Source organism: Durio zibethinus, chromosome 11 (genome assembly GCF_047325235.1).
Source record: "Durio zibethinus cultivar Kanyao isolate XHJ-2024 chromosome 11, ASM4732523v1, whole genome shotgun sequence".
NCBI classification, from domain to species: Eukaryota; Viridiplantae; Streptophyta; class Magnoliopsida; order Malvales; family Malvaceae; genus Durio; species Durio zibethinus.
In genome coordinates this window covers 23,154,072-23,439,177 of record NC_143172.1, presented here as the reverse complement: position 1 = coordinate 23,439,177, position 285,106 = coordinate 23,154,072, and the positions used below count along the sequence as shown (strand labels likewise).

Here is a 285,106-nt window from a genome sequence, read left to right as displayed (position 1 = left end):
TTTGCAAAAAATAGCGATTAATATAGTAGAAAGAGGAAATCATGATCTCTCCAAAATGATACATAAACCTGAAAAAGATGAATACCTATAATCTTAAATGTTAATAGAGCAACATCTTTTCTGAAATAGGTGAATCTAGACAGCATGCCATGCTTGAGGGATGAAACATCAGAGGATATTATTAAATCCTCGATATGTTAATTCTCTGATCTATTACATTTTAATTCTTGGGTAAATGTGCATTTGCTGGAGGCATATTACAATGTGATATGAGCAATCAGTTCAACAAAGGATAATCAAACAATTGCATAATCCAAATTAATGCAACACCAACAACGCAAATGATGCTTGCATCTTAGTCATTTCTAAAGTGACGTAAGCAGAATGCAGAAAGAAGGAAGCAAACTCGCTTACTACATCTTCTTTTCCTTGTTTTGAGGGTGATGAAAGCTTCCTTTAATACTGTTTCATAAATTTTCCTGTACTGCGTTTGAATGATTTTGTGTGTTACATAAAGTTTCTCATTGATGCGGTGCTAGTATTTATCATATACCAAATGAACTAATAGACTAAAAATAACTCATAAGAAACATATATAATAAATTAAGGTCATATTTAATATATAAAATTATGAATAGGATTAGATTAAATAGCGTTATTTTATTTTATATTTGATGTGTGTAAGGATTAAGATAAGATAATTTATTTATTGATCAAAATTATCATTTCTCAAAGTTTGTACAATTTAAATTATTAATATAAATTTTAAGGGTATAATTCTATGAATTAAAAATAATTTTCTTCACTTTAAAGGATTTAATCATTTTATACTAATAGGACGATAATCTTTCTTGTAATCTTATCTCTTTGAATTAGATATAAACTCAACATAATATCAACCTATGCGCTAAACATGACCTAAGCATATATCTATAAAGTTAAAGGAATCATTGTTATAAAAATTAATAGGGTCTTATAACTCACCAATACAAATCAGAGTGAAGAAATTGAATAGATTACCAATGTACGATACTAACCACATGCCGACATCAACCTGAGCAGCAGATATACTAAAGCTTTTGCAAGGCAAAGACATTTTAAAATTTTATATCAAACCAAAGGAAAAAGAAATGATAGAAAAGCAAAACTTAACTATAGGAAAAAGTTTCAAAAATTTTCCAACAGCAATGCTATGTGCAATCAACAATGCAAAATTGATCCATACTTGTAACTCATCACCAACCTTCCTAACGGTTTTCTTAAAAATCCTTGTTCATACTTGTATTTTAGTTTTGAATCATTTGTAACTTGTAAGGTATCAATAAGATTGCATATTCTTTATTAATAAAGTTATAAAATTTATATAATGAATCTTTAAAAGTTATTAATAAAGGAAATGCGACCAACATATATAGATTTGCATTAAAGTGTTCTAATTAATATTTGATATTAACTAATTTTATTTGTTATTAATTTGAGGTAAATTCCGGATAGGTTTAAGGCTTTAAGCTCAAGCTCATCGGCTGTGGCAACAGGTTTGTCGTCCTTTTTGACTCCAAAGTTCAACTTTTCAGCTTGGATAACTAAGACACAGCTTTGGGATTAAGAAAGGGCCATTTAAATCAAATCTAAAAATGAAGGACTCTTCCTAAACCGCAAATGAAGTGGGCTTGACTCATTCAAAGGATTGTATTATAATGTCAAGATTGAGAAAGCATCGACATCGGAGTCTTACTGACAAAATTTTCAAAATAATGCAAAAAAAATTGAAAAAAAAAAACCCAGACAACTCAAATGTCTATTATACAAACATCTCATGCTTTTCAAATGATGTCAATGACATTTTTTCTACTTTAAAACCTGAATCAACAATAAAAACTTGCATTCACAGACACCAAAATGTAAAGAAGAATAAAACTTCGGCTAAGGAAATCTGTCAGAATTCTTTCAATGCTATAACCCATTTGATTCTTGCAAGAAAATGAAAAATGGGAGTGAAAGAGGAGAACCAAAACATTCCCACTAAAGACATGTATTTAAGTAAATGAAAGATAACATTAGCTTAGCTTTTTTCCTCATGTCATGAATTACAATTTCAAAAACAACTAAATTGTTTTGAAGTAATATAAATGAAGGAGGATCTTGTATGCACTTATGGCTCTACATTTTCACACGTGACAATAGTAACAAATTTGTTTAAACTATTTAGTTTAGGCCATAGTTGCAACCTTCTTTCTTCCGAAGAAAAAATAAATTTCAAATTCTTTATCTGAGCAGCCTAATAACAATCTCAATTATAACACTCAACAAACCTAAGGCCATAAGTACCATAACAGTTTTAAAGACTGTTAGAGAAAAGTTTTAAAAAGAAGGTCATTATCAATATTTTTTTTTAAATATGATTTGTCGCTTAAAAAGTTTATTTTTTTAATAAAATTTTAAAACTAATTTAAAATTTATCAAAAAAATAATTTTGGTATTTGAAATCAAAGATAAGTTCAGGAATATGATTATATATGAGAAATATTAGCACTCTCACGACGCTTGTTTTAAAAATGGTATCAATTAATCATATGTTATTATTTAATTTTAACAAAAAAAATCTTAATTTTTATATTTAAAAATAATTTCCATAATTTCCCATATTTGTTCTTTTTATTGTTTTTTTGTTTTGATTTTCATTTTCATTTTTTTGTTATTCTACTTTATTAGAGAAAATTAAATTGAAACCTTGTTAATGAAAGAACTCTGAACATGTTATAATTCATTGGTAATATTAAAAGAATTTTTTCTTACTTGAAAAATTTTTAAGTATAGCTATTTGGATTACTTTAGAATCTCGTATTCGAAGGCTCATATTTATTTTTTAAAAACATGATAATATGCATGCAATGCAAATAATATAATATTTGTGTACATATTTTATTTGTCCTTTTAAAAAAAATTGTTTATTGGCTTTTACTTTTTTTTTTTTTAACTTTTTTCATACTTTTCATATTTTTCTTGTTATAGAAGAAAGGGAAAAATTTCATTGTATTGATAATTTTTTATAAATATTTTAATACAATGGTGTTATTAAAATAAATCTTCTCACTTAGAGATTTTTTAGGAATTAATACACGTATTTCCTTAAATTATCATCATCAGATAAAAAAATTATTTTCCTCTTTATTTTATTTTATTTGTTATTATTCTTTTTTAAAAAATAAAATTTCTTTTATTATTATTATTATTATATATCTTTAATTTTTTAATTAAAAATAAGTAAATGAAAACCTCTTTAAATTGAATATATTTCTAAATACTCTAGTACTTTGGTAATATTTTAGAAAAAATTTCTCACTTAAAAATTTTTAAAGAATCATTGCTCGAAATTCTAAAATATTTCATCATTGAAAGATTTTCATTTTTTTAACACCATTTTTTTCTAAAAATATATTTATTCAAAAATTTAAAATTTAAATGTGCATAAATGAACAAATAAATAACTTAGCGAAAATATATAAAGAAAAAAAATTTCACAAAAAAGATCGGTCAAAGTTGGTCAATAATTTTGTAGTGGTTCACTATTGGTTCGAACGATTTGGTTAGTTCGCAAGTGGTCCAAAAGCAATTTAGGCACGATTTTGACGATTTAGGTGCAGTTCACATTATTTCAAGAGTGGTCTGACTGGATCGATCAACTTGTTGAAATGAGGTGGAAACTAGGTTTGGTGTGCAGACCCAGGATCAAGTTGAGTCCATGCTTGGGTTGTTGATGATTTTCTTTTCTATATATGCCAAAGATTTTTTTACTTAATTTTTTTCCATTCTTCTAAAAAAACAAAAACTCTCTCAACTCTCTCTCAACAATTACATAAATAGCCACATTTCTATCAAGATTCCAATAGTCAATTACTGTTGTCACCATCTCTAAAAACAAAAACTTGCATTCAAGACATGACATTGATTTTCATCGATACATACACTTAGGACATGACATTGACTTTAATTGATACTTGCATTTGAGGCATTCATTATATGTAGAAAAGATAGAAAAATTGACTCTCAATTGAGAAAAAAAAAAAACCTTTCAAAGAATAATTGAGATTTTTACTTCTTGAATGAAAAGAACTTCCTAAAATAAGACATTCGACACTTGATTGAGAAAAGTTTTTAGGATGAAATTTGGAACGGTAACACTGGCAGCTAACTATTGGAATTTGAAGAGAATGGTGGTTGTTTCTGAAATTGTTGAGAGAGAGTTGAGAGAGTTTTTGGTTTTTTGTAGAAAAATGAAAAAAATGAAGTAAAAAAAAAACTTTGGCTTGTGTGGAAAAAAAACCATCAATGACCTTTGTGAGGACTTGACTCGATCTAGGGTTTGCATGCTTGACCCGATTCCTACTTCCTTTCAACAACTTGACCTGTCGAATCAGATTGCTCTTAAACTGGTGTGAATTGCGTCTGGATTGCCAAAACTGCATTTAAACTGCTTTTGGACCACCCACGAACCAACCGAACCAGTAATGAACTGTTGTAGAATTGTTGACCAACTTTGACTGATCTTTTTTGAATAATTTTTTATTATTCTTTATATATTTTCACTAAGTTATATATTTGTTCATCTATGCACATTTAAATTTTAAATTTTTGGATAACTATATTTATAAAACAAAGGTGTTAAAAAACTTTTAAAAAAATAAAAATTGTTTGATAATGAGATATTAGGAAATTCTGAATAATGGTTCTTTAAAAATCTCTATGTGAGAATATTTTTATAAAATGTTACCAAAGTACTAGAGTATTTAGAAATATATTCAATATAGAAAGATTTTTATTTACTTATTTTTAATTAAAAATTAAAATATATAATATAATAATAAAAGAAAATTTGTTTTTTAAAAAGAATAATAATAAATAAAATAAAAACATAAATAAAAATATAGCAAAAATAATTTTTTTATTCAATGATAGGATTCTAAGGATACCCGCATAGCAATTCTTAAGAATCTAAGTAAAAAGATTTTTTTAATACTATTAGTGTATTGAAGTATTTATAAAAAATTTTAAGTACAATAAAAATTTTCCTTTTCTTCTATAACAAGAAAAAAAATGAAAAATATGAAAAAGTTAAAAGAAAAAAAAGGAAAAGACTAATAAACGAATTTTTTTAAATAAAAAAGGACAAGTAAAATATGTACACAAATATTTATTATTTGCATTGCATGTAAATTACCAGTTTTTTTAAAAATGAGTTTGAACTTTCAAAAATGGGATTTTAAGGTAATTCAAATAGCGATTCTTAAGAAATCTCTAAGTGAGAAAAAATTATTTTAATGTTTCCAACGTACTGAAACATATTAAAAGTTCTTTCAATAATAAGGTATTAATTTATTTTTCTCTAATAAAGTAGAACAACAAAAAAATTAAAATTAAAACCAAAACAATAAAAAAAGCAATAAAAAGAATAAATAAGAGAAATTATAGAAATTATTTTTAAATATCAAAATTAAGATTTTTTTTATCAAAATTAAATGATAATACATGGTTAATTGTTATCATTTTGAAAACAGGCACTATGAGAGTGTTAATCATTTTTCACACGTAATACTACTCCAGAACCCATTTCTAATTTTAAAGATCAAAATTATCTTTTTGATAAATTTTAAATTAGTTTTAAGATTTTATTAAAAAGATAAAATTTTTAGGTTATCAATTGTTAGCCTTGAATTGATCCTAATTTTGAAATGACAAAACATTAAGCTAAATAAGCTTGATCAAGATTTTGAAAAAGATTTATTTAGTACATATTTTTAAGTTTTATATTTTAGTACTAAATAAATAATATGTTTTTCAAAGTGTAAACAAACCTTTTTTTGTTTTCATATTTCTTAAACTAAATCTATCTTTTAAATATTATTTATTTGAGCTTAAATGAAAGTTCAATTGTTGTTTTTAAAGTGAACTCATTCATTTTGGACTTAATACAATTTTGATAATATTGGTTTTTAGAAATAGATTAATTTAATAAAGTTATTTTACAAGAATAAAGTTTTTCAACATTGAACTTGTTTTATTTTTCTGTATTCATTCACAAAGTTTTAATATTTGAATTTTATATGGTTGAAAATTTCTTTGAGTCTAATTTCTAATGGATTAAACAAAATCAAAATCCAAATTTTCTAAAAAAATATTTTGAATTTTTACTAGACACTCTATAGTTGTCTAAAAACTACAGATAAGATTAATTTAAAAATTCACTATAATTTGTACACAATGAATTAGAGGATGAATTTTACATGGATAGAAAGCCCTTTAAGTCTAATTTCTAAATCTTTAAATGCTTTGTGATTTGGATTTGTATAACTCAAGATATGATCAAATTAGTGAGTAGAGTACAAAATAAGATACAACAAAACAGCTTGAACGAATTGATCCCCTGTGTTACAGGATCAATCCCCTAGTTAAACCAATCAATCAGGCCCTTACCTGATCAATTAGGTTCTTTTTTCAAGTGTAAAATGGAACAAAACTTGAACCAATCGATCCCCTCATGGAAGGGATTGATCGGGTCATGTCCAAATGTGTCTAACGGCTAGTTTCTCAAGCATTTAACGGTTATTTTCTTCTCTCAAGTATCTCTAACAGCTAGCTCTTCATTTTCTCTATATATTGGCCATTCCAACATACCAAGAAAGTTGATGAAGCAAAAAAGCAAGTGCTAATAAGTTATATTTTTATTTTTTCTTAGAATCAAGAGTTTTTAGAGCTTAAGTTTAATATCCTTTGTATTTCTTGTATCCAAAATATTATTGTTCTTCATTCATCATATTTTCTTGTACTTTATTAGGCAAACACTTAGACTTTGAGATGTGTTTTAAGTTTGTATTGTTATTAAATAATTTTGTAATCAGGAGGTGAGGTACGCTCTTGAATTTATGAAATTAAAAAGTCACTACTTAGCTTAGAAAGTAGAAAGTATAAGGTTTTTATCTTAAGCTTTTGTAAGAAAAAGATAGAGTCGTAATTTCAATTCAAGTATAGTGAATTGAATTCTTGGTGTGGACAACTAATAAAGAGGACGTAGGTACCTTGTAGAGAAGGACCGAACCTCTATAAATTTTTGTGTTTGATTTCTCTATCCCTATCTCTTTATTTTGATTATAGTTCATATTTGCTTATAGTTCATCAATTCATTATTGTTTGCATCATATTTTGATATTGGTTTTAATTTTCATCTAATTATATTGAAATCATTTGTTTGAAAAGAATTTAAAAAAATTCAATTCACGCCCCTCTTGGATCATTATCTCACCTATAAAGTTAATATTAATCATATCTAATAAAAAAAATTAGTGGTAACTCTCTCTTATTTTGATATCTTTAAAATTTTCTTTTAGCATTCCTCAAAACTGTTATGATAATAAGATTAACATTTCTCAATTTGGGCACACGTGTGTACGTTATATGTATTCTATGCTATATGCATACATACATATCTATATATATATATATATATTACGTTCTAATTTATATCATTAGTATTGTTTTAACTACAATGCAAATCAAAATGCTCAATCAAAAGTAAAATTTGATATTGTGATAGAAAATAAGCAACTAAGATCAACATGCTAAGTAAAATTAAAAGAAAATTCTATAAAAAAAACTATAAATAAAGACCTCACCCACAAAGACATTAACTGCAATAGTAATATTACTGGCATTCTCAAATCCTAAAAGAAGCAATAGTAAACTGCAAAACAAAGGAAAATACTTAAGCGAATCTCCAACACTAATTACTAAATGATAAAATCACATTTTTTATATGTATGGAGATTATATGATGAATATGAAATGAAAAAAAAAATCAAGTAAATTATGATTTACAACATAAAAATATCACTTCACCTAATTGAATGAAATAAGACAAAAGAATCAAAACATAAAAACTTAAATAAAAGACTTGTGGGTTTTAAACAAAAGCAGGAAAATCATCAAAATGAAAAAAAAAAATTTTGTTAAATAGTATCATAAAATAAAGAAATAAATTAAGATAAAATATTAAAATAACTTAAATATATATTTAAAACTTATATTTGCATCTATAAAAAATTAAATAAAAAATTGGATTGAAGCTAATTCAACACAAAAGTATAAGCAAAAGTAAAGCAACATTGCGTCAAAAATAATAAAAATATAAAAACTAAAATCTCTCATTATAAACTGAAAGAGAAAAAAAAAAAACAGAGGAAACAAAAAAAGTCACTCACTTTACGCTAAGCGAATGGACCGGCCCAACAGTTAAGAACCCACGTCGATTGGCATGAAAAATCACTCAACCCGGACATTAACCTCTCAAATTAGGAAGAAATCTTTTATGAAGTTATTTAGATGAGGTTTGTAAAATTTTTAAAAAAATAATTTAATAAAAAATTTAAATTAATAAATTGATAAAATTTAATATAAAAATTAATAATATGTAAAAAATTATTAAAAATTTTATTTATAATTTAAATTTATTGATATTTATTTAATAATAAAATTTTAATTAATATTTTTATTAAAAATATATATCTAAAAATATATATATAAAAATTTATTAAATTTTTTAGAAAGAATTCACGTACTTAATTTATACAACAAAATTTTTTAATTTATTAATTTTAATTTAATTATTTTTAATAAAAAATTTTACCACCATCACGTAAAAAAATATCGATATCTTCATCTCAAAATTTATGTCGAGAACAACTTTTTGTGTTGCCTTCTCACTTTTCTTTAAATATTATTTTTCACTCATACCTTAAGAATGAAGAAAGAAGCTTCTGTTCCTTTTTGTGAGAGGAGCAAACAAAATGATTGACATGATCCACCACCCACCAAGGCATCATTTGGTTAGACAAAAAAGAAATAAAATAAAATAAAAAATAAAAGAAGATGTGGATGTAACTTACCATTATTCCCTTCATTTAATTCAAAAGAAAAAAATAAAAAAAATAAAAAAGCTTTTTTAACAAAATTTTATATGTGAAAGAAATCAAATATAGATAAATCAAAAGAAAAAAGAATTAAAGAAATCTCACCTACCCATTCTTGAAAATTTTTTTTTTTCTATTGAGACCCCTTCCCAAATCTTTCTTTTCTCGAATCAAAATTTATGCAAAGGATAAAAGAATAATGTGATAAATAAATACATGCTGAAAGAGAAAAAAAAAAAGTACCGTAACACATGAATACTCTAAAAAATTGTCAATAAAAAATTTGAATTAATAAAATTAAAAGTATTGATGATCGATGTGAAAATGGTTATAATATTATGACTCATAGGCAAACTTTGTAATAGTAAAATAATTGTTGGGTATCAATAAGATTGTATTTTTTAATTTAATTTAATTTATGTATTTTTTATATTTATGTAATTGAAAAAAATATTACAAATTTTTTAAATTTATAATTTTCAAACATTAAAAAAAACTCATACCAATCGAAATATAAGACCCATGACAAACTTAAGGTCTAGCTCTAGTTAGCCCATTTTGTCGCTGCCGCTGGATATCGGAAGGTGTCAGAAAAACTTTTGAATCCGTCGGTGGGTGGTGCTTCTTAGGGGTATTTATTAGCACCATATATGTTTAATTAAGATATGCTACTGATTATTAATTAATATTAAAGTGAATTAATATAAATTAATAATAAATACAATAATATTTAATTAGCATTTTTAAGCATTATATAATTATTATTGTATTGTTGGACTGACATGGATAAGATCAGCAACCACATGCTCATCCTGAACTCGATTATATGAGATAGGGGTAATCACAAATCACGTTGGGACAGATTTTTATTTATTTTAAATTTGATTTGATTTTATATTTATAATATTTAAATTTATTTTGATAAATAAAAAAAAAATTTATATTTAAACTTAATTTAATTCAAAATTAAATCTTTAAAAAAAATTTATAAAATTGAATCAGATTAAAATTCATGGGAAACTAATTGAGCTACCGTCCTTAGTCAGAGTGATTAGGTGACAATATTGTAAAGCAATTTGTAGTATTTTATTAACTGGATTTAACTACATACTAATTAATAGAATTAATACAATAAGGAAATATATTTTAATCCTACTGGACTGGTAATATCTTCTGCGACTGGGAATGTCCACATCCATTGTATCTTACCCTGTACGAGAAATAGTTATTACAACACGACAAACACAAAACATTTCTCTCACGGAAACGCCCGCCTGGCGACTAAATCTCTGATATTCATTCTCATTGTCATATCCGTATGCTATTCTCCCACAAATTTGGCGCAGAAAAAGAAAGGGTTTCCAACGTTTTTTAGGTAATGGAGAGTTTCCTCAACACCAAATGGATAGCCACAACCGCCAGCATTTGGATCCAGTGTACCAGCGGTGCATCCTACACCTTCGGCATCTACTCTTCCATCCTCAAATCATCCCAATCCTACGACCAATCAACTCTCGACACCGTTTCCGTCTTCAAAGACATAGGCGCCAACGTTGGCATCCTCTCTGGCCTCCTCTACTCCACCGCAACCACCACCCGCCGTTGCGGCCACCGTAGGGGCCCCTGGGTAGTCCATGTGGCTGGGGCCATCCAGTGCTTTATTGGGTATTTCCTCATGTGGGCGTCCGTGGTTGGGTTGATCAGCCGCCCGCCCGTGCCGTTGATGTGCTTGTTCATGCTGCTGGCCGCTCATGCCCAAACGTTTTTTAATACGGCGAACGTGGTTAGTGGCGTCGAAAATTTTCAGGATTTTAGTGGGACCATTGTGGGGATTATGAAGGTACGTGCCGTAAGCTAATTTGGTTAAGAGCCACAAATTTTCGTATTTGCTTTTGTTTTATTTTATCTTTTTCTTGATTTACTAGCCATATATTTTGTTTGGTTATTAAAAAATTAATAATGAAAAAGAAAAAAAAAAGAGTGAAAAAACATACTGGCCGGTCATTAAAAAAAAAAAAGATGTTCACAAATTACAGCAATTGGGTAATATCAATGTCAAGTTGACAGGCCTCAATACCAAACAAATAACTGTCATAGAGGTTTTTTGGCTTTTGACAAAGGAATTGACACGCTGATATAACTCTTTTGAAAGGATTGATATTTATTTTTTTTTCTGAAGGGACTGCTGGTAATTATTATGTGACAGAAATAAGGAAAATGACAAGTCAGTATAATGGAGAAGGAAAATTTTAAAGAAATACAACAGTCTCATTAGCAACCCAAATTCAAATTCCCTTCTGTTTGTGTTTTATTTTATTTTCTTCATTTCCCTAATAATTGCAGTGCTTAGCTTCCTTTCTAGACTTGGAATGACCCAATGTTTCATCTTCAATAGATATTCTAACCATTAGATCATGAAATGATATGAAGTTTGATTTGAAGGTTTCTAGTTTGAATGGTAGAGATAGAGTTGAAAAGGAGAAAACCACTTGCTACTGTATAATCCAAGCTCCAATAGATTTCATTTTTTACTAAAACAAATTAACGCATTGTTTCCATGTTGATGTTGTTGCTTGACGTATAATCATGCCATCTGAACTTTGTTGGACAGGGGTTTCTTGGTTTGAGTGGAGCAATTCTAATTCAAGTTTATGACACCTTATGCGAGGGTGATCCAACCACTTTCATTTTGATCCTTGCAATCATACCAACTGTGGTCTCCCTCTTGCTCACGCCTTGGGTAAAAATCTACAGAACTAGCACAGTTGATGACAAGAAGCACTTGAATCGTTTCTCTACCATTGCTTTGATCGTTGCTGCTTATCTAATGGTCATTATAATATTGGAGAACATCTTTACTTTAGCATTATGGGCGCGGGCCATTACCTTCATGATTCTACTGCTTTTACTTGCTTCACCTGTTGGAATAGCAACCAAAGCCCATAGGGATACTGCGAGACTACTACATGCGCCTTCACCTGAAACAAGTCCTTTAATGGATGACCCTGAGCCAATGCCATCAACCAAATATTCTGAAGTTGAAGATCCTGTGGAGTACCACAAGATCCCTGGTGAAGCAAGCCAAGCAAAGGCGGCTTCTTCTTCTGTTGACAATTTACTGGAGGATGAAGAAGAAGAAGAAGAAGAAGAAGAAGACATCAACCTCTTGCGAGCAATGCTTACTGTGAACTTCTGGTTGTTGTTCATTGCTATGGTATGTGGAATGGGTTCAGGTCTAGCCACAATAAACAACATCAGTCAAATAGGCGAATCTCTTGGTTACACAACCACTGAGAGAAGTTCTTTGGTTGCTTTATGGAGCATATGGAATTTTCTTGGGCGATTTGCAGCAGGGTTTGTGTCAGATATATTCCTAAACAAAGGTTGGGCAAGGCCATTGTTCATTGTCATTACTCTAGGAACATTGACATTTGGCCACTTGATTGTTGCTTCTGGTTTCCCTGGAAATTTGTATATAGGCTCAATCTTGGTAGGCATTTGTTATGGTTCACAGTGGTCTTTGATGCCTACCATCACTTCTGAGATCTTTGGTGTTAGGCACATGGGTACCATTTTCAACACCATTGCCATCGCTAGCCCTGTTGGATCTTATATTTTCTCTGTGAGAATCATTGGGTATCTTTATGACAAGGTGGCAACTGGTGAAGATAACACTTGCTACGGCACTCGCTGTTTCATGTTATCATTTTTCATCATGGCATCGGTCGCTTTCTTGGGCTTCCTTATTGCATTTGTATTGTTCATCCGGACAAGGAGGTTTTACAGTCGGCTTGTGCTTAGAAGATTAAGGCGTTTGTCACGATCATGAGAATCAATCAGTAAAGCTTTGAATGGAGAGGCAGGAGAAGATTGGAGATTCTCCCTTAATTTCCTTCCGCTTGTGATATGTATATGATTAAGTTGATTATTCTTTTGTCTGTTGGCATTTTATTATGTGATTCCTCTATTTTTCTTTGAGAAGATTTGAGTGAGTCAAAGTCAGAAATTGTGAGCTTTTTTTTGAATCAGAATTTCTTCTGGTAACCTATAGTATTACCAAGTGTATACCAGCAAAGATATTACCTATTTTTCCCTTTTTACTTATCCTCATGGTTTTAATGTTCAATCTGTAAGGACATACTGTATCAAACAACACAGAATCTGCAATTACTGGCATTCTGCTTTCCAACTTTTACTGATGATGGGGCCTTTACCACTAACGACTAGTCTATCAGTTGGTTCATTTTACTAAATCACTCAAATCTTATGTAATCTAAACTAGCTTCTTAAAAGATTAGTACAATATATGGGTAGATATTTCATCCTCCTCTTCCAGTTTGACTGACATAAAAATCTTAAAAAACTGATACTAATAAAATTATAAATAAATAAAAAACTTTTTATGACGTCAACACAAATTTTCTAGGTGGCACAGCTAAAGCACACTTGAGTTACCGGTGCCCAAACTCAAAAGCACGAGGCAAAACCAACATATCAGACAGAACAGAACTCAAATGAAAAACAAAATGATTCAATGCAAGAAATTAAGAATTAGAGTAAAAAACCTAGCAAAATTAGCAAGATGGATGGTCTGAATCTGAAATGCAAGTTCCAAAACAAATAGATATCGACAGTAGCCAGCACATGGATTCAATGCAGCAGCGGTTCACTCTAAACCTTCTCCATCTATTCCCCAACTCTCAATCAGTCAACTATCGACACCATTTCGTCTTCAAAGACATCTGCGCCAACTGTGGCGTCCTCTCCGGCCTTCTACACACCTTCGCCACCCCATATCACCACCATCATCGCCACAACGCTTATTTTGGTGGGCCATGGTTGTGCACGTGGCGGGTGTAATCCAATGCTTTACGGGTTACTTCCTGATTTGAGCTTCTGCAGTTGGATTGATTCCTCGGCCTCCAGTGGTGGGGATGTGTTTGTTCATGCTTTTGGCGGTGCATGCTCAGAGTTTCTTTAATACTGCTAATGTGGCGGCACCGCTGTTGGTATTATGAAGGTAAGATTACAGCTTTGATTATCGGAAACTGTCAGAATATTGAAAGTTAAGTGCGCCGGCATGTGTTTCAAGATTATATGTATAGATTTCCATCGTAGGAACACATCACTTTAGCCTTTAGAACCTGAAAATTTTGATTGGGAAGTTCCATATTCGAGTCTTAGGAAATTCTGATCAGTGATGGCCATTGTCAATTCCTGAACATCAGTTCGCACACAAATTTTATCATTGCATTCTTCTATGAGAAAGATGATAATGAGGTTTTTTTCCTTTGTATGGGGTTTCTGGGTTTAAGTGGAGCAATATTAATTCAGGTTTATGAGACTATATTCAACAACAAGCCCTCTTCATATCTTCTAATGTTGGCACTGTTGCCTACCATGAATCCTTTGCTGCTTATGTGGTTTGTGAGAATTTACGACACGAATGAACATGAGGACTTCTCAATGCTATTTCATTTGTTGCTCTGCTTTTTGCTGCTTATCTTATGGCTGCAATAATATTGGAGCACCTCATTACTTTGCAATTGTTTGTATGGGTCGTTATTTTTGTCGTGCTTCTAGTGTTAGTTGCATCGCCTCTGTGCATTCTGCTCAGAGCACAATAATGGGACTTTCCTGTGATTCATCAGAGTTCGACTTCTGAGGACAGGTTATTGGATGAGCCCGAACAGCCGTATGCTGGGAAAATGGCAGCAGCACGTGATCCTGCCTGCTTTCATCACTTCCCTACTGATGCCGATCAAAAGATGGTACAAGGGATTCCCGAGGAGGAAGAAAACTTTAACGTTTTGCAAGCCATGTGCACTTTGAACTTCTGGATTTTGTTCTGCCATGGCATGTGGCTTGCGCTCAGGGCTTGCCACAGTGAATAACCTTGGCCAAATAGGAGAATCTCTCGGGTGCTCAAGCTTTGAGACTAACACCTTAGTTTCTTTGTGGAGCATCTATAATTTTCTATGCTGTCTTGGAGCTGGCTATATATCAGATCATTTCCTACACGTTAGAGGATGAGCAAGGCCATTGTTCATGGTCCTCACTCTAGCAACCATGGGTGTTGGCCATGCTGTGATTGCATCTGTTTTGGCTGGTGCTCTATATGCTGTTTCAATATTGGTGGGTGTTTTTTATGGCTCGCAGTGGTCCCTGATGCACACAATTGCTTCCAAGATATTTGGTCTGAGACATTTGGGCACCATATTCAATTCCATTACCAAATCTACTCCTGTTGGATCATATATTTTCTCTGTGAGAGTGGTTTGCTAATAGCCTATATTTATGATAGCGAGGCATCAGGGGGAAGGGAACAGTTGCAATGGAACTCAATGCTTTATCATTTTTTATCACGGCATCTGCACCTTATTGGGTTCTCTTGCTGCTTCAGTCCTGTTTTTCCAGACTACAAGCTTTTATAATCAGCTTATACTCAAAAGGCTGCTGCATTCCAGGATGGAGTAATTCCTTAGTACTTCAACATCCTTTGAAGGGTCAAATATCAGATCATGACATCTAAAAACCTTTGTTTCTGATTAGTGAGTGAGGTAATAATCTCTGAGAGTCTCTGGTTGAATGCTTCTTGTGACATGCTTTCAAATTGCTCTTTCTATATTGCTTTTATATTAATTTAATGGCCCAAGAGGCCTCTCCTTTCCCTCTTAAAATAAAGATTGATAATAATTCGCACAAGTACGAGATCTTTGCATGAGTCATTTTTTCAAAGAGTCTGACGTATGAAAAGAAGCTTCTCTGATCCTTACTTGAATGATATGTAAAATCAGGATGACAATGGAAATTGTTTAAAAAATTTTTCATAAAATTAATTTTTGTGGGATATTCATTTACTTGTTTGATCATACAAATTCTGCTGCTCGTAGCTAATTCTGTTTTAAAATGATTATGGCTTTTTGCTGTTGCATTACTTGGTTTAATGCTTTCGGAAATGTATTACTTCTGTAACTGGCATCGCCCGAACTGCTTGCTTTCATATATGCTGATCTTTACCAACTGCTTGTAAAACCCTTTGCAGGATCATCATGGAACCACATGCACTCTGAGCCCTTGTTTTCCACTGCATTAAAATTATCTACACTGCTGCATCATATTATGGTCATGAAATTCGGCTGTTCAACAGTCCTAAAGATCAATACGCAGAATCCAGCTGCCCCAGCTGCATATAGAGCCACATCTTTTGTGATACTCAAAGCTTATGCTTCTACATGCGATCATCGGTATTTGATAGTGGATTTGGTTTGGAGTAAGTCATTTTGAGTTGGGCCGAACCAAATATATTTTGGGAATATTAACTCAAATCCCATAAGAGATTTGTTTAGGATTTGTTAGAGATTTGTTTGAGATTTGTCAGATATTACTTGATAGATAAGAAGACTTACAAAAGAAGAATTCTAAGAGAAAGAGGATTCTTAATAGGTAAGTTTGACTTGCAAGAGACGAATTCTAAAAGGAAAGTGATTCTTAATGGGCAAGTTTGTATGGTTATAAATAGGTGAAGTATCTACAGGTTTAGGTATGAGAAAAAGATCTAAGAGAATTGTAAGGTTTTGTGGGATGACACCCCATAGGAGTATTGAGGCTTTACGTCTTATGGGTGTATATGTTTGTTTGTGAGTGGACTAGAGGAGACTGAGAGGGTCCATATAGGTAAGATGTATGGGAACATATGGGTATGTGTTTGGTTATGTTGAAAGGGTGCACAAGGATTTTGGGTTTGTGTTTTTTTGGGGTGAGAATACTTCATAGAACTAGAGAAGATTGAGAGTGTCTTATGAGTATTGATTATTGAGTGAGGTTGATGATATGATGTATGTTTGTAATTCTCTACAACTAGTGGATCTTGTTTCTCATCCATAGATGTAGGTTAGTTGGACCAAATCACGTTAAATTTTTGTCTCTTATGTGTTTGATTTATTGTTTGATTTTGCTTCCACTGGTGCGATTGGATTGGAGGCTTTTAGCCCAACACATTTTACATCTTGTTTTAACTTATTTGTGGCTGCAATTTTGAGTCCTAGCTTCTACTTAGTTTGAGATTTAAGCTTGATGGTGTTGATCAATAAGATCGAGTTGAATTGAATTTAACCCAAGAGTTAAGCTCTAGCTAACTTTATAGAAATTTGTTTACTTAGAGTTCAAATTCGACAACAAAATATGTCAAATTCTTGAGCCTATCTCAAACAAAGTAGTAAAATCTTGGTTCTGTTAACTTATTTACACTCTTTAAGGCTACCAATTAGAAAATTTTCCAAGTACTTAAAAAAAAAAAAGTACTTCAACGTTTTGAATTCAGGTCATCCAAAAATTTGATTAAAAATTCATTTGAATGAACAATAAAATTATAATTGTGGTGAGATTAAATAGTGTATCGGTGAGATGAAAGTCATTTATAGGCTATAAGATATTTAAGATCCAAATATAATGGTTATGAAGAAATATGGAGAAAATAAAATTTATAGTATATATTTGACATTTATAAAATTAATAAATAATTAAAAAAGAATAAAATTATTTATATATCAAATAATATTTTTATAAATAAATATTAATAAATAATTAAAAATTATTATCTTGAGATTAATTGTTTTTATATAGAATAAATACGTTGATTGACTGTCCCTGCAACACGGTTGAATCAAAAAGTGGTCCAACCATTTTGCACCGGGGTTTTGATTGAATCCCGACAGATCCTAACTGGTGCAAAAATCAAACCCTCTTTCCCAAAATTAAAAAAAAAAAAAGAAGACTAACAATGACCGCTTGTTGGGCCTATTTCTGGATCCTTTGAGTTGAGGCTCAAGCAGGAAGGGTCTCGACGGAATGGCCCAAAGAGAAATACTTAATTAAACAGTAAAAATAAACCAAAACAAAACATCTAAACAAAATATCCTCACTTCCTCGGAGAGAGGTTTTCGTTGCGGATCGTCGATTTGTTTTTCCCTGGGCCAACTGAAATCGAAAACGGCAGAAGAAGAAGAAAGAGGAGGCAGAGAAGAAACTCTGAAAAGTTTAAGAAAAATTGGAAAAAAGAAAAGTTTGAAGAGAAACAGAAGATGAAGACGACAAAAGGAGGCAAAGTAATGAACCCTACGGACGCCTATCGTAAGGAGCTCCGAAAGAAAGAACTTAAACGGGTATAATCCTACTCGGTTCCTTTTTTAGGGTTTTCTGTTTCCTTTTTGACAATTCTTCATGATTCCATTCTAATTTTATAATCAATTTCGCCCCTCATTTTGCCCTAATTTCTTTTTTGGCTGAAACGTCTAAATCGAAAAACTCAGTTTTTTTTTCACCTAAAAGAATGAATTTCCAGAGAATGGCTTTGAATTTGAGGGAATTATTGGCTTTAAAGTTAATATTTGCCTTCAATAAGCTGTTGAATTTTATTTATTGGAACTTCAAAATAAGAAACACATAATAAAGTTGTATAATTTTATTTCACTTGCTTTGGAGCTAAATTTCCAAACGTAAGTCATTGTTTCAGCATATGGTTCACGTACATTTTAATTTTAAAATAGTTATTAATGTGTTATTTCTTGTAACAGAACAAGAAGGAAAGAAAGAAGGTGAGAGAGGTGGGGATTTTGAAGAAGGATCCGCATGCAATAATGGAGCAGATTGAGAAGTTAGAAATGATGAGTAAGTCGTTCTATATGGATGTTTTAATTATTGATTTATGATTTAATAACTATTTGCAATGCAAATTAGCACTTACTGAAAATGAGCAGTGCTTGTTGGTGGTTGTTTTGCCTTAAAATTAGAAAATTTATTTGCAATGTATTGTCTTATTTCTTGGGAGCATATCACCTACAATTATTGTACGAACATAATTCAGCATTGTGTAGGGTCCATAAATTAGGTAGAGCCCCCTACATAATTCTTGATTGTGATTGGCTAATCGTAGTATTCTATTAAAGAGAATTGTAGGTGAAATGCTCCCTATTTTCGCCTTGGTTGGGAAATTTTAGGACTGTACTTTTAATGCTGTGGATTGAACATGCCTTAGTTACTAACTGATTTTCTGCTCTGGTTTTACTTTCCTTTGGAAGAGGTTTTGGTAACTATTTAACTTCCTTTGGAGGAGGTTTTGGTAACTATCTGTTGTGGCATTCAGACATTTCCTTGAGGTTGGCATTAACCAAGTGTTAAAAATAGTTTTTAGAACAAGTGGGAAATTTCGGTATTTCCTTAAAGCGTTTTTTTCCTTTTTAAAGTGAAGGCTAGGAGGTTTAGCTATATTTCCTCCAATGAAGTGGTTGTTGGATCGAATGCAGAATAGAGATGAAAACCAATTGACTTTTCCCATTTCAAGATGGCAATCTTAATGAAAATATGTTTATTTTTGACTATATGGAATTGATGTAATAACTACCTATGAAAGTTTTCTTTTCTTTTGTTTTTCTTTTCATTCTTTCCTTTTATTTGAAGAAAGGTTGACAGGGGTACATATAAGTGGGTTTGAAGGATGTACTCCTGTTGAATGTTTATTGCTTAAGCATTTTGTGTTCACTGTTCACCTTGTTCTTACTAGTATATTTGGTTATTTCTTTACTAATTTTAATTTTGAAATGCAGTTTGGTGGACTACCAATTATCAATAACTTTGTTGAATTATTGCAGAGGCTGAAGGTGCTTTAGACAAAGCAAGAAAACACAAGAAGAGACAACTTGAAGACACACTTAACCTTGTCTTAAAGAAGAGGAAGGTAATAATTTAAGTGATATGTATATGGAATTATTTTTTGAGGAAATAAATATTGGCTTATGATTTTTCAGCCACTTATTAGAATTAGCTGTCTGCACGAAATGAATGCATTCTTCATTACTTTCTTGGTCAGGAATATGAAGACAAAATGAAGGAGAAGGGTGAGGCCCCTGTAATGTTCAGGTAAATAGACATTCTCTGTTTGATATGTTCATTTATGCTTCGATCTTAGCATCTCCAACTTGTCATTTACCAACTGTAGTTTGTTTTCTGCTGCAGTCACTTGGGGCCTCCTCGGAGAAGGACAACTGCTGAAGAAGAAGAGAGAGCAAAGCATCCGAAGCCTGAAGTAAGATTTGAATCAGACGATTAACTTCTACAATATATTTTGATAATGTCTGCTTGCTTTGGAGCCTAATTTTTACTTTTTTTTTCTTTAATTTCTTAACTGCAGGACTCTGTTTACTATCACCCTACTTTAAATCCCACAGGGGCTCCACCGCCTGGAAAGCCACCTATGTATAAATCATCAATAGGTCTAGTGAACTTCCTCTTTGATTTGTTTTCTGCTGAAACATAGATCTTTTTCCTGCATTTCTGACTTAAATACTTCAGCTGCTTTTATTTTTTCTTTCTCTCATGCTTTTAGTCTGCTTTTGGTTTTGCCTTCAGGACCTAGAATTCCTTTGTCTGCTGCATCATCGAGTGCCACTGCATCATCCTCACAGACAGAGTCAGAAGATATTCCTGTAGCTCTATCACCTCCACCTCCACCTCCTCCACCGCCACCTCCTTTGCCAGATACTGTTAAATTAAACTCAGGGGATGGCTCTGTTGTGCCTGCATCTTTGCCTCTCCCACCGCCACCTCCTATGCCACCCAAACCTGCCATGGCAAACTTGTGTATTCCTTTGCCTCCACCTCCTGGCCCCCCACCTAAAGAGCAATTTGCAGTTCACCCTCCGCTACCTCCACCTCCTCACCTTCCACAGTCTGCGCAGCCTTCTCCACCTGGCACTAGTGGAAATGAAAGAGAAAAAACTGTAATGCCAGATGACTCGACCTCCAAGGAGCTGAATCAGGTGAGCTCTTCTCATCCATCGTCTCTAGATACTGCCTTTCTGACTTGAGGATATATCAGTAGATTTGGCATATTTTTAGTTTTCTAAGTTAGGAATGCAACTCATTCCCAGAAAGATCTATACTTGGTCCAAATGCCAAGAACGAAAAAATTGTTGTGTAGTTCTTCAGAATTATTTGCTGTGAAAAAAGTGTTTATCTCTCTCTCCCTCCCTCCCTCCCTCCTTAGGTGCCTCCTGTGCTGCCTCCCCCTCCTGGAATGCCCCCTAAATTGGCAATTAACCAGGCTGAAAGTGCTTCATCAGAAGCTGATGCCAATAACCATCCAGCGATAAAAGAGGTTCCTAAAATGGCTCCACCACCTCCTCCTTCCAGGCAACAACCTCCAGTGCCTGGACCTGCCATGATCCCAGTTTTACAACCTGATGTATTACCCCCTGGAATATCGCGTTTCCCTCCACCACCACCTCCAGACATGCGGGCACCCCTATCTGCTGGTGGACTTCCTGGTCCAGCTGCTCCTCCTGGAATGATGGTCCCACTAATTCCAAGACCACCTTTGGGCCCTCCCCCGGGACCTCCACCAATGATGAGACCGCCACTTCCACCTGGTCCTCCTCCTACTGCAGTGGATGATTATAATTCTTTAAATCGAACATTCTTACCACAGAAGCCATCATATGTTAAATCTGCTGCATCTACTGTTGTTAAGCGGCCACTGGCTCAGCACCAGCCAGAACTTACAGCTATGGTAACTCCACTTTCCTTTGCTAGTTTTATGTTGCTTTAGTATTAAATTGTGGCTGTGAATATGGTTTGATATATTCATGAATGCATGAGAAATAGACTAGTTGGAACTTAGTTAACAGCATTGCTGACTCTGAGTGGTTAATATATTTCCAGCTGATCTCTGGTCATGCATAGCATGGAAGGGTCTGGCATTCTGGTACTAAAGTGCATTTTTTTGGTTTAGGCTTATCTTGACTGAACACCTGGGTATTTCCTCACCTGATAGTTTTAAGGTTAAGATACATTCCACATTTAAATACATCATCTGTTCTTGATATGTCTCCATCAACATTGAGTGAGTTGCTCCCATTTATTTAGATTCGGGATGTTGTATTGCGTAAGCAGTTTCACCCCCTCCCCTCTGGTTAAAAGTGTTTCTTTTAGATGATGTTTAAGGACTATGCAAACCTACAACTCAGGATTAGATCTTTGAAGAATTCTTTGCTGTCAGATATGGTTAAATATGCACTGTCTCTATATTTTCTGCCATATATGATAACTGCTCTTAGCCAGCTTTGTTCTTTAAACTTGAAACCTATTTCAGACAAATAAATACTACATATGCGAATGCTATTAACTTCCTAAATACCAAGTGCTATATCCATATATTGTCAAAACTCTAGAAAAGGGCTGCATACGTGATCCTGATTTAAGCTTTTATGGGTTTTAGGTTCCTGCTTCAGTTCGAGTAAGGAGGGAAACTGCTGCCCCAAAAGCAAAACCAAAGCCTTTACTCTCAACCTTGATGGCAACCACCAAGCCTGTAGCTCCTACCATTGTGAAGCCAGAATCAACCAGCTCATCATCTGCTCCAAAGGCACCGAGTATTGATGACTCGTACACAGCATTCTTGGAGGATATGAAGGCACTTGGTGCACTTGATAGCTGATATTGCTATAGTTGTTGAGACTTGAGATGCCAAGGAAAAGTGGTTCCCGTGCAATCAGAAGGAAGCATGTACAAGCTATATTTTAGGGATCTGTGGCTTGAGCGATTTCCTGGAATCCTGTGTTTCCATGTTGCCGTATTTTCAAGGGATCACTTTTCATACCGTAATGCCACATTTCTCTATCGGCAAACTTTTTAAACCATCTCAGTTCATGAGACTGTGCAATTCAGGGCAATTTTCCTCAAGTGAATGAAAAAAAAATCTGCTCCGAGAAAAATAGCAATTTTACCTGCTTTTTGCGTTTGGAAATTGTATTTTTCGACTATTTACCCCCTTCTGATTCTGGGCGCATACTGATTGTATGTGTATTATTGATTCACCGTTGCCCTGTTAAACTGACAAACTATACTTGATAAATAAACAGTTTAGCAGACTTCTCTCTTTTTTATTTCGAAGTTTTGCATCTTTTTCTTTTTCTTGTTGCGATACTGTTTCTTTTAAGAATGGTGAGGATCCTCAACATCCAGATAGCCTGTGACTAGAGAAAATTGAAAATGAGGTCCAGATGGCTCTAATCGTGTCTTCTTGTTCAGTCAAAAGGTAAGATATGGTTTGCAAATGTTCCTGATGTTGGTTAAAGTAAAATTTTGGGTGTTGTGGAGTCCCAACCGTTTCTAGACATAAGTGATCAAGTGCTCTTTGATACTGAACTTTGCAAACAACGGTCAGTTCTTGTTGTCATTCAATTGTGATAAAGATGAAACAAGGATTTCCTTTCTCATTTGCTGAAGACAACGGGAAATATCTTTATATTCTAACAAGCACAGGTGTTTACAGAGTTGCAAGACCGAGCTATGATAAACCTTAAATGTTCTAAAGAAATTGTTGATAATGTGACTTCAAGATCACACTCTTCATCTTCCATATCTATCAAAGTCTTGGGAGGTTGCAGATTTACTGGTCTCCTCGTCTTCTTTGTACTATTAGCACCTCTCCTTTTGGAGATATGCTATCTGTTTTACAAGCTGTTTAAAGGCATCAGTTCTTTATATTTATATCAGACTGCTTTTCTATTGAATCCCAAAAGCAAATCCGCATCTCTTACAAACTGCAGGTGGCAGGAAATTTATATATCAGATTATTTTTGCACGAAAATTGGGAAGTTGTCCCGGATCCAGCATTTGCAACTTGAGGATAAAATGGTTTATCATTGTACACGCTCGGTAGCAATAACATGTTACATTAATGCCATGGAGCAGTTGGAAATGTGTTCCATCTACTCTGTCAAAAGCACGGAAAAAGTGCCGATTAGTGCAATTAATTTAGCTAGCCTATGATCTTCTCTTGACTTTTGTAAATAAGTACAAAGATGGAAGACATGAAGCATTGGAGAGCTGGACATGTCCAATGATAAACATGGAGACAAGTCAGAGTTTGTTAAGATATCCCAAGTTAATATCCTATGCAATTTTAGATCTAATTGTCTTTATCATTGCGCTGGGAAGAAGCAAAAAGTGATTTGTATAAATATTACATAATGGGACAACATTATCTTTTGGATATGCCTCTCAAATTTCAATGCTTACTCAAGTGATATATCTTCACTTACATTATAAAAATTATTCAAGAAATCATGTGATTTATCGATAAAATATTAAATTATTTATTTTATCAATCAAGGTTCAATTATTAAAAATTTTATGTAAAAAAAAAAACATAATATCAAACAATAAATACCATCCATGTTAACGTTTTATCTGCAAAATATTGATAATAGTTGCAATATGATTAGAGTTAATTTTTTAGGTTAGAAATTACCAACAAATTAACAATTGAAGTTTATGGAAATCAAACAAGGTTCTTGTTCTAATTATAAGTGGATTTTTTTGTTGGCAACTTCCATTCTAATTGAATTGAATTTTCTTTACTTTCTTCATTTTTTTTTCTTAGAAAAGATATTAAATATTATCTTTGACCAATCATATACAAGAGGAGTGACAAGTGACAACTAAACAAAGTTTGATTGTTGAACAGTGATGGTGCCACAATAATAATTTTTTTTTAGTGGTTTGAATAAATTTTGTAAAAAAAAAAATTATTAAAAAAATTAAATTAAATTTGATATATAATATAATTTATAATATATTTAATATTTATAAAATTAATAAATAATTAAAAATTCATAAAATTATTTTATATCAAATAATAATTTTGTTAAAATTTACTTAACAGGGTAACATTTGCTCACTTGATTATTTAGGGTCAAGTTTTATTATTAATTAATTGTTATGTATATATTTTTTATATTTATGTAATTTTTTATTGAATAAGTATTTCGATCATAAATTTCAGTATTGTTTATGCTTCTATTTATATAATTATTTTTATTAAAAAATTATGCATTTACATATCTTTAAAAAATAATATTTATATGATTAAGGATCCAGGGGAAAATCCACTCTCCTATATAGAATTGAAAAATGAAAAACAAAAGGCTATTAACCCGAGCTAATGATACTTGATTTAAGCACAAGTTGCAAACCCAATAGTTTCATCAATTAAAGTAAGGTTTAGATTAATACTGAGTTGCTTTCTCAATAATAATAATAATAATAATACTGAGTTGCCCATGCCCACCATCAAATGACAAGTTGCTTCAGCTTCATTTTTTCTTGTCTGCACTAGGGATGGGAATTCAACCCGACCCCGGCGGGTTCCGACCCTACCCCACCCTATGAGGTCAGGTTTTTTTTTTGAATTTCGGGTCGGGTCGGGTAATGTTAAAAAATAATCGGGATCGGGTTTTAGGTATATCCGATCCTACCCGACCTGATATTATTTAAAAAATTATTTTTTAATTATTTATTTATATATATTTATATAATGATATTTTTAAATATTTATATTTAAAAAATAATATTTTTATTAATTTCGGGTCGGGTCGGGTTGGGTACGGATTATATAGTATCGAGTTCGGGTCGGGGTCGAGTATGAAAAAATAAAAAAAATTTCGGGTCGAGGTCGGGTTTATTGATGATGAAGTCGGGTCGGGTCGGGTTCGGGGCGAGCAAAACCCGCCCCAAACCCGACCCGATGCCAACCCTAGTCTACACGTTCAACAGTCACAACTTTTTTTTTGTAAGAAAAAATTAAGATAAATAGATTATTCAATCATTCATATTAAAATAAAATATGTTGTATATGATAATTTAAAATAAATTATTATAAATCATATATTTAAGATGATTTTAACAATTTAAAATAAATAATTACAGATCGTACATTTCAAATAATTTTAATAAATTTAAATATTTTTATAAAAAAAAACTTTTAACCAATTAAATCAATAATAAAATCACAGCTTCATGAGCCAATTCGTTCATTTATTCATTCATTATTCTATTCTTTTAGACAGAACATTATTGCAACATGTGATGGATCATGGATCCGTTTTCTTTTGTTGATCATCTAAAACGTCTCTTTCTCTCTATCTAAATTTGATACAAAAGTCTCATGTTGCTCGTCATATCTGTGTCTGTTTCTTCTAGTTTTGATGTCATCCCTGCTGTTAGCTCCCTCTTTCTTTTTTTATTTTTTATTTAAAAAAAAAAACCTTTTTGAATGATAATACTATCATGCTTTGTGGCTTGGTTTTTTTTTTTGGTTGGTGTTGGGTTTATTAAAAACAAATCAGCTTAGAAAGGTGCAGTTAACGTGGGCGCAAAACCCATGGAACCAACCAAGATCTATCCCCAAGTTTCTAACTTGGTTTTGTGGGCAAAAAACCAAGCGCATCCTTTTTTCAAAACTATCAAGTTTCACCTACTCTCTTTGATCTGTGATAAAAAAAGCTCAGAAAAGTCAACTAATGCATACTGCCCAGTTGTTGTCTCTATCTCTGACTGAAAGCTACGGATGATGAATTAGTGATATTTAACTTATGAAGTTGGAACAGAAAATGTCAAAAGCTTGTGTTCAAAAGGTAGGAAAGAAAGAGAGAAAAGTTGAAATGTGGCTTCCTTCTGGAAGGGTAGTTCAAGAAAATAAAGACTGATGTTAAGAAAAGGAGTTCAATTGATGTAGAATAAAATGATATTGAAAATGGGTTTCTTTTTGAAAGCTGAGTTAAGGAGATTTTGATATGGAGAGAGAGAGAGAAAGAGATGAGTTGGTCGGGATGCTGAAAGATGGAGTAGATAGGAAGTGGGAAGAATGTTCAAAAGAGGAAAACCATTTATTGTGTATAAACATATTTTGTAGCTGAAGTCAACTGAGTAGTATTTCTCTCAAGAATAAAGGGTGTCATAGCAATAGCTACAATTTTGTACCAATTTGGTGTGATGGAAGGTGTTTTTGCTCTTTTCTTCATCTTCTCCAACTTGCTGTTGATTCCACATCCCTCCTCTTCTTTTCCTTTGTGCACAAATTCTGGTAAGTTCTGCACCTAAAATTGGAAGTTGTTTGTTTCAGTTTCATGGAGTGATTAACCATTGTTATTTTTTTTTTTATATTTCTCCACTTATCTACCTGAAGTACCTTCTTTTTTTTTTTTCCTCGATTTTGTTTCTGTGGTGTAGAGGCACCTCTTACCTTGAACACCACATTGAAATTTTGTTCCTACAATGGAAGCAGCTGCTGCAACTCCACAGAAGATTCACAATTGCAGAAGCAATTTGAAGCTATGAACATCTCTGATCCCAGCTGTGCCTCACTTCTGCAATCAGTCCTCTGTGCAGTAAGACTTCATTTCTTCCATTATTTATTAAAGCGAAGAACTTGTACTGGTTTAATGCTTGATTCATGAGATTTGTTGTAGCCATCTAAAATGAAGCAAGTATTCTGCATATTGGGATGATTTTTTTCCTTATAGTTTTGAGTCAAAGTATTCTGCACTGATGGAAAAATGGAATATGAGGTTAAAATTACCTTTTAAAGATTGCATTATTTGCCGGTATATGGCTGTAGCTATAGGTTTCAAATCTCCTTTCCAATTATTGCTTGATCCCTCAAGCACAACAGAAATGACCATTTTCCGGAAATCTATAAGTAAAAGAAACCTACCATATGAGATTGAATATAGCTCTTGTTTTGTTACTTATTACTGTCTCTAATCAGTCCTCTGAGAAGGTTTTACCAAGTTTACTTCCTTTTATTATGATTTTCAGAGATGTGATCCATTTTCAGCAAAGTTATTCACAATTGATTCTGTGCCCCGAACGGTGCCTATCCTCTGCAACTCTACTGTTTCAACAAATTCATCTCAGTCTAACCAAGCAACAAATGATTTCTGCTCTAAAGCATGGGATAAATGTCAGAATGTATCTATATTAAATTCCCCCTTTGCACCTTCATTACAAAGGCAAGCTGGAGCACCTGTCAATTCGAATTTCACCAAATTGACAGAACTTTGGCAGTCAAAAACTGATTTCTGCAATGCCTTTGGTGGAGCATCTACTAATGAATCGGTTTGCTATGATGGCGAACCTGTTACACTAAATAAGACCGGAACTCCTAGTGCTCCACATGGTTTATGCCTTGAGAAAATTGGGAATGGAAGTTACTTGGATATGGTTGCTCACCCTGATGGATCAAATCGTGCATTCTTCTCCAATCAACCAGGTAAGATTTGGTTGGCGACTATTCCTGAAGTGGGATCGGGAAGAACATTGGAGCTTGATGAATCCAACCCCTTCATAGATCTTACTGATGTAGTTCATTTTGATACTACATTTGGGATGATGGGTATTGCATTTCATCCAAACTTTGTACAGAATGGCAGATTCTTTGCCTCATTCAATTGTGACAAGGTTACATCACCAGGATGTGCCGGAAGATGTTCATGTAACTCAGATGTGAACTGTGATCCCTCAAACCTAGGTTCAGACAATGGTGCCCAGCCATGCCAGTATCAGAGTGTTATTGCAGAATATACTGCCAACAATTCTGCAACCCAGCCTTCCTCGGTACACGTCTTTACACACTCAAAACTTATTTTTTTTAGTTCCAGGATTCTAATTGAATTATACCATTTTCAGGCAGAAAATGCTAATCCATCAGAAGTGAGAAGGATATTCACTATGGGCCTTCCTTTTACTTCTCAACATGGTGGACAGATACTTTTTGGTCCTAGAGATGGGTATCTATACTTTATGATGGGCGATGGTGGCGGTGGTGGTGATCCATACAATTTTGCCCAGAACAAGAAATCGGTGCTTGGAAAAATCATGAGGCTTGATGTAGATAATATACCAAGTGAGTACCAGTTTCAAGTGCTTTATAACTACAATTAGTTGCTTTGCTAGTTGGCATTTTCTGCTGCCTATTGCAGATATTCTTTTTATATGTTCTCCAACCCTTCTTTCTTTTAGACTGCACCATCCATAAATCAAGTTCTGCCCATGTACAAGTCTTGTGGAAACCTATTGATCTCCATTTATTTTGAAAATTGAGGCAATTAGAAAGTTTCAAAAACTCTGTATATATGGCATTCATGATAATCAAATATCTAGTTATTTCTGTCAGTGGATCAGCATGATTAAACTTGCATGATTCAGGTGCTTGTCATTCATTTCAACTGACACTCAATATGTGGTTCCAGGTGCAGCAGAAATTAATAGACTTAATCTATGGGGAAACTACTCTATCCCCAAAGACAATCCATTTAGCCTAGATGAAGAGTTACTGCCTGAAATATGGGCTTATGGATTAAGAAATCCTTGGCGCTGCAGTTTTGATTCAGAGAGGCCTTCCTATTTTATGTGTGGGGATGTTGGCCAGGTTTGACTTTTCTCTTCTGTATATCAGTCAACCAAAATAGTGTATTTGGATTAAAAAAATCTAGGCCCTCTATGCTTCCATTGTTCCTTTTCATTCAAGTTTAAGAATGAGAACTCTGCATGTTAAAGTGGCGTTCCCCTAAACCCTGCACTGGGTTTTCAGTTTCATTATTTTCAATTTCCAAGTGAATGCTCCATAAAGGAGACATCTAGCAATCCTCTTAAATTTTTTGTTTCCCGGCCTTTTGTCTTAACCATCAAATGAAGAGAAATTAATTAGTCAATCCTGCGTGGTGTGATTTTCTTGCAAACTGTTTGATGTTAGATCATTTTGAAGTTCCAACAATGCCTTTGACTTTAATCTGTTGTTGTGGTTAGGAACTTAGGATTAAATGTGGTATTTGATTACCATAACCGATGTCTTTGTTTCAATGAGATATGTAATATGTATGATCAAATTCTGAATTTAGAAAGTTTTTGTCAGTTTTGATAATTATAAATTTATAACCCTACAGGATTTGTACGAAGAGGTTGACATCATCAGCAAGGGCGGAAATTATGGTTGGCGTGTTTATGAGGGCCCATATCTTTTCAATCCAACATCATCACCTGGAGGGAATACATCTGCAAATTCCATAAGCCCCATTTTCCCAGTTACGGGATACAATCACTCTGAAGTAAACAATGAAACAGGATCAGCCTCAATTATGGGAGGCTACTTTTATCGGTCTAACACCGATCCTTGTATGTATGGAAGGTAGGTAACCTTTATTCATTGACCTATAAGAAAAAGAACTAGATGTTTGCACACAAGTTCTCTTGAAACGTTAAGTTTCCTTTTGTTTGTTTTTTCAGGCAGCTGAGCCCATCAAACTCTTCATGATCTCTGATTAATTCTTGCTAACGCTTGTGTGTTTTTCAGGTACTTGTATGCAGATTTATATGGTGGTGCAATATGGGCAGCAACTGAAAACCCAGAAAATAGTGGCAACTTTTCGACTAGCTCCATTGCTTTTGGTTGTGCAAGATACTCTCCTATACAATGCACCACTGTGCCAGAAAGTGCCCTTGCAGCGTTGGGTTACATTTACTCATTTGGGCAGGACAATAGCAAAGACATCTACTTGCTAACCAGCAGTGGTGTTTATAGAGTTGTGCCCCCGAGTCGATGCAATTACACTTGCTCAAAGGAAAACGTTACTGCAGTTTCAAGTCCAAGTCCTACTAGTCAACCACCATCACATGCAAACCAGTTGAGTCCGACAAAAGTCCTACTATCTGCTTTGTTGCTGCTTTTCCTAGCTGTTGCCTAACATTTCTTAACGGCTTTATGTATTGACCAGATTATTGTTCTGTAAAACGCTCTGTTTTTTTTTTTTTTTGTTTTTTGGCTCAATAAAAGAGTTGTATTAATTGCTTTAAAATTATCTATTTTCTTCAATAAAAATGTTTACCAACATCTATTCTTTTATGTATATATATAAATAGATAGATTAAAGATTATAAATAAATTATAAAATATTGCTTAGGGTTTTTTTTTTTTTTCCAAATGAGGTTATAGGATGCAAAAAATGATTGTAAGATGTTGAAATTTGAATTTCACCTTTTAAAAGTATTTACATAAATTAATTAAGTTATGCTTTGGGTTTATATATATATAAGTTATTTTATTTATTATTATTATTGAATTTCTTATAAATATTGGAAGGCTAATAGTTGCATGACTTGTTGATAGAATATTAGATTATTAATTTTAATAATAAAATTTTAAATAGTGACAACTTCATATACCAAAAAATATATATATATATATATTGCATTAAATAGTGGAAAGAGGGGGTGTTTGATTTGGCCCATGTAAAAACTTTTGCTTCAATAAAAAGTGTACATGTTCCTACATCTTTCCATTGAGTTCAATTTTTTTTTTCCAAAACTATAGTTTTCATCATCAACATATAAAATCCTACCATAAGTACAAATTTATCCATGGATTGGAGTGCTTGTCAAACCTGATTGAAGTCGAATTTTGAACAAAATTTTTTTCAACTTAAGCACGACTTAATATTTATTTTTATTGAATTTAATCTTAAAATATATTTTAAAATATTAATATAAAAATAAATTTTAAATATTTAATTAATATTTTAACACAAGTAATGAGCTAAAACCAAAATAAATATTTATAGATAAATCTGATCAAATCTTGAACAAAATAAGTGTCGATCAAGGTTTTTTACCCAACCCAATTCGACCAGTTTAAGGGTTTGTTTGGATTTCACTAAAGCATTAATACAGCGTCATTGCAGGTTTTTTCTTTTTGCAATCGCACCATTCAATGTTGTTTGGATAGCATGCAATATAGTTTTTAATTGCACTGGAGCATCAACTTTTTACTGGAGCAAAAAGGTTTTGTGAGCAACTGCACCGATCTTTTTTACTGTTCTACCCTGTTTTCTCTTCATTTATTTTTTATTTTTTATTTTTCATGTTATTATTATTTTTAATTATTTAAATGATAAATAAATATTGTTAATTTTTTAAAATTTGTAATTTATTTTTATTTTTACTTAAATATTTTTAAATTATTTATGTTTATGAACTCTCTCATTATTTATATAAAAATAATTTAATTTTTAATTATTTATTAATATTATAAATATCAAATAATTAAAAAAAATTTATTGCACATAAATCTTAATATATGTCTTTAATAGTCATTTTGCTATTTCACTATACTTAATCTTACCATTATCATTATGTTTGTATTCAAATATATATTTTATCATCAATTTTAATATCATAATTACAATACTTAATCTCATTAATTAATTTCACCACTATTATTGTTTTTAATTTTATTGTTTATCTAAATAGATCTTAAAGCTCTATTTAAATGGATGGTAAACTTGATTATAATGAAATTAAAATTAATAATAATTATTATTATAATTAAAATTGAAATTTTTTATTATAACTAAAATTGGAAAAAAATTTAAATAAAAATTTTATACCAAATAAATATCACTAAATTTTATGGTACTATTAAATTCAAATATTAATTTTAAAAAAATTTTATTTAATATAATTTTTTATCAAATTTATTTTTTAATTATAATTATAATAATTATTATTATTTTTAATCTCATTATAATTAATTTTACTTTCCATTTAAATGGAAGTTAAATCACATCACAACTCGAGTGCGATGAGATTCACCTTTCGAACGGAAGTTAATTGAACTAGTCACATATTTCGGTGTCTTGACTTCGAGGCAGTAACAACAACTGCAATATATCAAGTCCCAGTTGTGCACCCTAGGACAGAACCTCCAATGGCTAACCCAGATTTTTTTTTTCTCTTTTTTTCGTGGACTAGAAGAAGGATTTATCTTGGCTCGCAAGATTTTTATTAGATAAAAACTTTTGTGTTGAGAAATTTTTTATTTTTTATTTGATTTTTATTTAAAAATTGTGAAATAATAATATTATTATTATTTAATATAATAAATATATTTTACTATTATATAATAAATTAATAAATAATGAACTAATAAATAATAAATTTTATTCTTTTGTAATAAAAAAAATAAATATTATTATATAAAAATTTTTAGGGCATTATTTTATTAATTAACAAAACATAAATACATAAAATAATAAAAAAGATAAAAAAATATTATTTGATATATTACTATTATTTTTATTAATTTTTAATTATTTATTAATAAAATTATTATTTAACATAAAAATAATTTAATATTTTTTAATTATTTATTAATTTTATAAATATTAAATAATTTAAAACTTCGACTTAAATTCACATTTTAATCTAATATTTCAATAATTATTTTTTTCTCATTATAATATATCTCATCATCACCATTATTTTTATATCAAAATTTTAATTTTACTCCTACAATAATTAATTTTTATTTTCAATATTTGAAATAATATTTTTATAAGAATTTATGGGTGGCAAATATTCAATCTCAACTCCAATGTTAAACAAATTCACACCACAAACAAATTAACTTAATCACTGTAGATTTAAGTTACTAGTTGACATTACATATGTAGATCAATGTTATTATGTTAGCATTAAAAAAATTTACTAACCATCCAAATACCATTATGTATAATAATTAAATAATGTTTTCAAATGAATATATTTACATATTTTCTTTTGGATCGTTCAAATAGTAGATATTTAAAAATAATAATGATAATAATAATAATAATAATAATTTAATTTAATTTTAAAAATAATTATATAAATTAATTTAATTAATATTTAAAAATTTAAAAAAAAAGTTGCATATTTCAATGGATAGTAAAGTTGGTGAAAATTTATTACGGGGAAACTAAGTACGCCCCTAAATTTGGGTTGTATATATTGTAATGAATGGAAAGAGGGTCTGTCTATATAGGAAACAAGAGAAACCTTTATACAATCAACAAATTTAACCAAAATTAATCAAATAAAAAAAATTATTGAAGTAACCCAACTTGTCAGTTGTGTTCAATACAAGTGAATAGAATTTAAAACTCTAATTTAAAAATTATAAATTAAAAGGATGAAACAAAGACCGACTCACCCTTGGTTTCCAAAAGGGAAAATTCGAAAGAAAACCCAGCAAAATAAAAAAAAAAAAAAAGAAAAAGAAAAAGAAAGTAAACATAATTTACCCAAGGTTAAAAAGTAAAAAGTAAAAATAGTAAACCCCAACTTCGTACCACATGCCCAGGTATTGTCGTCCCCCTGGTTTTCTTCCCCCAAATCCCTCTGCCTTTCCTCCCAATCCCCATCCTCGCTCGGCTTCCTCCTTCCTTTCCATCCAACCAAACAGAAAATTCCCCCAATATAAAAAAATATTTATATTAATTAATATTAATATATGATGAAAAATAGAAGTGAATGAATGAAGGATGGTTTGGACCTTTGCTTCTCCTTTCTTCTTCACTCCTCTTAACCCAAACAAACCTCCATCATTAAACACATCCTAAATTCTTTTTTTTTCCCTCTTTTTCTTAATTTTTTAAACTTTGATTCTGATCCTGATAATAATAATAATATTGTTATTATTATTATTATTATTATTATTATTATTAATTCCTTTCTCCCTATCTTTCTTCGGAATGCGAATCTACTACGCTTAGTCCCACCGTAACTACCCTAAAGCCTTCAGCCCGATCTCTCCCTTTTCCGCCATGTCCCTCGATTCTTCCCCTTCCCTTCCGATCCCTCTCGACCCACCTCAAAACCACACCTTTCCTGCCCAAAACGACAGCCCCACTACGCAAACCCCGGAATCCACCACTGACGCTAACGCAACGCTAACGCCGACCCCTCCCTTAACGAGGAGCAATCGCCCCTCGCGGGCTTGTACAATCCGAGCCGCTCAACGGCTCTACGAGAAGCAACAGCAAGCCGCGATTGAGCGGCGGCAGAAACCGGCGAAGAAAGAGCAGCAGCACCACCAATATCAGCAGCAGAAGCAACACAAGGACGAAAATGATGGTTCTTCGTCGCCGCAGCAGCAATGCAGCGGTATTACCAAGATCGTTACTCCTCTAGTGGGGCCGCCGGAGCCATCGCAGTTGCCTAGGTGGAACATTCGGTCTATGTGGGAGTTAGCTTCAGTACTTAATTTCTTGCATGTAAGCTCAATTCCTTGTGTTGTGTTGTTTTTATTTATTCATTATGAAGCTTTGGTTTTTGTTGGGAACTAATGGGTTTTGAGTGTAATAGGTTTTCAGGCCGCTTTTGAACATAGCTGGGGAGTTCTCGGTGGAGGAGCTTGAGACAGCTTTGATTACACCTAATGATACTTTGGGAGATATTCATATTCCTTTGTTAAAGGTTGCTTCTTTTTCTCTTCAACTCTTAAAAAGTTTGATTTTATTTTTGGCTGCTTTAAAACTTACTTTTCCTGTATGTGTTTTTTTTTTTTACATGGTTATTGGCATTACTTTAGTCCTTATTGAGGCAATGTGTTCTTTTTAGAGTCTGACTTTTCGTTTAGCAATATATTTATTAGTTTGAATGATATGCAAGAGTATAAAATTTTACTAAGTACTTTGAAAGTGGTAGCGCATGTGTTGGATGTTTATAGAATCTATCTTGAATTATGGCTGTCTTCAGTTAAGAATTTAATGTCCTTAGGAAATTATTGGAATGCAAGTCTTTTCATGGGATGTTGTTATAGGAGCTTTTTTGCTTTTATATTCAAGTGCAATGATTGGGCTCTTTGAGAGCTGTAGCTATTGATGAATCCCAGGAAATCATTGTATAACACATAAATCGACTTTTTTCCCCTGGAAGGTGATCTTCATCTTCTTAGGTCTCTGATTTCTTATATTGGCTGAATGAAGTTAAAAAGAACTTGGAAAACAGTTAAATGAACAAGTTGTATAACACATAAATCGACTTTCTTCCCCTGGAAGGTGATCTTCATCTTCTTAGGTCTCTGATTTCTTATATTGGCTGAATGAAGTTAAAAAGAACATAGAAAACAGTTAAATGAATAAATTGTCTCCTTTGGAATATTTATGATTCAGGTGACTCTATATGTTCTCACATGAGAAAAACTTGATTTTTCGTCAAAAAGGTTGAATTTTGAATGTATTATCAATTGAAACCCTTGAACACAAGATATTGTATCTTTACCGGAGCATTAAATTAAAGAATTGAATTGTTTATTTTCTTGAGTTATGATTTAGAAAACAACCTAATGAATTAATCTTTGTGCTTTCTTGGTTGAATTTTTGGGTAAACTTTTCAATGATCTAGAAACAGACAAGAAAAAGGGAGAGTCTTGAGTTTTTTTTCTTTTTTGGGTGTCATATGCTTTTAACCACTTCTTTCTTTTCCCCTTTTAGACCTGAAATGATTTGCATTCAGACTTTTATTGTACTATTAAACTCTTATATGGTTCTGAGCATCAGTGTATATAGCTATGGAGAGCCTTCAGGCATTGACTGCATCAGTCTTTTTGTACAAATGATTAAATTCGGTAACCCATCTTATTCACTTATGGCCTTTTGGTACCACTTCCAGTCCAAATCAGCTGCTGTTCCGGGGCTTCTGGCAGATGCCTGAGTATGGTGAAACATCAAGAAAGAAAAAATGATGTCATGCAATGGTTCTGTTTAGGTTATGTTTTTTTTGGCGAATTTATGACTAGATGACATATTGGATGTTTGTAAATGAGATTCATACTTTTATGGAAGCAAACATGGTGAAATGTATGATTGCTTTGAACAATGATATCAAGAGTTAATAAGTGGATGGTAGGAGCTTCGATGAGTTTTATATTATAATCCAATGTTTTCCATAGGTGTGATGGCTTCACTGATTCACTATAGAGTTTTCTCGAAAGGCTTGTGGATGGCTTCATGTATGAAAAGTAAAGACGTTCAGTGATGCTAAGTAGTTGTTAGGTAGGCTCTATTGTTGGTAACTGAATTAAATTGCCAGTAATATATTCTAAATCCTAAACTATGTTCATCTTTGTAGTTGGACTGAAATTGTTTATAAGTGGTGGTAGGTTGTGTAAATTATTGGAACCTCATCACATGTAAGTCAGCTTGGTTCTAATATATATCATTTCTATAGTTCCTGGCTGCCAGCTGCCTGGGTTTGGTTGCCTGCAGTACTTGTGTCTTCCATTTGTGTATAAGACAGTTTTTTGTGGCAAAATGTGCATAAGAGATTTGTATGTTTGTGCAATTCAAGCATTAAAAGGATATACTTTGCTCTCAGAATGAAATGAACCCTAAAGCATTATGGCTGTTTACACTTGTTTGTGATTAGAGAAAAGAATTGTAGGTTACTTTTAATGTTAATTGTCTATGTATTTGTTGGCTAAGAAGTATTTACGATTATAAATGGGACTTACTTAATGTATGATGCTGATTTCTGTTGAATTTGTTAATTTCAATGGCTTGCTTGAAATCTACTACATTAAAAGTATCATCACTTGTTTTTGCAATTACAATGGCTTAATAATATAATCTATCGCAGGCAATCCCTCCAATTACTAGGATGGCCCTTACACGGGATACCTGGGTTACTGTTCTTTGCAAAAAATTAAGGGACTGGTGGCTTTGGGTAACTTGACCTCTCTAGTCCTTTTATTTGTGTTTAATAATATTGCGGAATACACAGCTTACAAATATATTTAGACAATATTCATATAAATTCTGCATTTTTGCAGGTTGCAGATGGGGATCTTCCCATTGTTGCTGCACACGGGTGAGTTGCCATGCATCTTTGGATTGCTTTAACTTTTAATGCTTTTATTGTTTCTAAATGAATACTAATTTGTTAGGGTGGAGGTTGAATTATACAAGTCACTTGATCCTGGAGTTCGTGTTGTGATCTTGAAAGCGCTATGTGACATTCGTGTTGAGGTATGATCATCATCAATAAATTGTCTTTTAACTCTTGATTGTAAACGCTTGATGCTTCTCTTATCTTGATCTCGACTTTGATTTCCTGTTAATATTATATTATAATTTTGAGGGTAGCATCAAGTCTATTCATGTAATATTGGTGGCACTAATATTTATGTTTGCAGTTATTTCAAATGAGTCCTGAGTGGCAGAATTCCTGTAGCTAAGGATGGGATACTTTGGATATTTGGACACCACTTGACCTTATCTGGGACCTGCAGTACAGTTGCATTTTATTAACCATTGATGCACTAACATGCTGGTCTATACAGTTTTTTCTATACATTTTTCACAGTTGTTGTCATGTATATGAAGGCTTCCTTCTCTTTTAAAACCTCACATTAAAAAAATTTTGCTATCAACCTAAGCAAATAAATAGCTTATCCTTAGTTCCTTACAATGATTTTTAAATATAAATGTCTTAATTTTCTATGTTGTTCTGATAGACTCATTATGGATAAGTTATGCAACTTTTTCTCTATTGAATGGTTGATTAATTGGAGATATGTATTTTTTTCTTTTCCAATTCTATGTGATCTTAGGTCATATTTTCAAACTAATGTTATATCTTTGGAGCTTGCTCAGAGATGTGATATCTGTTATTCTGTGTTTGTGCTTTTTTCTGTAAATCTATTGTTTCGATTAGTGAGGGAGTTGAATCCAAGTGATCTTTTTCAGCAAGAAGACATCCGGAACTACATTGACAACTCAATTAAACATGGTGTTCAACTTTCAGCCTTTCGTAAAGAACGTATTGGAGGTGATTCTCAGGGAATTAATTACTGGTAATGTCTCTGGGCTTATTGAAAAGCTTCAACTAAGCTTCTATATGTTTCCTCCTTGTTTCTTCCTTATTTTGAGTGTTGCACTTGGTAAAGAATTTATATTAGTTTTTTGTTGTGAAGATTTTCTGCTGGGCGTTATTGTGTAAGCTATTTGTTTGTTGTTTGCACAGGTATGAGGATGATCCAGTCATTGGTCATCGCTTATACCGGGAAATAAGGAAAGTTGAGTTGAAGAAAGCAAAGATGAAAGGTTCCCATGTCCCTAATAGTGCAACATATCTGTGGGAAACAGTTGCAACAAATTTGGAAGAATTTCAAGAAGTTTCTGTAAGTTGCTTTAATGGTCCGTCCTTGCGTATGTTTTCTGTCTGTGGATAATCTTCACCTTTAATACTAATTAAGATTGTCTTAACAAATTCCCAGTAAATCATTTTCCAATGTTTGAAATTTATACATAATTCTATATATAAACACAGCAATCTATGATGTTTCAAACTGGGATGTAAAAGTCTGCCTATTTGCCTTGTTCTGAAATGGAGCTTTGATACATTCATGTTGTATGTATATATATATTTACACACACACAGACACATGAGTAGGGATCCCCTTACAATAGTGTAAGAGTTAAACACTTTTGTGATCCTTGGATCAAAATTAAATCCATAACACTTATGCTTAGCCATTTTGATCCAAGGGTCAAAAAAATGTGTAACTCTTACACTAGTGTAAGTGGATCCCTCCTCTCTCTCTCTCTCTCTCTCTCTCTATATATATATATATATATATATATATATATATATATATATATATATATATAGACATGCACCCAGAGTTATGCTGCATTGGTTGAACTGCATAATACATGTGTTATTATGAGTTCATATACTGCTCCATAATGTCAAAAATTAGAGAGCTTGCTTTTGAGCAGTGTTTTGTTGAGTTTTCATGGTTCATTACATTTGATGCTCCTTAAAAGTTGATGGGATTTAATAGAAAACGGCCAAATGGATTCATGCACCATAATGTCTATCCTCAAGGCAAACTTGGCTGAAGCATGGACATTAGACCATATTGTTGCTCTTTCCTTTAACATGGCTCAAAGAGCAGTATCTGGACCTAGTATGTGTCTTTGTAGCCAACTCAACCTTCAGAGTAGGCAGGATGTACCAAATCATAATGTTGTTTGTATAAGGTAGGAACACTCAGAACATCACCCTCCACAATGATGTCATGTTGTCCCTATCATCTAGCTGAAGGCAAACTATTCGATACAGTGGCAACCTCTATGAGCGGGGTCTATGAAAACTGGTTTTTGGAGTAACATTGCAATGGCAAATTGTGAGAAGTGGTTAAGGGAATTCCTGCTGACAATGAGAAAAGATATTGAAATTTAGGAGCTATGTTATTGAAGTTTTAACCTACTAACCTTGAAGTGGTTTGGAGTTCACTAGAGCTAAGGAATAGCCACTAGAGATTACAGATGGATGATGCTTTAAACAATGGCTTTAACAATATGGAGCAGGGCACTAGGTGTTTGGTTGATTGCATGGGTTTCAGAAGAGTATGTCTGTGATTCTTCGTACTTCCAAAGTTAGAAATGAGGTAGGAAGCAGGCCACGTATCATTTTATTGGATGCTGTTTTCAGGCATGTTTACTGTGGCTCCTTATTCTCCCATTGCTGTTTTTGCCTTATTTGAAGGCAATAACAAACATAATGATGATAGTATTCTGATCTACAACAAATTCAAGTTGATGAGTTACATATCTACCTTGCTATGTCTAAAATTGCTGAGAAGTTTCATTCTTCATTTATGTACTTGGTGAGTATTATTGTTATATAATTAAAGATGCCATTATCCAGCTTTGATCCATGCATGTCAGTAGTGCTGAAGTTCCCAGTAGTTTACCTTCGCAGATTTTTTGGAGGGGAATCATAACAAAATGGTTCTGATTGAGAGAATTAATCTCATTGTCTGAATAGCTTGCATTGCCCACCACTTTCTCTAGACCTTCAAGTTATAATGTTAAATTGTTGTCATTAGCAAAATCTTTAGTGGCATTTGTTATGATGTGGTCAACATGTAAAATTTATTGTCATATGGAACTTTGGATGACAAAGATATTCCATCCACCTACTTGTGATGAAGTGAATATTTTTGTGTATCTTAAAAGTTGGTTGCTATTTGCTAGAAATGCAAAGTTTTTATTATTTGATACTATGATTCATATTATCTTGTCCATCTGCTGCTGCAGGAGAAACTTTTTGCCAGTAAAAATAGAACGGAGTCTTCACTAGGGAAGAAGTTAAAGAATGACATGCTTCCTGAGATTGAAAAAGAACACAAGGTACCTAAAAGTTGCTTCTTGTCATTAAGCAGCACAACTGTTACTCTCTCTTGAGGTAAAAACTGTTTCTTAATCCAATTCTTTCTATTGGTTCAGAGAAAGGAGAGGTTACTGAAAAAACAACATAGACAAGCTCTTCTTCTTAATAACTTCTTGGTTGTTGATGGGCTTGCTCCAGGACGCTCACTTCGTGACAGAAAACCTGTCACTTACACATTTGGTAAGGAACATCAAAGTCCAACATGTCTTCTTTTTCACTGGATTTTTGCTGTGTTAATTACAAAAGTTTTCCAGTGGTTTTTGGTTCCTAGCCATAAATATGGGCAGAATTAATATCAACTCTATGATACGAAGTAAATTTAAACTGACTTATGTTGGTACCATTAGCATTCAGATTCTTGGTGAATGATTGTATCAGAGCTGATATAGTTTCTTATGGTTTTGCAGATGATTATGATCGGTCAATAAATGAGGCCATTAAGATTACCAAGTATGTATAACCTAGACATATTCCAAAACCCTTTGATTATATATATATATATATATATATATATATTTGTAGGGATCCACTTGCATTGGTGTGAGTGTTACATACTTTTTTAACATTTGGATCAAAATTAACTCTGTAACACTTATACTTAGCCATTTTGACCCAATGGTCAAAAAAATGTAGCACTTACACTAGTGTAAGTGGATCCCTCTTCCATATATGTATGTGTATGTTTTATATATATATATATATATTTCCTTGTGATCTTCTGTGCTTGTATTTTCTGCTCTTGATATAGTTTCTCACTGTTGACTATCTGTCAGGCGGAAACCACCATCACCAGATCCCCTCAATGTAAGAGATGTTGCCAAGCCTGAACCTTCTGCAAACGGTAAATTGAGTGGTCCTTCACATGCCTCTGAACAGGACAATGACATCCTACTGTCCCCCAAATCACCCGAATATGATGATTTTGATGATAATAAATCTGGGGAATTGGATCGTAGGTATGATAAATTTCAACTGCTGTTAAGGCATTGTCATTGTAAAACTTTGATCTAATTTTTATATGATCATTTGTAGCAATCGGCGGAGGCAGAGACCTCAACGATATTCAACGAAGGAGTTTGTTGAAGCTGTTTCAGATAACGAGGCAGACTTTGACAGTGATGATGATATAGTTGGAGAAGCTATATATGATGAGGAATACCTGAGAAAACGAAAACGGAGAAGGCAATCCAGCAGCTCAGAAGGAGATGAGGAATATGGTTGGGAAGAGGAAAATGCTGAAGAAGAGGAGGAAGAAGAAGAGGATTCCTTAAGTATCAGTGAGGACAGTGATGAGGGCCCAAAATTCAAGAAATTGCCAGGCCGCACTCGGAGAGAAACTAAATTAAGGTCAGTTGATGAGCTTCAGTCAGGTCTAAGACGTAGTAAAAGAGCCACCAGGAATCGTATTGATTATAGACAGTACGAGCTGTCAGAATCTGAAACAGAATCAAAAGCTGAAAAGTCTAATCCGTCAGATGAACACTCAGATGCAAGTGAGAATGAGGAGTATTCGGAAGGAAGTCAAGATTCCAATGGCAGTGATGATGACCAGGAAATGAACGTTGATCCACTCGTGGAAGTTGACTCCGAGACAGTACAGAAAGAGCAAAGCCAGCAACCTGAGCAATCAAATGGCCTTGGGCAAGATGAAGAGGTTGTTGTGCGAAAAAGACGCTTCCTTGACCTAAACGAGCTTGCTCCTGGTTCTGGTTTTGATGATGGTCCCAATACAATAATGAAAGATGATAACAGAGATGATTTCTAGAGCTTCCATCTCTGCTGAAGAGCAAGGGTTGTAATCTTCTCCTGGGGAAGCAAAGTGTATGATAGTAAAATTTATAAATTTTGCCATAAGCCTATGGATGAATTTAGGGTCGGCATTCCTCCGAGGCTCTACACTACCTTGATGCAATTCATTCAGGGTTTGCAGCAGGGAAGCAACATGATGAGAGTTCTATAGATTAGGTAGTCATTTTTTAGCATGCCCACATTGAAAGAAACCTACAGGCAGGTCGATGGGGATTAGGGAATTCGTTCGGAGATCTTTAGCTTACCGATCAATGTACAATAACCTTATAACTAATATTGTAACTGTGAAAAAATTGGCTTTAGATGTCAAGCCCTCTAGTTTTAATCTTTTATCACCCTCTGCGCTTCTGGGTTGGTTGGATCCCACCGAAAGTATTATTGGGTTTTCTCTTCATTGTAATGGAACCATCCTCCCACAAAGGTATTAGGAGTTTTCTTACTCAAATTGCTGTGTAATATTCCTTTGTTTTAACACTCACCTTCGTTTCGGGATTTTGGTTACTTTATCTACTTTTGCATTTGTTAATGCCTTTTTTTCTTTTATCTTAGTGTAACCATCTCCCTTCAGGAAAATGAGGTTGATTTACCTCAACAATGAAGAATAACAAAGTTCAATTTACCCGTTCATTAGTTTTTCACTCTGTAAAAACTACCATAATTGTTATTACATTGTGCTGAATTCTGACATGTTTTTCCTGAACATCCATATTATGGTCAAGTTGCCTAAATAAACCTGCTTGTGTAACCACTACCCATTCTAATCACTAGATGAACGTGGTAAATAGAATTCCTTCTAATAATCACTGCATGAATCTGGAATCAGTAAAATTTTGTTTTGAAATCAATCTGGAACCTGGTTACATCATTGGTTCACTAAGGCTTCTCTGTCACATTGTTCTCTTGGGATTGAGCAGCATTTTCATTGGCAGGAACAGGATCCTCAATTTGCTTGGAAGTTGTTTCTTCCTGCTCTGCTATCTTTCTGTCTGCTTCTTTGTCTGCGGTCCTTTTGACAGCTTCTTCCTTGGCTTCCTCAAGAGCTTGAATCAAGCTTGAAAGACATTTCTCAACATTGTCGAACGGAGACTTGGGCATCAGGTTCTCTGCAACATCTGCAGGTGTGATGTCGGTCTCCTTCATCAAAGTATGAACTGCATCAAACATTGGATGAGTTTCCAGATTCAGATAATTCTTTGCAAGCACTTTGAATCCCTCAAACGTACAGTACGAAAGCTCAATATGTTTGTCCATCCTACCCCTTCTTATCAAAGCCGGATCGAGCTTCTCCACATAATTGGTGGTGAAGACGATCAACCTCTCTCCCCCGCAAGCAGACCAGAGTCCATCTATAAAATTCAATAGCCCTGAAAGAGTCACTTTGCTGCCGCCTTCTTCCTTTGGTTCTTTCCTCTCTTTATCCATCTTTTCCTTCTCATCTTCCGAAGGTTTCTCCGCTTTCTTCTTCCTTTGACCTGTAAGGTCAAGCGAGCAGTCTATATCTTCAATTACTATAATGGACTTACTGGTTGTCTCAATCAACAGCTTCCTCAGCTCTGTGTTATCCTTCACAGCAGTAAGTTCAAGATCATAAACATCATAATTCAACAAATTAGCCATTGCAGCAATCATAGTCGATTTCCCAGTCCCTGGAGGCCCATAAAGAAGATAACCTCTTTTCCAGGCCTTCCCAATCCTCGCATAAAATTCTTTACTCTTGCTAAAAGTCACAAGATCTTCAATAATCTCTTGCTTCCTATCTGGCTCCAACGCCATTGTCTCGAATGTTGCCGGATGCTCAAACACAATATGACTCCACATAGTCTGCTTATAGCTTGGCCACTTATATCCAGGACTATTGGTATAAAGCTTCCTCTGCCTGTTTCTCACCCTGATTTCCTTCCCTTCCTTCACCACATGTTCCAAGTACGCCCCAGTTATCATCTCCCTGTACCGCTTGTGAAATGTAAGCCTGTAATACCTTTTCTCCTGTTCCGGATAATATGACATAGGCCTGGTTGGTGACACAACTTTGCTTGCAACCCACCAGACTTTAGCACCTCTGAACTCATCCGTCACCCTCTCATACTCATCCATGCTCAGAACCAAGTTGGTACTATCTTTCCCCATCTCAGCTTTAAGCCTTTTTGCAGTCTTGGAAGAGTTGGCACTGAGATAAGCCTCAACAGCAACATATGCCTCACTGCGCTTGAGGTGATCTCCAGTGAACTCATGGATTGAAATCTTGACGTATGGGTAGAAAACCCCCATGATTCTCTGTGTATATTTTTCAAAGTAATAGCGTACCTCGTAAGGGCAATATTGCCGAACTATAGCCCACACGAACATGATGCTGGCAATGGTTGAGCCCAATGTTGTCCACATCTCAGTCATTGTTGAGGGCACCATCTTCCTCAGTTTTTCTTTGCTCTCTTTTCAGCTCTGGGCTTAATGCAAAATTCCTTTTTCTTTTCTCTTTTGTTTTTTCTGTAGCCCAAGGCAATGGCTGGCCTTTCTATAGGTTGTATCTTTTGCTTTCTGTCTGGTTCTTTGGCTAATGAGTACTTGAAAAAAAAAATGTTAGAACAAGAGAACAAGAGTTGGTATATAAAATGACAAATGATTGCACGTTTTCAACAAACAAATTGTAGATGACGGGGAAAAAAAGATAAAATACATAAAAATGATGATAGAAAAAAATATTTTACTTTGTAAATATATTATTGATTAAATTTGGTAATTATGATATAATAATTTATATATTTTATATATATTTGACACAAAATAAATATATTATTTATTAAATTTATTATTAAAATATTATTAATTTGTTGACTTTGTTATTAAGATTTAAAATTATCATGTCATTTACTTATAATTAAATTATTACTTTAATTTTATCCGATATCTCAATTATTAGAATTTGAAATTTTTTTTAACGTGATGAGTATTTCAAAATTTTCACCAAGATTAAATCTTAATTTCCAAAAAACTTTTTTTCCTTAATTGCATTAATTTTTATATTTTTTTAAAATTTTTTTACTCAAATACAGAGATAAATGATAAAATTTATGAAATCCTCTCGCATAGAAAAAAACAAACTACTGTTCTTTGGATTTAGTTTGAAAATTTTGATTGATGTGGTCCAAATTTGATCGGTGAGGGTGTCAAGGGCATGAGTGTGAGTGGAGAGGGGTCCTAAAAAGTCAGAGCCTAGGCCTAGGATGATCAATCAATCAAGTCAAGCATTTAAAGAACCATCGACTTTGATTATTGAGTTCTAAACCAATATATGGGTCCTTAAACTGGCTGTACTAAATTATAACCTTTGTCCTTTGTCTCTAAAACTATTCTATATAATTAATAATTAATGAAAAAAAATTTAAATTTAAATTTTTTTGAATTTTTAGGATATTATTCTTATTCTTGTTTAAACATTATCACAATTTTTTTTTTAATTTATAATGTAATTATTATGTCAATTTTTATAAATAATTTGATGAAATAATCAAAATAAAATGATTTTAAAAGCTGAGATCTAAATAAAATAACTTAAAATTTAAGATTAAATATCACACGTATAATTTATTTCATATTTAATAAATTTAATATTTATATATTTTTTTAATTTTTAAACTGTAATATTTTATGTAAAAAATATTAAATTAAGCCTTAATTGTCACACGTTTAAAAAAATATGCCCAGGAGCTTAAAATAAAAAATATCACAACTTCGACTTTCAAAAAGGGTGGCTAGTAATTAATGTAATGCCACTCTCTCTTGTCATCTATGATCTGTGATTGTCCATTAAGAAAATTCCTCTGATCTTTTCCCACCAAGAAGAAGCTGGCAAATGTGCCCAAATATACCAATACCCTTACAAGAGCCGTGAACTGCTGCCTAGTTAAATGCCATTGACTGTGACTTGGACATCAACTTTGGCATCCGAAGAAATCCAAAACCCCACCAGTAATAGGGAGTAACAGTGACAGGGCACTGGCTATTGTCCCCTGAGGGGCTAAGGGGAAGACAGCACACGCTTTGTTAGCACTCACAGAAAAGGGGCGAACAATGGCATGGCCACTCTGCTTTCTCCACCAAGACAAAGACAGACAATCAACCCTATTCTACATGGAAACCAGTTTGATTGACTTGGTCACTTTCACCTTTTTAAATTACACGACAAAATTAGTCTACTCATATCAAATCACTTGGCTTCAACTTTTTCGTCTATAAAAGTTTGCCTTTGCTTTTTTTTTTTTTTTATGAATGGATGAAGTTAAATCTAGGCAAGAAAGAGTTTAATTAACAGATAGCTATGTTCGTCTGAACACGCCATGCCTGGTATTTTCTACATGTGTCTTAACATGGGGATTGAAGGAAATCACTAAAAACCCTCAGGTCCCATTCTTGCAAGACTACCAAACAAGTCCAGCCCGAGCATTTATTGCTCATATCTCTTTATATATGCATCTCTTATTCAAGAAATAGAGTTTGAATTTTACTTTAAAAAAAACAAACAAACAAACGAAAATTGTAAGGAGTTCTATGAGAATAGTTTGTTGAGAGCTCGAAATTATTGAGTGAAATTGTGCTTAATGAACAATTTGTTCTTATTATTGGCCAAAAAAAATTGTTCCACTTCTTTCCAAAAGCTTTGAAAAAGAGGGAGAGAATATTGGATTGGAACTCATATTAATTGATCAGGGCAATGGGAGAGTAGAGATGATAATGAGTTAAATCAAAATAAATTTTTGTTCATTTTGAATCTAATTCAATTTTATATTTTTAATATTTAAATTTAATCTAATCTAATTTATTTTATTTTATTTTTATATATGAATCTAAACCCAACTTAACATTATATAAAAACGTAATTAATTCGATCAAACTAGAAATTAATAAAATATTATTTTTAATATAAAATATTATTTTTTAAGATATAAAATGTTATTTTATAAATGTAAATATAAAATATATATAATTAAATAATAAAAAATAATAAAAAAATTTTAAATATATTCTGAGTTAGGTCGAGGCAAATTTGTCTATAACCCAACTCACCCTAATTTTATTTTAATCTAAAATTTGATCCAATACAACTCAAAATTAGATTAAACAAAAAAAAAAAAAAAAAAACCAATTCTATAGGGTCAGATTGAATCATAACCCAATGGATAGGAATTGGATTGCAGGAGCTTTTTCAATTTCTTTTTGAATTGAGGATTCATGTTTGCACTAAAATAGCAGACTAACAATTTATTATTTTTTATGTCTTCATATTGCATGCTCAACTGTTAAATATATTGTATATTGTACTTAAACTAAACTTTCCAATCATTGGGGGGAAAAAAAATAATCAATCAAATCCAGACAAAAACTTATGTGGATTTACATGGTGGGTGAATCTGTCAAGGTGCATGCGGCATACTTTGGTTGGTTTAGATTTGTTCCTGTTTTACAGATATTTTCTACAATGGTTTGGAGTGGATGGGCTAACCCTACGAAATCAATGTTTCTCCATTGTTTATGAAGAGGGGAGATAAAGCAGAAGCAGATAAAGAACACTTCAGGTAAAGCATTTGAGGCATGCTTTGGACATGGGCTAATGGCCCAAGAAAAAAAATAGTAAATAAATTTCATGTTATTGCCAGCCTTCACCAACATCATTGTTATCATCTTTGTTTCCAGACAATTTTCCTAGTCTTTGGTTATGGAATGCTCGTCCAAACAGAGATGAACATGAATCTGTTGGGCCTGACAGAATGTAAACATGGCCAAGTTCATGCTTATCAGTTTAGGTGGCAATAATATAAAGGCTTATATAGGAGATGAAGAGCATATAATAACCTGTTGGGCTTATTTTGGCTTTTCCTTTTGTGGCAGTTTTGTTCCCTTTGTAGGATCCCTGCTTCCTTGTGGATCAATGAAATCGGATTGCATTTACCCCAAAAACAAAAAGCAAATTTTGTGATTCAACACTCGAGGCTACAATAATCTTATAATTAAATGCCAAGAAGTAGAAATGGTCCCATTTTGTATGAGGAGCATGTCTGAAGAAACACCGGCCAAAGGGCTCAAATTAAATGAAGTAATATTTACGAATGCTTAGTGCTCATTCCTGTTTACTACAAGATGGAAGAAAAACCTGCTCTATTTACATGAAGGGGTCAACAGGGTAGGATCATTTTCTAGAAGTCTCATCTTATGTCTGTGGAGAAAGTCAAATCTAGCTTTATCTTTGTTTTCAACTTCCAGCATTTTTAGGGCTGGAGATTCTTGATACCTTACTAGGAGGCGTACGATGCAGTTATAAAAACTAGGAAAGAATTGTTTTTTAGCTTTCTAACCTTTGAGAGGCTTTTTGTCATCTGATGGTTGAGATATTATGTAAACAATGACTGCAGCTATTGAAATTGGGCTCCTCCGGTAAAGATAACCCAAAGTCTTCACAGCAGTTTCCTGAACATTTTTCTAATTCTTTTTCCTTGATAATTTCGTTAGCTACATTATTCTATTTCCCCCGTCTGTTTCTTCCTTTTGGTTTTTATTCTACATTTTTTCTCCCCATTCACCTCTAACGTGAAGTGGAGTCTTTAGAAACATATTTTCTAAATGGTGTTATTGACTATGATGTAAGAATTAACATGGAGATATCAGACACTGACCAAGTGTTGAAGCAATATATATCATTAGACAGAGGATATCCTAAGGATCCTAAATTTCTCTAAAAGCATGAAAACCATTAATGTTTAGGTTCCACTATTTTCCTACAGGACAAGTAGACAATATTAATGGATAAAGGTTCTATTTCTCCCCTCTTAGAAGTAAGATTAAATAGAACTAACCTAATGTCAAGCTCTTCAGATTTCTGCACAGCTTGTTGCGCAGCCTTAACATCTTGATTGGTCATTCCAAGATTGGAATAGAAACGCCTCTGCAGGTTGAAGATGGAAGATACGTAAAAGATTATATTGAACGGTTAATAATTGTGAAACATCTAATGGATGAAAACTCCTTGAGATGAAAGGGAATGAAACCAAATGGTAATACTGCAACAAACACACCATATGGTCACCAGCATGTATAGTTCCAATCTCCATGGACCGATCCATCTCTAGCTCCAAATGTTTCACGATGAACTCTTTTGCCCAGCCAATTTCTCTCTTTGTTGTGCCACTTACAACAAAACAAATTTCTAGTAGAAATCCACATTTAGAAACCTTTTGAAGCTAAAGAAAGTAATGAACTAAATTGATTAAGAGGGGTAAAGGTAGAAATTCAATCTTCCCCTTTAACAGTTTGGGGCTTGTTTTCTTGTTGACAAGCAATATAGAGGCAAGCAGCCATAATTGTGTCTTGATTCCATCCTTTAAGAAGTTTTCGATCTTCAACCTTCTTATATATTTCATTAGCCTGATCCTAACAACCCAATTAATAAGTGCGAAAGCTTGTAAGATCTTTTGAATCAAAAGATCCTTGGAGACAACAAGAAAGGACTAGAGAAAAAAAGAAATCTATACTGAGAATTCCATCAACATGAACGCAGAAACACATATGTGGAGTGTGTACTCATAGATAACTCTATATTGAACTTAAAAGTAATAAACTTGATGAACACAAACAAAATGGGTAAGACAGTTAAAAGACTTCAGGATGTTTTTGCTGTTCAAGCATGTTTTTAACTTTGTTCTGATCATTCGAACTATCCACTGAGCATAGACAGCTCGTGCAATTGTGATATTGGCCAAGGGGAAGAATTGATTACAATAGTAATTAACAATGACAACAATGTGTTAAAATGAGAATATGAAATACAATATTCAGCAGGTTTCATCAAAGCAAATGGTTTCCACAATCAGCTTTTCCATTCACTAAAGAAATAACCATCCTAAACTTAAACAAGGCTAGAATTATAGTAGTTAACCCAACTAGCGTATACAGACACCTTTACTTCATTATTACCAGTCCTCTGAATCACAGTTCACACCCATTATGGCATGTAAAGTCCAATCTAAGACAGAGGCCATTTCCACATAAACCACAATGGTTTTCAACTTTTCTCTACCACAATGGTTTTCGACTTTTCTCTTTTTGAAACATCTACTCTTGTACACCGCATTATCGAAAGTTTGCTAGTTTGTACTCCATCTTCATATCTATTCTTAATTTTTCGAAGGCATTTCAATATTTAGTTCCCATTTATATCCATTTGTTTAAACAAAAACAATAACCACGGAATCCCCATGAGAATACAATTCCAGTTTGAATGTAAACAACATGAATGTTAAGGACAAGAGTTCATAAAGCATAAAACCTTGAAGATGAAATTAAATTAACTGAGATACCTTTATGGTTGTGACAAATCCCAACCTGAAACAAACATGTAATTGATTGCATCAGTTACATTTGCAATTGTATCAGAAAAAAAAATGCTTGGCGTTTGAAAAGAAAGAAAGAACATATCAGAAGTTTGATCTAATTTTTGTTGATTGGCTAGCCCCTAGGATTCAAGCATGAAAAAACCAGCCTATTAAAAGAAAAACCAAGTGAAAAGGGCGTGTTTGGTCCATTAAAAAAGTTTCCACTAGACTTACCCGTCAACTTTTCTATTCGCAAAGAGGGGAAGACCCACATTTGCACAGTGCCAGTCAACACTGACAAACCATAATCAGAAAGAAAAAAACATACAAACCCCATAAAGCAAACGTGTTTCTGAAAAGCAAACGCACCCAACAACAACAACGCACAAAAAAGAAAACCCAAAGCCTAGCTTTCATCACGTTAAGATTAAACCTGTCGGACATGGCAACAATAGCTTTAAACGCTTGAATAAGATTCTTGTCAGGGTTGGATCCCCGGCCCTGCCATTTTCCCAGAGACGAAGACAAAAACTCACTGGAACTTCCATTGGGTTTGGAAATGACAGTGGAAAGCCAACCGTCGCTAAGAAGAGGGTTGTAAGGTCAAACAACACGGACAGGGTCATTATCAGCTGACTCGTTAGAAAATGTTCGCCACTCGGAGGTTTCATCCACAGAGTGAGCCTCCAGGACTAAGCCACATTCGGAACATATAGTGTCATCGGCAGAGTGGTCAAACACAACCTCAGTCAACTCTTACATTCGGGTCAGAACAAGTCCGCCATTATTACAATAAAAAACTTCTGGTTCCCTCTACCCTTGACTTTGATTTTAATTTTTTTTTAATGGTTTCGTTGCGGTTTTCAGTTTTGTCTGTTGTCTTTTATGGAGTGGGTGAATAGTTGTACTATGAGCAGATAGGGGATGTGTAAAATGGTAAGTATAAAAAGGTTGATTAAACATGCCAATAATGGCACTGTGGTTCAGGGGTTGCAGAAGGAAACTTTGGTGCCATTTATAAATTACTATGGTTTACCACTTTTGGGCAGTATCGGTGGGCTGCATCTGTGGCTATGAGTCTATTTATTATATTGATTTTGCGAAAAGAGAAAATAATAGTGAAATTGAGATTAATTATGATAGTAGTGAGAGTAATTTTTTTTTTTTTTTTTTGCAAAAGAGGGTTATTGTCCGGAGGAGGATGAGGTAGAATTCACGTTTTACATGATTTTCAATTGACCTCTTGATCACTAGGTCAAGAGAAAAAAGTCAGATTAAAATTAATTGCTAAAATATGTTTGAATATATACATATTTGAATGACAATGAGATGAAGAATAATTGGAAGAAGAATTATTATTAAAAATATTATATTAAAATTTAAATATAATAAATTATTTAAATTATTTAATATTATAAAATTATTGAAAATGTATTAAATTATTTTTATATCAAGTAATAAATAATAATAAATTCGATTTATTAAAAAATTAAATTGTAAAAACTTTTAAATAAAAAATTAAAAGTAAAAAATATAAAAGAAAGGAGGGTTAAAAGTGACAAAAAAAAAAAAAAAAAAACCTGATTGAAATTTGCATTTTGTCGCTGAACTTATGAGAATGCGGTGCATGACTGAAAGTACAGCACGATGAATCACAGCACATTTGCTATCCAAACGAAAAAATGGTTGCCATTACAGGCTTCATTGGCTTCATTCTCCTCATTATCATGTTAAAAAAAATAAAGAATAAATTTGAATTAAGACAACCTAAATACAACTAACCCAATACTTCCAGCAAAAATATACAATAGAGGCTATGACTGCAAAATCTGTTGTCTACATTCGAGATATGGCAAGAGTGGCACCCAAATATTACAAAGCACTATCTCATGTTGCAACATTGAGGCGTAGTCTGCTTTTGCAACTTGTCCCACAGGCATATCATCTGTCTTGGGGACTGGTAGTGAGCTGTATAATAATCTTCTATGCATCCAAACTGGCAGAACTTCAAGCTGTGTAGATAATCCACTGGTTTGGAGCTGTTGAATTTCTCCACCCACATTCCCATGCTCACATCTTCCATCTTGAACAACTGCATGTTGTAGAATTATTTAAATGTTAAAGTTAAAACATACCAGACAACATGATCTTCAGAGACACAGAGGAAATTGTTCACTTACTCTTAAATTGTGTTTTTCAAACTCGGACACGATGAAGAGAGCTATGTCAGATGACAATATGTATCCTGGTCCATTTGCGTAGGGTGGATAAGCTTCCTCTGGCCACTCCTGAAGCCATGAATATGCAGTTTAGAAGTGGGTTAAGATTGCTTCCCCCAGATTCCATAAAATCAAGCACCAACACAAATTACCATACAGCATTTTTTATTCATATGATATTGTCTACAATATTCCAATTTCTCAAATTTTCAACAAATAAAATACAGTCACAAGTGAGCAAAAATATGTGATGAAACAGCAGAAATATGCGACTGATATAGGTTGGTCTTTCTACAAGCCAAATCCATGATTCATATAACTAGACTTTAACTAAAGAACTGAAATAAACAATAGCATAGACCATCTATACCTCATATGTTACTGCCCATTTACCAGACCGTAGGGGCGTGTGGTAATAGTTGATGTTACCAATATAGAAGCTTCTATCCTCATGTACTTTCTTTGCTTCATTAATAACTGCATCTACTCTCACAAATGTGTCATCATCACACTTCATTATATACTTGGCAGCCACCACACGGACCTGTAACAAAAAAATCCCTTAAATAATCTCAAGAAAAAGTTTAACTATTCTTTTTCTTCAAACTGGGAAAAAATTTCACTCACCCCATATTCACAGATGGCAACAGTTTTTAAAACAACAAGGTCATAGTTGTCCATATAAGGCACAATGATAATATCTCCAAAAAATTCTGCTTCTCTCTTCAATTCTACATTCACTTCCTTTCTTGCATGCTGTACAAACATATGGAGAGGAAGGTGGTTAAAAACATCACTTTAGGCCTGAAACTATCGATCTTTAAGTGCTATGATAATCTTAACTTACCATTGCCACAAAGAAACGAGCAACCACATTTGAAGATTTAACAAGTTTGTGCTGCATCCAAGACTTCCTTACAGCCATCCGCTCAGCAAAATGATTGCCTGCCGAAAGTATACCAATAAACAGATCCACACGCTGCTCAGAAAGTGGTGGAGCCTTCCATCTGTCAGACATGTCAAGATGCCTTTGAGGAGCAAAACTAGGATGTGATGTAGGCAAAGATACCGCAAATACAGAGTGGACATCAACATCCCCATTCAGAGTTAGTCCAGTGGCATCCTCAAGGGTATAACCCTGTCAACATTATCAAATCATATCAAGAGCGAATCAAGATGCAACTTGATGATAATATTAAGTTTACATTATATAACTTACAGTTCGATAAGGAAATGAAGTAATATGCCTCCCATCAACATTAACATGATATCCCTCCAAACCAGCACTAAGAGTCAGGACAAAAAGCTTGCCCTCAGCAAATGGGAAGGGCCAGTCAACAGTCACCTTTTTTGTTCGGCCTATTAACCTGCTTAACCACCATGTTGCCTTAAACTCCTCAGAGTGATCGTTATCATCCCGTATCCACTTCTCACACTTGACCTGACCATCAACTGCAGGTATAAAGAAGTAGACATTTTTGGGGGCATGAGAATCAGGTATGAAAATAAAGAAGACTGATGCAAACAATTCAAAACAACATATTGTTGTTTTGCAAGCTTCCAAACAGTGGCAAAGCAAGGACCACAAGTAAAGAGGAAGAAAAGAGAGGGGAGACCTACGGGAGTTTACCAAATATGAGAAGAAAACTTTCTCTTATTTTATCTCCTTTTCTGTGGCAAAAGAGGGAGCTCTAGTACAATATGATTAAATTGCAAAGCAAATAATAATAGGTCTTAAAAGGTTTAGGGGGGCAATCTATAGCTCCACCTGACATAAGAGTCTAGGTACACTCCAGCTTCTATTCAAGCTACAAGTCCTCGATATTTAATTCAAGTTTAAAGATTCTCCTATATGCTTCCAAATTACATACATTACTAGCCAATATTTTGATGAAACCCAACTTAAAATGGCAACCCATCAAATTTAGGAAAGAGATTTTGAAGAAGCAAATCCCAGTAATAGTAGCATTTTCCTCACCACAGACAAAATCCAACGTGATAACTATAAAATCACAAGTCATAAGTGAAAGCAAAGCTCAAATTTCGCCAGCAAGCATGCCATGATCCATCACTTAAATGAGAAAGAAAAGCCAAAGAACAAAAACCAAACGATAGGAAATTGCATTTACAAATCCAAATAGGAACATATCCTTTCTTCATGTAATGATGATGAATGAATTCACCAAGAATAATAAAACTAGTATTCTAAAACACCCCAATTCTAGAGTCTAGACTTAACATACATCAAACACAAACATATATGACAGGTCTCAAGCCCACAGCCAAATATTTCTCCTATCCATAAGATACTAAGAAAAAATCAGTTACAAACATAATTATTTCCTAGTCTGAAAAAGGTAAAAGTTCTAATGCAAATCCAACAAAAAACTACAAATTAAGATTCAAAAGTTCTAATGCCAATCCAACAAAAAACTACATCACCTCCAATTAGTATGTGCATCAACTCAGTTTCCTATAAGTTGCATATAGAACACAACAATCTACTTAGCTAAACACTAAATACTTCACCTCTAAGCAAGCTATGGAAAGCTTAAAAAATCACATATTTTTCACAAATTCAATCAAACAAAAACTACGTAAAATAGAAAAATCAAACTCACCTGTCTCATCTTCATCCTTAGAATTCCACCCTTCACACCGCATAGCAGATCCCCATTGCATCCTATAACAAGTGTTCTGCTCAATCACTGGTTTCCTACTCCAATCCCCTTTCAACCTCGGATTAAAATGAAGAATCCGCGGTGGCTCCTCCCCTTCCACCGTCCTCAACCCCTGCAATTCCATCATAAACTGCGAAACCATGACAGAATCTTCCCCATCCTTTAGCAACGCAATCCTCGGATTTGTCTCTGCATGGGCTGCTTTCGGTTTCCCCACCACCGTTATGTGAGACCCCAAAGTAAGCCCGCAGGGAAGCACCATGACCTTGCCATGGCTCAAAAACTCCGACTCCGATAAAGAAACCGAAGACGGACACAGTTTGGATCCATCCTTGGGATTCTTGGGCTTGTTTATCGAGTCAATTTTAACTTTCCCTGATTCGAGTTCTTCCCATAGCTTTCTCCCAAGTTTCCAAGCCTCTTTGGCGGACTTATGGAGTTCCAAGGACCCGTCTTTGGCACTCGGGTCGAAAGTTTGGGCATCGAAAGACAAATTGGAAACGATCCCAGACTGATTTCTGAGTTGCTTATTATGTTGAAACTGAGTTGGGGAAGGTGAGTTTTTGGAAACCCAATTCAAGGGACGACTCGGGGCGTCTTTTTCTTGAACATCGACCTCGCTCGCCAGTCTGGGAAGCCGAGTTAACGGTTCTTGAGACAAAGTACCAAACCCGGTTTGGAACACGAATGGGATCTCGACAGTAACCAAAATTATGTATAATAAACCAACGATGATTAGAATCTGAACCGATCGTTGTTTTGTTAATGAAATGAACATGTCGAATCTGTCTAATTTGTCTGGCTTCGATAATTTCGATTTCTTCATCTCCCGATCCCCTCCCCCACCCCCAGAAAACAAAAACAGAAACAGAGGATCAAGAGACAGAGACTGAGAAAATAAGGAGAAATTTTATAGATTTCTTCAAAGAGAGAAGGAGAAAGAAAGGACGAGGAAGGTTATTAAGCAAACGCGTAAAGAGACAGAGAGAGGGCGAGGTCGGTCGGTCCAGAAAAACCAGAGATTATCATAATAAAAAATAAATCAAATTAATTTACTACTACTGTTTATTTATTTTGAATGGAGAAAATTATAAATAATTTCTTTCTACTGAAATTTTGATTCGAAAATTAAAATCAATGAAAAGGAAATGGGTCTGGGTATGGTAATTTAAAATTAATTAATTAATGGAAAATGATTTAAAATAGATAGGGGAAAGCGGAGGTGGAGAATGGGGGAATCTTCATGGGAAAGGCCGCCATGTCCTAGCTTTAAATTTCCGGCACACGAGATTAGGTCTCCATCACAGGTAAACTGTAGCAGCCAGGTGTTTCTCTTTTTTTTTTTTTTCTTTTATTTTATATATTGCCTTTTATATATATATATATATATATATATATATATTTTTTTTTTTTTTGGGAGGATTCCTTTCTAACTTTTCTACATGCTTTTTCAATCTTTCAATTTTAATTGGGAACGATTTCGAAAAATATATTGTTGCTCAAGATATTTTTATTTGGATTTTTTAGTAAATAATTGATAAAAATGTATAAAAAATTGTTAATCATTGTAAAAAAATAATCCAAAATTTTCAAAAGAGTTATGTTATAATTTTAATGAAAAAATTATAAAAAATAAATATAAAATAAATTTTAATGTTAATAAATTCTTTTAATTTGAATTTTTAATGTATAAATTAAAAATAAAAGACAATTTCTAATGATTGAAAACAAAAAACTAATAATTTTACAAAATATTAAAATATGAAAAAATAAAAATAAAATAGAACTTTTAAATATAAAGAAAGCACTATCATAATTATTATTTATGTCTAAAAATTTAAATTGTTTCATAAAAAATATATATCGACAAAAACAGTTCGAATTTGATTTATAATATTTATATTCTTCAATAAATATAAATTTGAATTCCAAATATTAACTTACGGATATGTTTGATTCAATAAATATAATTAAATTTTGGCCAAAAAATATTATAAAATTGAAAAGTGTTTATAAAATCAAAAAAATACATTAAATATTTTTCTCAAGATTTTTATTTTGGAAACAATTAAAAGTGTGTCATTAAAGTTTCTTTTGGACTGCACTAGACTACTTATGCTTTGAAAATTTTTTTTAATTACAATTTATTTCATTGTTTTTGTTGCTTTTGTATTTAAATTTATATTTTATTATTAATTTTAATATAATTATTATAATAATTAATTTTATCTCCATCGTTATTTTTAATTTCATTATTCATCAAAATAAATCTCAAAAATAAAATAAAAGTATTATACTATTCAAGTTCAAACTGCAAACTTTGCTAGAGAACAATTCTAATTTGTTTTCATACAACAAAGTTTGGATCTTTGAATTTTCATGAATTGAAAACAAAATGCATGAATAATGAAACTTTCTGTAAATTATGCTATTTTTGAAAATTTTAAAGAGGGTTAGAAGGAGTCTAGTACTTTATTAAAGGGGAAATGATAAAAAAAAAAAATCTAATGATCCGAATAATCTAAATAAAACATATTTAATCTTTGCCCTAAAAATTGCAATTTACACTGGTAAATTTCATTTATGATCTCTAATATTTTACTTCCATTTCACTTTAATCCCTAATTTATAATTTTTGAATTATTCCATATAAATTTGTTAATTTATGAAAATAATTCTATTATGGTCATTTGTCAATTTGTTCTGATATAGTTTATGCTATGTCCATATTGCACTTCGCTTGAATTTTTTTTTTAATTATCGATAAAATAATCTAACAAGGAATCAAAATGAGATTACTTTAAAAAATTAAAAATTCAAATTAAATAATTTAAAAATTAGAGAATAAAGTGAAATTAAAATAAAAACGTAAGAACCATATATGGAATTTACTCTTTTTTACAAGCACATAATTTTTTTTTTTTAATATTTCTTGCTCAAATTTCAGATCAGTGAAGACAATCTTATAAAAATGTACTAATATCTTTATAAAAATCATGAAGTCAAATTTGGTGGCCATTGATTTAAAAGCTTTGTGGGGTAGTTTAATTTATAGAGAATCTTACCTTACAAATGAATGGGTTGACTTCAACATTTTGTCATTTTCACCTCATCAATGGCCAAATTATATTGTTGACCAACAAATTTTTTTAGCCACTCAATGTGGTTAGCTTTTTTAATTCATACCTTTCAATTGCAAACAAAGCATGATCTATTATCTATTACCATATCTAAAAGAAATAAAAGATACTAATAGATCTGGCAAATTTGTTTTATATTGATAATTTGTATGTTTTTATTATATTTTATATAAAAATTATATATCATAATTCATATTCTCATGAAAATATAAAATATATTTTTTTATCAAATTTATATATAATTTTATTAAAATTTTAAATCGTATTTTTTTATATATTTTTTATATCATTTCGTGTTATATTACTGTTTAATTTATATAGTAAATATAATATGTTTATATATTTATTTATATAGATTAAAAATAATTTATTTCATATTATTTTTATTTTTATAATTTCAAACAAGAAAGAAATGAAAGTGAACAATGTGCAACATAAAATAATATACTTGATTAAATAATATAATTGAAATGTTCACTTATTTTTTATGTGGTATAGTTATCTTTTGAGAAGTGATATAATGTATGAAAATCACATTCATGTTTAACTTTATTTTTTTATTAAGTAATTTTTTTTTGTCTAAGAGTTAGAAGCTAGCTCTTTGATAAGGAGCTACATAATTATACATATATCATCTAACAAAATATTTAAGTTTTAATTTCATATTTTATCTTACATTTTATTCTATAACTATACATAAAAATTAACTTTTAATAAACTTAATTGGTTATATCAATAATGATATAATTAATATGAAAAAAAAGATTAAAATATCTAATTAACGTTAATTACTAATTTATAAATAATTTTTCATCTTTTTATTTTTCTTGTCATCATACCAAGTAAAGAGTTAATTCCCAAGATTTGATAGAAAATATATTTGTCTTCTACCATTTGAAAAAATGCAGTTAAATTTTTTATTAATGGGTTTCTGGAACGGAATGACAAATACAAAACGGTAATTGATTATTGATTAATGAGTATTTAAGTAATTTTATTAAAAATTAAAATTTTGAAATGTATTTAAAAAAAAAAATTAGAGTGCAAATAGCAACATTTTTTTTTGATCAAAATCGATCATCTAAAATTTAAAGTCTATGCCAGTAAGATGCTTTTTCTTTCACTTTCCTTTCCTATATTTCTGAGAAAGCTCATTTTATTCATGTATTGATCATAAAATATTTAGAGATACATGGTGACACATTAACTAACTGACCCAGTCCAAGCATTTATAACAACTTAAAACTTTTAGTAAAAAAAGGCTGATGGAAAGTATCATTAGCTGAGTCAATGAATCATATTTTGGTTGGAAGTTCTCTTCTTGGAACATTCTTTCCCTGGGAAAAGTTGATATTAGCTGTAAGCCACATGTTATGTAGCAACAAAAGAATAAATAAACATATCCATGATTTTTATTCAGAGTTACATTCAAAAAAATATTTTTTTTATTATTATTGTTCTGCTACATTTATGCTGGAAATCATATCCATCTCTAGCATTCGGAATATCTTGATCTGTCTTATGATCACTTAACATATGCTGGAGTAGTAGTCTCATGATAACTTAAACATATGCTAGAGTATTATCAGTGTTAAATGGGGTATCTTCTAAATTCTAACTTTTTTTTTTCATAGGATCTTGTTTAGAAATCGATTTTGACAGACCATACTGGCAAATTCATGGATTGTTTTAGATCTGTTCTTGAATATCCTATAATCAATCATCATTTGCCTTTTAACAACTGTTTTCTGAACAACTTTCTTCTAATGACTCTCTGGCTAAGTAGGTCCTTCCATGATTAATTCTTGTTACTTTCATGCAAATCCAAGGCTGCCATAGATTTTCAGAGATCCCAAGAAATTGTTCTCTCTTTTGGTAACTAAATCCAAGCAGTTGATGATACCAAATCATTGAAGTGAATGGCTTTGGCAGTGGCTGCACTCCATTTGAGCTACTTGGTTCAATGTATATCCCTCCCTATTGGAACTTTCTATAACATTTACTCTGCCTTAGAACTCAATCCTGATTCCTGGAAGAAAGTTAATAGGACATACAAGGATCTAGCTAACTTCAACATCAAACACTGATGTAATAAAGGTCAGCTTCCCAATCCTGAGCGGCATGAAAAATGGAGAGTTGCATTTAAGCTTAATATTTCTGTTTTAAAGGCAGAAGCTCGACATGAAAGAGATTCAATCATGGATTTGGACATGTAACTACTAGATCCGGCTGCGTTGATTGTTGGTAAGGATAATCAAATCTACTTTAACTTGGTCATAGACAGAGTTTCCACAGTCTAAATCTGACCTCTATGTCGTGCTTTATTCTCGCAGAAGTTCTTGACTTCTTCATAATGTATTTTACAGTGATGTTTTCAAGGTGCGACTCTCACCAATAAGGAGGCTAACAAATGATGCTTTCAAAAGGAAAAAAATGTTTGATACTCCTGAAATTGCAAACTACACAGCATTTTAGCTCACGACATTAGCGAATATAGCACATTAGTAATGTCTTGGCTAACAAGTCAAGCCTCAAATGCAGGATTAGTTTCAAGTTGCTCATATACATTTTAGACTCCTTCCATGGATTATTCAGAAAATTAACATGCTGTAATAACATGGATGAGACAGCTAGTAGCACTGGATTTCAATTGTGGCTCTCTCCTAATTGTTTTCTGCATGGATCCAATCACACTTAAATTGCACACGTTTGTATATCAGTTTACAGGAAACCTATAATCTACCTTGAATCATAACTAGATATATTTCTACTGTTTCTGCTAGAACATGGACATCTTCAATCTGTTCTGAAGCAAATTGTATCGGAACAAGCTTCTCGAATTTGAACATTATTTCTTAGGTTATTGTTCTGTCTAAAAGACCCTATCTATCTTATTGATTACAATGTGGGGATTTTGGACCACGGCGCCCAACTTCATAGAGTTTGATATTGTCTTACGTTTTCAGATAGCAGGCTTGCACACGATCTTCCATTGTGATTTCTTTGCCTGTAAGTTGTGTGATAAGCATATTATATACACCATTCCTGTTATCTCTGAGGTTCAGCATAAGTTAACTTCATCTTGTTTTCTTTTTCTCTTTTTCTTGTTTTCACATCATTGTCTCCAACATTTCATTAACGTGACAAGTGAACTACAGCTCTTAGCGTTGCAGATTCTACTAACGTTTTTAGCCACGTATCATGTGGAAATGGTGTTTATCACTCGCAAGTTCGCTTGATTGGAGGTTTTTTTTTTATTATTATTATTATTCCCTTCAATTAGTTGAATCACTTGTTTAAAATAGTTGCTCTCTTCAAACTTGTGATTATCAGAAACTTAAACAAAAGTCGTTTCCTTTTCACACAAGGAACAGATTAATCTAAATAATTGAAAAGTTATGTTATTTTACTCTGATATATTCTAAATTTAACCAGAAAATGCACCGAATTCAAACCTGACTATATTGCTCTTGGAGCAAAGGGTATGTAAGAGTATAGTTGGGTGAGAGAGAGAATAGTCTCTATATCATCGATTCATTTCTAATGCAAAGATGTCATTCCATCATGCAAATTTGATTATATGGGATCAAGTCTCATGCTTTTCATGCCTGCTCACTTATACCTTAAAACCTTTCTCCTTCCTCCCTTACTTCTCAAATAGCATTTGAAAAGGAGGTATTCTAGCTAGGTGCATCACTATTATCACTTTTATCATCAATAGTTTTTATCATTTTATCTTTTCTTTTTTCTACCACCTTGTCAATTTTCTGTGTAATTCCGAATCTACAGAAAAGATGGTGAGACCTCCTTGTTGTGACAAGCTGAATGTCAAAAAAGGACTCTGGAGTGAAGAGGAAGATGCAAAGATGCTGGCCTATGTATCAAAACATGGAACTGGTAACTGGACTGCTGTTCCAAAAAAAGCAGGTTAATTATTGAAGTTTTACCATACTAAGATTGATATCAGTTTGTTTGTTGTAATTTCATTACTTTGTAGTTTTAGGACTAACCACTTTGTTATTTTCTATGGACCTCAATGCCATATCTGAGTTTGTTCTCCAGGGCTTAGACGATGTGGGAAGAGTTGCAGGCTGAGGTGGACTAATTACTTGAGACCTGATCTTAAACGTGAGAGCTTCACACCCCAGGAAGAGGAGTTGATCATTCGGCTTCATGCAGCTATTGGAAGCAGGTAGATTGGTTGATAACTTTATAAAAAGTTCTTTCCTAACCCCCAAATTCCTCCCTGAATTGAGCTTAGTGAATGCTTTTCTTTCTTTTCTTCAATATTACTAAGATGTCGAGCTTCCTTTTCTATCCTATATATTTTGGCAGTCACAATCTTTCTTCTCTCCCCAATCCAAATGTTAAATTTGTGTGCTGACAAATTCTAATTTGTTCTACTTAAAAAGTTCTTGGTGATTATTCAGGAGCTTATGGAAATGAATCTTTATACGAAAAAATTCACCGGTTTCTCAGGAAGTATCTTAGTTTCCTTTCGACAATGTTCTAGTTTAGTTAATGAAGTACTTTATCTGGTTTTGGCTCTCCCCAATTAGCAGGCACACTAAAATTGGACAAAACTTTGATAAGGTTTGGTAATCTTTTTCAAAGGTTTCCAAAAAGAAAAAAGAAGAGAAAAAAAAAAAAAAACTGTGGTAGCAATAAAACTGAGTTAGCAAGGGATCTATACCAACTTTTTGTATCAGTGAGTCAGCAATTCAAGAACTTGGTGTATTCCCATCAGGCTCCTGAGAAGAAAGAGTTAGAAATCTTATTTACGTTGTACCCTGAAAATTTTTCACATCATCAGTGTGACACATGTCATGAAACTTTTTATGTTTCTGCAAAGCATAGTCCTTTCTCATGGGATCATGACAAACATAACTGTCAATGATGCATTCAGGGTGATCCTAACCATTTTAACAGTTTGTTTCTGTTACTGGTGCAAGACTTATGACTCTCTTTCTCTTTCAATGTGTCTGTTTTTGTGGTCCAGGTGGTCTATCATAGCCCAACAGCTTCCTGGGAGAACAGACAATGATGTCAAAAATTACTGGAATACGAAGCTGAGGAAGAAGCTTTCAGAAATGGGGATAGATCCTGTTACTCACAAACCTTTTTCTCAAATCCTAGCTGATTATGGAAACATTGGCGGCCTCCCAAAATCCAGAGCCCGAATCGGATCTCTCAATAGAGACATGAAAAACGCATTTTTGACAAGGCCAGAGCCATTTCCACCCCCAGCAACAGCAGCAGAAGGATTTTCGAACATCAACAACCGATTGATGACGACAATTGCATCACCCGGAATGGAACCAATCCAGGACAACTTCTTCCCAAACAACAGCATTAACCATCATCCAGACAGTGATTCCCTGGAACTACTTTCCCAGCTGCAGGCTATAAAAGTAGTGACAGAAGCTACAAACTACACTGGTCACCAAACCATCTCACCTCAGTTCCCTAATAAGTACTCATTATCATTATCATCACCATCGTCTTCTTCTACTTCTTCTACTTGTTCCACTGCAGCACAAGAAAAATCAGGTCTAGCCTTCAGTTGGCGTGAGTTTCTTCTTGAAGATGCATTTTTACCCACTGATCATACACAAGGACAAGAAGATCGCATCCTAGAATTCTCATCCGATGAAATTGTACCACAAAGTCACAGCAGCAATGGGACTAGTGCAGAAAACATCGATAATAATAACAGTGACAATAATGGAGTCCAAGGAATATCGGGTGGTGGAGTGCCGAGCCACGGTTTTCATGCCTCATCATCCACCAATAGTTCATTTGTTGCTGCCATGATAGATCAAGAAAATGAGATGTTCTCAGAATTCGCAAATCTTTTGGAAGATCCATGTTATTAACTGAGTTTTTTCCAGGTCCATTAACTAAGTTAGAATAATTAACATCTAAATAAAATTTCTGCTATATGTATCATTTTTAATACTACTATACCTAGGGTGTAGTATCAGTTTATGCTTTTATATTCCTGGTTAATGTTATGGGATTGGACTATTATGAATTACTTGCTTCTCTGTCAAGGCTTCTGAATCTCTTATCAACAATGATTTAAGGCTTCAGATTTCTTCTTGCCAGCAGTATTATCAACCAGAACATCTATGTGCGATAAAGGGAAATCATCTTTTGGATTGTCCCTATTCAAATCCCAGTAATCAACATAAACTCTGATTCTGTCGTCTATCCTGGGCGTTGCAACAATGTTGGCAAGCAAAGATAATGATGCGAACAATCAAGAAGTTTGATTCAAGTTGTTTAAAAATTTTATCTTTCATTTTACCCGCCCAGTCTTGTCTTATTACTTGAAGTTTTTTTTTTTTTTTTTATAGGTTTCATTTCGGGATAAGTTGAGATCTTGTGTTGCACAATTTCAGACATATTCTTATATTACCATGCAATGATGTTTTTGAATTCATCAAACGGTTCAAATGAACTACGCTCTTCGGGACTTCAAAAGTTGATTTAATTTTCCATAAAGCCGCCTCCATTTTAGGTTAGAACTTTCATTCATGTTTTTCCTTAACCATTTTTACAATATCAAGGAAGGAAATTCCATTTCCATTAAGCCATAGTCGATTTATCAAAGTGCAAAGGGAGGTACTAAAAATCGATGAAAATTTTTTTGAAATAGGAAACAAAATTTTCAACATCATATGAGCCAATGGAATAGACTCGAAATTAGTGGCAAAATGGGTGGGCAACTTTCGACATAGTATGATTAACCACGTTATGAATTTTGCTAGCATTGGCTCATATGGCTATACGGGCGGATTGGGTTTGGTACGATCTTTGTCATAGTTCCAGTCCAAATTACTAATATTTTTTGACTTATGGACTGGCACGTGCCACAACTCATATATATATATATATATATATATATTTCATTTGATTCACGCCTATCACATCTTTAATGTTTTTTAAAATTGGTTAATGAAAAATAAATAAATGCTTAATTATTATTTTTATATAAGATACTCATTTATCTCTTTTGAAAAGATACTCATTGATATATATTTTTTTAAGGTTGTGAGAGCCTGTATCATTTGATTCCAAGTTCATCACATTCCTAATGCACTTTTAACTCAAAAAATCAAAACCCTTTGAGCTAAAAAACCTTAAAAAAACTTTAAATCAAATTACGTGGACATAAATATTTTAAATCCGAATCACATAAATTTTATGTTTAATTCTAAACTTTTTTTGTAATTATAACATTAATGTACATGTAAATAAATAAAATATTATTTGATTAAGCCTTATTAGATCTAATAATTTAAAATATAATATCATGATATAATACAAGAAATGATAAAAAAAATACAAAAGTATTGCAGTTTAAAATTTTAACAAAATTCATATATAGATTTAATAAAAAAAAATTTTATATTTTTATATCGATACAAATTATGATAAATAATTTTTATATAAAATATGATATAAATATATGAATTATCAATATTTTTATGTAATAAAAATACACTGATGCTAGATCTAAACCTGATCCAACCCATTATATGCCAGGCTAGACCCGACACTGCCTATAGCATTGTCGGGCCACAAACCATACTGAGCTAAAGGTTTAGAAATCTGGGCCATCTCATTAATGATTTGCGTTGTGGGCCAGCTGAGCTAATCCATTTATCCTCTCAGGAAGGTACTGCCCATGCAGGATGTAGCCCAATAGTCTGGGATAATCTGTTGATAACGCTATGTTACCAGAAAAAACAGAGAGAAAAAAGGAGAAAACAGAGGGAAACTCCTAAAAAGGGGAACAAAATGGTGGCGATTTCTTTGTACAGAGGGAACCTCCACAGAGCACCGGACATACCTCGCCGATGGCTAATGCCGACTCCCAACATCTCTCTCAGAGACTTCAAATCCCTATTGCACCGCCGCAACAAAGCTCTCTTTCGTCTCCGTTCCACTTCTTCCTCTAGCCCTAACCCTAACTCTGAACCTAATCCTGATTTAAAGCCTCACGTTCAATCTCCCATGCCCAATGGGCTTCCTATTCAGCCCAAATTGGAAGCTCAAGTTGAGCCGGAACCGCCCAAGGATTTGAAAACTGGACCACCTCCTGCGGAGGTCAAGGTGGAGGTAGTTGGAGGATTCGACGGTGGAGATTGTTCGTTTAAGCCGGAAGATGAGCAGCCCGAGAAAGATGAAAATTTACAAGTGGATGAGAAACCGCCTGAGGAGACTAGAGCAAATGTAGAGGTATTGTAGTTTCTTTTTTTTTTTCTTTAAATTGATTTTTTTTAGCTTAAATATTTAAAATTTTTAATCCTTAATTGTAGAAGGTAGAGAAAAGGATGAAAGTTTTTAATAATATTCTGTGTTTATGCAAAAGTTTGAGTCTTGTTTGTTGAAATGTTCTGTATTTGTTTCCCGTTGCTAGGTTAGGGAAAATGTAAATGAGTTGAATGAAAAAGAGAAAAGGAAAAGGGATGTTGAGGAGAAGTTACGAGTTTTGAATGCAAAGAAGCATAATTTGGTACAATTACTAAAGCAGGTAAACTTTCAATCCTAATGCCTTTCCTATTCAAGACCATGTTTTGGATAAATAAATTTCAGATACTAATTGGTGATGTTTGATAGATCTTGAATACGGAGGAGGAATTGAAGAGAAGAAATAGCACGCAAGGTATGGCAATCTGTCCGGCTGTTCCACTTCAAGTGGAAACCACGAATGACTCTGGGTCAATGACTAGGCTTGTCACTCCTAGAATGGGCTCGGAGGGTAATCTTGCTGGTGAAAATGAAGGAGGTGAAGTTGATGATGTTTCAAATGCTAACATTCATTCTCGTCTTGTGTTTCGGATGAGCAGTACATCACCTTCTTCAGAATCTCCTCTTAGAAGACCAACCTACATTCAACACAATGTGGTAATATTTGTCGGTAGCTAAGTTTTTTTTTTTTTTTTTCTAATAAAGTATCGATACAAGAACTTCAATAGATTTTTTTTTTCCAACATTATTCTCTTGTACTGTTAAAGTGGATGGCCTGAGGTTGGAACCTAAAGTTTACATGAATGTGCATTTTGATCTCTCTCCCCCCTCCCTAACTGTAGGCCAATATGCATTTTGGTAAAGATCTGAACCTAAAATATACCCTAAATCTTATTTCTCCTCTTTCCTCCTTTAGGAAATTACCAATTGCATATCTTATGAATCACTCAAGCTTTTCTCCTTGCATGATTTGCTGTTTTATCAAATGCTCTAGATTTGTTTTGGGTAGTCAATAAGATTAGTGTAAGGTTAGCATATTCATCTCTGGTGTCTCTATTCCATGCTGGCCACAGCAGTAGTTGATTCTTAGTATATCAGGAGTATTTGTTACTCTTTGTAAGTTACCTTTTCAGTACTGTAATTGTCAACAAGGTGAAACATGCACCATTTAGTTGGCTAATTTTTTAGAGCTAGTGTCTCAGTTCATTTAGCATTGTTCTTTACCTGTTTCTTCTTCATCAATGCCTCACTGCTTCACTTAAAAGGCCTCTTGGATGGAGCTTTCCTTTTGATGGGATGAGCATAAATTACAGAAAATATCTATGGTTGCTCTTTCAGTGAAGCATTTGAAAGGCTACTGGGGAAAAAATATGACTCTTCTTCCTTGTAAAGTCAGTCCTTCTAAGTTGCTTTTTGGATTCTTTTTAGAGGTGACATTTTCAGCTCCAACGGTGGATAAATGATAACGATCAAGTAGTCTTAGTACTTGTAACAACCATGCAAGCTGCTTTCAATTGTAAGATTAATCACCCTCATCTGGTCATGGCTAGATAATAGCCTCTTTATGTAGTCTGGAGTTTTTCCCCATGTGTTTTTTTAATTAAGAAAATAACATATGCTATGGTATTCTCACCTTTTTTTTTTGTGGAAATCAATGCACCGCATAAGCATAGCTGTAAAATTGGGACCTCATAGAAGAAGATAATAAGTACCAACTGCAAGATGTTCTGTTTCAGTTATTTATATGGCTATTTTTGAGAAATATACTTCTGAAGGAACACGTTGTTTGGAGTTAATATCCAAGAAAAGCATGTTAATTGATTGGTTGATATTCATTGAGGTGTACTAAAATTGAATTATCTTGTGTCCTTATATATCAGATAACATTTAAACTTCAGATTAGTGCACAAATCTGTTAAGACAAATTTTGGTTTATGTGAAGTATGATTGATGGCATATAAGACTATGTAAGGTATGCTAATGACATTTGGGTTGTTACTCTTATATTTAGGTTCCCCTCCCCTCTCGAGCAAGCATGGGGATCACAGGTAGCCCATCCCGTTTTGCTCCTACTGGAAATCAAGGTCATCCTGGAAATCCTCCTGCTGTATCCGTGTCAGGAACAAATTATGTTGCATCATCTCCTTCCCCTGCAGCATCTGGTGGCACTTCAGTTTTCAGAGAGGCTCGGCAGCCAAGTCCATGGAATTAGAATCTGTAGCCCATTGAACTCGTTATGCGATTGTGGCTTTAAGATGGTGTATTGTGAGCTTAGCAACATTCAGGTCCATTTTGGTTATTCTTGCTTAAGTAAAAATTAGAATATTGGTTCTCAATTTCATGTCAGATTGTAGGGTCCAAGGGGTTGCCGTCTTCTATCTTCCTATATAACTGCTTAGATGATACTTATACGGCATGTCTTGCACATCGTGAAGCTGTATATTTTTAGAATGTAGAAGATTGCCATGTATTGAAGGCGTAGATTTTTCTTTCGTTTTGAATTTTTTCATTTTGAGGCCTGGTTAGAGTTGAATTTGTTAAAACAAGTGATCAATTTGTATAATTCAAAATCTTCCAAGATGATCTGATAGTAGTTAGTTGTTATTGTTGATGATTTTTTTTTTTATTACTTCCGGGAAGTGGTAGATGTTAAGGATTTCGGCCAGCAAAATGATGGGCGAGGGAAAGAGAAGGCTAATGCTCTTTGTAACAATATAGTATTTCTCCATTTGAAAGAAAAATTAACTGGTTTTGTTTCTTCTGCAGCTCATGTATTACTTATTTGCGCTTGCCTCGCCATTACTGATTGACACAGCTTATGGTTTCATAATTATTTGGCAACTGGTACGCTCGTGTTCGATCACCTGCCTCTTGGAATATCGTATTTGGTTTTAACCACTCCGCAACAATCAAAGATTTTTTTAGGTTTAGTTACTTCGTTTGTTTTTTATTCCATTTTAATATTAAACAATAAAAATATACCTTTTCAATATGCTTTTGACTCAATTTTAATATTAAACAATAAAATATATAATTTTTTAATTTAAAATTTTAATTGACAAACTCACATTGAAAAAATTCTTCAGAAAATGGTTATACTATCAAAAAATATTTTTAGAATAAAAAATATTATATTAGTTTGTTATTTTTAATATTTTATGATTTTACATTTTTTTAAACATTTTAATTACTTATAATATTTTTCATTAAAATATTCAAACACATTTTTAAATATATTTTTTTTAACTCAGTTTTTTTTTTAGCAACAACGGTAAACTAAACCTTACCTAAAATCTTTGCATTTTTTTAATAGTAGCACTCCAAACAAAATGTGTTGTGTTGATGCAGCATTCCTTCTTCTGATTTGTCATCAGACCATGTGTATTTGACTAAAAGGATGGTTCTTAGAAGTCTCACGGAAAACAAGTGAATTGTTGATCATGAGTCGCAAATCCAACCCCTTTTATTTATTTATTTATTCTATCATTTGCAATAACATTGTCATTCTGAAATCTGAAGTTAGGCTGAAAGGGGAGGTGTCCCAACCCAACTTCCATTGTCATTCTGAAGGGTCCACTGGTTAGATGTAAATATCAAAGCCTTTCATGGTAGAAATAGATCAAGTCAACAGTCAACACAACACACATCACGGACAGAGACCTCCATCTCCTCCACCCCCCGGCACATGTAGGGGATTGGAAAGCACTAAACAGCCCTAGCACTTCGCACATGTGCGAGGTGTCCTAATTCAGTGAACCCACCATAGTCCACAATCCACAAGCCCCTGACACCCCTCCCCCCCAACCCCTCAGAAAACACAACTTCCCATCTAAACACCCCCTTCTCTCCTCCCTTTCTTTGTCCTAACAACACCACCAATTGGATAACATGGCTCACCACACCACACACAGGCGCATCTTAGCAGCACCAGAACCTAGCCCATCGTCCTATTCCATAGATCCCACCCTCAAAAAGTTACCTATACCTACCGTAAGCAGCAGCAACGCCACCAAAACCAGCCATCCAACAACCCAAAACTCAGATCCATTAGTGCCTATCAAGAAGCCCTTTTTCATGACCAATCACTTCTCGAGATTGAACCTTAATCCCAAAATCCGCACACCCAAAAAACCTACCAACAACCAACATAGCCATCCTCCACCTAGTAGAGACATTCATTTACAAGCCAAAGCCGTGACAGTTTCAGCTGATGCTGATTCCTCCAGGTTTGCACTTATCAAAGCAAACTACCTACCCCATAAAACAGCTAAAGAATCATTGAAAGAGAAGGTCAGGAAAGAATCAAAGGATTTGGATAAAAACACAGAAAAACATCATCAAAGATCAGTGTTTGATAGCAAGAAAACAGCTGTGACAGTGAAAGAGAAAGAGGTGAAGAATCTGCAAGAAGGACTTCATGATATGAAGAAGGCTTCAGCTTCATTAGGCAGAAGGAGATCCTTATGTGGTTCACAAGTAGAGTTGGCTGATATTCTTGCAAATTGTGGTGTCAAAATTGTTTCAGTTGATATGCCACCGTTTATGCAGATCCATGCTGTTGATTGTGCAAGAAAGACTCATGATAGCCTTGAAAAGTTCACTTCCAAGACCCTTGCACTCACTCTCAAGAAGGTAACAATAATAATTAGTTAAAATTGTTTAAGTATATCTAAGTAGTAAAATGGAAATGATTTTCCCCTTTGCTACTATTGTTTATGGTATTTTTTGTTGATTCTATGAAATATGATCTGGGTATTTGAGTTCATGATTGACATAATTGGACTTTGGGTCTCCAGGAGTTTGATGGTGTCTATGGACCAGCATGGCATTGTATTGTGGGGACGAGTTTTGGGTCATTTGTAACACATTCAGTTGGTGGGTTTCTATATTTCTCAATGGATCAAAAGTTGTATGTCCTCTTGTTTAAGACAACCGTGCAAAGGGCTGATTGAAGTGGGGTGACATAGAACAATCTGGAAGTTAAAGCATATCTAGTATAGAAAACCTTTTTGAAGCTTAAAGCAATGTTGTCTCATTCGTAGCTTGTACATTGCGTTTGATAAGAAGAAAAGAGTAGGACATTTTGTTTAATTTAAATTGTGGAAACGACCCTTTTTAAGTGGTCTAGCCTTTCAGACGTACTTCTTGTAATGTAGTATCTTGTTTTGGTTAGAAGTACAGAATCCATTACCAGCTCGCATTCCAATGTGCCATCTTCATTTTGTTTTCTATGTTGTACTAATTCTTTCTAACTTGTAAATTTCTTAAACTTCCCATTGTTTTCTGGTTGTATTTGAAATATTGCCTCGAACTCTTGATCAGTTCCTGGTTTTGCTAATTTGGTCTTGCATTTGGTTTAAACAACCCAAAGCTATGCAATCCAGGAAATGAAATTACATGAATAGAGAATAGAAGCTGCTTTCATTTCAGCACTCTAGCATTGATAGAAACGTGACATACTGTGGTTGGTCCCCGCACTAGTAGGAGTCTCTCAAACTAGAGAGGAGCAAGACTGTCGGGTTCATTGTTTCAGATTTTTACTTCTGACGCTGAGCATACGGTCATGTCCTGCAATTCAGCATTTAATTTCTTGACAATGATTGTCCCAGCAGAGGGCCATAGCCGATGGAGTCAATTCTACGCATGTTCTTATTTTTAACTTTCAAGCTTAAGTCCGCAAAACATGTAAGATTGATCTCCCTCCCACTTTATTTTGATGCAAAGCTTAGCAACATTGTCGGTGGTCTTCCAAAAGAAATGTAATGTGCCTGTAAATGGCAAGCCAAACATCTAGAAAAAGCTCTAGCATAAAATTCTTTTGCCTGAATTCATATTTCACATTGGGGTTAAGACTTGGTTAAGCTGCTAATGCTTTATTCTGTTGTTTCACATTTCAAAGCCAATTTCAGCATTTTATAGTATGAATGCATTGAATTAATTGATCCTACATTATTGATTGTGTATTGAAGGACTGTGGTCACCATGCACTTTTGACGGGTTTGGGGCCTGAAACAATTGACTCCAGCTCTGGAAAGAAACAACCATCTTCTTACAAAGAATTGAGCTGATCAACCCAAACTCTCAGCGCAACTTTTTGAAAAATCATCACTGTGACTTGAGTCAGCTGAGCCTGTGCTTCTGTATGTTATCCGAACATGAAATCCTGAACCTAACTTCAATTCATACCCTTTTTCCGATAAATTGATTCGATGCTTAGCCCATCATTTCTCCACTAAAAGAGGCTAAAATTAGGGGCATCCTTTAATTTTCCCTACCTGGAATTGGGAAAGGAACTGCAGTCTCCTACTCCAACATAAAATAAAAGTGGCATTTTAGCAATATAGAATCTCAACCTGAATTATAATGCCATTTTAGTTTCTAGTTTTAAGGGAAATTAATGAGAAAACCAAAGAGTTAGGCACATTCCTCTCTGGGGCTTGTCTTGCAAATACTACAAATCACCGAGTCCAACAGACAAAAAACTTGTACGTGCATAGTTTAATTAAATATCTATGATTAAAAGCAAGAAGAAGATAAAAAGCTATACCTGTTTTTCCAGCTGATAAATTTGACCTTTCTTTAACCCCCCACCCTAACCGTAAATGGCTGCAAATATTCCTACAGTCCTACCCTTAACTTAGGCGTGGACAGCCAAAGCATGCCAGGTTTAAACGTCTATCTGTTTAGGAGGTTTAAGGGTCAATTCCCTATTCTCAATTTGTACTCTTAAAATTTAGAAATTCAAGATACATTTATATATACAATAAGATTTATTAATTTTAATGAGATTAAAAATAATAATAAAGATAAAATTAATTACTGTAATGATAAAATTAAAATTAAAATTAAAATTAATGATAAAATATATATTTAGATAAAAAATAATAATAATGATGAAGTGAATTATAGTAAAAAAAATTTCAAAACATTAGAGTAAAAATTATATTAACAAAAGTTTTAAATTATTTAATATTTATAAAATTAATTAAAATGTTATTTATTCATTAATTTATTATATAATAGATAAAACTTATTTATTATAATAAATTAATAAATTTATTTTATAATTTTTAAATAAAAAATTAAAGTGTAAGAAAATTTTTATAAATAAATAAAAAAAAAAAAAAAATATATATATATATATATATATATATAAAGTCTAGCGCGTTTTTTAACTAGAACCAAATCTTTCAGTGAAAAAAAAGGACCAAAGACGGCAGCTTTGACATCCAAACAAATATTAAATATCAGTGGCACAAATTTTATTGACGACTGCACGGAGGTGCAGTTGAAACCAAATGGGCCTGAAAATAATAGGTAACTTCCTTATAAACATTTGTACGTACGTGTTAAGACAGATTGGAAATAATATTTTAATTTTAATTTTCATGTTAAACAGTTAACAACCTTATAAAATTTCTTTCTTTTTATTTTTATATTGAGGTAGTCAACTGCGTAATTCACGTCAATCAATCGACTATTTGAAGATCCGTTGATTCAATCAACTTTTTTTTTTTTCCAATTAAAGATTGAAAAGGCAACAAAACCAACCGCGTCGTGGACTGATATCCAGATGCACCATGGCACCGCATCCAAAATAGGCGTAGAGATGAGGTGGCGTGGGTAGGATGACTTAGAATTTTCAAAGGGAAACTATTGTTAAAAGTAATTTTTTTGTAAAACGTGATGATTTTCTACAGGGATTGGTAGGCAAAAGGGTTTTTCTTATTTTATACGTATAAAATAAGTTTTGAAAATCTTGTTAGTATGTAAAAAGATTTAATTTAAATATAAAATTATGATATAAAATTTATTTGTATAAAATAAGATAATGTCCTTGACCATTATATTATGAAAAACAAGGGTAAAAAAGTAATTGAAAATGGACCTTTCATTGAGAAATTCCAAACATTTCCAAATCCCATCTCAAGTAGTTGAAGCTTTTATCTTCTAACTCATCGCTTCTACTTCCCCTTCTCTTTTCTCTGCTTTGGCACCATGTACACATCATGATCTGCCACATAATGCTGCATTGTTGCATTTGATGTAACAGTGAAAGTTGGCCCCAAAGCCCTTTCAGCATGTGCTTTCGGGAATGAGATGGACTAGATGTGACCCTGACGATGAAGTTCAGTGCACCATCCCTCAACTGTCAACCTCAATGTCTATAACCAAAGCCATTTTTGAAGCACGTTTTCAGAACCCAATTAACCACACACTTTTCTTAAAACAAAACCACCATCATTGCCACACATTAAAAAAAAAAAAAACCCTTCAGTCAAACTTTGCGGTGGCAAGTTTATTAGGCAGGTACTGGCTGAACCCATCTTGGGTATGGCAAAAAGAGGCTTTCTAGGATTCATTACGCTTGTTTAGCCGAGTATTATGTTTTTTGCTAAGCAAGTTTGGTAAGGGACGAATGGCGTGGGGGTAACCATATAGGTTTAATAACCTAATTTTGCGACAATTAAAGAGCCGGAAGAGGAATGGTGGGAAAAAGAAAAGGGTTAGGCAATGGTAGTTGCGGTGGGAAAATGGTTCTCTCGTCCTCCGTATGTAAAAGGCTAAAATATTTTAAAAAATTTTATTTTTTAAATAAATTTTTATATTATATCTGAATAATTTTTTATTTTTTATTTTAAAATTTAAAAACATTTATTTTAAATAAAAAATTAATTTATGTTAAAAGTTTATTTATATATAAATTAAAAGTTAATGACTTATTTGATAGAAATTAAAAGTTAAAAAATTATTTGTGTGTAAATTAAAATTTTATTTAACTGCAATAAAATTATAACAATTTATCTAAATAAAACAATATAATTTAGGACTTTCCATAACTTGTATATGCCCTCTAGTGATATTTTATATTTTTATTTGCAACATTTAAAATTCAATTTCTTAACTTTGTAATTTTTTATAAATATTTTAAATATATCTATTTTATCAACAACTATTAAAATTTAATCGAAGATGCCATATCACTACCAAGGAACGTTCATATGACATAAATGAGTGAGTTTAGACACTTGGATGATCACATGACAAAAAAAAGCACTAAACACATATTTTATTAATTTTTAATAGTAGTTGATGCAATAAATAAATTTAAAAAATTACATATAAAATAAAAAATTATATAAAAATTATAAATCACTACATAATAAAAGAATTAAAGATAGTTCTATCCTTTTGTTATAATTATATTAGATTATATTATTTGTATAGTTTATAAAAATTATATTATACTATGGTTGTAGTTAATAAAAGGAGTCTGTTTTCTATACAATGAAGTTTTTTAATTTTACTTTAAATTTTATAAGTAAAATTAAAAAACTAACAATTATTTTTATATATTAATTTTTTAATTATTTTTAATGTATTTTACATTAATACATGTCATCTGCTAATTCTTAGTGAAATTTAAAAATTACATTAATGGTGGGTGAAATTTTTTTGTGTTATAGTAGATGGGATTTTTTTTATAAAACTTAATAATGAGCTTTGTAAAATAAGGATAAGGCCAACAATATTGTATAAGACAAAATATTTGTTAATCAAATCAAATATTAGCATACTAAAAAATTGGGACTGGTTGATATGAGATTGTTTTGTGATTTGTCCAATTAGAAGACATAAATAAGAAGAATAAAATAAAAGCATATTTTTAACCTATAACTTATCGAAATTAGTTTATATAATTATTTTAAAAAATGTAATAGTTAATAATTTTAAATTTTAAATTTTAATATTTGTAATTTCTTTTTATTTTTATATTACTATCTCTTATGTAAAAAAATAAATACATTTTTTATGACAATATAAAAATTCTAATAAGAGTTAGGATTTGAATCTTAACCTTACATATCAAATGAGCCGTAGAATCAAAGTCTATGGCTTCTATAGAAATGACAACAATATAGTTTATTTATGTAATAGAATAAAATAAAAATATAATATAATAATAACTACTTAAATAATTACATCAAAGTTTGGTTCAGATAAAATGAAATTACAATAAATAACATTGATTTGTTTGATTCATTGAAGATAAGCATTATTGTATAAGGAAAAAAAAAGTCAATTGTCCTCTATTCCTTGAAGAATTAATGACTAAGAATAATGTTTTGGTTTTGAATAAAGATTTTTTTTTAATAAATTATGCTCATCTTCTATACCAATAAAAAATCAGTTGCATTTTTTCTTATTATCTAAAAGTTATTCTCTTTCCTTTTTTTAAGGTTTTTTTTTATTTTTATTTCTTGAAATTTTGTGTGATGTATTAATGATAATAAAAAATAATGATATAATCTGTATTTATATTAATACACCATTATATAAAAAATATCCTTTAAAGGATCTTAGCTTGCCATGTGTATTTTTTTTAGGTTTTTCTTTACAATATTTTGCCATTTTAATGGGGCCAAATGAGTTGTTTTGCTTGGGTCAAGTAGGAGAAATTTCTTTCACTACTGACAATTGTCTGCTTTTGTTGTTTTATGTTTGACACCTAGGTTTTGACTTCAATTGGTGTGTTTAAAATTGAATTCTAAAGCTTTTATTTTTGGGTTTTCATTATTGCTTTAAAGAGTGTAATTATGGTGTGAAAGAAAGTCTTTTGTGGTCTGCGATTGTTGATCATTATTTTCTTTCTTTATTTTTTTCTCTAGTGTTTTTGGGTAAAATCTATGGTTTGTTTTTGTTATTTAATTGAATGTAGGTTTCTATTTTTTTTGGATTTTTTTTCGATGATTTTGGTATTACACCTTTGTATGTTCAATGGGTTTGGGTTTTATGTTTCTTAGGTTTGTATGTTATTGTGAATGTATTTTTTTTAATTATTTCTTTTTGTGTGTTTTACTGTTGGATGAAAATTGGATTGTCGTCTATAAAAACATAATTTATGTCTTTCTTAAGAATCTTTTATTTTGCATATTGTTTGAATGAAGTTGTGATTTTGTTTTTGATTGATTTTTTGTTATTTTTTTGTCTCAGGGTTTTTTCAAGGTATTAACAATATCTATACTTCCTAATCAGAGGATGAAAGTACTGGTTTTACCACAGTATAAAAGCACTTAAGTAACAATCAAAAGTACTAGTTATGTATTGCCAAACAAATAGTTCTTGAAATCGGTAGGAACTTTTCATTTTTTTTATCAATTTCCAAGTCTTACTTGTTAGCTTTATAGGTTAGATGGTGATCCAAGAGGGGGTGAATTAGATTTCTTCAAATTCTTCCCAAACAAATGATTTCAATATAGTTGAATGAAAATTAAAACAATAAGCACTTTTGATGAAAATATAATGCAAACAATAACAATTAATAAATCTAAAACCAAATATAAACAACAATAAATTGTAAGGAGATAAGGATAGAGAAATCAAACACAATGATTTATAGAAGTTCGGTCATTTTTCATAAGGTACCTACGTCCTCTCTTCTTGGTTGTCCACACCAAGGCTTCAATCCACTATTCTTGAATTAAAAAAATAACCTATCTTTTTCTTTCTAAGGCTTAAGATAGAAACATCTACTCTTTATAGTATTTTACCCAATCTCACTTCAAAACTCTCAATAGGATACCTCACCTCTTATTCTCTTTCACCATTGTATATCAAAGGTAATTTTGCAAATAATAGAACAACCTCTCTAAGGCTAAGTGTTTGCTAAGTTTAAGTACAATAAAATAATGAATGAACAACAAATAAAAATTGAATATAATAAATACAAAGATATGAACTTTGAAGCTCTAAAAACTATTGATTCTTTGAGAGAATGAAAATGTGGCTTATTGGCTCTTGCTCTCTTGATTCATCAATTTTCTTGGTGTGTTGAAGTGCCCAATTTATAGAAAAATTAAAGAAGTAGCCATTAGGAAAGCTTGGAGTGAAGAAATACCCGTTGAAATGATGAAAAAAATAGCCGTTGGAGTGCTTACGCCCAGAACCGATCGATCCCTTCCATTAGGGGATCAATTGGTTCATGTTTTGAACTAATTTGCGTCTGAAAATCATAACCTAATCAATCCTTTCCATAAGGGGATCAATCCTATCAGCTGCTGGGTGGTTGTTTCTTATTTTGTACTCTACTAACTAATTTGATCATAACTTGAGTTATACAAATCCCAAATTATAAACCGTTTGAAGATTTGAAACTAGACTTAAAAAGATTTCTATCCATATAAATTTCATCACCTAATTCACTGTGTACGAATTATAGTGAATTTTCAAATTTACACCTTGTGCAATTTTTCTAACAATTACAGAGTGTCTAGAAAAAATTCAAAATCTTTTTTTAGAAAATTTGAATTTTGATTTTGTTTAATCCATTAGAAAGTAGACTCAAATAGCTTTCCAACCATATAAAATTCAAATATTAAGACTTTATGAATTAATACAAAAAAATAAAATAAGTTCAATGTTGAAAAATTTTATTCTTGTAAAACAGCTTTCTTAAGTTAATCTATTTCTCAAAACCAATATTATCAAAATTGTATTAAGTCTAAAATGAATAAGTTCACTTTAAAAACAACAATTGGACTTTCATTTAAGCTCAAATAAATAATCTTTAAAGATAGATTTGGTTTGAGAAATATGACACCAAGAAATGTTTGTTTAAACTTTGAAAATCATATTATTTATTTAGTACCAAAATATAAAACTTAAGAATATGTACTAAATATATCTTTTTTAAAATCTTGATCAAGTTTATTTAGCTTTAATATTTTGTCATTTCAAAATAAGGATCAATTCAAGACTAACAATCTCTCCCTTTTTGATATGACAAAACTTAAAGATAAATTTGCTTGATGAAAAATTTTCTTTGAAACATTTAAGATTTTGAAAAACCTTTTGGAAAACTTCCCCTTAAGCAATGCATGGTAAAATTCCCCCTCAATTTGTGCATCCTAATCCAATGGCAAAACTCTCCCTCAATTTATGCATCATAATCCAACACAACTTAACAAATATATGCTAGTCCAATATATGAAATAAGTACAATCAAACATATGCATGTCAAGCACAAGCAAATTTATCTATATGATATTTCTCTCCCTTTTTGTCATAGCAAAAATGCATGAGCATATTAATAATCAAATAAACACGAAGAGGCATTATTGACAAATATATTCATGAAACATTTCTCCTCCCTTTTGTCTCCTCCCTTTTGTTTATGCTCTTTATACCAAATGTTCAAACTCCTATATCAATTGCAATAAGCACATAAGAAGAAATATCTCTAAATTATTTTTATTGAAAATTTCATCTAAATTATTCTACCATTTTGATCAAATTTAGAGAAAAATTTTCACCCAGATTAAGAATTTACCATTTAAAATTTCTAAGAATCTTATTCTTGGATAATTATCAAATATTTTCAACCAAAATTTTATTTGAAAAAGAATACAATTACTTGTATTAAAATTTCATCTAAATTATTTCACTATTTGAATCAAATTTAGAGAAAATTTCTCACCTAGAGATTTTTTAGGAACTTACTATTTGAAATTTCTAAGAATCTCGTCTTTGGGTAATTTGTATTTAATTTCAAAATTTTTATATTTTTATATTTTTTATGTTTTGTTTATTTTTGTTTGTTTGAAAATAAACATTAATTATTGTTATTGAAACTTAATCTAAATTATTCCATCATTTGAGATAAATTTAGATAAAATTTTTCAACTAAGAATTTTATAGAAATTTATCATTTGAAATTTTTATAAATTTCATCATTAGATATTAATATTTATTCCCAAAATTTATTATTATTTTTTATTTTTATTTTTTTCTAAATTTAATCATGAAAAAAACTAAGAAAAATACTAAATAAAATAGACAAAAAAACCAAAGAAAAAAAAATGGCTTGGCTGACGGCTAGATTGGCTCAACTGCAAACACAAAAAGTGATTGAAAAACGCAGCTCAAAGGCTTAATTTGTAACTCGGCTCAGCTCGATTGGAGCCGAAGGAAAGGACACGAGTTGAAGCGGGTCGAACGCTCTGGTCGGATCACCTAGTGGTAAAACGCGTGAATCCTGAGTTGAATTAAAACGTCAAAACGACCCCGTTTTGAGCTGATATAAAAGGTCGAATCCTTTCTTTCTACCTCAGATCTCCTCTTCCCCTCTCTCTCTTTCCTTTTTTTTCCTCTTCTTTCTTTTCAGAAACTAATGAACTCCGATTGAATTTTCATCGGATTCTGAAAAAAATCATCAAAAAATTCAGTTAAAAAATAATAATAATAATAAAATAAAATAAATGACCAATTGAGTCTGATAACTTAAGCCTTATTAAGCTGGACCATTGGCCTTAGACACAAATTCTACTAGATCAAACCCAATAAATTTAGGCCTAAATAAATTAAGATATCTATATGGATGCTTACTAGTTAATAATTCAAATACATTTATTATCTTACTTTCAACGAGCAACAAATAAATTTTTTTTAAAAATAATTTGTAAAATTGATTTTTTATATCCCTTTTTTTTTTTTTTTTTCTTTATCTTATATTTTAATTTTAAAAAATTCAAAAATTTTCCTTAAAATAAGATAATAACAACTATTCAGCTTTGCATTCGGATTGTAACCTTTGCTTCCAAAATGTACTTGAAAGCACATGATCCCACGTCTAACGTACCTAACACGACAAACCCACGCGCATTCGCCACCATCCACGGGAATTAGGACCACAAAACTAGAAAATCTCCCATTTTTACATGTGAGTAAAGACTTCCTCTCCAAACATGCGAGTATGTCTCATGTTAGATCTTTCACGCTTCCCCCTGTCTTAATTTATTTGCACAAAATGCAATTATGATACTGAACATTGTTTTCTTTTTCCTTTATTTTAGTGAACCTTTATTTCTAAACATGAGAGAGCAGGAGTGATTTAGAATTGATAATTTAAAATTGGATATAAAATTTTAACAAAATTATATTGAACTGGATAAAAATTAAAAAATAAATTTTTTATTTGATTGTAATAATAATTTATTTTATATGTATTTAATATAAAATAAATATATAAATAAATTATTATATCTAAAAATAAATTTATTTAATTTTAGAAAAATGCATAATATAATCTCGCCATCCTTGTAATATTTCTTAGGATTTTTTATGTGGTGACGATAATTCACGATATCAAATGTAATTGAAATTTTACAAATGGATTAGGAAATTATTGGTTGATATTTTCCAAATGAGCACTTAATAAGCTTTATTTTGGTCGTACGAGCACGTTTTATTTTACCCAAAGAAAAATAAATTAAAAAACGAAAAAAAAAAAAAGAAGGCCCTTGAAGGTAGAAAGGACAGTATGCAAAATGGGTACCACATTTTCAGTTCCAGTCCAAACAAACATTACGGACACACTCACTCTCTGTCTGCTACCCCAATCTCTCTCTCGTAATCATCTGTTGAAGTTTCTCTTCTTCTTCTTCTTCTTCTTCTTCTTCTCGTTCTCTCCCTTTTGTCAAGTCGTTAAGTAGGCCCCCAATCCATCCAACTTACTTTAAAAGCTTAAACCCTTCACTCCACTCTGCCACCGCACACTGAGTCACTGAACCCCCCAGGCCAAAACCCGAACTTTAACAAAAAAAGAAAACACTTCTTTTTTCCCCTTTCTGTTCTTTTAAGGAGGCCCAAAATTTGGATCCGAATACCAAATCCAAACTCACCCCATTTTTCATGAAAACGGGTGCTACGAAATGGATCCTCCGTTGATCAATGAGTTACATTTTTCAGCCGCCAATCCTTCAGCTTATGGCCTTGCTGAGATTTGGCCTTTTCCAATCAACCCTGGCTCTGACCCAAATGTGGCAACTGCAGGGGGATTGGGGTTCCGAATGGGTAATTTGGGCGGCTTTGGGGACACTTCGGGTCACAGAGATGGGTCTATGGAGGAATCTACTGTGACTGAGCAAAGTGTTGGATATGGAGCTGGGACAAAAAGGAAGGATTTGAGCTCTGAAGATGAGTCTTCCAAGATTGTTTCTACTACTACTAGTGCAAATGAATTGGTTGTCTTTTTTTTTTTGTTGTTGTTGGTTTTAATATATGGGTTTTTTTAGCTCTTTTTATTTGTTAGATTTTGAATTGATTGGTAGAGAAGGCAATGGTAGGAAAGTTTTGGAGTTTAAGGTCAATTATGAAAAAATTTTAATTTTTTTTCTTTAATTTAAGGTTTTTGGATTGAATTTGATGTGGCTTTTGTTTCATTGTTAGCTTATTTTACTCAAATTTAGTTCTTCCTTTGATTTACTCATTCTAGCCTAGGCCAGGTTGTGGGCTTTGCTTTGCTTTGCTTCAGTTCAGTGAGGATGAAAAGAAATAGTTTTAAGATTCAAAATTTGCCCTTTATTTTTTTGGTTTTGTTTTAGTTGTAGATGTTTTAGTTCACAAGAAAACTACGTTTTAAGAGGTTAAGAATTAAGATATGATAAATGGTTTAAATTGGAGCTGGTATAGCCTTATAGATTCATATAAGTTAATGTTAGTTTATATTTTGGTATCATGATGGCTTATAGTATGGTCTTCAACAGAATGATTCAAATGGAAAACGGATGAAAATGTTGGGGACAAAGAATGAAAATGCGGGTTCTAAAGTGAAGGTGGAAGCCAATTCTGCAGCTGGTAGCAAGCCAGGACAGAATAGTAAACCTGCTGAACCGCCTAAGCAAGACTATATTCATGTCAGAGCCAGGAGGGGTCAAGCTACCGATAGTCATAGTCTGGCTGAGAAAGTAATTCACTTTAATCCTATTGAATTTGCAATTTTCATCTTGAAAACTGAGAAATGTAACTTTCATACTGTTGAAACAAAGTGTGGATCCACTTCATGGGTCTTTCTAGTTCTTGTTATAACAAGAGTGGTAAGACGAAGTGGTTTGAGCCCTTTTGAGACATGTTCTTAGAATAAGTTTTTCCCTTGCAGGCTAGGAGAGAGAAGATTAGTGAGAGGATGAAGATTCTTCAAGATTTAGTCCCTGGGTGTAATAAGGTATTTACTATTGTGTAGTTGTGTTTTATTAGTCCAATATCCTTTGTATATGTGGTCTCTTCCTTGGTGTTATTAATATTTTCTTATCATATTAAACCTTAATACAAACTTGTCAATCAGATCATTGGAAAAGCACTTGTCCTTGATGAGATAATTAATTATATCCAGTCGCTGCATCGGCAGGTTGAGGTATGAATCTCTCACATCTTGCTGTTTTATTTTGCCAATTTCTGAGTTTTTAGGCTATTCCTTCAGGCTTGAAGCTGTGATCTTAACGCAATTTTGCAGTTCCTTTCAATGAAGCTAGAAGCAGTTAATTCAAGGATGAACATGAATCCTAGCATTGAAGGCTTTCATTCAAAGGATGTAAGTCTGCTTATGTTGATAGATCACTTAATATTCTGCTTATGTTGATAGATGACTTAATATTTGTGTCATCATATAAACTATTAGCATGACTAGCATCGAATTGAAGTCTGCTCCATTATGAGTAAATAGAAGATTTTAGTTCTTCATGACATAAAATTCAGATGGAAAACTTTTGACCAAATTTGATTGGTGATTATAATTAGACAAAGAGTTCAACTTTTTCCCAGAGGTAGTTTAAGTTACTTGTACTACTGTAGATAGAATAACTGAGATCCTCTATCCTCTGTTTTATCATATATTCTTAGATACCAGATCTGAAATTTTTTTTTTGGGTTAAAAGATCTGCATATTTCAATGTGAAACAATTTTCAACATTGCCTGAAAGCTGAAATTCTTTGAAAATGTAATGTACATTTGTTGGCCAGAAAAGTTAATAAATTTTCTCCTTTCCACATAAGTACTAACTACAATGTCAAGGATCTTCCCTCTAGTGGATCCTACCTTTACAAGAAATATAGAGAAACTAGTAGGCTTAAATTATGCACTTACTTTTTAATGATTGTCATCTAGCAATGAGTCATGACCTTCAATTGTCAAAGAAAAGTCAATGATTGGGCTTTACGCATGGACTCCTCTTCAGCACAAGTTTGCCCGTGCTCTGATATTACTAGATAGATGTGGTCCTAGAATTTTACTACAGAACTGCCTTGGAGCCTTGGAGGAAAGATGGTTTTATACACTCTCAGACAATGAATCATCCCAAAAACTTTAGCTAATAAAAGATGGCCTAAAGTTCTAAACCAATCTGCAGACATTTTTGGATTTAAGTTGGAATACTTTTTATGTGTAATGGGTCATCCTTCACTTTGATTGATGCATCCTCTGTATTTATTCCTTATTAATAAAAATCCTTCTTGCCTTTAAAAAAAAAAGCTTTAGACTTTTTTGGCCATATGATGGATGCCCTTTATTTCTCTTAGTTTCTAGAAGTTGAATGACATGCATGACCTTTTGAAAACAACAGTAACCAAATCAATTGCACCAACAAAGAAACCTTTTGAGTTGGTAATTGAGATTATTCCTTTACCAAACAGTTAAAATCCTATAGGCTTCTGTTAGTTCTCAATTAATGCTTTGATATGATTTAGCCTAAGAGATTGCACCCTAAAAAAAATATCCTAAGAGATGTATTCACACACATTTTGTTGATGATGTGGCATGCCAACATGAATTTCTTTTGCCTTTGTCCAAAACGGCTGAATTGAGATAGTAGGAGGACCAATTCAAACTTTGACCTAAAATGTTGTTTATGCTTTGTCTTTGTCCAAGCGTCGTCCAAATATCAAATTCAGTGTTATGTTTATCAACTTTTCTGCATCTTTGTTTTTTTTTTTTTAAATGCAAACGTGTCAACATGTCAATCATTGGTGCTATGGCCATCTCATAAATGCCACTATGCATCATGTTGATTATTTCCTTTAAAATAATAGTCTTGATTCTGCAGAATTTGGCAGATGAATTCCAATAGGAAATGTTACATGACCTCTAATTTATTACTTTCTCATAGAAAATGAACCTTTTAGGATTGTCAGCAGTGTCTAGATGTGAGACTTGTTCTAGGGGTTAATGAAGAAGTTAGTTTTAGCATATATATATATATATATATATATATATATATATGATCTTTTGCATATAAAAAAAAAAGGTAAAATTACTGGAGCTATGGTACGATATCTTAACACATCAATCTGGTCTTTTAGCTTGGTTCACAGCCATTTGATGTTGCTGGAATGATATTTGGCTCACAAACAGCAAGGGAATATGCTCAAGGATCACAACCTGAGTGGCTGCAGATGCATGTTATTGGAACTTTTAAAAGGGCGACATAATAATTTGAGAAGCCTGTTGGCATTCAAAGCATCAAGAGTAATCTGGTTGTTGTCTATAAATCTCAAAGGGGAAATTTGTCATTGGTTACATCTGTTGCAGAAATGTGTTTCATAAATGCAGACTGTTCTTAAATTTGTAATATCACGTATCTTGTAGAAAATGCTTCTAATCTTTTATATGAGAACCCCATTGTATCAGTTCTGAAACAAAATCTTCTGGAGTGCATTCCGGTTCTTAGGGTTGTGCCACCTTAAATATATCTATTTGGAGATCTTATCATGTAGCTTGTGTTGCTTTTGTGTCTTTTTTTCAGATTCTTTTCATATAGTATCATCATTTCGGAGTGTATAATTCAAAAATCAATGTTTAAGAATATAAAAAAGTAATAACAAAGAGAAAAAAGAGAACATACGACACACGAATAAACACGATAGGAGACATGACTAGGCAATTCCAAGTAGCAGGGCAGGGCCTTCAAATTTCTTACGACTTGAACTTGGATCTTATGGTATTGATAACTTCAGCATCAACTTGGAAGGTCTTGGTCAACACTTCATTTGGAATCAAAGAAGCAAAGAGATTTATGGGAACGACCACGGCACCAGGCAAATGGCTGTTGAAAGCCGCGAAAGCAAGCGCCTTTCCTTCTCCAACGTTAAGTTGGAAGTGAACAAGTCCCCGAGGAATAACAAACATCTGCCCAGCAGTCAAGACCTTGGAGTAAAACACGTTGTTACTTGTCACAAAACCAACGAGGAGCTTTCCTTCAATGACCACACCAGTCTCGCTTGCACGAGGGTGCAAATGAGGAGGGTTGAGCCCACCAGGGGCAAAGTCCACCCGGTTCATCGCAATTCCAAGAGTATTCAGTCCTGGGAATGTGAGGACATTTGCAGGTGTGGGGGAGGACGCGAAGATATTTGTCATGTTACCTTCTTTGGTGAAACCATCAAAGAAAAAATCATCTGAAGTTACTTCAGATGCTGGTTTGCAAGGAAAACCATTAACAGATACAGAGGTACTCAGATCTGCTACACAGAAGTCTTGTAATGGATCAGGGTCAGCTGAATTGCCAGGTAGAGGTAAAAGCCAGAAAACTGTAAGGTAAAATAGTAGGTGGAATAAGAAGGAATCCATGGCAGACATGCGAAGGGTGCACAAAGAAGAGGGGACGAAAGTTTGTACGCTAAAGGGACATATTTAAGATAATGAACTAGGCAGAAATTCAACAACTAATCTTAATATTAATGGCTAAAAGGGACAGGGAAGACAGTCTATGAGCTGCAGTTTTCTAATGAAGTTAAGAGCTCTGCTGTATATGCTTTGCGGCCGATAACTGGACAAGTTTCAGCTTGACTCTTTCAAAGTGAATAGAGTTAGATAGCTAGCTTTATTAAGACGCTAGCCAGTGGACCATTCACGCAATAATGCGTTCCAGTGCCCACACATTCTTATAATGGCTTTAGCATCATATTAAGACTGCAACTTCAAATCTTTGTGCGACCTCAAAAGCATAAGTTATGTGAAAATGCATAGGGCTATAGACCTTGCTACAAGTCATGTTGACTCTCCTATTTCTTCACATAGGAATATATTTTGCAAGTAAAGTTCCAAGGCATCACCAGGGTACACATTGAACTGACCAGGTCAATTGACTCTCAGATTATGGCAACAATTAAAAAATATGGGTTTGGTAGCACATTTGAGAACACACTAAAACACAAAACTACGTTGTAAGAAGCTTACAATTTGGTAATGTAAATTGTCAAAGAGAAATGGTTCTTAAAGAATCAAATTAAAAAAGACGGACATTATCGTCAGATGATACAGAAAAAAAAAGAAAAAGAAATTCCAGTGATATTTAAACAAAATATAAGAAACACCAAACAAACTGTAGTAAAGAATTTATTTCAATTAGAATTCGCAACATGTTTGTGTATACAACACAAAATTATACTGAATCCATACCAACTATAGCTCTGCTTCTAGCAGGCAAAAGTCATGAACATTGACCGGTAGACAAGCAGTCATAGCCTCTGAAAAATGGCACAGCAGAAATGTATCCCATTCTTCAATAACAGAAGCCCCCTGCATTTCATACATTGTAGAAATATTATCCTCTCAAGATTTGCAAGCCATCCTAACTGCAATTTCAGGAGAAGCCTATTGAAGAAAGCACTCATATTTGGCTCTGAGGGCAACATTAAGGCTTCATTCTGCAAGAGTTATATAAGTTATATGACAAGAAAAAAGTACAAAAATTTATGAAAAAAGCAAGAGAGAGGGGGGGGGGGATCGATATCTACAAAAATAATACCTCTCTAAGGCAGCCGGGCTAATGGGAATCACGCCAGATGGTGAAACTAGAGCATCCACGAGTACATCATTTGGAGTGAGTGGTATAATTTCTTCATCAACCATCTGCACAGAATAAGACAGTGCAACTGCAAAACCAGAGAATTTGTTGAAGAGAAGAATCAGAAAAACTAAATGAGATTAACAGAATGGCCAAGAGAATGTAATTTTGCATTGAGCTAGACTAAGAACCAAAACTAGCATATACCAAAGAGTGGCTGCCTCCAATTCCTTTCCTTGGCAAGCTCTTTGTAGTTCTTCAAGAAAGTATCATAATATCTTTTTAATTTCCATCGCATATGTCCACAAGAACAAAAGCAGAAATTAGCAAGAAAGAGTTAAGTGAAGATTCTTGCAATAAGTTGTGCACTACAAAGCACAGATAAACTGATGCAAAAACAGTGTGCAAACCTACACAAGCACGTACAACTCATACATGTCTTGGCACTAGTTGGTTAGGAACTGTTTTACAACAACATAAATTTCAATAAAAAGTAATTCCCTATAGATATTAGATGATGGTTTGTTAACCAAGATAAGCCAGGGGCCATGGCGTTAGATGAACATGTCTACTGCCTCATAGTTGGAAGTTCAACAATCTGAGTCTAACAACTTAGAAACCTGCCTGTCACTCACAGGTATAGAGTATCTCTAAAATATGCAAGAGTTACAAAATGTAGAAGATTAAGTTAAGTTTCAACATAAATGGTGAACCCACCCTCCACCACGGCCCAACCGTCTTCCAGATCTGTCAAATGCAAGTCCTAGCAACATCACAAGGAGAATGTTCAAAAAGCAAAGAGAAAAGAAAGAGAAGCTGAGAAGAAAACAGGACAAAACTATCTACCAGGCAAAATGAACAAGTCAACCGCATCATTTGCATGCATCACTGCATCAAGAAATATAATTCAATATTAGAAAATGTAAATATGAAAGCAAAATAGATAGCCCCCTAATTTCAAAACTAAAATGAAAATGTAACAAAGTTAGCATAAATAACTGATTTGCCTGAGCTTGAGAGAATGATTCAGTGCAGCTTTAGATTAGGGAAAAGGAAGCAAGGAAGTTGTCTCAACAAATTTTACCACCAGTTGTTGTAAGTTGTAACAAACAAGACATTACAAAAGAAAAAACAAGAATTATTCAACGATAAAAGTTAAAATATGATAGCATGAAGACAGAATTAAAGAAAAAAGTACTAGTTTATAGCCAACTCTTTAGGAAGCAAAGAGCAAGCAGTGAAAAACAATAATGAGTGCATTATTCGAGGATAAGAGGTAAAAGGATGAAACTATATAGAGATGAACAAGTATACCATCTTCACGATCATTTCCATCAGCATCAACCGAAGCAGGTTCCAAAATGTTCATTGAATTTGCAACTAAATCATCCATGCGTGAGATATTGAACATCCTCATGTTACTATTCTTGTCCTCTACACGCGGAACATAAAGTTTTTTTGCAGTCTGGAGCATGCTACCATCTAGTAATAGATTATACAAATTGCTAAAATAAAAACAACACACAAAAATAATAATAAAAAAAGAACAATTACTAGCATTTCAATACTCAATACTGAAAATGTTGTAAACAGAACAGAAGAAACCTGTGGATGGATTGCGCAGAATTTGAGATAACAATTTTGAGGTATCAACTTCCCGTAAAGCACTGCAGCTTATATAGGCACATAATCGCTTACTTGATTTGAACCATGGAGCGTCCAATACTATACTCTGAATTATATCATCTAAAAAGAAAGACCCAGAATTTTCGGCTCAAAATCTAATATGTGTGCATTGGTAAAATGGAAGTGAGGCTCAAAATGATGGGGATTAAGGATTACCTTCTTGGGATCGGAGGGTGGGGTCCATGGACTTGAGGACTTGGCGGACTTTGGATCGGAGGATCCGTTTTTGCTTGAAAATGAATTCAAGATTCTCGTGCTCTCGATTGTCGTTCAACATGGCTACGACGGACGTTGGCGTAGGTAACTGGGTCCGGTCGGATCGGATGGTTGCGGATGAAACCGAGCGTTGTTGCGGCTGCAGCTGCAGTTGTCCTGTTGCTAGCTAGTTGCTTTAACTGCTATAACCCTTCCCTACATCATGCTTTTTTTAATGTCATGAAAGTGAATTTGTTAGATTTTCTCTCTTCATTATTTAAGCATTTTATTGAAAATACTATAAGAAAAGGCATGAAAATTTGAAATAAAATTTAAAGGAAAAAAATGTTGTGTTATAAGATAGAGTTTTTAAGCTTCAAATATGAATTAAATAAATCTTCTATTTAATAAGTAATGTAATTTGTTAATTTTGATTAATAAATTTAATTGATATGACTTAGATTACGAGGACTAAATCGATATTTATCAAAATTTTTGTTGTATTGTAATATTTGGTCGAATTTTACATATGACAAGCGTAATTTACTGCTTGTACATTTTGATTGCCTCATGAATCTTTTAATTTAGTAAAGAGACTTGCCCTAATTGCCTACATTAATATTGTCGAAAGTTCAAACACAAAATATGAAAATATTTAGATTTAAGGGTTGTGAATGTAAATTACCCTAAATACAATTTATATCAAAATTCAATTGATATCTTTCTATTTAGTAAACAGATTATTAATTTTTTTAAAAAAATTTAAATTGTTTGGCCCATTTAATCTTTCGTACAAAATAAACTCAACTATTAAAATGGAATATGCTACTTATGTATTTATTCCATTAAAAAATAATTTATTTGCATTTTCAAATTAATTTATAATAAAATTTTTCTTTTTAAATATGTGAATACATAATGAAACATGCATATACATGCTTGCATGCAAACTTATATATAGATATGAAAGTATTAATTTATGAAATAATTGTGTAAAATCGAAAAAACATCGTTTCTCTAACAAATTTAATTGGGGGGCTTGAATGAAACAATAAGAAAGTTTTAAGCCAAAACTTTGAAAAGTGGAATCTGAAGCCGTACTTTATATTTATTCCAAAGAAAAGGACGCAATACTTAATAGAGCCAAAACCAGGGACTTATAAGTGCAAATTCCAATAATTATCTGGCAACAAAAATAATGTTAGCTTAGCTGCAAGGGAAAAAAACTGTGCTTTGAGGACCAAATCCTATCTCCCCAAACCCTAACCATGACCTGATCCCAAAAATACTCAAACTTCCATCTTCATCCCTCCACCGTCCGATCAAAACCCCATCACAAAATAATATAATTACGAAAGAAATCAACGAAAAGCTCAACTGCTAGACGATGCCGTCCCACGGCGATCTGGACCGTCAGATCGAGCACTTAATGCAGTGCAAGCCGCTATCGGAGGCGGAGGTGAAGACTCTGTGCGAACAGGCACGTGCGATCCTCGTGGAGGAGTGGAATGTTCAGCCGGTGAAGTGTCCCGTCACCGTCTGCGGTGATATCCACGGCCAATTCCACGATCTCGTCGAGCTGTTTCGCATTGGTGGCAACGCTCCCGACACTAACTATCTCTTTATGGGCGATTACGTAGGTAGATCCGCTTTTCGTTGCATTTAATTGCGATTTCTTTGTTCAAATGAAAATTAAGTATTTCTTTAGTGCTTTTTTTTTTTTTAATTTTATCATTTTTTATATTTAGAAGATTTATTGATTGGCAATTTTTTAATATTATGGGATTTGTGTTTTCAGATTATAGTAATTATTATTGATTGAAATCAGAAAAAGTTAGAAGGAAGATTTAGGGAACGAAATGACACACGTGTAATTTTTTGTATGCTAAAGGGAAAAATATACTGTTGAATTATAATGCAATAATCATTTAAGCCCTTAACATTTTATTGCAATCAATCAAGCTCTTAATTGAACCCTTAAATGGACAAAATCTAATCAAGTGGCAAAATTTAATCAATCAACCTCTGAGCTATAGTCAGTTGAACCCAGGGATCTTAAAGAGAGAGGGGTAAAGAAAATAGAGAAGAAAAAGAAAAAGAAAAAAGTTTATTTTATTAATGTTAAAACATATATTAATTGCGTCAAGTGTCAAACTTTAATCTATTTTATTGATGTCAGATGAAATTTAATCTTATTTGGTAAAAAAAATTAACGATATTAACTTTTTCATCTAAATAAAGGCTTAATTGAATGCAAATAGATGCTGGAGGAGTTTATTGATTGCAATAAAAAAAATAAGGGCTTGGATGATTTAGTTCAAATGTTTTTTTAATCCTTTAGTCTTTTTTGTATTAACTTCTTGATAGTTGGAAATCAGTTGATATTGTCTGTTCAAACCGAACTGCTAGCGTATGACAAGGTTAAGATAGAGCTGTTGGAGGAGAGATAAGTAAATTTCAGAGTATTTCCTTGTTGAACTTGAAAATTGTTGATTCATTGAATTTCAACCAAGCCAAGCCCCTTTATGAGATTTCAATAAATTTTGTTGATTATAGTGTTGTTTGGTTTCATTTGTGATATGCACAAGTTAGTTTCCGTACATTAAATGTGAGCCACAAAAGCAAAAAAATTTACCCTACAGCTGAAAATTTCCAGGTTTTCTTGAATCTTGATTTTTGGCACTTGGTAGGAAGTACAAAGCAATGGTAATGTTACCTTTAGAACAGGAGTTTGTAGAAAGATATTGTAATGTCTTGAGATTGAGTTGTATTAACAATATAGTATCATTAGTTCACTGTTTATTTTTCATATGGTCTGTGCTGGCCTTTTTCTAGTCCAATATTGCAACAAATCATACATATTGATGCATCTTTACTAGGTGCTTAGCATAACAGCACTTATCTATGCTTTTGTCCCTTGTTGTATGCAGATCGAGGATATTACTCTGTGGAGACTGTCACTCTTTTAGTTGCTCTGAAAGTTCGTTATAGAGATAGAGTAACTATTTTAAGGGGAAATCATGAGAGCCGCCAGATAACTCAAGTGTGAGATATACATATTTACTGTTTTTTTCCCTTTTCATTCAGTAATTGCACTAGCTGTCTTGCTTGTTGTCAACTAAATAAGTTTCTGCCAAAAAGTACTCATGCATGTTCTTTGGAGTACTTTAATTTTCTTATGTCATATTTTTATGTCATTAAATGAAAAATTGAAAATGTAATAATAAGGTTTTCTTGCAAGAAGTTTGCTTGATTAGTTCACCAAAATGTTTGTAATTTTGTTCTTTTATTTGCTGGTGAATGCAAGGACAAACTATTCTGTCTTGTAAGATAGTTGGAGGATTGGAGTATGGATACTTGTTAAACCTAAAACACATATTTTGATCATGATATGCTAGTATAAAGGGTTGAAGTTATTTAGTGATTTTGCTGGATCAGTCTGTGCTCATATCAATAACCAAGAGCCTCTCTTTTCAGGTATGGCTTTTATGATGAATGCTTGAGAAAATATGGAAATGCTAATGTATGGAAGTATTTCACTGACCTCTTTGATTATTTACCTCTGACCGCCCTGATTGAGAGTCAGGTTTGAATTCTCAGACACAGTCTTACGCTGAGCATTTTTCAAGATCTCAGCTGACTACTATTTTATGTGCCTTGCAGATATTCTGCTTGCATGGTGGACTCTCACCGTCTTTGGATACATTAGATAACATCCGCGCTCTGGACCGTATACAGGAGGTAAACCTGTAGTTCCATTATCCTTCGCACTTAAAATTTTATAGTCTTAGAGATTGTCTACCTTGTATTAATAATAGTATGTGCAGAAAAACCTTTAGAAACATGGTACACTACTAGAAAAAGTTGTTTTAGCAACATTTAATGTAATTGCAAAATGGAAATTTATCGTTCCTAAAATCTTTTCTCAATGAAACAAAAGTTGTTGCAAAGTTGTTGTTCGTACCTCTGTTGTTAAAAGTATGTGCAACAATTTTCATTATAAGAAAAGTTGTTTTAAAATATAATTTTTTCAAGGATGTTTTCTTGTTGGTAAATAAATTATGTTTAAACAACGACCTAATTTAGTTGTTAGAACTTTTTTTTAACAACTAAATATTTGGCTACCAAAACTTTTTATGTAACAAAATTTTTTTGTTTCCTAAAAATTTATTTGTGACACAATATTTCTGTTGCAAATCACTTTGGCAACAACTATTTTGTTGTCACAATAGTTAGTCTAAAATTGACAATAATCATTGTTAAAATTGTTATGAAACAATAATTTTGTCGTTTTTAACTTTTTTTGCAACGACTTAAAAAAATTTAACAATTAATATCATTGTCACAAATAATTTTTTTTTTAATAATATGTGTGGTTACAAATAATAAACAAATATTTAACAGCAACTTTATTAGTTTTGAAAATGACAAATATTGTTATAAAAAAAATTACACAACATTCATCTTGTTATGATAATTTAAATATTTACTATTAATAAAATTTAAAATTGAATAAAATTTAATGGCTAAAAAATGGAAAATTCATTTGAAAGAAAAATAAAATTACATTAAAAATTTTATTTATTTTGTTGTCATTTAAAATACATTTGTCCAAAAATATATTACAACAATTAAAATTCCTAAATGGGTAAGGAATATCAAAATGTATTACAATAATTAAAATTCATGAATGAGTGTAAATAATTCTGAATGTAACCTCAGGTTTATCGTACAACTCCATTGAGTTAGTTTCATGGTTGATAGTGTAGCAATTCCATATGCTCACTTATTTGGATGGGTGAAAAATCTCTATTAAAGAGTAGTTGGATTTCCTTAAGTGCTTCTATGCCTAGATCCAATGCATTTATAGTCTACAAATAATGAACAATATCAGTTAATAAAAATATGGAAAATGTGAAAAAAAAAAATGAATATCTTTCTTTTTCATCCAGAACCAACAAATTAAGATGCTAAAATTTTTCTAACTGCACATAAGTTTCATAGAGAGATTTTCAAGGTTAAACATAAAATATTTTTCTTTCAGAAAACAAATAAGCACCATCTATTTGAATAGATTATATTAAGATTTTCTATCAAGGTATGAACAAATATTAATTAGGCAATATCTAGGGAACAAGGACCACTTATATCTTGGGGACAAGAACCACTTACATATTAGAAAGCACATGGCTGATTAATACACTCAAGGGACTGCCATTAGGGAGACATTCCAAACCATTGTCTATCATTGCAGTAAAAATCCAATTAGACTCCCCTAAAAGTGTTTTTACGATCATTTTAAAATTCTTAAGTTTCATGTATAAAAATAGTCTTAACTTCAATATTGCAATCAGCATAGCTGCCTGCACTGGAACCAGCAGAGTGGCTGCCTGCAGTGATAGCAAGCAAAAAAAAGAAATGAAATTGAACACACCATCCGAGGCTCCAAATCCAATCATATTCAAATCCTATTACCTTATAGATATAACTAGCTGTCTAAAACAAATAATGAATGTTGCAAGACCTTAAAAAAATAGGGCTTAGGGCTTAAAGAATTATAATTTATATATAAATATTTTACATTGTGTAATCTAAGCAGGCAATCAATTCCTAAAATCTACTCACCCAAAATTGTTTTCCTAAAATCCCTAAATTCAAATTGGATCATATGGTAATAGAGAATCTTTCACCTAAACGGAAATGGAAAAACCAGTTTAGAAATAAATCCCTAAATTTTTAGGGGCCAAACCCAAAACCTTCATGATAATAAAATCCTCCAAATCACCATATTTACTCATATATTCCCTCAAACCTTCAGCATCCACCTCCTACAGGATTCCCAAAGAAAGTTCATCAAATTCAACAAAATCACAAAATACCCAGAAATAAAAACCCAATATTTCACCAAATTAGGAATAGAAAATTAACACAAGCTTCCGTTTCATGGAGACAAATCCAAAAAAATATTCAGTGACAAATAAAAGCTAAAGGCTCTATTAATTCTAGGAATCCAAATTTCTATGATGGATACCAAATCTTCCAATTGGGGCTTAAACATGGGAAACACTAGGACAGATTGTGGATTGAAAACAAGGAGCAAACAACAGAACAAGCAAACAAAAAATAAATAGAAAAATCACCTAAAAACCAATCTTAATGAAATATCCAGCTGTCGTTATCATTGTCTGAGATTTAAAAGAATGACACTTCAACCGTTGCAATGAGGAAAAGAAAGGGAGAAAGAAAGGCGGTTGTGAGGGATAAGGGAAAGAGAAAATAAAAATGAAAGAGGGACTTTTAGCTTACGGGTAAAAATTTTGAGGGTTGCCTTGCCGACAAATTTTTTCGGTATAAAACAACCCATTTTATGTTTTATGCCAAAAATTGTAAAAAATAATAATAAAAAAAAGTTTTAGAATTTTTTTAAAGAAAAATAGGGATAAAGGAAAATTTGTGAAACATTTTCATTATTATATGTATTTTATTTTGTTTTAATATGAAAAAATATTAATATGCATATTTTATCATAATGATTTGTATGCTGTGTTATAATAATATCTTGTCATATAACTTAAATAAAATTATGTAATGAAATATTGCTATACATGTTATTTAGGATTAATTTTTTATTTTATATTTACAATGTATAATCTTTTACCATTATATATGTTTTCTAGAATTTAATAGATGTTCTTATTAATATTAATTATTAAATAATTTTAAAAAATAAAATGATTATTATAAATATAATATTGTTTCTTTAACAAACAACTCGCATGTTATCTTATTTTTCAATTAATTTTAATAAAAAACAAAATTGGCAGATGATGTTAAAAAAGTAATAATATGTTAATAGCCTAAACCATTATTTTGATAATGTTAAATATAAAAGATGTAGAAGAGTATAAAATTTTTAATCTTAACATTTTTAAGTCTTGAATTAATACATTAATAGCTAATTTTTTTTTTTCCAAATAACTAATCCTCTTTACTTTACTAATTAATAATATGATTAAATTATAACTTTATACAATTTAAAAATAATCATAAATTATATTTTTCTAATCCATAAAAAGAATGAAAATTTTAATTTAATAAAATTTTTTTCAAGTATTTAAATTTCAAAGTAATGATACTATAACCATACATTTATTTAATAGTACATCCTTCTTTGAGAACATAACTTGATATTTTTTTTGTTATTAAAAATATAGAAATTTCATAACAACTATTTTGATCATAGTATAAAATATTAAGAAACATTTAATGAGACAATGATTATAAAAATTGTTGCAAATCTAATAAAATTTTCAAATGACTTTTTTGTTGTTACGAATAATATAGAGATTTTGTAACAACTATTTTAATTGTTGTATAAAATATTTTTTTTAAAAATTAATTACAAAATGACTATAAAAAGTCGCTGTAAATTTAATAAGATTGTGCAACGATATTTTTTTATTGTTATGAATATTATAGAGATTTCGTAATAATTATTTTGATTGTTGTATAAAATATTAAGAAACATTTAATTAAACAATGACTATAAAAAGTTATTGCAAATATGATAAGATTTCATAATGATTTTTTTTTATCGTTATGAATATTGTAGAGATTTTGTAACAATTATTTTGATTATTGTATAAAATATTAAAAAATATTTAAGTAGGTTATAAAGTCGATGCAAATTTGATAAGATTTCATAACTATAAATATTGTAGAGATTTTGTTACCATTATTTTGATCATTGTATAAAATATTAAGAAATATTTAATTAGACAACAATTGTAAAAAATCATTACAACTTTGACAAGATTTCATAGCAACTTTTTTTGTCGTTATGAAAATTGTAGAGATATTGTAACAATTTTTTTTTTTTTTTGTTGTATCAAATATTTACAAAGTGAATTAAACAACAAAATGAAAATTTGTTGTAAATATAATAAGATTTCAGTAACACTTTTTTTATCGTTACCAATTTTATAGAAATTTGCAACAACAAAATATATCGTTTTATAAAATATAAAAAAATTTAAATTAGTAACAAATATGAAAAATCATTATGAATATAATTAGATTTCGCAACGATGTTTTTAGTCATTGCAAATTATTGTTGTTAAAACCTTACTTTCTAGTAGTGGTACCGCATATAAAGTGCAATATTGACGTATGTGGAGTTCGTAATGGGGCTTTCGAAAATAAGAGGTAGGTTAGAGTAAAGCTTATTGTAGCTTTTGTGATATGCCTGACTCACTAGCCAAAGATACTAGGACTCATGAAACTTCATTGCCCCTTGGAATGCTTTGTGCCTTTGTTATTGTTAACATCAAATACACTGGTAATACTGTTGATGCTTATAAGGTGAAATCATAACAGCAGCATATATTAAACAGTGCAGCATTCTCATTCTATTGTTTTTGCAGAAGCCTAATAGGTGTCATCACATCAAATATGCCTCTCCTGGTATCGCTGCATTTCTAATTGTACTAGTATTTTCCTATTGGTTGGGTGTTTAGGTTCCTCATGAGGGTCCAATGTGTGATCTCTTATGGTCTGATCCTGATGACCGATGTGGATGGGGAATATCTCCTCGGGGAGCAGGGTATACCTTTGGACAGGATATTTCTGGGCAGTTCAACCACACGAATGGGCTCACTCTGATTTCTCGAGCTCACCAGCTTGTTATGGAAGGATATAATTGGTCCCAGGTGTGGATCCCTCATCAAAATAGAAACATAGTTGAATGTTTTATTCTCACAGATTATTATTTACATTTATCTCCGTATCATTGTAGGACAAGAATGTGGTAACAGTGTTTAGTGCTCCAAATTACTGCTATCGCTGTGGAAATATGGCTGCAATACTTGAGATTGGGGAGAATATGGAGCAAAGTTTTCTTCAGTTTGACCCAGCTCCACGTCAGATTGAACCTGAGACCACGCGCAGAACCCCGGACTATTTTTTATAATTCCATTTACTTACCTCCTGGAAAATTTTCATGTTTCCTGTTGTGTTTTTGTAGATGTGTCTTACAAGTTGGGGGAGTTCGGAGGGACAAAAGAAACCATTGTTTTTATCATTCTTTCGGTTGTTCTGGTGCTGCATTCGTACGAGTCTATAGGGTTAATTTATAGAAGGCTTTTTTATCTTGTATTCTAAGGGGTGAAGGAAGTAGAATAACAAGGGATCTTTTTTTTTTTTGTTCTTGCTGCATTACGAGTTTAAATCACCAGGATGTTCCAATTTTTATTCTTGTAAATGTTGATTATATGTGAGAGCTGTTTCTTGTGGTACTTCCCTTCCCAAACAAAGTGGATTGTATCTTCAACTTGGAAGAGCAAAGTCACTTCATTGGTCAATGCATTCTTCTGAATGGATGGTACAGTTTTTCTGTTTGTTCTAGTAGGTGATGCCAACTTGAGCTGGTGGGTTTTGGAGAATGAACCATAAATCCATTAGTGTTACTCGGAAATGAAGGGAGGGGAAAGTTTTCCTAATTGCTTTTTTACATTTTTGTCTATTAACTTCTCAATTCTCTATTAATTATATTTACCAATCCATTATATTGATTTTTGTAGATTTAGAGAGAAAGTGAGAGTGTTCACTTGACATCTTACTTTTCCTTCTAAATTTGTATTTTAAAATTTTTTGTTTTTTGTTTTTACTTTTTAATTTGTTTCAGTTTGTTTTTTTAAATTAATAGGGGTAAGATGATAAAATAATTTATATGATGGATTTTGATTCGTTTCAATTCAATTAATGTATTTTTTTAAATAAAGATTGGATTGAAGTTTTTTTTTTTTTTTTTTAATTATGGTCAGATAGATTTAAAATGTTTTCTTTTGTTTTGGATATATATAAAAATATCATTTTTACTTTTTATTTAATTTTATATTTAAAAAATATATATTTATTAATAAAATTATTATTTAATATTTTAACTTAATAAATTCATAAAGTACTTCATTTAGTTTTTTTTTTTGTCTTTATTTTTTAATTAGAAAAATTTTGTAAAAAAAAAATTAATAAAGATAGGAATAACAACAAAATTTATATATGATGAGTTTCAATTTATCTTGATATCCAATAGATATAGGTTTTTTAAATCCGAGAGATTAAGGCTTTTTTGAAATTTTGGTTAGGAAAGCAAATTTGGAGTATTTTATCTTATTTCAATTATATTAAAAAAATATTTGATTATTTATTAAATTTTATATCTATATATATTATATTAATAAAATTATTATTTAATATTTTATTTCAATAAAAATTATATTTTTGCATAATTAAAGGCAATGTATATTTAAAATAATATTTTTATTACTAAAATAAATATATCAAATTAATTTTTGGTCAGTTCAGGTTGAATGAATATATATATATATATATGATAGATCAAGATCGGATATTAATAAATAATAACTCAATAATTGATTGAAATTAGAATCAGACTTAATTATTAAACGAACGGATTAGAATCAGAATAAAAATAAATTTGTTTAGACGAATTTCCATCTTTAAATGGATGTGTAATTAGGCACCCCATTAATTTGGATTTTTTTTTTTTTTTTTTTTTGCTTAAGGTGCTTCTTCTTTTTAGTTTTGGCTCTTTTTTTTTTTTGCTTTTTTTTATTTACTTTTTTTTATCTAGATTTGAAAAAATAAATTAACAATAAAAGTGTAAGTGTGATACCTTATTTGACTTTTTTTTTTTTTTTAATAAAATAAATTTTTTAAAAATAGAGTTTATAGAGATTAAGATGTTAAAATAATACATATCCAATTAGTTTCGATCCTTCGATCCATTAAAGATTTTTTTTTTTTTTTGAAATCAAAGTCAAGTCGAAATAAGATGATTTTTCCTTCTTGAAAATTAAGGTTAGGTCGGAGGCAAGTTTAGGGTTTTTTTATATCTCATCTCATGGTGTATATATAAATATATATTATTTTATTTGATTTATATATATATATATATATTATATTAATAAAGTATTATTTAATAAAATATTATATTCGTATATAATTAAGATGTAATTTATATTAAAAAATTATATTTCATAAACATTACATTATTAAATTGACTTTTGAAAAATAAAATTGGATGCGAGTTATACATATATATATCGAGTTAAAATCAAATACAAAAAATAATAACCCTATATCGAGTTGGTATCGAGACGAATATATACACACTCTTATTTGATCCATTATCATCTCTAAATGGATTTCATTTTTTTCCCTTTTGTTTGAACCTATCCTTTTTTGTTTTAACTTTTTTAATTATTTTTTTAATATTTTTAACTATGTTTATAAAAATAAATTTAAAAGAATAGATTTATATTTAAATTTATTATACAAGTTATAAAAACAAAATGCATATATTACTTACAAATTAGTTAATATATTTTTACTAATTATTATTTTTATTAAAAAATTATAAATAAAATTATACTTATTAATTTATTAAATTCAATTATTGAATACAAATAAAAAAAAATTAGACTCAAAGCAAATCACGCACATATTGCTAGTATTTATAAATTGTTACCCATGATGATGTGCAGGCATCCCAAGAATATTATTTTTTGGTGTCTTTTTGTAGAAAACAATAAATAATCTCTCATTAGAGGACAATTATATTAAATGAATTTAATGTCATTGTTCACATATTAGGTCTGGTTTGATTCTTATTGAAGCATTTAGAAAATCTTGAATGCAAAGTCAATAATCATGTGGTACATTTGTAGAATATTATAAAAGTGTTTAATGCAAGTAGATATGATAATTTATGTATTAATATCATGTAAAATAATAAAAATTTATATATTTATATTACATTTATATAAAAATTATATGTTATAATTCGTATCGACAAAAAAAATATAATTTTTTTTAATTTTTATTAAACTCATTTTTTTTATTAAAATTTTAATATTTTGTTACTTTCGTGTATTTTTTTTATATTTTTTTTATTGTATAGTGTTTTGAATTATTTGGTCTAATCAGTATCAATTTTTTTGTCATATCTACTCACTATAAATTTTTTTGCAAAATTTATTAAATAAAAGAAAGATGAAAAGAAAGAAAAAAAGTCGGAAATGAAACATGGATATCTTAATTAGCTCTCTTTTATCATAAAATTAAACTAAAAATACTAAAAGTGAAAAAATGGTAAAAAAAGTAAAAGAAAAAAAGTTAATAAAAGTTGCTAATTGACATATGAGTTTAAAATATAATTAATTAAATTAAGATAAAACTTTTTATTAATGAAATAATATATATGCATAAAATTAACTAAAAAATAAAATATATATTTTATATATACTTCAAAATGAATTGGAATAAAGGCTGTAAACATGCTTCTTAAAAAACTAAAAAAAAAAAAAAAGAAAGAAAAAGAAAAAAAATTCAAATTCAAATTAAAAAATTATGTTAATATCAAATTTTAAAAAAATTATCAAATTTTAAAAAATAACTAAAAAATATATCTTCAATAATAATATCAAATGAGTCAAATATTAAAAAACATTTGAAAATATTTATCAAATAAAAAGGGAAAATTTGTTAATAGAAAATTTTGAAAAGCAAAAGCGAAAAAAAAAAAATCAAATTATTTGGCACATGACATATTTTTTGTATCAATTGAGTTATTAAAAAAAATGAGACCTAAAAAATCATTTATTAAATATATAAAAAAATAAAAAAATACATATTTTTTTTATCAAGTTGGTCTAAAAAAAATTAATTTATTTTTTATAAAAATAAAAAATTAATATCAAGTGGTCCAAATTAAAAAAAATAAAAATTTTATTAAATATAAAATAAAAAAAAACATGTGACCACAAACACTAAAAATTAAAAAAAAATAAAGATAAAACGAGTCCCGCAAAAAATATAATTAAAAAGTAGGCAATACATAAAAAATATTATGAATTATAAAAAATAAAAAAATGCGAATTTCATAGAAAAATTGTGGACATCATTGAAGTAAAAACATTATATATAAAATATAAAAAATAAAAAACTTTAAAAAAGTAAATCCCACCAAAAAAATTCCATTAAAAATAAAATTTTTTATAATAAATATTTTAAAAAATAAAATATAAAAAGTTTTTAAAAATTACCTAATTGGAAAAAAAAAAGGGTCCCACCAATAGAAAGCAGTGGGCCCCACTCTAAAAAGTAATTTTATAATAAAATATATTAACAAAATTAAACAAAATAAAAAGTAAAATATATAAAAGAAAAAAAATTAACCAAAAAAAAAAAAAAAACCTTAAGTAAAATCCTAAAAAAGAAAGCCTGAGCTTACGGTACCCTTTCCAAACTACAGCGTTTATATTATAAATTTGTTTTTAGTTTCAAATTTTAATTCTTAAAAATCTCAACTATTAAAAATAAAAAGGAAATGCATTGTATTGACATAGAACATGCAATTTCTTAAAACATAGGAGAAAGAGATTAGCTTTCGAAAGTTATAAAAATCTTTGTCTATCCAATATTTTCGAGCAAACTGTAACAATCACAAATCTCTTTTTGTATAAAATAATCAAACGAAAAGTAAAGAGAAAACCAGAAAAAAAAAAATGGAAAGAAACTATTACCAATCGAGTTACACAGCACTGAAATTGTGGGAAGACACTTTAATTTTTGTCTTCCCTGATCTCATCGCCAACAATCTTATAGAAGCGCTAATTGTTCTTGAAGGTTGAAAAACAATATGCAAAGTGAGTTGATATATTCAAAGCACTATATAAAGTCTATAACCATATTCTTTTTCTCTAGCATTTGCCTACCGCTAGTTTCATTTTTGAACTAAAATCTCAGATGACCGATTCCTTCACACGTCAAATGGTTGCTTGCCAGCTGCCAAGTCGCTGCAAAGTTCAAATTGCTGCTAGTCCTGCAAAATCATCGGCCAGAACTAGTGCTTTGATTAGACTCTATGTATTGCAACTTAAGCAAATAGTAGTACTTTTTTTTTTAGATTGTAGCAATGAGATAACACTTTGGATAACAAGGCATTAACCACAACTAACAGTCCCTTTGAAAGCTCGATTGAAGGTGAAATTTTTATTATTTTATGATTAGACCTTTAAAGTTATGTTCGGATAAGCTATGTGATGCAGTGGGATTTTTCACTGCGAGGCCCGATGCAAAGATTAACTAAGTCACCATGTAATAAGTGATAGAAAATAGACTTCTTACCTTTGTAGAAAGGACCAAAAAAGAAGAGCTCCAAAAGCTTCAAAACGAGCAAGAATCTAACATGCATCCTAACAAGAAAAGGAATAAAAAAGAAAATGTGTTAGCAATTAGTAACTCAAGAAAAACATGAAACCAAGTGGTATCTGTTAAGTTTTTATGTATTCCCTTAATTGTCATGTCATCAATGGCCTGATAGAAGTTATTGGAAGCATAAACATTTACTAGTTGGAAGATAATTATGCATCTCTGCTTTCAGAATCAGGCATTGTTACAATGTGTTGAAGCTTTTGTATATTCTGAGAAATTTCTGTTAATAGTTGTTCTCCATTGCTGCTTACTTCATCGGTAAGATCAGAAACATGTTTCAGGAGTCCATCATCAGCTGCAAGGGCCTCAATCTTCTCGTGAATATGGGACAATTCACTCTTTAGGACTGCTTTACTTCCATTTCCTGGAACAGTGCAGAGACAATTGATCTTGAATGATTTCAATGAAGATGGAAAAGCGTGACCGTACATGAAAGTCAAGTACTATATTTGTGTCTTTGTAGGCATATTACCTGTCTCTTCTTCCATGAAGTCATCATTTTCAGTACTAGACTTTGAGGAAACACCCCCACCATCTGATAAAATCTGCGGTTTCTTCTCTAGATTTTTCAACCTGCCTAATTGACGGGCTCTTTGAGAGACTTTCTTTGGTTTGTCAATGGCTTCCCCTCCGACCTCATCTTGCATTGAATTAGCCTGATTATGATTCTGTGCTTCTTCACCAGTATTGGACCCTTCATTAAGGCTATGAGTAGGGCTGGTACAATCAGCTCTCCCATTGGTGGATGAGTAAGATGGTGGTTTCAAGATTTGATAGCCCTCGTCACTCTCATCTCCTTGAACTTCAAAATCAACTTCCTTTAAGCATCCATAATTTTGTCTATAAGCCTCAAGTTCAGCCTCTAAATCCTTAAGTTCTTCCTCTCTCTTGGCCAGCAAATTATTCATCTCTTGTAGGGCTTCTTGGTCATATTCTGCCTGCTCCTCCATCATTCTCTGGTATTGTAAGGCCTCCATCTGAACAGCTGCCTTCTCAGCTTGCAACCTGGTGATCATGGCCATTGCATTGTTAGCTGCAACAGCAGATGCACTTCTTTCTTCATCCAGTTCCATGTACAAAGCCATCAGTGACTTGCGATCCATACGAACTTGTCTCTTCAAATGATGCAAAATATCACCTTCTACCTCATTTGGCACTTGCCCCTCTCCAGATTCTGAAGCAAATTCTGTTTTCTCAAGCGGTGATTTCCTTGATATTCTTGTCCACCTAGGACTGTTTGTTGCTGAATCTGACAGTGAGATTCCAAAAAACTTGTTTCCCCTGATAAAGTTAGGGCTTTTATCTTCATCATCAGCATCCATCAGCAATGGTGCTGCTGTAGCGGCCTTGGCATCTTCCATGACTGTAGAAACATCCATAACCAAAGTCAGTAGTGTGAAAAACAACAAAGCAAAATGAAAATAAATGCTAGTTTAAGCTTTAAACTACTATGAATTTTCAAGGATTATACCTCTTGAGCGATCATTATGCTCGTAAGCCTCTGATTCATACGAGTTGTGCTTGAGCTCCGTATATTTGATGTGTGACAAATCCAAATTTCGACTGGATGGAGCCCTGGGAGATGGAGCAGGAGCAAGGAATGACAGGGAAGAATTCTTCCCTTTTGAATAGGAGGATTTCACCTTCAATGACCGGCCACAACATGAACACAGATGATCATTGCTCTTCTCAATAACTACTTCTTCATCCTTTTTACCAGCAGGCAATGACAGATGAACTTCATGATCTTCATCAACAAACAGTTCAATATCCTTGTGTAAGATCCCCAGAAGTGACTTGTAAGTATCACAATCAGATTCTTTCTCGGTTGCAAAGGAGAGAAGACAGCTTTCACACATGTTTCTTATGTCAGAAAGCTTCTTGTGAGAATGACAGAATGCAAGAGATGAAACATTCTTCTTATGATGGTTACATATGGAATCATTGTAATAGAAATCAGCATTTCTACGGGCAAGGACATGATCAATCCTCGTGCAAAGCAAGCAAGGGATAGGCAACTCAAAGAACTTGGCAAATTCGTTTGCAAAAAAGGCAAGAAACCCGTCAATGAACAGAACAAATATAATCATCCATTCAAGCACTGCATAAATAAAAAACTTTGGGACTATTCCAAGTTCTTGTTCCACAAACTGCTTAAATGATCGTTTTGCCATCTCTTAAAATGTTAAAAATACAAAGAAACAAAAGCCAAAAGCTTAGCCTTAGCCTTATCTGAAGATCACACTAAATGTGCTTAAAGAATGGTGAGATGGAAGATCATGACCCGGGTGACATTTAGCAGACCAAGATCATGACCTCTCTCTCTCTCTTGTCTGTGTACGAGGAAGGAGAGGAGAGAGATGCAAATGAAGGTTATGCTCAGTTTAAGGATTCAATATTTGGGTGGTGAATTTCCTTTTGGCTATAAATGAGAGAGTGTTTCTGAGAAAATTGAGGTCCTTAGGACAACCTTGGACCTGAAAAAACGGTTTATCATGTACTTTCCAAAAAATTGTACCATTGCTAAAAGTAGAACACATTGCTTTTTAGGCTGTTCGATACATTTAGTGTGGGATCACACAGAGGGATGTAAATCAACAATTAATGCTAAAAAGGGTAAGAATTTTGGATAGGTAGAAATTTATGGGAAATACGTAAGTATATATTAGTAACTTATCTATCTTAATAAGTAGCATTGTTTATACTATAAATAAATATACCCGTAAATGAAAAATAGACATGTGACAAAATAAATGTTAGTTGGCATATTTATTAGATGACCCGACGATTAAATTGTCCAATCGTCCATACGTATGTGGCCATGGTTGATTCATCTTCAACTTACAATGCTTTGGACCTAATATTAATTTTTTGGAATGGAGACAAAGTCGAGGTTACGGCCACTTATCACAACCAATTTGTGACTGATTCTCATGTTGTATGTTGGTTTTATAACGTGTTTCAGTGGGTGTAAAAGAAAGTCAAATCATGAGAGAATGTGGTTGATCTTGTTGACTTCAAGAACTGGTTCGAATGGTCTTCCAAGGTTTTTATGTCTGGATTTTATGATCACCTGCATTGCTGATAGCTCTCACTTTCTGACATCTCCAGTAAACATGTTTCAATAACTCCATTGATCTGCAAGACCATTAAACACTGCTTTAAACCAACAGCACGAACTATACCTGCTGTACAAGGGAAGAAAAATTCATAAACCAGCTTTGCATGCTGATATCTTATTCAAAAAACCACTGCCTCCTTATGGCATGGCTTATTTTTTGGCATCAATAAGAAGACTAACTTTCCATAGAAGAGATGTATGTGTTTGACATTTAAGTATTCTGTGGTATTGATTGGCATACTTTTGAAAAGCCAAAAAAAATACAATCAAATCCAAAATACAGAATACTAGTGTCATAAACTGGCAACTTGCTTCCGATGACAACTCTTTATAAGGAAGCTTGGAATATTAATTAGTTGAACACCAATAAAAGATATTTGATGAATATGATTCATCAGGTTAGGAAAACCTATCCAGTTAGCTTGTAGGCAAAACATTTGAAGAGAAATAAGGTGATCTGCATCCTTTGACCTGTAAAATTACAAATAAATATATAATCAATTGTCTAGATAAGAACCGAAATCGTAATAGTTAAAGATAACGTGATAAAGTGTGTTATCTAAGAAATTGGGACAACTTGGAAATTCCAATCAACTACCAACTTTATTGTCCAAAGTATTGTAAGCCAAGGCACTAGGAAATAACGTAAAAGCTTAATATTTTGATGACAATATCGTGCAAAAGGATGTACATACTTCATAGATATCTAAAACTAGTTAGTTGAGTTTAGGATGTGGAGATAAGTCAAGATGCCCAAAAAGGGAGGTATTAGCAGTGATAAGGACTGCGCACTAGCAAGACACAACCCAATTCAGCAGGACTGCTTCCCATAGAAGTTTGGAGTTTGAATAATTTTATTCCCCTTTTAGTACCAATCAAGTGTATGTCTCTCTCTCCCACACTCCCATCCCCATTATTCCTCCCCATCTTTTTGTTATAAGAACCATGCATCCTATATACTCTGATTTACGTAACCATTCCAGCCAGTCTATCTGGCTAACTCACCCCCCAAAAGGGGGGAAAAGTGGGGTTCCCATGAGAAGACATAGCAAATACAGTTTGGCCTTCACAGATATTGCAGTTTTAGGTTCAACTTAACTGCAACAAACAAGTAGGAATTTGAATAAACCCCTGCAGGAAGAGATTGACCTTCTCCAGAAAGCTCTGTGGAACAGGAGTGATCACATAAAGCTAAACTTTGAATGTGTCAATTCCCCTCACAATTCCTGGTTCCTAAAGGCATCAAGTAAGAACCAATAGAAAAATTTAAGTTACTTCCATACTATTTTTCTGTCCTTCCAACAAGGGTGGGGTTCATGCTAATATTCATCCTAGCTAAACCCCGCGGATCTTATTCAGCTAGTCCGTCTGCCGATCTATCCTTGCAGAATGCTTTTCTCTTTTCTAGTTTAAAAATAGCAATCAGTAATCATACTTGAGGAGATTTCTTTGCAGCAACAATGATTTTATCTGCAAGTGCCACAAAACCAACAATAATTTGTTGATGGCTTTTTGGTAATAAAGTATGAATTTATATAGTTAGACTTCTCTACTTTTTCCAACAAAATGAATGGAAATTTGAAGAACTGAAAGACTAAGCAAAGCAATATCACAAAGATAAAGTTAATGATGATTGAGCAAATCAACTGAGGCAGTGTAACCCTGAGTCCTGACCTACCTAGACCAACACACCAGGGTAAATTTTCAGACTCCTCTGAACTAACTGCCAAGCCAACATTAGTTGCATTCGAACTGTAGTACATTTCAGTGCTTGGGACCTGGAATTAAGGACAAAAGCCAGTATACAAAGGGGCTTATTAGTAATGAATCATTTTTAGTTTTTACAATCCGAAAGTAAGAGAGATGCTACAAAAGGTTTATATTTTCTGTGCGATCATCACTAAGTTCTTCCTTCTTAAAATTGTGCAATGAAAGGAATTAATAGAGAAATGGTTGGTCCTGTTTGTTGAAATACATAATAAATACATAAAGCTTCCGAAACAGCATCAAAGCATTTTTCCGGGGCAAATGAAGTATTGTGAAGAAATGGAGTCAAACAGGGCCAGGCACATAATATGACCAATATAGAAAGAAAGGCTTAATTTGTTATTCTGGATAGAAATTTTATTGCAAAAATACATATATATATAATGCTATCTAACCTGGCAGTGAAGATGCCTAATTTTGATACTTGATATTGGAACTTCATAAGGAGAATGAGAAGCCAGTGCATATGCAAGCTCTTTGATTGTAGTAATAGGCTTGTCACAAGGAAAGCACTGCCTGAAATAAGCCATAATCCGTAAATCCCGCAGAAGGCGAGCATCCTTCTGTACTAGCAATCTACATAAAGAGAAATTCATGTAAGATGTAGGAAAGCAAAGCCACATCTCCCGAGAATTATCATGTTTTCAGACAAATATGCACAACTTATTAAAAGAACAGAACATATGAAAGAGACAAACCTTGAATCACTGATTCACCATCAATAAGAATCCTAAAAAATTATTCAAATTAGGAATCTAGCATAACTCAGAAGCATAACAAGATATTATCAAGCAGCCAGACAAATGGCATTAAAATTCATATTAAAGTAATTTAGCACTTGCATTGGGCACCACTGTTACAATTAACATCTCAATCACATACAAGTATAAATAAAATAAACCAACTTGGCATAAATAAACAACAGACTAGTATGATATACAAATTATTTAATGTTAATATCATGCACAAAGGCCAAACTATGTGAAACCAGCACCCAAAATTATTTAAGTAAATTACATTGTGATATAATTCTAGAGCGAAGGGGGCAAATTAAAGAAAACTATTCAACTTACTAAGATTCAAGATTTCAAATTTGTAAGTTAACATAAAGTTGGCAACAAACTTACGATCTATTAAAGGAGTTCTGGCAAGCTGAGTTGATCTCTATGATATTAACCATCCCGTCACAATCACCATCCAACCAGAATGTCCCACCTGGCAGATTCTTACTCGCCGCAGATATGTTTATCTTAACCACATGAGAAGGAGAAATATATTTCATCATATCCACCAATATCTCGCAACCAATACCTGACAAATAAAAGAAATTAAAACATTAACGTCATAGTTGTAGTGAAATACATGATATTTGTACAAAAAATTAGATATCTGAAACAAGGCATCAAAGAACAACTGTTAATAACAACAAGTAGTAAAGAAACAAGGGAATTAGTCAATTGGATGAAGATCATAGCATACCTTTCACCCAGCCAAGGGTATTGACAAGAAGGGGCAATTCAATCCTACCAGGGCTTTCACTCTTGTCAAACATGCAGTATTCCTTTTGACAACAATCGTGTAGGGTAAATATATATTTCACATATATATTTCAAGTATGCCGATGGATCCCTTTTTTGAAGAAACATCCCCAAAGGAAAAACACCTTTAAGAAAATCGAACTTAAAAATTTTAGTGCTCATTACAAACAATAACAATAGATCTTGAGTTCGATTCTTGAAATACTCAGTCCTCAACATAAACCAAAGTTAACAGAATAGGTTGAAAGACATGAACCCCTCAGGTGTCTTCAAACATGGAATTGCCAAATCTATTACGGCCAAAAATTATAGAAAGCCCCTAGTCAGTAGACAAAAACCAAGTTGATTAACCCAGGGAGGAAATTTTGAGGATATGAAGAAAAGACAAGATCTTAATAAAGCCTAATACGTGGGGTTAGTTTGCCAACAACTTTAAGGGACAGGAAACCTGGAGCAGTGAACTCAGGTTGACCAAAATCTGTGTCCAAATAAGCTACTTTTCCATACCTGCAAACAACATACCGACCAGATGATCATAATGAAGATAATTCTCTTAAAAAAAAAAGAGAAGAAAAACCATGCATTCGTTTCATAAAGGAACACCATTTAATGCCTATTTCACAGGTAATTGCTAGAAACCCCGGCTCGGATTTTTTCCACCATTAACAAAACACAACAGCAAAGAAAGCCTTTTTTCACCTCCATGATAACAGCTTGAACAAGTCCAATAAATTCCTTTCCTTTATTTCCTCGGTCCAGAAACTACGTCTACAATCAGCCCTCTACATACAAATAAAAAATGAAATAAAATTTGGGGCAGACCCATTAGCCATCCAGCAAAGACACCACAAAAGAAAAGTATTTAAGCTAATATCAACACATTCTTAAAGACTTAGACATAAATCCATTTCACTACGAATAATGAAAACAAATAAAAAAAAAAAAAGAAAGAAAACCCAATGTTTGTAGTTGAACTTCAAGGTTCCAACATCGAAGCATTGTGGGGAAAACCGACCAAAAAAAAAAACCCCTCTAATCTAACTCTCACTCCTACAATGTTTCTTCCTTTTTTTGCTTTTATTTGTTATGTCATTTGAGTTCTTTCACTCTCTGAGTTTTGAATTTCTCTGTGTCGCAGACGAAGCGGCAATGGCATGAATATATAGGAAACGAAAGCGTGAGTAATTTGTTCCCGCGTTGTAACTTGAATCGGAGTTGATAAAAATTTAAAAATGTAAATTATGAAAACGAAAAGGAAAAGTGAGATAACTGTGTTTTTTTGTTTTTTTGTTTTTTTTTTTTTTCTCAACGAATTGTTTTAAAAGTAACTAAAAGGCTGCAAAGTTCCAACCGACAGGTCAATCTGTTTATGAGTTCTTGTATGGCCTTTAAAATCTTGGAAACAAGTTTTAATCCGGTCTGGTCTGATCCATGGGCCGAGCAGACTGGATTATATTTTTAAAATATTGAAAAATTTTATTTTTTTAATTAATATTTTATATATCTTTAAAATTAAATTTAAATAATAAATAAAATATTTATTCATTAAGATTTTATTTAAATGCGCTTGAGCTCTAAAACTCATATTTAAAACTCAATTTGAGTTAGGCTAAATCCGGATGTAGAGCGAATAATTGGACCCTCAATTTAGTTTTCAAGCAGGTCAGAAACACCTGAGTGTGAGGAAAACACTACAACAAAATACACATTCGTGTTGAATCAACCAACGTGCGATTTTAGTTAAGTCCTGTTTAGATTTTATTGTAGTTTTTGTGTAATACAATTAAATTTATCACATCATCAATTAAATTTAAATATCAATTTTAATAAAATCAAATCAATATAAATTTTTTATTATAATTTTTAATTTCATGATGCATTCAAATTAAGTGTAACTCACCTACTTAAAATATCTTCTGTTAGCCCAAATTAAACATCATGTAAGTGAAAAGAACCAAGTGAAATTGAAAATTCGTCACCTTTAAGACCATTAACTACTATCATCATCTTTTCCTTTCTTTTCCGCTCTCATTCCCCTTCCATCAGTTTATTAATAACAATATCTTCATCACCTGAAAACCCAAGGAATTTTCCAACTTCTCCAATCTTGGCAGCTTCATCTTGTTGAAGACACATAAATAGCAAGGGCCCAAATTTGTTTTCACAACACAGTAACCAACATGCCAAGGCTATAGCCAGTTTTACATGTCACAACAATGCAAATAAGTAACCAGTATGCCAAAACAGAGAACAAACCCTAGAGGGTCTCCATTTCCTTGAAATAAGAATGCAATTAACCATTTGAAAGCACCATTCAAAACTGCTTATCACACTGCGCCAAAGAAACACAATATCATGATGGGGTAAAAGGAAAAAAGGGAAATATTGATGCAGTTGACCCAAATTATTTTTGTATAAAGAGAACGCAATCGAACACAATATCATAAGGTGGCTGCATTCAACATATATCACATGCACACACTTTCTTATGCATAGAATAAAGTAGAAGAGAAAATCAACATAAATAGATACAGATCAGTATCATTCCATCTAGTATAATGGATAGTCATAAAATGGGAAAACCAAAACAACCAAGAATATGGGTGAAAAGATGGACGTCCCTACCTAACCATGCACTCTATTAGTTTGGCAGCCTTTTCACTCAATGATTTTGAGTCCTCAACATTCAATTGGATTCGAGATGCATGTCCCCATAGATACGAACTATTCATGAAAAATTGTAATCAAAATATAATTCAGTTATTTTGGGAGAACACTTCTCACCATTGTGACAAGACTCTAAAATACAAACTTCACCTTTTTACAAGTTATCTAATTAATCATTCTTGATTTGAATAGATAAAAAATTCTTATGATCACGTTTCTTGTTTCTTATGAATGATGAATTTGAAATTAGGCCAATTAACCACCTGTTTGTCATAGTGCCTTATGCCAACTTAAGTATTCAAGTGGCTCTCCTTGGTGGAACATCAGTTTCGTTCCAAGCTTAATATTTGTACAATCTTAGGCATCAGAGTTAGGATGGCATCTGATTTTAAAAATGTTTCCTAGACACAATCGGTCAGGTTCAAATATAAAGCAAGAAGATTTTTATATTTACAGGGGATTGTTGGAACCTTGAAAGTGTGTGCTTTTGGTGGGTTAGGATATCGGATATACACTTGTAAAAAATGGCTTTGGCTCCAAACTTGGTTATATCCTAAGTTGCTATGAATTCTGGAAGTTACTTCACCACTTTAGATAGAAGCTTCTGGTAATTGAAATGCTTCAATATTGCAACATTTTTTTTTTTCAATCTTTACCCAACTAAAATTCTATATGGCTGTGAGTTGGTAGAATGATAGTTTCGATTGTCCTCTTAGCTGTGCCAGAATACGTTCATGTGATGTGAGATTTTGGTTGGTGGAAGCCTAAATTTTTGAAAATGATATTTAGGATGACAACAATGCCGCTTGAGAGCAACTGTTTAGGAAATGAATAGCAAATAGTAACACAAGTCAATTCTGAAATCACAAGCTATTACTACTACTGAAGGTTTACATGTTACTACAATGAAAATAAGTAACCAGTATGGCAAAACAGAGAATAACAGTTTTATATGTTACTACGGCATTCCAAAACAGGGAATAAACTTTAGTCTGGAAAAAATAAGAAACAATAGAAAAGAATATAAAGAAATTTCTAGGTCAGGTTATGCTATTGGTGTAAACTGATCTGATCGACGGCAATGGCAGGCGCAACAAACTGGTTTGATCGACGGGATGGCTGGTGCAACATCGACAGACGTCAAAGATGGAACAAACAATCGATCAAACCGAGAAGGGAGGAAGAACGGAAAATAGGAGAAGTGAGAAGGGAAGAATGGAAAGGAAATGTCAGCAAAACCGAGAAGGAAAAAAGAGAGGGAAAAACTTAAGAATTTGAGATAAAAGATAAAATAAAAAAAACTGAATTTTATTTATTAATTTAGCTACACTCTTTATTTTTTTATTGCATCTAAATAAATTTTTAACTTTTATTTTTTATCCAAATAAATTTTTAAAATTTAATTTGTATTTAAATAAATTAATAAATTTTAATAAAATTAATTTTTATATAAAATAGAAATTTATTTGGATATAATTCAAAAAATAAAAATGTATTTGAATTAAATAAAAATATAGAGTTTACTTCATTAAAATGATTAAAATAAAAAAATTTTAAATATTTTTACTGAAAGAAAAATAATAAGAGTAGGTTTGATAGATAAAAATAAAAGTTTATATTTGATACATTATTAATGTATAAATTTTATATATTATTCATAAATTAAATAATATCATTTTGTTAATTAATAAATATCAATTTATAAAATAAATATATAAAAATTAATATTTTTAAAATTTTTTTTAATTTACTTTATTATTTATAAATAATATATAAAATTTATATAAATAATGCATCAAATATAAAATTTTAAAAATAAACATTAAAATAAAAAATAAAATAGTTTCTTTATGAAAAAATGAAATAAAAAAAAAAAAGCATCCAACAATATTCCCATCATCAACGGGACCCAAATCAGAAATTCCAAGACCCATTAATCATCGTTCACGTGTCTATTGGACCCACAAACAAACAAGATAATAATCCACAAATCTCTCAGCCATCGCATTGACGGAAAGAGAGTCAAAGATATACGAATCAGACGGCTATAACCTCACTTCGCCTCTCCCTCATCACCAATCAGAGCTTCCCAAACCCCCCGAATTCACCGAGGGGCGCCAAAAACCCTCCCAAAATTTCATTAGAAAAAACAAATCAAAACTCAAAAGAATAAAAAAACAAAATAAACCCTAATTAGAAAAAAAATCAAATCAAATCTCCTAACAGTGGAGTGCAAGAGAAAGAGAGCTCTGTTTTGTTTTGTTTTTCTTTTGTTTTTATTTTCCTTATTTCTGCGAGCCTACAGTTGAATTTTGAAATCGAAAAGAGAGAAAAATGCAAAGCATGGAGCTACAGAACACTGTTAAAGAAGCCCTAAACGCGTTGTACCATCACCCCGACGATGCGGTGCGTATGCAAGCTGATCGATGGTTGCAAGATTTTCAACGCACCCTCGATGCTTGGCAGGTATTCTATTCTTCTTTTTTCTTTTTGAGCTTTTTCGTTCGATTTGTGGATATAAGGCTGTGTTTGTAAAGGATTATTTCCATTGTTATTTCACAATTTTTAGCAAAAACTTTTAATTTTTATTTTTTTTATTGGTCGAGCTTAAGTTCAGATGGCGAACTTCATGATCATTAGGAGTATTAACTATTGTTATTGTACTGTGCTTTATTGCGGTGTCTGGTTGAGGAAATCATGATAATTGCAGGGAATTGTTAGGATTTAAAATTTTATTAATTTATTGAGAATAATTGATTTCTAAACAGTGAAAATTGTACGCTCGGTTTATGTTCCATAATGATCAAAGTAAAGCCCAAACGAATATTTGGGAAATCAAATGCACATTTCTATGTGATAGATTTAAAGAAAAGCACTTTCCTTATTAGCAGTTCATGTTGAGAAGGATTATACTGTGTAAATTACCTAGTCTCACATCAAGAAAAAGTTAATGAAATAATTGCTGGAACTGTTATTACCAGCTATTTACCAACTGACCTTTCCACTCTCTCACTGATTTTCAATTCCTCTTGGGCATGCGAGCACCGCCATCTTCCCTCTAGTAGGTTTTATTACTTCTGGTCTTTGTATTAAGCTCATTTGGCAAGGGGAGTATAATTTTGAGCATGGTTTAACATTTAGATAATTATTAGAAAAGTTTCCTCAAAGGTCAACCTAGTGATAAGTGTGCCCCTTTTAGTTTGTCTTTAGCACAATACTGCTATTCATGCATAATTCAAGATGCTAGAAAAAGAAGCAAGAAGAAAGTGGACAAGTGAAGGATTCGCATGAGACATAGAATTCTTTTGAGATTGCCTGAAAGAATTAAAGGACAGGCTCATTTACTGAAAAATGTTCATTTATTTCTCTATACTAGCCATAATCCATCTGGAGATGGTCTGATTAAAATGTAGTTGGTTTACTGCTAGAAGAAGCAACAGGTAGTCCTTTCTCTTATGTAGGGCTGGATACATGGATCATATTGCAGGCATCACTGTGCTCTATTTAGAACCATGTCTCAAGTAAGATTAATAGCAGTAAGGCCCTTTCTGATAGTTTCCACCCACATCTTCTGGACTTTTCCTCCCCTTTTGACATGATTGTTCTCTGTTATGTCCTTTAGGAGTGTTTCTAGGTCTTCATGTCACATGCCCAAACACCTTAAATGTATCTCCCCTATTTTTTCATTGATTTGTACCACCTTACCTTTTAAAATCTGTCTGTTCAGATTAGAAAAAGAGAGTGTCTGGTTATAAATTTTTTATGGTGACATGAATCCTCTTGCAAATTAGATTCATCTTTTGATTCACCTTCAATTATAATGCTTTGTCTTTGTTTCTTCTTATGCAATTTTCTTTTTCCTTTTATCCAAATATGTTCTCATGTTTCGTTTGAACCTTTTTTTTCCTCTTAGGTTGCTGATAATTTGCTTCACGATGCCACTAGCAATCTAGAGACTTTGATATTTTGTTCACAGACTCTTAGAAGCAAGGTAACTTTAACATACACTTTTATGCTCAATGTTCAAGATCAAAATTTTATTTTACATTTGATGGTGCATTTGTTTTGATAGGTACAACGTGATTTTGAAGAATTACCATCTGAAGCTTTTCGCCAGTTAAGGGATTCATTAAATGTGAGTTGGTTTATGCATATTTTTTATCATTGTAGAAACTTGAATTTGAAACTGATATCAACTGCTAATAGAAATGACATATAAAATAGATAATTTTCCTTTTTTAAAAAATTTTTTTTACTGCTGCACTCGCTTTCATGATTTCATAGTATATGAGTAGGATCATAAAACTTGTATTTTTCTTATTCCTGGTTCTGGTTCAACAATGTATCACATACCGTTATTATTTATTTACTTCTTTAAATCTGCTCTCTTCTGCTGTAGTTAGCTTGAATTCTTATGTAAGTTGCTGTTCTGTTTGTTATGTGTACACATGTAGAGATGCATACTGCTATAGATAATACTTGGGCAACACCTGTATAAAGATTTATTGTAATCGATATTTCATATGCAGAACTTGTTGAAAAAGTTTCATAAAGGGCCTCCTATTGTCCGGACTCAGGTACTATACACTTGCAGTCAAAATTTTTTGATAACATGAATCTTTTGTGCTCAGTTATTTTCCTTTGTAGATTAGCATTGCAGTTGCTGCTTTGGCTGTGCATGTTCCTGCAGAAGACTGGGGAGATGGTGGCATTGTCAATTGGCTTCGGGATGAGATGAACTCTCACCCAGAGTATATACCAGGTTTTTTGGAGCTGCTTACTGTCTTGCCTGAGGTATGCATAAATTTAGGCTTGAGTTATCAAGTTCAGATTTGTTGCTTGTTATATAGTTTCGCATTTCTATCTGATTTCACCTTAACCTAGAATTTAGTTTACATTCTTAACTGGTAATTGTCTAATTAGTTAATTTTTTTTTCTGGTACATACCTTGTAAATAAACATTCTGAACTAATTAGTTGATGATTTTAACTGGGATGCACTTTTCATTTAATCTGAATGCTGTTATTCTATTTTAACATTTTCCTGATGCCTTACATCAAGTTTGGTTGGGCTGAATGGCTATTCTCTTCAGCCCATATTCCAAGACCATACTCTACTCCTTCATTTGGTTTAAATGGCTATTCCAAGGAATAGTCATTCAGGACTTATTCATTAAAAGGGCTGAACAGCCATTCAGGGCTCCCCCCTCAGAATGGCAGTGGCCACCAGTAGCAAGAAATATTTTTATTCCCAAAACACCCTTTAATAGTTTATGAGATCACAACTTTAACCCCAAACATATACAAAGCCCTAGCCACTGCAGTCCACAACGACCTTTTGATCCTTTTTCTGGCAACATTTACGGCTTCATCCAAACGTTAACAACCAAAATTGATCACCAAAACACTAGATCTTGAGACAGAGTCCTAAACCCTACCAATGAAGCATGATTTCAGATCTTCATTGCTGCCAAATTTGGTCAGATTATAGGTTTGGTTCTTGTGCCAGCTACCAAAGCTTGGTGTTGCCACCGTTGAAGTTGCCCAAACAACCAGATCTGGTGTTGGACCAACAATAGTGACTAACACATGAAGAAAAAGAGGGAAGAGAGAGGGAGAAGGAAGCAAAAGTGGTCAAGGAGAGAGAAGGATAGAGTGCACTGGCGACCAAGTGTGGTTGTTGGTGTCGTCGATGTAGCCTGTCAGTGATAATATCAGTTTCCGGTGGCAGCACTGATCAACAAAGACCATACTGATGGCTAGAGAAAAAGAAAGGAAGAGAACAAAAAAATAAACAGAAAAAAGAAGAGTAGAGAAAAATTAGAGAAAAAGAGAAAAAAATTATGAATTAAAGGTTATTTTAAATAAAAAATTATTATTTTATTAAAGGGTAAGATGGTATTTTTAATCTTATTCCTTGCTTATTCCATGACATAATTTTAACCAACCAAACATATTCATAATTTCCTACTCCATTCCATTCTACAAACTAAATTATATAATATCTATACACTCTCTAGTCTATTCTCACACAGTATCTATTCCATTTGGAGAACCAAACTTACAGTTAGCGTAGGAGAGAACTTCAAACCTTCTAAATAAACATGGGAATATGGAAAACAAACGTTCTTCCTACCATTTAAATATTATAAGAACAAATGATAGAACAAATTGGTTTAATTGTGGCTACTTTGAGTTGTATATGACATCGATAATTGTTTTTTGCTTACACCCAGGAAACATTCAACTACAAGATAGCAGCTCGTCCTGAACGACGCCGCCATTTTGAAAAAGAGCTAACTTCACAAATGGAAATTGCTCTTAATATACTGACAGCTTGTTTAAATATTAGTGAATTGAAAGAGCAGGTGAGAGCTTTCCTTATTTTGTTACTTCTATGTTGTAGTTTTATTTAGTGTCTGTGTGATGAACAAAAAAAAAAAAAAAATTCACAATTCACAGCCACTACAATAGAGTGAAAAAAAACCAATGTCAAATGAGAGGGCCAAGATCAACCTATAATCTTTTGTGATAAAGGAATACCAATATAATTGCTACATACATCTCCCCTTCCCACTTGCATGCGACTTCTGATTTCAATAGCTTGAGGATTGTAGGTGGCTTTCTTAATTTCCAATAGTGAAAGATATAAATAATTCCTCCTGGAAAGGAACATTCAACTAAAAGAGACTTCTGGAATTCAAGAAATTTAGGACTAAGCATTGATTTTTCTCTTTGATCACTGAATATCATGGTGCAATTGTTGCACAAAGTTACGTGTCTTAGGTTACAGATTACTTGGCCTGCATGTGAAACCTTTTGTGATCATAGTATGTGCTAAGGTGAACTGAGTTATAATTTTAAAATTTGGGCCCGTTGGTAATGTTACTTAATCTTAGTAGTTTTTATTGATAGTTGGCTTGCATAAATATAGCTTCTTCTGCTCAGAGCATAGGGTGGGTAGGGAGGACGAGCTGCTTATGGCTCATGTACTAGCTTGAGTAAATGTAGCTTCTTCTGCTCAGAGGATAGAGTGGTAGGCAGAGCCACTTATGGTTCTTGCTTGTTAACAAGAGAATCGAGGCTGAAAGCTTAGAAAAGTAGCTTGTTCATTGACAAGCCAAATGCATAGCTGGTTTGTTCTATAGGGGAATAAAGGTGGGTCTGCTGTTCAAAAGACGAGGGTTTATGGCAATAGTCTTTCTCTGCCTCATCATCTTTTTCCTAATGTGGAGTTCAAGTTGCATGTATGATTAGAAATCTAAACCTGCTACTAAGAGGTAGAGAAAGTAGGGCCTCTGTTATCACTGGCCCTTTTCCTTGTTGCTTATGGTGTGATGTGGCAGATGTACCTTTTCTTTTTTTCTTTTTAATAATTTATTTGGTGAGGGGGATATATACTCTTTCTTATGTGCAGATAATATTGAAAATAAGAAGAAGACCTCTTCTAGCTTGTTGACTTGTTAATAATTGTCCCATCATTTTAAGTTTTCATTAAGATTTTACTAAAAAAAAAAGTTTTAACTAAGATTGATGTTTCTTACACATTACTTACTGCTTGTAACTGTTGATTAAGTGGCTTCATTTCTTACTTCAACATGATTGGTTTACCAGGTTCTTGAGGCATTTGCTTCTTGGCTTCGGCTAAAGCATGGGTATGTGCTTCTTTTACAGTATCTTTATATTTATGGACAAATACTATGTTCCAAAATTTGTTTCCTTAGGGAATTAATTTGGTTGATTTTTATGCTGTCCACACGGAATTTGGAGTGATGGCTTGTTTATTTTCCATATTGAGGTTTGGATATCTGTAAAAATTCAATATTGTGTCGCTGTTGCATGTTAGTGGTGCATAGCTATAGATGATAGTCTTATTATATTTTTATAAGATTCTATGACAGCAATTAATGGAGGATGAAGGGTTTTTGCTGATCCTGTTCTCTTTAAAAGCATCTCTGAGTAAAACTTGGTATTGTAAGTTGGGTTGTTACTTGTTACAATCAGCAAGAAGATTTTTTTTTTGTGCCATGGTGTGTAATTGGCATGCCCTCTAAAAGTTTTCTAATACACCCCCATGATGATCAGTTTTTATTTCTTGACTGTATTAAGTTCTGCTCCACTGGGAGAATTTCTGGTCCCTGTTTCCTGGGGGATAGGGTTGGATGGGTGGGTGGAGGAGGTAAGTTGATAATTGGTCAGCATTGGTTAATGTGGACTTCACCTGTTAAATTAATGGTGCTAACAGCTAAGTTAGTCAATTTTTGGTTGCTTTCTCATATTCCTCTTTCTGATTCTAGCCATAAATTAATAGTAATGTCTTTGACCACCTCCAGTTCTGTTATTTTGAGGAATCAAATTATATGACAACCCTCCTTGCTCATATTTGAATTTACAGTCATCCATGGGTTGATTTCAACTTTTATTTGTTTCAGGATCCCTGGGTCTGTACTTGCAACTCACCCATTGGTGCTAACAGCTCTTTCAAGCTTGAACTCTGACATACTTTCAGAGGCATCTGTAAATGGTATTGCATTTTTTGAGAAAATATAATTTCTCAGTCAGCTCTCCTGCTAAAATATTTTGCTAGTTGGATCTACCCTCATTGGATGGTGGTGGTTAGGTATTGGGTTTTATTTATCATTTTCCCCTATTCTTGCAGTTGTTTCTGAATTGATACACTACACAGCATTGGGAAGCTCTGGTGGTGTTTCTATACAAATGCCATTAATTCAAGTAATTGTGCCTCAAGTTATGAGTCTACAGGTGCAACTTAGAGATTCTTCAAAGGTATGATGTTAGTTTCTTTCAATATAACCCCCTCTTCTCTCTTTCTTTTTCTGAAGTGGAAAAATCATCTCATATGGTAGGGCAATCAATGGAAGTGGTGAGATATAATGGAAAAACTCTAAAGACTGATTTGACATAATACCTCATCTTTTTTTTGGTGGCTTTTTTTTGGGGGGGGGGGGGGGTGTCAGGGGTGGGGGTGGGGAGGGGTGGCCAAAAGTTAGGTCTTAGTTGGTTTGTGGGTGAAATATTCTGTGCACGGTGTAAATTTGTTTCTTGTTTGTAAAACATGCTCTATGTTGATCTTGGAGACATCAAATATTATGTATTAGTGTCAATAAGTTAATCATTCTCACCATGTTCCATGTCATAGTCTTTAGATTACTATCTTCATTATTTTAAATTGGTAAAATTAGATTTATTCTTTAGCCATAACCTAGAAGGGATAAAGTATAGCCAATTCATTCTATGTTTCAAACATATGGATGGAATTTGAGATGTTTCACTTTTTATAAATCAGCTGCAGTTTGGTATGATTGGGATGGATATATTTTGTATACATCATAGGAGACAGAAATGTGTTTAATACTATAATTTTTGGCATCTTTAGTTTTCTATATTAAGGGCATGATATTGACTTAATTCTTTTATAGAAGTATTATTTCTCTTTTTGTGATTCGTCCAAGGGTTGGCCTGCCATATAGAATTTGTTACTATAATTTTATGTTTCACTAGAAGAATTTTTAAACTACTGTTTACTTGCGGATTCTTATCGTAACATCATTACGTTATTGAGAAAGTAACTATATTTTTATATTTTAACTCCTAAATTGTACTCCGTGCTTTCAGGATGAAGAAGATGTGAAAGCCATTGCTCGATTATTTGCAGATATGGGTGATTCATATGTTGAACTGATTGCAACTGGTACATAACATTACTGTGTATTTCAACAATTGTTGAATACTTTTCAGTTTTCACCTCTTAACAGCAGATTGCTTTGAATTAATGCATGTTGCTCTTGTTCCCATGAATAATGTTGAGAATTTTGTCTGTTATTTATCCCCATCCCATTTGATTGATGGATTTTCTTTTTTAGGTTCAAATGAAGCAATGATGATAGTGAATGCTTTGCTAGAAGTTGCTTCCCTTCCAGAATATGATATTGCTTCAATGACCTTTAATTTTTGGCACAGTCTTCAGGTTATCTTGACAAAAAGGTTAGTCCATGTGGAACATTGTCTAGTTTTATGAGTTGTTATTCATTTGAATTTTTCTTGAATACCAGGAATTCCAATATTCCATTTGGTGATGAAGCATCTGTTGAAGCCGAGAGAAACCGGAGGCTTCAAGTTTTTCGCCAATCCTATGAGTCTCTTGTATCCTTGGTGAGTCTGCTAGTTCAATTCACTATTTTGGGAATTCAGCTTTGCTAGTGCCTTTAATAAAAGGTCAAAGCTATTGTAGTGTCCCTTGTATGGTCAAGGGTGAAAGGTGCCCTGAGGCTGCTAAGGCCTTGTTTACCAGGGTGCTAGATGCTAAAAAGGTACTTGCTCAAGTAAGCAAGATCTTGCTACATACAAAGTCCTCGTATTACAAAAACAGAGGTTGCTCTATTTAAAAATATAGAAATGGTGGTACTGTATCCTTTATTTTTATTACATATATGTTTTAGCAGAGAAAAGTAGAGGTATGCTTTGTTATTATATTTACGGATAAGATGAAGGCAGAGTCAGCTCTCTGTGAAGTTATAAAAGGGAAAGAGGAGAAAAGTAATTAAACATATTAGTCAGAGTGATAATTATTACCTTTATTTTTAGATTTTTTCTGGACAAAGGAAGCAGCCAAAAACTTCACATATCTTTCCTTTTGTTTTTTGGATAACCTAGACTTAAAGAAAGAGGACAATTCCATCTCAAACAAATAGACGCTAGTAAACCTATTTATGCTTGGAGAAAATCCATGTCTTTTCCTTTTTGTAAGGCACAACTAAAAAAATTAATATGTGAAATAAGAAATTATAGACATTAAAGGGGACAATTCACTTAGGCGAAGCTTTTGGTCTCCTCTTGCATTGCTAAAATGTGTGCCTGGGCACCAACAGAAAGTGCCTGAATAAAGGTGCCTACCTAGTGTACCAGGAGGTGCTTTTTTCTCTGGCACCTCGCCTTAGTGCCTTCGTGAATGCCTTGACTGCATTGGTGGCAACTATGGAGCATCAGTAAGTTTGCAGAAGCAGAAGCTGAAGCCCCGCTTCTCTATTAACCGATATGGTAGCTGTCTAATAATCATATAATTCTTTAAATTAATGTATGAGATCATTACCATAAGAATTTGTAGAATGCAATATTTGTTCCATCCCTATTGTTCTTCTGATGGTATGTAATTGGCTATTTTGAGGGGGAAAGACTTGCATAATGTCAACTCTTGCTATTTGCTTCAGTGTCCTGTATTTGTGAACAAGTATTTTATGAAAATCAATGTTTAATATTAGGTATATTTAAATATCTATCTTTGCTGTAAGGAAAGAATAGCCAATAAATATTTTGGTGGGTGAACTTTAACTGATTGCAAAAGAATGAACTTCATGTTCAATTTTAAAAATTTTATGTTTCCAATTGGCTAAAACTTTGGACTGCCACCGTTTTGCTTCACAGGTTAGCTTCCGAGTTCAATATCCCCAAGACTATCAAGATCTTTCATATGAAGATCTCAAGGAATTCAAGCAGACTAGATATGGTAATAATTGGCTGCTTTCCATTGTCTGTTATCCTTTTTTGCTGTGAAAAGCCTAATAAATGGCTAGTAAACACCACATTGCAATGAATGGTTTTGGGTTCAAGTAGTGACAAACATGGGATTTTTGGGTGTTTTTCTTGTGATTTTAAAGCCTTCTTTGTGATGCTGTTTTTTGGACATTGATGCTGGGTACTATACACAGCATCTCCTAATTATCTCAACATAGAAATGTGAAATATAAAATTAAACGTATATCATGTGCATGTGCTTATACATAACATACACATTCATATGTTGACAGTTCTGTGTATGAATGTATGCATATGATTGAATTTTCACTTGCTTCTTTATCTAACTACACTGTGTGAAACAAATATCAAAATACTTTGTAAAATTTAAGATAAAAGTGATAGCACCATCATATTTCTATCCATTTGTTTGTGATTCTGAAGGTTTAGTTCCCAACACATTACTGGTAATCCTCGAAGTTTTTTACAATTTGAATAGGGTCTTTTTGTTGATATTCCTTTAACGTATTCCAATTATCATGTTGACCATAAGGCATGTGATGGCCTCTCTCATCTAATTATTTGCCTTTCATGATAAGCATACTCCAAATGATGTAGATCATTATTCACATGTGGCCATCTCTAATGCAGTAGATAGATGTAGATTCCAAATGGATTGTAGGAGGGAGAAGACTAAGCACAAAACCTAATATCATAAACTGCATGTTTATTCTACAAGCTTGGTAAATTTACATGATTTGGAAATGGTTTCAGAAATATGTTCTTCCCATAAATTATACTTTGTAAGTGTAGGTCTTGGTGAAGGCATAGTAACATTGAATTGATTTTTTTCTGGTGTGCCTAGCCCCTCATTCTGGTGACTTTCCTTCCATGTTGGTTTGTTAAGCAGTGGATACTTTATTTGCTTATAAAAGTTTGTTTACCTTCTAGTTGATTGTTTCCGACATTCCATGTATCCAAATCACTTTAAGCCGTTCGATTTGATTGATTTTTTTGTATGTCTCTCCCTCTACTGTGCTAGTGCAATGGGCTGTTAATGACAATTTGTTTAAGTTTAATTCATGCCTGTGGAAAAACTAAGAAATAAAACTGTGTGAAAAACTAAGAGTAAAACTGAATGTATATTGAAAAACTGCTCATAGAGAATTATACAAGCACCTTAGGTTTATGTACAACTAGTGGATAAACTAGAAAACTAAATCTTTTTAAAAACTGATCTTATAATTGAGGGATTGTCTATTTTAATTTTTTGTCTTTAATTCTAGGGATACAAATACTTAATTCTAGAGATACAAATATAAATATACAGATTACAATATTACAACCAGCTGTAAATAAGTGTTTTCTCACACTCTCCCTCAAGCTGGTGAATAGGTGTTTTCCATTCTCAGCTTGAAAATAATTCTTGAAATGTTGCACTGCTGAGACCTTTTGTCAACACATTTGCAAGTTGACCCTTAGATGATACATATGGTGTGCAAATCAACCCACTGTTTATTTTCTCCTTTATGAAATGCTAGTCTACTTCAATGTGTTTTATTTTGTCATGTTGCACAGGATTTTGTGCAATGCTTATTGCAGATTTGTTATTATAGTAGAGTCTCATTGGTTCATTCCACTTGATCTTCAAGTCTTCTAGGATAATTTTTAACCATAGTAGTTCACAAATTCCTTGAGCCATTGCTTTGAACTCTGCTTCAACACTTGATCTTGCCACCATTATGTTTTTTACTCCTCCAAGTCGCAAGATTACTACCTAGGAAAGTGCAGTAGCCTGAGGTGGATCTTCTATCAATTACTGAATTTGCATAATCAGCATCTGTATGTCTTTAGACCAAGTCCCAAATTTTTTTTGAATAAGATACCTCTCTCAAGATTGGCCTTCAAATAATACGATACACGATAGACAACCTATGGGTGCATTTCTTTAGGACTATGCATAAATTGACTTATCACACTCACAGCATATGTTATATTAAGTCTAGCATGTGAGAGATAAATGAGTCTTTCAACTAATCTTTGGTACATCTCTCTATCTACAGCAGCATTTTCATTAGTTTCTCTAAGTTTATGATTAGGATCTATAGGGGTATTTGCAAGTTTACATGCGAGTTTCCTAGTTTCTTTTAGAAGATCCATCACATATTTCTATTGTGATATGAAAATACCATGCCGTGAGTGAGCTACTTTAATTCCTAGGAAGTACTTCAATCTCTTTAGCTCTTTTATCTCAAATTTTCTAGCCAAACATTGTTTTAGAGATTTTTTTTCTTTTTTATCATCTCCAGTTACAATTATATCATCAACATACACTAATAGAATTGACTGTCCCTGAATTAGAGTGCTTGATAAACAATTTGTGATCTCCTCAGCTCTGTTTATATCCCATTGCTAGTATCACTTTGGCAAATCTCTCAAACCAAGTCCTGGGAGACTGTTGAAGGTCATATAAAGCTTTTTTCAGCTTGGATACTTTGTTTGCTTCTAGAGGACTTCCAAATCCTAGTGGAATCTTCACATATATTTCTTCTTCCAAATCACCATGTAGAAAAGCATTCTTTACATCAATTGTTGAAGCTACCAATTGTAATTTGCAGCCAATGATAACAAAATCCTAACCATATTCATCTTGGCAACTGGAGTAAAAATTTCCTGATAATCCACTCCATAAGTTTGAGTGTAGCCCTTTGTTGCTAACTTGGCCTTATACCTTTCAACAGTATCATTCGCCTTGTATTTTATAGTGAAAACCCATTACACCCAACTAGATTTTTTCCTTTAGGCAACTCTACCAGTTCCAATGTCTTATTTTTCTGTAAGGCTTTATTTCTATTTTCATGGCTTGCCTCCATTTCTTATTGGATAATGCCTCAGATAATATAGTTGGAACAGAAATAATGTTTAGGCTCACAAGAAAATTTTTGTGGGATTGTGAGAAATTTTCAAATGACACAAAATTAGAGATTGGGTATAATGGATGCTTAGTACATTTTTTGGTTCATTTCCTAACGGCAATAGGCAGATCATAATCACTAGTTATAGTTTTAGGAGATTCATGCTCATTTTGAGAAATAGAGTCAAAAGACTGTAGTTACCTCATTTTCAGAGTTAGGATCAGGTTCTTGGACTGGCACTGGTTCAGGATCTGAAACTTTCCTTCTTGAGTACACTTGTAATTTCTTCATAGAATCAAGAACAATATTATTCTTTGTCACATCTTCTGTGTTTGGAATGGGTTTAGACTCAGATTTAGTGTTTGACTTAGACTCAGAAAAAATAGGTTTTGACTTAAAAAAAATTAATGGGTGAAAATGTTGCAGAAAAGGACAAATCAAGCAAAAATAAGTCTTTATCCTTATTTTCTGTGAATGAAGTCTCTCTTTGAAGATAAGGTTGAGTAAAAAATGGTTTGCTTTCTTCAAAAGTGACATTTGTAGACACATAGAATTTTTTGGTTGGAGGATGATAACACTTATACTCTTTTTGAGTTGATGAATATCCCATAAAAATGCACTTAATTGCTATAGGATCGAACTTCCCCCTATTGTGATTGTGAATATGAACAAATGATTTACAACTAAATATCCTAGGTGTGAGGGTGTTTGTGGCATTAAAGTTGACATAAAATTGTGAGAGTAGTTCCATAAGAGTTTTCAATCTCAAAACCCTTGAAGGTTACCTATTTATAATATGTGTGGCAGTGAGAACAGCTTCCTTCCAGTAGGATTGGGGTATGTTTGCTTGAAAAAGTAAAGCTCGGGTTGTGGCTAGTAAATGACTGTTTTTTCTTTCTACCACTCCATTCTGCTGTGAAGTATTAACAAAAGATGACTCATGGATAATCCCCTCATTCTGGAAATAGGTAGATAAACTCTGGTTGAAACAGTCTCTTGCATTATCAAATCTAAGAGACTTTGGTACAATCATCTATGAAAAAAGCAAACCACCTTGCATCCGAAATATTTGAAATTATAAAGGGACCCCATATGCCATTATGAATCAAGTAAAAAGGAGTAAACCTTTTTTTATTGCTAATTGGAAAAGACACACCTCTATGCTTTGCAAGTTCATAAACATCACAATGAAAATTTTTGGCATTTAATCCTTTGAACAAAGAAGGAAACGTGTTTTTCAAAGTTTCAAAAGAAGGATGTCCAAGACGGAAATGATAAAGTCAGATTTTGTCTTTATTGGGAGATTTTTCAGAAAGAAATGACAAAGGTAAACTATTCTTGATATTACTTGTATTGTTTGATGTCTCAAAATAGTATAGTCCATCCTTCTCATTAGCAAGTCCAATCCTCTTTTTTGAACTCTGGTCTTGAAATTCACAATAATAGGGATAAAAAGTCACTTTGCAATTCATATCTCTGATAAGTTTTTGTATAGATATTATATTAGTAGACAATCCAGGAACATGAAGAACTTTTTTAAGAACAAACGAGGGATTAATTTGAACATCTCCTAATCCTACCACTGTGGTAAGTGAATCATCTGCAACAACAATTTTCTTATTATTAGGACACAGGGTATATGTATTAAACTTCTGTGAGGAATGTGTCATTTGGTCTGTAGCTCTTGAGTCAATGACCCAAGAACTCGTAATAAGCTTAATCGAGACATTTAATCCATAAGAACCAGAAGCTTTACCTAAACTAGAGACTTTACCCAACGAACATACCCTAGTAGGGTTTTCAATTGGCTTCTTAGCTTCTCAATCTTTTCTTTGTCCAACTTTCTTTGTTTTCGAGACATCTATAGTACTCTGGTGATTTTCGCAGTTGACACTTCCTCAAATTGGGTGGTAGTGATATCTTTCTTTGAACTAAAACAAGTCTTAAGATATAACTAGAAATGATTCTTAGCAATGAAGGCTAAAGAAGGAAAAAATAAGATGGCTATGAAGGCTTTAACAGGTTCGGCAATGAAGGCCTAAAATAGAAGTTAGCAATGAAAGCTGAAAATTTTGCTTCTCGAGAAGAGTCTAAAGCTCTAATACCATGTTAAGCATCCAACTTAAAACCAATTGATTGTAAATGAGGGGCCCAACTTGAATATAAGACTATAGGATATTGGAAATTTATTTGATGTGGATAACCCACTTTAACAGGCTTCCATCATGTGTAGGTGAAGATGGAAGAAGCCTTTCACATGACAAATGAGGAAAGGGCAACGAAAAGAAAGTCTTGGCTCTAATACCATGTGAAAAAACTAAGAAATAAAACTGTGTGAAAAACTAAGAGTAAAATTGAATGTATATTAAAAAACTGCTCATAAAGAATTATACAAGCACCTTAGGTTTATATACAACTAACTAGTGGGTAAACTAGGAAACTAAATCTTCCTAAAAACTGATCATATAATTGAGGGATTATCTATCCTAATTTTTTGTCCTTAATTCTAGGGATACAAATACTTAATTCTAGAGATACAAATATAAATATACAGATTATAAGATTACAACCAGCTGTAAATAAGTGTTTTCCCGCAATGCCTTCTGTTAAGAACATTCTATCTGTTTTAGCTTCATTGTTGTGTCCGAAGTAACCACAGTGTCATCTGCTCACATACATAATCATAAATTTATCAAGTGTCTTATGTAGAGTGTCATTGAGGTTTGGCTTGTAAATAATGATCCATTGTGCTTATAATTTGCTCTCGATAATTGTTGCTTCAGCAACTGCTAGCTGGCTATTCTGGTCCGTTATTTGGAATACACTCCCAATGGAATTCAAGGGAAGAATCAACTGTTGGCTCTAACTTATGCTGATTGTGTGCTCCCTTGAGGAATGGTTTGTGCTATTGTAATTTGAGGATTTGATTTAAGACTATCTTGTAACTGAAGTGATGGAATTTACTTTGGCTGATTATCTGGTGAATTATAATTTTTACCAAAGTTTTTATCGTTTGTTTCAATTGGTTAAGTATAGCATATAAAATAGGAGGAAAATCATGTACAGCTTGTAAGCTGAAAGATCAGTGTCCTATGCTAGGTGAGGTAATGATATGGAAAAATCTATTATTGCAAAGAAATCCATTTTTTCTTTAGTAAGTTGCTTAACTTTCTTATCACCAGTCAAAAAGGATCAGTCAAGAGATATCATGTAAGAGTCCCTCTTACTCTAATTCACTGTTTAGCTGAGTAGGTTGGATCCCAACAACAATTTTGAGCAACTGAAAGGCTTAATACGCTGCTTTTTATTTAAACTTGATAATGATGAAGTTAGAATGTTTGTTCTATTGGAGTAACTTGGGATGTCCATTAAATGGTATCTCAATTGAGTCAGGTGTCACAAAAAATGCTTGAACATCTTACGTGCATAATGGGTGCTTACACCATATTTTCACCTTTTTGGTGGAATATATTGCTAAATATGCTTGTAGATAATTATGAGCCTTTGTTTTAATATTTCCTTGTATCTAATGTGAATGCTAAAAAAAAGTGAAAAGATTAATGGGTTAGACTACATGATGGGACTTCTCTATTACCAAACCCTAATTTCTGCATCCCATTAGTGCGAGATTTTTATCCAACAATGGCTTTTAGTTTGTCAACTCTTGTTTAATGCGAGGATATTAAATGTCTAGTGCCTCCAAGGAAATAGAGTATGCAAATCAAATTATATGTACCCTATTGTGGATGTTGTTTATACGTTTGGGTTTGGGTGCTGTTGGTTTCTCAAGTGATCTACTAGCCAACCTTATTTTGCATGATTGTGTGTAGGTACTATAGACCATCACCTAGTATAAATACTAAGCACATGTTCTCTTAGATTTTTTTTTTTTTTTTGGGTTAATGGAACTTGTTTGTTTGAATGTTTAATTGAAACGCAGAGCAGTTCTTCTTCCATCCATCTAATGGAACTCTCTACATCCTTTGCACACCCAAATTCTATGATATTTTTAGTTCCCCATTCCGTCACATATTTCATGGTTCACTTTTTTAGCACGAGTTCTCTAGCTGCTATATTATATTTCCTTAATTTATGTTAGATTATGTGCATGTTTCCAATTAGATAACATGAAGTTTGCTTCTAGGATTAACCTTTCTGGATTTTTTTTCTCTTGTATCTGAATCACTAGGCCATCATCGAATTCTTAGAGAAGGTGACTTAATAATTAACTTAATCTTTATTCATATAGTGTAAAATTTGTCTCATCATCTGTCTGGGATTTGGTTGCAGTTATATTTTGAATATAAAGGTCATTAGATTCGTTTATTTTCCTTCCTTTTTTGGAATATATATTTTGGCTTTGATGAGACCCTGATGGGATCTGTTATGTTTCTAGCTGTTGCGGATGTGTTAACTGATGCAGCATCAGTTTTATGCGGTGATGCGACGCTGCAAATTCTGTACATGAAGCTTGTAGAGGTATGTGTTATTTGTTTTGGTTGCAATATGAATTATTTTCATGAAGTTTGTTTCTTTTCTTCACAACTCCAGTAGCCTGGTGGTAGTTAATAAAGGGGCTGTAATAGGAGGCTGAATTTCAAAGTTCAAATGGTGCATGCCATTGCGATTTGGTAACTACTTGGAGTTTTGTTTACATCCTCCCCCAACCTACTTTCCTTACTGAAATAGTTATGCAGGAATTTTTGGAGAGAGAAGGAGATAAGAGGGTGGGGTGAGAGAGAGAAACATCTGTTCCAACGTTTGGCTGGTCCTTCTGCTAGTATTTTTAAGTTAATTTGTCAGGTTTTCGAATGCAATTATGGTCAGGCCAGGCCAAAAAAAATAATCTAACCACAGCATTACTGGTGGTAAGAATAGGCTTTAACGAATTTTCAGTTAATACTACCAACCTAGATTTTTTCTTGTGCTATGTTGGACTTGATCTCGTAATTTTGGCGAAGTTCCATAGGTATCTGGTGGACTGGTCTGGTGATTTTGACTTAGTTTCAATGGCCATCAGTGCTTTTAAATCTGGATATATGAATTGCTTAACTTTTGATAGCCGCCTTTTTTCAGTTCCATTTTCTTTTTAATAGTTACAATCTTTTAATTATAACTATATGCATATTTGCGGAACTTGCTAAAAATTGGCCATGAATAATCTTTGCCTGCTAGGAAACAATTTGGAAGAATGAGGTGAAGCTTTAGTTCTGTCTATGGTTATGCAACTTAAGTTTGATTGGTGTTTCAAGAAAATTTGCTAACCATATATTTTACCTGTTACTGATGGTATAATCTGTTAGAAAGTCCCTGTTGCTAAATTGAGTTCTCCTTTTTTGTGTTGCCAAGGCTGTGTCTTACTGTGGAAACGAACAGAGTGAATGGCGTCCAGCTGAGGCTGCTTTATTTTGCATTCGAGCTATATCAAATTATGTTTCAGTAGTTGAAGCAAACGTAATGCCTCAGGTATAAATGAACATTAGAATCCTCTTATGTGCTACTTTCTTTGTTGATACACCACATTGATATTATCCCAGGACATGAGCAAATGTTACTTTGGTTGGGGTCTTAACATTAACTCCCATCTCTATCTTTTCTTAAATGCATCTGCAGTATTAAGTAATGTTAAATGTGACTCACCTATTATATAAAATACATTTGTATACATATAACTTCCTAGAAGTTATGTAGCCCTTCTGGTACTATTGTACTCTGGCGTTCATTGGCAGTCTGAATGAGAGTTTACTACATGAACTTTGAACTTGAGAAATGCTATTTCTGTTAATCTTTGAATTTTATTGACAGTTTATTTGCAGTTATGTTTTGAAGTCATATGTTACTTCACAATGCTTGAAATACTCATTTTTTTATGTGGTTGGTTTTACAGGTTATGGATCTGCTTTCAAAACTGCCTCATCAGCCTCAGCTACTTCAAACAGGTAATCTACCACTTCATAATCTGTGAAATCATCCACTTTTTCACCCCCTGACTGGGGACAAGGCCAATGTGATGTGGAGATGGTGAACATCTCCTTCCAAGGCAGTAGATGTATTCTGAGTCCAAAATGCCTGCTCTCATCTGGCATTCCATGCAGAGGCGCTGCTACAAAGATAGCAAAGTAGTGTTTTTACTGTTCTTAAATTTTATAGTTTGTTATATGAATTCATCTTCAATAATCAAGAGTGATGTGCCACTGTAAAAAATGCCAGTTTGCTTAATCATTGGAGCATACTCTAAGTGGCTTGATGCTGCACCAAGTGGCTTCTCTAAGTTGCCTTTGGTGATTGATATTCTCATGGGTGGCATGCGTACCTCTGAAGATTCCGCTGCAGCTGCTGCTTTGGCATTTAGACACATCTGTGATGGTATAATTCTCTCTCTTCAACTATTTTGCTACTTTCTCTATCTACCTTGTGGAATGTTATTTTATACCCAGGACAAGTTGATGTAAAGGACGTTTATGCTTAATATTAAGACAAACTATTTTAGGTGCTTGTCATTGTACTTTGATATATAGCATGTGATGTATCTTTGTTTCAACAAATTGTTGATGACTGACAAATGATACTTAGACATTGTGGTTAGAACTTTTTTTTTTTTTTTTTTTCAAAACCATATAATGATTGATTCCTTAATAATAGTAATTAAGTGTGGGTAGTAAAATTTGGATTGACTGCTTGTCTTTTCAAATCTGTACTTAACTTTGGAGAATCATGAACTCATCATGTGAGATTGTGTATAATGGAATGCCAACCCCCCCCCCCCTTTTCCTGAAAAGAAAATAGAAGGAAAAATAAGAAAAAGAGCAGAAAACATGGAAGAACCTTGCTGTCTGCATCATAAGATACATACATATCCATATGTATGTTTGTATGTATGTATCTATATATGCATGAAATCTTCTCAAATAGTTATTGGTATATCCTTGGAAACTAGCTGTCTGAGTTTATACTTAGATGGTGAATATGTTGCTTTATATGATTCTGCATTCAGAATTTTAACTGTGGATTCAAATGGTTTCTGTTGAATGCAGATTGCCGTAAAAAACTTTGTGCTTATTGTAAACAGCTTTTCCATATATACTATACAGCAGTTAATGGGGAAGGTAGTTTTAAGGGAACTGCTGAGGACTCATTGCACTTAGTAGAAGCTTTGAGGTGTGTTTGTTACTTAACAACTTTATGTGTTAAAGATATGGATAGTAACTTATAGTTTTACATTGTCCAATTGATTTATTAATGGCTTTTTATATTGTTTCCTCAGCATGGTTATTACCGAACTTCCACCAGAGCCTGCTAAGGATGCCTTGGAGGAACTGTGCTCGTCTGTTGTTGCTCCTTTACAGGTTATTTGCTTCCAGCAGGCTTAATTAGTAATGCTTAATTTTATTTTTGTTTGACAATGGATCATTTTTATGATACATTACCAGGAAGTTATAAACCTAGGTCCTGAAGTTTTAGAGAAGAAACATGCTCGTGAATTAACTGTTCACATCGATCGATTCGCATATATCTTTAGGTGAGATAAATGTTCCCCCTTCTCCCATCCCCTTTCTATTTTCATTGTTTCTGTTGGTTTATTTTGGTTTATTGAGGTTTTTTCACCATGTAACTGGCACCGATTCTAGGTATGTAAATCATCCTGGAGCAGTTGCAGATGCAATTCACAGGCTTTGGCCAATGTTCAAAGTGATATTTGATCTGTAAGTATTGAACTTCCTAAATAGGACATTACAATGTCAGTGTTCTGGGGTTTCTGATTTGTACCTGATTTGTTCTTTAAATGCTTCTGATGCAGTCGTGCTTGGGACATGCGGACCATGGAGTCTCTTTGCCGTGCTTGCAAATATGCTGTGAGTCTGCTGTAATGTTTTACTGTTGCTGAGTCAGCTCAGAAAACTGTATTTTTAATGACTGGATTCAGATGTTTGATTGTCAATCAACATTCTGCCACACTTAGATACAAATTTGGCATTCTCCAATCAACATGCATGTTATGTTATGCCTTCTCTGGTTGCAGGAGTTGCATGAATAGATTGCACTGATAATATTAATTCCCAAGAAATATGTTTCTAATCAGATTTCTCAGAATATGATTGTTGAATTAGTTTGTTTGATCATGGAATGTGGTATGCATCTACCATTGTACTTAAACTAGTGTGTTTTTATTTATTGTAGATGAATTAATCTGTTCCATTTGATCTTTTTGTTGTTTTACTTCTCTTAAATTCATTTTCTACTATTTTGTTACTTGGTACTTCGGATGGATGTACAAGCCTAGCTGTCCCAAATCATAACATGTGCATCTCCAGGGAGAAGTTGGTAAATTAATTGTGTAAATACTATCTTGAAGACAAAGGGTCCATTTGGATCTCCAGTTGCCTTTGGTGTGGTTTCGTTGGCACCTTCAATCACACTGAAATCTTGTTTGGATCACTTGACTGTGGTGCGGTGAAGCTGTTTTCACCGTGCTGCTGAGCTCAAAGGACCAGTGAAGAATTTTAATCTTCAACCACAGCCTCTGTTCCCTTTATATCCATGCTACCCCATTGGTTTTTTCTTTTTTGCCCTCATAGCAATAGTGTAGGGATGAAAGTGCTCATACCACATAGCATTTTTTTTTTTTAATGACTATAGGATAAACTAATTAATAACAAATTAGAAATTGAATAAATATGTAAAATAAATAATAAAGTGAATAAATAATTTTAATAATTTTCAATTACTTATTAACTTCAAAAATGTTAAATAATTTTAAAATTCTATTATATAAAAACTTTAGTTTAATGTCTTTAATAATTTTTTTTTTCTCATTACTGCTGCGGTTGTGTCGAAACTTATATTTCATTACTGATTTTAATCTTATTACTACAATACTCAATCTCATCCTTGCAGTAACTAATCTACCTGCCACAGCTATTTTTAATCCCACCATCCATCCAAATCTATGTTGGATGGAATGTGTAGTCCTTACTTTGTAGGGGTAGTTGCTATTAATTATGTTATTCAGGTGCTTTCTTAGCTGAGCCATGGGTTTTATCCAGGGGCAGATTTACTTTACAGGCTCTGGGATCAAACCCGAGGATACCTGTTGACTCCTGGGTTTATCCCCCATAACCTGGTGTAGAAAAAAAGAAAGTGAATGAATTTCTTATTATCAGTGACCTGTCTGACAATAATAGCATTACTAAGCCACGGCAATGATCTGAAAGGTTTTTTTATTAGGTGAGAACTTCTGGAAGGTTTATGGGAATTACAATCGGAGCAATGCTTGAAGAAATTCAAGGCCTGTATCAACAACACCACCAGCCATGCTTCCTTTATCTATCTAGTGAAGTTATAAAGGTACTTTTTTCTTTTTGTTAAATATTGCTGATTTAACTTTTATATTCATTTTGATTTAAATGTTGATATTTGGCTGCAGATATTTGGCTCTGATCCTTCTTGTGCAAGCTACCTAAAAAATATGATTGAAGCGCTCTTCAAGCACACAACATGTCTTCTTACAAGTATTAAGGTATGGTTTCTACAAGTTGTGTTTTTTTTTTTTTTAAATTTGCGAAACTTATACCTATTTTGTTGCTACAGGAATTCACTACAAGACCAGATATTGCAGATGATTGTTTTCTGTTGGCATCAAGGTGCATTCGTTATTGTCCTCAATTATTTATTCCTTCTACTGTATTTCCAGCCTTAGTAGATTGCTCGATGATTGGTATCACAGTACAGCACAGGTATGGCCTCTTTCATTCTCACTGCCTGTGTTTATTGCATGAGCTTGTTTGTTGGTTTGTCTGTGCATGTTCACATGTCTGTGGCTGTGCACACACATTGTACATCCTTCTTACACAACATTTGTTCTAACATTTATTAGCCTGTAATCAAAAGGTACTGGGTATGTGTTTTCTCCTCCCATCTAACTTGAATTGAATTTCTTTCTTTTGATTTGGCATGTATTTTAAGGGAAACCTTTGACTTTTGGATTTTTTTATTCGCATTCTGAACCTTAAATATTGAAGACTTGAAGTTTAATGGTTTTTTAATGAAAAAAAAATAAAAATAATCTTTAAGAATGGTAGTAAGGAGGATAGATAAATAGGATTTTGAAATGTTCAAAGAAAGGAAAGAAGACATAGATTGGAATGCCCCAAAATGAGATGACATTCACTTATGATTGAAGGTAATAAATGATTTTATTATACATGTTCTAGAAATTTATTGTGTGACCGTATCTTATTTGCAGAGAGGCCTCCAATTCTGTTTTGACCTTCTTGTCTGATATCTTTGATCTTGCAAAGTCTAGCAAGGGAGAACAGTTTTTATCTATCAGGGATAGTGTCATTATTCTGCGAGGTGCTACCATTACTAGAATTTTGGTGGCAGCCCTAACTGGAGCACTCCCAAATTCTCGATTAGAAACGGTAGCTTCTGCTGCTTTATTGTATTCTTCATCTTTTATGCACATTGACATTGATACATTAATGATTAGAGAATAAGTTTAAACTTATTGCCTTAAATATCTTACATGATAAATTTCATGGGGCGTTTTGCTACTCTAGGTAGCATACACACTTCTAGCACTAACTCGAGCATATGGGATGCAAGCTGTGGGGTGGGCCAAGGAAAGTGTTTCATTGATCCCATTGACTGCCGTCAAGGAGGTGGAGCGCTCAAGATTTTTGCAATCATTATCAGATGCTGCCGCCGGGGCTGATGTCAATGTCCTGATGTCCCCAGTTGAAGAGTTATCTGATGTTTGTCGTCGTAATCGAACAGTTCAAGAGATTGTTCAGGGAGCGTTAAAGCCACTTGAATTGAATCTGGTACCTGTATCATAGTGGAAAGGAATAAGAATTATTGGAGGGGCTGTTTTTGCTGAGGCCTCGTCTTGTTTAGTAGCCAAATGAATTAGTTGATCCTGTATTTGCTGTTTTTATTCATTCTTCATTTTGTACCAGTCATCATTCGTCAATTCTCCACCCGTTTTTGAGGTGAGTGTCGGCATTTCTTTCTTTTACACTAGGGTCAGAATGGGTTGTTGTATCTTCTGCTTGAGATATGGATTCCGAGTGGTCTCGAATGCATTGGCTTCAATTTTTGGGTGACAAAAAGTTTTTCCATACAGAGTTGTAAGTTTAGTTTGTAATGGGAAAATGCTTTGAAGTTGTTTCCAGTTGTTACGAGAATGGAAGATGGTTTGTTTCTGCATGTTGCTCTGTTAAGATTACTCCATACATTCAATGAAAAAGTGTTACTTTCTAACTTTTCACTTCAGCCCAATGTTTTGTTATGCCGTTTGGCAAGATTGCTGAGTGGATCTCATAGTCATAGAAAATGCTGCACATCTTGAGATAAGAGAGCATAGGTCATTAAAGAAAGAGTAATGACAAATTTTATGCTTAGAATGAAACAAGAGACTCGGTACTTTTTCAATAACTGCAGAATTCAGCCAAAGCATGTTTATTCTCCGCCTGTGATGTCAATAACTTTTTCAAATCATATTCAGTTGTTAAACTTTTTCAAATTATGAACATTTGATGCAGCCCAAAGCGCTGAAATACCTTATGGTTGGCTTGAGATGCATCAGATTCTGTTTTAAAATTCCTTACTGATGTGATGAAGGTGATATATATATATATATATATAAATACCTTATGGTTGGCTTGAGATGCATCAGATTCTGTTTTAAAATTCCTTACTGATGTGATGAAGGTGATATATATATATATATATATATATATATATAGAGAGAGAGAGAGAGAGAGAGAGAGAGAGAGAGAGAGAAGTAGAAAGCAATTTAGACAGGAATCCCATTCCATCTTACTTACATTTTACTTGAAACTGGCTAGATGCTGAATGCTATCCAGAAAGCTTGATTGTGGACATCATGTTTCTATGGTATTTAGCTTATAATTAGCTGTCCTGTCTTAAACAAGATTTTAAAAACGATTGGTTTCAATTTAGAATCAAACCAAACCTTTCATGTGAATTATTGTTAATCAATTGTGCTAAAGATTTGACAGGAATCAATTATGAGAGATCTAGGCTCAAGGTTAATGATATCAGGCAATGTGAATGACAGTTGCTGCATTTAGAGAGGTTGAGAGGAGATTCTTGCCAGACCATAGTTACCCTACTCACTCAATGGCCTCTGGAAAAGGACTCGTTGTCGTGGAATGAGAAAGGGATCCACCCACCAGAGAAAGTTCACCAACAGCCGCGTGGCATATTGGTAAAGTGTTGGACTCTTAATTCTAATGATCATATTTAAATTCTGACAATTTCAAATAACAATATATATATGCTGATTCATGTTTCTTTGGCTATAACATATAAAATCTACGTATGAATCTGCTGATATATTCTTTCAAATTGCTTTAAAAAACGTTTCATAAGGCTTATTTATAAACACAGTTCATTAGCTCATTTTTAATCATCAACTTGTGTTTGGAGTTTGGCCCTAAGTGCAAAAAACTTGAATCAAAGTATTGAAAAAGATGCTTGAGGAAAGAAATGGCAAGTCTCTTTGAGAGAAATCAACGAAGATGCTGGTGAACATCATTAAGCTTTCGTCAATTTATATTGCCAAGATGCGTCTTGGAGCAATTGGACATCCAACAGCAACCAAAAACCTCGCACCCGCAACAGATTCTGATATGGTTACTGATGAACTGCTGCAGCCTCAATTTTCTGGGAGCCAAAGGTCAGAAAAGCTGCATTGTAGCTCGAAGCCTTATTCATTCGTGATGCAACCAGGCGGAGGAAATGAATCTCTCATGGTTCATGAAGAGAAAAGAGACAGTGATGGCGTCTTCGCTGCCTTAATAAGGAAGGCAAGAACCGAAGCAATTTACATGAAGCATCAAAGCTTTCTCCCTACATACTGCCACCTCCACCACACCATTAAGCAGAAAGAAGTAACTATCTTTATATATACCCCCTCTCTACACCACTGGATTTCAGTTTGTAGTCCATATCTGCCTTTTTATGCTGCTTGGTATAAAGCACAAATAAGACAGTACTGTATTTTGATTACTTGAACATGTTAGTTATTTTCCTTGACATCTTTTCCAGATTGTCTGGTATGATCCTGAACCAGACAATCACAACTTGACTCATGCCCTCTGATATGATGGGGAACCAAATAGCCTGTGAAATATATCATATTTGGTTTGCTGCTCTGTTTTGCAAGGATTTGTGCCTGATTGACTTATCTTTTCTTGATCCATTCATCATTCATATCTTTAGTCATTGAGAAGCCAAAGCATCCTAAGAATAAGGATACGGGTTTGTTACTAATTTAATGCCTTCCCTGCAATGTGTTTCAGAATTATTTTGTTTTGTACAGTTAAAAAGTGAATTGATTGGGTGTTTCTTTCAGCTAAATTTAGATGCAAAGACTTCCAGAATATGGAGATTCTACCCAATATCTCTTCTATTAGTGTACAGATAGTTACAATTATTTCATCAAGGAATCAGGTTTCCAAGATAATTTTCTATAATTTTCTCTCTTTGTTTTTCTTCTTTTATTGATAATTTTGGTTACTTAAGATGTTGCAGAAGATAATGTAAACTAATTTTCCTATAAACGTGTCAATTCGTGTATTTGTCTACTTCATGTTTACATGTGTATAATAATAAAAAAAAATTGTTATCATAACCTTTGTCCTTACACCAAACATAAAATACTTTTCTTTTTTAATTTTTATCAAATTCATATATAATTTTTATTAAAATTTTAAACCCTATTTTTTTTTTATTATTGTATCATTATTATATTCTTTTTAAAATTGTTAGTTCTGCTTTTAAATATTAAATAAGCAGCTTAATTCTTAAAAGCAAATCAAGCTTTATCTACTTACACAGCCAAAATCTGCACGGTGGATATGCCAGGTACTGGACAAATGTTACAGTAATTCCCTTTTCTTCATCTTCTCTATTAAAATCAAACATCACATAAAAAAGTAAGAGATATGGGGGGACTCAGGGAATCAAAAACCTATCCATTCAAGATTGTGGAGTGAATTGGTCATTCAGAAACAGAGGAAAAGCTGAGAGCAAGACAAAAATGAATAAAATACATGGTGGAAAGGACAAGGAGAATCTCATTATAAGCTTCTTTGCTTAATAATTACCCCCTTAATCATGTGACTTCCAAAGTGCCAGATTAAGAAACTTGGAACCTATACTCTATGATTAAGCAATGTTTTTCAAAAGTTGTGGCATAAAGTTTTATCTGAAATTTTTTTTGTACTGCCCATTTTTTTTCTTATATTTAAAATCATTAAAATTTGAACTCTAATTACTGAAATTAAAAGTTTAACATTTTATCATATGAGTGATTCTCCATCATCTTCATAGGAATCTCTTTGTTTAAATTAGTGGCTTTCAAGGCGGATCATGGACATATTTCTATGCAAATAAATTAAATCCCCTTTGTCACCAACAACGAAGGGGAAAAAGAAAAAACTTCATTGGTAGTGGTGAATGATGGGCTGATGGGAAGTATTAGGTTAAGAAAATTTCTCTTCTTTTGTTCCTTAATAAAGCAGGTTCTTGCACTAGAGGAAAACAGATTCAGCTGAATTATATTCATTCATGAGACCATCAACTGCTTAGCAAAAAAAGAATCATATCTGGGTCAAATAATTTATTCCACGTATTAGAATCAAAGTGCTATTTGCTTAAGTTTGTTCTTTGAGAATATAACAAAGAAAGTTGTCTAAAATTTAGGTGCAATCTGTCGTACCTTTCTTCAAATATGCATGGTTTTCGAGATTATGTTATTCACTGTATAAGTAAATCTTTCGAGTTTAAAATATTTTCTTTCAAAATTTATTAATTCATACGGCAGCTACTTTAAGAGGTGATATTCAGATGATTTAAGATTTAAAATTTAATACTTACAATCATTTTTTTTTAATTCTAATAAAAAAAAAGTTTCTTTTTTTGTTTTTCTTTTTGGAACAATTATATCAGAACAGAAGAAATTGTATCAAGAGGACTGTTGAACTAAGATCTTTATAGCAACTCTTGTGAAATTTCTGGATGTGTTAAGACTTGATAATGTTCATTACTTCCAGCTTGCTAGTTCATTAACTTTTGTCAAAGCTTGCTTGAACAATAAACATACAACAGGATTTCAGGCATTCCTTTCTCCTTTTCTTTACTCATTTATTGTGGCACTTAAATTATCAGTATTTTAATTCTGAAATTAAAAATCCGAAATTTTATTAACAGATGACTGTAGGTCTTCTCTTTACTCATTTCATCACACTTACTATGTCACAATGTTTCTGTTTTACCCTTTGGGCTATGGCTCCCAAAGTCCCCCATTTTTTCTTTTTTTTTTTGCTTTCAAATAATTGCTCTATATATACAATTTAAATTATTCGAGTTTTTCCTGAACCACAGAGGTTTAAAATTTTTTCCATCTTCACACATCACAAAGATTCCTAAAATACTATAATGGATGATTTTGCTTCGTCCTTGTTTTTCATAACTTGGATTGTTGTCCGCCCTTCGCCTTTCCTTTTTAAGTGGCGGGGCTTGGAATTGCTATATTATATTCGGTGCTTTTCTTCTTCTTACTCAGCTGAACTCTGTTTGTTTCTTCGAGATTTGTATTAGATAGATATATTCACTTCTTTTGCTAGCTTTGAAACAATTCGGTTTAGCAAAAAATAAATAAAATACGAAGCCCACACCTCCTAATAAAAATTGTGTGGCTAAAATGACAACTTCATTTGAGAAGAACAAGGAGCTTCAAACGAGTAGTGGTTAGTGTTCTGAAAACAAAAACAAAAAATAAAATAAAAAAATTTCGTCCCATCTTCCCCTGCGTCCCATCTTATCTTGAACATGATCATTTTCTACAACCTTTTCTTTTTATAACATGCGCCAGAATTGCTATAGTTGGCTCGAATGCAAACAAAACAACAAAAAAAAAAAAAAAAATGGTCGAATCAAGCTAATCTGATTTGATAATAAAACGGACAACCAAAATCTGAAATGACTGAACTCTGAGCAACTCAAAGATTATTTCAAAATGGTCTAATTCCAACGATTCAATCTCAAATAACAGAGTATCAAATCTAAATTACTTCAAATCGAAATAATTCAATTTTTTTCTCCAATTTCCACCTCTACCTTACACCATTACTCCAACACCATACAAAGTGAAGTTCACACTTGGAACGGACGGCTTTTGTATTTAAGCACGGTTATGGTTCAACTAGAGAGCACCACATCTTCAGGCAAAAGAATTAATGAAATGAAATACAAACGCCAACCATTAAATTTTTTTTTTCCTTGCTAGAACCAAAACAGATGGAATCATGGAAAACCTCTACGAATTTTCATCGAAGAAAACTCCATAAAGTAAATTATTCGCTGGATATTTGGACAAATTGCAAAATGCCTTCTTTTTCGAAAATTATATTGGCAAAATGATATTTTTACAAAATATAAAATTTAACTCAATTGATTTATATAATTATTTTTAAAAAATCTAATTCAGATTGTTATTATTTCAATTCTTGTAAACCCTTTCTCTGTTCTCAAATCGAGACTCTTTGTAAAAATGAAAAAGTTTCTAAAACCGGCAACAATTATTTTCTCCTTAAAACAACATAAAACCTCGGAAGTAAAAAAGCCATCCACAACGAACATCAAACCAAACCAACTACAGCCTACAGTCATGAATCATGAAATGAAAACCTGTCCATCTGGGGATTCGAAGGTAACATGCATGAGAGGCCAGCTACCCATTTCTGTCCCAATTAAGGACCTTCATCCATCCTTATATGCAGAAATCCACCACAGAAATCACCAACCCACTTTTTCCAATCCATATAATTCCAAAAGATAAGGTATGCCCCATGTAACCAGACATTAAATTTCCCAACAACCATCTACCATTCATTTAATAAGGGCTTTATTCAACAATTCAAATTCCGAAAATAACAAAAATATTGCCTCCCTACCACTAACCCAGCTTGATATTTCTTTCTGCTTTGTTTCTTGGGCTCCCTCGTTAAGCCATTAAGACCACAAGAAAGTCATATGAATAGACCCACCAAGATTGCAAGATCAGTAATGAACAGAGACAGCACTTGTTATTTTTCAGTTATATTATCAGCTAGCAGAGCAAAAAGGGACAAATGAACAAGATTCTAACATAATAGCAACAGAAAACAACGAAAGCAACAAGACACGACAGTTTTTTTTCTGTTTTTGTCTGTACATCTTAAACAAAGGCTTCAAACCCAGTCACCTAATTTTACCTTGCTTCTTTGCTTACTTTTATCCTTCTCAAGCAACACTGATGATGCTATTGCTATCTCCATTGCTGAAGTTTGGGATCACCTGAAAGGCAGAATGCCTAGAAGATGAAGAAGTAGAATCCATTTGATCAGATTGTAAAGACAGCTTCAGTGACAATGGTGAAGGATCCATGACTGAATTCAAGTTCAAGTTAAGATCAGATGGCCGAGGAGCTAGGAAGACAGGAACTGGACGGATGAGCTTTGTTGTTGCATTATTAATGGATTGATTCCCTTGCCCTAGTGTCAGATTTTCCATAGGATTCTCAATTGGAACAGGTAGAACTACCGGATTAACAGGCATAGAAAAAGCCGCCGGCATCATGAGAAACCGATTGGTTTCGGCTGGCTGAGTTGTGTTCTCTTGTGGATGAACTTGCTCTTCTTCCATTGGAATTGCCGCTATCTAACCATATAGTAGCAAAAAAAAAAGGTCAAAATAAAGGTCGGTAATTTATGACAATATTTTTATATTAAATGCAACAATATATAATAAATTCTTTGCTCACTTATTAGCAAAACTCTAATATAAGTAAACATTTTCGTATACAGATTTTTTATAGAATTTAAAGAAATTAATACAATTATCATTCATATCCAGGGGTAAGTCAAATAAAGAAAACAGATTTTTAGTAGCCAGAAATGAGAAAACTACCCAAAACAAATCAAATTTTGATTTTGCTTATAAAATGTTCGTCTTTCTATCTATCCACCTAATAGGAGTCAACGTCAAGATTCAACCGATCAAACTTTTTTTTAATTCCTAAATTCATCTATTTTCTAAGCAAAAAACAAAGAGAAAAGGGTCTTGAGAAAAGAGAGAGATATAATAGGGAATACCGCATCGGTGGTGATATCGAAGAGGCTAGATCTACGACGGCGGCGATTGAGATTGGTTCGTCGGAGAAAGTATTTCTGAGCATGGCTCGCCACTTGTGTGGGCGTTCGAGTCTTCACAAAGTTTCTAGAAATCCCTCTCCAATCCCCTTTCCCTACTTTTTGCAACCCTAACAGAAAAAGCTTGTGCTCTTCCTCCGTCCATGGTACCCCTAAATTTCATTTAAAAATCAAGATTAAAATCAAAATAAAACTCAGACATAAAAAAGCGAAAATAAAAGTAAAGATCTAAAAATTGTAAAAAAGACCTCGTTTACGCTCGCGATTCCCGGTGGAATGAGGAACAGCGTCGTCGGCGGAAGCGTAACAGGCGGTGGCGTTGTCGTCTCCTTTATTGTTGTTGTTGTTGTTGTTAATTTTGTTATTATTGTTAGATTCATGAGACTGTTCATATTGAGAAAGATTGTTCATACTAACACTTTTCCTCATCGAATCAACCACCACTCTGACTCCGAAAAGCATGATCTCTCCTCCTCCGCCACCGTTCGCAGTGGAGTTCGCGGTGGAGGAAGAGGCAAAGGGGCACGTGGCAGCCGGCATACTATTCTCTTTTTCTTCCGATTAACCCTGTGACGTAATCGCCAGCCGTACAATTAGAGAGAAAATAGAAGAAAGAGAACTGCTAAAGAACGAGTCCGGTTGAATCGCGTGGAGAATATATATAGGGTAACGACAAGGGTGAGGTGGCACCACGTTGTGGAAACTGTTTTCGATGTGCGGGAAGTTACGTGGCCTTTAATGGTTGGTGAATCTGTTTTAAGTGTTTGTTATTCTGTCTGTTTATCAAATCTCTAAAAAGATAACGAGGGAGCTTACCGGATTTTATTTTGGTACTTCGCGGATATACCGGATAAATAATGCTGCATTAGATTTTTTATTATTATCCTTTTTTTTTATTTTTTTCTACACTAGGTATTAATATTATTTTATAAACTTATTTTTAATACATTATAAATAAATAATATAATTATATTTTATAAAAAAACTAATTTTTAGATATAAATTTAAAATTAAATTTATTTATTTATTAAAATTTTATAATATAATATCATATCTGATTAAATCACAATATGCAATATTTATAAACTTTTACTTTATTATTGATGCCAATCCCATTTCTTAATGTTTTTCCTTGTATAAATAACCTATTTTACTACAAATTATTATATTATATACAATCAATCGAACTTTTTAATAGATAATTGAGCCATTTTTTTAATTTGGCTAATAGGTCAATCAATTATCTTCTACTAGATAGTCAATTACCATCTTAGAAAATTATGCGCCAAGTTAAAAAAAGGCTTAGGGCATTTAATTACCCTCCACTAGGTATTTATTAAACATTTTATCCTTTTTACCTAGAAATCACATTCGATCATCATTATCTAGGAATTAAAATATATTATATGTGAAAAAATTTAAAATACCCTTATTTAGATTATTATTAGGTAATATATTGCGTGCTATTATGATTTAACAATAAAAATAATTTAAAATATTAAAATATATTTGTATATATTTGTTTTATTAACTTATAAAATATTAAATTCTTTAAAAATAAAAATGAAAATTTGTCATGAATAATGAAAAAAAGAATTAAAATGGGTTGAGAATTTTGCATTATAAATCAATAAATTCATAATCAAATTCTTTTAATACCTTTCGAATTTACAAATTAAGTTTTTTAATTAATGAATTTTGTAAAAAAAAAAATCAATAAATCATATATGTTTAAATAAAATCATAAAAAAAATACTTACAAATCGATAACTATTTTTTTAGAGAAGCAAAATTTGGGTGAAAATTGAAGAATAAAAAATATATATATATATATATATATATATTGGTTTTCTTATAAAGACCTTTGGAAAATCAACAATATTAAATAAATTGACAAAAAAAATAATTAGATAAGGAAGATCGAAGAGATTTTATCATTTTTTGGTTTAACAAATTAAACTTTTCATTTCCTTTTCATTCAATAAATGGATTAATTGGGATAATGGGTGAAGAAAATGATAATTGCTGAAATTAAATGTTTGTTTTTTTTTTTTTTTACGTTTTCTTGGATAATTGTAGAACTTTAATTTGCAAGTTAAAAGGTTGATTTGTGAAGTTGTACAATTTCTCTTAAAATAAAAAAAAATAATTTATTTATAAAATTGACACGTGACATTTTAAAAAAAACTATAGTTTAAATAAAATTATGTTAGATATATTTTTTTAAAGGACTTCGCCCCTTGTTCCTGTAAGGGTGGGTTTAGCATTCCCTTCCGATCTCCAATTGACCTTATTACAGCAAATTATTTATTTAGAAATATTTTTTAAATATTAATATATAAAATTATTATTTGATATATATAAATGAATGTAGTAATTTTCAATTATTTATAAATTTTATTATATACAAATTTTAATTAAATGTCTTTAAATAAACAATGTTTTTTATTATTACACTTCATAATTAATTTTAATTTTAGCGCCATAATACTAGTTTCACCACAATTACTATTTTTTATTTCCTTAAAATTAATTTTATTATCTAAATAGAGTAAGAATTAAAAGTCAAAATTTTAATATGTTAAAAAAAAAAGTCAGATTTTTAAAGTTGAAAAGCAAAAAACAAATTAAAGACATGAGCTAACCTAGACTGCAAAATGGTCTATACACCAATGGTTTTTTTTTTTTTTTTATAAAATTTGTAAGTTGTTATTATAATTTGATTATGATATAATAATTAATTATTTAATTGATTATAATTGTTACTTCAAAAATAATTATCTATATAATTATACTACTTTTCAAGATAAAAAAAGAAACTTATTTCATCGTCTATAACCATATCTAGAATTTAAAAATTTTGTAAAAATATCTGTTTTCATCAAGATTTTAAAAAATATATAAGTTTATAGACAAAAAAGAGTTTTAATTATATTAAATTACTTTCATTAAAATATAGTTTTTTAGATAACTCTTAACCTATAATTTATCAAGTAAACATAAAATTAATTAAAATTCACGAGTAAATAAATCTAATAGCATTATATGAATAAAAAAAATAAAAAACTCAAAACAGCAACACATAAAAATATGCGTGACAAATGCTAGGTGTTACAACGATCAACTACAAAGTCGCAATGAGTTCAATTTTTTTTGAGTAAAGAATCGGTTTTTAATTTTATAAACAAATAAAAGATAGACGTTAAAAGAATGTATCCTGAAATTATCTTGAAATTCGATTTAATTTAATTTTAAAATAATTATTAAATATTAAAAATTTCAAAAAAAGAAAAAAACACATATTGGCATGCATCCTTCGGTTATTTTTTTTTTCAATTAAAAAAGGACAATATGCACATGGAAATGGTGGGACCATGTCCGGAAAATAATATCTTATCCAATCCTTTTCTTTTTTTTTTTAGGTCAAATGAATCCAGTCAACCTAACTTGTCCCCTCTGCAATTTGACTAAATGGTTTTCTGCCTACCTATGCTAAGCAAACTTAAAAAAAAAAAAAAAAAAAACTATTTTATACATCTTCGAAGTTAAATAATTAACGGGTTACCGCATATTAATCCAAAGTCTAACTGAATTCGTTTATCTAATTATTTTAAAAAATAATACTTATTAAATTTTATTTTTAAATTATGATTCATATTAAAATATATTAAATATTTAATATAATTCTAAACTATATGCGTGTTAATTTTTTTAATACAACTTTTAAATTTTAAAAATTTCATTCACAATAAATAAAAAATACTCCTATCATATTTACCGACCAAATCCTTTCCTAGCAAACTCATTTTCACAAACTTTTCTTTATATCTATATATATTTAGGGATTTACTAAGTTTATGTTATTTTCAAGTCACAATTCAATTGTTAAATATTTGTGTGTTGGTATTATTATAATTTCTTGTCATTTTTATATATGTCAAGTTGGCTTTCCTCGATTGACTTCATTTCTACTTTTATTTATTCCGACTCTCCACTAATTGTATTATACCAATGTCTAATCGAGAATTAATATTAATTTAAGCAATCTCAACGGGTTGTTTAATATTTAAAAGTTCATCTTAAAAGTTACTTGTTTGAAATAGATAAGATAAGATTTATGAGAATAAAAAAAGTTATTTTTTGTTGTGTAATTTAATATTATACATATAAAAAAATATTGATTTTAAATTAAATTTTAATGTCAAACGATAAATAATCTTAAGGTTTTTTTTGTTACAAAATAATCTTGAGCTGCATACGATCATAAACTCTAGTTGTTCAAATTTTGAATATTAATTTTTGTAAAGATATGATATAATCTTAATCTAAGTAATTGAATAATTTTATCTATACAATTAAAAAATAAAAAAAAATTGAATGTCATTTTATATTTTTTTATATTTAAAATTATCAAAATTTAAATTTGATTACTGAAATTAAAATCATCTTTATAAAATATGATAATTAATTATGAAATATCTGATAAATTTTCTTTTGAAATATAGAAACATGGTGGTGGAGTTTGGACTGCCCAATGAGAGAAAAAAGAAGATACTAGCTTAATTTTTTTTTTTTTTTTTTAGGTTGATCACTTAACGTGGGGCCTTTAATGGTGGGGTGCTTTTGGGAGGATAAGGCAAAGATAAGGTTTTTGTGGGTATCAACCATATCCTTCAACATTCCTAAGCCAATCTTCACTTTGCTTCATTATTTAAAATAAAAAAAATCAGAACATGAGATGATATAAAGTAGTGATTGATACGGAATAAACACTTAAAAAATTATGGTGATGATAATTTTGAAAATAATATAAAATCTTATTTAAATGAAATAGTGGAATTTATATTTTAAAATTGAAAATCTTGAATTTAGATTGAATCATAATAAAAAAATAAAAAACTGTAGTTCATAATCTAGGGCTTCCTTAACACTTAAAAGGTTAAGTCTCACTTCAATCACTTATGCATTTTGTATTGATTGGAAGTAGGGTTTACATTGAAAACTCATAATTATTAGTTATTACCTTCCTCCTCAAATTCAATCAATAAAAAAAGGTAAAAATTAAGGAATCCTTACTCTTTAGTGTTAGCTTTTGTGACCAAGAGAAAAGCATTACCCATTAATAAAATTTATGCATGCAAAGAGTGAAAACAATGAAATTTTGTGTAAAAACATTATCATTTTTTTTGTGCATCCTAATATCTAGAATTCAAATTTTGAAATAAATTAGATGAGAATTATAAGATAAAAAAAATCAATATCACATTTATCAAAAAAAAAAATAAATTATTTCAAAAATATAATTCGTAAATTTAATTATCATAAAGCTTGATTTGCTCGAGGCTTTTTTCTGTGTTTCAAATTGAGTATAAAAAGGATAATTAAATTGAGTATATATAAAATAGTTGCTCCGAAGTATGCAAGCAAATTGGAAGTTAGCTCAAAGTGGTAGGTATGGATAGAATTTGCATAACAAAAAAGCTTATCAAAGAAGTTTGATGTGCACAATTGATGATGATGAGATGAAGAAAAATGATCCAACTTATCCTCAATTATCTTTCTCTCAATCCAATGAAATGCACGACACAACTACATCTTTTTGTCCAAAAGTATTGTCTTGGCGTCAAAGAACATGAGCTTAGCCTGTTTATCCCCTATCCAAAAAAAACTAAAAAATAGAAGAACAAAAATATCAGCCATCGTTTTTAAAAAATAAATAAATAATGTGATGGGTATCTGATTAAAGAAAAAAAGTATCTTTGTACCTACAACTAAAAGCGAAGTACATAAATTAAAAAACAATATCCTTTTGTTTTATGTGATTGTACTGTCTAAGCTATACTTGCTCCATGACCTAACTAAATCATTGTCAAGAGCATCAAAGGCCTTCTTTTAAGTGTTTCAACAAAAAAAAAAAAAAAGCCTTCTTTTAAGGGGAGCTCAAGAAAAATTAATAAGAGAAGTTAAGTGTAAAAAAGAAAAGAAAAGAAAACCAAAATTATAGCATCAATAAAGGCCTAAAGATTAATGGATTAATTATATATTTGATATTTGAATTATAATAAAAGTATTATATTAAAAATAAAAAAATTCATAAATACATAATCAAATTTTATTTTCATTAAAATTTTTATACTTTCAAATCAATATTGTTAGTCAAATTGATGATGCGACAAAAGAATAGCTATTACATTACCTGAGAAAAAAAAATGTCATTTTTAAAAAAAAATTTAATTTATTTTTGAAATTAAAACTAAAAATATTAAATAAAAGAAAAAAAAATATGGAAAGAAGGGAGGTTGTAGAGGAAATGGCAGGTCAATAGCTCGATATCATTCATTAGCCGACCCCTCCCCTCCCTCAATTTCTTTTTTTTTTTCTCATTTTCCGTCTCCTCATTTTTTTTTTCCCCATCTTTATTCATTTTTTTTATAATTTTTTAAAAATAAAAAATAAAAAAAAAATAATGTGGCATTTTTTGGGCACCTAACATTTTTATTGGTTATTTTTTACCACATCAACTATTTAACTATCATCTTTTTTTAAATATATTTAACTATCATCTTTAATCAAAAGTGCAACATGGCTTGAGTGTTTAATTGCATTTTTTTTTTCGAATACCAAATCGATAGTTTCAATGTACTTCAAGCACTAAATGTTTAATTAACCCAAGATTAATCAAAATATTATGGCCTTCGTAAATTTGTAATGCCTAAAAATTAGTCTATTGCATATGAATTCAATCGGATTTCATCATCTTTCAAAAATTGAAAATTATTTAGCACATAAAAAAAACCGATTATTTTGAGCTCTGGATGAGCAGGATGTGGATTGGGCTAGCTCGGAGTTAAAAACTGATGGAGAGTAGCCTGGGCTGGGCTAACCAAGAAATTTGCAAAAGGAGGCCGGTCAATAAAACGTTTTCCGACGAATCCCTCTCCGACATCATGTTAGTTTGTGTGAAGAAGAAAAAGGAACGACAAATTCCTTCTATTCTTCCTGCCTTTCTTCCTTCTTTTCTTCAATTCAGTCTCCAATATCCAATGCTCATTGACATTTAACTTTTGATCGATCTTATACCAAATGCCGTGAAATTTTGGTCACCTCCTTCGCTCTAACTTCTCTCAAAAGAATAATTTATGCAAAATATGAAATACACATTAGTGTAAATTTAACAAGAAAAAATAGAAAATAAAATAACAGCCTTACGTGAAAGACCAGAAGCTTTCATCATCCAGCTGCAGAATTTGGAGACCCATTTGAGGTATGTGTCGCTTCACAAAAAAGCAGTTTGCAACACTAGCCACTGAGGTCCACCCTCTCCCCGGGACTGATTCTTTTCAGCAATTTGGTGACTGATGTTTTGGCAAAGACCATCGCTTCATTTTCCATTGCAAACAAATATGGACAAATTCCAAGCTCTGGAAACTCATGAATAGATTTTGTGTTTCTATTTAAACTGTGCCAGCCATAAGCTCTGTTCTTGTTCTCAATTTTGTTTCAGAAATCACATTATCACATTGGCTATACTCCACATCACTAGCAGATGATTTCATTCCCATTAAAGGAATGGGGGAGTTACTTAAAGCAATTATATTATTCTCTTTGAACTCATCTGAAGATGAGCCTGTGGCTGACAGAATTCGCTTAAGCTGAGACCGCTGGCAGACAATGCGACCTTTGTTCCACCCGGGGAAAGAAAATGATGATGACATATTATCTTGCAGGAATCCATAGGCAGCCTTTACAGCTGGAATATCTCGGGCATTTGAGCTTTTCTCCATCTGCCCCCGTCTGCTCAAGACAAAAGACAAAACATTGTTGTTATTAGGGAGAAAAACTGAATCAAAACACACAATGCAACTGACAGGTTTGTATAACGAGAGTAAACAAATGCATAAGCCAGTCAATGTAGCAGAAAACCTTCAATCTACATGGTAGCTTCCAGCATTTATATAAATTTCCAATATGTAACAGTACATACAATCTTCATAATCATGTAAAGCTGAACTTTGGCATGAAATACTTGGCAAATATATATATATAGAAGGGCTGGATCTTGATCTCATTTGGCTGTGTTTCATCAATTTTCCAGACAAGTGATGCACACCATCAACTGACTTAACCTCTAGTCAAAAGAATCTCACTACCAAACATATTGCAAACTTAATAGGGCACAAACCATAACCCAGAGTTTAGCTCAATTAATTCATGCAACCACCCTTAAGAGGTGGTATCTAGCGGATTTGGGTTCGGATTCTAACACCTGCAACCACTTTCCCCGTACCTAGACTGTGGCCTCCTATGTACCAAAGAAAAAGGCAACAAACCATGTTCATTAGGTTAGCATAGAAAGATGTATACATCAATAGATAGCTTACGCTGATGAGGGAACGTCCTTTAAGGTGGTTTAATCAAGAGTGAAGCAGAAGGAACAGTTATTAAGGGTGGTACAAGGGCAAGAGTGACGCCAGCAACATCATCGAATTATGCAGTTGGAGAGTCATGATAGCATGCGATACAAAAGATTCTTGGGGACAAATCTTGGTAATAAAAACAAAAGTTGTTGATAAAATTAAGAATTTTAAGGCAACGCATCACCGTAATGTGCATACATTGAAACCGTCCATTTAACCATAAATACAGAAAGTAACATTTAATTAAAGAGTTAACATATCTATGCCACAAATGAAAACACAAAATCCCTGTACCAAAAAAAAGAGCTCCAAAAGTACAAATAATGAATGACATATATACCTTTGAAAATTTATTAAATTAACTATTTTGCCCATAATTAGTTAGGTTAAATGGACATATGTGAAAGGTACAAACCTGTTGGTGGAGTTTTATAATCATTGAATAATTATCCAGAAAAAAGATGGGATTAACACAGTTTCCATGTACAATTGACTAAACCCCGCCAGGCTATCTCTCTCAAATTATAAGATTGGGAAAAGATAAGTTGCATATCAAATAAAACTTACACTACAACAACAGTAGCAAGTTGAGGAAGATCATCACCACTCAAGAACATCTTCTGCATATTGTTGAGCCAAACTGACATTGCCGTATAAGTGCCACCTTCCCACATCCTGTGAAATGATAAAATCATTAGTGAAATAAAATTAGCATGAATTTGGAAAGAAACAACTTCAAATATAAGTCCCCTGATACCTGTGCACATCCACAGACCATACAAGTTTGTTTTTACGGAAAAGTTCTGGGAATAGCCCTCGCTTTGTTGCTTCATTAAGCACCCTTGCAGCCCGTTCTTTCTGACCTAGCCACCAAAGTGCTTCTAAAAGTGCATTATAGAACCTTATTCCCAAGCCACATCCTTCAGAGTTAAGTTTGTCAAGGACATACTCTACCATCCGCCAGTTTGCATCATCATCAAAATCTCCTCTTATTGTCTGTCCAATTACTTGATGAATATTCGACACTTTATTTGCAAGCATCTCATTGAGTAACTTATAGGCATCATCCAACCTAAACGCGTTGAAATTTAGGAGGTAAGATAAATTAGCAAATAAGGCAATAACAGTTCTGCTTCCAAAGTGATTGTAAACTCCACGAATTGTAATTCAAGACCGAACAAAGTCTGATAAAATTTGACTCTGACACAAATAACTTAAGGATTACTGTTTCTAGTTTGCAACCATCATGCATCTTTCAAATATATTTATGAGGAGTCTGTGTAGTTTAACCTTACACATATAGGACAAAATATAGAGAATAAATGGGGTTCTTTCTTACATTTAACTTCCTCTCATATCACTAGATTTCAAATTTTATTCACATGACGAACCTCATAGTTACTCATAGATGTGCATGAGTCACCAGGGCTAGTAGTCTCATAGCTTCAGGAAGAGAATCCTTGAAAATAATCTTATATTAGGTAGTGCCCTAAGGAAACAAACTTCATATCAATAAATTGTTTATGGGCATCTCTCCATTTTTGAGCTTAGGGGGAAAAAAGAAAAGTAGATCAACTCACACCAACGTATCAAGCACTGCAATACCATTTACCAACTGACTTTTCATCTCCAGGGAAGTTCACTTCTAAGCAAAATGTTTGTAGCAGAAAATTACTGAAAAAAAATGTTATTACCATGTTCTAAATTGATGTGGAGAAACCATGCAAACAATCAGTTTTACTAAGAAATTCCATCCAAACGCCAAAGACACATCCTCTACCATAAGTCATAACAAAAGATTGAATGCTTATTGAGAAGAGAGACAGAGAGAATAAAAGAGAAAGAGGAGGCAAATATTTAACAGAATCAGTACATCAATCTTAAAAACTACAAATAGGTAATGACCAAGTCCAGGATATTCACACAATCACCAGATAACCCACACTTGTATGCCTATGCCCTGATATACCTTCTCTGATAGACTGCTATAGCATAAATATCATCCATATTGCAAGATGTTTAGGATTGGAAAAAGGTCAAAGAAGTAGACACAGATTGCTTCCTTGCCCAATCATTCCTCACATAAGGGTTACTCTGTCGCCCTATTACCATGCCCAGGACCAATAATACATCCCTGCTCCCAGCTAACGAAACTAATAGTCGTATCCTTTCATCATCAACATAAGAAAAAGAAAATATTTGAACTAACACTAAATATTAGGCACGGTTGGAAAATAATGGAAATTCTCAAAAAACAGTCAAGTAAAACTTAACCAAGCTTCTGTGTAAAGCAATCTAACATAATTTTTTAAAGTATTTTTCAAGAATAATAAAAGACCATCATACTATTCTGAGCATCTAACTACGTAAAAGAAGTTGCCATCAGCTTATTAACATACTTTTGCTAAAGCAACTGTCAACATGTGTATGCTTTTTCCTCTCAAGACACTTTGAATTCCTTAAGGCATAAGTCCCTACTCAACATCACAAAACATTTTCCTGGCATTCATTCTAGGACGATCCATCACATAGATATAACAGTCCTCATCCAGTAACAAGAATTAAACTTCTAACAGAAAGGATAACTGGAAAATGGAAGAGCATCTTAAGGGATCAAAGAGAAAAAATGAATGCAGCTGGGTCACTGATTCACAGGACCACTGTATGAGAGACAAGAAGAAACAAGCTGATTTTTACCAAGGTTGCAGAGGCTAACTTGTACATCTAACAACACAGCAGCCTTGAGATTGCGGAATACAAGCATGAAGGTTAATGGTGTGAGTCATTGAGGGCAGCCTACCGTGCTGCATATAGATTAATAACAGTTGAACTTTCTTACAATTATACCAAGATCATACATACAGCTCGGTGCATCATGCAGTAAAATCATATATACTGACATACCAAGGTAGGTTATATCTTTCATCAAATTTCTACCATACAGCTATATAGCTATTACCAAATGTTCATGCTAGTCAGACATTCATCATGACATTACCCACAGACAGATAAATTCCTCCTGTACATAACATAAATCACAAAAGAGATTGTTGAATAACTGAGTAAAACTGACCTGTCACACTTTGCATAAACAGCCAGCATCATGCAATAGCACATGACACTGGGAAACACTCCTAAAGCTTTGATTTCCTGGAATTGCTCATTGCTCTCATCAACCAGACCCGCAAAGCAATACACACTTAAAACTGCTTCAAGGGTCTGTTCATCAGGATCACATCTTGCCTTTTCCATCTCTACATAAACCTTGATAGCATCCTCAAACTGGCCTCCTTGCCTAAAGGCTTCAATCAAAGCATTGAAGGAATCCCTGTTCTTTGCAACACCAGTCTCATTCATTCGGGGCAAAATTACTTCAGCTTCTTTGTATAATCCACCTCTTGCAAAAGTCTGAAGCAGCGAATTGTAAGTTTCAATGGTTGGTTTGCTCTCTACTTCATTCATTGTGTTAAAGGCAATTACAGCTTCCTCATATAATGCTGCCTGTCCATAAGCCTCAATAACACCTGTATAAGCCCTCGAACTAGGCACTATCCCTTTTTCATTCATGTGAAGTAGAATTTTCTTCGCATCCTCATGAAGCCCTCCCTTCCCACAAGCAAATATCAAACCATCATAAGTCTTCATATTAGGCTCAACATTCTCCTCCACCATATCATGAAACAAAGTCACCACCTCCTTAAAATACCCACCCTCTCCAAAAACCTGTATCAAAATATTGTAAGTAGCTACATCCGGCTCCGTATTGCTTGCTTTCATCTCAAGAAAAAGCTCACGAACATCATCATACCGCCCATCCCTCCCATACAAATTCAACAAAATACTATACGTAGCTGCATTTGGCACACATCCTGCCGCCTGCATCAGTCTAAACACACCCATGGCTTCCTTAATTGACCCTGACTTAGCATAAGCCTCTAACAACACGTTATATGACGTAATATCCGGCAAATTTCCCCCAGACTCCATTTCCTTAAGTAACTCCGAAACCTTCTCCAGCTTACCTAACTTCCCAAATGTTTCAACAAGATAACTATAAGTAGTTAAATCTGGCAAAATCCCCCCTTCGTTCATAGTCCTAAAAACCATTTCCGCCTCATTACCTAAACCCCTTTTAGCGCAAGCACTAAGCAAAGTATTATAAGTAACAATATCAGGTTGTATTCCTTCATGTCTCATTTCCGCAAACAACCCCAACAAACCTTCCCAATCTAACCCGCCCCTTGCGCACGCATTAATCACGGTATTATAAGTTAAAATACTCGGGGAAACTTTATCTTTCTTCATTGTATAAAGTAACTCAAGCGAAACATCATAGGCACCGTTCCGTCCGTAGGCGTTAATCAATGCCGTGTAGGAGAAGACACTGCGAATCACGCCTTGGCTAGGCATTTCGTCGAACACTTCGCGGCATTTCTCGAGTAAGCCTTCGCGGCCCAAGAGGCTGATCATGATGGTGTAAATGTGTTCGTTTGGCTTACACCAGATCTGGCGTTGCATGTATTTGAAGAGTCGAAGGGATCGTTGCCAATCGCCGCGGTGAGCGAACTCTTTGAACACTAAAGCGAAGTCGTTTAACGAAAGCCTGTTGCGGGAGACATCGAGGCATCTCGCGATGCTGCCACGTGGCGGGAGGCTGCTTAGCTTGTTGATTAGTGTTTCAACGTCGTAGCTGTACTTTCCTTCTTCTACCGTCACCGCCGACTTACCGAGGACCAGCTCTCGAGGCTGCGGTCTGCATATTCCAGATATTCCAGCTCCGCCGTAGAGGAAGCTACGGCTGCCGCCTTTGAATATTTGAGTGGAAGAGAGCTGCAGCCGGTTGAGTGAAAAATTGGAAGGTTGCGTGAGAGCTAGGAAGTGATTAGGTATTGAAGTTGTCATTTGGAGTATTGCATGAGCCTGAAAGGTGAATCGCAGTTTTCTCGAGAAAATTTTCAATGGAAAATCGGGATGTAATTTGGATTTTTTTTTTTTTTTTTGTAAATTTTGACGGAGAAGTTGCTAATGAAGGTGGGAGCGGAAAGTACGTCCGAAGAAGGACACGTGGAGTTTTGGTGGATAACAGAGGGATAGAGGGGAAGAGATATGAGTTGGGGCGGGTTGACACGATGCTTCGGGGAATATTTGGCGGCAAATGGGTCTTTTTTTGAACGGTGATGGACTAAAATATAGTGGTAGGTTTATAAAGAAAATAAAATAAATAAATAAACAAATTTCATCAAAAATAAAAATAAATAAATGAATAAATTTCCATTGGCAAAAAGAAAAATATCTGATTGTGACAAATTTGTCATTTACACTTCAGTTTACTAGGAAGATGTAAAGGATAAAATAAAAAAATTAGTTCGCATATGGTTAATTAGCTTTTGAATAAATTGAAATGATATTAGCTTAATGTTTGAAAGTTAAAAGGTTTGAAATAATATATGTACTTTATTTTTTTAATTAAGTAATTATTAAATTAAGAGTTTAAGAGTAAATTAAAAATTAAAAAATTTAAATATTTAATTACAAAATACTTCATAAATCATACTTGTTAATTTTATTTTTGATATATTTCAATTATATCAAAATATGATATATTTAAAAATAAATTTTTATACCGGATTGATATCAGATAATATCAATTATTTTCATTGATTTCGATTAATTTCTATCAATTTCGATAATTAGTTTATTTTGATTAGTACGTTAATGTTAAATATATTTTGTAATTTTAAAATTGTCATTTGTCATTTGATTATTTTTAATCTAATAAAAATAAAATTAATTGATAAAATAACTTTTAAATGTTGATTTTTTCTATTTTTTTTATAATAATTTATTTTTTTATATTTTATTTTTTCAAACAAAAACTTTTAAGTATCTCAATTTCTTTCAAGAAAGCAATTATACTATCTTTTTAAAGTTTAACAATTATGAAATTAATGCTAATTTTTTTCATTTTTTTATTTTTTTTATCTTAATATTTACATGAAATATATTTTATTTAAATATCATATGATTAGATTGAGTATTTAAAAATATCATAAAAATTTTATGATATTATTTATTATACTTTTAAATTTATTTATTTATTTATTTTAAGATATTATATATTTATTTTGTAAATTATTAATAGAATTATAATGTATAAGTTCATGTATAATTTATAAATATATTTATACTAAATAAAAAAATTTTAAAATAATATACTAAAATAATTAATATCAACATACATCATATTTAAAAAAATAAAAAAAATTATCCATTACGAGATTAATAACCTTGCCATAGATGTTGTAATGGATTTCAATTATTAAATTAAAAAATATTTTAACTTTTTTCTATTTTCATCATTCCTATTATTAAGCAGAATCTTTATATTTATCCTTGACATTTTTAATATTATAAATCAAAGGAAATAAATAAATAACACACATTCAACATTTACACTTCTTATCTTAGTTATAAAAAATTCATGATCTTATAAACCAGCAAACCTTGAGATGCCTATTTATATTTGAAAAATAAAATTGAATTATAATTATTGAAAAAAAAAATTATATATATGTATATACAATTTTTACTATCGAATTCAATATCCAAATACATAAATACATGATAAAATTATACTTACTTTCTAATTACAATGAAATGTATAGTTATGCAATCATAGTGAACAAAAATCATGATCTAAATTCAACATAAGAGGTAATTTATTTAATTTTATTACGAGTTAATGACAAAATGACATCTAAATAATAATAAAATATTTAAATTGATACTTAAAATTTAAAAAGAATTAATATCGTACTTAAATTAATAAATTGTAACAAATTTATATGAAAAAATTTGTTGATTCATAAAAAAAATTCACGACAATATAAACTTTGCATACCATTTTTGACCCAAAAAATTTGATGGGAAAGTAAAAAAAATAATTTTTTTAAAATAAAAATTTAACCAAAAAAAAAAAAGTAAAACTCAATTTTAAAGAAAGAGAAAAACATAACTTTTCTTTCTCTTACAATAAAATAATGATTTTTCTCGATCAAAATAAATGCAAATTATTGGGTAATAAAATTGTTCTTTAACTTTCAAAAAATTTATATAAAAAAAATTATATATATAAAATAAACCAAACATAATAAAAAAATTAATATATATATAAATAAGATTTTTATTAAGGCTTATTTTTTGGTTTTTTAAATATATTTCTTAGCAAAAATTTGGCTTTATATATTTTTCTTAATAAGAGACTTTGTTAGTTGCTATAACATGAGAATATCTTCCTTATTTTATTAGTTGGTTCCAAAATAATATTAAATAAAAATCTCAAAATCTTTTGTCATTAAATAAAAATAAAAAAATAAATACTACAATTTAGACGAGGAAGGAATCTAATAGAAATATAGAAAAAGTTCCAAGTTCCGATAATCCCTCGTCCAAATTTGATGCCAAAAACGGTGCGTAGGTTGACAACCTTAACTCCTTAAGCGTCCCACGCAAGTCGGCGTCCCAACTCGAAGTTCGGGAGTTGCCAACGGCTTTCACTTTTCACACGCACCAAACCCGGAGCCTCACTTATCTACCCGCTACCTCACGCTAGGCCCCCGATCACCTACCGCCCAAACTGTCACCTGGTTCACGCTTCCCAACGCAAAACCACTGCATGCATCGAGCCACGTATGAAACTCCACGTTGTCATATCTCCGTCCAGGTCATATTGAATTACTCTCGTGGGCCCCACTTAGAAAAGAAAAGAAGAAGAAAGAAAAACATCAGACTAAAAACCTCACCGGTTCAACCGTTTTGTCAGCTTGTTGGTAAATAAAAGGGACAACAGAGGGCAGTTTGGTAATAACGAGAAAGACTTTCAGTTCCTAACAGACAGCTGCTACAAAGGAAAGGGAAACAAAAAACTACTCCAACCTGCCGTTTTACTCTGTTGTTTTTTCTTCTTCTTCACAACTTGGTCTGAAAGATACAGCATCAGTTCGATGCATTAGTAACGACAATGGCAGATTCCGAGGTAAAATTTCTCTACTACCCTTGTATATAATCTACTTTTGGTTCTTTCTTTTTCTTTTTTTTTTTTTGTGTCAATTTTGAAATTTTTTTTTAGTTTTTGGGTTTTTGTTAAAAAGAGTTGATTTTGATATTTTTTATTGGTTCAACATGAGTGTTTTCGATGTGGGTTTTCTTTGATGTTTTCTGGGTTTTTTTTTTAACAGAGATTGACGGCTTTGAAGAAGGCTTATGCCGAAATAATTCTGAACACGGCTAAAGAGGCGGCGGCGAGGATAATGGTATCGGAGAGGAAGGCTCTCCGGTATCAGCAGGAGCTGTTCGCGGCCAAAGATGAGGCGTTGCGTATGTTGCTTAGGTTGAAACAGATGTTGGATGCTAAGGTAACTGTTGGTTTTTAGGATTGTCTTTGTTTCTGTTTTTTTTTTTTTTTCTTTTTGTTTCATTTTGTGTCTGACGATGTTTCGGCGTGGATGTTGTAAGTTTCTTTTGTTCACTGCCTTAATGTTTTCTAATGTGGGTTTCCTCTCAATATTTGTTTGTTTGGTGATGAATGTTTTTGATGTTTGATTGATTATTCCGTTGCTTTTAGTGCCAATTTGCTACGTGGATTGCATAGAGGTAGTTTGTTTTTAATATGTTGTTGTGATAGGAAAATTTCCTTCTTTTTGTTTTGTGATTGCTTCAATAACAAGCATTACAAACATTATGCACAGGTGTAAGGAGCTTGAAGGAATGCAACTTGTGAATTGGAATTACATTTTTTATTATGCATTTGTTTTCTGTTAATAGTTTTATTTGCTTTGTCTGCAATGGGTTGCTTTGATGGGAGGTTATGCATCAATGGAGGTTAAACCATTTAGTTTTCTCTTTAACCCCATGGCGAGAAAAATGTATTCATAGATACAAGTTCACTGGTTTATGTGTATAAGAATTGCCCAAAAGCTTGTCATGGTGACCTTGTTAAAGTAGGGTGCAAATGGCCGATTTGGTCAAGTAGATTCAAGCAGCTTTTCTGGATTGTATGTTTCATATCTTGGATTGGAGACTGTTTTGTTACATATCTTGTGCTTCATCACTCAAATGCGGCTATGACTGTGGGACATGTCTGACATAGATAAGCTCAAATTTTCATAAATTTTCCTTATATTTGAAGGGTTATACCCTCATATTTATGCCCATTCAAGGTATCTAATATGTATATAACATGATTATGTCTGGAAAAAACAATGAAGCCAATGTTGAATAACAAGAATTTGCTGTCTGTGCTACAATTGTAGGTTAGTGAAGCGGAGATGATGTCCTTGAATCAACAGAAAAGAATTGAAGAGCTTGAAGCACAACTGGGGGAGGCTGAGGATATAGTTAGAGATCTTAGAGCAGAGTTGAGAGAAGCACAGGATGAGTTGGAGAAGCTGTCAAAAGACCCAGTGCATAGTTTGGGCGAACAAAAATCAAAAGATGATGTTGCTGCTTCTGTAGAGATGTCACAGGAAAATACAAACAACAAATTTTGGTCTGTCAAATCTTCTTTACCTGATGCACAAACTAATTTTGTGACAGTTTCTGACATCAAGAGTTCAGTTCTGAGTGGAACAAATGTGGATAATAAGTGTTCTTGTAAAGATGATTGCTATGTTTGTAACCCAGATTTTGCCTCCATAGCGATGAGACGAAAAGAGCCTGACCTGTATAGAAATGGATGCACTCAGAGGATTCGTGCACTTGAAAGGTGTCTGCTGAATGAAAATTTATCTCTTTCTGTGCAAGTAGATGAAGCAAAGAATGAAAATACTAGAGAAAGTGAAGAAGGTAAGGATATGCACACAAAACTTTCCTCGAGAGCTGATATGTGCAGACCCGAGGAAAAAACAAATGAGTGCGAAATGTTGCAAAGTGATGTTTGCAACATTATCCAAGTTCTTCCTGTTAGTACTTTTTGCAGGAAAAGGAAAAGAGCTGCTAGATCTAAGAAAAATAAAGCTCCCTTATCTAAGAATATACCAGTTCAGGTTGTAGCAACGTGTCAAGAATCTTATCTATTGTGTCCTGAAAGTTTTTCACATGTTGCTCATGATAATGCTCAATTTGGGGAAGATTCTAGGATCATCATACATGATGCTCAGAAGGGTCCTCATTCTCCTATCCCTAGTTTACCTTCAGATGCAGCTAAAGTCATTATTGAATCAGGATATGAAGAAGTTGACAAAGATGATATGGAGTTTGGGAAAGCTTGTGATCTCCAAAATGACAAAAACAATGATAAATTGATGACAGAGAAAAAAGTGTTGACAAGGCAGGAAAGTGGATCTACTGAAAATTCAGGGGTTCCATCTTGCAAAACGGATCTTGAGATAGTTGATGTGTCTGCAGTAAACTCGGAGGTTAAAGTGTCTGAAATAACTGAAGGGTCTTGTACTCAACCGGTAAATAATAAGTTTCTTATGTACACATTCCAAAGAAAGCGGAAGAAGGATTCATTGAGCAGCCCTGACAGAGATTGCTCACTTGATGATGGGATTTCACAAAGGAAGACAGAGGAGAAACAAAATGGTTCTCTAGATTCAGAAAAGTCCACATTGACAACTGAATCATCTCGAGACAGTCGGCGAGTAGCACAAGTTGCTCGTCAGGTTAGTTATCAATTAGCATAAGTGCTTTATACGCATTATATTTGTGCATGGACTGGTGTAGGCATCTCTTAGTTCATGTGTCTATGTGCTTTTGTATATCTCTAGATTAAGATGTCATATCAAGCAATGATTAGCTCTTGAGAAACTTAGATTCTGATATTTTATGTTTGACCTTATTTGATTGGGGAAGTATCATCATATTTAGGGCATAAATTTTATTTAATTGATTGTAGGCTTTGAGGTAACTTGATGTGATGTTCTCAAACTTTTACTGTTGCCATTTTCAACTTCACAAAAATGACATATTTACTTATGAATTTTATCTGAATTCAAAGATATACTATGAAAGAAATACCCTGCCAATAATTCCTTGATCTTAATATCTTAACTGTGATTGTTATCCTCGTTTTTTACCGACTCTACTTAACTTTGTTGCCTTCGATAGTTTTCCTGTGATCTAAAAGTTCCTCTTAATCTCATAGATATTCTGGTTATACAGATCATGCTAGTCACCTATGTTTTGTCCTCTAGTTAAGTTGTTGGTTTCATTCTTCTCAACTCCATAGTCTAAATGAAAATGTTGTTCAGCTTTCTGCAGGCAAAAGTGTGACAGCATAGATTTAGTAACAAACTTGTTTGTGCTTTTGCAAGAGAGCTGCAGCTTGTTCCTTTGAATGAGAATGAGGGCATAGCTTGGGACATTCTACACTTTTTGAAATTTGCTATGGTGATTTTTTTATTACTATTTGATTAAAGTCCAAGATGTTATAACGGTTCATGCAATCTCTGGAAATATTATGACAGGTGCAAGGTGTTATTTGTGTTATGGAAAAAAATCATTTGTTTACCAAATATTTTGAAAATCATATTTTTACCTAATCTCTAATTTATTTTCTTTTCTTTTATTCATATTTTAGTTACTAGTCATGCTAACAATCTTCCCAAATTTTGTTTGTTGGCAATGGGACCACAAGGATTTTGATAATGGGATCAAACATTAAGTCAAATCTGTCATGTTTTATAAAATTGATTTCATGGGCTTGGACCCAGGTCTCAGCTGGATCAACCTCTAAGCCAAATCTTTGTCATGTTTTCTTAGATTTGATTTCATGGGCTTGGACCCTAGTCTAAGGTGAGCTGAGTTCTCCTCAATTTTCTGAAGAATGCTGTTTATCCATTGCCCTTGCAGCATACTGTATTGTCATGTTTGTGATGCATTCTTGACAAATTAAAGGACTTAGTACGCTCTTATTAAATCATGTGCTATATATTGATTTATTCAGACAATAAGGTCCTTTAATTGGTGGAACATGGAAGCCATCCTCCTGACACGGTTGATTCCTGCTGTAACTTATAAATTGACTTTTGGTTTTGATTTTCTCTGAGATCCTCTTGGTTTTTCTCGTCAAATTAAAAGTTTCCCAATTTTCTTTTATCTATCATTAAGTGCATTCTTTTCTTCCCTATTCATTGAATCCTTACATTTGGTTTCTTACTTTTCTCATGTCAGAGGAGACTACTTTACTGCTTGCACATCTATATTTGCACTCTTCTACTCCCCTCCAAAATCCATTGGGGACCATATAGGTTTGGCTGGTCATTGCCATTCTGTTATATTCTTGTCTTATACCTCATTATCATAAAACTAAGTTGAAAGTGAAAATTAACAATCGTCTTTTTTTCTCCCTCAAATGAAGCCACTTGCAAGTAACAACAGCCCTTTCATAGACTGAAATGAAAATTTCAGATTCAGTTTAGTATTAAGCTCTTGGGATTTCATGCCCTCTTATCAAAAGTTAATAAGGCAATCGGTTGTAACAATAAAGCATGAACATCTAATCTTGTTAAAGTGGTGGTTTCCTCTTCATTTTTAAACTGGACTCTTTGAACAAGATTTATTAAACCCAGGTGAGCAAAAGAAAGAGTTGCTAGTTTATGTTGGAACATGTTATCGCCTGATTCTACGGTTTGGTTACCGTTGCATCAGGCTTTCCATGTGTTTTTCTTTTTGTGTAGTTGATGGCTTGAATTTGACGGTATCAGTAATTTGCTATTGTTTAGAGATTGACATGATGGTTGGGTTTTTAGACTTTGACAACAGGTAGGCCAATTTGGGGCTTTCATTTGAGGATCTTTGGATATTTGCGTCTGTTGATGCAGACTTGTTTGCATTTAGACAATATTTTTTGTATTAAACTTGTCTTTCTCATAGACATTAATCTATTATCATCAGGAGGTTTACTTGCACCTATTTTAGGTGAGGCCAAACATGAGATTTTAAGTTCTTCATTCTTCTCTTAGATTAGTCTCAGTTTTTGTTTTGGCCTTCTTCGGAGTTTCCAGAAACAATTCTGTATGTTTCTTGATATTTCTATATGATCAGTATGTTAAATACAAGATATTCCATCCAGTGGATTTCATCTTCTCTCTCTCTCTCTCTCTCTCTCTTAACCTGGTTCCAAAGTCTAGGTGTCACTTTTACTCCCCATTTTGATTACCTCTATCTTTAGATTTTGCGCACATGCATGCACATATATAATCCTTCTCAAGCAGCATTCTGCCCGCATTTAATCATTTGATATCTATTAATGATAGCTACACATATTGATTCGTCTGCCATTTCTTCTTTTGCAGCTCATATCATTATCAGAAAAGAAGTGGCGGTAGTAGATGTGGCTGTTTTGTGCATTCATACGGGGATGCCAAACAGAAGCAGCAAATTGGTCCATTCCCTCTGTGGGTATAGAGATGTTAAGCCAGTGTTTTTATGAAAGAATGCTCATAAGAAGATAGATGGGTGAACAATGAAGAGCTATAGGTCTCCGATTAATCAAATAGTTATATCGATTAATGACATTGTTATATGTCTTTAGTGCTGTTTTGGTGTCATTATTATCAAGATCTAACTGTGTTGAATTAGCTTTAGTAAAATGATTAAACTTGCAATTTTTGGTCACTACTCTTTGTCTTGATACCCTTAAAAGGAGGGTGGATGCCCAACAGCCCGATGCTTGGTTCTGGAACATGTTTGCTGAACTGCCATCTGACCGACAAAACATGCATTATGCCAATGAAATACAAAAGAATCAGGAAAGACAAAAATACAAGACCCAATGATGAAATGCTGCTTCTCCATGGTAGTTGGCTATTCCAACATTTTACAGTGTTTTGAACTGCAGGAACCTTGGTTGTCATTGTCCTTTGGAAGGCAAAACTAGAGTTGGTTGTTGATCAATGATCATCAACCCAAGGCTTTTGAAGTGGTAATGTGATCCCCTTTGTTGTGGGCTTGTCCCATAACATATATCATAAGTTGGAGGACATCATATTTGATGGCTTCTTCTTTGCAGTCATGAAATGTGAATCGTTTTAAAATTGTTGACTCGAATTTTTATCATATTTCTAAAAATAATTTTACCAACTAATAGCTAATGGACGGTTACTGGTGAGATAGTTTTATTGTCCCTTTAAAAGCTTCAAGCTATGGTTTTATTGTCATTTGACACTTTCAAGCTTTACGTCCAACTAAATTTGAAGTTCTTTTTTTTTTTTTTGGGTTATTTAAAAGAAGGTAGATTTGACTTTGGTCAAAGATTAAGAAATTCGTACATTTATTTTTCATATGCTGTAATAAATTTTTTAAATTTCATAAATGAGATTAAGAGGTTATTACATTTTTTTTTTTTAATTTTTTTACACTAAAGTTATTTTTTGTTAATTTTACTTATGAAGACTGAAATTGTCACTAGTAATGAAAATGATAGTTTTTCTAAAATTAAATAATGTAAAATGATGAGATTTTAAGTTCTTTCATTGATAGAAAAAATTTCTTTTATTTAAAGTAGGAGTACGATATTGATGGCAAAAAATAATTCAACATTTTGGATAGAATCAAATATTTTCCTATAAAAAATATTAAAACATCTTCATTACTAATTAATTAATTAATTAAAGAAATAATTTTTAGGAAATTAGTACTTAATTACTCATGTTTTTCTTAGGAATTAATTTTTATTAAGACTTGTACAACATGGAGAAATTATACGAAGTTTTTACATATTACAAGCTAAATTAGTATGATAATACATATTTCGTATAGCAAATTAAAATAAAAAAATAAAAAAAATGAGAATCTTTTAATAAAAAATTTGAGTATATAAAGAAAGATAAATATAGGTTTTTTGGGATAATTAAAAGTAGAAAAGAAATCTTACCTAATATAAGAAAGTGTTGTGGCAAAAAAAAAAAGGTGTGAAAACAGGCGAAACACCGCAAAGGTCTTTCCTCTAATCCAAATCCAAAGTGGAAAGACGAAAGGGGCAACTAATACTATTTGTTGTGGTGCGAAAGGGGCAGAGTTAGCGGCCGCCAACAGGGAGAGATAGAAAGATGGGATGGGGAAGCAAAGCGGGCGATTGGGCATTCAAAGGGTTCGTAGCTGGTCTTGGGTTGGCCACCGTTTACCTAACCGCCACTTTCACTGTTAATGTTTACAGAGGCCTTGCCTGGCACAACTCTCAATCCGTATTCTCTTCTTCCTCTATACCCTTTCCTTTTTCAACCTTTTTGCTACTTTTTTGTTTTAAATATTATTTTGAGTTATCATCTTTTTATGCTTGGGAATTGTTTGAATGATTCACTGCAAGACCCATTTCTTTTTTCATGCTCAATCCTTCACTCCAGAATTGGTGCAAACTCATGGGGCAATGTAACATTAACCCATTATTTACAGTAATTTTTGTCTTTGATTGTAGCTTTATGTTTCTTCTTTTCTATACTTACATATCTCTGAAATGCAGTAGTAATTTTTGTTGGTTGATGCCATATCACATCTGCATCCACTTGGAATGAGATAATGCTGTGTTTTGAGTCCTTTGGGAGTATGAATAGTATGTCTCTATGTGGTTCAGAGCATAACATTTTTTCTTCTAACTGCTATTGCATCTGAAATCATTTCTGAAAGATCTATGAGCTGTGCTCTCGTCAAAAAGATTTTATTAAGGTCTAAATCGACTTCAACTGCTTCCTATATGATGATTCACAAGAATACTGAGGTCGAATGTAAACCATGAATGTGAGAAATTAAAAATCTTTTCAAGTGTTAACTATGGCTGGTAGAAACACTTGGAAGCAGTGCACAAAGAGAGTTCCTTCAAATTTGGATTTGACATTTTCTTTGCTATATTCATCTAAATGACAGTTTTCTCATGCACGTCTGTATGTGTGTTTGCATGTGTATTTATGCATATTCTTGGATTTGTTACAATCTCAATTTGATTTTTATTTTCAACTTCACTTTCTGGCACCTTTATTCTGTGGAAGAAGGTTGATTTTTCACATTATCTGAAGTAACTAGAATGCTTACCTTAAAAAATGGTTGATTTAAAAAAAAGGGATGGACATTGAATAAGGAAACAAAAGACAGTTTTTCCATGTATGATAAATGATTAATCTGATGCTTTTCAGTCATCTGGTATTGCGCCTCATAATTCAGTTAGCATTTTGCCACATACAATTTACACGAGTGTGTCATCAGTTCCTAAGAATGTCAACGGGGAGGGGAGTGCACTCCCCGTCCCCATCCCCATATTGTCTTGGGGAGAAATTTTCTCCCCATCCCCGCCCTCGCAGGGATCTAATGGGAACAGGAAATCCCTGCTTCCCATCAATTTTTTTTTTTAAATTGAAAATAAATTTTTAAATATTTCATTTTTTCCTAACATATTTAGGATATATTTATTTTTTGAATTTACCAAGTTATTTTGATTTTATTATTGTATTTGAAATTTTTAATGGTGTTTTTTCTTTTATAAATATATAATTATAGAACTAATAGATAAAAACATATTTAATAAATAGTATAATTATCGGGAGCAAGGTTGAGCAGGGCTGGGATTATGTTCCTCAACCCCATCCCTGGTGTGGAACAGGATTCCCGGTTGGGTTTGGGTGAGAATATTGACATACCTATTAGTTGCTGAGTTTCTGGTCTTGCTGAACTGGTTTTTAGCAAATTACTTGCTTATGAATGAGAGTGCAAACTGTTAGGCTGTAGCATTTCTTTGCTTCTTGTATTTTCAATATTGTCTGATATGGAGTATGTGGCTATGGGGTAATCTTGTAGCTGATCGAAATGTTCTGTCAAAGTATTGCTATGATGTTGACATGAATCGAGCTCTTTTAACTTGACTCTTTCTTTTGGCAGAAAATTGAGAAGCAGGACTCCACTGAACAATCCTCTTAACGAATCTTCTTGCTGCAGGTGAACTCTGGTCTTAAATTTGTCAAAGGTTATGCCCTTGCCAACTTTACCTCATTTTTAATGTTTCACATGTGGGTATTGAGTTGAGATTCCAAGATGTGAGGCCTCTAGGAGTTTGATTTTTTGTTGTATAAGGTGTGGAGTAACTTTTCAACTTCATTTTAAGAAGTAATACTAGATAATATCGTGCCATCTTGAAAAGGTTGTGGTACTATCGGACACTGGAATGAATAATGGTGAATTTAAAGCGATTTGATTCAAGAAAATTGGCACCTTGCATTTTGCCATTGGGGCATGTAATAGTCCATCCTCATTGTCGGCAAACCTTTAAATCCCTTCACTGCTTTTGCCACTGTCGGCAACATTTGTAGTTTCTGCACTGTTTTTGAGATATGACACATTTTCACTGCTACTCCCGTATCCCACAATCAACCTTGGTGAAATTTTATTGGAAGTTTGAAACTCAGTTTCTTTCTTTTCTCCCACATTATGCTTCTTAAAAGCATTTTTAGGACATTTCTCTTCCAAATTGCTGAGACTTCATACCAAAATGAAGAAGTATTTGAACGGCTTTTGACATATCCTTCTTTCAAGAAGAACAAAATAAAAACAGCTCTTGGCCAAAAGAAATTACAAAGAAAACTTTTTCATCTGAAGTCATATAACCCAACATTGTACTCATACTGAACGTGACAAGTTATTACTGGTTTATTTTATACAAAGCAAGTCTGCAGAAATTCATTTTCTAGGTATGAATAATAGTATACCAATAACTTCATGCGATGTGGGACAATACGTTGGGTCAATAAGCATTTTTCTTGTTTGCATTAACATGTTTAGACCCCACCATGATTAAATTGCTAGTTTTTATGTATAAGGATGCTCACCATGGATGTAAAATAATAAAGATTGCCATTTCAAATGATCTATAAAGCAAGAACGAAATAAAAATTTGTACACACTTTCACACTCTACTCCAGGCTGGAGAAATTAGGTGGTGTAACCCATTCTTTCTCCATTTTCATATGCCTCAATATAACTAGAAAAATTTTTAAGGGATAAAAAAGGGTTAAACTTAACTATTAATTATAAATGGAGAAATTTTAAGATGATGCGGCTTCTCTTGGTCTCTCCAGAAGACGCAAGACGGTAGACTGTCTGAGATGAGTTCAAAATGAACTGCATAACAAATCCGGCAAGCAATTTTCTATAGGCTACTTCATAACGGACCAGATATAAGTGGATCATCATCTTTGTTGTCTCCCTTATCATTTAAGGTTTTCTACACCACCGACCAGAAATTGAGTGAAACCATGCATTTCCATAACTCCCAAGTCCCAATCATGCAGCAAACCCACAAGGAATCAGTTCGAATGCAAATCAGAATCCTGCTAAAAGGGGAAACAGAACCGTAACAACAAATGTCCAGAAAGAAAAATGCATATCTCATGCCCTATGATTGAGAAATAAACAGCGACAGGTATGACGCCTGAGATGCATGACAGATGTAAGGACATAAGAATACAAGTTTGATAATTGGATGGCAAAATAAATAAGAGAGGTTGCTCCTGTAACTGAAAGCATGAATTTCAAGGAAGATATTAAATGGATGTTCTACTGAAGGCAGGGTTAGGACCTAATCCACCCACAATAACCGGATCAGGAACCTTGCTGTTTCCATTTACTGTTAGAGAAGGAAATAAAAATTATATTGCCCAACGAAATAAAGGCATGTGATAGGAGTCTGTCCTGGCGTAAATGCTTATCTGTCTTAGAGGAAATATCGACATTCAAGCAGGTTCTGCCAAATCAAAGTGGGATTACAAGACTAAAAGTAAAACCTAATGTTAAATACCTGCTGCTTCACTGATGTGCTATCTCAGAGAAATGCCTTGAATCACTATGAATTTCTGCTAATGGATTCCTAATAAATCCACCACCACCTTGAAGTCGTAACCTATGGTTCTCCAACTTAAATGTTTCAGCATTGCAATTTCTATCAGCGCTATAACGTGTAGCAGCCACTGTCGGGGTGCCACTGGACATAGAAAACCTAGAGTTTTTGTATCGGCCACCATCTGTTTTCCTCCAGAACACGGAGCTCAAAAAACCTGCAGCAGGTAGTAGGCAACAAGTGGTCCTGCCAGAATAAGACATCCTTCCAGTTGATACAGCCAAGTCATACGAGATCTCATCCAAAGCAAGTTCTAGACCGTGCACACGTGTCTCCAATGAATTCATCCCAGTCTGTGAGCTACAAATGAATCTCTAGACAAAAGAAGAAAGAAATAAGAAAACAGGAGATATGAAGCATTGGTGTGATAATAAGTACAATCAAAGTAGATGTAGTAGAAATTGCTGGAGCATTTACACCTCGTCCAGGCTTCAAATATATAAAAATGAAATAATTTATGGTTATTCTTTGCCTATTTGTATGAATACATACAACAGAGGCTTGCCCAGTAATTGGAATTTTATTGTATAGTCACACAAACAATCCTACCATCCGCTGAGATCAATCGTATATATTTTCAAGCTTTTACTCATTCAATGACATAAATTACGGATGGGAGTTAAATTTTTTTTATTATCACACAAACAATCCTACTATCCGCTGAGATCAATCATATATATTTTCAAACTTTTACTCATTCAATGACATAAATTACGGATGGGAGTTAATTTTTTTTTATTATCATCAAATACTATAGTCCAATGCCTCTATCAATTCCGAAATTAACAGTAAGTTTAAAAAATGGAAGTCACAAGGAGTTGGTAATAATGTGTAGAAATACCATCTTTCTTTCAACTTCAAAGACATTGGCTGAAACTAGAATTCTAGAAAATATAAATAATGGTCGATTTCAGCCTAATCAATGATGTCATTAGTCAGGTACTCACTAGATCGGTCAAAATTCAGTAGTTTAATTGATTTGCCCTATAAGTTAAAAATTATGTGAATAATGCAATGCCTAAGCACCTTATGTTATTGAAAAAAGCATCTTCAGAGATATATCACTAGAATAGTCAAATTACTAGATGGTAATTGAGAGGATATTTATTTGTCAAGCATTGGAAACAAACCTGCAGGAGATCTAGTAGGCTAGATTGCTGCTTTTCTATCTGAACCAGTTGGGTGCGGATCAAAGATAAATCCTCGCAGTTTTTGTGGTTTGCATGGAGATTCTCAGAGGCATTACTAACCACAATAGTGGATTCTGGGATTTCCTCGTGACAAGGAGCAACACGAGACTTCGAACCACCAATTTTGTGTGTCTTGTCATCGGAATTCTTATTAATGAAAAGGGAACGCTTTATTTCAGACTTTGAAGATTTCACATTCTCATTATCCCCCCTTTGTAATACATTCTCACTACTCTCCTTAAGACTATCCTCACTAACCCCTGTCACTGTAGCAGCATGAGGAGCAGCGATCTCAACTCTCCAGTTTTGGGGCTTTTTGCCATTCACTTTCTGAATGGTTGCCTTTAAAGGACTTCTCTTCCTAGCTGTCGTCGCAGAGGAACTATAGGGTGGCGTTGACCTTGAAGTCAAAGCACGTTTCTTAACTGCAACATCCGCATTGGAAGAAATTTTAGACCCAGGCGGATAGTGTCCATCACTTGCATCCTCTGTTATGAGAACAAAACCAAATCGAGTATATGAGTAAAAAATCCGTTTCATGTTGGCAAAAATGGCAAAATTATTTCACAAGAAAGGGATCATGTCAATCGGGGCGACTTACAAATAGACAATTACCAAATAACCAGCTCACAATAAAGATGCATTGATTCTATGCAACATTCCTAATTTCGATATTCTAGAAGACACATCAATCTACCAGATTAACTAGAACACATTAGACAAGAGATCTACCTCCCATCAAACACAAGCAGATCATCACATACCTCTAGAAGAAGCCTGCGATCGAGGCGGTGGCGACGCATCTTCTGAAACATCGGGAACCTGCTTCCACGCCTCCAACATCTGATTCATAACCTCCCTAGCGGCCTTTACCTATATGATCCACGTTAAAAAATGGCATTAACATTAAGAACAATGAATAAAAACTAATGTAAACCAATATATAAAAGATCTTACAAAAATTTGAATAAAAATTAAGCTAAAAGCTAGAATTATATGTTAAAATGCAAAAAACCTTATCAAATCTTCTAGCCTCAAAAACTTTCATGCAACCAGTTTTAAACTCAGCCAATGAATCCCTCTCTACCACCGCTAACCTACCAAGCGCCTCTGCCGCCCCCTTCCTCGCTGCCCAATTCTCGCTACTCAAGTATCCAATCAAACACCCAACCAATCCTTTCATCATCCCTTGACCCAAATTCGACGCACCACCTGACCCGATCACACTCCCGATCACCACCAAAACTGCCGCCTTCGCCTTGCAGCCATCGCACTTCACGAGTTTCTCCAGCTTCGTCAACAACCTTCCCAGCCTAACCGGATCAGGGTCGGGTGACCCATCGATCGCCGCCGCCAAACACAATGCCGCCCCAATCTGTGTGTTCGGTTCTTGCTCCGTAAAAAGCGCATCGCTCAAAGGCTTCAAAAACGAAGACGAGAAGTTGCACTTCGTGAGGTTAGCGGAGAGGGCGGAGACGGCGTTGACGCAGGCGGAGCGGACGGCGGAGTCGGGGTCGCGGAGACGACGCAGGAGGCTAGAGAGGATTTTAGGGAGGAAATGAGGGAGAGAATTTGGATAAGTAACGGCTAAAACAGAAATGAGCTTCACGCATTGCTTCCGGACTCCACTTTTATCGGAGGAATCGACGGAGAGAATACAGGAAAGAAAAGTCGGAAGTGACGTGGCATCGAGGTTTCTAGAAACGGAGTCGAGCTCCGCAGCGGCAAGAGAGTAGGTGTCTCTGTCTCCAAGCTTGTTTAGGAGAGTGTTAATTTTGAGTTTAAAAGATTGCGCCATTTCTTCGTTTTTACTCCTTTTGCTGCCGCGGTGGAGCAGCCGGCGCTGCGGGTGGCGGTGGCATTGGGCGAGTCCCCAATGATGTCCGAGGTTCGTCCAGGCCTTTTAATTTAAGGTGAAGAAGAAGAAGAGTCGTTCCTTAAGGTGAAGCAGGTGAAACGGTGGCGTTTTATGCAGGTTATGGCCTCTTTTTGGTAGCTTTTATATTTGTTTGTTTTTTACTCTACTCAAGGTGGCAATGGGATTGTCAAGAATAATCCAATCTGGCCATGCTTGCTTAAGATTTAATTTATATTTTTAAAAAAAATAGAAGCACTAATTAATTTAAGACCATTAATTATGCTAATTTATTTGTGTATTTATATATGACAATTTTTATATTTATATTATATTTTATTATTTTAAATATTGTTAAAATAATTATTTTATATTTATATTAATATTTTAAATATAAAATATATTATTTGATTTTGTTAAATTTATAAATTTTTTTTAAAATTTTAAAATTATTATTTTTATATGTTGTAATCGTATCGTGTTTAATGACATTTAAAATCATTAAATGAGATCATTTTTAATTGTTGTTTTCTTTTTTCTTTTTTTTTTCAATCTTTTAAAGCTTGCATTTCCATGCACCGACTACTCTATGAATCTTTCACGCAGAGCATTTATAGTTTCCATTTTCTAACACAAAAGGAAAAAAAAAAAACAGTACTGCCCACTTTACTTTTTATCGGAACAAATTTCCATGACAATCCATTATCACATATTGTTAGGGGAAAGAAATATAGTTTTTAATGTTTTTCCCTTTGGCAGATATTTTGGTTCTGGACGTTGAAAAATCTTTTTCATCAGTAAATTTTCTATATCAAGTCACTAACTTACATAAGACGTCCAAAAAACAAAAAACTAGATTACGTAAGACATTTAGAAAAAAAAAAAAGACCGTACTACAATTATAGTAATACACACTAAAAGAATAAAAAAAATAGAAGGGATATTAAATTAGATCATCAATCACACAAATAACTAATTTTAGATTTGAATCTTATTAATTGTTATTTATTGAGATTATCTCAAATATATAATTTACAGTTATCTATCTTAAATTATAAGATACGATATATCTTATCATAACTTAAAGTATAAAAAAATAAAAAAATAAAAGGGATATCAAATTAAATCACTAATCACACAAACAAGTGATTGGTTTAACTAAATAAAGCTTGTTCTATCCGATGAAGAGGTTTTGGATTCAAATCTTACCGATAATCACTTGTTGGATCATTTCAAATATACGATTTATAGTTATCTGTTTTAAGTTATTAGGTACGACATATTTTATTTTAATATAAAAGATTAAATAATTTATTTATTTTAAATTTTTTCTTAAAAAAAAATTACACAAACAAAATATAGAAATCATATAACGGTAATGAGCTTTTGAAATTTTTGTTTTTCAAGAAGAAAGCTATATATGATATTATAAATAAGTTATATGATATCGACAAATAATTAGAATACTTGCTTTATAAAGCAATTTTACATTATTTTTCATTTTATCTCATAATTAATACAATACTTTCAAATGAATATTAATTTAAATGATATATATTAACAAGATTTTTGAAAATTAAAAATTTGATAAAACTCAAATGCATAATATTCTTTTAAATAAATTAAATAATTATGAGTTAAGGAATTAGTGAAATAAAAAGTGAAATGGATCAAACAACACGTATCATTAAAAAGGACATGAAAAAATTACGAGCCAGCAATGTTGTACGTTATGTAATAAAAAAGGACGTACGTGGTTTGGCCGATCAAATTTTATGAGTATAAAAAATTAAATATTTATTAAACGAGAGATAATTTATTTTAATAAATTTTTATTGAAAAAGTTTTTTATATAACAAATTTAAAAAAGATATCGAAAAGATTTTTAATTCTAATATCATAATAAATATCAAAGTTGATAATAAATAAAAAAATTTAATTTAAATATAAAATTATAAAAAATTAAATATTTATTAACTATTAGATAACCTACTTTAACACCGGTGCCTGGCCTCTGCAAATTGCAATGGAGAATGGAAGGAGCAGCGGTCCTAAAAGTGAAGATTTGATGAACCAGCAGAGGAGAGCGTGTGAAGCAATCATGTAATATGGGTAAATTAGCTCCAAAATTAAGGCTTCACTTCACATGATGCTACTCCCTCAGTTTTTATTATCGAAAAGTGAACTCTATTGCCGCTGTAATCGACCTGCTCAATTTTTACCCTTCAAAATCATTACCTTTCTCGCATACTAATCAAGCACTGTGTTTTTTTTTTTTCTTTTTTGTTAACAATAAAATTTGGGTCTTGTGTTACTTTTAGGGTTTTCGTTGGGAGCTTATATTTTAGATGACTTTCCAATTCAAAATCTCTTTTAATGTCCAAACAAATGAATTATGGTTCCTTTGATAGCATGGTCCAAAAAAACTCTCGTCATACCATAATTACGTTTTATAATTGAATTTTCTTATCATGCTGTTAAATAAATCTTTAATCCACTCAATCAAACATCTTGTTTTTAGTTTCCTGTTAATAGAAATCCTTTTCTGCTAGAGAATGAGTGGTTAATAAGCATTGTTACACTGTGTCTGATAATTGCTTATTTAATTAATTAGCATTGTACAGTCAAATGAGTGATGGCCAACTTCTGAACCGACACTGCTAGACTACAAATTAATCAAATTGAATCAACCAACAAAAGGTTGGTAGCACAGGAGATGGGAGATAAAGGCCCCCTATCAAACTCAATTAACTCGGTTGTTAAACTGAAATATCAAACCCGCTCCTTTGGCTTTGATTTCGCCCTTATTACAGCGGACCAACTCTCAAAGGTTCATGTAAAGTGCTTGATAATTTCCAAGTACCAAAACATTTTATCTGAAACCAAAAAACCACCGAACAAATAACATTTCTTGGTTTTTTTTCAAGAAAATTTCAGATTATCATAATTGTACAGTTGTTTCCAGTTCAACCATACCAGCCAAATTATACAGCTATGGCATATGTTACAATTGGTCAGCTGAAACCTACCAAAAACTTTGTCTCAACCTCCAAGCACCTACCAGACCACCTCAAGAAAGGAACCTAAATGAGGTCAGTTTCATTTTGGCCAGGCCAGTTTGGTGAAAAGTTTCCCAGACTGAACTTGGTGCAAGAAGAGAAGGTAAAAAAACTGGGGGAAGAAACTGAGGCATTAACAATGGGAAAGTAGTGCTGGAATATAATTGCAGCAGATTTAAGAATGGAAAGCAAAAGCATTTCTCTAGCTGCTTCTCCAGTTTGGTTATCTAATGTTGCTTTCAGGGTCATCCTCGTCGGTTGGATCGAAACATAACATACAAAAGCTCAGCTATGTTGAAAAGTAGAGGAGAGGGCTACTAAGGGAAGTAAAGCTAAGAAATCAATGAAATCATAATGCCAAAAAAGAGTGAAATGGAATAATCGATCCGTTGGCATGTTTCTATTGGTTACACCAGGTTGGTAGGTAATTATTCTCTAGTTTTGACAAAGATTATTAACTTTCCAATTAAAAAAATGATTAACTTTATCATAAACCATCCGGTCAAAAAAACGTTCATTTTTTTGGCTGAGAAAGTAATAAAAAAAGAACAATCGAAAAGTTGTTACCATGGCATTTCAGTTCCAAAAGGTTAGCTCAATGCAGGCGTCTTTCAAGTTCAAGGTGGGGCTGCTGCTTGCTGCTCTGAAACCAAATTCTAAAATCATACGATTCTCATTTCAATTAAAAGAAAAATAAAAAAGAAATTAGGTTAATAGTATGATCAATTATAAAAACAAACTGTAATGAAGTATTTGTATCTTTAAATTAATTTGAATAATTGGTGAAATGATCAACCATCAAGCAATATCAACTATCAAGAGATTGGGAAAATGATTTAGATCAAAGACTAAAAAAGGAAGTAAAGGATAAACTTAAAAAATAATAACCAAAAAGTAAAATATATAAAAAAAAAAAAAAACCACGCCGAGCCAAAAAAAATAATAAAAAAAAAGAATGCTCAGATATTGTCATCTTATAATTTAAAGCTTTAATAATTTTTTCTTATAAGATTTTGTTAACAAATTTCTGCAGTAAAAATATTTTAAATTCAATAAATTAAAAATAAAATAAAATAAATTTTAAAAACATGAAACATAAAATACAAAATTGGCAACAATGACAAACGACCCTTAAGCTTTTAATATAATTAGAATGATACTATTGGTCTTCAAAGTAATTTCTAGTTAGTTGTGTGGCATGATTATTCGAATAAACGTGGCATCTGATGAAAAAAGAACTAATAATAGGTGTCCCCATTCATTTGATCTTAATTCTCCTTTTCCTTTTTCATATACGGAATACAACAATCCATGATTTTCCTTTTCCAACAGCAAAAAGTTTAAGATGTAATTTGTTCATTAGAGTGTGTTCGACGAGATCACATTCTAAAGAAGACATTGCTTAACAATCAAATTAGAGGAGGAAAAATAGTTTATAATGAAAAACTCCATAACTGAAGCTATTAAACTTGGTGATATAGATAGCTTACCTCTATTGAAAGGGTCTTTTCTTCATAACTAACCTTAATGTGGCCGCTGATAAAATTTTTTCCCAAATGGCCATTAAACCTAATTGTGAAGATTAACTAAAATAGGCATTAAGGAATTGTATAGAAGCCTCCTCCAAAAATAAAATAAAATAAAATAAATAATATTGTTGAAGAAGGCGATCCGTTCTTCCAAGTTAACTATACCAAGATGTATTCATCACATGTGACAGATTATACAAATTTTTTTTAATCAAAGTTTCTCTTTATTTCTTGGAAAGTACTCGTGTGTTGCCTTACTATCAGAGTGCTCAAAGGCAATTGATATTAGGATTAAGACCAAAAGGAACCAGCAAAAGCTTGCATAGCAATGACAAACTGCAGCAAAAGCCAGGGCCTCGTAAAATGCCTATCAGCAAATGCTCATCTCTAATTTTCAATAGTTTCTTTCTTACTTGTTGTTCTCCCCACTCTACAGCAGGGCCAGAGAGAACAACCAGAATGTTCTACTCCAAAAGAATTTCTAAAATACCTTAGAGGGCATGAAATTTAATCAACTTTGAAAAACTTTGCTTTGTAATATGAACAATTTTGAAACAAGCAGGGCCCAAGGAAAACGAAACAAATAGAAATGTTAATTATCCTCTATACGCGAGTGGCTAACCACAAAGTAGAAAAGCATAGTATGTAATCCAAGTCAATCATGGAACAAACTGAAATTTCTTGAAGAAGTTCATTAGTAGTTGACTCAGGCAACATTCTAGCATCAACAACAGTTGAGTTCTGCATATCCTTTAGTTTCAAGCTCTCAGCCTGAAATCACGCTCGCCTTCTCTGCAGTACACAAAGGAAGGAGTGAAGTATCCAACGACACAAATTTACTTGTCAAGACAGGAAAACATAATATATAAAAGTTGGGAAACCATGAAAAAAAAATGATACTTTTATCTATTAGAAGTAAAAGATATAACTTTTGTGCAATAATGCAAAGGAGTGAGACAAGTACAATAACCCAAGTCAGACTCAATTAGCAATGCTTCCTTATAGACAATAAAGCAAATGAGAAACCAGAATACACAATGTCAGACTAGTACTAAGCTCCAAAAAGATTTTAAGAAGGAAATTGATTTCAGAGTGGAGAAAAATGTAAGTAAGAAGAAAGAGGAACAAGAAAAGAGCGGCACCCGAATTTTAGAAGTTAATTGTTACCTTCACACTAGCTAGCCTGCTGCCAAAATCCTGACGCTTTTTCTCTGACCCTCTTCCTACTCTTCCACTTTTCAATTTCCTGTTGAACATTTCATGAATGTTTTCCAAACTCCTTAATTTGATCAGGAAATGAACCAGGAAGGCGGCCAATTATAAGCTTTTTATTTGAGACAAGAATTGTCTGGATTGAACCACGTGAAAGCTTGAGAATTAAGTCAGTAACACATTCCTAGGCTAAAACCTTGTGAAAAATAATTCTTCGTCTTTTGTCTATTCTTTTCTTGGTTGCAGAATATTAGAAGGGCCGATGGAACAATTAATAGAACCATATAAACTTCAAACAAAGAAATCGCTTATTCTTTAAAACCTATTGGCCTTATACTCCATTCTCACACATGATCAATTTGTTAAGTCATATTAAAAACATCACTCGCAAGCAATATTTTTTACATTTTGACAGCTAGTGGAAAGAAGCCTGTAAAGCTTGGTTTAAGGATGCTGGTCTGAACAGTTTAACATATTGGCTTATTTCTGGTTTCAAGTTGCTAATGAAAACACTTAAGGGCGTAAGGGTCAGGCAACTGCAGCAAATTAAGGATGCCTATGAATTCCTCATAAAACTGCTCTACAGTAGAATTTTGTTTGAGCTCAACTGACTCAGCCATAGAATCCTCATAATCCTCATAGACAAACCTGTCTTTCATGTCTTTAATATACTTAGACCAGATCAGATTTTCAAACCCTCCTTGAGACTAGTGTAATATTTGTTGGAGTTTGCCTTGAATTTCTTCATGTCATATCAAAAGTTGAGTAAAGTTATAAGAGTAGAGTTTAGTAAAAGTATAAGGGATTTCACCCTTATAAATAAAATGTTTTGATTTTAGTTTTTACCATGTTTTAGTTTTAGTTTGGTAATTTCATATAGTTAGACACAAAAAAAATAGCTAAGTGAGTATGCTATTAAAAGGGAGTAATCGAGTTTTGGGTTAAGTTTTGAGTAAGAAATTTTTTGTGACTTTTCTCATTCCAAAAGTCTCACAATTGTAAAGTTTATTTGTTAGTGGATTGGGTTTGGAGTGGGTTATTTTGGGTTGAGCCAAAACAAATATATTTATGTATTCTTATTATTGTTTTGAGCTTGTTATTTTATGTGTGGGTATTACGCGTGCGTGTTGATTCCTCAACAAGTAATATCATAGCTATCGTGATCCTAACAAGTGATATTAGAGCTAAAAATTTGAAAAGAAAAGAAGCAGGTCCAAGAGATGTGAAGTCAGTGTAAGTATTTCAAAATGTTTATCTAGCATGCTTATGCCTAATTTTGAGATTTCTTTATTTCATGGAAAGAGTAATTTTATGTTATGACAAAATACAATTCAAGATCTATTAGTACAATAAAGGTTAGATCAGATATTAGAAAAGTAGTAAGCCTAAGGGAATGTGAGATAGTAATTAGAATAAAATTTAGAAAAAAGCTGTTAGTATTATTAGATTGACGCTTGCTCTAAAATTAAAATATAGTATATTGACTGAGAGTATTTCAAAGAGTTTGTGGGATAAATTTAAAGATATTTACACTTCGAAGTTGTCAATTAATAGATTATATTTGAAGATAGATCTGTATTCTTTAAAGATAAAAGAAGGTACAAGTCTTCATAATCATCTGAATGAGTTTAATAGGTTAATTTTTTAATTGTTGGCTATTTCTGTTGATAAGTTGGAAGATGAAAAGAAAGCTTTAATTTTGTTGTCATATTTACCTAAGTCTTATAGACCTTTAGTTCAAACTTTGTTGGTGGGTAAATTTACTTTGCAATTGAATGATGTGACTATTCTATTACGTGAAAATGAAAGATTTATGAGAACTCAAAACTCATCACTTGGAGGAAGTGCACTAACTATAAAGGATTCTGATCAAAGAAGGACTTAAAACAAGGTTGATAGATTAAAAAGGAGATCTAAGTCAAGAGATAGGGATTACATTGATATAAAATATTTTTATTATGGTGAAAAAAGACATATCCCAATGTGTTGCAAGAAGTTGAGAAAGGATATGGTCCCTTTCAAAATGATGAATAAAAAAAAATCAAATGAAAGAAAGAGTGATACCATTGCTACTGTGTCCGATAATGATGATGTCATTTTGATGATTTGTGTAGATGAAACTCAGACTTTGAAAGGTGATAAAGGTTGAGTTTTGGATTCAACTGCTACAGTACATGTCTACAATGATAAGAGTTTTTTTGTGAAGTTGGAAGAGAATAGAAAGTATGGGGATATTGTGATTGTTAATAATGAAAAAGGTACAAATTCAAGGCATTGAAAGTGTTTGCCTTAGATCTCACAATGGTATTGTTAGGACTTTTCGTCATGTAAGGTATGTATCAAGTTATAACTACAATTTGATTCTTTGGATGAGTTAGCTTCTCGTGGATCTACATACTATGGATAAAATGATTAGTGCAAAATGTACAAGAATGACAATGTGATTTTACAAGAGAATATGATCAAAAATCACTTATACATACTTGATGGAGGCTAAGTTGTTGGAATTCCTGTGATGAAAAAAAACAAGAAAGACAAATGTGTTAGCTTTACAAATTGAAGTATTTGAAGATTCAAGTCAAGAGAGAATTTGTTATAATTTACCTTGAATTTCTTAATCTCATATCAAAAGTTGAGTAAAGTTATAAGAGTTAAGAGTTTATCTTATATTTCATATCAAGAGTTTAATAAAAATATAATGGGTTTTACTTTTATAAATAAGATGTTTTAGTTTTAGTTTAGTAATATTAGATAGTTAGATACCAAGAGAATAGTTAAGTGAGTAAGCTATTAAAAGTGTATAATTAGGTTTTAGGTTAAGTATTGAGTAATGAGTTTTTGGTAACTTTTCTCATTTCAAAAGTCTCATAGTTGTAGAAATTTATTTGTTAGTAGATTAGGTTTGGAGTAAACCATTTTGAGTTAGGCCAAAACAAATATATTTATATGTTCTTATTCATTTCAATAAAACATAATATTCTTTTCATTTTTCTTCCTCTCCTCTTCCTTCCTTAAGTTGTTTGCATAAAACAAGAAGATAATTTCTTCTTCTCTATTCATTTGGCTTGTATCACAAAAATGCAGGACAAATAAAAATCCCTGATGAAGATTTGGTTTTCAAAATTCTTACCAAATTACTTGTGGAGACTCTGGCAAGATATTTGGTTGTCTCCAAAACTTGGATAAATTTGACCAAAAATGATGATTTCATTCTCAACCAACTAGAGAATTAAAAAAAAATTAAATTTTTTCTCCTTCAATAATCTGGCAATGTAAGATTTTTTTTAAAAAAATTTGACTACTTCTTGACTATGTACTAGCAATTTCTTTTTTCTGAGTATAATATAGTTGGATCTTGCAATGGTTTAGTATATATGGTAGGATATGGCCGTTTGAGAATATGGAATTCAAGTATAGGAAAGTGCTTTCTGGTGCCAAATCCATCTTTTAGTGTTTTTCATGAACTTTGTTTTGGGTTCGGCTTTGGTGCTGAATATATGATTTTGAAAATCTCCAGGTATATAATTCCACTTTCTTTGAATTGTTTACATTAAAAACAAATTTTTGGAAAACCTATCTCCAAAAATTAAGATTTTATTGATGATAAAAATCTCTAATTAGATATAAAGGAGCAAATGAGAATACTGGAAGGTTTATTGCTTTGATATTTCCATGGGAGTTATTGTTAGAAAAATTTAAGAAAATAGAAAAAATAAGAAAGAAAACAAATATGGTTTTGGGGAATAAAGAACAATATCTTAAAACCAATTATGTTTGTAGAATATAACAAAACTTTAAAACTCTTGAGTCAAAATTAATGAAATTAATTATGTAAAAAAATCTATTTATAATATACAAATAATCACAAAATTCTTATTAAAAAAGTCATGACAATTATGTTTTTTATTCAAACAATCATGTTTTTTGTTTAAACATATTTATTCAAATAGTAATGATTTTTTGTTCGAACATGTTTATTCATAACAAAAATAATATTTTATTAATATTTTAAAATTTAAAAAAAATAAAAAATTTAAACAAAAAATAAATTTATTTACTAAACAAGCCCTAATGCTTTAACTTTCAAACAATGAACATGCTTATTTAGACAATCATGTTTTTCTATTCAAATATGCTTATTCATAACAAAAATAATATTTTGTTAATATTTTAAAATTTAAAGTAAAAAATTTAAATAAAAAATAAATTTATTTACTAAATAAACTCAAATATTTTTACTTTGACTTTTAAAATTATTTGACTCATTTAATAAAATTCTTAACAATTGACCCACTTTAAGCTTAACTCAACTATTTAAACAATATAAATAATTTTTTTAAAATTACATATAAATGATATTCTATGTGAGATTCACTGCCTTCTAAATTAACAATATTATTACTACAATAACTCTCTGGCTATTGCAAAGTTTGAGCCTGATGTGTATAGTGAGATATGTGACATATGGGTGTAGTGCATTGATGGTTCTCAAGGTAGGAGCAAGTTATTGAAAGTTGAAATTTTGAAAGGCACTCCTACTATTTTCAGTTTGACACAGAATGATGATTTTATATTTCGAACGGATGACGGAGAATTGCTGCTATATGATAGGAAGAAGGGTGAAATTCTGGGAAATAGAAAATGTAAGTTTCTCCTTAGATACGGCGATAGCTTGTTTCTTCTTGGTAGTGACAGTAAAAATGATAATTCAAATGATAAAGACTATGTAAGTGAAGATTCTAGCAATGAAGCTGAAGCAACAAATGATGCTGTCTTGGAAGCAAAGAGCACAGGACAGAACCGGCATACATGCGAATGTTTAATCTCAAAATCTTGCTAATAAAAAACCTTGCTAATCATACAAAGTGTTGTTTAGGGTCTCTGGTTAGGTATGAAGGGAAGCGTAATATTGTTTACAATCAGACGGTCAACCTCCATCAAATTGCTTTTGCTTCTAAGGGTGATGCTCGACAAACTGTATGTGTTGTTTTAGAGACTAGAGTTGATTGTTATATGATATCTTACTTCTATCTGAATTATTTGGAGCCTGCCTATTGCTGCTCATGTTGGAATTTTCTATTTAGCAAGGTGTAAGTGAAGCATATTGTTAGATCTGGTATTTGTGCTACTGTTGAAGTTACAGTATTGTGTTAATGCTACCTGTTGGCTCTGTTATTCTAATAAAATCTTGCTATTTGTTATATCTTTTATTTGAAAAATGAATGCAGTGTATTGGAGCTACAACACTCGATGAATACAAAAGGCATATTGAGAAAGACCCAGCTTTGGAAAGACGATTCCATCCAGTCAAAGTGCCTGAACCATCTCTAGATAAAACTATACAGATTTTGAAAGGTTAGCAAGAGCGTTGTGAGATTCACCACAAGCTTCGTTACACAGATGGGGCTTTAATTTTTAGTGCACAGTACATCAGGCATGTGGTCATCTTATTTTCATCAAGTCTTTTCGTAATTACTTGGTCTAAAAATGGAATTGCACTTTTTGTTCCTCACATTGGTTTTTGTATACTTCAGCGACCTTTTTCTATCTGACAAAGCAATGGACTTGATTGATGAAGCCGCTTCTCGTGTGCTTGTGTTACAATCTAGTCATTAGTGACTCTTATTTGCCCTTCTTTTTCAAGTTGATTTAATGACATTATTGATGTTGCAGCTCCCTGAGCAGGCTAGAGAGCTTGAAAAAGAGATCATGCAGATCACAAAGTCAAAGAATGAAGCGGTTCGCGGCCAGGACTTTGAGAAGGTACAAAAGTTTTTGAGTTTCATGGGGCCATTTTATGTTGATTTTTTTAGAGGGTGGATCTAAATATTTTAATGGTTCTTCTCTGGGTCCAAACTTGTTGGTGTTTGTTTGTTGGTCTCAAAGATTTGTTTTCTTTCTACGCTGTTAAGTGGTCAACCATTGTTTTTCTTATCTAGTTTTGACAACCTTTGATTTAGCTTAATTCATATCATAATACATTCTTTTAAACAGGCCAGGGAATTACGTTATAGAGAAATTGAGCTTAGGGCTCAGATCACTGCAATCCAAGGGAAAGAAAAGGAGATGAATAAGGTAGAGGTGGAGGCAAGGGATGGAAGTCCTGTTGTGACAGAAGTGGACATTCAGCTTATAGTCTCTTCGTTGACTGGTATTCCTGTTAAGAAAGTATCAACTGATGAATCTGATCGTCTCCTTAAGATGGAGGAGACTCTTCATAAGCGAGTCATTGGTCAGAATGAAGCTGCCAAAGCCATTAGCCATGCTATTCAACCTGCCCGTGTTGGTCTCAGGAACCCCAATCTGCCAATTGCTAGCTTCCTATTCTCTGGACCAACTGGTGTAGGAAAGTCAGAACTAGCAAAGGCTCCAACTGCCTACTATTTTGGCTCCGAAGAAGCCATGATCCAACTTGATATGAGTGAGTTCATGGAAAGGCACAGTGTCTAAGCTCATCAGTTCACCTCTTGGGTATGTTGGTTACAGTGAGGGTGGTCAGCCAACTGAGGCTGTTAGAAGACGACCATACACTGTAGTGCTTTTTGGTCAGACTAAGTAAGACCCATCCTGATGTCTTTAACATGATGCTTCAGATACTTGAGGATGGAATGTTTCAACGAGGCACGTCGCATATGTTATCAAAGAAGTTTCCACACAGGTAGCAGAAACAAAGAAACAGACTCAACACTTCCTTGGAACTGAGTCTATGATTTTGCGTGAAAAAGAAAAAAGCTATAACCATTGCCACTATGGTTCTCCACTGCAGCTTTTACTGTTTTAGAATTTTTTGGTTCTGGTATACTTTGAGTTTATGATGTCCCATAGCAGCAGAGAAAACAAGCAAAAACTACAATAGGAGGAAACTGTCTTCATTTGAAACAGGCTAACAAAAAACTAGAGGGCAAAATTTTTTGTACTCAAGTAGGTCTTAGAATTTAGAGTCTGACTGTCCAATTTCATTAGAGTACAAACACAATATATAAGTAATGCCTTATGTTGCACAGGATTTTTGCAAAGCTGAGATTTTAGTTTTTTGCGAAGCTAGGTTGGATTTTTTAGAATTTTGATTTTTCAATCTTTACTTTTATTTTTCAAAATAAAAAAATACTAAACGTTATAAAATCGAATAGAAATCGCATCACTTGTATGTTTAACTCCGAGTATCATTTTGATTTAAATCATTATTCGGTAATACAAGTATTATGTTATATATTTTTTTAAAACAAATGCATCACATTGAAAATTTTAGTAAAACACAAAGATAAAATATTAACTTAACCCGTACTGATAAAAACTCCTCCCATAAAGATACTGCCTGTATGGCTGTATTAGTAATAGTAGTAATATAGAAATAAAATAAAATAAACCAGTAAGCAATAAGCTAAAAGTCCCTCTAACATTATAGCTGGGCTTACCTTTGAATTAACTCAAAATTTTTCAAGCTAGCACATGATTAGTTAATCAAGAAATAATTGAATCAATAAACAGTATTTCACATTGAGCGGAACCCCTTGGCTTGCCTTTATTTCATTATCAGTTACTTTTGCAGCACACGAAACCAGCTTCTTCAAGCCCAATGCATCCTTCAAAATGTATTTGACAAACTTCACCTCTTTGAATTCTATGAACCCATAATTTGAACTGTCTCCAGGTACTTGGAAACAATAGGTGGTAGATTCCACATATCATTGCATAAATATTTACGCGGAAATGGCTGTAATGAACAATAGAAACATTAATAATTCCAATTAATTAAACCTTAGATTATGATTAAGTAGCAAGCTAGGATTAATTAATAAGAGAAACAATCAATTCAATATATACATGTGTGTGTGTGTGTTTATGTTGCTTGTAAGGTGACCTTCCCCAAAACCAAAGAAATCAAATTAGGTGAATGTTCTAGTAAGAAATGCAAAGCTTTAGAGGCATACTTATGGTCATTTACTTTAACCACAAGATGTGTCAAATTTTGCAAAATTGGTGGATAATCGTAACTCTCATTCTGCAATAAGATCAACTACAAGAAAACAAACATGTTAATAGCGACAGAATTTTTAACAGCATGAATGTGTCACGGGCCGGGAGCCTGCACGGGTAGTGACACATGCATGGGATACGAGAGAGGCAGAGGTCAAGGGACTCACATTCGCTTTACATACCTCCAGCTGCTTTACCATAATAGAGATTGCCTTCAAAAGATGAAAGGTGAGATTTGTATCACTGGTATACAAATTATAATATTTAATAACATCAATGCTTGCTGAAGCGAGGGATAATACGCGATTTGCACAATATGAATCACCTTGTATCCTACAACCTCTTGGTTTAAGCGTCAGCTGGTATTCTAAATATAGTTTCTTGATAGCAACTTCGCGTGTTGGTCTTCTCCTTGAACTCTTGAGTAAGCAATCTTCTATATGGAAAATTTCAAACCAAGGGCAGCCAGAGAGGAGCTTGTTTAACGTGTTACCACCTACACTAGAAATCGATTTAACTCGAAGGATCCTAAGCCATGGAAACAACACGTGATCAGTAGGAATGTAATCGACTTTGATTCCACCAGACAATCTTAAGAGTCTTCAGTTTTTGACACGAAACACTGTACAAGGTCAGTTTAAACGATATCCTGCAAATAGGTGAACATCAAGCTCCTCAAGATTACATGAACTGGCAGTTACACTGAGATTAATCCACCTAGAAAGCGTAGTTTTCTTATATGTATAGTCAAAACACCTAAGTCGAAATTTCAAAACCCCTGACAGGTCTTCATGGTTCTTCAAGACTTTGTCCATGATCTTCTCGAAGGTGTTTCTTGGATATACAGATTATCCCAAAAATCAAGAATGGGGACTGACCTCCATATGTATCTAAATGTTTTCGATAAAATGCTGGTCGGTATTGAATAATGGGATGAAAGAAAAGAAAGAATGTGGCGAAGAATGTCATCAGGTAAACTACTAATCCTATCTATGCTTTCCTCTTCGTTAGGTCTAGTTATTATTTTCATGGAACCTGTTGCTGCCGCAGTGGCCATTGTTGACTACAAATAAATTTTGGATTGATTGACGTTACAGGGTTAAGGACTTGGATTATGATTTTATATATATGTATATGGCAAATAAATTAGTTATATAGTTTTAGCATTATATTATATATTATATATAGCATATAAATAATTTATAGTTTATTTGAAAAAGAAGTCTTGTTAAAGAGTTCAAATTATTATTATTTGAGTTCACAAAGAACTCTTATGAAATTCTTTGAAGGCTCTTTTAGAAATTATATGATACATTGTCAGCGCATAATTTTTTAATTTTATAAATTAAATTTAAAAAACTGATACATATTTTATTTTTTTAATTATTTTTTAATTTTTTAAATATACCTAATTAGAATTTCTTCGTCAGTTGCAATTTAGGCTTTTTTATTCAAGTTGAGAATTTTTATAAGATTTAACAAAGTACTGGAACCGCTTAATATATTCAAATGATTCTGTTAAAATCAGCCCTAAATGGGTTTGCACTTATCGTCATGATGCAATTGAGCCCCTGTTCATTGAGATTGGGAAGGCTTTTATTGACGAATCACTGATAGTCTGCTCTTTCAATTCCATGGTCCTCTAGGTTTACAAGCCTTTTCGCTTGTTTATCATTTATGCAAGTTTTTTAAACTTCTTTTTCCTTTTTTATGTTTAAGCTTACATATTTCATCAGCAATTTATAAAAATAAAATGATAACTTTGAATCTTATTTGATTCTTTTTTTTAGATAATATATAATATATAAATTTTTAAAAATCGATTTGAATTCAAATTGATATTTTATATGAATCAATTCAATTCAAATAAAATTATATTGATTTGATTCATCAAATTTTTAAATTTTTTTTTATTTTTTATATATTATTTTAATATAAATTTTTAATATATTTAAATAATTATATAAAATATTTTTTTATTTTATAAAAATTTAAAATATATAAAAATTAATAAAAATATATAATTTGATTTATTTTTTAAATTTTTTTACTTCTTAATATCGGAACTTAATATATATTTAATCTTTAAATTTAATTCAAATCAAACAAAAAATTCAATACAAATCGAACACTAAATTTTCAAAGCACTTTTTAATTTTCTTAATTTTTATTCACCAGTCGAGGAAAAACCATCGAGGACAAAACCACGTACACAACCGGTCGGAGTTTATTACTCTTAAATTTTCGTTGACTTGTATTTGATATTCTTTGACAGTGGTAATTCCAATATGTGAAAATCACAAATTACTCCATCGGTACCCATTTGTTTGGTCTTAATTCCTTCTTTGGAAGTTCTAATGCACTTGGCATATATGTGGACGAATGATAAAATTAATTTTAGGTAAGAATGAAAATTGCGGTTGAGGAAAAATTTATTATTATAGTTATGAGATTAATTATTATAATTGTGAAATTAAAATATATATTTAGATATAAAAGTAACGATAAAGGTGAAGTGATCTATAATTAAAAAAAATAAATATTAGATTAAAATTTGTGTATAATGAAAATTTTAAAATATTTATCATTTATAAAATTAATAAATTATTAAAATTTATTAAAATTATTTTTATGTAAAATAATAATTTTGTTAAAAAAATTATAATAATATATTTACTTAAATTGAAACTTAACAAAGTAATATTCAAGTATTTATTATTTTTTGTATTTATTTATATGATAATTTTATATTAAAATTATAATTATTTCTTAAAAGATAATAATACATTTATTCATATAAAAAACTATTGTTTATTTTTTAATTTAAAAGTATATTAATAAATTAATTTTATGTATATGTTAACGTTACTTAACATTTAAAATGTTCATAATTTTTTTTGATAAAAATATTGAAAGACAATTTTATATTAAAATAATAATTAGGATTTTAAACATTAAAAATTATAAAAATATTTTTAAATATTTAATGCTTAAAGAAATAATACTTATATCAATTATAAATATTATTTAATAAAATAATATTAAACATATAAAATATAAAATATAAAAATAAACTAATTTAAATATGAATATATCATAAAAATAAAAAATTAATTAAGAACTAATACTAAAAAGTAATGGTATTATGGCCACGGATCCAATGTGGTAGCTTACTAGACTCTTTTCCATCCGATCCAAAATTATTGGTCCAGTGCAGTTGTCAAGCCCAATTGCATTGCACTGCTTTGCACCCAAACGGCTTGGAATGGTGTGATTGCACCAAAAATAGTGCTAAATTGCGCCGTACTAAGTCTATTTGGATAGTGATAATAAAATTAATTATTGAACATATATTTGAATGTAAATGTAATAATATTTGCAAGATGAAATGTACTTAAAATTAAAAATAATTATTAAATATATTAAATTAAAATTTGTATAAAATGAAATTTATAGTATGTCAATTTTTAAAAATATTAAAAAACTAATTAGAAAAGAAATGGATATATGTTAATTTTTTAATTTATTTATAAAATTAAAAAATATCGTGTATCAAATAATTATTTTTTAATAAAAAGATAAGTTTAATTTTAATAGTAGTAATTATAACTTATAGTTTAAGAGAATTTAAAATATAACATGATAACACGGTATAAAATAATAAAAAAATATAAATATAATATATTAAAATTTTAGTAATAATTATTTATATATTTAAAAAAAATTTAACAATAATCATATATGTTTAAAATAAAATTTCATATTTTTTATATCAACATAAATTATAATACCTAATTTTAAAATAAAATATATTATAAATACATAAATTATTAATATTTTACAAGATATCAATATAAAAATTATCAAATCTATTTATAATTGTGGAGCAAAAGAAAATAAGATTGAGATTAAGAAAGAAAATAACTCTCTTATATTTATTGCTTAGATTTCTTTTTTACATAATACAAAAACCATTAATTTTCCTAATTAATGCATGCAACCCCTAATAAATACCACCGTCAAAGATCATTTTTTTTTTTTTAAATCAACATAATTTCAAATTTAACCGCGATTTACCCCGCTACTCAAGCGTAAATTACCACTGAAATGTTATCATATTTCACTACTTCTAGCTCTTGATGCCTTCGATTTTGTTTACTTTCCGTTCCACCTCCGACACCGTTTCGTTCACTTTCCATTCCAATCCAATAAATAATCTTTTCATAAATTACCCCTAAATTTTTTTACCATAATTCGGTTACCTTTATTGGATTACCCATAGTTGAAGTTAAAAACTAGGGGTATTTTCGTCACATAGATTGTATATATTAGGCTTGGGATCTCTTTTGGAAGAGCCAGTAGACTCGAAAGAGTGAGCGGAGCAGAGGAGTTTCCGTTATCCATTCTCTGTTTTTCTTTCTCTCTCTCAAACCCAAAACGAAGACAACTCGAACAAAACTCTAATAAAAAAAAAAAATTAACAAACCAAACCAAATTAGGGTTTTTTTGTAATCTGCCAATTGCTTTAAAAAAAATCTCTCTTTTTTCATTGGTAGGTATGGATTCTGATTCGATCAACAATGCTTCTTCTCCTTCAGCCTCTAACTGCAAAGATTTCTCCAGAAAGAAGAGGGTATGGACTTCTTTATATTATTTTTATTTTCTTTATTGGTATTCGATTTTTCATTTCATATATATATATTATTTTTATTAATGTTTCTATTATTTTTCGTGGGGGCTTCAGAGGTCTGCAAAATTGAAGCAGTGCAAACTGGATGCCCGCCGTGAGCAATGGCTTTCTCAAAGTATGTTAATGCATAAATTTTTTCTTTTTTTTTTTTTAATTCTGGTGTTTTTGGTAGTTGTTGTTATTGTTATCTTTTGAATTTTGATTTTGTTAAGGTGCGTTAAAGAACAACGGTTGTTGCAAGGAGGGAACCAACGGTGGCAACTCGAAGCAAACGCAGCGGGGTGAAAGGGACCGTTCCTTGGAGAATCTAGAGATGAGGAGAACTGCTGAGGCTATCGGAGGAGGAGAAAATGGATCGTTCCATCACGATAGCGATTCTGAGTCGTCGCCTTCAAATAGTCCCACAAGCAGCAGCCTGTTGGGAGGAACGGATTCCGGGACCAGTTTCACCAATAGCAGCAGCAGTAGCAGCAGCACGAGTAGTGGTGGGTGCTGTTCCGGTAGCATCACGGAAGAAGAAGGCGATGATGGATGCTTGGATGATTGGGAAGCGGTTGCTGATGCATTGGCTGCAGATGATGACAAGCAAGAAACAGAGCGGAATGAAAATAACAGGGAAACCCCTTGTTTAGGACCGACTCCTGGGCGTGAACCAAATACCCAGTTAGGTTCGATTGGGGCAGGATCAGATTTGAGGAATTCGAAGCCTGAGTGTCCAAGAATAGTGCAGAGGACGACAGGAAGTAGCAGGGCATGGAGGGCTGATGATGCTTTTCGTTCTCAGAGCCTTCCTAATTTGTCCAAGCAGCGGAGTTTTCCAGCTACGTACCGGCATTTTGGTCAAGGAGGGGTGTCATGGGCGCGTAACAGTGCATTTTCGGTGCCATCATCATGTCCCATATGCTATGAGGATTTGGATTTCACGGACTCAAGTTTCTTGCCCTGTTTGTGTGGTTTCCGATTGTGTCTTTTCTGCCACAAGAGGATTCTTGAGGAGGATGGACGTTGTCCTGGTTGCAGGAAGCCATATGAGCATGATCCTGTGGAGGCTGAAGCTAATGTTCAAGGAGGCAGTCTGACATTTAGGTTGGCTCGTTCTTGTAGCATGAGTGCAAGGTCTTAGGAGCAGTCTCTGTTTTCATGAATTATGTATGTTGGGTTACACTTTTCTTTTTTCTTCACCTTTATTGCATGTTTTATTAGTCACAGACTTAGGTTTTTATAGATTTAGATGTGACTATAGCATTATCTCGTATGGCACTCAGGAATTGAGATATGTTTCTTTGAGTTTGGTTCTTGTCTGTATGGTGCATGAGTTGATGTAGAGGACTCATCTTGGCATGTGAATAGATAAGGTGGTATAGAAATTCAATACATAAATAATATTATAATAAGCTTTGCTCCTCTCTGTGTTTCCTACTTCTATGATAATTCTTTCTATATTAAAATTATGGATTTTATTTGGTTATGCTTTTAGTATCAAGTAACAAGTAATTATTAACATTCGATTTTCTTATTAGTTGCATTACTCCTTGAATTGTGCTTATGAATATTCTGTAATTTTTTTTTCTTTAATGCATTCCTTGGGTGTTTACTGGTATTAATATGACATCTTTAATTTCTTTCTGTGCCAGGGGTATGTGCTGTTTACTCTCCGTGCTAAGGCTTATCTAGATTTAGCTTTTTATGTTAGAAAGGCACTAAGTCAGATTTACTGAGAATATTTTTCACATTTAGAATGTTTCATTTGTCAAATGTGCTTTTGGTGATCCAAGTTTGCTTTTTGTCGTTATACAGTGATGACTCTTGTTGTATTTTGAAGTGATACATGAATATGAATGAATGTGGATAATGGATGGAAGGATAGCATTCATGTTTAACTGGTTAAGGTTACTTTGTTGAGTATGAAACTTTTGGTTGCAGCAAGGCTGACAATTTTATTTGCCTTTTGTGTTCTTGAACGGTGGTTGAGAGGATGGTAATTAACCTTTCTATCAATTTCGCATAAACAATACTAATTAAAACACGTGCTTTAGGTAGTTAGATATGAGATCTCTGCTGTAAATTTCATCCCATGACACTGTTATATGTGTCTACATGCATACCATTCCCTCATTCAGCTGCCATGCTTTCTATTTATTCTTGCACTACTTTGAACCTTCCCAAAGGCTCTCCTCACTGCCAAATGAATGAATGAATAAAGTTTGCATCTAATATTCTTTCTCTTCTTTTTTTTTTTTAAATAATAAACTAGATGACCTTGACAATCTTTAGTATGGGATACGATGGTTTAGAAATTCAGCTTTAAAACAAGATCAAAATAAGTGTAATTTTTTTGGGATACGATGGTTTAGAAATTCAGCATTAAAACAAGATCAAAATATGTGTCTAATTTTTTTTAGTATGGTAATGGTACTTTATATGCTTAGGCATCTTATAATTTCATTGATTTGTTGGTATATCAATGTGTTAGTGTCTAAGTAAAAATTGTTGATGTTAGTAGAAAGAGATGCATGCCAAACCCGTATGATTTGGTTAAGTTTTAGCTTCTTCTTGATAGTTCTAGAGTTGTAAATGTGCTCAATCTGATGAGTAGACTTACCTCACCAATCACCCTTTGTGGAAGGTTTAACGCTTATTTCTTGAGTATTTTGCTGAGGCTTGTGGGAAGGATTTCATGTTTGGTTCAGGACTCTTGAAGATATTTAAAATGTATTTGATAATAATCAAAGGTCAAAATGAGTATTAAAATGATTGTTGAATAATACTAACTGCTGGTTGCTTCCTAATAAATCTTTTGGATATTTCACTCTTTTAGTCTGTAACACCTGTATAGAGGGCGAAGACAGACGAAGACAAGATTTTCCAATTTCAAATATAGTATCTCTAAGTAACTGAAATTTTAATTTAAACCTATATCTCCAACAGTTCTTCTCTGATGGTTCTTTTGTCCTTGTTGGGATATTCCCCTCCCTTTTTAAATTTAACTCTGATCTACTTTAGGTTCTTCTTTTCCAAACAGAAATGTTCAGATGTTGATTTTTCTATGTTTCCGTGATTGGTTACACTTGTGCATGGACACGCGAATGTTTTCTAATGTTGTCTGTGTAATAATTCCCTTTGCTTGTTATGTTATATGCTACTAACGTTTTGCAACAACGGCAAATTTTGCACCTTATCTATGTCATTGTCTCTGCTTCATGCTCTTGCTAGTGGGTGGGATCTTTGGCTTATGAGACACTGCATACGCTGAAGGCTCCTGTGTTTCTGTGTTTATTATTGTATTGAGTGTCAAATTCTTTTGCCATGGTCTTGATTCCTAAAAATTAATTTATTGATGGTGATAAAGTGCATGTTTTTGTAAAGTCTTTGGCTTGTCAAGAGGAAATTGACTCCTGAAAGCGATTACTTTTATTTGTACTTTGTATTGCTTTTTTTTTCCGTGTTATATTAGTGGTTATGGTGAAACAAGTTATTGTTAGGTAAAGGTTGAGGACTCTCTATGGAAATATTGCACTTTCCAGAGTTTGATTTGCACCTGTAATAGTTAAGCCATGGAAATATTGTTAGGTAAAGGTTGAGGACTGTCTTCTGAAAGCTTTTTGTTTTGCAAAGACAACTTCCAGTTAAAAATTGCCCCGTAAGACTCTAACTTCTGAATTTATTTCTTCTAAACACTGGTGTAATTCGTTAGAAACTGAACTTAGACAAGTGGTGATGGCATTCTATTTTAACCTTTATTTTTTATTGCACTAAGGAAAAAAAAAGGTTGTATCTTTGATAATGATAAAACATGCCAGAAAGGAACTTGATGAATATTACGGGGGTATATGTTCTGTGCAATTTTAAATAGTTTTTGCAGAAAATTGTTAAGTAGTAACTTGTGCATGTGAACAAACACAAAAAATAAAGGAAAATCCTGAAATTTTTAATTTTCAACCTTTATGTGAACATCAAATATACTCAAGTGTTGAGGTTTTCAACAAAAAGAGCATCAAAATGTGAGGGAGATGAGAAAAGAGAAAGTAAGTGATGGTTGAACGTTATATTTCCTGGTAGCTGCTTTAGTCTATCAGTGTTCCTCGTGCTTTGCTTTGCTCTTTCTGTTAATGTAATTCCTATTTCCCTGCACATATAGGTTGGTGTTTGAACTTCTTGTTCTTTTGTTTATGATGTTTGAAGCTGATGTTTAGTTTATCAGTATCAATGATCATTTCAGATATTACCAGGACCAGTAGTAAAGCTTTGCGTGATAGGAAAGATGGAAAGAGGTAAGGATGGAAAACTTGTTAGTCTAATGGTTAAAACTCATAACAACCTTCCTACTTTGTAGCTTATCTATTAGATTAACAAATTTTCTATTATCACCTCTTTCCATCCTTCCAACCAAGCAAAACCTAAGCAGAGAAACTCTTGCTCGTGTATTTCAAAGGTGCTGTTCATCCACAATTTTGCTCATTTACTATGTATAAGTTAACTGACAAATAATATGGTTCACTGGATGAGATCCTCTAGGAATTCATAATTCAATGAGGACAAATGCTTACTTGACTGGTTGTCCCTCAATTCTTTAGTAAGGATAAGGCCCGCTGCTTTTTTTATCGGTATGCCTGAGTTTGTATAATCACTAGTTTGTTGTTATCCTTCATCCCAAAGGGAGATGTTGTGAAGGAGGATTTACTTTCGTTAAGGGATTATGAAGCGACCTCAGACCTCTGATTGATGTGGAAAAAGGAATAAAATGCGTAGAAGAATAAACAGTAATATCATGGTATGGATAAGCAGATCTATTTATGAGGTCAATGGATGATATTGTGTAGGAGAACTTATGTTTGAGAAATGAGAACGAGCAGCTATGATATACAACGAAATATGATGTTTTTAATAAGATTAATGTTATGAATGGCTCTTAAATTATAGTGAAATGTTCAATGTGATCCTTGAACTTCAAAAATCTCTAATTTGTTGCTTGAACTATGAATTTGTTAAATAATGTAGTTCTTGAAGGGTTATTTGTTGTCAAAGAAGCATGATGTTTTCAGTGAGGTTAATGAATGATCCTTAAACTATAATAAAATGTTGAACATGACACTTGAATTTTAAAAATCTTTAATTTGTTGCTTGAATTATAAATCTGTTAAATAACGTGGTACTTGAAAAGTTATTGTTCGTCATATGTTATCATTTGAAGTTAGTCATGCTAGAGGTAAGTATCACATTAGTTAATATATTCATAGTTTAGTATCACATTAAAGATTTTTTTAAGTTAAGGTATTATATGAAACATTTTACCATAGTGTAGAGGTCATTCATTACATTAACCTTTTTGTATATGTACTTAATTTGTTGATATTCAATATAAATGGCTGTTACTTCATTGATAGGAGCAGTTTATAACATGGCTTGTTTATGATGGTTGGGTCCCTAAGGCTTTATGTTAGACATGTGAGTATTTATTTATGCTTGCTGTTGGCTTTTAACCATACTTGGGAAGATGCACTAAAAATATGCTCTGTTTGACTTGGTTGGATATCAATCACATCTGTGCTGTAAAATTTTCATTTGATTTCCTTTTCTAGATTTTGAGTTAATGCTTTTGGACAATTAGGCTGTGCTGTAAAAGTAGTGGACTGCTCGGCAAATGCTGCAACTACACAATTCTATTTTAATGTGTTTTTCCGTCTTGGCTTGGGTGGTTCATTGCTGGCCTTTCTTTCTGGTTTATGCTTCAACAATCAATCCTAAAAATTTTGTGGATAAATATATTAAGTTATTTACACTATGTTAGGTAAGAACAAAGGAAAATGGAAGGAAAAGGGTGAGGAGCAAGTATCAAAATCAAACCAAGTTTTTCTTAGTATTCTTGAAACGAAATCAAACTGGATACATAACAAAAATCCAAGATAAATAAATGCCATCATGTTATCTCTTGCGAAGTTCTACTTGTTTAGACATGTATTTTTAGTTAAAAGTACTACTAAATTTAGCATACACATGAAACTCAAAACTGTTGACCCACGAACAGCTGAGATAGCTGCAGCCAATGAGCAGCCAGATCAGTCCACAAGGCATGTATATCAGTTTCTCCAAGCCATACAAAAAATAGCTTGGATTTCTCAGCTTAGCTGTTCATTAACCCCTGGATTCGAGAGACTGATTTATGTTGGTGAGGAAGTGTCATCCACCATTTAGTAAAGGTGGAGCCATCCAGAAACACGTCTTTGCTTATTTGCCCACCATGAATCCAGTCCTCCAATTTTCTTTCCAGGTTTAGAACTCTTTCCCTGATATCTTCAAATGCTCCTGGGTTAGTGGTCCTGCAGAGCTGCAGCTCCTCTACCTCAGCCCAGAAACAGGATTCTACACTTGATCCAACAGGCATTCTTAAGGCGTGCTCACGCCATCTTTGGGTGTATCTATAGCGTCTTGGCCTGCCCTTGTTCATATAGGGTCCGGTGTCTTCATTCTTTGCATGTCGATAATAGTTAGCGACATCCAAAGGCTCAACGATGCGACGGTACTTGGTTGCAAGCTCAACCCAAACTTTTCGGCTCTCAAATACTTCAGGGAGTTCATACCTATTCAGCATTTCAACTATCTCATCCCATATTCCTGTTAGTTCCAGCCTCTTTACATTTGCTTTGAAATCATCTTCGTCTTTTGAAATCTTGAAGGCATCATAATAGCCCACCTGGCGAACTGCAGATTTTATCTTGTATTCTTCTAGCATTGCCAGTCCTGCTTCAATGTCTGCCTTTTTCTTATCTATTCTTTGATAGTTATTTAGTTTTTGCTTCTCCTGCTCTCCTGCAGCCCGAAGACACAGCCTTGCCCTAGTGCTCTGCAATTCCAAGACACCATATATTAGATCACATTACAAACAACAGAACTTTCAAAGACTATGGTGATCAAGTGAAGAAGTGGAACTTACCAGGCCAAGGTCATTTAAGGCCGTGTGTATTGCTATATTCTCAGTAGCTGCGCCATTTGAGGAGAGTGGAAGCCCTTCCAAATGATCTAAGTGAACAACATTTTGCATATTTAAGCTTTCTTGAAGCTCACTTTGATAACCGAAGTGGCTGTCGAGGCTTCTCACAGCAATGGCCTCAAGTTCTTCGTCGGAGCACAACTGAGAAGAGTAGAACAGCAGCTGCAAAATAGCATCCGCGTTTCTTACCACAACCAGCTTTCCATTTCCAGTGCAGAAGACAAAAGTTCCACAGGGTCTATAAGGGCTTAGATCAATGAAGCTTGCAAATGTCTCCAATATGGGATTTGTGTTTCCCATTAGTTGACAGGCAGCATGGCTGGCAAGAGCTGATGCATTTCTCATCACAGTTATGTAAAACTTTGATGCTTCTGCAATAGATCCCTGAATTGGAAACACCGCCTTTTGGTTTAACAGATCAAGAATCTGCTGTAGTTCTCGTTCCATGGAAGTCAAAGGAGCAAGCAAAATTCGAGGGACAACATCATATCTCATAACAAAATGTAGGAAGTACTGCGACCAGTTCTCCCGTCTAAGAGCATGGTTAAAAATGAAATCAGCAACAAGAGGAGATCCAAAAGTCACACACAGAGGTGACATCCGAGTTTTCTCAGATTTTAGGTAGTTCTCCAACAACCAAACTGTTGCCAGAATAGCAATAGCACCTCCAAAGGAATGCCCTGCAAAAACTATCTGCTTCTTCTCTGAAATAGCTTTTTCTACCTGACAAACATCAAAATGTATAGCTATCAAGCTATGAGTAGTTACTTTTACAATTTGATTACTTCGGCCGATACTTTATATTTCCTTTTTAATATTCTTTACCCTTTTTTAACACCAAAAAGATAGTAAATTGAGTCTATCCCACAATCTCAGAAAAATTAATACCAAACTGAAATCAAAATCATCAACTTCTTTTAGAACATAAGAAAGTATAGAAATCAGCTTCTAACTCCAACAGGTTGCATTGAAGCGCAAAAGTGAAACCAAATAGAAACAAGGAATATCAATCCGAGTCTAGTTCAATTGGGTTAGTTTAATTAGTGTAAATAGTCGGTGACATCCGATTAATCTTGGTTCAAATTTCAATACCTACACCCATTTCCTTGTACTATTAAATTATGCACAATTCAAAGTGAACAGAAGTAAACAGAAATATCAGGTCAATGGTAACTGGTACCTCACTTTGAAGCGAAGAATTTGCCAAAATCATCTCTAAACTTCTCAAAAACCCTTCATTAACGGTTGCAAGTTCATCACGACCAATATTTCTAAGAGATGTGGCAACTTTATCGTTTTCCTTGGGAGACAGCAACCCTGACCGATCAATCTTAATTGCCCCGAAAGGTTTTCGGGTAAACCAATGACCCACAGACCAGGATCCAGGGAAGCTGATGAAAACATCTGACGAGGTACGAGATTTTTCCATAAGGTATGGCTTTTCCGGTGACTTGTGTGCTGTCATGGCAATTGAACATGTTTTCCTTATCAGTTCTTCGCTAAACCTTGTGATTTCTCCAAGCGAAATGCTATCCATTTTTCTTGTAGAATTTGCAGAACTTGAAAGATTTAGAAGCTTTGCTTTCTTTTCTTGGGTTTTAAGGATAAGCTGACAGAAGATTAGTAGTGAGAAATTTCATGGAAACAGCCGTTCTACTTCCAGAAGAGGAAAAAAAAAAAAAGTAGGACCTTTTCAATTACGTATTGATGGGATCTATGGGAGTGGCCTATAGATATTCTATGTGAATTACATGTAACTTGATGAAGTTTTTGGCGATTATGAAGCAATAATTATTCTTTTCCTACCAAAAAAAAAAATTTAATATTTTAAAATCAAAGTATTAGACTTGTGGTTGTGTGAAATTTAGAAACTCAGTCTGAGTCACCGAGTCAAGCCGACAGCATTGTTCACAACTGTTTCTTCATTTCTTGCCTTTCATTGGTGACTTTTCAACATTGCGTTTCCGTTTGGAAAGCATCTTCTTTTTTATTTTTATTAAAAAGTATAAATTATACTATTCATCATTTAATTATAATTATATTTTAAAAATAACCATTAAATTATTAAATTTTCTATTTAATCATTTTAATTTGAGTAAATATTTTTTATAACTCAATTATACATTAGTTATTAAGTATCACTTAACATTATCATATTAAAAAAATATACTTTTCTTAAAATTAATAATTTCATGTGATATATCAAATGATGTAAGAATATAACATGATATTTATAATTGAATAAGATAATATCACTTTAGTATGTCATTAAAAATTAACAACTGAATGATTAAAAAAATTATTTACTTTAATTTTAATAATTAAATTAAAAACTTTAATAATTAAATAATTATTTTAAAAATATGATCATAATTAAATGATTAATTATATAATTTATTTATTTTTATTATTACAACATGTTTTTCAAGTTAAAACTTCAAACTTAGAGGCTGCGTGCCTGGTGTTTTTTCGTAGTTGATAAAATTGTCATAGGAATTGAAACAAGTGACAAAATTATAGGTTGCAAGTTTATAGGGTCCCATATTGGAAATAGTCCTAGTTGGTATTCCCAACAGCCCCTTTTTGACGTGAGTCAGAACAATACTTCAATAACTTAATAATTAATGTTTGAGATAAGATTCAATTTTATCAATTTACTTAAAACAATAGGTTAAATATGTTATTTTGATTTTATTTTTTATTTGATTCAAAAATGATACAAATTTAATGTTAAAAAGAATATTTCAAGAGAAAAATAAAAGAATATTTTGCAAAAAAAATTAACAAGATTTTAAATTTTAAATCAAGTTAAACAAAAATATTGATAACAATTTTGATACATTACGTACGTGAAGAGACTGAAAAAAAAAATATTCATAACAATTTTGATACATTACGTACGTAAAGAGACTGGCGAGCTTGATTAAAGTTTACATTAACAGGTCAAACCGTTCTTGGTTACTAGTATTGCTTGGTTGAGGCAAGGTAGAGGCCCAAATTAGCCTTGAAACAAGAAGCAGGAAGCCCAGACCAGAACCTGTTTGGTTGGAATCAAGCCTAGTCTGCTCACACCAGTAATCTCAAGAGGATTCTAGTCCCCTGCAGCTAGGGATGGCAATACCTGATAGGCAACCAATTCAAAAGAAAAAAAAACCAAAGACGTGTAGATTTTGAGAAGGAATTGAGACAAAGCAATTGAATGAAAAGAAAACTATTCAACTACAGTAAGTTAACCACAGCTGCTTTTGGAGACCTTATGAACACATTGCAGGTTATTTGCAAATGCCCTGTACATGTTTTTGTCATGTCTGACAATGGGTGCCTTAAAACATAGATGCAAAAACGGTGCCTGCGTTCGGTCATTGATTTAAATAGTCGATATGGTTCAATGTCTTAAGGGGTCTTGAAATAAAAAATGTGGTTGAATTATTGACGGTATTACCTTTCAATGTTATACATATCAACTTCCGAAACTAAATTTCGCTAGGAATGTTATAAATTTCATAAATTCCTTTTTTTCTTTTCGTAAGAATTTCATTTCTTCTCACCATTAATCAAATTCAGAGAGCTGAAGCAATCTCTTGCTAGAAATCATCATCTGATTCACTAGAAGTTGTCCTAGACATGTCTGATGACATGAATTGTGATCGGAAATTTATTAATTCAAGAGGATTCCTCCTAGGTGGTGATGGTGGTGGTGATGATCCTGCACTGTGTATCCCATTCGTACGCTGCAGCTTTCTTGTAATGTCTGCGCGTACTCGATCAACCATGTCAAGAAAATCTTTAACAATAACAAAGAGTTGAATTGGATTTGCTCCTCTCTCTTTGGATGCTCCTGCCTGGTAATATTCCGTTGTCCTCTTCACGAGTTCCATGACCCTTATTTGCTCCTCTCTTACTACCTTCAGCTCATCCTCACACGCCTCCAAGAACCCTTTCGTTTCCATTACAAAACCAGTTTCCTCACTGTCACCACAGAATGTTATCAGTTGCTTGTTTTCTGCAACACGGCTTGTCAGGTTGGAGCACAGATTGATGAAACTCTCGTATTCTATGGTAGCTGCTGTCTTTACATTGGAAAATTCAGAACCCAAGGCTCCCAATGCTGGTAAACCTAGCATCAAACGTTCTCTGTCTTTCTCTTCTGGCATCAGGTTATCTGAATTTACATCGCCATTGTTTCTGCCACTGTTTGATCTTCCCTGGCTGTGGTTCCTGTCGATCACATGTCGCCTACCCTCTGACCGAGCAACTTGTTCCACAACAAAGTGAAGAAGCGTTGTCTTTCCATCAGTGCTTTTGACATCAGAAAGTTTCTGAAGGGCAGTAAGGTTGAAACCCATTGCATTGCCTCTCGCGGTTCCAGCATTCATCCTGTTACCGGCTTTCAGGATGGCCTCCAGGAGTTTTAAGAATAGTCCTCGGTTTCTTAGCTCCTTACATGCCAACTCAAGTGTTTGCAGGGATTCCTTAAGGTTCAGAAATTCTGAATCATAATTTGATCTGAAAAGCATTGCATTGATACGTATAAATGCTGAAGGAACAGCTTTCAGGACATAATAAAGGAATGATTCAGCATCTGCAAGTCTCATAGGGTGGCCGTTGAATTGGAGGATTTTAGCTGCTTCTTCTCGGGTTGGAGCAATCTTGGTTAGTTTCTCGAGGGTCTCAACACTAAGTCCCTGGCCTTCGTGCAGGGCACCAATAATTTCCTTCCGAGATATTGCAAGAGATTTTAACACTATTGCAGTGTTTTGTGACTTCCGGGGTTCAAGGATGAAAATCTGAGCTGCAGGGGTGTTGCTGGAACTACCTGAAGTTGATGATATGCTATTACTGTCTGGTGATTTGCGGTTGGCAGTAGTGTATCCGAATAAATTTTCTATTAGCTCATCATCAAATCTGAAGATAGCATAACAATCAGTCAGAAGACACAGATATGGCAATGGATCGGAATGATAAAACAAATTATCTTAGAACCAAGCCTAGTGGCCACAGAAGCATTTAGGAAGACATAAAGGCTTGGTTTCGAACCAAGCCTCCCCCTCCCCCCCCTTGAAACTAAAAAAAAAAATTAGAAAAAGAAACAATAATCATGCATATGTTCCAAGACTAATAATTACCTTAGAGATCCATCTTTGATCTGATCCCAAACCATGGAATGGTCAGAATCAGCTATAACCTTATCCCAGTGAAGAGGCCTCAGCTTCAGCTGCCCAAAGCCAGCCCCTTTCCAGTTCTCTGGCGATGTGCTTGCTCTGTTTCTGTTGTTTGCTGTGCCTCTTGACGCTGTTGGGGGTTTTAGTAATGGAACAGAAATCCCTGTTTTCGGTGGTGGAGGTGGGGCTGCAGAATTTGTTTTGACCAGGTTTGGTGGTGCTGGTGGCGTTAGCAATGGAGAAGGGGGAGGTAATGGTGGTGGTCGTCTTGGTGGTGGAGGAGAAGGAGCTTTCTTTATTGAAGGTGGTGGTGGTGGTGGAGGAGGAGGAGGAGGAGGTGTTGTTTGCTTCATTGAATTAATTGCAGGAGCTGGTAGTCGTGGATATTGATCAAGTGCATGTGGCAGTGTTGTTGAAACTGGAGGCAGCAGAGTTGGAGTCTGGAAAGTAGGCTTTTCTTCCTTTTGATCACCAATCACATCAGATGGCACATCGAGGAACTCAAAATCCTCCTGAGATTTTGATTTTTTTGATCTCCCTACTGTAGTATTTATCCCCTTTTCTTCTTCATTTTCTTCATAGCTAGGATTAAACATGACCTTTGGAAAGTCACTCTTTAGTCGTCGATCATCTTGTTTTGTCATATAAACAACATCTGTCCCGTTTTCATCAATGATCAATCCTTTCACTTTTCCACCATACTTCTTGAACTCATCTGGAATCACCACAGCTTCTCGACGAAAGCTTGACTCATACTTACCTCTCCGGCAGCATCTTGCAATCTTTCTGAAAAAGAAGAAGAAGAATACAATCAAAGCAATAACTAGAGTAGTTGCAGCTGAGGCAACAATAGCCTTCATAACTTTCCCTTTTGAGGATGCTGATGATGATGGTGGAACCGATGGCATTGCCAGGCTTTGAACTAAAGAGATGGGAGGAGGTGAAGGTTCAGATATAAACTGAACTCTGGTGAAGTGTGAAAAAAGTTGATGCCTGGAAGAAGATAGAGCAACAACACAGCAGGAGGAAAACAAGAAGAAGAATAGAGCACATGGAAAAAGGCATGGCTGAACCATGATATTCTGAGGGAAAACCAGAGATCAAGCTGCTGAAGGTCGTAAAGAAGCGAAAGTAAACTTCCTCTTCTGATTTTTTTTCTTTGGTGCTTTTAGGCAATGCGATGTGAGTAATTCCTGTCCTGTGTACTTGTAGTCTCTTGCTGACGGTTTCAATGAAGGTAGTTGCTCGCTGGTTGATTTGTTTTTACTCTTATCTCTTCTTCTAAATGACTACAATGCCCTCTTTTTAAAGTTGCCATTGGCAACTCTAAACAGAGGGATCTTAAAATAATCAGCTACTGGTAGGTTTTGACTTTTGCCGCCTGCTTCATGTTCATAGTATGCCACAACAAAAGCATTGAGCAAAACCTACTAATTTTCACACTTTTCACTCTGACTTCTCTGTCTTATTTCTTTATTTACAATTACCCAAACTTGCACCTAGATGGCCTGTTTCAAGGCTAAAACAGTAATTCAAGCATACTGCCTCGAGTGATTTTATGATTGCAACAAGGATTCCAAATGTCTCGTTCGTTAGAAACAAAGTAGTGTATAATAATAATAATAATAATAATGACTACGATGATACTCAAACTTTGGAAGCAAGCTACCGTATAGCACAACAAGGTTGGGAGAAAATCTCATAGCCTTGATTAGAAACTCGAAATCAATACTTTTGTAAAATCGATTAGAAAATCCCATCTGTAAATTTGATTTCAATACTTGTTCAAGATTAGAAACTTTGGATCCTCGCTCATAGTAGTTTAAATTCACCACACATCCAATGTAAATAAGTGGGACCATCATCCAATTTAAGGTTTTCATTGCAGAAGTTGAAGCTTTTATGAACAATGAATTTATTTGCGTAGTGAAACAATGATGTTGTAGCCTCAAAAAATATAAAGGGTGAAATGCTATTGGTGCAATTACCCTATGCTATTTATGCATTTTGAGGCCATTTTAACCAAACCATTCAACCACTCCAAAGGTTCATTAAATCTAGGTTGGAAGATTTTTGGCATCTTCCCATGACTGATCGACATTTTGCATTGAAGTGGCGGCACCTACAGGCAGTTGAGTCTTGCTCAACATCCAACTCTTTCAAACAGGGAAACTTTATATTATAACTAGAATCGGGGATTATTTTTTTATTTTTTTAAATTATGTTTTAAATACGAGAGAAGTAAAATTTTTATTTTAAATTTTAATGAATAACGTATAAATAAATGTAAGTATATTTTTTAAAAAATAAATGATAAAAATATTTAAATAATGCAAACCCGTACTAAAAATAAATGTAAGTACATGTTCTACTTGGATCTCGACTTCACCGGATCATCTCTTGTTTCATCACCGTAGTTATTCTTTCTTATTGTTTTTTAAAGAGTCGTGAGAGAACGAGGGAGCTTAGAAGGGGAGATAAGGGAAAATGACGTTAAAAAAGTGAAAATTGTGTGTAGAGAAAAAATATATATAAAAAAAAGAAAAAAAAAGTTAACAAAAAAGAATAAGACTTTTGATAAGATACCAATGTTAAGTTATAACACCTAAAACTTTACTTCCATTGAACTCATTTAAAAAAAAAAAAAAAACTTTAATCAAATTATTTCGAATTAAAAAAAATACACTATTTAAATCATTACAAATTGAAATTTATTGAATACAAAATATTTTGATATTTCTATTTCAATTGACTTTTTATCACAAATTTATTTAATAAAAAATAAAAATAACAAAATAAATTAGAAACCCCCCAATCAAAAGCTTTAAAAAAGAAAGTAAAAAAAAAAAAAAAAATGAAATGCCACGTGAAAATCTTGTATGGTATAAAGCACTTTAAATTCATCTTTGACCCAACTAAAATTTTTTTAAAAAAATTTGATCTAATCTCAAAAATTTTTTTCTAAAATCACTAATCATATGAGTTAAAATTAATTGAATATGAATTATTTTATCATTCGTACCTCAATTTATTTTTTCATAAAATTTATCTAATAAAAACATAAAATTAAAAAAAAAAACCAGTAACAAAGTGAAAAAAAAGAAAAGATTTTGGAGGTAGAGAGGAGTGTCAGGTGCAAATCCTCTCTTTCCCGTTCTCGATAAGTATAAAAATAGAAAGATACGTAGATTTTAAAAGAGAGGTAAAGTATCAAGTTAATACATTCACTTCCCTCCATCTCCAGAACTTTTTAAGTACATAGATATGACGCAGGAGTAGCCTTTATTTGACCAGGTTTTTAAGTACCAAGGCTTGTTATCTATGGTCTCGCCGAGCAAGTAACAGTTGTACTGTTTCAAAAGAAATTTCCACCCAAAGAACGCAATGTTATCACATCCCACAATCAACCATGCATAGAATGCAAGAATATCACCGTGACAAATGTTATCAAGGGACACATTATCATTTGTAACTCATCTAATATTACATGAATAACTCTAGATTACATTAATCCTCACGATTCATATATTTATATTTTTTTTATTTTGCACTTTACACATAAAATATGAAATTTACCGTCACACAATATATACTGTTTTTCCTAATTTCATATAAAACTTTATTAAATTTTTAAATTATATATTTTTTATCTTTTTTCGTATCATTTTTTTGTGACTCTTTGTATGTTTAAAATTATTACATCTACCTCCAATAGAAGCAAAATTCTGAGCCTCCAATAGAAGCACAAGCCCTAGATAGAGTTTTGCAAAGTTAAACTTAATTAAGGTATAGCACATCCATACAGATGGACCGATACAAAAACAAAAGCGCCTATAATATTCTGGATTTCTTTACATACATGGAACAAAAGGAATATCATTTGTATTTCTTCTCTCTCTCTCGTTTCTCTGTTACTGGTCCTATTAGTTCTTGTCAGAATCTAGATAGGCCACTATAAGTGCAATATGCACATGTTATCTTCACCTACCCACACTGGGGAAACCATGACAAAAATTGACAAAAAAATAGTTACCACTGAAAAAAGAAAAGAGGATGAGAGAGAAGTTAGTCACTGTCACGCAATTTTGACCTCTTCCATGAACGCAGAGGTGATGATGGTAGTTCTGAGGCTGCTATATCACAAGCAAATGGGGCTGCAGTCAAAGGAGGGGGCAACAGTGGTGATGATGGTGTTGATGATGATGATGGTGTTGATGATGATGATGATGATGGCGGGTGGCTATCATCTTCAAACTTTCTTTTGTGGACTCTTCTCCCTTTATTTTCCTCTGTTTTTCCTCTCATTACGAACTCTTTCAACCTTTTTACATCTGACAGCTTTACAGGCTTAACCAGGAACTCCTCTGCCCCTTCCTCCAAACACCTGTCAATGAAATGAACGTTTTAGCCATTGTTCAAGAAAGCATTTAAACGACAGAAGTTAATGAAAGATAATGATACATGGCAACTTATAAGAAAATCACACAGCAACATCAACCACGAGTGCATGCACATGGAAAGCGGCTGAAAAGAACCAGGTTAAAACCATAAGATTTACACTTGATGACATTCTATTAACTCCCGAACATATCTTCACTATTACTCTAGCTTTGTCGATTAAGAGGGGATGATCACCGTTGGCAATCATCAGTGAGAACAGTTCAAAGACCGGCGATCACCCCTAAGCTTGTTCCAAAGAGGAATCCATCAAAATTTTCATAGCTACACCACATCTAAGCAGGGGATGCACGCGGACAAGTAGGATGTCCATGGACACCCACGAAAATTAGAAAACCAAACCAATAATTTTTTCGGAAAATTTTCATATTGAAACACCCGAGATTTTCACCTGAACACAGTTGACAAAATTAGTAATCCCACCCTTTCCCGTTGATAAAACTAATAAATCCATCAGCAATTTTATATATACATAAAATAACAGGATATCCCCATAACAAATAATCTGGGCTTGCAAATAATTTTAATCATAGCTCTACTACTCAAAATGTTATTTTGTTCGGTTTATGCAGAAAATCATCAGTTTTGGATGATTTTATAATGACTGATATGTCTGACAAATCTCTCTCTTAAAAGAAAAGATATGTTTGACAAATCTTTTCAATAATAATGCACTAAATCAATGCAATCCATAAAATTCCTTAATTTTAATTTTCGTCCAATAGTTTCAAGCCACAGGATGAGGATAGAAGTCCAACTATGTAAATTTTCAAAGAATGTTAACAAATATAGAGAAATGAATTAGAATATATTTCCAGATCCACCAAACAGATTTGGGTTCCATATAAAATCATCAGCAAATAGAAAAATCAGTATGAATCAATCATATCATGCTCACTATCATCAAAGAATTTATTTTCACTGATATTTACACTAAAATCCAAAACATGAAGAACAGTAAATACAAATTTCTGACGCCAACAAAAAACAAAAATGAAAAAGAAAATATTAAATTAAGATCATATTCATACCTATCAACACGAGTGAGGATGTTCTCAGAGGACATGATCACCACAGGGATTTCTCTAAAAGCTGATGATTGCTGTTACAAATCAAATTATGCATATCAAACAAACAAATATATTTGGTTGATCAAACAAAAACTTAAGGAGAAATTTAAAAGCATATAAAAATGCCACAAAGACTAACCTTGATCTTCTTGAGGAGCTCATATCCTGTCATCCCGGGCATGGAGTAGTCGGTCAGTATAAGATTCACCTTCAAACCCTGGAATCACAGCAAATCAAACGTTAAAACACCATTCAAAAGAAAGAACAGAAATCACAAATGTGAGAATGATAAACTCAAAGATTTTAAACAAAACTTCATTGAAAACAGAACATTCAATTCAAAGGTTCCTTTTTCTCTTTATACTAGTTTCTCAGCAATCAAACAGATAAAACTACTCACATTCAAACCCAGAGACCCTTTTTCCCCATCCAAGCCAAGAAACTGTAAAGCTCGCGTCCCGCTGTCCACCGCGGTAACTGCAGGGAAATAAAGAATCAAACCGAATCTTCAAAATCAACTAAAAACCACAACTTTTGATCCAAAAACCATTAAAAAAAGGATTGAAATAAGCCATACCTTTACAAGAAGAGATATTAAGCAATTTTTCAATGACCTTACGATCCACATGGCTATCATCAACGGCAAGAACATGCAACTCCTGTGACCCAGAAGGTAAAACTTCAGCAGCAATCGCCATAACCCAGTATGAGAAGGGAAGAAGCTCTCTTTAGTGTGGTATTTTGCTTCTTTTGGATGTATACTGGAAGACTTGAGAATGAAAATGGGCGGTTTTACGAAGAAGAAAATCTGGGGCTCTTTGGCTTTGAATAAAAGAATGGACAGAGTATTTAAAAAGAGAGATAAAGGTAAAGATTCTGAGGATCCAATATCGTAAGATCTTTGCAAATCTTTGAAGCAGAGAGATGCAGCATTATCTCCCACTTGTTTCTTGTCCAATCAAATTTACTACTATTACCTCCATTTAAAATGTAAAGAAAGTAAGGGAAAAGCGGAACCTGAATGGTATTTCTACGTAATTGTCCCAATGGAGGATGTGTTCAGCGCTGAGGCAGATGACAAATCGTCTAACGGACGTTTTGCTTTGGCTCGGAAATTACCATTTTTTTTTTGGTTTTTTTTTTTACCCTGATAAAGAAACTAGTTGACACTGGCACACATAACTTTACTGGGTGGTGACTTGTGGGCTGCTGTCATCGCTTTGACCACCAGTCAATCAAATGCTTTTTGTCTCAAAAGTTATCTTAAGCCTTTCCTCAATTATAGTGAAGTACACATGGAGTAATGTTTTACTTGAGCAGCAACAATAATTTATGAAATTATATCTTATTTATTTTATATTAAATAGGTGTGAAATATAAAAATTATTATATTATAATTTATATTAATATATAAAAATTAATATAAATTTTTAATTTTATAAATTTATATTATTAATTTTAAATTATATAAATTATATTTTTTTAATATTAAGTTTATATCATATTTTAAATTAAAATATTTATGTAACCGAGCATCTTAATTGATCTTTTTATAATCTGTTAATTGATCTTTTTATAAAATTTACAAAGGAGTATAAAGAGATCAATTAAGATGTTTGATTATACAAAAATCTTAATTGATCTTTCATATAAAATTTATAAAAATGGTTAATTAAGATATATGTATAACTAAACGTTTTAATTGATCTCTTTATAAATTTATAATAAAATTATTTAAGACATTTGTGTAGTAAATAAATATTTTAATTGATCAAGTTTTTAAGTCATTTTTGTACTAAACCTTTTTTTATAATTGATTAATTAAAGAGTTTATGTACATAAACCATAGTTTTTAATTTTATTTCAGTACAGGCCAAAAAAATGATACACCTAAGGATGATTTTCGTACCAAATTTGATACTGGATAATACTGATTATTTTTATTAGTTTTCATCTATTTTGGTGAATTTCGATAAAATAATACCAGTATGTGAATGTCAAATATATTTTGTATTTTTAACATGTTTTTTATTTTTTAATTATTTTTAACCTAATAAAAATAAAATTAATTAACAAAATAACATTTAAAAGTTAAGTTTTTTATTTTTTTATAGTTTATTTTTTAAACCAAAATTTATAAGTATTTCAATTTTTTTTCTAGAAAACAATTAAACTTCTTTTATAAAATTTAACAATCATAAAACATTGGATAAATTTTTTCATCCATTTGTTTTTATCTTAATATTTATATGAAAAATACTTATTTAAATATCATATTATCAAATTAAGTGTTTAAAAATATCATGAAAAATTTATGATACTATTTCTTATGCTTTTTAAATTAATTTATTTGATTTTTGAATATATTGCATATTTATTTTGTAGATTATTAATAATATTATAATGTACAAGTTCATATATGTTTATAAATATATTTGTACTAAACCAAAAAATCTAAAATAATATATCGAAACAACTGGTATCGGTATATATCATATTTTTTTAAATAATCAAAATGTTATCCGGTACAATATTAACAATCTTGACAGAAACGTCTTAAATTATCTTTTTTTATATAACGCCTTAATTAATCAATCATTTAAGGCATTTTTATACACAAACGTCTTAATTGATCTTTTTATTTTTTATAACTAATTAATTAAAGTGTTTATGTACGGAAACACTTTAAATAATCATCTGTTATAATATATAAATTGGATCAATTAAGGCATTTTTGTTCACAAACACCTTAATTGACTTAAAAATTATTTTTAAAATTGATCAATTTAGCCATTTGTAACACAAATGCCTTAATTGATCATTTTAAAAGATTCACTCCCTATTATTGAACCTTGAAAAACTAAATGGCTAGTACAATTAAACGATAAAAAGCTACAATGTGTGTATTTCCTTAAACCCATAAACCCATTTACTTTACATTTTAATTTCTTCATCTCTCATGTTGCCGTCGATCGTCAACCACTCAACACTATCGCATCTCATTTTTATTGGCATCTGTGTATTTTATCCTTTATGTACTAATTATATTCTTCTATATATGTCATTTTTGTCTTTCCTTACTATATATATTTATATTTTTTATTTTTATAGGTATTTACAACTGTCACTTACGTTGCACAACCTCCATTCATTGCATGCATGGTTTTTTTTTTTTTATTTGGTTTGAGTATTGTGGTTTCTTGAATGGTTTTGTGAAAAATAGTTGTTATAGTTGTACTTATTTGTTTTACATGAAACTCTTATGATATGATGAAATACAGTATAGCTTGTACCTGTGTAATATTTTGGTATTGTTATGTTTTATGCATATTGGTTTATTTGCTGTAGTGGATATTGATTGTTTTTTACTATGTGTGATATATAGAAAGATAATTTGGTGTATTTTGTATGATTTTGATCAAAAGTGCAAGTATTAAAAAACATGTCTTTTTCTATTGAACAAAAAAAAACACACATATGTAGTGAAAAAAAAAATCAAAAGGATGTAGTAAACAAATTAAAGCAACTAGAACGAAAATTCACATCAAGTTCAATCAAAATGAGTAGCCTATATTGGATAGATGTGCAAAGTTGGCTAGCCACATTGGAGCAGCCATTCGATATAAGATTCCTATTACGTACTATAATTGGCAGATGGTTCCTGATGATAAAAAGGATAATATATAAGAGTTGGTTGTGGTATATTTATTCAATAATATCCAAACTTTTGTTAATTTGAAATTTGAATTGAATTAATGTGTTAATAGTAATTATTTTAAATTTATTAGGAACGGTTCAACGTTCTAACTAAATATAAAAAGATTGTGTTGCAATCGGCTTGAAAAGCATTCAGAAACTTTAATAGTAGATTGATAACCTAATATATTTTATTGTTCTCTAATAATTTTAAATTGTTGATTGATCCTCTAACATCATATGCAGATGTTATCAATTATGAAAGTGGTAGTAGTTTGTTCAAAACGTCTATCAAATGAATTCTCGATATACATACCTAGTTTGTTAATTGTTTATAATATTTTATTTAATATATTCGATATCTTAATATATGAGTTACATTTTTTTTCAAAAAATAAAAAAACAACAAAAGAACATTCTGGCCAAACAAGTTTATCACCGTCGGACATCGAAAAAAGGTTATATAAATGTCAAGTATGGTATTGTAAGTATTCACATGTTTATTTTATACTCATATATGAATATTTATAAACATTCTGTTTCTTATATCGCTTTAATTTTTTAAGAATCATCTAGCTCTAGAACTAAAGTTTCTAGATAAAATGTGTGAAAAAAATGACATATACATAAAAATGGATCATTCATGGATGAAGTAACTGAAAAAATGACTAAAAAGATTATAAGTATAATTCGTTATTTTATCACGTATGATATATTTGTACTTGTATGCATAACTATATATTGTATATGGTTTGTTACGTACCATCTTTTTATGTTTCAAAATGAATTTACTATGATATATGAATTCGATGAACTGCCAATCGGTTATGGTAAAAATCTCTTGTTTTTAGCATTAGGATCCAAAGAAAGACATGGTCGAGTTCGAGGGATTGGTAGATTTATGTCGCCATTATAGTTCTTTAGTAATCAACCTAAACCCCCTCCAATGAACAATGCAGAATATAAAGCAATCATTTAGCAACAACAACAAAGACTTGATGAGCAATAGTAACGCCTAAATAATCAACAATAATGATTCGTAGCTTTGGAGGCAATGTTGGTAACAATATAGCCTAACATACGTCAAAGGTAGTCTGTTATCGACATTTAGCAGGGAAATGCTTTCGTGAATCAAGTTTTATAGCAAACTCAAACTCCGATAATAATCATTATTTTCATTTTGTTTATTCATTCAATATTTATTTATATTTTTTATTTTTTAAATTGATTTTAATACTTTTATTTTATAATATATTATAATAGGATGTTCAGACTTAAACGATGATCCCTGCAGAGTTTGCCATTAATGCGTTATCTAATTATACGCTTGTTCATTTACCCGAAGAAAACGTCATTGCCATTGAGGGAGAGAATGGGTTATTTGACCATCCATCCATGTCTTACATTAAGAGACCAAAGATTGAGGCATTTTGTACCTTGAATGAGATATCAACTTTTGATATTGTTGCTTAAATGAAATTAGCTTATCAATTAATTTAAATATCCAAAGTCAATATCAATTATTCTATTTTATGATGTATTACTAAATGGTATTGTTAATTGTTATCATGCAACTCCCATATAAAAAGATAAAAATGAGACAAATGACTCATAGATTTAGATTCATTGACCCAAATTTGATTAGTCATGAGAGTGGCACTATCGTTACTCATTCTCGTCATGTCGATCAATGCATGCAAAAATAGGTTGATTATTTTTTTATGCCTTATAACTATGCGTAAGTTCTTATCCTTAGTATTAATTGTATCATTTATGACATCTAATTTCATGCCTATTATTTACATATCATGCCTATTATTTTACAGGCGTCATTGGCAGCTTATTGTAATTGATACTAACTTGGGGATGCCATATTTATTTAACTCCATTCAACCAAGGACCTAAACCAGATATCGTCAATTTAATAAAGAGGCATGATATGCTATTAATAAGTGATAATTAGATCATATTGTATTTCTTCATAATTACTATTATTTTTTATTTACTATTATTTTTCTTAGATAAATGTTTACCAACCCACTCAATTTTATTTTTTAGGTTCCTCATCAACTAAGATCGATCAAATGTGGATATTATGTCATTCGTTCTATGATGGAGACTGTTTTATATGATTTTATGAGCACACTATTCAAAATTAGTATTAATTTCATATAATAGTAATATCTTTTAATAAAAGAACCCAAAAATTTTATGCAAGTTGAATAGCATTGACTTTTTATTTTTAGTTTATAGTGGGAGACCAAATGAAGCTTCATGAAAAATGAACTTGATGAAGTCCACAAAGAATGATCTAATTATGTATTAGGATTCGCTAAACATTAATATTGGACAATATTGATTGGCTGTAAATATATGCATTACATTGATTTAATTTTTTAATAAAGGTAGTATGATTGGATATTTGTTAATTTTGATTAGCTTATTATTTTATTTTTATTGATTTATAATTGTTTTATATCATTCGCATTATTTCAAGACACACACAACATTGACCACCAAACATTCTTCTATCAATACAAATATAAAATTTATAAATCCAAATTGTGTGGTCATTCGAATAATTATGATTTTTGTTCAGTAAATACAAATATGAAATTTGTAGTAATACAAATATTTATTTAATTCACATAAGTACGATATCCATTACAAATAAAAGAATTTATAACATGCCGTACATTTTGCATATTTATAACCTTCCCCATTCCTACCTTAATTAAATAAATATGTTTACAAAATTATTGTATGAATCTGTTTGCAAAATGTAATATGGTCTACATGTGTCCAATATGAGAAAAGTCAAACGATGGATAATATGCATTACATTCGTTTAACTATTTTCTAATGTAATTACTTTAAAATACAATTAGCAGAGTAAACAAAGGCTTAGCTTTATGATTTTTTAACGTATACATACCTGCAACAATCATTTTATAAGGTGTGAATTTGTTGAATAGTATTAATTTATTGAAAAGTGACTTTTTTATATCCGTATTCTTGATTTCTATCTAGAAGTAAGCTGAAATACCCTTCATTACATTCACTGATCTATCATATAAAGCATTAATTTTGCCAATCTGATCAACCAAATCAACGATTGGTCCACCCTCACTCCTAGAACGCTTCTTGCCTAACAACATCATTCTAGCATTACTTGGAGCAGTAGAACCAATTTCTTCTTCATCGTCTCCTTTCTCTGCATTTTCTTTAGTATATATATCAAACTCTATAGAAAGTAAGCATTCTCATTAGCATTCAATGATTCAACTGCATTAGCTGTTGTTTCAGCTCTTTAATTGATTACTCTATCAGATTCAAAAATCACTTTAAAATCATTAAAAATTAAGAAAAGTTTATTCCTTAACCTTTTAGCATGTGGATGTGTTTGCCAAAAATTCAAGCAAATACGAATCAAATAAAACCCATAGAAAAAAAAACGTAAATAAGTAAGATAAACCATAATATAATCTTAAAAAAATTACTCAAACTCACTCATCAAAAACTTCATTCTCAATTGTGATATATTTTTCTTGATCATTCTACCTAAATTCACTAAAAAATTTTATATCACAAATTACATGATATTGTTTCTTGAGCAATTTAACCATGGATTCGATGTGAGGGATGGCTTTAGGTTATGAAGTATAAATGAGTTGCTCCAACATTCATTCAATATAACCTAGATATCTAACACAAAATGTCCCATCATTCGCTCTCTATCTAGGATCTTCAGCCAGAAAATGTAGGCGTTGAACTAGATAAAAATTTTCTTTTTAAGTCCATGAAGGGTTACTTATGCCCAAACTTTCATTTGTACTTTTGGGTAGTTTTCAAATTGATTGTGATGGATTGACGCATGATAAAGAGATGTTCAATTCCTAATCATATGGTTAGATATTATGCAACAATATCAATATAGTAAATCAAAAACCCATTAAGAAAATGAAATAAAAGAGTACATATGAAAAGAAAATAAAAAAGTGTGTACTCCCAATTGTAATATACATTAGACACTCAAGAATAAAAAAATATAAACATATATTCAACATTGATATAAAGCAACTTCTACACTTAAGCATATGGTATATACAATAAAAATCATTGAACAAACGTTATAACATACAAAACATTTTTATAATATTCTTATCATTGGGATTACAACTAATAGGTGAACATCTCATTAGCCAGATTATCTCTAAACTAAGTTCAAAAATTAAATGGCTCAACATGCGTAATCAAATCTTGATATTCAAATTTTTTTGGTTGGCTAATACTTCTTTCAATAACATCACCTTCTAGAAGGTCAAAAACCATCTCAGGCTTAGTAAAATTATGGATAAGAAAATAAGCAAAAATGATTTTATATTGTTTCTTTATTGAATAAAATGATTTCTCTCTTAAAATTACTCATCTAACTTTTAATATACCAAAATATCTCTTGATATAATTTTTTACTTGAAAGTGTTTTATATTGAAGTATTCCTGTAGGGTCATCGGTTTAAGTCCTACCCTTTAATCACTAAGATAATATCGTTGACCTCTATAAGATACCAAGAATTTTTTCCCATTTGTGTATCTGGTATTACACAAATAGTAATTACCTATTATCGATCAACAACATTAATAATATGAAAAAAAAAGGGTGTTTTGTTATTAACATAACACAAACATAATAAAAGTAATATCTTGTGGGATCTTCAACCAATTCTTAAGTGTAATGGCATCCCTTAGCACTCTACCATCTGCTGCAGAATCTTTTCATCTCGATAGAACATATATGAATTGCATATATGAATTGCATATATGAGGTGCAAACACCAAAGACATTGTTAGCAATTTTATTTTTTCTAGTTCTGTATCTAAGCCTATTAACTACGTCTACATTGACCTTAATGTATGTCCCATCTAAGGTATCCAAACAACCTTTGAATCATTTTCATCTATTATCTGTTGAACTTTTCAGTATTGGTTCAAGTTTTTTAAACAACAGCATATGTAATCTTAAAATAAAATTAAGCATTGAATAGAATTATCTACTAATTGTCTCTCAAGATCTGGTCATTTGACGTTTCATAACTCTATTTTTATATGATGGACAATGATGTAGAGGAAGCTAATAATTAGTTATTCTATTGACATATGTTTAGATGATTGAATACCCTTTTGTTTTAAGCAAATGACATAATTTTGTAAAAATTTTTCTCTCCATTCTAGTATTATCTACATACTATTTATCGCTCTCAAAGACCATTACATTTAAATTTAACTCTCTAATATATAGCCTATCATAAGATGTTTTACCATAAGATAGTGTACGCCATTTTTTAATGTTCATATATAATAAGTTACAACAACAAAACATAACAAATGCAAGAAAGTCATCTAGTTCAAATGCATCATAAGTAATGTAACTAATTGCATCTTCGTTCTTAATGATAAACTAACCATAACTGTTTATAAAATAGAATATCATTAAAGTTAAAAACATAAATGGAAAGCAAATATTGGCATATAGTACATGAAATCTATCAAATATCATCAAAGAAAATATAAATTAGCAACAAAACATTTATGGATAAAAGAGTTACAATAAAAAAAATCACAAAATAAGGCGTTTATATCATAAACATAAATCTAGATCTAAACGACATCTACAATTATGAAAAAAGAAAAAACATTTAAAGGTAAAAAATAATGTAGATCAAATAAAGAGATCAATAAAAAAGTATATACACCGTTTTATATAAAAAAACAAAGATAAAGTTAATAGAACGAAGATTAAATGACGAATGTCAAAACTGAAATTGGTTCAAAGAGAAAAGTAAATGCTATGAGCTTAGATATGTTGAAATAAAAATAAAAAACATATTCGATATTGAAACATGATGAAGACATCAAGTAAGGAGTTCCATATATACAAATGCATTATTTGATGCATAAAATATATGCTCTTTTACTTCACGATTAGACATTACAATATTCATATTATCATAACATGATCTTCAAGAGGGAAAACAAAAGTTTAATATGCAGTAATTAAGGTGTTTGTTGGAAGAAATACCTTAATTGATAACCAATTAAGGTATTTTTTCATACAAACACCTTAATTGATGGATATTTTAATCTTTATCATATTGTGATTGAAAATCATTCATGTCATGACACGGTCTTCGAAAGCAAAAAATATATTTTTAATAAATTATTAATTAGGGTTTTTCAATGAAAAAATACTTTTATTGATGATCAATGAAGGCGTTTGATAAACAAAATACCATAATTGATGATCAATTAAGGTGTTTATGTACATAAACATTTTAATTGATCATCAATTAAGGCGTTTTCTTTATATCAAACCCTTTAATTGTAATATAAAAAATAAAATTAAAATGTCACAGACAAAAATCTACAACTAATTTTAGTTACTTTTAGACATGTTTTTTAAAAGATAATGACTATGTGATCATTTTTTATTCAAATTAAATTTAAGAATAAGGTACCTTTTTTTCCCTAGAATCTTAAAATAAGATAGGGAGACGTGAGTTTTTTATTCTGAAACTATGGTTATTATTGAAATTTTAATATTTCTCTTATAATTGAATTATCCTAATTTAAACATGAAAATTAAATACTTACCGATAAAATTTTTAAAAAAAATTATGAATTCTCCAAACTAATCGCACTCTTAAAGAGAAGTTAAAAAATTATAGGAGACGGTAAAGCAACTCTCTCCCATTTCTCCCAAAATTCCTTCATCCATAAAGGTTTTCTCGTAATCCCACAATCAATCAAACTGTGAACTATCTTTTTTAAACTAAAAGAGAATATGAAGTTTTTGTTCTTAATTATGCAGGAGATTGAAGATATGATCCTTCCATATTGGCCCAAATCTCTTGTAGTCAATGGTGAATGACTTTAGAACTTAAAGATCATATGCCTGTTTCCTGTTGCTTTAATGGCGATAATTTTCTCTGTCTCTTTTAACCAAATTTGTCAATCCATCATCTACTCATTTCCTGTTCCTTTAATCAAATTTGTTCATCCATTTTGTGAAAAATATTGGAGGAACATTAGTGAAGAACCCAGAGTTTAAAAGGATTGCTATATATTTTTAAAATTTGAGATAAAATTGATTTGTTTTATAAGAGATAAAATCGATCATTAAGTTAATTAAATTCATGAAGTTATACAAAATGCAAAATATATATTTTAAATAATCAAGATAGAAGGTACACTTTTAAAAGATTACTTTTTAAATTATTTATTTTTGTTATTTTTTATTTTATATTGATAGACTGTTAGATTTCTTATTTGAATTTTTAAATTTTGATAATTTTAATTATAAAAAATTAGCAGGAGTGTATTTCAGTTTTATGGGCTATGGATAGCGATGTATTTTAAATTTTATAAAAAATTCATTTGAGAAAAGCAACTTGTAAGAAGATATAAATCAATTTACCAAACGAAAAGTGAAGGTAATCGAAATTCACCAAAAGAAAACGTGAAGGTAATCGAAATAATGAGTATCAGGAGGTTTCAAGTTTAAAATATAAAGAGACGTGACTCTTCAAAAGCTCGAGTGCTGAAACGCTGCAAATGTAACTGTCGTTAGGATTTTCCAAGGAAAAAAAAATCCCTCTAGTGCTTTTCAAGTTTGAAGACTGAAATCTAAACCGGCGGCGTCAAAAGGTAAAAGAAAGCCGCCCTGGCCCGGCCTCCCTCTACCTAGGAGTAGGACTCGAGCCCTCGCGTTCACTTACTTGCGCGTGACTTTCAGCTGGTTTACAGGCACCGTTCCGTACGAATAACATATATATATATATATATATATATTTAAGAGATGAGCACATGTTGGTTTTAATCATATGATCTATCGAAATCAAATCAATTTGATAAAGATTTGGTTGGTTTCAATTAAATATTAATTTTTTATTTTTATAATGAAAATAATCAAATTAATTGATTTTTTTAAATAAATTATAAAATATATTATACATATAATATAAATATATAAACAATATTTTTATATGCATTTGAAAACAATAAATATTATATTATTGATAAAATTATAAGATGAATTTTATTGAATAAAAATTATTTTAAATTATTATTTGTACTTAAAATTTATTTGATTTAGTAATAAAATTGATTTTGATGAAATTAAAAATAATAATGAAAATGAGATTAATTATTATGATTATAAAATTATAATAAATGATGAGATATATGTTTAGATATAAAAATAATAATGATAATTAAGTGAATTTAAAAAAAATAATTATTATAGATATTAAATTAAAAATGATATTTAAAGAAAATTTTAAATTATTTAATACTTATAAATTAATAAATAATTAAATTATTGTTAAATTCTTTTATATCAAGTAATAATTTTATTAATAAATAATTAATAATTAATAATTGTAACTTGTAAAAAAAACATTTGAAACTTTTTAAATATAAAATAGAAGTAAAAATAAATTTAAAAAATAGACAAGTGTTAAAGTGAAACAAATTTCAAATAAAAATAAAACAAAATATACAAGGGTTAAAAGTAGAAGAAAGTTACGGTTGAACTTCACAAATTTTCACAAATGAATAATTAATATACAGTTTGCAACTGATTCCGCACAGTAAGCCATTGAGCTTTTGTTAATCAAACACTAAAATGACGCAATTTCCTCCTTTAACCGCATTTCACCGTGTATGCTTTTTAATTCAAATGGTCCTTTAGCAGTAAAAAAAAATATATAAAAAAATATTAATTTTTTATTGAAAAAAATTAAATTGATCAATTTTGTATCAATTTAGTTATTAAAAATAGTTAGATTTACCGATTATTTTTAAAAAATTAATTACGTCGATTTTGATTTAATAGATCAATTTTGATTTTTTTTAAATCATCGAATTAAGATTAATCGATCAATATACACCGCTATTTTTTTTATACTATTAAATGAGGGCTGGGTGGCTCCATCTCTCGACGCAAAAGGAAAAGAAAAGTAAAATTGGAAAACAAGCTTTTTGAAAATGTTTCAATTTGTCAGCTAAATTAAAAATGAGATAATAATGATTAGTAAGTGATTGATTTACTTTATTATATTTATTTTTTTATAAAAAAAATTTTAAATTATTAATATTATTTATTAAAATTATCTCAAATATATTATTTACATTAATTTATTTTAAATTATCAAATATTATATATCTTATTTATATCATAATAAAAAATTTAATTATTTATTTATTTTTAAATTTTTTTTATCAAAAAAATAATAATTAAAAGATATCATCAGATACGATCGTCTTGGATTGCTTCGTAGTTTACGCTCATCTCTTCCTTTACTTTTTTGGGGGGATAATAATTGAGGAGATTGCAGACTGAATTTGAGAATCCAACGCTTCAGATAGGGATTCTCTTTGTCCTTTCAGGCGGTGAATCTTGAAATGACAACTCCTATTGCTTTACCGTAGATATCTTCCCGGTTTTGATTTCATAAGTTTTACTTGATTTTTAGATAAATTTTTTCTATTTTTTTTTATTTCTCATTCCCAAGATGAATTGATATTTCCTTTTTATTTCAAGCTTAGGTAACAGAATTTGCATCTATTTAATTTGTATTAGTAGTAATACCTATTGTTAGGGTGAAATTTCATTTAATCCTAAATTATATCACTTTTGTCCAACCAAATATCTGATTTTAAATTTTTATTTTTTAGACACTAATATAATATAAATGATAATATAATTTAAGAACCAAATAACTATTTAATCTTGTTATACCCCTTATTATTATAGGCTTAAAACCCAAAATATCACCGTACTTATAAAGATCACAATTGAAGAGTTTATAGACATGCAAATGAGTGAGACGAACTTATTTTTGAACGTCTCAGACTCGATCAAATTATATATAATATTATATTATAATATATATAAAAATATGATAACGTATATCACTTAAATGTTTTTATAAATAAGTTATATTTTTTATACATAATAAATTGTTTATGTAAAATTTACTTGAATGATTTTTAAATTATTATGAATAAAATTTAATTGAGATATATTATTATTATAAATTTTAATTAAATTTTCTAATAATTTAGACAATATCTTTTTAAATTTAAAAATCTCAAATATAATGATATTTTATCATTTAAAATGGATTTTTTAACAATCTAAATATATATTTTTAAAAATTTAAAAATCCTAATATATCTTTTTAAATCTAAAATATAGGTGTGTAAAATCAAGAGTATATATTTTAAAATATATATATTTCAAATAAGATAATATCAATTATATGTTATTCAAATTCAAATATCAAAAGTTCCAATTGACTAACAAACAACAAAATTTGTTAATTAATATTTCAACCAATTTAGAAATTGGGTCATGAAATGGGTAAAACTATCTATCTAGATTTATTATTGAATTCAAATGAATACTTAATAAAATTTGAATAGATTAAATTGTAATAAAAATTTAAAATTTAACATTCATTTTATTTTATTCTAATTTTACCTATTTAGATTTTTTTAAAATTTACATTTTGCAAAAAAATACATTTACCTTCCTAAATTTCTCTATAATCCTTTAGTTTTATTTTTTTAATTAAAAAACATAAATATCACTTATTATATTGTGTTTAAATTCCAAAGATATTTATCAATTTAAAAGTTATGTAGATATCCTAATTATCATCCAACATCTATAAATAGTTTGAGGTGTACAGTTTCTTCTAATACAAAAATAATACAAAATTTTTTCTTTTGATATACATTTAGTAACTTTTTTTTTTCAAAAATTATTTAAAGATCACAAGTGATGGTATGTAAATACTACCCTTATGATCTAATTCATTATTCAACTATGTGTATTTATATTTCTTTTAAAAAAACAATAGCATTTTTATATTTTTCATCTATTTTGGTATTTTTACCATAGTCATAATAGTAGTAAAGGTATGTCAAACTATTTTATAATTTAATTAAATTTATATTCAATTGCATTTAAAGAAAAGAAATTGAAATGATAATATATAGATTGTCCATATAATCCAATAGTCATATGATGTTAAGGTTTTACATAATGTTAAAATCCAATTCTTCCCTATTTTTTCGTATTGTTATTTGTATTCCTATCATATTTCTAATTCCTTATTATGTACTTATTAGCATGAGAATACACATTTCATGTAATTCAATATTCATATAAAGTTAAAATTTTAGGTAATGTGAAAATGCATTTCTTTCCTTTTTTTTTTTTCATTTTTATAATATTTATATATTGATATCTATTTTTCTTTTTTAAAAATTATGCACTTATAAATTTTAAAATTATATTTGAATAAAACACAACAAAAAATATTAAAATATAAATTTGAGTTGTGCTATGTCAAAATGAATCACAAAGAATAACTTTGTTTTTAAAAATTCCTATCATATTTGATTGTCTTAGGGAACAAGTAGTAGTTTTTAAACTTTGTTTTAACAAATATGTACCTCAAGAGGAATAATTCATTAGAAATAAAATTGGCATCTCTCAAAACTCAAATTAAAAATATATTTTTTCGGTGCATTAGATGTTTTCTCAAAAGCACAATTTATACTAAGAAAACTAGCTATGCTATACATTATAAATATTGCAAAGAATATCCTAGAAATAATTTATGAGTCAAACTATGGTTAAACAATCCATGTTATCTGCCAACTCCATTGGCTTAAGTCAGAAAATTAAAAAAAAAAAAAAACTTTGAAATGCTAATCAATTTCAAAACTTGCTAATAATTGGATAAATTAATATAGCAAATTAATTATTTTAGACGTGTCTTCAGTATTATAATCCTATTAATATTTCAAACTAATAAAAAATTCTTAAATAATACATAATTGGTCCATAAATTATGAACATTACATTCTTTGGTTTCTTCTATTGACAAGAAAACAAATGAAAACATCTTTATTTATACTCATAATTTGTATTTTTTACATTTTTATTTTGTAAAAAACTGTTTTCTAATTTAAATGTTTCTTCTATCATTTAGTATTTTTTTTTTGTAACACATTAATTGAATGACAAAATTAAATTATAATAATGATATAAAATTTTAAATATACTTTATGTTTGACGAAGTTTAATATTTTGACGAGCATGCTTGATTATAATTGTTTTATTTAACAAGTTAGAGATATCTCCTTTTAAATTTAAATTGTTTAAAAAAAAACACAAATATCACTTATTATATGATTATTTTTAAATTCAAAATATATATGATAATATTTCAAAAAAGAAAAAAAAAGATAGTGACTTAAATTGTATTGATATCTTATATACATTTTTTAAATATACTTTATTAAAATATGTTAATTTATACATTTACACATATATTTAAATAATTAAAGTTAATTTGTGCATTACACGAGTTAAAGCTAATTTCATAAATTCCTAACCCAAATTCACACCACCTTCACCTCAGATTATTCTTTTTATTATTTGATATCGATTTAAAAAAAAATTATATAGTTCTCCTGCATCCGTTTCATGACTTTCATCCTATGTCAAAATCTATATTATATATTATTTTAATATATGTTTTTTTTATTACTAAGAGTTTCAACCCAAAACTTGCTTTTTTGTCTAAATCAAAAGAGGTTCAAAGCAATTGGGCTTTATCTACTTGCGGTCATCAAAATCTGGGTTTAGTTGATGGAGTCAATGCAAGTGAACATCCATTAGAAACAGGTGGATTGCGCAGGTATCGGATCAATGAGCAGGACTTCCTCCTTCACCACTAACTAGCAACCGTTTTAAAACTACAAAAAACCCCCCAAGATCCCCAAACCGAAACCCGCTGTCGTTTAGTCTGCTGCCCACTATATTAAAAGAAATCAGAAATTTTCCTCTGAACTTTTCTAACTAGACACCGATTCAAAAAGCACAAAATGTCTCCCAAAATCCTTCAACTTGAAAACCTCGAAATCCTCTTCTATTGCCAAAACAATTTATTTAGCAATTTTTCCTTGCTAATCGCTTCTTTGTTATTTTTGTTGATCGAATTGTGTGATTGCTGATGATTATTGTGTTTTTTTTTTTCTTTTTTGTGGTTGATGAATGCTGTTTATATAGGGATTTAGTGTAAAAAGTTATAGGTTTTTGGAGATCGGATCCATATTCCTATTTTCCTTCCTCTTTTTTTTTTTATTTTTTATTTTGCTTTCTTTTATGCTTCTGATTTTGGATCCAAACATTCCATGAATTTTCAATTTTTTTCAAACTTTCTCTAATTATTTTTATTTTCATGTCTAAATTTCTCCAAAAATTTTGAGATTTCAATCCTTGATTCGTTTTAAAAAACATTATTTCCAGTTACTCGAATGAATTTACGATTTTCCTATTTTTTAGATTTTTTGCTTTTTCATTTTTTTTCATTTTTAAGATTTTCTTGTTTTTTATTTTTTTACTTTTTCAAATAATAGAAATAAAAAAGAAATAAATAAAAATATTAAAAAAAAAAGAAAAGGAAATATAAAATTGGGCGTGCTATTAAGAATTTGAAAATAAAATTAAAGTCCAACAAACATTGAATGATTCAAAAGCAAATTCTGCGACCAAAAGTAAATTTGGAAACCCAAAAAATTAAACTTTAAATTCTGTTTAATAAAATTTTACTGTGGATCACAAGAACCGAATTTAATTTTAAATCCAATTTTGAATTAAGCCTAATAAATCTAAAAAGGAGTTCAATTAAAATTAATATGAATTTTTCATAGCATTCCAAAAGACACGAGTTAAAATAGGGTGTTTACATCATATTTGATAAAATATTATAAATTAGTAATTATTTTAAATTATTATATAAAAATTATTAAATATAAACTATTTAAAATAATCTTACTATTAATAATAAAATTATTTAAAAAAGCAACAATTTCAACTTTTATTAAATGAACAATTTATAAAATAAGAATTCATATAAAAGGTATAAACAATCTAATTAGTATAATTTAAAGTTATTTATATGTTCACATAAGTTGTATAAAATGATTTAAAAAATGAAGGTTTGTTTATAAAATTATAAATTTAGAGAGAAACATATTTTGGTGGGCAACGTAAATTTTTCTCTTTGAATGATTTAAAAGTGCATTTTCCCTTGATACTAGACCCTTCTTTTTTTGGGATTCTAATCACTTTACGAAATAGTAATTTAATCTATTTTAATGATTTAAAATCATTATCATATAAGATTTTAAAATTACTATTAAACACTTTAATCAAATCACAATGACTAAATTATCTTTCATTATAAAGAAATTACTTTATATTGAACATCATAAAATAACAATTTTTTTTTAATTCAAGAATAAATAGGCAGTTCAATATCTGAGGTTAGGATAAGATGTGTCGTATTTGATAGTCTAAAATAAATAATTGTAAGTCATATATTCGAGATAACTCTAATAAATGATCATTAATAGGACTTAAACTCAAAATTTTTTCACTGAGAATGAATAAAATAATGAATTAAATCCTTTATGTTAAGGATTTTTATAAAATTTCTTTACTCATTGATAGATTTTAAAAACTATCAGATGAAGAATTTTCAAGATATTTGTTATTTTATATATTTTAGATTCTATCGTGTTATTTACATTGGTAAATTTTTCATTTATTTGTATAATTAAGTGTGTATCACATAAAAATATACAATGATGTAATTTATAAATTATTTAAAAATTTAAGTTTTTTGTTTTAGTTATTTTTTTCATATTTCACCTTATTTAAGCTTTTTTATATTACTTTTGTATTTTTTTTATTATTATTTGAAATCAATGTGTTAGAATAATATTTATCATTGGGATTTTTAACACTTCCAACAATTGATCTAAAAAAAGAAAAGCCACAAATGATACCAAATTGTATTATATATATCCTCCAATGGTAAAATGTGTCTCAAAGAATTTGAGACGAATTTAAAATTTTTTTTGAAATTGTTCACTTATAATTTATATTAAAAATTTGAAATAATATGTTGATATATTATTATAATTGTCTATGATAAATTTTTATATCTTAAAAAATCATAATTATATTATTACTAATAATCAAATAAATTATTATCAATATATGTAATTAAATAATCGTTTAATCAAATTAGCAAAAAAAAAAAAAGAGCTTTTAGTCAAGAATTACTAACTTTATCAATTCGATCGACAAAAAGGTTTGTGGAAATTTATTTTTCAAAATTTTTAATTTTTGCATGTCCAATGAGTACCTAATTTTAGGCATAGATCCACCTATACAAAGAATTGAAATATTTTTTATTTTTGTAAATAAATTTATGGTTGTAAGATTCCTTTAAGCAAGAATCTGAGGGGGTTTCGGCTACAAAGTCGATATCCGTATTGGAAGGCCGACATGTCGAAATGCCATTAACAATAACACATCCAATAATTGGCAAAGAAAAAACAAAAAAAGAATCCAATAGACAACGATGTCGTTCCACTGTGCACTACTGGTTCCTACGAATTGTGAACGGAAATCGTATTAAAATTGAAAATTCATTTTCCACGCTCAGCTCTCACTCTTCCATTCCGTCCACAAAATCAGTTAACAAAAATGGAAGAAGAAAAGGCGGCGGCTTACTACGACAAGCATACGCGCAAAGGCTTGAGGCATCGGTGTCTCCTCCAACGATGATCAGAACGATGCGCTTCAGCAAAGAGGCTCAGCTTTTATCTCCTCGTCTTCGTCCTTCCTCAACAGCTTACAGGGCCTCTAGCCCTACCACCGCCTCTAAGCTAGTGAAAGACTCTCAACTTCAATCCATCCAAAACAAGCTAAAGAAGAGGACGGAAAGAGAGGCTAGGGTTTTGGAGAGAAGCAGCGTGGAGAGGGGGAGAGACTGAGACAGAGATAGAGATGGAGATAAGGATAGGCATTCGAAGAGGCGAAGCAGAAGCAGGGGTAAAGAGAGATTCAGCGAAAGAGATAGAGACAGAAAGGGGCGGAGAAGCGGGAGTAGGTGGCCACGTCAAGATCGAAAGTCGGAGAGGAGGAGCAGCGGGAGCTTGATTCCACTGGAGTGTAGGGGGTCAGAGAGGGATGGGGCGACAGAGGGGAAATCCAAGAAGGAAAAACATGGCGCTGTTGATTATTCGCGATTGATCCAAGGCTACCATAGGATGGTATGAATGTTCTAGTCTCTTCATTTCGGGTTTACTCTTTTTTTTCCCTTTAAATTTCATCACAAAGTATTTCTTCTAGCTTATTACATTTATGATTGCAACTGCTTTTTGAAATAATCAGATTCCCAAGCTGCTTAATCTTCGCTTTCTCTATTTCATGCCACAATTGTATACTATTGTTAAATTTATCAATATGTGTACAATCCGTATATAATAAGAAAGCATGATTAGAAGGGATACGGAATTTTTTGAAAGTTATTAGTATGCCATGGAAAAAGGGAAAAAGAATTAACATTTGAGAACATACTAATCCAATTTGCCTGATATCGGGAAATTATTTTTCAGAAGTCCTTTATGGTGAGCAGATTGGACTGGAATCTATTCCTTAAATTAATTTAATTCGGTGACTTTGCCAATTATCTTTAATATGCTTGGATATCTCTCTATATAAGTCCTTTGCTTTAAGGAGTGATGAAAAAGCCGAATTTCTTTTGTCAACAGTCACCAGCTGAAAGAGTTAAAGCCAAGATGAAACTTCAGCTTGCTGAAACAGGTAGTTTGTCCTATCTTACATATGGGTTTCCATTCTTTCATTTTGAGTTTCAAGGGGTCCTGAGAGTGCTATGTGCCATTCTTATTTAGCTTTTGATGTTTGATACTATCAATTTAGCATTATTTTGGCTGAGGTGGCAATCTTAGTTTATTTGTGGGAAGTCAGTATGATCTTAAGAAAAGAAGTTCAATAACTCTTAAAAATGGAAAGCTGTATTCATCTTGATGCGTTTTATATAAAGATGTGATCTATGTACTTTTCGAATTAAAGTTTGCTAGAGAAGTCTTGTGGATGATTTGTTGCATTCTTGCACTTTTCTTTGACGATAATGCTTATGCAATTTAAATGCTGGACTGTTAGTTCATTGCTCTTTCATACGTTTGTTACTTAATTTCATGAACAGAGAACCTATGCGACTTCTGAAATTATGAGTTATTCCAAGTCATCAAGTCTTTTTGTGGGGTGTGTGTGTGTGAGAGAGAGAGAGAGGGAGAGAGAGAGAGATTTTTCTAGATTCCTATTTCTTAAGAATTAAATTTTACATGCAGCTGAAAAGGTTCCAACAAAAGGCCCTGGTTGGGAACAGTCTGAGTTTGACAAAGATGCTCCTCTTGATGATGAGGAAATTGAAGGTTAACATCTATCCATTGCCTCATAAGTGTAATTTAACAACAATTTTAGGAAGTTAAATCTATCAGGCTCATTTGATATTATGGTCTATGAACAAGTAGTTCCTTGCTGGTTGATCTTTGGATTTATAACCTCGGTGGTTGTTACTTTTTTCCTGGTTGGCTATTTACTATAAAATTTAAAACGTATCAGTTGTTAAGTCTTATAAGTAATGATGAGTATTTGTATCAGGTACTTGATAAAAAGTGACTCAAAATTCAAATATGCTTGATGCAAATCTATTTCTGTGGAAGAAAAACATGTTAAAATAATAAAAGGAGGATTCGAACTGACTTGGTGTCAGAGTTGTAGAGGCTAAGCATGAAATTAAGTTTACTGGTTTCCCTCAATTTTTGTGAAGGCAAAAAGCTAAATTCACCACTTTCGACTAGAATGACCAATTGAGAAAGTCCTACTTAGTTTGATAAGCCTCTTGCCAGTCAATCATCTATGGCTTTAGCCCTTCAAATCAATAAATCTGAGGAGCATGTAAGGCCTCTCTGTACTCCATTCTCTTCCCTCTTTTCTTCTAGTAATACTTCAATATTGTATAATAATTTGAAATTTGTGAATATTAGATTATTAAGAAGAAACTATGTAGTTTATTAGCAGTGCTTACAATGAATCTAGTGATTGTCAGTGAAAGATGTTAAGTTGGTTATCCAATGATTGTCAGTTAAAGATGTTAAGTTGGTTATCATCGAATATGTACTTCACATTTGAATTTATCTATTCAAGTGGACTTACCTTTTGCCTGAAATACATATACTTCTGGAGTGAACAGAGCAAACTAGAACTTGACGTGCTCCTTGTTTGCAGTTGCTGAAGATGATGCAGCATTAGTCAAGCATATTGGTCAGAGCTTTCGATTTTCTGCCATAGAGGTGCTGCATCATTTGTTTGTATAGGCTAATCTTTCAAATTCCATCTGATGTTCATGCATTCCAGTTCTGCTGTGTCCGTCGTTTGAGTTTCGTGTGAGACAATTAATTCAACAGCTGTAGTGTAACTGATGTTGTGTTAATATGTAGGCGCAGAGGGAGGAGCAAATTAAAGCAGCTCATGATGAGGCCATTTTTGGGACATCAACAGTTTCTCTTTCTGTTACTACAGATAGTGAATCAGAGGAGGAAAACCTTAAAAAGGATAGCGATGATAATGGTCTGCCTACTAGCCTCTTAAATGAGAAGGTGAGTGGACTGGAGAGTACTTTCTTTGTTCAAGTATGTATTTGTATTTGTACGTTGAATGGATCCACGAGAGCAATAGATGATCAATTATTCTCTATATGTTTGTAGGTGCTAGCAAAGCAACCAGTCTCTTGGCAAGATCGGGTATGTAAACAATAGAGGGAGTGGCAAACTGATGCACAGTCTTCAAGGGAGTAGCAAACTAATGCAGTCTTTGACTCAATGATCATGGATGTTGGCGTAGACAGGCACAGTTGCCGTTAAATGGTAATAATCTGATGTCAACATGGCAGCAGCCAATCAGGGAGTCTAATGATAAAATTCATACAGTGAAAGAAAATATTTCTCGAACTCATTCAGTGTCAAAATTTTTTTAAACTTATTGGCTTTTTGTGACCTCAATATAAACATGTTCTTCCAAAACTTGTTTTTACCTAAATTGTGCTTTAAAAGCATCCTCTCAGAAATTGAGTTTTGAAAGCATTTTGAAAAGCATGTTTTTGACTTTTTTTGCAAAAAGTCTCTTTGCTGGTGTGCAAAAGGATGGGTTTAGGAAATTAACTTTTTCTGTTACTTACACAGGCTTCCTAACCAACTCATCAACCAGTGTGGACTCAATTTTGGTGGGAACGGTGAACTCCAAATAGAATTTGCGCGGTGCTAAGAATGCAAAGCTAGGATAAAATGCCAACGGGAACTAGGAAAGCTGGTAAGTTCCTCGATGAACTCAAGTCCTCAGGTTGAACAATGTTGCTTCAATCTGATTTTGAACTCTCATCTGGTTTTTGTAGTTGCGAACAAGAAATCAAGAATAGTAATTTGTTCAGTTCACTATTGGTGTAAGCTTTCCTAATTTTAACTAAGTTGCTTTTTGTTTAAACTGTATATATGTTTCTAGTGACTAGCTGTGGTTATGCTCACCTTGCATTTAGTAAAACAATAGCCAAGGAGAAGTAATCAATGACTATTTTCAGTTGTATCGCGGTTTGCTTGCCAAAAGATTAAAAAAAAAAGAAAAAGGAGACAATTTGTGCTCGAATAAGGAAAGAAGAAAACAAATAGTCGGTGGAGCATATTGTCCGGGGTTAAGCTTCAACGCGGAAGACTAGTTTATTAGTTGCGGTGTTTAAGCTCAGAATCACTTGAGTACACGCATGAATAACACATTTGATGTCGGATTTAACGCACACTTGCATCACGCCACGTGGTAGTTCTTTCGGTTAATTCTTGTCGTCTTTGTCAGGGGAACAGCACTATCCTGTGAGTTAGGCGTGGTAGAGTCGTGAGGTTTGATACATAAAATTGACAGAATAAAATAATAATAATTTTATATGATATTTGATTTATATTAAAAATTAAGATTATAAAAAAATTAATTTTTTTAGTGTAAAAAAAATTAATTTTAAACTATTGAGATTGAATTTATATATTTTTTTATTTTTAAAAATTATATTAATAATTTGAATTATATAAACTTAAAAAAATAATTTTAATTAATGAATAAATTATTTTATTTTAAATTTTGTACATATAAATATAAATATAAATATAAAATAAAATAATATTATTTAATTTAATTATATTCATAATATTATTTTATTTTATTTTGTTATAATTTTATGTCTCGTATCCATTCATAATAACTCTGAGAGCACACACATGGTCATTTGTCACCGATTTGGTTCTAAATCTTAAAATATTAGCGTGAGGTGATTACCGTTAGAGCTCAACTCATTGGTAGTTTTGACAACTTTAAATATGATATATATATATATGTATAAATAATATAATTTAAAAATTTTAATAAAAAATTATATATAAATTTAATAAAAATAATAAAAAAATATTTTATATTTAAAATATTGATATAAATTTAATATATGAATATGATAAAAATGAAATTATAAATTTACATACGTGCCACGCGACAATATCAACTTGCTTGCTGTACCTTTTTTGTTTGGGTTCTATTAGGTGGCACATGGTTTTTTGCGGCATTTATTATACTATTGAATTGTAATTCAATAAATCGCCCATGGTTTCTACTTTTGATGGTTTTTTAAATTACCTTTATTCTTTTTTCGTCTGATTTTATTTGTAATTAATACATGATATTCTATTGACGAATTTAAAAATTTTTGTAGATAATATACGAAATAAATTTTTTAAAAATAAAAAATGACAATATCTAATTAAAAATTTCATAGTTGTTAGTTAAAAAATGAACTCTTTAACTTTTTGGTCAAACAAATTAAATTTTGATTATTATCTTTTAGAGTGATGCATAATTAAAATATAAATATGTTTTAAAATTTTTGAAATTAACAATCTGTAATTTTATGATTTTGCCAATAGTAATGAACAAAAATAAATTTGTTTTAAAAATCAATGTAAAGAAAAATCAAAAAAGAAAATAAGTTAAGGCAAGTTTTTTCTTGCGAGCATATGAGTTGAAGACAATAATGCTATAATCATGGGCCTCGAATCGCACTCTTGTAGTCCACGCGGCATCGAATAAGTGCCACTTGTGATCCTCATTAGTAACCAATCGGCTTCAACCAATAATTTAAAAAAGAAGAGAAAATGCCCTAATAAGTCATCAAGATAAATAAAAACTCTTCGTACCTTCTCATCTTCTTTTGCCTTTCTCTTTCATTTCAAAGCTGCAACTCTCTGATCGCTTCCGTGCAGTGCGCTCGATGGCAAACCGGTGGTTGAGGCTTGAGGTAAGCTCAGATCCACAGCGTTGATTTTATTCACTTTTTTTTTCTTTTTTGTTGCTTAGTAAATTGGTAGATCCAATGAATAAATAAGAAGAAATACTAAATAAAAGAGAGGGGTGTACTGCGTAGGTGTATCCGCTGTTCGCGGCCGTTGGTGTTGCTGTGGGGATCTGCGGTTTCCAGTTGGTGCGCAATATCTGCTTCAACCCTGAAGTCAGGTCTCTCTTCCCCTCTCTCTACCAATTTCTTTTTTTTTTTTTTTGCATATTTAATATATTTATGATTTTTTAAATCATAACCGTTGGTGTAAGATATCTTTTCCTTTTTTTTTTTTAGTCAAAACAATATTTGAGGTGTTGACAAGATATTTGTAAATTTGATATATGTTGAATTTTGTTGAAATCAATCATATTTGCATGCGGATTTTTAGCTTTTTTGGAATTCCATTCCAAGAATTGCATAAAAGGTTTCTGGTTGTTCAATGTTGCTAAAATAAATCTAGTTTCATTTTAATCCTAGTTTCGGTTTTCGAAGCTATATATTTGGTAACTTCCTTCTTTTTTTTTTTTATAATTTTTTCCCTTTCATTTGGAGAAGGAAAAGTCAATTAATGTTTGATTTAGCTTTATTTTTTTGGCCCTTTTTCCAGAATATAAAATGGTAATTTTTGTGTTAAAAGGAAAATAATCCCAAATATATTTACTATGTGCTATTTCGTATGTTCACTCTACTTACAAAATTAATTGGAAGATTGATTTTTGGGAAAAACAAAAAAAAGAACATAAAAAATGGAGATAGTTAGGCTTTGTTTGGTCGATGCTGTTATTTATTTATTTTTTTTGTGCCGAAGATAAATTGAAGGTAAAGAAAAGAAAAAAAAAATGAATAGGAAACAAGAGGGAAATAACAAAAAGCACCGAACAGACAGAGTCGTAATGAAAGATTGTGACAATAAATTTCAGTGCGGGAAAAAAATACATTGCTTCTGATAATGTCTGGGTTGAATCAGGGTAAGCAAGGAGAACAGGGCAGCTGGGGTTTTGGAGAACTTTTCTGAGGGAGAAAAGTATGCTGAACATTTTCTAAGAAAATATGTCCGCAACAGGGCACCTGAAATTATGCCCAGTGTCAACAGCTTCTTCACTGAGCCAAAATGAGGAGCCTTCACTTTGCTTTATGCTGAAAGGTTTCAATACCAAGTGAATCTATTTGGTTATTGTAATTCAAAGTTTGTGTTGATTTTGGTTAGTTGATGTGGTTTTAAAGGTAATAAGCTCTGTGAAAATTTCAAACTCCTTCTAGTTTCAGCTATATGAATGACTGTATTTGCAATATGATTTTGGATTGGATTGTTCTGCTCTTATGCTTTGAAACCATATGAATTGCATTTTTTTTTCTATTAGAATATGGTCCTGTGAATCTGGTTTGGAGTTGAGTGCAAGATGACTCGTGGCCTGGCAAATATAACACACTTTGGGCAACAAATGCTTTCCTTAAAAGCCTAACTATCTTGTTCTCAAAATGACAGCGTAAAAGCAAGATCAAACTGAAAGCAAATTAGATGCTTCATGGTCTCTGGCTGCCTTTCTATGCAACTGATTTCACTAGTCAATCAAAGCCAATGAGATCAGATTTATAAGTCCTTATTACATTTGTAAATGTACGTTTACTCCGGCCTTGAAAGGTTTATACAGGCTTGTAACTGCATGTTTGAAGTTGTTATATTACAACACAACAATAAAAAGAATATGAGGGTCACCAAAGAGTGCTACTCTCAATTTTAGTGATCAATAAAAGAACAGAGGGTTAACAATCACATGATCTGTTGGTAAAATGCTGAATTAGTGTGAGGATTTTTTCAAGTTACAAACATGCGAGACCATCCGTTGTGCTGCAGACCAAGAATTAGCCAACTAGACTTGGCTATCCCAAAGGTTTCATTGGCTTTTGGTTTCCCAAATCCAAAGGGAAAGGTATATGTGTTTCAAAAGATTTTCAAGCATTTATAGGTATGAATGAGAAAATCAGGGATGAAAATACTCGACAGCCATGTAAGGAAAACCGGATTGTGCTATTCTCATTACTCCCGAAGTAAACTCTTTGCGGTTTCTCTCCCCTATAATCACAATCCAGAAGAATAAAATAAATAAAACTCATTCGAAACATCTGAAAATTTTGCTTAAAATGGGTAATTTTGAACGATATGCAGAAAGAATAACAACGAAACTCAATGGGCCAGTATAATCCAGAAGACGGGTACAAATACACCTCTGCTTCTTCAAATCTCCCGTGCTTTGAAGTGTGTCGCGAGAAAGATCAGAGCTTCAACTATAGATGGTCTTTCTCTTTCTTCGGCTTCCATTCTTTCTAAATCCTTCTTATAATAGAATGCTACCTCCTCAGGTAGCCAAGTTCTCTGTAGCTTTGCTAGCCGAATCAGGGCAATTGCTTCTGTGTCCTTACAATTTGCAACCCTTTTGTAACATTTGATGGCCTCCTCAAGCATGTGCAGCTGTTCAGATTCATAGCATTGAGCCATGGCAATCAACAACCGAGGATCAATTGGCTGAAAGAAAACAGATTTCCTTAAATAATGCAAAGAATAGTAGGGCACGCATATCACATCATACGCTTGTCCCAACCCATACGAAGCTCCATAATCCCGATGATTTATGTCCGCAGCCCGTCTATAGGCATCAACTGCAGCTGGAGTGTTTTTCATCTCGCCATACTCATGTCCCATTAGAGTCCAAGCAGATAAATAATTTTTATTCAATTTGAGTGCCCTCCTAAAATACGTGACTGACTTTTAATGCTGCCTTTTTAAACTGTAATAATTTCCAATAATGCAGAATGATTCAGGTCTGTATCTATCAGTCATAATTACCCTGCGAGCAAGCTACCTCAAGGTAGAGAAACATTCCATTGTGTAGAGCAGATTAGAATATGTATCGATGTCCTCTACTCGATATTGGTTATTTCAAATATCACTTCAACTTGTTCAAGTTTCCTTACCGAGCTTTTGCAGTTTGAGCCTGTATAAATGTAAAATTAGCCTGTAGATTCTCATATTTTGATAAAGATTCTTTATGCCACTGAGCTCTTGGTAAACACTGGCAAGAAAGAAGTCATCCAGTGATTACTGAGATTAAGCCTGCTCAAGATGTTGACAATAGTGCATAAGGATTGCACTCCAATTCCAAGGGTAACTATTCACATATTCCACTAGAACTTTGCGGATTGCCTTTATCTTAACTAGGGGCCCTTCAAGTTCTATCATCTCTTCTTCTTTCCGCTTTTCTCCAGCCTCCAAGATACAAACAATAAAGTACAGAAACATAAGACAGCTTGAAGACATCACATAGCATTGGTATCAGAATAAATGACTTATAAACAATGTTTACTATATTCAATGCTAATAATAAATGACATAAGTATTTCAATAAGTAGTTTCATCATGCATCAATGATAAGAGCTTCCTCCCTGTGAACTAATCTTGAATGCCAGGTGAACTAGAGGAAATCTACCAAACAAACTTAAACACCAAAATAAAAGATAAAAGTAAGGAAATCAAGGAAATAAATAAAATCCCTATTCCATTTAATATTCCCTCAAATATAAAGGCACGCACAGTCCTGAACTTTGCATTGCGTAATGGTTTTGCACTTTTCATGGATTACAATAACAAACCTAAATACTGCTTTCCAAAGGGGTTAATATGTAAGTTGATTCTTGAATTATTTCACATTTTATAATTTAATACTTATAAAAAAATTACATTTGATATCTCAACTTTTGCTTTGTCTTATCATTTGTCTTAAACATCAACTCCATTGATAATATGCTAACGTGATGAGAAATCAACGAATAAAATCATATCACGTGATATATTTTTTTTAGTCGATATCTGTCATGCCATCATTTTTTAAAACGTTGTAAGTCAATGATATGTAATGCTTAACAGATGTAAGATAAAATCATCAAATCATGAACTTTTTTTATAAATACTAAATCGTGAAAAGTGATAATTTAACGTTCAATTTACACTTTAACCTTTTTTAAAAATCTTTCTTACGGTCCTCTCGAGTTTTCTTCTAGCAACAAAAAAACTCTATGCCAACTTCTATCAACTTCAAAAATGTTGTTGAGAGTATTTTGGGCAGCGGTGAGTTGCGGCTCAACCGGATGGTGATGTGAAGGAACTGGACTTGCAATAAAGAAAACAGGCCAAGGTTGTTGGAGTTTGATATTCGGGATGAACTCCAACGCTTAAGTCAGCAAGGTATAGCATAGAGTTAAGAGTTAAGAGAAGAAATGAGAGTTGCAAAGAGAAGGTAAAGAAGCTTCAATAAGAAGGTTCAAAATAATGTACCTAGATTTCTTTTTACCTTATATATAAAATATAGCTGGTGATGGGACATGAGTTAAAGGCGATTGATGGGAAGTTCACTCATGTAGATTATGAGTTAGTGGCATTTAATGATCCCAGATTAAGTGATCTATATGGGGATGACTCGTTGATAGGATATTGGTGGAAATAGTTAGACGAGTTACCCTGATGGGCGATCAATTCGTATAAGCCAGGAGATCCGAGCAGATGAGCAACTCAAGTAAATGAATAACTATGGCGGACGAAGAGCCTGAGTATTAACCACTTTGGACAAGTGACGTGGCAATTGGGTGTGTGTTGACTTGACAAGTATGATGGTCACTCTTGTTAAGTTGACGGTAGGACATAACAAATGTAATACACCATATGACTTGTACTTTGATATTTGAGGTTTAATGAATGCCAAGATTAGGTTTTACTAAGTTTGATATAGATTTTAACAGTCAGTCCAAAACTACAGCACATAGTTACTAGGTATTCTTCACAGTTTCTCGAGCAATTCAACGTTATTAGATGACGAGCAACTTTAACGACCACACATCAATACTTTCATATAGACTTGTGATGGATCAAAACAGTATTTTTCATATGCTAGTCAAGATAGGAAGCACATAAATTGCTCATCCATGCATGCGTTTTAAAATTTTAATCAAGCAATGGAAACAAAATCATTAACAAAATAAGAATAAAAGGCGGTAAACAAGCATAAAACAAAAGATCACGAAAGGGTGTCATGATATAAGTTTAATCTAGTTGGGGAGGACATATACTTATGCAAAGATCAATGTTATTTCCCTCCTCCCTCAACCAAGTCACGAAATTTCTCCATTAAGCCCCAAAAAGAGGGAAAATGGGGTAACATAAATTTCCAAATCAACTACTTGGGTCACCCCAATTTTTGTACTTTAGCGTGAGGACAATCTTCAAGACAATCTTCTTCATTGATGCTGAATAATTAACCACCTCAGAAATTCTCCTGCATAAGCTTCCACATAAAATAAGATGCCGTTATTAATATGTGCTAGAGCTACAAATGAAGCTCTTTTTCATTAAATCCAGTGTTTTTCAAATGTTTACTAAAGAGAGATATGGTCAACTAAGGCTTATTGAACATTACACATGAAAATAACTGTCACATCATCACTAAATTTTACACAATTATCAAAACCAGGGGTCATGAAAACAACAAGTGATTTAAATTACTACAAAATGATACAATGAGAAATAAACAAACAAGAAGAAAAGCACAGATCCCTTTCTAGTTTGATCCCGAAGCACCTGAGCGTCTCTCCTATACTGCCGGCAGTCAAAGCATGACTTTGCCAGAAGTCAAAGCATGACTTTGCCAGAAGTCACCATATATTGATTCATCTTCCTCCATTATTGGAGCGCACACATAGGCAACACCAGTTGGAGGTGTCGAAGTGATCTCGTTGGTCCGGAACCTTCTGCGAATACTTGAGCTGCCACGCTGGAATCTTGTATTTGAAGGTGTGAACTTTGCCGGGTCTTGCTCAATTCCCACAAGCTGTTCTGCTGCCCTGAAAATAAAAACCAATCAAAGATTCATTGCTCAAAGACAACAAGTAGAGATTCTGTAAAATTCTAATGGCAGATTGCACCTCATTGAGAAAGTGGAGCATTAAGAACATAACTTCGTCATCAAAAAGGCATATTGAAAGAAGAGCAAAAGCCAAACTTCGAACCCAAATTAAGTGGAATTTTTAGATTCTATAAATACAATTAATAAGGTAACATATGTCCTTTAATATATATTTAAAAACTAACTAAAAAATAAATAAAATATGTCATAACTTCTTAACATTGTTTGTGAAGTTGAAAAAAATTCAACTACTAATGTATCAAAAATAAATGTGGAGTTTAATTAGCGAAATTATTATTTCATATGTGGTTGGTAGAGTTTTTTTTTTTTTTTTTTTTTTAAAAAAAACTCTACAATGAAGTTGAAAATTTATCTTGTGTTTTTTTTTTTAAAGAAAATTATAAGTATTAGTTATAATTATAAACAATCTAATCAACAAACTCAAATATACCATAAAATTTGAATATAAAACCTCAAGATCCTAAAACTTTCTCTAAGCCAATGCTTTATCGACATTTTTTTTATTACTCCCATCATCTCATTATATTTATTACTTATTGATTTATTGAGTTAAAGGAACTCAATTTTGACCATTATTTTTAAGTAAAATGATAATAATAAAATTTTGACCAATTTTATCACAACTATAAAATTATTTTATATATCCTAGGTTATAAAATTATTTTATACATCATAAGTGATATATGTCAACTCTAACCCCAAGTGTAGTTTAAAAACTTCGGCATAATTCATATTAAATAATTTTCCTTAATTATTTTAACATTTTATTTCATAAATATGCTTAAAATGTAAATCAAATGTGATAAAAAATAAAATTGCAAATGCTAATATACTAAAAAGTCTCTTAACTTTATCATTTTATTTAAGTAAGTTTATATATTTTAATTGCACCTAAACAAATCTTTGATCTTTAATTTGTACTTAAATAACTCATTAATTTTTAATTTATATCAAAGTAAGCCATTAGCCTTTAATTTGTATCTAAATAAAACTTTGATATAAATCAATATATTGTTTGAAATAAAAACTTATTTGTATACAAATAAAAAAATATTAATTGCTCAATTTGAAATTAAACATTTAGATAATTATTAAATTCAAGACTAAACGTGTTATTTTATTTGAATAAAAATTAAATGTTATTGACATGAAATAGTTTAAGATCTTTTTAAATGAAAATAAGACTAAGAAACACACACACCTTAAGTTAGCCAAATATAGCATGGTTGAAAAAAAAAAAAAATTCAAACTTGATTGTTAATTTGGCAAAAAAAAAGTTAAACATTATTCCTGAACTCATACAACAATAATAAATTAAGTATTATATCTCATAACTCTACAGTTAATTATATGAAGGGCTAAAAAATGAATTATATTAAGTTGTAGCTTTGAATTTTCTTTCAACACTCAATTCTATAAAAAATAATCTTTTTATCTACTTTTTTTATTTTTGTATTATTTTTTATTATTTACATCTACGTTTTTCACAATTTAACTCTAAAAATTTTGATCTCTCTCAAATTTAAAAACTCATTTTTTCTAAAAAAATAATAAAAAAACTTTTGTCTCCATTAGTTCTCTCTCACACCTCTCTTTTCCTAATTATTCAAAATTTTCGTAGCCACCATCATGACAATGCAGTAAGAATCCGGTGCTAGACTCATTTATCATTTTCGATTGTCACTTGCAGATGATGATTTTTTTGAAAAAATATTAGGTACAAAAGACGTCTTTTTTTCATCCTTTAACTAGTCGAAGCGAAAAGAACTTGAGAGGCATTTTATCTTGCGAAACTTAGTTGAAACAAAAATTTTCAATACTTAGTTAGCCTAAACCCGAATTATCACCGACACCTTCATGAATATGACCATAATTCTCATTATCACTGCTATCTGGCAAAGCTTTTCAAACTTTTATCTTTTTCCCAAAACTTATCCTTAATCTCTCTCATTCCTTTAAATGGAGTTTGTGCAGTTGTATGTTGCATTAGAATTTGACTAATCTTTCGTCTTGGTTTGTTTAACATTTTTTTGTGCAATTGCACCGTGATGAATCATTTGGATACTTCCATTTTGACAAAAACAGCATCACTAGAGTGTGAAAGAGGTAAGTTAATGGCATGATCTTGAACTCTATATGCCATCTGGTAGTGAAGGGTTGCCTAGGCAGCCTCTAGTTACAATATCTTCACACCATTTCACACAGGCATGCATGACACTCATTACCAAGCCTATACTCCTTATCCATTTCAACCATACAATCCTCCAACCTCACTTCCAATACCTTTTTTCACACCTTTTCAGTACAAACCTCCCCCAACATCCATCCCTTAAAATCAGTGAATCCATTTTTCAGTTGTACCAAATGAGGGTTATTTTGGTTGGGCTCTCCGGTAGTAGAGACTATCTGGTATTATTTCAACAGCGTGTAGATCGATCATGTGTAATTGAGCACAAAAATTTCCATCATCGCTTCAAAAGTTTACTGGAGATAAGAGGCTTTGGTCTTTTTTTCCAAAAAAGACACTGTTTTACCTTTTTTTTTTATAACTTTTTAAAATATTGTGCACTTATGTCATTTGGCATTTCTTCATCTACTTCTTTTATTCTCTTAAAACTATTTTAAATGAAAATAATTATTATTTCAATATAAAAATAATTATTATGTTTTTCTAAATTATCATTAATTTGTAATCAATTTTTTTAAAAATATTTGATATATTATTATATTTTTATTAATTATTAATTATTTATTAAAAATTATTATTTAACATAAAAATAATTTTAATAATTTTTAATTATTTACTAATTTCATAAATGTCTAATAATTTAATTTTTTTATTTTATATAAATTTAAATTTAATATACTTAATGGTTATTTTATTTTCACACTATAATTTACTACATTGTCACTGTTACTTTTATATTCAAACAAATATTTCACTACTGATTTTAATCTCACTGTTACATTAATCACTCATAATGTTATAGTAACTAATCTCATCTTTACCATTGCTTTCAATCTCACCAAAACTAATCTCACCGTTTATTCGAATGGACTCGTACTCGATGGCGACAATTGAATAATGTGCTTGAGAGAACAACTGCTAGTTTTGGATTCAATTGGTCTTTTCACAGAAAGGCTAATAGGCCTAAGAGGTTGCGATGAGGGTGATTTTCTCAATAACCAAACACTCTAAAAGGGTGTGACTTTACTTAAAAGGGTAAACAAAAGATTTATTGAAAAGGGGTATGATTTTGTACAAATATAAAACCCTAACTTCAAAATTGACAATCAAAGGAAGAAAAGTAAAAAACTTTGATTGGGTTTTCGGTTGAAATAAAAAAAAATCTTGCCTTAAATTAAGTACCCCTAGCTTTGTCATAGATTTGTTACCATTTATAGACACCTTATTTTGTCTAGAGATTTTTCAAAATTTATTAGGTTTCAAATTTTAATTTTGATTATGCAATTGAGTCTTAATTGGAAAAGTGAATTTTGGGCCTAAAGATTAAGCCCTAAATTTTATTTGTATTTGAATTTTTTTAGTTTAATTTTTGGTTTAATTTTTGTTTTTTAATCAAAAGAGTCAAAGTCAATTGGTTAAAAAAGGGGTAAAAAGTAAAAAAAAGTGGGATTTTATATAGAAAATCTTGGATTCAATTCAACTCATAGATTCTATCTGAGATTTTAACTTTAATGGTTAAATAATTTCAAAAAGGCTTTAGACTCAATCTATTGAAAAAAAAGAAAGATTACTAAGAGAATAAAATTTGAAGAAAAATTTTAGATTCGGTTGAATTAATTTCTTCCAAATAAAAAAGCATTCAATTCCTATATAATGAACTTGAATATATATGTGATCAAAGGGGGGCCTCAAAGCAATTCACTTCAAAATCAAACAGAGATCATTGAAAAGAGAAAAAATTTAGGCAAAGTTTTGAATCAATAAAGAAAAAACAATCAAGCAAAACATTTTTGCAAAAAGATCTAGTTGAAGTTTTTGGAAGGAAGACTAAAATTTATAGTAGGAAACATAAGTTTTTGAAAGGTGAAAATTTGTTGGAATCTATGATCCATTGAAGTAATGTTTGCTTTTTTTTTTTTATGATTTTTGCATAACTTTTATATATTTAATTGCATATTTTGCATTGTTTGTATATTAATATTTACATGATTGCATGATTTATATATTATTATTTGCATGATTATATATTTTTTGCATGATTTATGTATTATTATTTGCATGATATTATATTTAATTGCATGTTTATTTGCATGATTATATATTTAATTGAATGTTTATTTGCATGATTATTAATGTTATTATTTGCATGATTACACATTTAATTGCATGTTTATTTGCATGATATACATTATTAATTGCATGATTATTAATGTATTTATTTGTGTGATTGTATTATTATTAATATATTTATTTGCATAGTTATTTATTATTATTATTATTATTATTATTATTATTGCATGATTTTATATTTTTTGCATGATATGATGTTATATATTATTGCATGATTAATATTATATTTGAATGATATTTAATTGTATGTTTCTATATTTATTATGTGCATAATTGGATGATTATGCATCATTACTAATATATTTGCAAGGTATTTTCACTATAAGAAAATGAAAGATTAGTGGCAGTTTTGTAGCGGCATTTTACTTACAAACGCCACTAGCTTTCGTTTTTTTTATAAAACGTAAGGCGTTTATTATCAAAATGTCACTAAATATTCAAATAGCGGTGTTGTTACTTATAAATACCACCAAAGACTTGATATTAGTGGCGTTTCTCAACTAAAATACCTTGAATAATCCTGCATTAAAAATTTGAGTGAATACTAAAGGCATTTTTGACAGAAAATGGCTTGAATAATCCCGTTAAAAAAATTAATAGGAAATTACTGAAGGCATTTTTGACAAACAATGCCTTCAATAATCCCCTCATAAAAAAATGTATGCGATTATTAAAGATGTTTTCTACAATAAACGCCTTTAATAATTCCACCAAAAAATTTCACAAGCTTATTGAAGGCGTTTTTGGTTAGAAGTGCATTCAATAAATATTATATCAAAATTTTAGGATCGTATGGATGTTAACCATAATGTGGTAGGTTCGATCCATCCCTTTAGCTTTTTTTGGGTTTTTACAAAGATTATTTGTAATTGATTATTCTATGCATTTTCTTGGCAAAAATGCCTTCACTAATTGCTTTAAAAATTTTTGAAGAGAATATGAAGGCATTTTTTTTGCAGAGAAACGCCCTTAATAATTCATAGGAAAAATATGAAATCGACTCTTCAAGGCGTTTTTGGCTGAACTCACTTTCTATAATCCAATATTTTTAGTTAGGATTATTAAAGGTGATTTTTGTCAAAAACACCTTCAATAATCCATAGACAAAAGTTAGAATGGATTCTTGAAGGTGTTTTTGGCTCAAAATGTTTTTAATATTCCAGATAATAAATTTGAATGGTCGAATAATTAAAGGTGGTTTTTTTCAAAAATGCATTCAATAACATTTTGTTATGGATTGTTTAATACATTAATGGTAGGAAAATGCCCTTAATAATCCATTTAATTAATTTTTAGTTGGTATTATTGAAGGTAATTTTTTTTTAAAATGCCATCAATAATTCATACAAAAAAGTTGAAACGGATTCTTAAAGGCATTTTTTGCCTAAAATGCTTTTAATATTCCACACAATAAAATTTTAGGTGAGATTATTGAAGGCGATTTTGGTAAAAAACGCCTTTAATAACATTTTGTTAGAGATTTTCAAGACATTTTCTTGCTAAATATGCCTTTAATAATTCATAGAAAAAATATGAAACAGATTTTTGAAGGCGTTTTTAGGTGAAAGCGCCTTCAATAATCCAATAAATAAATTTTTAACAGAAATTATTGAAGGTGATTTTTTTTCAAAAATACCTTCAATAATCCATACACAATATTTGGTACGAATTCTTGAAAGCATTTTTTTTTCCTAAAATACCTTTAATATTCTACACAATATATTTTTAGGTGAGATTATTAAAGGTGATTTTAGTTAAAAACACATTCAATAACATTTTGTTAGGGATGATTCAAGATGTTTTCTTGCTAAAAATACCTTCATTAATCCCATAAAAAAATATATTTGATATTGTATATGTCAAGTCAGTTATAGGTTTATGCCCATAAAATATTTGGTTTATATATGTGATACTACGAATTACATTTTGGAATTTACATAATAAACATTGTTGTATTTTAATAAATTGACTACACATTCTAAATTAAAACTAATAATGTTGTCATATTAATATACCTTTATGAAATAATTGTACTCAATAATATATTAAGTACACATAGTGTATTCATATTAAGTATATCAATAATATTAAACCAATACCCCAATGTACAAACTTAAAGTTTTCATTCAACATGGCATGTTAAAAACATTATAAAAATTTATTCCTCATATATTTACATTCAACCAACAATGTCTAACCTCAAGGTTTATCAACATTGATAAATGATAATACATACTCACACCATTCTTTATGGACTTCATCCAGTTCCTCTTTCATGAAGGTTTCTTTACTCTTTCTCACTAAAAAAAATCAGAAGTAAATGTTAATAAATGAGAACATAATGTACCTTTTTATTTTTTTGAAGATATAACAAGTTTATGAAATTTATACTAACCTTGTATGATTTGATCATAAAATCATCTAACACTACCTCTCACATAAAACGAAAGACATAATATCCATATTTAGTATTACTGGGTTAACGAGGTACCTGAAAATTAAATTGAGTGGGTTTAGGAAACATTTATCTACATAAACTCAGCATAAAAGAATAAGTTTCACATTTATCGATAATGACACCCATTTCAATTTTTTTATCTTCTTATCGAATGCAGATACTATCCTAAATTGAAAAAAAAAATTACTTAATACATAAAGAAAATTACTTATGAAGAAACATAAGATATATAATATAATAAAGTGCAATACTTCTTTATATAAGTTTGAATAAAGGGGTTAGGCATCGCCGTTGGATTAACTGAATTAAGTAAGTATGACGTTAAGGATTTGGTGTCAACCACAATAAGCACCCAATGATGACTGTAAAATAATAACAATGATATACTCAGATTACACATCAGATCAGATTTGGGTAATATTGTAATATAACTTACTGCGTATTATATGTGAGCAAATAATAATCAGCCAATCTTTTCATGCATTCAATCACATGATTAGCATGATAAGTGACTGTGCCACTCTGTTCACTAATGAAGTTGGGGTAAACGAATCTAAATCTGTTGGTTAACTGTCTTCCTTTGAGCTTTCTATATAGGAAGTTGCACGATAATAATCAACACTGCTATTTAGTATTACACCCTAATATAGATTAATACATATTGAATGTACATATTTGTATTTATAAGCTAATCTCATATAAGCAACAATATCAACAGCTGATAATTTATCCAGTTCACAAAATTCTTTAACCTCCTCTACACCAATGAAAAAAATGATGGTTTATCAAATAACCCTTTCTCAGACTCAATGGTTATGAAGTTTCCTTTGGATAAATACTCTAGCGAATATTTGGATAACTCATCCATAGTAGCTTGAATAAGGGTCATACTGTAAGTTTCAACATCCTGCTACAATATTTAATGAAATATAAGTATTAAAACCAAATCAATAAATATAATAAATAAATTAATATTAAAATTATAAATAAAATCATACTTCTTGGGTGGTAACGGAGGATGGGTTCGCTTCTTTACTTACAACGAAAGCTTGTCCTACATGGACGATGCTATCAGATCGGCCTAATGGCATGTTATGCTGCATTGCTGCTAACATGGACTCCAAAGCAGTGAGTCTTTGCTATTGCTCATTGAGGTATTGCTCCTGATCATCAATTCATTACTGTTGTTGCTTAATGATTGCTTCATATTATGCATTTCTCATTCACGAGGTCTGTGTTGATTACTAAAAAATTTTGATGACAAGACAAATTTACCAACCCCACGAACCCGACCAGGCTTTTCTTTAGCGCTTAATGCTAAAAACAAAAAGGATCTTCACCATACTGGGTTATCAGTTCACCAAATTTGACTTTGACAGCATAATCATCCTTAAAGACAATAATAAGATAAGTTGTAACAACAAATCTATACAAGTTAGTATACAATCATGCATACAACCACAATGTCAATCATACATTATATTAAAAAAATAGTTATACATATAATCTTTTTTGTCATTTCTTTGGTTGCTTCATCTACAAAGAATCCATCCTTTCTTAGATATCCTTATTTTCAGACATTCATCTGAAAATTTTAGATGCCAATGCTCACTGATTCTTATTAAATTACTGTAATAAAAGAATCAAAATGTATGAAATGAATGTTCATATATATTCATTAATGAGTATAAAATAAATGTGTGAATACATATAAGCTCATACCTCACATTTGTATATCCATTTCTCGCTGTCTGATGGTGATATTGTTGTTTGGCCCGAATGTTCCATTAATTTTCTTTGATTTTCTACAAAAGAAAAAAATTACGTCAATCACATATGAAGAACAAAGACTATATTGCATAAAGACTTATAAACAATATTTTTGGTGATGGGTTTACGTACTGAGAAATCTTTTGAAACCCAATATCGAATAAAATTTATCCAATTTTCAACACTTATCACATTTGCATATGTCGCAGATGGAACAATCAATACATCGCTTTGATCAGCCAACAGTAAAATATATTAGGTTGTCAATATACTTTTAAAGTCTTTAAATGCTTTTCCAGTAGATTGTAACATAATTTTTTTACAATCAATTGGGACGTCGAACCATTCCTAAATTATTTAACATAATTAGTAAGAACACATTGAATTTTAATTAAATGATCATTTAACAAATTTTACGAAATAGTTGAATAAACATAACACAACCGACTGCCATATATCATCATTTAGATCATCAAAAACTCATCGCCAATCGATGTACGTAATTGAAATCCTACGACGAACAATGGCTCCAATATGAGTAGCCATATTGGCAGCTCCTTTAGACATAACTGCCAACTTTGGATGAAGTCAAGGTGAATTTTTGTGTCACTCATTTTAATTTGTTTATTTGGGCCCTTTTCCTTTTGTTTTTGGCTTACAGGTGTGTTTTTTGCATGTTTAATAGAAAGAGAATGATGTTGTTTGGAGTTCATAATACCAATAATTTTGATCATAATTATACGAATTACACAAAATGACCGTCTAAATTTAACACTGTACGTAATTAAATACAACCAATACCATACTACATACAGAAACACCATTCAATAAATCAATCAGCAATGTGCTCAGACACACCCTTTAGCAAACCACTTAGAAACACCATTCAGCATACGATTCAGCATACCAATATCATACAATATCATTTAGCAAAATAATATCACACAACAAGGTTTAGCAAACCATATTATTAATAAAAAACACACAGAAACAACATACATGCAATGATAGATGCTTGGACGACTATGCTTACGAAAAAATTAATAAAAATATATATTCATATATAAATAGTAAGGAATCGAAAAATATAACTCTATTGAATAATATAAATAATACAATAAAAAAATTACAAAGACATATCGATAAACAGAGATGTACGCACCATTGATTTGTTGAAGGTCAGTGGCAACAATAGGGATAAAAAAACCAAAAGTCTGATAGATATCTGTTTGTGGGTTTAGTTTGCTTGATTAATGTAGCTTTTAATTCTGTATACTAACAGTTTATGATTCTGATGTCCAAGATAGGGAATGAATATAAAATTTATTATTAAAGGTATTTTTTTGAAAAAAATACCTTCAATAATCCATTTAAAATTTTATTTGAAGATTATTGAAAGCATTTTTTACTAAAAGACGCCTTTAGTAATCTAAAAAGTAATTTTCAAAGGAAATTATTAAAGGTGTTTTTCCTCAAAAAACACCTTTGATAATTCTAAACAAAAATTATTGAAGGCGTTTTCAGTAGAAAATTACCTTCAATAATTATGTACAAAAATTTAAAAGAATTAGTGAAGACGTTTCTAGAATAAACACCTTCACTAACCGTTTTAAAATTTGAGTAGTGAAATATTGTAGGCATTTTTCATTGGAAAACGCCTTTAATAATCTCAAAAATTTTAAGAGAAAATTATTAAAGGCGTTTGTTTTCAAAAAAACACCTTCAATAATTATGTACACAAATTAGAAAGAATTAGTGAAGGTATTTTTCTAGAATAAAAGCCTTCACTAAACGTCTTAAAATTTGAGTTGTAAAAAATTGAAGACGTTTTTCACTGAAAGACGCCTTTAATAATCTCAAAAATTTTAAGAGAAAATTATTGAAGGCATTTATTCTAAAAAAATACCTTCCATAACTATGTATGTAAATTAGAAAGAATTAGTGAAGGTATTTTTCTAGAATAAATGCCTTTACTAAATATTTTAAAATTTGAGTTGTGAAAAATTGAAGGCATTTTTCATTGAAAGATGCCTTTAATAATCCCAAAAATTTTAAAAGAAAATTATTGAAGGTATTTATCCTAAAAAAATACCTTTAATAGTTATGTATGTAAATTAGAAGAAATTGGTGAAGGCATTTTTTTAGAATAAACGCTTTCATTAAACATCTTAAATTTTGAGTTATGAAAAATTGAATGCGTTTTTCACTGAAAGATGCCTTTAATAATCTCAAAGATTTTAAGAAAAAATTATTGAAGGTGTTTGTTCTAAAAAAAAGCTTTCAATAATTATGTACGTAAATTAGAAGGAATTAATGAAGGCATTTTTCTAGAATAAACGCTTTCACTAACCGTATTAAAATTTGAGTTTTGAAATATTGAAGGTGTTTTTCACTGAAAGGCGCCTTTAATAATCTTAAAAATTTTAAGAAAAAATTATTCAAGGCGTTTGTTCTAAAAAAATACCTTCAATAATTATGTACATAAATTAAAAAAAATTAGTAAACACATTTTTCTAGAATAAATGCCTTCACTAACTATCTTAAAATTTGAGTTGTAGAATATTGAAGGTATTTTTTTTATTGGAAGATGCCTTTAATAATCTCAAAAATATTTTTAAAAAATTATCGAACGCATTTGTTGTCAAAAAATGCCTTCATTAACTGTCCTAAAGTTTGAGTAGTGAAACATTGAATGCATTTTTCACTAGAATATCCTTTCAATAAATTTTTTCAATAAAAAAAAGAATTAGTCAAGACGTTTTTCTAAAATAAACACCTTCAATGACCCTTTAAAATTTTAGAAGTGTAATATTAAAGGTGTTTTGTACAGAAGACGCCTTTAATAATCTTAAATAATTTTTAAAAGAAAATTATTGAAGGTGTTTTTAGTAGAAAATTAGCTTCATTGATATTCGCAAAAAAAAAAAGAATTATTGAAGGCGTATTATGCAAAAAATGCCTTCAATAAATACACCATAAATATTAAATGAAATTTTTTAAGGTAGTTTTTAAGGCGTAAGTGCCTTTAATAATCCCAAACAATTCTATTATGACTCCATTAATGGTGCCTATAATATATTCAAAAAATATTTAGGAGAAAATTAATGAAGGCGTTTTTCTTAGTAAACGCTTGCAATAATCCGATCCAATAAAATTGTTCCCAAACTTAGCACATCTAATTACCAACTTGAAGCTTCATCTTCATTATTTTATTATTTTTTTTCAAACTAACTATAATTTACTTTTCTTTTCTTTCAACTTTTACTATTCGAACATTGTCTTTTAAAACCCTATTTTGACTATTCATTAGTTATTTACTGAAATTTTACTTAATTCGACTATTCCTTTAGCTTTTGCAATTGGTGATTTTTTTTTTTGGTTTAAACAATTTTCTCCAAAACCACATTTCTCAAATACCCATTTGTAACCCATCCTCCACTTCTCTTTCGCTTTCATTTTCTTTCATTTTTGGGTTTCTTCTATACCTATTTTACCTTATTTCAACCTCAACTACAAAAATTCTTGGGTACTGTATACGTTAGTAGCAAATTTTAACATTTATAATATCAAGTACTTGATAAAATACTTTACAACAAGGAGTTCTCATTTTTTGTCAGTATTGGTCTAGTTATTATCTTTTGTTTAAAACATAGTAAACTTAAGTATTTGACATATTCATTTTCATATAAATTATTTATATATATTTGGTCTGATAATATAACAAGTACTAAATTGATAAGAGTTAGATGTAAAAGTCAAGATTAAGTTAAGAGTACAGAGATTGAGTGAAAATTTTTTTTAATTTTGCATTTGAGAATACAAGTGAAGATAATATGATATTATGCCCATGTGTGAAGTGTGCTAATATAGATTGGCAAATGCATCAAGTTGTTTTTGAACATTTAATTTGTATTAGATTTCTTCCAAGATATGTTAATTAGTATTTTCATGGAGAGTTTATACCATCAAGGTGTTCCATTAGAGTTTCTTTAACTTCAAGGGCTCTCCAACACCAACATGATCCTTTTATAGCAGATGACATGGAAGGCATATTATAAGATGCTTTTAACATTCATAACCAATATTTTTGTAATTCGTCTCTCCAAAATGATGAATTTAATCAGTTCAATGTTGAAATGAATGAATTTGGTAAACCTAGGATATGTGTAGGTGACCAACAACCTAGAGGAGAAGCATCAAAGTTTTATAGGTTACTTGAGGATATGAATGAAGAATTTTATGAGAGCTCGAACATTCAATGTTATTTTTCTGTGTTCTTCTTTTTCACTTGAAATGTTTATGTGGATGGATGAAAAACTCTTTGACTTTATTATTAGAGTTTATGAAAGAAATATTTCTTTTACAAAAATCTTTGAATCTTGTAAGGAATCAAAGAAGATGATCAAAGATTTAGGTCTTGGATATGAAAAAATTCATAGTTGTCCCAATGATTACATGTTGTATTGGGATGATAGAAAAAATAAAAAATCTTGTCATGTGTGTGGTATTTCTCGTTGAGTGGATAGAAACCCCGATGAAAGGTTGAATGAGGATGGTGATGAGGTCAGTATTAAAAAGAAACCTGTTAATGTTTTACGTGATTTTTCATTAATACCAAGACTTCAACAACTCTTTATATCTTTCAAAACTACAGATTTAATAAGGTGGCATCATGAGAAATGGACAGATGATGGATCATTAAGGTATTTTATAGATTCTTTGGCATGAAAATCATTTCATTTTAGGTTTTTAAACTTTGCATCTGATCCTCAAAATGTTATGCTTAGACTAACATCTGATGGATTCAACTCGTTCAAAATGATGAGTACTTCTTACAGTACTTGGCCAATTGTATTGATTTCTTACAATTTGCCACTATGGATTACTATGACGTAATAGTCATTTATATTGTTTATGATAATTATAGGAAAAAAAAGTCTAGATAATGATATAGACATCTACTTACAACCTTTTAGTATAGAGTTAAAGCAATTATGAAAAAGAATTGAGACCTATTATGCATAAAAAAAAGAACTTCAATATGCATGTTGTTTTATCATGGACTATTAATGATTTTTTTGTTTATACGAATTTATCTGGTTAAAGTACAAAAGGTTGTTATGGTTATCCATATTGTACTGCATAGACATGTTCAAAGTGGTTACCTAATGATAGAAAGTTCTGTTATATGGGACATCGTGATGGTTAGATGATAATTATCGATTTAGATTCCAAAAATATCTCTTTGATGGAATTAAAGAGTTGAGAAGATCACCTTTACCCATTAGTGGGTCTAATATCTTGTCAAAGTTAGAAGATATCAATTTCACTTATGAAAAAATGACTCCATCAAGGAAAAGAATGAAGGACATCTTTGAAGGTGTCTGGCCTTATATTACACAAGTTGGTGATACTGATACTGACGTTGGTGATCATGAAATTCAAAATGATGAAAAAAATAATGAAAAAGATGACCCCAATGAGTCTGAGTTATGAAAAAAAGGCATCTTTTTTGAGTTATCTTATTGAGAATATAATTTATTCCGTCATAACCTTGATTTGATGTACATAGAGAAGAATGTTTGTGAAAATTTTTGTCGGGATAATTCTCAATATGAATAGAAGATCAAATGATGACTTAAAAAGTCAGCTTGACCTAGTTGATATAGGGATTCGCCCTAACCTTCATTCGAAGTTGCTTCATAATGGTAAATATCGATTGCCTGCTATTTGTTTTTGAATTTTAAAATCTGAAAAAGATGTGTTTTGTAAGGTTTTAAAAAATGTCAAAGTTTTGGATGGCTATGCGTCAAATATATCAAGATATGTGAATTTTGAAGGAGCGAAAATTTTCTTTATTGAAGTCACATGATTATCACATTTTGATGCAAGACTTACTTCCAATTACTTTACGTTCATCAATATTAAAGCAAGTCACTTCTGTGGTAATTGAATTAAGTAACATATTTAAATTTCTATATGGAAAATGTATGAATATGAAAGAGCTTGACAAACTTCAAAATCGAGCCGTGATTACTTTATGCCATTTAGAAAAAAATTTTCCTTCAAACTTCTTTACTATTATAATGCATTTGGTTATCCACCTTCTATATAAAGCAAAAGTTGGTGGGTAGATTTATTATCGATTGTTGTATCCTATCAAAAGGTATTATTGTTTAATAGATTATTAGATTTTTATTAATGATCATGCCACTCTAGTTAAAAAAATATATGACTAATATTTTATATGATAGGTTTTTAGGGAGGTTAAAGTCTTATTGTCACAACAAATGCTATTCGAAAGGTTCTATTGCTGAAGGATATTTAGTAGAAGAGTGTATGATATTTTATTTTCATTATTTGGAATATGTTGAAATAAGATTTAATAAACCATCGAAAAATGTTGATATGCAGCAACATGACTCTGCCTACAGTTATCTTTTTCAAAGTTTTGGACAACCAATAGGCAAAGCTAAAATGGTGGAGTTAGATGATAAATCTTGGGCACAAGCACATCGATATGTTCTTTTTCATCATGACTCTATTGAATCATTTTGCACGAGTTTTTTAGCAAGAAAATTATTCATTACATTAAGCATAATTTATTGTATTTTTTTTATTGTTAATACTTTATCATGATGCTTTGTAGTGAGTATAGAAATAATTTGAGAGCTCTTGCACATTATCGACGATTAAACCCTCAAGCTTGATAAGTTGTTTGATGAAAACTTTAATGAATAGTTAAGAGCAATTGTAAGTAATGCCATACTTTCCTTTATAAGAAATCTACATAGAATGCTTATGGTATAATTAACATTAATAACATATATATATTTATTTCACTTTTATAGGTTTAGAGTAGAAGGCTTGTTAGTGAAGAGGTGAAGTGTCTATCACATGGTTCGAATAAAATTGTGAAATGATACAAAAGTTTCATTAACAATGGATTTAGATTTCACACTAAATCCCATGAAAGATTTAGCAGTACACAAAATTCAGGAGTTGTTGTTACTTTATCAACTACTAGCTATGCTAGTGCTAGGGACACAAACCCTTTAGAGAAAAACGTTGACTATTATGCATGATTAATGACATCACTGAGTTGGATTATTATGGCAAGTGAAAAGTTGTCTTATTTCGATATGATTGGGTTGATGTGAATAGTACGATAGGTGTTAAGAAAGATCAGTATAGATTTATACTTATGAATTTTTTTAAATTAATTCACATTGGACAATAACTCATCGATGAACCTTATATTCTTTCATCTGAAGTCAAACAAGTTTTTTATTTTGAAGATCCCAAAGAATTGGGTTGGTTTGTTGTTATTTGAAACACACCTAGAGACTTATTTGATATGGGGTTAGATACAAGATATGATGTTGAACATGGAACTAAATGTTATCCTTTTGCTGAACAAAACTTGGATGAAAATATCTCTAGTACCTTTACTAACCATGATGGATCATCTATATTTTATAATTCGAGTGTTTAAGACATAATATAGTAAATGATTATGTGTAATTAATGTCACATTCGTTATTGTATATTTATCGTATTATAAATCATATATTATCTTTTGATTTAATTAAATCGATATATTCTTTTAGTATCATAGGTTATGATTTTTTAACTTCTCAATGTCTTTATATATGTTCTAAACTAATATTTTTTATATATTTACTTTTATGATGTAGATAAGCTATAATGCGAAAGATAGATTGAAAGGAATACACATCAGAGATATTAGTTCAGAACCATCTGTGGCACCTATTGATATTGGTGATGGACTGAATCATTTAAAAAGGAATGGACGTACTGTCATATCTAACTCGATCACTTTTAACCCTTCAACTGATATTAGATCTGGCAATACGGGAGGTCTAGGTTTAAATAGTATCTCGTCAATTGATTATGCTTTAAATTTGAATGCAGGTATCATATACCCCATATTTATAAATTGATTATAATGATAAAAGTATTGCCATTTTACTAATTTATTTGTTAATTTTTATAATTGATAACAATGGTCAATGGAGGACCAGAGGTCGGACAATTTTGAAGGAATTGTTTGCACTACCTCCGAACGAGCGTATTATAATATCTGCAAACTCTAATAGGTAACCAGTTGGTGAAGAGGCTCAATTGTCGGCTGGATTTCTAGGCATGCTTACCCATAATGGAATGAAATTGCCTATTCATTATAAAACATAGCATAAAGTAGTAGTAGAAGTAAAGGTCGATGCTTTAAAATTTCTTAAGGTATTAATATAATTAATTACATATAAAAAAATTAATTATTTTAAATTTGGTTTTTTGCTTAAAACTTTTTTTTTGTATTCTTACAATCAAGATTTATACTTGAAATACCAACTTCATTTGTGCTTAAGTCATTAGGAAAGAAATGGAAAGATTATAAGCATAATTTGAAGAATAAGTATTTCAATAGAAATACAACTGTAGAGGCGACGATGAAAAATCTACCCCGTAATAGGATTAGGTGGCAATATGAACAATTAGTTAGATTTTGGTTCTCAAGAAAAAGAAGAAGTAATTTATAACTTTGTATAGTATAATGAAATAATGAAAGTGTTTTATGTTTTAAGTTGATAATATTTGTATTTCTATGATATACCCAATTATTTTTTATGACAGAAAAGAGAACAGATTGTGATTGGTAGCTAAAAGCAACAGAAATATAGCCACATAGGTGGATCAAAAAGTTTTACAAGAAAGAAAAAAGAAATAGTAAGTTTATGATTTTAAACTTATTCCAATAAATGAACTTTTTGTGCCATTAAAAGCTAAATATGCAAATTAACAGTTATTGTACTCTTTTAATAGTTTTGATAGTATCAATACATGATATTAAACTTAGCAAAAGTTTTGAACTTAGTTGAGACGGATGATATGTATGAAAAAGTTATTGTTTATGTCTATTTAGGTAAAATTACAAATTTTTTGTTATTGTTCAATTTAAATAGTTTGGATAGCTTCAATACTTGATATTAAACTTGTCTTATTTATTGCACTTGGTTTCTATAGTTGATATGGGTGAAAAAGTTGTCATTTATATCTATTTAGGACTATTTTTGCCTTTAAAAGGCAAAAATACAAATTAAAATTTTGGATGGCTTTCAACAGTTTGAACGGCTTCAATTCATGATATTAAACTTATCCAAATAATTGAATTTGGTTGCCATGATCGATATGTCTGAAAGGTCAAAATGCTTTTATTATTTGTATCTGTTTAAGATTATTGGTTGTAAAGGGGCCAAAATATAAATACATGATATTAAAATTATTCAAAATTTTTGAACTTGATTGATAAGCATGATATGCATGAATAAGTTATGATTGATATGTATCATATCAAATAACATATGTTTTTGTATAGGAGATTGAGATGGGTGGTCAAATTGGACGTGTGAAACTTTTTTGCTTAACACATACAAAAAAACGGATCTTAAATAAATGTTGAAACACAAGAAATTATGATAATTTGTAATATCTATTTTAATAGAAAGTAAATATTTATTCTTTTTAACATATTATCAATTAATCATTAAACTTAATAGTTGTATATGACTAATGTACAGGAGAAAGCGAAAGAGAAAATGGTTGCTGAGATTGAAGTAGCATCTGATGGTTTTTTAAACATGCAAGAATTAAAAAATCAGATATTCATAGAAGTTGCTAGAAAAGAAAGGCATGGACGGGTCCGAGGCCTTGGATTGGGTCCAACACCATCTACCTATTATGGACGTAGCTCTCAGTAATTTGCATTCTCAGCAAGTCAGTTTTCGTGAGACATTTCGATATTGAGAGAGGAGTTGCAAACTATGCAATAACGTTTCCAGTAAATGAAAGCATAAAGAGAACATGAGCGTGCCAAAATTAAGGAAGAACGTGCTAGAATGGAGCAAGAGCATGTAAAATTTTACCAGTTGCGTGATCGATTTGATCATCTTATAAATTTTATGCAACAATAATTTTCAGGAACTGATCTCGGTGATCTTCCAACTTAGGTATTATATTTAGTAAATATTTATATTTTTCTAATATAAAAAAAAAGCTTACAATGAAGTGTTAAAAATTGTATGCTATTATTTAGTAGGTTCTTGAGCACGCTAATGACCAGGGTAAAAAAAATTCTTTCATCAATTAACAGTATTTAAAATGTATGCAGTCATCAATTTCATACATTTTAATTTTTATTTTGTTAATGTATTAAAAAAATTTGAATGTTATTATACTAATTATTAAATTTTATGTTAATTAGAAGCATATTTGAACGTGAATTAACTTTATATTAATTTCAATATTTGAATTTAAGCTCGTTTATGAAAATAATAAATATTAACAAAAAAATTTTATTTAAAAAAAATACATTTCTCAATTTCGTGGCATTTTTATTCAAGAATGTCGCTAAATGAATAATTTAGTGGCATTTGTACCATAAAATACCACTAAAAGTAGCAATACTCTTGCTAGTAAATGAGCTAAATTAACGATGTTTTTATGATACAAACGTCACCAAAGTAATGACATTTTTCTAATAAAAACATCATTAAATTACCGGCATGTCAAAGATACACACGCCGCTAATATAGCAGTGTTTTCTAGATACAAACACCTCTAATATAACAGTGTTTTTCTGATACAAACGTCATTAATATAGCAGTGTTTTTTAGATACAAATGTTGCTAATATAGTGACATTTTTAGATACAAACACCCCTAATGTAGTGGCATTTTATAGAAAACATTGCTATTTTTTACGATGCGTGTATAGTCGACACTTTGACTAGTGTTTTTCACAAATGCCACAAATCTTATAGTAGCATTTATAAACGCCACCAAACGTAAAAAAAAAAAAAAAAAACGTCACTAAAAACAAAAACCCCTGTAGTGTTTATATTATTTCATGATTATATATGTGCATGTGTGGTTATTTATATATTTACATGATTGTTATTATTGCATGATAATTAATATATTTTGTATAACATTTTTGCATGAATATTTTAGTATGATCTAGGCGTGATATTATTACATGATATTTGGTATGATTTATAATATATTTGCATGATAATTTTTACATGGTATGATTTAATATTTATTGTATAATTGCATGATTGCTCAATATTTTGATAAAATTTTTGTATCACCATGTTTTGTAAATAAATAAAATGATTGGAATTGATTTATTTGCATGATTAAACCATTTTTGATAAGGCTTAAATTAAATAACACATAATTAATTTAGTACCAATTTTGGGAGTAAAAGGGCGTTAATACCTTCTCTGTATGTAACCGACTTCTGAACCTTAGTTCTGTTGATGTAAACTAGAATCTATTCTTTTTAGGGACCCTTAGCTTAAGTTTAGATAACTTTTAAAGAGATATATTTACATAGGTGATCAATCACACCTAGATAAAAAAGATTGGTAGTGACTTTATAATTTTTATGTCTAATGGGTAAGTTCTCCCAACCTAGACATTATGACAGTTTGACGACTCCACTAGGGACATTAGAGAGTCAAGCTATTAATTAATCATGTGTTATCTTAAGCCTTATTTTGATAGTTTTTATTATGCAATTATTTATGTACACTAACCTATTTGTTTGTGATTTCTTATTTATTTGTTTTGCAGATTTTTTTTTCACACCTATCTATTTTATTACTTGGCATGTCCCTTTACACATGTCACACTTGCATTCATGCATAAGCTCTATACCTAGGCTTTATCTTTTTTTAAGAGGAAGCAAGTACCTACACTCTTGTGGGATGATAACCTCCGTCTGAGCTAGCAAAAACTTTCACTTAAATTGAATCCTTTCCGTTTGAGCCTATAATAGTGGGTGATGATTAGAGTGCCTTACTAGTCTATAATGGACAATGATGTAGGAAACAATTTGGGAGCCTTTAGATTGTTAAGTCTTTGAACCCAACATGTATATGAACCCTAAGGATTCAAACTTAGGCTAGCGCCATGCCCTCCCTTTAATTAGAAAAAACCTAAATAGGACATATAATGGGACAATTATTATTCTTGTCAATTTATGTTATTCCTTGTATATATTTTTGCATACTAACCTTTTATATTTTGTTATTCCTTGTATATATTATATTATGTTAACTAACCTTTTTTTCTCTACCTTATTGTGCATGCATGTATCATTAGATTTATATAAGGAATGATTACCACAAAACAATCTTAACAAAAAAAATCTTAATTACATCCATGGAAAGCTTATCAAAGTTTCCTATGTGCCTAAAAATGAAGTCCAAGGAAGCTCAACTTAAAGGAGATGATTGTTTGCCAGCCAATTATGTAACTACTCTACCTGCCAAAATCCATCTCAATCTTAAACGAAATGATTTTAACTATTTGGTTAGTATTTGGAACTAATGGAGTGTCATTGCCAAGAAGACTTTCCAAAAAATTTAGAGACTTTGCATAGAGACTTGGCATTACTTCTTTTAGTTTCTGTTGATGATAAGTTTATTAAGGCCATGGTTTAGTTTTAAGACCCTTCATATCTCTACTTTGTGTTCAATGAGGTTGATATGGTGCCAACTATTGAAGAATAGTCAACAATTGTTCATTTGGATCTCTTTAATCTTGATAAGGTATATTGGAAAAAATAAAAAGATTGGTTATCGAAAAAAGCTTGCTTAAATGATGGCCACAGATGTCCAAACTGTTGATACTTAGGTAAAAGGAAAAGGTGAAAATGTTAGTATTCTTTGGTCCATTGTTTGTGACTTTATATACAAATATTTTGACACTAAAAGATGAATGGATTTAATGGCATTAGCTCTATATAGGATAATGGTATTTTTAAAAGTAATTGGTTACATTGATGTTGTAGTGGTAGATTTTTTTGATCAATTTAGTTACCAACTCAACCCTATTCCTACAATTTTGGCTGAGACTATTAGATCTTTAAATCATTATTGTCAAAATAAAAAGGGTAGTTTTACTGGATAAGCTCAATTGTTAACCATTTGGATGAAAAGTCATAAAAAATAATGGTGGTAAATTTCGCAAGCCATATCTCACTACAAGCACTCCTATCAAGAAATTTTGTAAAAATGAATAGCCTACACAAAAAATCCAAGAAAGCATGGATTTTATCTCTATGCAAGCTCACTAGTTAAGATGTGATATAGAAAACTATTTGGATGTTTTATAGAATAGTATTGTATGGTTACGAAGATAAGCTTTGGGTTTTTTTCTTAGGTCTTTGGTGTACAATAAGTTATTCTCTCATCATGGTGCAAAGACAATATGGCTATGAACAATTTATCCCAACCACTTTTGGACTTAGTAAAATGGAGTTTTCATATATTGAAATTGATGCCTCCATAAATATAGCCAAAGCCTTGTAAGCTTGGAATTTATCTCAAACGAAAGATAGGAGAAGACGTTTAAATGAAATTACCTTTGAGTACTTTGTGTGGCACATTAAGTGAGGTAAAGATATTAAAATCTTTGAAGAACAATTCTAAATAACCTAATGAAATCACCACCTCTTGATCCCCAATTAGTAATGAAAATAGCTAAAAGAAATCTTTAAGTTAAAAAAGATGAATTGGAGCTTAAAAATAAAAGGCTAAAAAAGAAGTTAAAGGAAAAAATGAACAAAAAGATTCAAGTAGTCAGATAAGAAAGGGATGAATGAAAGAATCTTTTTTTTTTTTTATCTTAACATCACATAGTCATCCACCAATTATGAGTTAGCCCAACTTTTGAAGACAAATAGATAATTGTAAGCAAGGATGCAAGAAAAAGAGGAAACATTCCCCGAAGCACGAAAACACATCCAAATACTTAGTAGAGTAGTGGTCAAAATTGAAATATAAATAGGTGTTGTTAGTGAAGAATGTGAGCAAATAAAAAAGGCATATGTAAAAAAACATGACTAGTTGGAGTGCTTGCTTGATTAAATCATTATGGCACTTACAAAAGCTAAAGACATGATAGAAAAAGTTAAATAATGGAAGACAAAGGTGCCACTAGTGGGAGCATATGGTCAAGAATTATTAGATTTTCTTAATGAAATGCAAGGCTAATATTGATAAATTAGGGATTATTTTCTACAATAAATTTTAGACATTTTATGGATGTAATATTGGATTTGGTTAGAAATAACTTTAAATTCAATAAAGATTTTCTTTGTTAACAATTCTTATGTGGTAAATTCTCTTTATTGCATTCATGCATTCATACATAAACATCTCTTTAAAGTGCATGATAATAAGTTATCCTAATTCTTAAAAATTATGGAACCAAGGTTCAAGGATGGCTCAATCTTCAAACAATCTAAGGTGTTACAACAGTAGATATTAAGCAAGGATCATGGAAGAAAAAAAATACTATTCACCTCTAAAAGCTAAAAAAAGCATAAGAAAAATTGAATAGGCAGTTAAAAATTATTACTGAGTTGCTAAAGAACATGCATAAAGGGAAGACAATGATGAAAGAGGTAATGATACAAAATAAGATTAATCCATTATATCCCTCTAGTTTTGGCCCATATTCAACGCATGCATCTTGAGAAGCCTAGCACCAAATGTCTTTTATTGCAAACTATCCATATGGGTAGACTGACATGTCGACAACTATTGCTCTTGCTTTCATTACCCTTGTTCTTGATATCAAGACATCTGATCCTACACAACTTTTAAATCTTGATGATCCAAAAAAACAAGAAAAATTGAGTATTGGCCTTATTGAAACTAAAGAAAGCTTTGAAACCCAAAAGATAGATATCATTGAAGAAAGGCTTAAAGCTATTAAAGGGACATATTTTTATGGGTCAATGTATGTTATTAGACTCTACTTAGTCCCTAATGTAGTGATTTCACCAAAGTTTAAAATGCTAGAATTCGAAAAGTATAATAAGACCAAATGCCCTATTACAAATGTTAAAATGTAATGTCTTAAAATTGCTGTATATGCTCATAATAAGAAGTTGCTCATCCATGTTTTTTAGATAATCTTACTGGTTCAGTTGTTAGGTGGTTTGGGCAACTGAATAGATCTTGTATTCATGAATAGAGAGAATTTGCAAAGACTTTCATTGCACAATACAAGCACATTATAAATTTGGTATTAGATTGCATGTATCTATAAAACATGGAAAACAAGGATACTAAAAGTTACAAAGAATATGCTTAGAGATAAAGAGTTATTGGTGCCCAAGTTCAACCATCACTCACTGAAAAAGAGACCACAATCCTATTTGTCAATACTCTTAAGGCTTTTTACTATGAAAAAATGATTAGAAATGCAATAAAAATTTTAATAATATGATAATTTCTGGAGAGATCATTGAAAATGTCATCAATAATGAAAGCTTGAAGATGGTGATGTAAAGAAATGAGCTATACTAAAAAAAAAAGAATAAGATGCTCAAGCTATAATTGATTAGAGGCAATAGGTTGGAGGCTTAACCCTATATTATCCTTACTCGATGTACCAACTTTACTACTTAACCATCAATAATGACTCCTTAAATCCTTATACTTATCAATCAATCATGCAGTCATTCAATTTTTGGTCAGTTGCTTAACCTAAAAATCAGGTGAAAAAAGAAAAAGCTCTTATAGATCCAATTCCTATAACATATATTGGGCTACTATTTTAACTCATTGAGAATTATTTGGTCGCACCAATTTATTCAGAACCTATAAAGCCTCTCCATCTCAAGCAGTATGATGCTAATGCTATTTGTGACTATTATCCTGAGATTGCTAGCTATTCTATAAAAAATTACACAGCATTTAAGTATAAAGTGCAAAGTTTGGTAAAGAATGGATTGGTAAATTTTGATCAATAAATAGGGACATGTGTCATCAAAAACCCTTTGTTTAACTACAATGGGGGCTAAAGTTGGCAATGAGTCGGGTCGGGACGGGTTTTTGCTCACCCCGAACCCGACCCAACCAAAAAATTTTTTTATTTTTTTCATACCCGAACCTAACCCGACCTGATACTATATAAATCATACTTGACCCGACTCGACCTGACTCGAAATTAATAAAATATTATTTTTAAAAATATAAAATATAATTTTTAAATATAAAATATTTAAATATATAATTATATAAATATACATAAATAAATAATTAAAAAATAATTTTTATATAATATTAATCGGGTCGAGTCAGGTTTGCCTATAACCCGAACTCGATTTGACCTCAATTTTTTCTTAGCCTTATCCGACCCGAAATTCGATTTACAAAAAAAATTGACCCTATGAGGTCGGGTTAGGTCAAAACCCACTGAGGGCAGGTTGGGTTATCGACCTTAAATTGGGCATAATTTTGAAAGAGATTTTATAAATGTTCGTCATTTTAGGAATTTTAAGAAATAATGCAAGTTTTGAACATTCAAGAGTCTTTTATGTCAATCTTTTATTTATCTTTCATCATTTTAATAAAGTGACATGTGCATTTTTATTACATTTTCTCATTTGTTTCGTTGCTTTTATATACATGCATTTCATATTTCACCCACTCTCATATTTTAAATAATGAATGTTCAGACAATCATGACAATAATTCAAGATTTAACTTTGAAAACATCATTCATATTTATGAAATTGATATGTTGAGACTCTTAATCTATTGAGATCATTGAAGTAAAAGATGATAGGTTTCATGAAATGAAACTAGAATGGGATTTCGCTTATTCATAGATAAAAGTGATGTAGTGTGTATAATGATTCACTCACAAATTTGCTCTTAGTCAATAAATGTTCTTCATTGAGAGTATTTATATTTGAAATGAGAAATGACCATCTTTCTTTTATCTTTCACATAATGAGTAAAATTATCAATTTGCTATCCTATTTGAGCCTATTAAATTTTTTTTGAAAAAAACTCTAATCAAGAATCACCCTCCACACTGGAGGACAAAGTTTGAAAAAAGCTTGATCATAAAGATAAAAACAAAGAAAAAAGAAAGTAAAAGTCCCTAATGATTTCAAGGGCAAAAAAAAAAAAAAACTCTTTGGTGCTCAATCTTTTCTAAAAAAAGATGAAAAGTACACATTAAAAAAAGAAAAAAAGAGAATTGAAGAAGAATGGGGTAAAAAACCAAGATGCTCTATATAATAATAAATGATTATTTGGTTTATAACCCTTTGAATTAATTTTGAGCATATTTTATCTATTTCTTTCATAATCCTCTCACCCAAGCCTACATTACATCTTTTAAAGGTCTATTTTAATCGAATGTAAATGGTCGAAGTGGAGAATCATAAATTGAACTAAGACAAAGTTGTAATGAGAATGTTGAGAATTTTGATCAAAATGTTACTAATGGATTAAGGAGAAAAGGGGAAATAAAAAGGAAAGAAAGTGAAAAAGATGTGTAAAAAAAGGCAAAAAAAAAAAAAAAAAAAGACTTAAACTCAAAACCTAAAGGGATGGTTTAAGTAGCAAAAAGGAAACTTGGAAAAATAGCCTTGATGAGGATCCCCAAGAAATAGAAATAATACTTGAATTGATGAAAGATCAAGAATATCAATGGATCAAGCTTTTGAAAAAGAATTTAGAATTAATTTGTCTAAAATTATCTGAATATTCATTAACTTATATGTTGCTTACCCTTCCCAGCATTTTTCTTGATGATTTATTCTGAAATGATTTCTTTGCCTATTTATTCTTTACTAGACTTGTTCTTATAATGAATAACTTTTCTTTTGATTTTTCTTATTCTTCACCATTTATTTCTTCTCATGATGAATTAAGAAATGTAATGGATTTGGCATTGAATTGAAGATGAATGAATAAATGACTATTATGAAAGATCCTTACCTTATTTCAAAGTGATTAGGGCATATTCAAAATGAAATTTGAAAGATGAAAGAAGTTTAAAATGATGTTGATTCTTACGGCTTACAAATGAAAAAAAATATTCCGAATGTTGAAATCAAATGATGAAGCTAATGAAAAAAATTTTTGGATCACAAATTAATTAATACATTTGTTGGCCAGTTCTAAAAAAGTTGAAGAAAAACATAATGAGAAACTAAAAAGAAGACATAAAGAAGAGTCTTGAAATCCCATTGAAAGAAGAAAACTTTGAATTTGGATAAAAAAATGGATGAGATTACTCGATAAGGTATGATAGCTCATGTTGAAAACTACAAGTGTTGAAGAGTTAAAGAAAGTTAGAAGATAAATCAAGAGCCTTGAGAATCTTTTAATTTACCATAATCGAAAAAAATAAATGAATTGCACAGCATACATTGCATTTACCACATGAATTACATGCATGCATCATATTGAGAATATTACACTCATTCATAGCATTCTTTATGCATATTGGAAAAAGAAAATAAAGTTTAAAGTTTGAAATTAGATAGGAATTTTGCATTCATGCATTGTATTCACTGCATCATTACATGTTGCATATATAATCACATTTATTACACTCATGCACTTCATGTTTAGAAAAGAAAGATCAAAGTTTAAGTTGTGAAATTAGGATGGAATTTTGAAAATATTTGGCTTATGCATTCATTGTATACATACATTGTATTCATTATATTTATCTCATGTATCATACATGTTTGAAAGGAAGAAAAATTAAAGTCTAAACCTTGAAATTGAATTTAAGAATTGTGGATAATCTTTTCAGTCATTGCATGCATTCATTACATATATTAGGAAAACAGAAAGGAAAAACTAGATGAAAAAATAATTTTAAGAAGAGACATTGGAAGACAATCAATGAAGATTCAGATGAGATGCAGAAACTCAATTTAAGGTAAGATTTTTTTTAAGTTTCAATGCCTTTATCAGGGATAAGCTTTTTCGAATGTAAGAATGATCTCATTTTATTTTTCAAACGTTTCAAAGCCTCAATTGTGGATGAGTATTTTCTTAAAAAATAAAAAGTTTCAAACCTCTAAGAAAGAGTCTTTGCAATTTTCTTTTTCAATTTTTCTTGACCCAGACAAAATTTAATGTTTTTTATCTTTATACAATTTTTGTTTAACAAAAATGCACAAAGAGGAGCAACTGTAGACACTCTATTTTGTCAAGAGATTTTTCAAAATTTAATAGGCTTCGAATTTTAATTTTAATTATGCAATTGAGTCTTAATTGAAAAAGTGAATTTTTGGCCTAAAAATTAAACTCTAAATTTTATTTGTATTTTAATTTTTTTTAGTTTAATTTTGGTTTAATTTTTGTTTTTTAATCAAAAGAGTCAAAGTCAATTGGTAAAAAAAAAAAGGTAAAAAGTAAAGAAAAAAAAGGTGAGACTTTGCATGGAAAATCTTGGATTCAATTCAACTTTTAGATTCTATCTAAGATTTTAACTTTAATTGTTGAATAATTTTGAAAAAACTTTGGACTCAATCTATTAAAAAAAAGGAAGATTACCAAGACAGTAAAATTTGGAGAGAAATCCTAGATTCGATTGAATTAATTTCTTCTAAATCGAAAGAGATTCAATCCCTATATAAGGACCTTAAATTTGTGATCAAAGGGAAGCCTCACAGTAATTCACTTTCAGATTAAGTAAAGATCATTGAAAAGAGAGAAAATTTGGGTAAAGTTTTGAATCAACAAAGAAAAACCAATCAAGCAAAAAAATTTTACAAAAGATCCAATTGGAGTTTTTGAAAGGAAGGCTAAGATTTACAGTAGAAAGCATAAGTTTTTGAAAGTTGAAAAATTATTGGAACTCATGATCCATTGAGATAATATTTGCTTTCTTTTTTTTGTGATTTTTACATAACTTTTATATATTTAATTGCATATTTTGCATGATTTATAGATTAGTATTTATATGATTGCATGATTTATATATTATTATTTGCATGATTATATTTTTTTTTGCGTGATTTATAGATTAGTATTTACATGATTGCATGATTTGTATATTATTATTTGTATGATTATAATTTTTTTTGCATGATTTATGTATTATTATTTGCATTATATTTTATTTAATTGAATGTTATTTGCATGATTTATATTATGATTCGTATTATTATAAATTTAATTGTATGCTTATTTGCATGATTTATATTTTTATTTACATGTTTATTTGCATGATTATTAATATTATTATTGCATGATTATATATTTAGTTGATTATCTAATTGCATAATTATTAATTTATTTATTTGTGTGACTGCATGATTATATTTTTAATTGTATAATTATTTGCATGTTTATTTGCATGATTTACATTGTTAATTATATGATTATTAATTTATTTATTTGTGTGATTGTATGATTATTAATATATTTATTTGCACAATTATTATTATTATTATTATTATTATTATTATTATTATTGTATGATTTTATATTTATTGCCATTCCATAATTAATATTATATTTGAATGATATTTAATTGCATGTTTTTATATTTATTGTGTTCATAATTGCATAATTATACATCATTACTAATATATTTGCTTGGTATTTTATATTATTTCTTGATTATATATTTGTATGAATTGTTATTTATATATTTACATGATTATTATTATTGCATGATAATTAATGTATTTGCATGATAATATTTTTGAATGAATATTTTAGTATGATCTAGGCATGATATTATTATATGATATTTGGTATGATTTATAATATATTTGCTTTATAATTTTTGTATGGTATGATTTAATATTTATTGCATGATTACATGATTGCTTGATATTTTGATAAAATTTTTGTATCATCATGTTTTGTAAATAAATAAAAGGATTGGAATTGATTTATTTACACGATAAAATCATCTTTGATAAAGCTTAAATTAAATAACACATAATTAATTTGATATTAATTTTGAACGTAAAAAGTGCTAATAACTTCACAGTACATAATCGATTCTTGAACCTTAATTCTATTGATGTAGATAAAAATTTATTCATTTTAGAGACCCTTAACTTAAGTTTAGGATAATCTTAAAAAAGATAAATTCATATAAGTGATCAGTCATATTTAAATAAAAAAAAATTGATGGTGATTTCATAATTTTTGTATCTAATGAATATGTTTTCCTAATTTAAACATTATGATATCATTAAGACGAAACAAAATATAATTTCTAGGAGTTGTGTTTTTTGGCTTATGCTTTAGATAACAAAGAAATTTTTTTTTTTTTTTTGTTAAAGGGAAAATGATGGAGATCATCGAAGCACGAATTGAATTGTGGTGGAGCTAAATTACGTTGGATATTAGTTGATTTTTTCTAAAGCTGTCGTCCAATCGATCAATGAGTTTGAAGATGTAAATTTCAAGTTTAAGCTTTCCAAATCTTAACGTACATAATTCAATATGAGATTGTAATCTTTTTCTGGTTTTTTTATACAATCTACATACGAAATTGTGGAAGAAAGGCTTTAAATGAAGCATATTCTAATATGAAACTAAAACACACTTGAAATCCATATCAGCCAAAAAAAAAAAAAAGAAAAAAACAAAGTCACGTTATCATCACATTAAACCTCTTACGATATATAATGGCACGTGTCTTTTATAGTTTTATTTTTATTTAAAAAAAATCATAAATTATTATAAATAAATAATGTTTAATTTTTATTTATATAAAACAATATATTTAATTTTAAATTAATTAATCATTCAAACAATTAATTTTAAAATAAACATTTAATTAAATATAAAAATTTATTTAAATATAACAAAAATACATAAACTTATTTTTTAAAAAATAAAATAATTCAAGAATTTTTTAATATTTTAACCCGTAAATAAACTAAATAAAGTGTGGAAACGCTCAATTACTAGGTTGAAATTAGTTCAGCGAAGGATAATACTCTCTCTCTCCGGCCTCTCCTTGTCCAGCCACTAGCCGCCACCTTACACAGAATCCTGCCAGTTCCGCCGCTGCTGACGCAGTCTATCGCCGGTGACTGCTTATGCCGGCAACGGAAGCCCAAAAACTCCTTTGTTTCTCATTCTTCTCCCCTTCTTTCCTTTTGGCCGGTTTGGATTTTTTTTTCTGAAAACCTCACTTAAAAGCTATAGAGCCTATTCCCTTCTACATATTTGCTTAGAATTACACAAAAAAATCTCACATGTTCCCCAAAGTTCATCTAGTACTCAAGCTCCGGTTTCTCATCTCCTCCTCGAACCGCCAGTTTCCAACTATAAACTCCGCTGTTCGAATTACTGCCACCTATTCGACAATATGCCAAAACCAAGTTGGAAGCCGGAGGGCAGAAGTTATGGAGCATCCGAGAGATTCTATTGAACTTTTCAGGAAATGGGGTTGCAGCGAAAATGATTTGTTGAAGATTTTTTCACGCCGGCCTTCTTTGCGCCATGCTCAAGTTACTCCCCTGTTATCCAAACTCAACTTGCTGAGTAGCTTGGGACTTACCGGTTCGGACATTGTTAAGATAATCAGTTGTCGCCCTCGTTTCTTGTGTTATCGTCTCAATAATTGCTTTGACGAGCGGGTTGATTTTCTCATGACACTATTCGGGTCACGAGAAATGCTTCGTAAAGCCCTTGTTAGGAACCCTTCGCTCTTGTTGTATGATTTCCACAATAGGATGAAACCAGTCATTGCGTTGTATGAAGAATTTGGAGTTAGCGGAAATGATCTGATTAAAATGCTTATCTCGCGGCCCACATTGATCCCAAGGACTTCTTTTAATGAGGAGAAGATGGAATATATAAAGAAAACAGGGGTTTCAAAAGGTTCCAAAATGTATAAATACGTGGTTGCACTTATTGGCATATCGCGGCTTGAGACTATACGTGAAAAGGTGACAAACTTGGAGAAATTTGGGTGTTCAGAGGAGGAGGTTTGGAGTCTTTTGGCACGGTCTCCCCTTATTTTGACATTATCAGTTGACAAGGTTCAAAGGAACATGACTTTTATTCTGGGGACCATGAAGCTCTCTCCAAAACTGGTGCTTCAGCACCCTTTTTTGCTGTTCTGCAATCTGGAAGCTATATTGAAGCCGCGGGTATTATTGGCTGGGAAGCTAAAGGAAATGGAGCTCCATCCACAGATTAAGGGATCAATGATGTTAAGGGCACTGAGGATGACAGAAATTCGATTCTTGACAGCATTTGTTAAATGTCACCCACAAAATGTGGCCACTGAACTGTTGGAGTTCTACGAACATGCTAAACGTTGCAAGCGATTGGCGGAGGCCTCAAAGAAAATACTGCGCACTGGATTTCCATTTTGAACATTTTCGTTTATCAGGTGCTGTTGCGTTCATTTCTTTTGCTCCTTGAAAGTTTCACGAGTTTAGATGTCAAGACTAATCATGTTTTTAGAAACTAGGATTTCTCCCCTCTTGTGCCATGATGATTTCGTTACCGGTTCTTTTCGGAATTCTATTTGTTATTCTCAACGTGTAATGTGAGACTCAAATTTTGGCACATAAAAGTAGATGCCTTTTCGTGTATCATTGGTATTTTCTCTGCCAAAATCCCTTCTACTCCCCCGGGTTGAAGAGCTAAAAATTTAGCTTTGTTGGGTATGTCAGTCGTAACCTTTCATCAGCTTAAGGACTGTGATTATAGGATTTATTTAATAAGTGGTATGAAACTTATATTATTTATTTATCATCGTTTTCATTTCAAATCTGATGCATTTTTTTTTGTGGTTCTTGTGATTCTGTATCCTGAGTTACAACAGATAGGATGCTTCCCAATTTTTATTTATTTTTTAGTTCTTTCCTCTCATTTGGCTAGGATAATCGAATGGAATTTGTTGGGAAAGGCTGGTGCCACTCTTCCCCATCACATTCTTCTTCCTTTGTCTGATCTCTCTTTCTTTGTATGTCTCTTACACTCTACTCTCCCACCCCAAAACAACTAGGATATACTAGAACTAGTGGATTCTTCATATCTTTTATAGCAATTGAGATCCTGTTTTTATGTCCACTAACAGGATAAACGCGCTTCGCCGTGGGTCAAAGGTTATTCATGCTTATTTAAAAAAATTTTAAAAAATGAAATAAAGATAAAAAGATTTTTTTAATGTAAATAATTAAGGATTCATTTAAACATTATGACATTATATTCATATTTGAAACCAAAAAGCACAAAAGTAAGATACAGTTCTAATGTGTTGAGAAGTAAAAAATAACCCATAAAAGTTCAATATTGTATTGATAGTTGAGTACTCAACAAAGAGTCAAGATACTCTAGAGCAAAGGAAATCTTGGATATAATGCAAAGGAAACTATTTGATGCAACCAACAAATAGTAGTTACTCAAATTCTATATTTTTTCTATTTCAAAGATTGGAATTTTCTTATCAGTAAGTAGAAACAAAATGATATCATCTTGCAAAAATGCCTCAAAGCCAAGGAGTTTCTCCGGTGAATTGAAATTTCTTTTTCCAACTTGTAATTGTTATTGCTTGTGTAAGAGGAAGATGTAATATTACTTCCGAAAATTTGATATCAACTATAAATGTCTAGAAAAGGACAACCCTCAAACTTGACGATTTTTTACACCTCATGAGTAAATGTTCTCACAGGAATACTAAGTGCTCGGACAAACACAAAACCAGCAAGCTTTAGTGCATTGACATGGCGAGCAAATTTTGTGGTCTTAGATCTCGATGAAGAACCCTATGAGAATGACGATAAGCAATGCCATGAAGAATTTGATTAAGGAATGTCTGCAAGATGATCAAATAACAACATTACTTTTACGAGTAATAATATCATCACCCAAATCCATTAGACAACCAAGGTCAGACAATGACTGATAATAGCAAGGTCTTAATGCATTCAAACAAAGATGTTAAAGTTGAATACTGTAATTAATATGGTAAGGAAAGGGGTTGTGCAATTAGACATATCTTGAAAAGCAGTTGCAAAAGTATTACATTTCCACTTGGTTTAAACTCAAAAATATTATACAACACATGACAAGTGTAAGATGGCATATTTCTTGCTTCCATCAGACACTTGAATGAGGAGATTGTAGATAAAAGAACTACAATTCCTCACACTTTCAAAAATATTTGTCAAATTTTCTCTATTATAAATAAAGAAAACCTACAATAACCATTATGTTAATCTTCAGAAAGCTGTTAAAGTCCAAACAAAGAGGAAAGCTTTTTGCATATAAACCTTCAAACAGAAGAAAAATCTCATAAACTTTTATAATTCGTGGATCTTTCCCAAATTCTAGGCATGAATCCATGTGCTTCTTTAAATCCAAGTCCAGATATTCGAAAACCAAATATAAATGCTTCTTGCTATGCACTACATCCTGCAACCTGTCACTCGAAGATCAACCATAGATGTTGCCTAACACGCCTAACAAACAGTTACAACCAATGTAAGGAAGAGAAAAGAAGTTAGCAGTTAGCACATAGTCCAAAATAGGTCTTTTTTTTTTTTTTTTTTTGTGAAAGTGCACAACATATTCATATGCAGAGAAATTGCACATCGTAACTGCACATCGAAACTGCACAATGCTTCTAATATGCCATTTTTAGGCTTCAGACTCAGAGAAATTGCAGAACATCTTATAGAATTGAAGTCTCTAGCATCCAATAAAATCTTTAAAACCAGAACATGTAAAAATAATCATTGTTAGAAGAATTACAACCGTTAGATTCAAAATTACCATCGCCAACAAGAAAAAAAAAATGCTAATCCAAAATATTATTTGATAAACTTCAACTTAGCTAAAGATTTTAAAATCAGAAAAATAGTATAAAAAAAAAAAAAAAAAGGCCAAGATGATTTGCATTGATATTGAGGGTCTTTGATTGGTACATGATAAGGCGAACCTTGCCACTGACTTTATGCTTTAAAAGCTTCACACTTCCAATGTCTTTAATCCTATCGATTCCCTTCCTTATCGAATTGATAGAGCTTTACCTCTCTGAATCAAATCATTTTTTAGCAAAAAAAGAGAAAAAAAAAATCTAATCAGAACCAAGGCCTAATTCGACAGTAAATGGGCAAGGTCGTCGCGATTAAGAACATGGCAATCGAAAACAAAGAGGGGTTTTAGATTTTTTCTAAAAAGGAAAGGGAGAATAGAAGTGAGGTAGAGAGGGAGAAAGGTTGAGAACGCGTTAGAGTATGGAAGGATTTTTGAACTCAGAATAAAAATGAAAACACCAGTTGTGAATTGCATTTCTTTTTTTTTTTTGTTTGGTAAAAGAAGAAAGCATTGTTTACAAAGCATGAAAGTGTTTGTGCCGAGCATAGATCTTAGGGCCTTCCTGAAAAGATAGAAGAGAAGAACATTTAGAGGTAAAGATAAGGAATGTTTTTTGCATTTGCACTCCATTGTATAAGTCAAAATGAATGAGGTTAGAAGAAGAATAATATGAAAAGCTAGAAATAGATTGAACTTGTCTTAATGATGCATGGACACTCGTATTTATAGATAAGAAATAAGGGATCATCGGGAGATAATAACGATGTGATCAAATTGACGTGGCATTAAGTGTGTTAGTTCAAGTTGGCACAAATGTCATAATTATCCATAACTGTTTGCTAAAGGATCCTAATGAGGAAAAAGACCACTATACTTTTTTGACCACCAAATGTCCCCAACATTCTATCCCCCCATCAAGTGGTTTGAATATCAAACTAATGGGTGTGCGACACATTTCATGCAGGCCAAATAAGTAAAAAAGAATGACGTGAAATTTGATTTCTTACAGTTGACGTCATCGTGGAGGTCGACATTAGGAGACAATTAGCTTTAAGTAGTGGTCCGACCTAGTGGGGGTTCGATCTCACATGTATCTTTTGGGTTGAGTGTATAGTCAGCTTGAGGATCCCAAGGTATTAATTGTTCAGGATGATCCAAGATTAGGATGAGAGTTTGCCTGGTTGACATGGGACTTGTGTTTTATTTTAAGAGCTTGGATTTGAGTTTCTATTTTGAACTTTGGAGGCGAACCAGGCTTCGATTCAAGTGAGGAATTTGCTAGGCCTGTTTCAAGGAGCCGTCTGATCTAGTCGATCTAATGGCATTAAATAAGAAAAAATGTAGTTTAAGCTAGAAAATCTAAAATAAGAATATGAAAAGACATTCTCTTGTCTATGCTTTGACATATGGCATAGCATGGGTTGTTTATCTTATCTGAGGCGTGGCTATATAAAGGGTCGTTAGAACTTTCATTTTTTACTTTTCTGCTTTCATTGCTCTCAATTCGACCTAAATTTTTTACTTCAAAAGCTTTCCAACCTTAGTTGTTTTTTGTTTCATTTGTTCTCTTCGTGTTCTTCAATACGTATTTTTTATTATGTCTTCTAGTTTTAGTTTTGAAAAGGCCAAGAGTTTCAAGGTAAAACTTGAGGGGTTAGCTCGGGTAAAATGATGACACCCTGATTTCGTCAATCATCAGAGGTTGTGATTGTCAAAGGATAACCTACTGGTTCAACCCGATGTCCAAAAAAGGGCAATAATGAAATGATGACAAAGCTCGGGTAAAAGGAGAATGGATTCTAAGTATATATGAGCTATGTGCTCAAATATATTTTGAGCTAAAAAATCCACCTCATTTCCCTATCTCTTAAGTTAGTCTATCTTCTATGGCTGATTTTCTTTTACCTTTAGCTGTTCCCTCTTTTAGGGTCCAATCTCATCAATTTTCCTCTACTTCTGTTTTTTCTCCTATAAATGCTCCCATTGTCACTTTCATTCCTCTTTGGTGAACTTTTATTAAAATTACTTCTTCTCCTGAGGGGTTTCTACCTCGCCCTTTTTCCTCGGAGGTCATATTGCTTTCAACCATGGTTTTATCTCAAAATCTTACTCCTACTTAGGAGTTAAAGTTTTATAGTGGTGAAAATTCTAACGATAAAGAAGGTTCCAATGAGGAACAAGAGGAATGGAGTGCCTCGACTGGGGAAAGTGATGGTGAGGAAAAGACTCTTGTGAAGCAAGATGAGTTAGCCAAGGTTCCTATATATATTTCTTATGACTTCAGTATGATCCCTAAGAATGTGATGAGGGAACTAAAAGGTAGGATTAATCCCGAAAACTATCCTAATATGTTTTCAACTCATCACATCCGTGCTTTGGTCATGACCTTTTGTTTTCCTAAAGAGAGGTATAGCATATTAATGCCAAACTCCTCAGATCGAGTCATTGATATACTAGAGCCACATCGACTCATGTATACTAGGATTCATTCATGCTCAATCTGAGATTTTCACTTTTTTTTTTATTTGTTTCAATTTTTAATTCTTATAATTTAGTTGTCACTCAGCTCACTCCTAACTCTATATGATATATAGTAAGTTTTATCATTCTTTGCCAATATTTAGATATTTTTCTCGCTCTTCTTCTATTTATGAAATTTGTTTCCATTAAAAAGCATCATAACGATAGGAGTTGGTATTACATAATAGCTCGACCCAATAAAAATTATTTGTCGATTGCTCGAGCTCTATCAAAAATTGGAAGCTACTCTTTTTTTTTCCTTTAAAAGCAAAAAAAAAAAAATGAAGATGATGAAACCAAGGTTGAGACTAAGGCTAAAGTCGAGGCTTGGGGGAAATAATAAATAAGCTCGGTGCTTTTATAGATGTGATAATAGCTCTCTTTATTCTAAATTTATCATATTAGGATAAAATAATGAAGTACAATCATAAAGGGATAGCATCATAAATGCCCATGAGCTAACCTTTCCCGAAGTAATAAATGAAACAAAGTACTGAGGTAGGTATGACGTAACCTTATAAAATTTTATTTTAACTTGGTTTTTATTTAATTGTTAACTCAATTTTATAGAGATATTTGCCAATAAAAATTTCAAGTTCTTCATATTCCAATATGCTTCAAAGCCCAAAAAGACCTAAAGTAAGAAGATTTAGCTTGGGGCCATGTTTTATGGAGGGAATATGGTCATCAACCCTACAGTGGGTAGACCATCGAGCACTTTAACCCAGCACTCCTCCATCGATTGAAAGATGAAGTCTATAGTTCATCAAGAGCTTTCCTTCATAGTATCTCCCTATATTAAGAAATCGAAGGTTAAAATCTCTTCCTCTACCTTGAAAAATCTCGAAGCAAGGGTGTTAAGGCCCAACTTAGAGAAGATTTACATAAAGCTAGAGTATACTCTCACTAACAACCCTACGGAGAACCTTGATGTGGCGAGGAGGTTTTGCAAGGTCATAGTCCCTTTTCTTGGTAAGCATTACTTAACTTCAACTTAGTTTTTTCACTATTATTTATTTTTATTTTTACTTAAGTCTAAGCTCATCTTATACAATCTAACAAATGCTCTCACCTTATACCCTTAATAACACTAACCAAGCCTTCCACCATGTTTGCCTTACCATGGCTCACCTACCATGGCTAAGAAATACGTGACTGCCCTGAGTGAAAAACATAAAAAGAGCTCGGATACTCTGGGCAATGTTAGGTCTAATTTCAATGCGTCTCATAAAAAGAAAACTGAGAAGAAAAAAAAAATGATGAAATGATAACTAAGTTGAAAGTCGTCCTGATTAAGAAAGCCTAGGTTGATTTTATGAGTAAACAGATTAAGTTGAAGCTTAATGACACTCAAGCTAAGATAGCAAAGCTAACATCAGAGTTAGAAGTTGGGGAGAAAGAGAAAAAAAAATTAAAAAAGAAAGCTGTTGAAGACTTTAAGACCTTCAACGAATTCTTCCAGCTTTAAATGGAATTCTTCAGGGACAATGTGCTCAGTGCATTTCAGTTAACCAAGGATAAAGTGCAATTCAAATTTGTTGACCTCAATCTCGATCTCCCTGATATTGATATCAATAATATCAAATCAAAGCCTCTTTCAAATCAGCTTGAAAAAGAAAAAAAAAAAAAGAACGAAGGTAAGGCACTGAATGTTGAGCTCAATGTCATTTTAAAGACTGAGGCTGAGGTGGATGAGGCTAGGAAAGCTTAGGCTTGGGTTGTTATTACTGCTCTTGCTGATGAAGGTGCTATTGCTCTTACTGCTGATGATGTTGCTGACATATAGTTTTTTTTTCTTTTTAACTTTTTGTAAAATTTTTTTATTGTTATTTTTTCTTTATTCGAACAAGTTTAAACTCAGTTAATCATGGTAACACAAGTTATATGGATTTACCTTAGGTCATTTAGAAAAAATCAATCGGTATTTGATTCGATTGAAATTGATTTGGTTAAGCCCGATTAAATAAGCTGAAGATTTACTTACTTACCCAAGAATATTTGAATTAAGTTAACTTGAGAATCCATCCAAGTTTCAGGTCAGATTTTGTTAGATCAGTTAGGGTGTGAGCTTAAAGTAAACCTAAGCATTATTGGATGAACATAATTTGTTTTATTTTCATTGATTTTTGGGTTATAAGTGCTAGCTCAGTTTAGTCTGAGCTATTGGTAATAGACAAGTTATTTATATTCCTCATCTTTAAGATGATGTTACCATTCATATCCTATAACTTGTTGGTCGTATCATGGATGATCTCTTTGACTACACATGGCTTTTCTCAAGTTGGGTCTAATTTGCCACCTCAGTCATCCACTCTTGAAGCTTTAACTTTCTTAATCACTAGGTCATCTTTCCTAATTTACTTACCTTAGACCTTTTTGTTGTAATAGCTGGGATACCTTCTATTGATATGCTGTTATTCGTGTTAGGGCTACATTTTTTTATTCTTTAATGAGATCTAAATCGACCTTTAAAGCCTTTTAATTTTTTTTCTAACCTTAATTTGACTCTTAAGCTCAAAAGGTTGATCTCGTAGATACCACGATCTTCATTACAAATGTCAAGTGGAATAGAGTTTTGTCTGTTGGTACCTTAGTGGTCATCCTCAAGGCTCATAGTACCCTTGGTAGTTTGTTGGCCTACTTTTCTTTTGCTTCATCCAGTCTCTTTTTTAGGGCTTTTAATATTGTCTTATTTGTTACTTTGACCTGTCTATTGGATTGAAGGTGGATGATCGACATGAGTCTCAGATCAATATGAAGGTTAGAACACCATTTTTTGAATCTCGAGTTTTCAAATGGTTTGTCATTATCTGTTATTATGGATTGAGGTAGAATGAATCTATAAACTATGTTCTTCTATACAAATTTCTCAACTTGGACCTTTATCATTGTGACCAAGTCTTTAGCTTTAAGCCATTTCATAAAGTAGTCTACTACTACTAAAACTAATTTCATTTTAATCGTAGTTAAGTTGAATGTTCTAAAGACATCCATTCTTTATTACATGAAGGGCCACAGGCTAATGATAGGAGCGAGCCTAGTCAAGGGAAAATATTGCACATGGATGAACTTTTGACATTTATCGCATCTATTGACCTATTCAGTTGCATCATTTCTGATAGTGGGCCAATTATAACCTTACCTAAACATTTTGTAGGCTAATGACTGGAGTCCAAAATGGTTTTCACATATTTTTTTTGTGGATTTCTCATAGGACGTAGTTTGTTTCTTTTTCGTCAACACATTTTAGATAAAGCAAGCTAAAAGATCTTTTATATAATTTCACACTGATCATCATGTACTAAGGAGCCTTCCTTATCAATGTTTTAGCTCGAGTCCTATCTTTAGGTAACATTCTCATGGTCAGATATGTCTTGATCAGGGTCATCCAAGTTTTTTTTATGATTTATCTTACGAACTCTTTTTCAATGCTTTTGTGTATCAATTTTCCTACTAGGACTTGATCCAAACTTTCTATTGTTATTCTTAAAGCTAACTTAGATAAGGAATTTGCCAATGAGTTTTCAAATTTCGATATCTTCTTTACCTTAGCTTTTTTAAAATCTATCACTAGAGCCAATGCTTTATCCATATATTTTTGAATTCCTTATTCCTAAACTCTGAACTCTTTGTTTATCTAATTGACCACTAATTGGGAGTTATTATACATTATTATATATTAAACATTTAACTCGACTGCCAATCTTAAACCAGCTAGCAATGTCTCATATTCTACCTCATTGTTGGATGTCCTGAACTTAAAACTCAAGGGGTATTGATGTTGTAGCCTTCTGGACTAATCAAAATGAAGTCGGCTCCTTCATTGTGGTTTATGACTAATCTATCAATAAAAAGCTTCCAACTTTCTTCATATGAAGTTTCTTCATTTTTCTCGGGTTATTATTCAAGGAGGGCTGAAGTAAGCTCTACAACGAAATTCGCTAATACTTGAGATTTTAAGGTAA

The 285,106-nt window shown here is 31.7% G+C and overlaps 24 protein-coding genes and 6 pseudogenes across 39 annotated transcripts; 17 read left to right on the top strand and 13 right to left on the bottom strand.

The window, feature by feature from the left end:
- The first annotated feature begins 10,157 nt into the window (after positions 1-10,157).
- LOC111290005 (protein NUCLEAR FUSION DEFECTIVE 4-like) lies at positions 10,158-13,062 on the top strand. The gene is made up of 2 exons (XM_022881404.2): positions 10,158-10,800; positions 11,572-13,062. Exons 1-2 carry the CDS (start codon positions 10,339-10,341, stop codon positions 12,787-12,789), a joined length of 1,680 nt encoding a protein of 559 aa, XP_022737139.2. The 5' UTR covers positions 10,158-10,338; the 3' UTR covers positions 12,790-13,062.
- A 378-nt stretch (positions 13,063-13,440) lies between these two features.
- Positions 13,441-15,549, top strand: LOC111290935 (protein NUCLEAR FUSION DEFECTIVE 4-like; annotated as a pseudogene).
- Positions 15,550-17,890: 2,341 nt separating this feature from the next.
- On the top strand, positions 17,891-22,900 carry LOC111290244 (protein EARLY FLOWERING 5-like). Its single transcript, XM_022881575.2, has 9 exons — positions 17,891-18,124; positions 18,536-18,629; positions 19,610-19,695; positions 19,828-19,877; positions 19,974-20,043; positions 20,149-20,230; positions 20,367-20,776; positions 21,004-21,525; positions 22,234-22,900. The coding sequence occupies exons 1-9, from the start codon at positions 18,044-18,046 to the stop codon at positions 22,450-22,452; spliced, it is 1,614 nt and encodes a 537-aa protein (XP_022737310.2). The 5' UTR covers positions 17,891-18,043; the 3' UTR covers positions 22,453-22,900.
- Positions 22,901-25,901: 3,001 nt separating this feature from the next.
- On the top strand, positions 25,902-30,739 carry LOC111291413 (HIPL1 protein-like). The gene is made up of 7 exons (XM_022883133.2): positions 25,902-26,883; positions 27,030-27,187; positions 27,618-28,415; positions 28,488-28,704; positions 29,051-29,229; positions 29,744-29,985; positions 30,151-30,739. The coding sequence occupies exons 1-7, from the start codon at positions 26,793-26,795 to the stop codon at positions 30,539-30,541; spliced, it is 2,076 nt and encodes a 691-aa protein (XP_022738868.2). The 5' UTR covers positions 25,902-26,792; the 3' UTR covers positions 30,542-30,739.
- Positions 30,740-33,990: 3,251 nt separating this feature from the next.
- Positions 33,991-43,188, top strand: LOC111289234 (DDT domain-containing protein DDR4-like). The gene is made up of 12 exons (XM_022880098.2): positions 33,991-34,885; positions 34,977-35,087; positions 37,251-37,337; positions 37,444-37,481; positions 37,558-37,639; positions 38,360-38,466; positions 38,637-38,793; positions 40,721-40,813; positions 40,910-41,033; positions 41,261-41,303; positions 41,627-41,809; positions 41,886-43,188. Exons 1-12 carry the CDS (start codon positions 34,436-34,438, stop codon positions 42,616-42,618), a joined length of 2,208 nt encoding a protein of 735 aa, XP_022735833.2. The 5' UTR covers positions 33,991-34,435; the 3' UTR covers positions 42,619-43,188.
- A 288-nt stretch (positions 43,189-43,476) lies between these two features.
- Positions 43,477-45,231, bottom strand: LOC111289235 (AAA-ATPase At3g28580 pseudogene; annotated as a pseudogene). The gene has a single exon (XR_016346524.1). The product of XR_016346524.1 is annotated as an AAA-ATPase At3g28580 pseudogene (transcript).
- Positions 45,232-52,698: 7,467 nt separating this feature from the next.
- Positions 52,699-56,806, bottom strand: LOC111289629 (hydroxyproline O-galactosyltransferase GALT6-like). The gene is made up of 7 exons (XM_022880835.2): positions 55,863-56,806; positions 54,461-54,693; positions 54,089-54,379; positions 53,869-53,997; positions 53,612-53,785; positions 53,203-53,310; positions 52,699-53,114 (listed from the first exon to the last, which is right to left on the bottom strand). Exons 1-7 carry the CDS (start codon positions 56,746-56,748, stop codon positions 52,905-52,907), a joined length of 2,031 nt encoding a protein of 676 aa, XP_022736570.2. The 5' UTR covers positions 56,749-56,806; the 3' UTR covers positions 52,699-52,904.
- A 3,717-nt stretch (positions 56,807-60,523) lies between these two features.
- Positions 60,524-65,023, top strand: LOC111290265 (transcription factor MYB35-like). Of its 2 annotated transcripts, none has more exons than XM_022881586.2 (4): positions 60,524-60,662; positions 62,852-62,989; positions 63,125-63,254; positions 64,062-65,023. In XM_022881586.2, the coding sequence occupies exons 2-4, from the start codon at positions 62,857-62,859 to the stop codon at positions 64,936-64,938; spliced, it is 1,140 nt and encodes a 379-aa protein (XP_022737321.2). In that variant the 5' UTR covers positions 60,524-60,662; positions 62,852-62,856; the 3' UTR covers positions 64,939-65,023. The 2 variants fall into 2 exon arrangements, with proteins under 2 accessions (XP_022737321.2, XP_089624941.1); XM_089768815.1 differs by lacking the exon at positions 60,524-60,662 and adding an exon at positions 61,417-62,307.
- A 1,741-nt stretch (positions 65,024-66,764) lies between these two features.
- LOC111290378 (uncharacterized) lies at positions 66,765-69,918 on the top strand. The gene is made up of 4 exons (XM_022881662.2): positions 66,765-67,309; positions 67,491-67,604; positions 67,691-67,978; positions 69,333-69,918. Exons 1-4 carry the CDS (start codon positions 66,869-66,871, stop codon positions 69,531-69,533), a joined length of 1,044 nt encoding a protein of 347 aa, XP_022737397.2. The 5' UTR covers positions 66,765-66,868; the 3' UTR covers positions 69,534-69,918.
- Positions 69,919-70,064: 146 nt separating this feature from the next.
- Positions 70,065-72,534, top strand: LOC111290379 (uncharacterized). Its single transcript, XM_022881663.2, has 3 exons — positions 70,065-70,165; positions 70,845-71,953; positions 72,118-72,534. The coding sequence occupies exons 2-3, from the start codon at positions 71,210-71,212 to the stop codon at positions 72,271-72,273; spliced, it is 900 nt and encodes a 299-aa protein (XP_022737398.2). The 5' UTR covers positions 70,065-70,165; positions 70,845-71,209; the 3' UTR covers positions 72,274-72,534.
- A 10,333-nt stretch (positions 72,535-82,867) lies between these two features.
- On the top strand, positions 82,868-86,861 carry LOC111291262 (transcription factor bHLH79). Of its 2 annotated transcripts, none has more exons than XM_022882903.2 (6): positions 82,868-83,343; positions 83,866-84,066; positions 84,258-84,323; positions 84,444-84,512; positions 84,612-84,689; positions 86,453-86,861. In XM_022882903.2, the coding sequence occupies exons 1-6, from the start codon at positions 83,032-83,034 to the stop codon at positions 86,579-86,581; spliced, it is 855 nt and encodes a 284-aa protein (XP_022738638.2). In that variant the 5' UTR covers positions 82,868-83,031; the 3' UTR covers positions 86,582-86,861. The 2 variants fall into 2 exon arrangements, with proteins under 2 accessions (XP_022738638.2, XP_089624472.1); XM_089768346.1 differs by having other exon boundaries at positions 85,263-86,516.
- A 69-nt stretch (positions 86,862-86,930) lies between these two features.
- Positions 86,931-88,339, bottom strand: LOC111290264 (germin-like protein subfamily T member 2 pseudogene; annotated as a pseudogene). Its single transcript, XR_016346523.1, has one exon. The product of XR_016346523.1 is annotated as a germin-like protein subfamily T member 2 pseudogene (transcript).
- A 135-nt stretch (positions 88,340-88,474) lies between these two features.
- 5-FCL (5-formyltetrahydrofolate cycloligase) lies at positions 88,475-91,176 on the bottom strand. Of its 2 annotated transcripts, none has more exons than XM_022882905.2 (8): positions 90,781-91,176; positions 90,544-90,684; positions 90,253-90,420; positions 89,785-89,826; positions 89,656-89,701; positions 89,146-89,216; positions 88,934-89,026; positions 88,475-88,798 (listed from the first exon to the last, which is right to left on the bottom strand). In XM_022882905.2, the coding sequence occupies exons 1-8, from the start codon at positions 90,899-90,901 to the stop codon at positions 88,794-88,796; spliced, it is 687 nt and encodes a 228-aa protein (XP_022738640.2). In that variant the 5' UTR covers positions 90,902-91,176; the 3' UTR covers positions 88,475-88,793. The 2 variants fall into 2 exon arrangements, with proteins under 2 accessions (XP_022738640.2, XP_022738639.2); XM_022882904.2 differs by having other exon boundaries at positions 88,900-89,026; positions 90,781-91,174.
- An 871-nt stretch (positions 91,177-92,047) lies between these two features.
- LOC111291261 (serine/threonine-protein phosphatase PP2A catalytic subunit-like) lies at positions 92,048-100,325 on the top strand. Its single transcript, XM_022882902.2, has 6 exons — positions 92,048-92,459; positions 93,750-93,864; positions 94,297-94,405; positions 94,483-94,560; positions 99,336-99,527; positions 99,614-100,325. The coding sequence occupies exons 1-6, from the start codon at positions 92,207-92,209 to the stop codon at positions 99,785-99,787; spliced, it is 921 nt and encodes a 306-aa protein (XP_022738637.2). The 5' UTR covers positions 92,048-92,206; the 3' UTR covers positions 99,788-100,325.
- A 4,076-nt stretch (positions 100,326-104,401) lies between these two features.
- Positions 104,402-109,511, bottom strand: LOC111290410 (putative myosin-binding protein 5). Its single transcript, XM_089768345.1, has 7 exons — positions 109,335-109,511; positions 108,645-108,706; positions 106,586-108,252; positions 105,587-106,477; positions 105,366-105,478; positions 105,028-105,095; positions 104,402-104,722 (listed from the first exon to the last, which is right to left on the bottom strand). The coding sequence occupies exons 3-6, from the start codon at positions 107,286-107,288 to the stop codon at positions 105,084-105,086; spliced, it is 1,719 nt and encodes a 572-aa protein (XP_089624471.1). The 5' UTR covers positions 107,289-108,252; positions 108,645-108,706; positions 109,335-109,511; the 3' UTR covers positions 104,402-104,722; positions 105,028-105,083.
- On the bottom strand, positions 108,324-116,141 carry LOC111290263 (polynucleotide 5'-hydroxyl-kinase NOL9-like; annotated as a pseudogene). The gene is made up of 16 exons (XR_016346656.1): positions 116,094-116,141; positions 115,102-115,199; positions 114,166-114,264; positions 113,797-114,025; positions 113,613-113,729; positions 113,214-113,231; positions 112,497-112,577; positions 112,240-112,322; positions 111,989-112,047; positions 111,797-111,830; positions 111,482-111,665; positions 111,130-111,313; positions 110,398-110,578; positions 109,914-110,013; positions 109,671-109,705; positions 108,324-108,706 (listed from the first exon to the last, which is right to left on the bottom strand). The product of XR_016346656.1 is annotated as a polynucleotide 5'-hydroxyl-kinase NOL9-like (transcript).
- Positions 116,142-116,213: 72 nt separating this feature from the next.
- On the top strand, positions 116,214-139,915 carry LOC111290415 (transportin MOS14-like). Of its 4 annotated transcripts, XM_022881713.2 has the most exons (27): positions 116,214-116,673; positions 118,121-118,198; positions 118,280-118,342; positions 118,737-118,784; positions 118,855-119,001; positions 120,443-120,574; positions 121,821-121,861; positions 122,639-122,730; positions 122,866-122,993; positions 123,843-123,918; positions 124,091-124,211; positions 124,280-124,379; positions 125,649-125,730; positions 133,050-133,132; positions 134,003-134,119; positions 134,541-134,592; positions 134,864-135,019; positions 135,688-135,811; positions 135,918-135,999; positions 136,084-136,172; positions 136,282-136,356; positions 136,452-136,506; positions 137,879-137,998; positions 138,078-138,170; positions 138,242-138,387; positions 138,897-139,074; positions 139,213-139,915. In XM_022881713.2, the coding sequence occupies exons 1-27, from the start codon at positions 116,542-116,544 to the stop codon at positions 139,489-139,491; spliced, it is 2,889 nt and encodes a 962-aa protein (XP_022737448.2). In that variant the 5' UTR covers positions 116,214-116,541; the 3' UTR covers positions 139,492-139,915. The 4 variants fall into 4 exon arrangements, with proteins under 4 accessions (XP_022737448.2, XP_022737449.2, XP_089624470.1 ...); XM_022881714.2 differs by lacking the exon at positions 120,443-120,574; XM_089768344.1 differs by lacking the exon at positions 134,003-134,119.
- A 594-nt stretch (positions 139,916-140,509) lies between these two features.
- Positions 140,510-141,844, top strand: LOC149516196 (uncharacterized). The gene is made up of 3 exons (XM_089768735.1): positions 140,510-140,551; positions 140,736-140,885; positions 141,334-141,844. The coding sequence occupies exons 1-3, from the start codon at positions 140,510-140,512 to the stop codon at positions 141,691-141,693; spliced, it is 552 nt and encodes a 183-aa protein (XP_089624861.1). The 3' UTR covers positions 141,694-141,844.
- A 3,907-nt stretch (positions 141,845-145,751) lies between these two features.
- On the bottom strand, positions 145,752-147,505 carry LOC111290578 (transcription factor MYB1R1-like). Its single transcript, XM_022881931.2, has 3 exons — positions 147,123-147,505; positions 146,818-147,026; positions 145,752-146,383 (listed from the first exon to the last, which is right to left on the bottom strand). Exons 1-3 carry the CDS (start codon positions 147,412-147,414, stop codon positions 145,967-145,969), a joined length of 918 nt encoding a protein of 305 aa, XP_022737666.2. The 5' UTR covers positions 147,415-147,505; the 3' UTR covers positions 145,752-145,966.
- A 6,029-nt stretch (positions 147,506-153,534) lies between these two features.
- On the bottom strand, positions 153,535-160,467 carry LOC111290695 (pentatricopeptide repeat-containing protein At1g74850, chloroplastic). 4 transcript variants are annotated; one of them, XR_002690301.2, is made up of 5 exons: positions 158,365-160,355; positions 156,049-156,363; positions 155,859-155,966; positions 154,084-154,668; positions 153,535-153,992 (listed from the first exon to the last, which is right to left on the bottom strand). XR_002690301.2 is itself a non-coding variant. In XM_022882117.2 (4 exons), the coding sequence occupies exons 1-4, from the start codon at positions 160,191-160,193 to the stop codon at positions 154,329-154,331; spliced, it is 2,592 nt and encodes an 863-aa protein (XP_022737852.2). In that variant the 5' UTR covers positions 160,194-160,467; the 3' UTR covers positions 153,983-154,328. The 4 variants fall into 4 exon arrangements, 3 of the variants coding, with proteins under 3 accessions (XP_022737852.2, XP_022737853.2, XP_089624469.1); XM_022882117.2 differs by having other exon boundaries at positions 153,983-154,668; positions 158,365-160,467; XM_022882118.2 differs by lacking the exon at positions 153,535-153,992 and having other exon boundaries at positions 154,475-154,668; positions 155,896-155,966; positions 158,365-160,330.
- A 2,689-nt stretch (positions 160,468-163,156) lies between these two features.
- On the top strand, positions 163,157-168,911 carry LOC111290910 (uncharacterized). 2 transcript variants are annotated; one of them, XM_022882427.2, is made up of 4 exons: positions 163,157-163,326; positions 163,529-163,705; positions 164,603-165,955; positions 168,590-168,911. In XM_022882427.2, the coding sequence occupies exons 1-4, from the start codon at positions 163,312-163,314 to the stop codon at positions 168,620-168,622; spliced, it is 1,578 nt and encodes a 525-aa protein (XP_022738162.2). In that variant the 5' UTR covers positions 163,157-163,311; the 3' UTR covers positions 168,623-168,911. The 2 variants fall into 2 exon arrangements, with proteins under 2 accessions (XP_022738162.2, XP_089624468.1); XM_089768342.1 differs by having other exon boundaries at positions 163,171-163,326; positions 166,544-168,911.
- A 4,195-nt stretch (positions 168,912-173,106) lies between these two features.
- On the bottom strand, positions 173,107-177,310 carry LOC111291118 (TORTIFOLIA1-like protein 3). 2 transcript variants are annotated; one of them, XM_089768340.1, is made up of 5 exons: positions 176,377-177,310; positions 176,126-176,234; positions 175,302-175,849; positions 174,073-174,485; positions 173,107-173,605 (listed from the first exon to the last, which is right to left on the bottom strand). In XM_089768340.1, exons 1-4 carry the CDS (start codon positions 177,157-177,159, stop codon positions 174,081-174,083), a joined length of 1,845 nt encoding a protein of 614 aa, XP_089624466.1. In that variant the 5' UTR covers positions 177,160-177,310; the 3' UTR covers positions 173,107-173,605; positions 174,073-174,080. The 2 variants fall into 2 exon arrangements, with proteins under 2 accessions (XP_089624466.1, XP_089624467.1); XM_089768341.1 differs by having other exon boundaries at positions 173,470-173,608.
- An 18,034-nt stretch (positions 177,311-195,344) lies between these two features.
- On the top strand, positions 195,345-197,077 carry LOC111289432 (uncharacterized). The gene is made up of 3 exons (XM_022880475.2): positions 195,345-195,626; positions 195,738-195,798; positions 195,896-197,077. The coding sequence occupies exons 1-3, from the start codon at positions 195,552-195,554 to the stop codon at positions 196,804-196,806; spliced, it is 1,047 nt and encodes a 348-aa protein (XP_022736210.2). The 5' UTR covers positions 195,345-195,551; the 3' UTR covers positions 196,807-197,077.
- A 4,436-nt stretch (positions 197,078-201,513) lies between these two features.
- On the bottom strand, positions 201,514-204,424 carry LOC111289431 (protein EDS1B-like). Its single transcript, XM_022880474.2, has 3 exons — positions 203,852-204,424; positions 202,615-203,394; positions 201,514-202,524 (listed from the first exon to the last, which is right to left on the bottom strand). Exons 1-3 carry the CDS (start codon positions 204,206-204,208, stop codon positions 201,805-201,807), a joined length of 1,857 nt encoding a protein of 618 aa, XP_022736209.2. The 5' UTR covers positions 204,209-204,424; the 3' UTR covers positions 201,514-201,804.
- A 1,195-nt stretch (positions 204,425-205,619) lies between these two features.
- LOC111289885 (formin-like protein 8) lies at positions 205,620-209,526 on the bottom strand. The gene is made up of 2 exons (XM_022881241.2): positions 207,798-209,526; positions 205,620-207,576 (listed from the first exon to the last, which is right to left on the bottom strand). The coding sequence occupies exons 1-2, from the start codon at positions 208,907-208,909 to the stop codon at positions 206,256-206,258; spliced, it is 2,433 nt and encodes an 810-aa protein (XP_022736976.2). The 5' UTR covers positions 208,910-209,526; the 3' UTR covers positions 205,620-206,255.
- A 2,062-nt stretch (positions 209,527-211,588) lies between these two features.
- On the bottom strand, positions 211,589-214,604 carry LOC111289886 (two-component response regulator ARR5-like). The gene is made up of 5 exons (XM_022881242.2): positions 213,939-214,604; positions 213,762-213,838; positions 213,501-213,578; positions 213,323-213,393; positions 211,589-212,217 (listed from the first exon to the last, which is right to left on the bottom strand). Exons 1-5 carry the CDS (start codon positions 214,057-214,059, stop codon positions 211,899-211,901), a joined length of 666 nt encoding a protein of 221 aa, XP_022736977.2. The 5' UTR covers positions 214,060-214,604; the 3' UTR covers positions 211,589-211,898.
- Positions 214,605-232,550: 17,946 nt separating this feature from the next.
- LOC111290259 (uncharacterized) lies at positions 232,551-236,654 on the top strand (annotated as a pseudogene). Its single transcript, XR_016346522.1, has 7 exons — positions 232,551-233,263; positions 233,765-233,816; positions 234,365-234,448; positions 235,305-235,369; positions 235,517-235,675; positions 235,784-235,942; positions 236,258-236,654. The product of XR_016346522.1 is annotated as an uncharacterized LOC111290259 (transcript).
- A 1,662-nt stretch (positions 236,655-238,316) lies between these two features.
- On the top strand, positions 238,317-239,732 carry LOC111291091 (uncharacterized). The gene is made up of 3 exons (XM_022882670.2): positions 238,317-238,401; positions 238,528-238,616; positions 239,408-239,732. Exons 1-3 carry the CDS (start codon positions 238,375-238,377, stop codon positions 239,553-239,555), a joined length of 264 nt encoding a protein of 87 aa, XP_022738405.1. The 5' UTR covers positions 238,317-238,374; the 3' UTR covers positions 239,556-239,732.
- Positions 239,733-240,214: 482 nt separating this feature from the next.
- LOC111291090 (anaphase-promoting complex subunit 8 pseudogene) lies at positions 240,215-241,825 on the bottom strand (annotated as a pseudogene).
- Positions 241,826-274,736: 32,911 nt separating this feature from the next.
- On the top strand, positions 274,737-276,551 carry LOC111289792 (uncharacterized). Its single transcript, XM_022881112.2, has one exon. The coding sequence runs from the start codon at positions 275,042-275,044 to the stop codon at positions 276,167-276,169; it is 1,128 nt and encodes a 375-aa protein (XP_022736847.2). The 5' UTR covers positions 274,737-275,041; the 3' UTR covers positions 276,170-276,551.
- Positions 276,552-285,106: the final 8,555 nt, after the last annotated feature.

What these genes read in the sequence shown, in the direction of transcription:
- LOC111290005 (XM_022881404.2), top strand. Translation starts at nt 10,339, where the DNA reads ATGGAGAGTTTCCTCAACACCAAATGGATAGCCACAACCGCCAGCATT. An exon ending in CCATTGTGGGGATTATGAAG is followed by an intron (nt 10,801 to 11,571) that starts GTACGTGCCGTA and finishes TTTGTTGGACAG; the next exon opens with GGGTTTCTTGGTTTGAGTGG.
- LOC111290244 (XM_022881575.2), top strand. Translation starts at nt 18,044, where the DNA reads ATGAAGACGACAAAAGGAGGCAAAGTAATGAACCCTACGGACGCCTAT. An exon ending in GAAAGAAAGAACTTAAACGG is followed by an intron (nt 18,125 to 18,535) that starts GTATAATCCTAC and finishes TTCTTGTAACAG; the next exon opens with AACAAGAAGGAAAGAAAGAA. An exon ending in CAAAGCATCCGAAGCCTGAA is followed by an intron (nt 20,044 to 20,148) that starts GTAAGATTTGAA and finishes TCTTAACTGCAG; the next exon opens with GACTCTGTTTACTATCACCC.
- LOC111291413 (XM_022883133.2), top strand. Translation starts at nt 26,793, where the DNA reads ATGGAAGGTGTTTTTGCTCTTTTCTTCATCTTCTCCAACTTGCTGTTG. An exon ending in CTGCAACCCAGCCTTCCTCG is followed by an intron (nt 28,416 to 28,487) that starts GTACACGTCTTT and finishes TACCATTTTCAG; the next exon opens with GCAGAAAATGCTAATCCATC. An exon ending in TGTGTGGGGATGTTGGCCAG is followed by an intron (nt 29,230 to 29,743) that starts GTTTGACTTTTC and finishes ATAACCCTACAG; the next exon opens with GATTTGTACGAAGAGGTTGA.
- LOC111289234 (XM_022880098.2), top strand. Translation starts at nt 34,436, where the DNA reads ATGTCCCTCGATTCTTCCCCTTCCCTTCCGATCCCTCTCGACCCACCT. An exon ending in TTCATATTCCTTTGTTAAAG is followed by an intron (nt 35,088 to 37,250) that starts GTTGCTTCTTTT and finishes AATCTATCGCAG; the next exon opens with GCAATCCCTCCAATTACTAG. An exon ending in AGATTGAAAAAGAACACAAG is followed by an intron (nt 40,814 to 40,909) that starts GTACCTAAAAGT and finishes CTATTGGTTCAG; the next exon opens with AGAAAGGAGAGGTTACTGAA.
- LOC111289629 (XM_022880835.2), bottom strand. Translation starts at nt 56,748, where the DNA reads ATGAAGAAATCGAAATTATCGAAGCCAGACAAATTAGACAGATTCGAC. An exon ending in AATGGGCAGTAACATATGAG is followed by an intron (nt 53,311 to 53,611) that starts GTATAGATGGTC and finishes TCATGGCTTCAG; the next exon opens with GAGTGGCCAGAGGAAGCTTA. An exon ending in TTGAAAAACACAATTTAAGA is followed by an intron (nt 53,115 to 53,202) that starts GTAAGTGAACAA and finishes TACAACATGCAG; the next exon opens with TTGTTCAAGATGGAAGATGT.
- LOC111290265 (XM_022881586.2), top strand. Translation starts at nt 62,857, where the DNA reads ATGGTGAGACCTCCTTGTTGTGACAAGCTGAATGTCAAAAAAGGACTC. An exon ending in TGCTGTTCCAAAAAAAGCAG is followed by an intron (nt 62,990 to 63,124) that starts GTTAATTATTGA and finishes TTTGTTCTCCAG; the next exon opens with GGCTTAGACGATGTGGGAAG. An exon ending in CATGCAGCTATTGGAAGCAG is followed by an intron (nt 63,255 to 64,061) that starts GTAGATTGGTTG and finishes TTTGTGGTCCAG; the next exon opens with GTGGTCTATCATAGCCCAAC.
- LOC111290378 (XM_022881662.2), top strand. Translation starts at nt 66,869, where the DNA reads ATGGTGGCGATTTCTTTGTACAGAGGGAACCTCCACAGAGCACCGGAC. An exon ending in TGGTACAATTACTAAAGCAG is followed by an intron (nt 67,605 to 67,690) that starts GTAAACTTTCAA and finishes GATGTTTGATAG; the next exon opens with ATCTTGAATACGGAGGAGGA. An exon ending in CCTACATTCAACACAATGTG is followed by an intron (nt 67,979 to 69,332) that starts GTAATATTTGTC and finishes TCTTATATTTAG; the next exon opens with GTTCCCCTCCCCTCTCGAGC.
- LOC111290379 (XM_022881663.2), top strand. Translation starts at nt 71,210, where the DNA reads ATGGCTCACCACACCACACACAGGCGCATCTTAGCAGCACCAGAACCT. An exon ending in TTGCACTCACTCTCAAGAAG is followed by an intron (nt 71,954 to 72,117) that starts GTAACAATAATA and finishes TTGGGTCTCCAG; the next exon opens with GAGTTTGATGGTGTCTATGG.
- LOC111291262 (XM_022882903.2), top strand. Translation starts at nt 83,032, where the DNA reads ATGGATCCTCCGTTGATCAATGAGTTACATTTTTCAGCCGCCAATCCT. An exon ending in CTACTAGTGCAAATGAATTG is followed by an intron (nt 83,344 to 83,865) that starts GTTGTCTTTTTT and finishes GGTCTTCAACAG; the next exon opens with AATGATTCAAATGGAAAACG. An exon ending in AAGGCTTTCATTCAAAGGAT is followed by an intron (nt 84,690 to 86,452) that starts GTAAGTCTGCTT and finishes CTGGTCTTTTAG; the next exon opens with CTTGGTTCACAGCCATTTGA.
- 5-FCL (XM_022882904.2), bottom strand. Translation starts at nt 90,901, where the DNA reads ATGTTGAACGACAATCGAGAGCACGAGAATCTTGAATTCATTTTCAAG. An exon ending in TGGAAATGATCGTGAAGATG is followed by an intron (nt 89,827 to 90,252) that starts GTATACTTGTTC and finishes TTCTTGATGCAG; the next exon opens with TGATGCATGCAAATGATGCG. An exon ending in CGGTTGGGCCGTGGTGGAGG is followed by an intron (nt 89,217 to 89,655) that starts GTGGGTTCACCA and finishes GAAATTAAAAAG; the next exon opens with ATATTATGATACTTTCTTGA.
- LOC111291261 (XM_022882902.2), top strand. Translation starts at nt 92,207, where the DNA reads ATGCCGTCCCACGGCGATCTGGACCGTCAGATCGAGCACTTAATGCAG. An exon ending in CCGCCCTGATTGAGAGTCAG is followed by an intron (nt 94,406 to 94,482) that starts GTTTGAATTCTC and finishes TGTGCCTTGCAG; the next exon opens with ATATTCTGCTTGCATGGTGG. An exon ending in CTCTGGACCGTATACAGGAG is followed by an intron (nt 94,561 to 99,335) that starts GTAAACCTGTAG and finishes TTGGGTGTTTAG; the next exon opens with GTTCCTCATGAGGGTCCAAT.
- LOC111290410 (XM_089768345.1), bottom strand. Translation starts at nt 107,288, where the DNA reads ATGGCAAAACGATCATTTAAGCAGTTTGTGGAACAAGAACTTGGAATA. An exon ending in GCATAATGATCGCTCAAGAG is followed by an intron (nt 106,478 to 106,585) that starts GTATAATCCTTG and finishes ATGTTTCTACAG; the next exon opens with TCATGGAAGATGCCAAGGCC. An exon ending in CTTCATGGAAGAAGAGACAG is followed by an intron (nt 105,479 to 105,586) that starts GTAATATGCCTA and finishes GCACTGTTCCAG; the next exon opens with GAAATGGAAGTAAAGCAGTC.
- LOC111290415 (XM_022881713.2), top strand. Translation starts at nt 116,542, where the DNA reads ATGCAAAGCATGGAGCTACAGAACACTGTTAAAGAAGCCCTAAACGCG. An exon ending in AGTTAAGGGATTCATTAAAT is followed by an intron (nt 118,343 to 118,736) that starts GTGAGTTGGTTT and finishes TTTCATATGCAG; the next exon opens with AACTTGTTGAAAAAGTTTCA. An exon ending in AAGCAAACGTAATGCCTCAG is followed by an intron (nt 134,120 to 134,540) that starts GTATAAATGAAC and finishes TTGGTTTTACAG; the next exon opens with GTTATGGATCTGCTTTCAAA.
- LOC149516196 (XM_089768735.1), top strand. Translation starts at nt 140,510, where the DNA reads ATGCTATCCAGAAAGCTTGATTGTGGACATCATGTTTCTATG. An exon ending in GTGGACATCATGTTTCTATG is followed by an intron (nt 140,552 to 140,735) that starts GTATTTAGCTTA and finishes TGTGAATGACAG; the next exon opens with TTGCTGCATTTAGAGAGGTT. An exon ending in AACAGCCGCGTGGCATATTG is followed by an intron (nt 140,886 to 141,333) that starts GTAAAGTGTTGG and finishes GAACTGCTGCAG; the next exon opens with CCTCAATTTTCTGGGAGCCA.
- LOC111290578 (XM_022881931.2), bottom strand. Translation starts at nt 147,414, where the DNA reads ATGCCGGCTGCCACGTGCCCCTTTGCCTCTTCCTCCACCGCGAACTCC. An exon ending in GAATCGCGAGCGTAAACGAG is followed by an intron (nt 147,027 to 147,122) that starts GTCTTTTTTACA and finishes AATGAAATTTAG; the next exon opens with GGGTACCATGGACGGAGGAA. An exon ending in TCGATATCACCACCGATGCG is followed by an intron (nt 146,384 to 146,817) that starts GTATTCCCTATT and finishes CTATATGGTTAG; the next exon opens with ATAGCGGCAATTCCAATGGA.
- LOC111290695 (XM_022882117.2), bottom strand. Translation starts at nt 160,193, where the DNA reads ATGACAACTTCAATACCTAATCACTTCCTAGCTCTCACGCAACCTTCC. An exon ending in GTTTATGCAAAGTGTGACAG is followed by an intron (nt 156,364 to 158,364) that starts GTCAGTTTTACT and finishes CAACGCGTTTAG; the next exon opens with GTTGGATGATGCCTATAAGT. An exon ending in TGGTCTGTGGATGTGCACAG is followed by an intron (nt 155,967 to 156,048) that starts GTATCAGGGGAC and finishes ATCATTTCACAG; the next exon opens with GATGTGGGAAGGTGGCACTT.
- LOC111290910 (XM_022882427.2), top strand. An exon ending in AACAGATGTTGGATGCTAAG is followed by an intron (nt 163,706 to 164,602) that starts GTAACTGTTGGT and finishes CTACAATTGTAG; the next exon opens with GTTAGTGAAGCGGAGATGAT. An exon ending in TAGCACAAGTTGCTCGTCAG is followed by an intron (nt 165,956 to 168,589) that starts GTTAGTTATCAA and finishes CTTCTTTTGCAG; the next exon opens with CTCATATCATTATCAGAAAA.
- LOC111291118 (XM_089768340.1), bottom strand. Translation starts at nt 177,159, where the DNA reads ATGGCGCAATCTTTTAAACTCAAAATTAACACTCTCCTAAACAAGCTT. An exon ending in AGGCTAGAAGATTTGATAAG is followed by an intron (nt 176,235 to 176,376) that starts GTTTTTTGCATT and finishes TGGATCATATAG; the next exon opens with GTAAAGGCCGCTAGGGAGGT. An exon ending in ATCGCAGGCTTCTTCTAGAG is followed by an intron (nt 175,850 to 176,125) that starts GTATGTGATGAT and finishes TTCTCATAACAG; the next exon opens with AGGATGCAAGTGATGGACAC.
- LOC111289432 (XM_022880475.2), top strand. Translation starts at nt 195,552, where the DNA reads ATGGATTCTGATTCGATCAACAATGCTTCTTCTCCTTCAGCCTCTAAC. An exon ending in ATTTCTCCAGAAAGAAGAGG is followed by an intron (nt 195,627 to 195,737) that starts GTATGGACTTCT and finishes TGGGGGCTTCAG; the next exon opens with AGGTCTGCAAAATTGAAGCA. An exon ending in TGAGCAATGGCTTTCTCAAA is followed by an intron (nt 195,799 to 195,895) that starts GTATGTTAATGC and finishes GATTTTGTTAAG; the next exon opens with GTGCGTTAAAGAACAACGGT.
- LOC111289431 (XM_022880474.2), bottom strand. Translation starts at nt 204,208, where the DNA reads ATGGATAGCATTTCGCTTGGAGAAATCACAAGGTTTAGCGAAGAACTG. An exon ending in ATTCTTCGCTTCAAAGTGAG is followed by an intron (nt 203,395 to 203,851) that starts GTACCAGTTACC and finishes GATGTTTGTCAG; the next exon opens with GTAGAAAAAGCTATTTCAGA. An exon ending in CCTTAAATGACCTTGGCCTG is followed by an intron (nt 202,525 to 202,614) that starts GTAAGTTCCACT and finishes TTGGAATTGCAG; the next exon opens with AGCACTAGGGCAAGGCTGTG.
- LOC111289885 (XM_022881241.2), bottom strand. Translation starts at nt 208,909, where the DNA reads ATGGTTCAGCCATGCCTTTTTCCATGTGCTCTATTCTTCTTCTTGTTT. An exon ending in ATCAAAGATGGATCTCTAAG is followed by an intron (nt 207,577 to 207,797) that starts GTAATTATTAGT and finishes TGCTATCTTCAG; the next exon opens with ATTTGATGATGAGCTAATAG.
- LOC111289886 (XM_022881242.2), bottom strand. Translation starts at nt 214,059, where the DNA reads ATGGCGATTGCTGCTGAAGTTTTACCTTCTGGGTCACAGGAGTTGCAT. An exon ending in TAATATCTCTTCTTGTAAAG is followed by an intron (nt 213,839 to 213,938) that starts GTATGGCTTATT and finishes ATTTCCCTGCAG; the next exon opens with TTACCGCGGTGGACAGCGGG. An exon ending in AGCTCCTCAAGAAGATCAAG is followed by an intron (nt 213,394 to 213,500) that starts GTTAGTCTTTGT and finishes GATTTGTAACAG; the next exon opens with CAATCATCAGCTTTTAGAGA.
- LOC111291091 (XM_022882670.2), top strand. Translation starts at nt 238,375, where the DNA reads ATGGCAAACCGGTGGTTGAGGCTTGAG. An exon ending in ACCGGTGGTTGAGGCTTGAG is followed by an intron (nt 238,402 to 238,527) that starts GTAAGCTCAGAT and finishes TGTACTGCGTAG; the next exon opens with GTGTATCCGCTGTTCGCGGC. An exon ending in TGCTTCAACCCTGAAGTCAG is followed by an intron (nt 238,617 to 239,407) that starts GTCTCTCTTCCC and finishes GGGTTGAATCAG; the next exon opens with GGTAAGCAAGGAGAACAGGG.
- LOC111289792 (XM_022881112.2), top strand. Translation starts at nt 275,042, where the DNA reads ATGTTCCCCAAAGTTCATCTAGTACTCAAGCTCCGGTTTCTCATCTCC.